The sequence below is a fragment of the Salmo salar genome, chromosome ssa09 (genome assembly GCF_905237065.1).
Source record: "Salmo salar chromosome ssa09, Ssal_v3.1, whole genome shotgun sequence".
In the NCBI taxonomy this organism is placed as follows: domain Eukaryota; kingdom Metazoa; phylum Chordata; class Actinopteri; order Salmoniformes; family Salmonidae; genus Salmo; species Salmo salar.
In genome coordinates this window covers 11,569,448-11,857,805 of record NC_059450.1, presented here as the reverse complement: position 1 = coordinate 11,857,805, position 288,358 = coordinate 11,569,448, and the positions used below count along the sequence as shown (strand labels likewise).

At 44.0% G+C, this 288,358-nt stretch overlaps 5 protein-coding genes and 1 long non-coding RNA gene across 17 annotated transcripts in view; 2 read left to right on the top strand and 4 right to left on the bottom strand.

Annotated features, from left to right (window-relative positions):
• LOC106610711 (kinesin-like protein KIF26B) overlaps positions 1–75,498 on the bottom strand; it is a 141,627-nt gene extending 66,129 nt beyond the window's left edge. For all 3 annotated transcript variants that reach the window (XM_014210210.2, XM_014210213.2, XM_014210212.2), the window contains exons 1-4: positions 74,936–75,498; positions 74,143–74,538; positions 28,500–29,204; positions 19,968–20,128 (exon numbers count right to left, since the gene is read on the bottom strand). In XM_014210210.2, coding sequence (XP_014065685.2) covers positions 19,968–20,128; positions 28,500–29,204; positions 74,143–74,538; positions 74,936–74,995 — 1,322 coding nt within the window. In that variant the 5' untranslated portion in view covers positions 74,996–75,498. The remainder of the gene's footprint in view (positions 1–19,967; positions 20,129–28,499; positions 29,205–74,142; positions 74,539–74,935) is intronic.
• Positions 75,499–81,468: 5,970 nt separating this feature from the next.
• On the top strand, positions 81,469–96,500 carry LOC106610712 (ADP-dependent glucokinase). Its single transcript, XM_014210214.2, has 6 exons — positions 81,469–81,929; positions 85,496–85,655; positions 92,058–92,248; positions 92,327–92,423; positions 92,568–92,704; positions 93,288–96,500. Exons 1-6 carry the CDS (start codon positions 81,737–81,739, stop codon positions 93,992–93,994), a joined length of 1,485 nt encoding a protein of 494 aa, XP_014065689.1. The 5' UTR covers positions 81,469–81,736; the 3' UTR covers positions 93,995–96,500.
• Positions 87,526–91,596, bottom strand: LOC106610713 (uncharacterized). Of its 2 annotated transcripts, XR_006770924.1 has the most exons (3): positions 91,294–91,596; positions 88,320–88,452; positions 87,526–88,173 (listed from the first exon to the last, which is right to left on the bottom strand). It is a non-coding gene; the product is annotated as an uncharacterized lncRNA (long non-coding RNA). The 2 variants fall into 2 exon arrangements; XR_001329955.2 differs by having other exon boundaries at positions 87,526–88,452.
• A 22,299-nt stretch (positions 96,501–118,799) lies between the features above and the next one.
• LOC106610717 (left-right determination factor 2) lies at positions 118,800–120,750 on the bottom strand. Its single transcript, XM_014210223.2, has 4 exons — positions 120,443–120,750; positions 119,976–120,219; positions 119,622–119,861; positions 118,800–119,423 (listed from the first exon to the last, which is right to left on the bottom strand). The coding sequence occupies exons 1-4, from the start codon at positions 120,708–120,710 to the stop codon at positions 119,102–119,104; spliced, it is 1,074 nt and encodes a 357-aa protein (XP_014065698.1). The 5' UTR covers positions 120,711–120,750; the 3' UTR covers positions 118,800–119,101.
• A 10,953-nt stretch (positions 120,751–131,703) lies between these two features.
• On the top strand, positions 131,704–168,156 carry LOC106610716 (homeobox-containing protein 1). Of its 5 annotated transcripts, none has more exons than XM_014210221.2 (10): positions 131,704–132,004; positions 155,339–155,923; positions 157,656–157,741; positions 158,014–158,124; positions 161,305–161,461; positions 161,635–161,717; positions 161,817–161,912; positions 162,030–162,124; positions 162,765–162,842; positions 163,311–168,156. In XM_014210221.2, the coding sequence occupies exons 2-10, from the start codon at positions 155,340–155,342 to the stop codon at positions 163,665–163,667; spliced, it is 1,647 nt and encodes a 548-aa protein (XP_014065696.1). In that variant the 5' UTR covers positions 131,704–132,004; position 155,339; the 3' UTR covers positions 163,668–168,156. The 5 variants fall into 5 exon arrangements, with proteins under 5 accessions (XP_014065696.1, XP_014065695.1, XP_045579344.1 ...); XM_014210220.2 differs by having other exon boundaries at positions 162,027–162,124; XM_045723388.1 differs by having other exon boundaries at positions 131,706–132,004; positions 163,494–168,156.
• Positions 168,157–168,313: 157 nt separating this feature from the next.
• Positions 168,314–253,046, bottom strand: LOC106610714 (kinesin-like protein KIF13B). 5 transcript variants are annotated; one of them, XM_014210215.2, is made up of 40 exons: positions 252,814–253,046; positions 251,976–252,333; positions 245,295–245,388; positions 213,447–213,459; positions 213,041–213,101; positions 212,440–212,532; positions 211,943–212,123; positions 211,147–211,234; positions 210,317–210,451; positions 202,380–202,492; positions 202,089–202,200; positions 201,659–201,871; positions 201,170–201,280; positions 200,811–200,945; positions 199,017–199,147; positions 196,757–196,843; positions 196,414–196,607; positions 195,919–196,207; positions 195,506–195,668; positions 195,262–195,408; positions 191,460–191,609; positions 190,926–191,051; positions 189,540–189,713; positions 189,035–189,192; positions 188,557–188,689; positions 186,467–186,616; positions 185,497–185,526; positions 185,293–185,392; positions 184,973–185,099; positions 184,769–184,824; positions 184,460–184,584; positions 184,012–184,287; positions 183,388–183,540; positions 183,014–183,091; positions 182,820–182,870; positions 182,543–182,654; positions 179,121–179,254; positions 174,329–174,391; positions 173,295–173,994; positions 168,314–173,058 (listed from the first exon to the last, which is right to left on the bottom strand). In XM_014210215.2, the coding sequence occupies exons 2-40, from the start codon at positions 252,043–252,045 to the stop codon at positions 172,850–172,852; spliced, it is 5,535 nt and encodes a 1,844-aa protein (XP_014065690.1). In that variant the 5' UTR covers positions 252,046–252,333; positions 252,814–253,046; the 3' UTR covers positions 168,314–172,849. The 5 variants fall into 5 exon arrangements, with proteins under 5 accessions (XP_014065690.1, XP_014065692.1, XP_014065691.1 ...); XM_014210217.2 differs by having other exon boundaries at positions 179,121–179,221; XM_014210216.2 differs by lacking the exon at positions 252,814–253,046 and adding an exon at positions 252,693–252,780.
• Positions 253,047–288,358: the final 35,312 nt, after the last annotated feature.

Sequence of the window (288,358 nt, the reverse complement as noted above, 5' to 3'; positions counted from 1 at the left end):
GTAGAAACCTCTCATGGATGATCAATGGAAACAGGATGCATCTGAGCTCAATTTTGAGTCTCTTAGCAAAGGGTCTGAATACTTATGTAAATATTTGCAAAAATTTGGAAAAAACTGTTTTGTCATTGTCTTTATGGGGTATTGTGTGTAGATTGATGATGGAAAAAAAAATATTGAATCCATTTTAGAATAAGGCTGTAATGTAACAAAATGTGTAAAAAGGGAAGGGGTCTGAATACTTTCCGAATGCACTGTATGTGGTCTATTTGTATATTGGCCTACTGCAGCTCTGGTTATGCCACACTGGTCTGTGTATTGCATGTCATTGCAATAAAATCCTACTCCGATGCGTTCTACCTACATCAAAATCTCTTGCATAATTCAGTTTCTTTCGGGGTGTTGATTTGAAATTAGCTAATATTGCGTTGATTCGATTACAATTGCCACAGTAAAGGGAAACGTTGATAGTCTTATCAGGGAAAACTCTATAGCAGATGTCACCAACCTTTTCTGAGTCACGATCACTTTCTGAGTCACGATCACTTTCTGAGTCACGATCACTTTCTGAGTCACGATCACTTTCTGAGTCAAAATGCAAGCCGGGATCTACCGCTCAGATCATTTTTTAACGTGACTTACAAAATGTAAGCCTATGCAACAGTCTGAGCGGAGGGAGAGAGCGGCAGCCTGAGGGTCCGCCTTTCAACATCCCTCTGCTCTCCCTTTCCTCCACCGACAATTACCAGAAAGGGAAACCATCTTCCAGCGGATGGCAAAACTCGAGTCACACCACATTATTTCTGCCTCATGCACAAATTCATGTTGTTACTCCTATGAACAGAGGAAGTGAAATATTCCTAGATATAAAAAAAAGACCCAAACTGCTAATAATAACAACAACGCAAGCCTATCGATACACTTTCCTACTCATTCATTACCGCTGCAGTGCTTGTTGTAGCGCTGAGTGGAAATAGGAAGAATGCGCATTTTATGGCTTATAAAAGTGTTGAATACAAAGTGTTGACAGTGCGGAGTAAGGAGTTAAACATGAACTCACTCTTGACAGTCTCTCTATAGTTATGATTTAAAACATTCTAAAATCTCACAGCATCAACTTCGCTGTAGCTTTCTTATATGCCTGCTACATTACTACAGACATGGTAGTCTGAGCCATCCATTTCGCTAGCGGTTAGCCTATCATGCACTTGATTTTCTCTCCGGGCCGGCCGTTAAGGCAGAGTTTGTACCTTCAGACACATGAAATGGTTCAAAATGGCAACAGTTCAACTACCCGACACGCAGGGCAGCTGAATCGGGTGCACCTACCGCCAACAGCCCGAGACAAATAACCAACAAAAATAGGAACACAATGCTTTATCGTTGTTTTTTTTACAGAAATGTTTGGCGATCGATCGACCGGTTGGTGACCACAGCTCTAGAAAGTTGAGTGAAGTTCTATCTCTTGCTTCTCTCCATGGGCTGATATTTCTTCTGCATGGCACTCCAGCGGAAGCTGCAAGGCAGTCTCGGGCTACTCAGCTTAGAGGGTACAACACAAGGCATGCAATCAGAGGTCCCTTCACCGTCCCCAGGTCCAGAACAGAGGCTGGGAAATGCACAGTATTAAAGAGAGCCATGACTCAAGCTAGTAATAAAACCAGATTTTTAAAAAATGGATAAAATAACACCTTATGGCACAACGGGGACTATGAAGAAACACAGCTATTTTTTAAATATTTCGTATTGTAATTTGCACTGTATTATGTTTTGTATTTTGTAGGTGGGTGGCCTTGCACGAGCCTTGACTTGTGCGAGCCGGAACGGCTCATAGGGCAGGAGCCATCTGTTTCTGAAGAGGGAGGCAGAAGCAGGATATTATGTAGTATTATCTACGTATATTATGTATTTTATATGTTGTATTTTCTTTCCTGTTTAGACCCCAGAAAGAGTAATTGGGGATCTTAATAAATACTACTACTACATATTCATGCTGAGGTTTCTCATCCAAATCTATCTGTGGGAGAAGATACAAACTAACAGAGACACAGGTAGTGAAGCATATCACACACACCCAGGACCTGTCTCATAGAATCCTGCCAGAATCGCTGTGTGTGTGCGTGTGCGTGTGCGTGTGCGTGTGTGTGTGTGTGTGTGTGTGTGTGTGTGTGTGTGTGTGTGTGTGTGTGTGTGTGTGTGTGTGTGTGTGTGTGTGTGTGTGTGCGTGTGCGTGTGTGTGTGTGAGTGCGGGGAGATAGAATGTAACTAAAGTGGTTAAAGCCACAGGTGTCTTCTTGGTGCTGTCTGGTTACGGTGACTGGTTGCTTGAATAAGCAGTACACAGGCTTGGCACACACACACACACACACACACTGATGTCAGGCTTCAGTGCTTTCAACACAAAAACGTTTACAGGAACCAAAGGTGTTTCTGAAGGCTCTGGCGGTAGCCATGGAAACTCAGGTCTGGTACCTGCCAAGAGGTTAGCAGTGTGTCAAACACTGTGTTCATGCATTTTGTGTGTATGTGTATATATACTACCGTTCAAAGGTTTGGGGTCACTCAGAAATGTCCTTGTTTTTGAAAGAAAAGCATATTTCTTGTACATTAAAATAACATCAGTGTAGACATTGTTAATGTTGTAAATTACTATTGTAGCTGGAAACGGCTGATTTTGAATGGAATATCTACATAGGCGTACAGAGGTCCATTATCAGCAACCATCACACTGTGTTCCAATGGGACGTTGTGTTAGCTAATCCAAGTTTATCATTTTAAAAGGCTAATTGATCATTAGAAAACCCTTTTGCAAATATGTTAGCGCAACTGAAAACTGTTTTTCTGATTAAAGGAGAAATTAAAATGGCCGTCTTTAGACTAGTTGAGTATCTGGAGCATCAGCATTTGTGGGTTCGATTACAGGCTCAAAATGTCCAGAAACAAAGAACTTTCTTCTGAAACTCGCCAGTCTATTGTTGTTCTGAGAAATGAAGGCTATTACATGCGAGATTCCAAAAACTAAATCTCAACACGCTTACCCCCCCCACTCATTCGCAAAAACTGACACCGTATCTGTCCCTCTCTCCCTGCTCTCTCCTCCTGTATGACCGAACCCCTTTTCCATCCATATTTATAATAATGAATTCTTTCTTTACTGTTTTGCGTGAGAAACATTACATTAGAGAGAGAGAGAGAGAGAGAGAGGGGGGAGAGACACTGTATTCTGTTCTTCCCAAACGATGAGTTAAGGCTAATTGGGAGACCTGGGCTGTAAAGGGGAGAGGTCTCCAACATAAGTCAATACTCCTCTGGCCAGAATAATGCTGAATTTACTGAGTGTTTAACCAATTAGCATCTGTTTAGTCTTCCATCCTGCAGGCTAAGTGACTCAGTTAGGACCACAGTTACAGTGTGTGTGTGTGTGTGTGTGTGTGTGTGTGTGTGTGTGTGTGTGTGTGTGTGTGTGTGTGTGTGTGTGTGTGTGTGTGTGTGTGTGTGTGTGTGTGTGTGTGTGTGTGTGTGTGTGTGTGTGTGTGTGTGTGTGTGTGTGTCCGTTGGATATTACCCCAGCATAGAGTAAATTATCCAGTGCAGTGCATTCTCCTCTCCACCAATAGTATTTAATCTGTGTCTCTAGCCAAACATGGTGCCCAAACCAAACACTTTGCAACATCTAAGGACAACAGGCTTTCCTACACCTCTCAGATAGCAGTCGACGGCCTCATTGAGCTCATGTCTCTCTCCCTTGTCTATCCATACCTGCCCTCCTTCCTCCCCCTTTTCCCCCCTCCTTCCATCCCCTTCTCTTTCACTCGCTCACGTTTTCTCTCTGTCTTTCTCTTTGTCTCTCTCTCTCTCACACTCTCTCCCTCTCTGCTTCTCGCTATAATGTATCAGGTGTCATAACAGGGGTTGATGTCCACCAAGTCTCTGCTTTGTGTCTCTCTCCTTTTTCCCTTGATTCACGACTGGTGTTCACGCACGCACGTACGCACGCACGCACACACACCACTGAAGAGGACAGAATGGGGAAGATAGATGAACGGAGGGTGGAGAGGGATGAGATGAGAGGAAAAAGGTTAAAGAGCATAAAAAGAGGGCGAGAGAGACTGTTTGCTGAGTCAAAACATGGTGCAAGAGAGGAAAGGAGAGAGTATGAAAAAAAAGTCAGAGAGAGAGAGAGAGTGAGAGAACTGCTGTAGTTTTTCAATCCCTGGGTAGTGTTATGTCTCTCCTACACCATATGATCTCTGTAAAGTGGCTGTGAAATACCACCCACTCAGCTGAAACATTACCATAAACACCTGCCAGCCATCTGAGAGGAGTTTCGTATCAAACAGTATATGGTTCTACTGCAGTAGGTAACTTAACCAGGCATTACCATTAACACCTGCTGTGTGTGGCAATTATATTTTTCCCAGAATCCTTCATTTTAAATTGGTTTAATGGACTAGTGGCCTTGTTACCTGTCAGACACAGGAGCGACAGACAGAAACACAAAAACACACACACAATCGTACACCCATCTCCACACCTCCACACGATTTACGACCTCCATCTCTTTTCACCTGCTTTACAGCTTGAACACAGCCAACACTGTCTGCTACACAGGAGCATGACACTCATAAATCACACACGCACGCAGGCACACACGTCTCTGTCTCCTTCTTTCTCTCTCCCTCTCCGTCTCTGTCTCTCCCTCTCCTTCACGTCCCTTCCCTCTCTCCCATATGAGCCAAAGGGGAAACCGAGACAGAGTGATGAAAACCGGGAATCAATAACATTCCTGGGAGGGAGCAAAATGAATTTCCGAAATAGAGTTATGGAGTGTCGTACCTCATAGGTATGTGTGTGAGTGTACGTGTGTTTGTGTGCACGCGAGCACGTGCGTGTCTATTGTATTCAGTATATCTTTCCCCCAGCTAGCTCACCTCGCCATTAAATGAAACATTTACAGTGTCTGACGCAGCCTGATAGCTATGGAGAGTGTGTATACAATACAATGTAATGTTTATACAGGACGTAACGTATGTGGCACATAGTGTATATAGACCATAACTTAGTGCATTCTATAATATACATTATGAGTATAAGCACTTAACAGTTTGACAGCGAGATTGCCAGAAGAAGTTTGCCCGTCAGTGTGTGAGGGAGGATAGTCTAGAGAACACACAGGGAGGGAACAGTCTGCAAAACATCCAGGAGGAAACAGTTACAGACATAGTGTCTGCCGCGGAGATACCAGAGATGATTTAACGTACAACACAGTTAAATAGACTACTACATATACATACTATTATATATTGTAGTACCTCTTTCTGTCTCTCTCTCCATCTCTTTCTCTTTTTCTGTCTCTCTCTCTCTCTCTGTCTCTCTCTCCCTCTCTTTCTATTTTTCTGTCTCTCTCTCTCTCTCTCTCTCTCTCTCTCTCTCTCTTTCTGTCTCTCTCTCTTTCTATCTCTCTACTGCATACACATAGTACTGGATATTGTAGTACCTCGTTCTGACTCTCCTGCCCAAAAAGGGGACTTGTGTGAACTTAAGAACTGGAGTCCTTTGGTATTGCTCTGTGCGGACTACAAGATATTTGCCAAGGTCCTCGCTAGCAGACTGAAGTCCCATCTGGACTCTGAGTGGACCATGAGTATCTGTTTAATGTGATGTCTGTGTTTGGGTTTGGGGAAAGGTTTGTGGCCTGTGTGAAGCTGTTGTATGCTGGGGCGTCATGTATGGTCAAGGTGGGAGGGGGGCTCAGTAGGCCAGTCCGGGTGAGGCGGGGCAGTAGACAAGGATGCCCTCTATCAGGGCAGTTATATACACTAGCCATTGAGTCTTTCTGGGGCGTCCTACACAGGAGACTGCAGGGAGTGTGCTGGACAGTCATGGATGTGTTGACAGGCATAGCAGTGTCGGTGTATGCAGATTACATTTCTGTGATGGTCAGGGATGGGCAGGATATGCAGGCACTAGAGACTAGTCTGAAGGTGTACAAAGGAGCTTTGTCAACTAAAATGAACTAGGGCAAGAGCAAAGCTCTGTTATGTGGGGCATGGAGGTATAGGGCCCCTCTTCTGCCTCCAGGGGGTTTGCAGTGGGGTTGTGAAGGGCTTAACATTTTGAGGGTGTACCTGGGCTCGGCGAGGTGGGTCAGGCAGAACTGGGAGGGGGTGTCAAGACTGGCCAGGTGGAGGTGGCTCATGTCCCAAGTTTCATATAGAGGGAGGGTGCTGATAATCAAAAACCTGGCAGCATCTGTCCTTAACCCCCCTGTACCATACTGATGTCGGCTGGAGGGAACCAGCATGCGCGCTGCTGAGGAGAGCTGGCGGATTAGGGTTGGACTGGCAGCTGTACCTCATGAGGCTGGAGAGGTTGAGTAGAGCAGGTCTCACAGATTTTTACTCTGCAGTGCTGAGGGCCTGGCAGCTGCTAAGGCCCATACGAGAAGGGGGTGTGGAGCCTGGGTTGTGGGTGTGGGAGGAGCCTATCTTCCACAACCCAGCCATCCTTTTGAGATCGGTTCAGTCGGCCACCCTGCAGAGGCAACTGATGGCAGCAGGTTTACTAAGGCCGGGTGACCTGCAGCTGCTGGGGGAGGAGGGGTGGAACACCCCGGAAGTCCTGGCACAACAAACAGGAATAACGTCTCTTAGGCTGCTGGAGAGATTCCTGGAGGAGATCCAGGAGGCACTGTCTGAGCCGGTAAGGGGGTTGTTTGAGGGGTCAAAAAGGGAGGGGCCACTAATGTTTCTGCCACTGCAGGTGGCAGAGACTGGGGACTGGCAAGTGGGTCTGGAGGACTTGTTTGATTTTAACACTCCGAGCCTGGGGAAGTTTGACCGGGTGGGAGGTAAAGCTCTCTACAACCTCTGCATTAAGGTAAGGAATATTAGGAGCCTAACAGGAGTGAGGGCACATCAGTGGCAGGGGGTATGTGGGGCGGAGAATATGGTGGGTTTTAGATGGAGGGGATCTACAAACCCCCTAGTACCAAAGCGGTCAGGGGACCTCCAGTGGAGGGTTCTACATGGAGCCCTGGCCACTAACAGCTGGTTGGTACGGGTTGAACCGGGAGTCGGACAGGGGTGTCCTTCTGTGTTATGAGTGAAACTGTGCATCATGTGTTTTCTGTGTGTGCCAGGTTAATGCCATTAATGTCTTTGTTGGAATGTCTATGTGAGAGGTTGGCGGTGGAATTTACTGTCGGAATGTTTAGAATGGGGTACAGGTATTCGAATAAGGAAAAGTCCAAATGTGTGTTGTTGAATTTTCTGTTTACTCAGGCAAAATTGATAATTTGGCTAGACAAGGTCAAAGGTGGGGGGATAACAGACCCTTTACTATTATTTAATGGGATGGTCTCTGCGTGCCATAGGGTGGAATTTGAGTTCTATAAAATTACAAAAAGTGTGGAGATGTTTCAGGAGATATGGTGCATCGGTGGGGCCGTCTGTACAGCTGGGGAAGATGGTTATTGTGATTTGTGGTGTTGTATCGTGTGGTAGAGGGCAAGGTGAGTATGCAGTATAGGGGATATTTGTTTAATGAGAATGTATCATTAAAGAAAGACAAAAAGTCAAAGTTCCCTCTTTGTCTCTCTCTCTTTCTATCCCACTCTCTCTCCATCAATGGCCCTGCCATCCAGGACCTCTATACCAGGCGGTGTCAGAGGAAGGCCTTAAAAAAAGACTACAGTCACCTATGTCATAAACTGTTCTCTCTGCTACCGCAGGGCAAGCGGTACCGATGCACCAAGTCCAGAACCAACAGGACCCTGAACAGTCTCTACCCCCCAAGCTATAAGGCTGCTAAATAGTTAGTTAATAAATAGTTAGCCAATAGCTACCCAGAATATCTGCATTGACCCTTTTCACACTAATCTCTTTTGACTCATCACCAGGCCCGCACGGAATCAGTGCACGCAGAATTCCGATGAAAATCTGCAGAATTTCAAAATGGAACGCATAGGAATCTAAAGCGAAAAGTACACTGCCAGCTGATAGAAAAGTGAACTAAAATTCACTTGATGCTGAACTTGCATTTTCATTTCATTTTCATGTATTTCAATCACCCAAAAGTGTAGCCAGAGATGTCCCACTCTCCCAACCGTAGCCCCTCAGCTGTGTGAGTGGTGCAGGAGGCTCAGTGAGTGAATAGCAGCTGTCTGAGGAACGAAGTAACATTATGTTGCTAAAAATGCCCAGATTTACAGTAGAGGAGCTGAGGAGTAAACACTTGGTGTCCAGAATAAAAGCCAGGGACAGGGACAGGGAGTTTCCAGCTGAACTGTACGAGGATGGAGGAGTACTTTTCTGCAAAGACTGTCAGAATTCAATCTGCTACATACAGCGTCAAACTGCAGTGGAGCACCTGAGGTCACTCCGACACAACAATAGGAGGGCTAGTGGACCAGGTAAGCATTCTGATGCTTTAGCTAGCTACAGATATATTAACTAGCTAGTAGTTTTGCTCAAGCTAGCTAATATCTGTTCTTGATAATTAAATGTTTGTCTGTATCTAGATAGGGGTGGGAAGTTTACTAGCTAACGTTAGCCTGGCAAGCTTCCCAACTTGTCACTCCAGCTCCATCATGCCATTTAGGCTAGCTAGCAGCTAGTAGCTAACAAGTTACCAAAAGTGGCGTGGTGGAGCTATCAAAGCAAGTGACATGTTGGGAAATAACTATAAAAGCAGCAATATTATTTTTTGCTAACTACTCTCATTGTTTTAAAATATCTGTGTGTGTATGAGACATACTGTCTGGTTTTTGGGCTGTTTGTGTGTGTGTGTGTGTGTGTGTGTGTGTGTGTGTGTGTGTGTGTGTGTGTGTGTGTGTGTGTGTGTGTGTGTGTGTGTGTGTGTGTGTGTGTGTGTGTGTGTGTGTGTGTGTGTGTGTGTGTGTGTGTGTGTTGCTTAAGGAGAGAGATTGCTTAGCTTCAAAGCTTGAGATCCACTGTAGGGCTGTTATTGAACTCAACCTGAGAATACTTAATTTGCTAAATTTAACATTGTTCTTTATTTTCTACAAGAACACAGACCCTGGCCTCCTGTCTGGCAAAGACCCCCTCCACAGCTGACAGAAAGGTGTTCATCTTGAACTTCACAAGAACATTAATCGAAGCAGATATACCTCTTTAGAAAAGGCCCAAGTTCTCCACCTTTCTGAAGAAACAAGCAGGGAGGGTCTATCCCAGCGCCATCCCAGCGCACAGTACATTCCACTACAATACTTCACCATAGGGAAGGTGCCAGGTTTCCTCCAGACGTGACGCTTGGCATTCAGGCCAAAGAGTTCAATCTTGGTTTCCTCAGACCAGATAATCTTGTTTCTCATGGTCTGATTCCTTTAGGTGCCTTTTGGCAAACGCCAAGCGGGCTATCATGTGCCTTTTACTGAGGAGTGGCTTCCATCGGGCCACTCTACCATAAAGACCTGAATAGGGGAGTGCTGCTGATATAGTTGTCCTTCTGGAAAGTTCTCCCATCGCCACAGAGGGACTCTGGAGCTCTGTCAGAGTGACCATCGGGTTCTTGGTCACCATCCTGACCGAAGCCCTTCTCCCCGATTGCTCAGTTTGACTGGGTAGCCAGCTCTAGGAAGAGTCTTGGTGGTTCCAAACTTCTTCCATTTAAGAATGATGGAGGCCACTGAGCTCTTGGGGACCTTCAATGCTGCAGACATTTTTTGCTACATGTCCCCAGATCTGTGTCTCGACACAATCCTGTCTCGAAGCTCTTAGTGCAATTCTTTCGACACCATGGCTTAGTTTTTGCTCTGACATGCACTGTCAACTGTGGGACCTTATATAGACAGGTGTGTGCCTTTCCAAATCATGTCCAATCAATTGGATTTACCACAGGTGGACTCCAATCAAGTTGTAGAAACATCTCAAGGACGATCAATGGACACAGGATGCATCTGAGCTCAATTTCGTAGCAAAGGGTCTGAATACGTAGGGAAATAAGGTGTCTCTGTTGTTTATTTTTAAGAAATTTGCAAAAATTTCTAAAATATCTGTTTTTGCTTTGTCATGATGGGGTAGGTTGATGAGGAAAAACATTTATATAAGCCAATTTAGAATAAGGCTGCAACGTAGAAAAATGTGGCAAAAGGGAAGGGATCTGAATACTTAAAACAATGTTCCAAAAGTTATTAAATAATGTTAGTACTTTAGGGTCAAAAAAAGCTTTCTGCAGAATTCCGCAGATTTTCAACAGAAATCGGCGCAGAAAATAGAAACAATTTCAGCAGATTACATTTGGGTTTGCTCATCACATACGCTGCTGCTACTGTTCATTATCTATCCTGTTGCCTAGTCAGTTTATCCATACCTATATGTACATATCTACCTCAATTACTTCATACCCCTACACATCGGTACTGGTACCCTGTGTGTGTAGCATTTCACTGTTAGTCTACACCTGTTGTTTACGAAGTATGTGACAAATACAATTTTATTTGATTTTAATGGTGTCAGGATGGAGATATCAGAGATCGGGACTCAAAGGCCCACCTCAGAGGAAGTTGCCTCACCTTTTTCGAGTAATTCCTGTCCTAGAGCGGAAATTCTCATTTAGGTTCCACCTCGAAGAGTGACACATGCTGCTAATTCTGGAATTGGGGGTATTCAGGAATTGGGGGTGGGAACGTTGTTGTGATTTCCACATGTAGCAGAGAAATAACAACACATAGGGCACTGACTGACAGCTGTCAGTGTAACTAGCTAGCATGCTAACCTTAGCCAGCTAATGAAAGTTATGTGAGCAGCATTTCAGTTAAGACAGGCATACTTTATGTCAGGTGCAAATCATTTTTCAGAAAAAGACTACCAGCCTACTTGTTATGAGATAGTCTCAGCTAAACCATGCCTAAATGAGCTGTTGACATGTTGAGGCTTGATGTTTGTCTGACTCTTGCCGTTTGATAATTCCAGTGAAGCCGTGTAGGATTCCAGACGTCATTAATATTTGGACATGCACACGGACATGATCAAATAGCTATATTATTTTTTCTCTCTTATCATTTAAGCTAGCTAGCTATATATCAATGGATTATCAAAATTCTGGCCACAAATCCGGACTAGAAATAAAAATAATATAAACTCCAGTAATATGGCTAGCTATTGAACGGTTTGGAGCGGTTCCCCGGGTGAGTGGAGATTTCTCTTTAGGATCAATGGAATGGTCAAAAATGAGCAAACCCTGCACAACAGTGGCATTGGGCCATGCAAAACTAATTTGTCTTGCGAAGATGGGGGGAGCGTGGTTCTCAGATGCAATTGTATTATTTATAAAATTACCATATTTCAATTTAATGCAGACTAGCTCAAACATAAGGGAAACTTGACAGATTATCCAATGGATCATTTTTATTTGATCCATGGCAAAGCGGCCAAGTATACGGTCGTCGCTAGTTAACACTGCCACAAAGTCATAAACCCCATCTATATCAAAATGTTGTCTTATTCTTATTATCTATCCTAGTCACTTTATCCATACCAATATGCACCTACAGTGGGGAGAACAAGTATTTGATACACTGCCAATTTTGCAGGTTTTCCTACTTGCAAAGCATGTAGAGGTCTGTAATTTTTATCATAGGTACACTTCAACTGTGAGAGACGGAATCTAAAACAAAAATCCAGAAAATCACATTGTATGATTTATAAGTAATTAATTAGCATTTTATTGCATATTTTCTGCATTTTTATTGCATTTTATTTGCATTTTATTGCTAATTGACATAATTTGAGTCAATTGGAGGTGTACCTATGGATGTATTTCAAGGCTTACCTTCAAACTCAGCGCCTCTTTACTTGTCATCATGGGAAAATCAAAATAAATCAGCCAAGACCTCTGAAATAAAATGGTAGACCTCCACAAGTCTGGTTCATCCTTGGGAGCAATTTCCAAACGCCTGAAGGTACAACATTCATATGTTCAAACAATAGTACACAAGTATAAACACCATGGGACCACGCAGCCATCATACCGCTCAGGAAGGAGATGCGTTCTGTCTCCTAGAGATGAACGTACTTTGGTGAGAAAAGTGCAAATCAATCCCAGAACAGGAAAGGACCTTGTGAAGATGCTGGAGGAAACAGGTACAAAAGTATCTATATCCACAGTAAAAAGAGTCCTATATCGACATTACCCGAAAGGCCGCTCAGCAAGGAAGAAGCCACTGCTCCAAAACCGCCATAAAAAAGCCAGACTACGGTTTGCAACTGCACATGGGGACAAAGTTCGTACTTTTGGAGAAATGTCCTCTGGTCTGATGAAACAAAAATAGAACTGTTTGGCCATAATGACCATCGTTATGTGTGGAGGAAAAAGGGGGATGCTTGCAAGCCAAAGATCACCATCCCAACCGTGAAGCACGGGGGTGGCAGCATCATGTTGTGGGGGTGCTTTGCTGCAGGAGGGTCTGGTGCACTTCACAAAATATATGGCATCATGAGGAAAGAAAATGAGGTGGATATATTGAACAACATCTCAAGACATCAGTCAGGAAGTTAAAGCTTGGTCGCAAATGGGTCTTTCAAATGGACAATGACCCCAAGCATACTTCCAAAGTTGTGGCAAAATGGCTTAAGGACAACAAAGTCAAGGTATTGGAGTGGCCATCACAAAGCCCTGACCTCAATCCTATAGAAAAGTTGTGGGCAGAACTGAAAAAGCGTGTTCGAGCAAGGAGGCCCACAAACCTGATTCAGTTACACCAGCTCTGTCAGGAGGAATTCACCCAACTTATTGTGGGAAGCTTGTGGAAGGCTACCCAAAACGTTTGACCCAAGTTAAACAATTTAAAGCCAATGCTACCAAATACTAATTGAGTGTATGTAAACTTCTGACCCACTGGTAATGTGATGAAAAAAATACAATCTGAAATAAATCATTCACTACTAAAGATTTCGAAATGGCGTAGCAGTCAGACGTCTTTGTCTTGTCTCGTCCCATGTATATATCTTTTTATATATTTTTCTTTGCATTCTTTTTAATATTTTTCCTAAACCTCAACTTCAAAATACTCTCCTGCAACCCGCGTCACCCAATGTAGCGTGGATCTGTGTTTTTTTCTAAAGTATTTCTATTTACTTCCGAACTGGAATACCTCAACTGAAGCTAGCTAGCTAACTAGCTACCAGCTATCAGTCAGCTAACCACTGCTAGCGGTCATCAGCTAACCTTTAGCTCGGAAAGCTCTCGCCAGTTTGTACAACGCGTTTCAAACCAGAGCATACCAGACCTATTTTTCTCTCCATATCCCCGGATTCCTACCGCAAATTCTGAACCTTTTCATCTGGATCATGGCAGCAAGCTAACCGCAACCCGGGTTGACTACTCCTGGCTAACGTTTCCGGTCTGGAGCAAGCACCAACTACCCTGGAGCTAGCCCATGCTAGACCCATCTCCTGGCTAGGGCTCCTGGGCTACTCCTGAAGCCCACTCCTCGGCTACAATATCCGGACCCCTCCTACTGCCGGTACGGGGGACGGAACCCCGCCGATCCTTCACGACTGGAATACCGACATAATCTGCCCGAGGATCCCAACAGGCCCCTCAGGCGCTACGTCTCCTAAAGGCCCATTCTGCTAACCGCGGCCTGCTAGCTATCTATAGCATATTGGACTGTTAGCTGATCCATCGGCCAGTTTCTTGGACTGCTATACCCATTTTGCCAATTGGACTTTGGACCCCTCTGCTACTTGGAACCCTACTAATTCCACGACTGGTCTATCGACATCCCCGCACGAGGAGGCAAAAAGAGACTTTCCCCCATCGCGACGTCCCTCTAAGGCCATTATGCTAGCTCGCTAGCCCCGGCCTGCTAGCTTGCTAGCCCCGGCCTGCTAACTGTCTGAATCGCCGTGTCCCCAGCCAGCCCAACCCCTCACTGGACCCATACGATCACTTGGCTACGCATGCCTCTCCCTAATATCAATATGCCTTGTCCATTACTGTCCTGGTTAGTGATTACTGTCTTATTTCACTGTAGAGCCTCTAGCCCTGCTCAATATGCCTTAACCAACCATGTTGTTCCACCTCCCACATATGCAATGACATCACCTGGTTTAAATGTCTCTAGAGACTATATCTCTCTCATCATTACTCAATGCCTAGGTTTACCTCCAATGTACTCTCTTCCTACCATACCTTTGTCTGTACATTATGCCTTGAATCTATGCTATCGTGCCCAGAAACCTGCTTCCTTTACTCTCTGTTCCGAACGTGTTAGACGGCCAGTTCTTATAGCCTTTAGCCGTACCCTTACCCTAATTTTCCTCTGTTCCTCTGGTGATGTAGAGGTTAATCCAGGACCTGCAGTGCCTAGCTCCACTCCTACTCCCCAGGTGCTCTCATTTGTTGACGTCTGTAACCGTAAAACCCTTGGTTTCATGCATGTTAACCTGTTGGGGTATAGGGGGCAGTATTGTCACGGCCGGATGAAAAACGTACCCAATTTAAACAGGTTACTACTCTGGCCCAGAAACGAGAATATGCATATTATTAGTAGATTTGGATAGAAGGCACTCTGAAGTTTCTAAAACTGTTTGAATAGTGTCTGTGAGTATAACAGAATTCATATGGCAGGCAAAAACCTGAGAAAAAGTCAACCAGGAAGTGGAGGATCTGAGAATTGTGTTTTTTCTTTCTAGTCCCTTTCGAAACTACAGTATCTGTGGGGTTACGTTGCACTTTCTAAGGCTTCCATTGGCTGTCTAAAGCCTTCAGAAAGTGGTTTGAGCCTTCTCCTGTCACTGGGCAGAGTATAGGAGCTCAGTTACTGAGTGGCCTGCCTGGCAAAAATTGGATTGGATATGCGCGATCACGCGAGCACGCTGTTCCTTCTTTTTCTTCTTGAATGAATATGCTATTGTCCGGTTGGAATATTATCGCAATTTCACGTTAAAAATACCATAAAGATTGATTTTAAACAGCGTTTGACATGCTTCTAAGTACGGTAATGGAACATTTTGACTTTTTGTGTCTCGAATTACGCTCGCACATCATGCTTTTGGATAGTGACCTGAATGCACGAACAAAACGTAGGTATTTGGACATAAATATGGATTATTTGGAACAAAAACAACATTTCTTGTGGAAGTAGCAGTCCTGGGAGTGCATTCTGACAAAGATCAGCAAAGGTAATTCAATATTTCTAATACTAATTCAGAGTTTAGGTTGCCCCGAAATTGGCGGGTGTCAGTATAGCTCGCTGTAATGGCGAGCTATGTATTCAGAATATTGCAAAATGTGCTTTTTCCGAAAAGCTATTTTAAAATCTGACACCGCGGTTTCATCCAGGAGTAGTCTATCTATTATTCTTTAAATAATTGTTATATATTTTGTCAGCGTTTATGATGAGTATTTTTGTAAATTGATGTGCACATTCACCGGACGTTTTGGTGGGAATACATTTTCTGAACATCAGGCGCCAATGTAAAATGCTGTTTTTGGATATAAATATGGACTTTATCGAACAAAACATACATGTATTGTGTAACATAATGTCCTAGGAGTGTCATCTGATGAAGATCGTCAAAGGTTAGTGCTTCATTTAGCTGTGTTTTGAGTTTTATTGACACATGTCCTTGCTTGGAAAATGGCTGTGTGATTATTTTTGTCTATGTACTCTCCTTACAAAATCTAATGTTTTGCTTTCGCTGTAAAGCCTTTTTGAAATCGGACAATATGGTTAGATTAACGAGATTCTTATCTTTAAAATGGCGTAAAATAGTTGATTGTTTGAGAAAATGAAATTATGAGATTTTTTATGTTTTGTATTTCGCGCCATGCTATTTCACTGGCTGTTGAATAGTGTGTCCCGCAGGTGGGATGGTAGCGTCCCACGTAGCCCTGAGAAGTTAACATTAGAAGCCTACTCCCTAAGTTTGCTTTATTCACTGCTTTAGCACATTCTGCCAACTCGGATGTCTTAGCCGTGTCTGAATCCTGGCTTAAGAAAACCACCAAAAACCCTGACATTTCCATCCCTAACTATAACATTTTCTGCCAAGATAGAACTGCCAAAGGGGGCGGTGTTGCAATCTACTGCACAGATAGCCTGCAGAGTTCTGTCTTACTATCCAGGTCTGTACCAAAACAATTCGAGCTTCTACTTCTAAAAATTCACCTTTCCAGAAACAAGTGTCTCACCGTTGCCGCTTGCTATAGACCACCCTCTGCCCCCAGCTGTGCCCTGGACACCATATGTGAATTGATTGCCCCCCATCTATCATCTGAGCTCGTGCTGCAAGGTGACCTAAACTGGGACATGCTTAACACCCCCGCCATCCTACAATCTTCCCTGTGGCTCAATTGGTAGAGCATGGTGTTTGCAACAACAGCATGGTGTGTGCAACGCCAGGGTTGTGGGTTCAATTCCCATGGGGGGGACAGAAAAAAAAAGGCATGAAATGAAATGTAAGTTGCTCTGGATAAGAGCGTCTGCTAAATGACTAAAATGTAAAATGTAAGCTTGATGCCCTCAATCTCACACAAATTATCAATGAACCTACAGGTATAACCCCAAATCCGTAAACATGGGCACCCTCATAGATATCATCCTAACTAACTCGCCCTCCAAATACACCTCTGCTGTTTGCAACCAAGATCTCAGTGATCACTACCTCATTGCCTGCATCTGTAATGGGTCTGTGGTCAAACTACCACCTTTCATCACTGTCAAATGCTCCCTAAAACACTTCAGCGAACAGGCCTTTCTAATCGACCTGGCCGGGGTATCCTGGAATGACATTGACCTCATCCTGTCAGTAGAGGATGCCTGGTTATTCTTTAAAAGTGCCTTCCTCACCATCTTAAATAAGCATGCTCCATTCCAAAAATGTTGAACTAGGAATAGATATAGCCCTTGGTTCACTCTAGATCTGTCTGCCCTTGACCAGCACAAAAACATCCTGTGGCGTTCTGCATTAGCATCGAATAGCCCCCGTGATATGCAACATTTCAGGGAAGTTAGAAACAAATATACACAGGCAGTTAGGCAAGCTAAGGCTAGCTTTTTCAAACAGAAATTTGCATCCTGTAGTACAAACTCAAAAATGTTCTGGGACACTGTAAAGTCCATGGAGAATAAGAGCACCTCCTCCCAGCTGCCCACTGCACCGAGGCTAGGAAACACTGTCACTACCGATAAATCCACAATAATTGAGAATTTCAATAAGCCTTTTTCTACGGCTGGCCATGCTTTCCACCTGGCTACCCCTACCCCGGTCAACAGCCCTGCGCTCCCCACAGCAACTTGCCCAAACCTCCCCCACTTCTCCTTCACCCAAATCCAGATAGCTGATGTTCTGAAAGAGCTGCAAATTCTGGACCCCTACAAATCAGCCGGGCTAGACAATCTGGACCCTCTCTTTCTAAAATTATCTGCCGAAATTATTGCAAACCCTATTACTAGCCTGTTCAACCTCTCTTTCGGATCGTCTGAGATTCCCAAAGATTGGATAGATTCCGCGGTCATCCCCCTCTTCAAAGGGGGAGACACTCTAGACCCAAACTGCTACAGACCTATATCTAAGACCTTTCTAAGGTCTTTGAAAGCTAAGTTAACAAACAGATTACCGACCATTTCGAATCTCACCATACCTTCTCCGCTATGCAATCTGGTTTCAGAGCTGGTCATGGGTGCACCTCAGCCACGCTCAAGGTCCTAAACGATATCATAACCGCCATCGATGAGACATTACTGTGCAGCCGTTTTCATCGACCTGGCTAAGGCTTTCGACTCTTTCAATCACAACATTCTTATTGGCAGACTCAACAGCCTTGGTTTCTCAATGATTGCCTCGCTTGGTTCACCAACTACTTCTCTGATAGAGTTCAGAATGTCAAATCGGAGGGTCTATTGTCCGGACCTCTGGCAGTCTCTATGGGGATGCCACAGGGTTCAATTCTCGGGCCGACTCTCTTCTCTGTATACATCAAGGATGTCGCTCTCGCTGCTGGTGATTCTTTGATCCACCTCTACGCAGACGACACCATTCTGTATATCTCTGGCCCTTCGTTGGACACTGTGTTAACTAACCTCCAGATGAGCTTCAATGCCACACAACTCTCCTTCCGTGGCCTCCAACTGCTCTTCAACGATCGCTGCCCACACCTGCCCGCCCGTCCAGCATCACTACTCTGGATGGTTCAGACTTAGAATATGTGGACAACTAGAAATACCTAGGTGTCTGGTTAGACTGTAAACTCTCCTTCCAGACTCACATTAAACATCTCCAATCCAAAATTAAATCTAGAATCAGATTCCTATTTTGCAACAAAGCATCCTTCACTCATGCTGCCAAACATACCCTCGTAAAACTGACCAACCTACCGATCCTCGACTTCGGCGTTGTCATTTACAAAATAGCCTCCAACACTCTACTCAACAAATTGGATGCAGTCTATCACAGTGCCATCTGTTTTGTCACCAAAGCCCCATATACTACCCACCACTGCGACCTGTATGCTCTCATTGGCTGGCCCTCGCTTCATACTCGTCGCCAAACCCACTGGCTCCAGGTCATCTACAAGTCTCTGCTAGGTAAAGCCCCGGCTTATCTCAGCTCACTGGTCACCATAGCAGCACCCACCCGTAGCACACGCTCCAGCAGGTATATCTCGCTGGTCACCCCCAAAGCCAATTCTGCCTTTGGCCACCTCTCCTTACGGTTCTCTGCTGCCAATGACTGGAACAAACTGCAAAAATCTCTGAAGCTGGAGACTCTTACCTCCCTCACTAGTTTTAAGCACCAGCTGTCAGAGCAGCTCACAGATCACTGCACCTGTACATAGCTCATCTGTAAATAGCCCATCCAATCTACCTCATCCCCATACTGTATTTATTTATTTATTTATTTATCTTGCTCCTTTGCACCCCAGTACCCCAACATGCACATTCATTTTCTGCACATCCTACCATTCCAGTGTTTAATTGCTATATTGTAATTACTTCGCCACCATGGCCTATTTATTGCCTTACCTCTCTTATCCTTCCTCATTTGCACATGCTGTATATAGATTTTTCTACTGTATTATTGATTGTATGTTTGTTTATTCCATGTGTAACTCTGTGTTGTTGTATGTGTCGAACTGCTTTGCTTTATCTTGGCCAGGTTGCAGTTGCAAATGAGAACTTGTTCTCAACTAGCCTACCTGGTTAAATAAAGGTGAAATAAATAAAAATAAAAAATGTATTCTCTCTACTATTATTCTGACATTTCACATTCTTAAAATAAAGTGGTGATCCTAACTGACCTAAGACGAGGAATGTTTACTAGGATTAAATGTCAGGAATTGTGAAAAACTGAGTATAAATGTATTTGGCTAAGGTGTATGTAAACTTCCGTCTTCAACTGTAAGTATTGAGCATTTAGGTTACTACCAATGTCTCGTCCACTGCTATTTTACTTCCTTAGACTAACTTTGAAGGGAAAATATCAATGTCGCACAGATGTGATGTTATTATTAAGTAATCCAGTAAAATGTAATTGATGTCCATTGAATTGAGGTGCATCGTTGCCGAGATCTGTGAGTATCGAGGAGACCATTTTTGATGAGGAAGAGGTCGACCAAGATATCTTAATAACTGACAGACACTGAGGTATTAATGTTCTGACGTTAGTTTTTCATGTATCGCCTTGAATTATTGACGACTGTACTAGGGTGTGTGTGTGTGTGTGTGCGTGCGTGCGTGCGTAGTGTGTGTTTTATTGATGTACTGTCATTCTCAATGTCTCTATTATTGATTATGTAACTTATGTATGTCTACTGAATATAGAGCTGGTTACAAGGCCTCACAAACACAGACACACACACAAACACATACACTTCTCTTTCCTCAAAGGGCTGAGGCCCTCTGCAGACATGTGTCAGGGTGTCTGTTCGTCCATCTGTGTGTGTCCAGCTGTCTGTCTGTGCGTTTATACTGTATAAAGGTGTACCACTTTTTTTCTTACCTGGCGAAGAAGGACGCGGCGGCAGAGGTGGTGGTTGGCGCTACCGTGTTAACCTGCAGAGTGGGAGGGGCCTGCGAGGATGAGGGGCGATCGGCGTTGTAGCGGTTCAGAACTGCCTCAGTCACACCCTCTCGACACCCATCAGATATCATCTGGGAGATCTACGCACGCACGCACACACACACACACACACACAGACAGTTAGCCGTTATTCAACAATAATAACACAAAAGAGAGAGGGAGGGACATGGACATGGGAGAGAGATGGTCACACATGTCGTGTGCCTGGAACTGCAACAGACGGACGTGTGAACAGAAGTCAGGAGGAAGTACACTTCTCAGTTGGGTTTTAGGAGAGAAAATAACATGTTTTCCTCCCACTGGTGGCACAGTGCCAGTCAGACCAGAGGGAGACCTGCCTGCCACCCTTCACCATCTGTCAACTCCATACCACAAAGCAGTAAGCACTGGCACACAACTCTGCCTCTCTCTCACACACACTCTCTATGTCTCTCTCTCTCTCTCTCTCTCTCTCTCTCTCTCTCTCTCTCTCTCACACTCTCTGTCTCTCTCTCTCACACTCTCTGTCTCTCTCTCTCTATCCCCCTCTGTCTCTTTCTCTCTCTCTTCCTCTTCTCGTTCGCTCTCGCTCTATCCTCCCCTCTCTCTCTCTCTCTCTCTCTTTCTCTAGCTCTATCCTCTCCCTCTCTTTACATCTCCTCCCTCCTTCTCCCTCTGAGCCAGATGTGATAGAGATCTGATTATTCCTCTTGATTGTGTTGATCAAATCGACCTTAACAATGTCCTTCACACACGCACGGAGGCACGCACACACATGCACACACACATGCGCACGGACACACGCACGTGCACGGACACACGCACACACACCTTAACTGTGCCCTTCCATGCCCTTCTGCCGACCCAGATGGCCCAGTGAACGGCAAGATGAAAAGTCCTGGATGTATTCTGATCTCTCTCAGACAGGAGCTTATTAACTGATCACCAGATAAGACTGGGTAACACAAGACTCTGCTCATTCTCTCTCTCTCTCTCTCTCTCTCTCTCTCTTCCTTCTTCCCTCCCTCCCTCTCTTCCTTCTTCCCTCCCTCCGTCTCTTCGCTCTTTTCCATCCTACCTATTTCTCTTGAAGGGTAGAGTGTGTTCCCCTTTTATATAGAAGACACTGTGTCACCCGAAAAACACTGTGTAACTAAGATGGCAGCTACACATTTCTATGCTGGCAGACTGAATATCAGCTGCACTGTCTACTTGGCTTGCTGTGGCTGTCCCTAGCTAGCTCCAACACCTCAAGCTACACACCAAGGACAGACCTCAATTACCACACACACACACACACACACACACACACACACACACACACACACACACACACACACACACACACACACACACACACACACACACACACACACACACACACACACACACACACAGCAGGCAACTCAACGGCCACCCTGGGTGTCCTTGGCTCCCCCTCCATGCATTTTTATGTAATGTTTATGCTTGTCGCAGTGTATGTGTGTGTGTGCTTATAGATTTGGCACTTACAGCCTTGAAATACAGATATGGATTATTAATTATGCTTCTTTATATCCTGCCAGCACTACCGTACAATGGTACGTAAATCACAAGAATAGTGTGTGTGTGTGTGTGTGTGTGTGTGCGAGTGCGTGTGCGTGTGTGTGTGTGTGTGTGTGTGTGTGTGTGTGTGTGTGTGTGTGTGTGTGTGTGTGTAAATCAGTGTATTTCTCCCCTTATAAAACAGAGGCACAGTGTGTATTTACTGCTTGAGGCTCCAGGAGGACCAGTCTCAAATCAACCCCTCGCCCCTATCCCCATATCCCTGCCCCTGGACACCTGTTGTAAATCTGATTGATGGAACTAAGAAATTAAGGGCTTCATTCCAAGTTATACATACATTTTCAGAAATGTTGGTAAAATATGAGAACAGTAACATGAAGATACCCATAAGCAGTCATTAACAACATAAAGTCTTCAAATATTAGCTTCACTTTGCCTTTTGATTGTCTGTGTCTTTAAGATTGTCTGTGTATATAAATGTGTGTGTGAGAGAGAGAGAGAAGAAAATTAATGGGCAGGGATCAGAAAAAGCATAAGGGGGATGACAAAACGGAGAGAGAAGGGGGGAGGAGAAACCGAACAGGGCCAAAGTAAACAGTAATGAAAAACAGACAGAGACACAGGACACAGAGGACTCATTGAGATGGAAGGGAGATACGGACAACAGATAGGTGGGGCTTGAGAGAGACAGAAAGGGGAGAGAGAGAGAGCGAGAGGGGAGTTCATAAGAGATTTTAGCATGGTTTGATCGTAAACATTGTGTTGTGTTGTGTTGTGTCGTGTCCTTCTAACTAACTCAAGCCTAACACGCCCTGCCCACTTCTCACCACTCTGACAGTCAGCACCACCAAACAGGCTCTGGGAGCCAACGCAAGTCTTCAGCTCTCAGACAGGCTTACTCATCACACTCTGTTTCATGTGCCCCAGACATAGTCACCCAGATCTGGAGAATAAAACGGAATTGAAAACGATGTCCATTTTGTTGTGACTGTGTGTTTGTGGCGTCCTGTGTACATCCTGACCACTGTCATGGAATGGAATACATCTGAGAGGTTCAAATGAAACCATATGACTGTAATACTCCTCCTCAGCCTGTTTCCATATGGTGCTTCCTGAAAGAAGGTATTCATCCTACACAACACTACCAACCATGCTAGATGTATTCTACACTATAGGCTGCAGTTTGGAAAAGAAACTCCAGCACATTTTGGATTCTCCGCAATGTGTGGCTAAACCTAAGCCCTGACAAAGGTCTATTGATAGAAACATTGGTTGGCCACCCATGTTCTATATCAACAATGAGAAGCATAAAACATATTCATAACACTAATGGATATAGTGATTCATAGAGTGTTTTTGACCGTAGGTCTTAAGGTGCTTTACATTGTATGGGGGGGCATCTGATTCACCACTAATATAATGTTGTCCCACTTGGATGGATGAAGCTCGGCAGCCATTTTGTGCCAGAAGGCTCACTTCAGATCGCTGTATCAGCACTCTTTAAATGTCATCCCCTGATAAAGGGAACAATTTCTTTACAGATCTCTCTCCCCTTCTCTTCCCTTCCTCTCCCTAGCTCCCTCTCCGTCTAGACACACAAACATGCACACAAGCACATGCGTGCGTTTGTGTGCGTGTGGCTACTCGATCGGGTGCCAGCACTTGACCGCTAGCAGGACCCTTCCTCATTAGACAGCAGCAGTTATACACTGCTAAAGCTTTCTCTTAATATCATGAGGCTATGCTACAGTCTAACGCTACTACACTATAATGTGAAGACAATGGGTGAATGATGTCTCTTTGACTGGGCGTTGTGCCCTCTCAGCACTCTCAAGGAAAATGAGAAAATAACAGCAATGGGAAGAAATAAAATTGACTCCTATATCTTCTCCTGCCTCTATTCCATGCCTGCACGGACACATGGACACATACATACACACACACAGTGTATTTCCAGTAGCACCCTGGGCAGTGTGCCAGGCGGGCTTCAGAAAGGTGACCTTGAGACAGGGCTGAGGGGGGACAGAGGAGAGAAAAGGAGGGATGGATGGAGAGTTGTTCAAATGAGTGAGTGGGGGAAGGGAGGGAAGGAGGGAATGAAGGATGCAAAAGGGGTGTAAGGGATGAATGTGACAGGGGGGGGGGAGGAAAAAGGGCTACATGTGTACGCAGTGGTGGAAAAAGTACTCAAACATCATACTTGAGTCAAAGTAAAGATACCTTAATAGAAAATGACTCAAAAGTGAAAAGTCACCCAGTAAAATACTACTTTATTAAAAGTCTAAAAGTATTTCGTTTAAATATACTTAAGTATCAAAAGTAAATGTAATTGCTACTGTATACTTACGTATTAAAATAAAAAGTACAAATCATTTCAAATTCCTATTGAGCTTACCAGATTTCAATTTTTTTTTGTATTTACGGAGAGCCAGGGGCACACTCCAACATAATTTACAAACGAAGCATTTTTGTTTAGTAAGTCCGCCAGTATCATGACACAAGGCGAGACCCAGATGCAGATGGTTGGAGTTTAAGATGTTTAATAATCCAAAAAAGGAGTAGGCAAGAGAATGGTCGTGGACAGGCAACAGGTCAAAACCAGTTCAGAGTCCAGGAGGTACAGAATGGCAAACAGGCTCGAGGTCAAGGCAGGCAGAATGGTCAGGCAAGGGTCAAAACCGGAAGGACTAAGAAAAAGGAGAATAGCAAAGGCAGGCGAACAAGAAAACCGCTGGTTGACTTACAAGTCAATACACAAGACGACCTGGCACAGAGAGACAGGAAACACAGGGATAAATACACTGGGGAAAACAAGCGACGCCTGGAGGGGGTGGAGACAATAACGAGGACAGGTGAAACAGATCATGGTGTGGCAACCAGATCAGAGGCAGTAGGGATGACCAGGGTTGTTCTCTTGATAAGTGGGTGAATTTGATCATTTTTCCTGTCCTGCTAAGCATTCAAAATGTACTTTTAGGTGTCAGGGAAAATGTACGGAGTAAAAAGTATATTATTTTCTTTTGGAATGTAGTTAAGTAAAATTGTCAAAAATATAAATAGTAAAGTAAAGTACAGATAGCCCACCAAAAAATACTTAAGTAGCACTTTAAAGAATTTTTAAGTACTTTACACCACTGGGTGTAAAACAGGAGAGAGAGGGGGAGAAACGAGACAAGAGAGAGGGGGAACAAGGGGAGATGAGAGCGAAAGAGAGGGGGAACAGGGGAGATGAGAGCAAAAGAGATATATAGGGAGATGAGGGATGAGAGAAATGGAAGTGTGGGAGTGAGATGGGGGTTGAGAGGAAGGAGATGAGGGGGAACAGGGGTGCGACAGGAGAGTTCTCTAGAGTCCTCATTACCAGGATATGAATTATATTACACAAAATCAGAAGATAAAGCAATAGCACTAAACTGCATATCTCTCTCCCTCTCCCTCACATGCCCTCTCTCCTTCCTCCTGCTTCTACAGTTGAAGTCGGAAGTTTATATACACTTAGTTTAGAGTCATTAAAACACATTTTTCAACCACCCCAGATATTTCTTGTTAACTATCATTTTGGAAAGTTGGTTAGAACATCTACTTTGTGCGTGACACAAGTAATTTTTCCAACAATTGTTTACAGACAGATAATTTCACTTATAATTCACTGTATCACAATTCCAGTGGGTCAGAAGTTTACATACACTAAGTTGACTGTGCCTTTAAACAGAAAATGATGTCATGGCTTTAGAAGCTTTTGATAGGCCAATTGACATCATTTGAGGTGGAGGTGGAGGTGTACCTGTGGATGGAGGTGTACCTATTGGAGGTGTACCTGTGGATGAATTTCAATGCCTACCTTCAAACTTTGTGCCTCTTTGGAGGCACAGAATCCCATAGAAAATCATGGGAAAATCAAAAGAAATCAGCCAAGACCTCAGAAAGAAAATTGTAGACCTCCACAAGTCTGGTTCATCCTTGGGAGCAATTTCCAAATGCCTGAAGGTACCACGTTCATCTTTACAAGCAATAGTATGCAAGTATAAACACCATGGGACCACGCAGCTGTCATACCGCACAGAAAGGAGACGCGTTCTGTCTCCTAGAGATGCAAATCAATCCCAGAACAACAGCAAATGCTGTTGGAAACAGGTACAAAAGTATCTATATCCACAGTAAAACGAGTCCTATATCGACATAACCTGAAAGGACGCTCAGCAAGGAAGAAGCCACTGCTCCAAAACCGCCATAAAAAATCCAGACTACGGTTTGCAACTGCACATGGGGACAAAGATCGTACTTTTTGGAAAAATGTTCTCTGATCTGATGAAACAAAAATAGAACTGTTTGGCCATAATGACCATCGTTATGTTTGGAGGAAAATGGGGGAGGTTTGCAAGCTGAAGAACACCATCCCAACCGTGAAGCACGGGGGTGGAAGCATCATGTTCTGGGGGTGCTTTGCTGCAGGAGGGACTGGTGCCTTCACAAAATAGATGGCGTCATGAGGAAGGAAAACTTTGTGGATATATTGAAGCAACATCTCAAGACATCAGTCAGGAAGTTAAAGCTTGGTCGCAAATTGGTCTTCCAAATGGACAATGACCCCAAGCAAACTTCCAAAGTTGTGGCAAAATGACTTAAGGACAACAGAGTCAAGGTATTGGAGTGGCCATCACAAAGCCCAGACCTCAATCCCATAGAACATTTGTGGGCAGAACTGAAAAAGCGTGTGCGAGCAAGGAGGCCTACAAACCTGACTCAGTTACACCAGCTCTGTCAGGAGGAATGGGCCAAAATTCACCCAACTTATTGTGGGAAGCTTGTGGAAGGCTACCCTAAACATTTCACCCAAGTTAAACAAATTAAAGGCAATGCTACCAAATCCTAATTGAGTGCATGTAAACGTCTGACCCACTGGGAATGTGATGAAAGAAATAAAATCTGAAATAAATCATTCTCTCTAATATTATTCTGACATTTCACATTCTTAAAATAAAGTGGTGATCCTAATTGACCTAAGATGGGGAATTTTTACTAGGATTAAATGTCAGGAATTGTGAAAAACTGAGTTTAAATGTATTTGGCTAAGGTGTATGTAAACTTCCACTTCAACTGTATCTCTCTTCCTAATCCGCCCCCTCTCTTTCAATTACAATTTTTGTTAAGAGCCTCAAGGCTGTCCTTTCCCAGAAGCCTTTGTTCCAAGAGGTGTCCTCACCTTCCTTCTAGTTACCACTCTAACCACTCTGGGGACAGCCTCCACTCACACACACACGCACACACATACAAACACGCATGCACACACACACACACACACACACACACACACACACAGACACACACACACACACACACACACACACACACACACACACACACACACACACACACACACACACACACACACACACACACACACACACACACACACACACACACACTTTGTCTGACCCCCATGGCTAACACACATCATCAGGGCCAATTATAGAATCTAATCCACCGTACATGACTCAGCACTCGGGACAGACTGCGACTGGATTTCAGAGGACAAGTGAGGACAGTGGACAGACATAACCTCAGTTCAACCTCACAGTTCCTCCTCTCTTTTTGGTCAACAAATAGAGGGAGACATTTTGAAAAATAAGGTCAATCCCTGTTGAAATGGGCCTCCAAAGCCTGACACAGAACATCAACATTCCACATTTTCTTTTGTGCTAGCACTATTTCCAGATACAAACGTTTTGGATGCTCTCCCGGCTTTATTTTATTTTGATCTCTTTTTTCCATTTCTATCTGTCTCGTTCCACGAACAGAGTACATTTTGGTCAAAAGAAACTATGAATTTCACCAAATTTCTACATGATGTCCTAAAGAGCACATGTTCAACTTCAACTTGACTAAAGTAAGTGCCAATAACGTGCCATTAAAGTAATAAGGTGGACTGTAGCAGGGTTGAGGCTTTCATCTAAAATCAGCCATAAATGCTGTTGTGACAGGGGGAATGGTAACCTTTTCCCCTGGCTCCAAATGCTGGCGCGTAGAACCTGTTAACACTGTGCTATTGAGTTAGGGCATTTAACGTTTCTATGTGAAAACAATTTCTGAGACGTGTACTTTCAGATATTTCCGAAACTCACTTCCTTGTTTAGTACACTTGCGCTGTTCGCACTCTGAAGTCCACAATGTAGGGAGGAGGTTCTAAGGGTTGTGTTAGACGGTGATGGACTGAGAGATCAGCCAATTAAAACCAGTGTTTGTTTCAACCGCTTTTGCCATAGACTTCCAGTGAAGTCCTGTTCCGAATCTCTGTAAAACCAGACGGTTTGACATAGAGAGAGCCAGCTGGTCGATGAGATGAATGGAATGGAAGCTTGTTGTGTGCAACAGAGAGGGGCAATTGAGTGATTGAATGCGAGCTTCTCAGTTGTTTTTCAATTGTTAAAAAAAAGTCTAGTCTATCTATCTATGGGTAACGGGGTTGAAAATATCATGCTCAACGCACTCAGTTTTTCACCACAAAACACCAGAAAATGGCCAAAATGAGTAGAAACCGCTCACCTGCTTTTACACTATGATTTGGCTGTTCATAGTTTATTTTGAAATAATCATTTTAAGAGGAATCGATTCACCATATTAAAACAAGAGTTCAGTTCACGTAACAGGGTTGACCTTAAAATGAGGGACACACGTAAATGAATCACTAATCACATTAAATAAATAGTCATCTTCAGATGTATAAAATGTTCCACGTGGCCTATATTAAAGGGCACTTCATGGAAAATAACAAGATGAAAAAAATGCAATATTGGTGCACAGTTCGCATGTAAAATATCAAAGGGACGCAAAATGTACTCTATTCGTGGAACGACCCATCTTCTTGCGTTTCCGAAAGTCTATCATCCCACACGCACGCAATCCCAAGCACGCACAGACATAGCATACCTGGTAGGGGTAGAGTGTGACTCCTCCTCCGTTGGTGCGAGACATGTACTGGTGAGCCTGCAGTGCTGCTGTACTCAGCACTGCTCCGCTACCAGAACCGTTCCCGTTACTACCCGGGCTGTTGGGCGGCTGGGCCGACTGGACACCGGTGGTCTTACTGGAGTGTGCCGGGGAGCCGTTCCTCCTCTCCACCCCGAGGCCTACTCCTAGGGAACTGGGCTTGGAACCTTGGCGGGGGTACCCTCCCTGGTGCACCGGGGATGGAGACGGCGATGAGGACGCCGGGGCTGGCGCAGAAGAGGCTGCATGGGTGGATGTTTGACCCACAGAAGCTGCACCTGGGCTGGGGTTGGAAGCAGCATGGCTGAGGCTGGAGAAGGACGCAGTAGAGGACGTTGGAGGCATGGTAGGGTGGTGTGGGTTTGGACGGGGATGGGGGTAGGCTGCTGCGGCTGAAGGGAGGTAGGCCCAGTCCCATGGGGCTGTGGGGCCCTGTGGAGGGCCACTGTGGCTGGGCAGGGTGGGGGGCGAGCTGGGGGACAAGTCCCACTGGTCCATGGTCAGCACCATGTGGACTGCTTCCTGTTTCAGCTGGGTCAGGTGGGTGGAACACACGTCACAGCGACTGTCACGCTCATTCCAGGCCCGCCCAGAGCTGTTGGGCACCTGAAGCTTGTCGTGGAGGAGCAGGGAGAAGGACGGATCCTACAGAGAGAGAAAGAAAGAGGTGGTTAGTTAAATGATTTCAGTAATTTCAGTAATTCATATGGATTGCTATCACTACATTTAGACACTGCACAGGACTGTAGAGCTGAAAGACGCTGTGGTTGATTCTGATGGTAGTGTAAGTAAAGCAAACAATGCAGAAGCTTATATGCACATACACAGACACACACACATATTTGAGCACGTTGAAGCTCTCTGTTCAGAGGAATAAAACAGCCAACTGAACAAACAGAAACGTCTTTCTCCTGCCTGACTTTGTTTGCTTGTTTGGTTTAGCAGAAGAAGAAAGACAAAGGCAAAACTCATTAACCAAGTTGATCAGAGAGAGAGAGAGGAACTAGAGACAGAGAGAAAGAAATGGAGAGAATGGGGAAAATGAGAGATAGAGGGGGGAGAGACAGATAGAAAGAGAGGGAGGGAGGGAGGGAGGGAGGGGGAGGGATGTTTTCAGTGGCTGGCAGGCCTCACCAGTAGACTCCTAACCAAACCTACAGCCTGCAGACACTCACAGACCTGACCACAGCAATAAATTAACAAAATGAACAAACAAACAAGCACACATACCATACATGCACACACACACACACACACACACACACACACACACACACACACACACACACACACACACACACACACACACACACACACACACACACACACACACACACACACACACATACACCCACACATTCTATTCCATTCTACACACAGTCCTGAGTACAGCAATAAATGATATGCCTGATATAAATGAGCTGAGAACACTCCCTCTCTCTCCCTCCCTCTCTCTTCCTCTCTACCTCTCTTTCGCTCTCACTCTCTCTCTCTCTCTCTCTCTGCCTGACTCTCCCTCTATCCATCTCTCTTTCTCCCCCCTGCTCTCCCTCTCTCTCCCCCTCTCTCTCTCAGCTCCTACCCCTCCCCCCTCTCTCTCCTCCTCTCTCTCTCCCCGTCTCTCTTTCTCTCCACCTCTCTCTCTCCCTATTCATAACGTCAAACAGAATGATGACTGAGGGTGAAAAGGCATTCATCCTCACTCGGACACTCTCCTACATATATAAAGCCTGCAGCCTGAGGCCAGCCGTCCACTATGACTCCAATATGCCTATCACCAGGGAAGTAAGTATGTGTGTGTGTGTGTGTGTGTGTGTGTGTGTGTGTGTGTGTGTGTGTGTGTGTGTGTGTGTGTGTGTGTGTGTGTGTGTGTGTGTGTGTGTGTGTGTGTGTGTGTGTGTGTGTGTGTGCACGCAACGGCAGGTTTTGTGGGTTCGATTCCTATTGGAGCTACACATATGAAAATATATGCAGGCATGACTAAGTCGCTTTGGATAAAAGCACACACACACACACACACACACACACACACACACACACACACACACACACACACACACACACACACACACACACACACACACACACACACACACACACACACACACACACACACACACACACACACACACACACACACACACACACACACACACACACACAGGGCTCTCTGTCTGATCTTTTTATTTATAGACCAAATCAACATCACTAAACAGGGCCACACTAACACTCACTAACACAGTTTCCTACTTAACACAGCTCAATGTAATGGGAGCTGGAATGAGCTGTGACCAATTACCATCTGTGACACACACATAAACAACCCAGCTCCTCTGGTCCTGCTCAGCTAAGGGTTGCCAGTGAGGGACGGAGAGTAGAACAGATCTGGAGACCTCCTTCCATAGAGCTCCCTCACCTCTAAACCCTCCTTCAAACCCATCTGATGTGACGCAATAATAACGGATTGTTACGGCTATTATCTCTACTACTTGTACATGTATATTACAAATAGTAATTACTACTACTACTACTATATAGGCTCTATACTACTACTGTACTACTGTAATAGTCTGAAACATCTCAGACCCACTGTAGGATGTATGGCAGCTGTAGTACGTTCCTCATTAAACAATAATCCAATGAAGACACACACACACACACACACACACACACACACACACACACACACACACACACACACACACACACACACACACACACACACACACACACACACACACACACACACACACACACACACACACGTCTCAGCCAGAGAGACTACCCTACCCTCTGACATTATAAACATCTTCTTTATACCAAAACTAGCTCTTATGGACCATACATCTACTTAACAGGACAGCTTTTGAGTAGTGTTTAAGAAATGCTGTCTCAATAAATGAATGTGATTTATTGTCAACCAGAATGTCAGTCAGGTCATCACTAGTTACCACAGCCACAAAGTCAGAAGGCTGTTTGACCAATTAGATCAGGGAGTTTGATGACACGTACTGTATGCTGACCGGCTTGCAGGGTTAGACGAGACATGCATTTCTTTTATCTTTTAATCCATCAACGATTTGGTTATTTGTTAGATACAGTAAAACCAACAGTAAAAATGCAAAGTGTTAATTGGATGTTTTATTCAAACGTAACATGATGTTTGCCCTTTACTCATAGCTATAATAGGTTTACTCCAATATCTGCATTGTTATTTGAATCACATGTAGACAAACAAATTGACATCTTGATTTTTTGTTATTTTTTTACAATCCACAAGTAATCCACAAGTAAAACGTACAGTTTCACAGAAATGTTGGCAAATTGGCATATTTTTGGCTGATTTAACATGAAAACGGCAAGACGGACCTTCTTCCTCCCGGGGAAGGACTGCCCGTTCCATGATCTCGCCATCACGGTTGACAACTCCATTGTGTCCTCCTCCCAGAGTGCTAAGAGCCTTGGCATGACCCTGGACAACACCCTGTCGTTCTCCACTAACATCAAGGCGGTGACCCAATCCTGTAGGTTCATGCTCTACAACATTCGCAGAGTACAACCCTGCCTCACACAGGAAGCGGCGCAGGTCCTAATCCAGGCACTTGTCATCTCCCGTCTGGATTACTGCAACTTGCTGTTAGCGGGGCTCCCTGCCTGTGCCATCAAACCCCTACAACTCATCCAGAACGCCACAGACCGTCTGGTGTTCAACCTTCCCAAGTTCTCTCACGTCACCCTGCTCCTCCGCTCTCTCCACTGGCTTCCAGTTGAAGCTCGCATCTGCTACAAGACCATGGTGCTTGCCTACGGAGCTGTGAGGGGAACAGCACCTCCGTACCTTCAGGCTCTGATCAGTCCCTACACCCAAAGAAGGGCACTGCGTTCATCCACCTCTGGCCTGCTCGCCTTCCTACCTCTGCGGAAGCACAGTTCCCGCTCAGCCCAGTCAAAACTGTTCGCTGCTCTGGCACCCCAATGGTGGAACAAGCTCCCTCACGACGCCAGGACAGCGGAGTCAATCACCACCTTCCGGAGACACCTGAAACCCCACCTCTTTAAGGAATACCTGGGATAGGATTAAATAATCCTTCTAACCCCCCCCACCCTCCCCCCCAAAAAGATATAGATGTACTATTGTAAAGTGGTTGTTCCACTGGATATCATAAGGTGAATGCACCAATTTGTAAGTCGCTCTGGATAAGAGCGTCTGCTAAATGACGTAAATGTAAAAATGTAAATGTAAAAACTTCAACCCTGTTACTTTATTTGGCACCTAGTGTAACGGCTGTCGTAGCGAGGGGACCAAAGCGCAGCGTGTTGAGTGCTCATAATGACTTTTTATTTTAACACAGATGTAACGGTCGTCGTATATAGTGGACCAAGGTGCAGCGGGTTGAGTGCACATTTGAAACTTTATTTGAGACACGAAACAACAAACGAACGCACAGTATTACAGGCTAAACACAGCAGTGCAAAAACAACTTCCCACAAAAGACAGGTGAAAAAAGGGCAACCTAAGTATGACACATAAAACAAACACCCCTCTTACATAATTACATATCCCAACAAACCCCGAACCACATAAAACAAACACCCCCTGCCACGTCCTGACCAAACTACAACAACAAATAACCCCTTTACTGGTCAGGACGTGACAACAGAACACTAAAGAAAATAACAAAAGCGAAAATGATCAGCTCACAGTACTGTCAGGAACATAGACTAAACAGAATACAACTACCCACAAAGCCAGGTGGAAAAAAACCCTACTTAAATATGATCTCCAATTAGAGACAACGAGGACCAGCTGCCTCTAATTGGAGATCATCCCAAAAAACAACAACATAGAAATAGAAAACTAGAACTAAACATAGAAATACAAAACATAGAAAAACACCCCCTGTCACGCCCTGACCTACTCTACCATAGAAAATAACATCTTACTATGGTCAGGACGTGACACCTAGGCACTTACTATAGTCATTTATTTATGTAACTTAATATAGCCTTGCAGTCCCCCTACAAAGGCATGGTCTTCAAGCTATGGCAAAACCTTTCATAATAATACAAATACTTGATTGGACTTAAATTGCACTTTTCTAGACACCCAAAGCTCTTTTACAGAGCAAAGGGAAACTCACCACCCTAACCCCACTCTGTACAGGGGAAACTCACCCCCCTAATCCCACTCTATACAGGGGAAACTCACCACCTTAACCCCACTCTGTACAGGGGAAACTCACCCCCCTAATCCCACTCTGTACAGGTAAAACTCACCACCCTAACCCCACTCTATACAGGGGAAACTCACCAACCTAACCCCACTCTATAGAGGGGAAACTCACCACCCTAACCCCACTCTGTACAAGGGAAACCTTCACCCTCAACCCACTCTATACAGGGGAAACTCACCACCCTAACCCCACTCTGTACAGGGGAAACTCACCACCCTAACCCCACTCTGTACAGGGGAAACTCACCATCCTAACCCCACTCTGTACAGGGGAAACTCACCACCCTCAACCCACTCTATACAGGGGAAACCTTCACCCTCAATCCACTCTATACAGGGGAAACTCACCACCCTAACCCCACTCTGTACAGGGGAAACTCACCACCCTAACCCCACTCTGTACAGGGGAAACTCACCACCCTAACCCCACTCTGTACAGGGGAAACTCACCACACTAACCCCACTCTATAGAGGGGAAACTCACCACCCTAACCCCACTCTATACAGGGGAAACTCACCACCCTAACCCCACTCTGTACAGGGGAAACTCACCACCCTAACCCCACTCTGTACAGGGGAAACTCACCACCCTAACCCCACTCTGTACAGGGGAAACTCACCACCCTAACCCCACTCTATACAGGGGAAACTCACCACCCTAACCCCACTCTGTACAGGGGAAACTCACCACCCTAACCCCACTCTATACAGGGGAAACTCACCACCCTAACCCCACTCTATACAGGGGAAACTCACCACCCTAACCCCACTCTATACAGGGGAAACTCACCACCCTAACCCCACTCTGTACAGGGGAAACTCACCACCCTAACCCCACTCTATACAGGGGAAACTCACCACCCTAACCCCACTCTGTACAGGGCAAACTCACCACCCTAACCTCACTCTGTACAGGGGAAACTCACCACCCTAACCCCACTCTGTACAGGGGAAACTCACCACCCTAACCCCACTCTGTACAGGGGAAACTCACCACCCTAACCCCACTCTGTACAGGGAAACTCACCACCCTAACCCCACTCTATACAGGGGAAACTCACCACCCTAACCCCACTCTATACAGGGGAAACTCACAACCCTAACCCCACTCTATACAGGGGAAACTCACCACCCTAACCCCACTCTGTACAGGGCAAACTCACCACCCTAACCCCACTCTGTACAGGGGAAACTCACAACCCTAACCCCACTCTGTACAGGGGAAACTCACCACCCTAACCCCACTCTGTACAGGGCAAACTCACCAGCCTCACCATTCACGTACATACTCTTTATTTGTATTTCATTGTATTGTCCCCATCCACCCCCTCTATGGAGGACAAAAGTGACTTTGTTTTACATTTGTCTTTTTTTCAGGTTCTGTAATTTGTACAAATGCATTATTCGTGCACTTTACATATGGTACTTTCCTACACAGTATCACATGATAGAAATACAGTTTGATATACACATGCAGTGGAAACAGAACAAATGTAAGCAACACCAGTTGGGACACAAGTTTCAATTCTTAAACGTTATTAAGGAACATTCTATTGTTAGTTAGTACTTCAACACTATTACAATGAAATGAATGTCGTAAAATGCTATGGTATAAGTGACAGTGATCAGTTCTTTAACTTCCTGTTCATTTCAGCAGCATATTTCTCTGTGGCTTTTGTTTGTCTGTCTTTCCCCTGGTGGCATCCAGACGTCTTTTTGCCCACAACTTGAAAGGGAACAACATTGAATAGGAGACTTTTCCTCTCCACGCTGAGTTGTTTTCCTGCCAAAGCCTGAGCATCTGTTGAAAGTCAAGTATATGATATATTACTATTAGAATGATAGGCTTCTAGGGAAACTAACAATGTTGCTCTACCAAATAGAATAACTCTCCTGTGCTTGGAATGGAATCCCTTATCTTAGATAACTAGCTCATTTTAGATAAGTGTAGCAAAAGTTGGCTACTAGTTATCTAAAAAAGAAAAAACAACTTACCATTTTGTCCAAAACTTTTGTCCTTTCTCAATGTTATGAATTTTGTGACATTGCCAATTCTTGTTGCCGAATGTATTTAGATATTTGGTCCTCAAACTTGAACACAAGATATACTATTTTGAAAATGAGGCGCTTCCCGCAAACCGGAATATGCTCATCACATTCCCTCATCTGATTGGTCGAGTGGGCGGGCCTTCTGACTTTGCGGCTGTGGTAACTAGTAACGACCCATCAGTCGGGGCTCTTTTGTTCAACTTCTATTCACGACATCACTAAAACCAACCATGATAACTGACAGAGAAGGTATTGGGCTCTGGTATGTGTGTGTATGTTTGTGTGTGTGGAGGGGGCGCGGTTCCCTTCGTTCCTTGTCCACACCGATCCACTCCCCTTCTCCCCCTATTCCCTTGCTCCTTCCATCCCTCCCGCTATCCCTCGCTCCCTCTCTCCTCAGTATAATGAGCTGTAGTCTAGCTGGGTTTTCATCCTGTAATTGGAAGCATTCAGACGCTACAAATCTCTTACCTCCTTAGCTCCGCTCTCGGTATCAAAGCAAACACACACACACACACACACACACACACACACACACACACACACACACACACACACACACACACACACACACACACACACACACACACACACACACACACACACACACCTCTCAATATATATATCAAAGTAAATAAACAACATTAAGCCCCTCTGCGTCTCCCTTGTACTCTCCCCCATCTTTCAATCCCACCTTTATTAGCATAGAAATACTGTGCGTGCGTGCGTGCGTGTTTGTTTGCTTTGTGAGTGTGTGTGTGTCTTATTAAAACCCTTTCACAGAAGCTTGGCTGAGTCAATTACCATACCCTTACAGAGGACGTCCCAGTGCACACCAAACACACAGACACACACACACACACACACACACACACACACACAGGTCCCATTACACCAAACCCCGGAGCTAGGGGTGAAGGGTCAGAAGTTACAAAGGAGCTAATGACAAGTCTCCAGAACTTTCTATAGCGCATATTCTCCAGTGGGGGAACTGAAACGGATGATTCCCAAAACGTGTGCAGGTACAATCATTTGATGTTTCTGCATACCGAATGCGACAAAACTATTTTTAAAGTCTAATGACATCATAATGCAGACAGTAAACCAAACTGAACAGGGCCCCAGGAGCATGCTAAATGGGACACCAACTGGAATGCGTGGTATTGCAACGTTCGTTCACGTTACATTTCACATTCCTGCAGGCACATTGCTTGGTGGCGTTTATTAATGTTTACATACTGTACCGTTTTTTTTTTTTTTTTAAATGCCACCAGATGTATTTGTGTTGAGTATACAGTATTCCAGGCTATTCCGACTATGCCATATTCTGCGTCTAGTATGAAGCATGTTCAGACATTAAGTTTAACTGGCAATAGATAAACGGGTTAATATCTTCTCAATGGACTGACTGTTTAAACAGAATGTATACCAGAAGGCTCCCAAACCTCTCTCAATCACACCTCTGTTACCATCTGTGCTGCTGAGACTGACCTGCGTGTTTGTGTGTGTGTGTGTGTGTGTGTGTGTGTGTGTGTGTGTGTGCAACAAGATCTCACGAAAGTATGAAATTGACTTCAGAATCCGACGTGTGTACAAGAGGAGGACATTTGTTGATTTTTAACGGGGATAAACTTAAAAAAAAAAAATTACAGTTCATTTTAGGCATTCATTCTATATGGTTAAGGTTTAGGATAGGCTTCAAACAAAAAAATGTGTGCCTGGCACAGGGACTGAACCCAAGAGACTTGGAACCGGTGCGCGCGGCATACTGGGATTGAACCCGCAACCCTTGGAGCCGGTGCGCGCCGCTTACATCCACCCGTCACCCCCGTCCACAACGCCCTAGCGAGCTGCGAGCCTACTTGACGGTAATAGGGCTCGCCGTTGCCCCTAGTGGTCTGTATTGAAAGCGATTGCCGACGTCCTGGGAAGCTGGACGGGCGTCGAATATCGCCTTCGATTTGGTGTTACTTGGCTGATGTGGGGGAGTGAGTGAGAGTTTGTGTTTGTCCATGAATTTGCACACTCAGACCACAGACAGACCCACAAAGCAGCCCTTCATACCAACACAGAACACACACACACACACACACACCATCATGTTCTGAAAGACCACCCCGCGATCCTGAAACCGAGCATTAGCCTACATCAACAAATCAGACCCACAACAGCGAGAGGACACACACATCGACTCTCGGTTGAGGGATTGTGTATGTGAGGGAAGGAACAGGGTTTAGGTGGGTACCCTGGTCCTACATATACAACAATGCCTTCCCACATGGACAGAACGACAGGCAGACAAACATTCAAACAAAAGACACATGTTCATTTGTGGCTGACATGACCCAGTACACAAACACACCCTCCCCCTGCCAAGTTGAATGAACTACGTTTCCTTCGGCTTGTTCTTTCAACTCTGTCAGTGTTCTCTTGCCCTCTCTGTCTACCTTTTCCAAGTTCTCTCTCTCTCTCTAGCATTACCTCTCTACCCTGCGCAAAGAAAAACAAAAAACAAGCAAAACGGATATGCTCCTGCTGACTAACAACCCTTGTTAGAGAGTTTTATGTCCAAGAGAACGGGAGGGGAGGAGAGGAAAGAGAGGGGACAGAAAAGGAGAGAGAGAGAGAGCGAGCGAGCAAGAGAGAGAGAGAGAGGGAGGGAGAGAAGGAGACAGAAAAGCGAGAGGAGGACAGGGGGAGAGGCCAAGAGGGGGGAGAAGGACATCTTGCCAACATGTAGGTAATATACCCCATTCAGCCTGTAAACCAGTTACACAGACACACACACAAACCGGCACACACACCAGAAAAGCAGCCAAGAGAACAATAAAGGCAACATGGTGCCCAGTGTCTGAGATGAGGACCTCGTTGTTCTAAATTAGCTGAGTTGGGGAGGCTGCCAAAATGCCCGAACAACAAGAAAACAGCGAAGCTCGAGCAGGAATTTTTTTCAGATCGGAATGATGAATGTGGGCGCGTGTGCGCGTGTGCGTGTGTGTGAAAGCAGATACTGTAGATAGACCCACACAAGCAGTGTACACTAAATCACAGCACAGCCTTTCACTCAGAATTACCTCGGCTTATAGCCCACTCCCACAGCCACTTTACACTCTAATAACAACACCTTTGAGGACTTGGACACCCTCACTCTCTCCACACTCTTTCCCCAATCGTCTCTTCCTTTCTCTGTCCTCAGCCTAAGCCCGTTAATGATGAGTGTATTAGACAGAGGTGATAAACGAATGAGATAATTTCATCTGAAGCTTTTTGTCTCAGTTCATCTCGCTGTCTGATGCAGAGTCCACTCATATCTGTGGGACTGACTTAACACCCAGGCATGCCAACGACAACGCTTTGCAACCGTGTGTGTGTGTGTGTGTGTGTGTGTGTGTGTGTGTGTGTGTGTGTGTGTGTGTGTGTGTGTGTGTGTGTGTGTGTGTGTGTGTGTGTGTGTGTGTGTGTGTGTGTGTGTGTGTGTGTGTGTGTGTGTGTGTGTGTGTTATCATTGCTGTAATGTCCAACATGCCTCAGGACACTGACTAGCTGCCACACAGACTCTATGGAGAAAACATTTCTTTAGAAATAGGCCAGTCGTAGCAGACAAAACAGTCTCTCCTCATCCCCTCTGCTACAGTCACACAGACTTACTGTAGCTACACACAGCCTGTGAATGAAAGGGAACTCCGTTCCCTACTTAGTACACTACTTTTGACCCAACAAGCTCTCACAGTCTGAATGCAGAATTAGACGTTCATCCGCGTTTGTCCAATCGAAACGCCCAATCTTCTGATTCAGAGTCATGGGATGACGAGTTGCTCCAAACGTCAAATTTAGAAGGTTAAGTGTTTAAGGTTTCGGATAGGGTTAAAAGATGACATTCTCGGAATGAATTCGGAACACCTCAACTTAATCACTTTGAAATCTGACATTTGAAAGAAGTGAAATTCGTTTGAGAAACAAGTCCGAAAGTCTAATTGTGATGTGAGACCGTGAGGGCTTGTTGGATGAAATAGGACAAGCTCACGCTTTTTTTTGTCTGTGTGTGTGTGTGTGTCAGGTAAATGGCCTGCTCTAGCTGGAGAGTCAGAGAATGGTCTTGAAGCCAAGACAGTGATGACCACAGAACACAGACAGACCGCACAAATCTCTCCTATGTGCTAAACTCAGCCTCTCTGTCTCTATCTTTTGGAGATCTGCCATAAAAGCACGCTTGGCTGACATTGCCATGACCTCTCTCTCTCTCTCTCTCTCTCTCTCTCTCTCTCTCTCTCTCTCTCTCTCTCACCCCCAAACCCCTTCACCCTCATCTCAATCTCTCCCTCCCATCTCTCCTCTAACTCCACTCTGTCCCTTTCTACCCCCCCTCCTTTTTTCCCCAAGTCTCCCCTCCCTTCTCTCTCTGCCTCTCTCTCCTACCTCCCCCTCTCCTCTCTCATCCCTCCTCCCCCCTCAGACTGGAAATAGGAAATTAGAGCTCGGAGTAAAGCAACGAGAGAGGAAGGAGGGAAGGGGAAGGAGGAGAGGATGGGAGAGGGGGGTAAGACAGGAAATGGAGCAAGTCTTACCCAGAATGCCGAGGGTTTATCGGCGTGTAATAAGTTCCAGATGGCTGCACACGGAAGGTGAGGCTGAACAACCCCCTCTCTCTCATGCTTTTTCTTCCTCTCTCTCTCCCCCTTTTTCATTTCTCTCCTCCATTTTTCACTTTCTCCCTCACTCTCATTTAGTTTTTACTCTACTCTTTCCTTACTCTCTGCCTCTTTCGCTTTCACATGAACACAAAGGCATCTTCGAAAGACAAACACACACACACACAAACACACATACAGTCTTGTACAACTAACCTTGTGGGGACACACAATTCAGTCCCATTCAAAATCCTATTTTCCCTAACCCCTAACCCTAAACCTAACCTTAACCCTAAAACTAACCCTAGCTCCTAAACCTAACCCTAAATCTAATTCTAACCGTAACACCGACTGGGGACTAACAAAATGTCCCCAGTCGGTCAAATTATTTTTGTTTACAATTCTTGTGGGGACTTCAGGTCTCCACAAGTATAGTTAAACACATCCACACATACACCCACAGATACACCCACACACACACAGATACACCCCCACACACACACACACACACACACACACACACACACAGGTGCATTCTCAGCAGGTCTGAGATCAGTTTATTAGTGCAGAAGAGAAGGATCCGGTCTATAGCACCTGCTCTGAACACACACACACACACACACACACACACACACACACACACACACACACACACACACACACACACACACACACACACACACACACACACACACACACACACACACACACACACACACACGCAGTAGGAGAGGTTAGCTGAAGAGTTAGTGAGACACAGAGACCCAGTGTTCACTGTAAGATAATTAGCTACGTAAACACTGCTGTACATCTACTTATTTCCACTGAGTAGTGCATGTGTTTCTGTGTGTGTGTTTCTGTGTGTGTTTGTTTGTGTTTCTGTGTGTGTTTTCTCTAACCCCTAACCTGTACCCTAACCTGTACCCTTACCCTAACCCTAACCCAAAAACCTAACCTTAACCCTAAACCTAACCCTAGCTCCTAACCCTAACCCTACAACTGACCCTACTTCCTAACCCTAACCCTTAACGTAATTCTAACCCTAAAACTAATTCTAACCTTAACCCTAAACCCCCTAGAAATAGTATTTGATCTTGTGGTAGGCTGGACAATAGAACGATTCAAAATTCACCCAAGGCTGAAAAACAGCAAAAGAACCTTGGCTAAGCTGGAACTCTGGCGCGAGCTCGTAGCAAATGAATGGAATCGAATGTTCGCAGAGCCTGTTTTGACTGGAGTGATGCTTAGAATTCCATTTTGCCTAAATGGCACAAAAAAATGTATCCCTTTTAATTTTACCTCTACAATCTGTTCGTCGGACGAAACCGAAAAAAACAACTTGTGTAGAAAGTAAACATCCGCACCTCGATGGCGTCAACTGTGCTTATGTCTGCGTAATGAGGAAGTAGGGAAAAAATGAAAACTTCTGACTCTTTCTGATCTAGTGAACGATGACAAACGAACTCGCTGCCCAGACTTACATAATTACAAAGAGGAGATTCTCCTAATTAAAATGGCGACCGACTTGAAAAAAATTGAAATATCCACATTGTGAGATATTTGTCGAAATAGACCGGTGTGCCTCTCCACAGGAAAACAATGGGGGGAGCGCAGCATTCCAAGGGCAAATAGTATTTTGGGGCTAGCATTTGATGACAACCAAGCTCGCTGCCCAGACTTACATAATTAGAAAGAGGATATTCTCATGATTAAAATGGCGTCCGACTTGAAAAAAATCAAAATGTACACATTGCGAGATATTTGGCAAAATAGACAGACATGCCTATATTTCCCCTACAGGAATCAATAGGACGACCACAGAGTTCCATGAGTAATTTTTTTGTTTTTGTTCACATTTTAACTATAAACAACGTGAGCAGGTCTCATTGCCAACAATAGCGAAGCAGGCATTGTGACGTTAAACAATAAGCTGGGAATAGAACGTTTGGAAGGCGAGTTGGTGCCACCGTGCTCAATAGAACTAATAGGAGCTGGCAGGGTGAAGAATGACCTAAAATAAGGCCTGTTTTTTCGTGATTACTTCAGAACGATGGCAAGCAGCTGGGAAATATGGTCATATTATGAAACTGGACGTCACGATGCAATGAACTAGCTTTTATCAGAAAAAAGCAAATGTCATGTGTCCCAGCCTACTCGTGGGGACTAACAAAATGTCCCCAGTTGGTCAAATTTTGGTTCGTTTACTATTCTTGTGGGGACTTCCGGTCCCCACAAGAATAGTTAAACACGTCCACACACAAACAGACATAGGAGCAAGGAGCAGTATTCAGTAAACAGAATAAATAATGCAGTATTTGAAACTGGCCTTGGATAACGTGTCCTCTGTAAATTGTTATTTTTCTCACTTGATGTGTTTTATTTCTGTGAGGAAAATGTGCTAACTGTAAATCTCATTGCTGGCCTAATTCATTCCCATGTCTGGAGCCACACAGAGTAAAAACAGAGCAGTAAAACGACCTTTAACTCTCTCCTAACAGACACTGTGACATCAGGGTTACACTAACGTTATTCTTACAGCTGGAACCCCCTCCACTATAACTGATGGATGGCTCTCAGCTTACAGTGTGTGTGGTAGGGGTTAGATGGATGGGGCCCCATGGTGGGGGCAGACTAACTCTACTCCACAAATGGGGGGAGAGGGAGACCAGTAAAGGGAGGGAGGGATGTAGGTAGGGGGGAGGGAGATCGGGGGTGAGAGAGGGTGGTAAAGCAAGCAGGGGGTGATATTGAGGCACTGTAAAAAGAAGAGGAGGAAAGAGAGGAGAAAGAATAGAGATGTAATGGAGAGAATGCCGTGACTTTATGTTGCTAACATTTCCACTTACTCGGGCGCATGAAGGAGAATGATGATGGTCTGTGTGTGTGTGTGTGTGTGTGTGTGTGTGTGTGTGTGTGTGTGTGTGTGTGTGTGTGTGTGTGTGTGTGTGTGTGTGTGTGTGTGTGTGTGTGTGTGTGCGTGTGCGTGTGTGTACGTGCGTGTGCGTGTAATGATGCAGTCTGGTGTGTTACAGTCGAGAGAACAGTGGGGGAAGGTCAACAAAACAGAGGTTATAAACAACATCAAAAACACACACACACACACACACACACACACACACACACACACACACACACACACACACACACACACACACATACGCACACAGCTAGGCAGAGAGCAGTGCTGTGATGAACAGTAGTGTGTGTCTGTTATACCTCCACGGTGATGTCTACTCAGTGAGATGGATGCTGCCACAGCAGACACCATCTCTCAATCTCACACACTCCGCTCTCAGTCAGCGTGAGCTGGCTGCTAGCATTCCAGTCTATAGCACATTGACTTCAGATCCACACACACACACACACACACACACACACACACACACACACACACGATTGCAATAACACAGGGACAAGGTTCTTCTGAGTGATGATTGTTTACATATTACAGCATACCAATGAATAATTGGTGTTTTATGTCACTTGCACTTCTAGATACCTTAACAAAGGCTTCCAAACTGGCAGCGACTACAGGGCAAAACAGACCAAAAGGTAAATTGCTCAACCATTTAAGGGTTAAGACTTGCTGCTACTCCAATCTGTGCCCTATACATTTTAAATGAACGGGGGACTATAACCACATAGTTAAATTGGTACAGTATTCTCACTAATGGCTGCAACAAATATAGCCTTTTACAAGGCAGGGATCTACAACAATACAGTACGGTACTGTATTCTGTGGGGTGGAATTACAGTACCATTCGATTTACAGCAATTCTTTCCCCGCCCACAACATTTTCCCACAGTGCACCAAAATTGACAGTATGCTGCAGTAAAACAGTTCACAGTATGTTAGTGTTGATAATACCCCTAATATGTACCATATACATTTTTTTCCGTTACATTGTGGAGAATAGAGAGGTTCATTCCTTCACAATCTGTTTCATGCTCACACAGGTTGTATGTTACAGAGTGCAAAAAGCACACACACACAGAAACACACACACAGAAACACATGCACTACTCAGTGGAAATAAGTAGATGTACAGCAGTGTTTACGTAGCTAATTCTCTTACAGTGAACACTGGGTCTCACCTGGTGAGCGTATGCAGTGGGGCTTTTACTACATCCCATTTCACGTTAAAAACCACACACACACACACACACATCAATCCCATTCAGTGGTTGTGTAAGAAAGTGAGGCCAGTTATGAGAGCAGGAGGTTTATAGAGCGCATGCTGGTACAACTCTGTTTATACTGGCATAGAGTTTCAAGTTTCAAGTTTTTCGAGTTTTAACGTCACATGCACAAAAATAGTGAGATACCTTTCTTTCGAACTCAAAACCCAACAATGCAATACCAGAACAAAAAACACACGAGAAATAAGAAGAAATTAGAAGAACACAATAAGTACAGGGTCAGTTCCAGTAGCATATTTACAATGTGCAGGGATACTGGAGTGATGGAGGTAGATATGTATAGGGGTAAGGTGACTAGGTGTGTGTGTGGAGTTCGTATAAATGTATGAACGAAGGAATTACATTTCATTTCTGTGTCCAATCGTCAGTTGGCACCCATCCCATCGACACATAAACAAACATTACAATAATTCACTGTGATAATTCAGTGATAATTCTTCTTCAGGTGTTATCTGCAGTGAGCAACACATAAAGAGTGAAAACATTTAAGGTAGAAATCAGTACATAATAGTAAATAAGGTTATCCAAACAATGATTATATCCCTAGAGCAGTACAATAATATACATACATACATACATACATACATACATACATACATACATACATACATACATACATACATACATACATACATACATACATACATACATACATACATACATACATACATACATACATACATACATACATACATACATATATACATACATACATACATACATACATAACATATATGGAGAAATGAATACAGAATAATTAAACAGAAGGCATTTGAACCTAGTCTGGCACAAAGAGAAGATTCATGTGGGAGAAAAGCAAATACACGATCTATATACACATGTGCCATTTACCACATAGAAGCTAAATATTTGTATAATTTAACTATAGGTAGCCCTTTTTCTTTTAATCCAGGCTTTATCTAAATATTCTGCAAACGGAAATACACAATGGACAAAAAATATTTTCCGTTTCTCCTCATCGGTCAGCCACATAATGCCAGGGTATATCTGGTGTGCTTTCTGGAATAAGAGCAAGCATATATCCTGGTAGAAAGGGCAATAGAGGATAGAATGAGTGTCATTCTCTATTTCTTCGAGGTCACAATCGTTACATAGTGTTTCCTCTTCCATTTCACCACGATACTGACCTGTTTCAATACGCAGAGGCAATATCCCTGATCTGACCTGTTTCAATACGCAGAGGCAATATCCATGATATTTCCTGTTTCAATACGCAGAGGCAATATCCCTGATCTTTCCTGTTTCAATACGCAGAGGCAATATCCCTGATCTGACCTGTTTCAATACACAGAGGCAATATCCCTGATCTGACCTGTTTCAATACGCAGAGGCAATATCCCTGATCTGACCTGTTTCAATACGCAGAGGCAATATCCCTGATCTGACCTGTTTCAATACGCAGAGGCAATATCACTGATCTTACCTGTTTCAATTCGCAGAGGCAATATCCATGATCTTACCTGTTTCAATACGCAGAGGCAATATCCATGATCTTTCCTGTTTCAATACGCAGAGGCAATATCCATGATCTTACCTGTTCCAATACGCAGAGGCAATATCCATGATCTTAGCTTTGCATATAGCGATCTATTGCTTTTAGGTAGGTTATACATAATATACAGTGGGAGTCATAAGTTTGGGCACGCCTACTCATTCCAGGGTTTTTCTTTATTTGTACTATTTTCTACATTGTAGAATAATAGTGAAGACATCAAAACTATTAAATAACACATATGGAATCATGTAGTAAGCAAGAAAGTGTTAAACAAATCAAAATATATTTTAGATTTTAGATTCTTCAAAGTAGCCACCCTTTAACTTGATGACAGCTTTGCACACTTGGCATTCTCTCAACCAGCTTCATGAGGTAGTCACCTGGAATGCATTTCAGTTAACAGCTGTGCCTTGTTAAAAGTTATTTCCTTCTGGCTCTCATGAGGACTGCCACAGGAAAGGAAGACCCAGAGATACCTCTGCTGCAGAGGATAAGTTCATTTGAGTTAACTGCACCTCAGGTTGCAGCCCAAATAAATGCTTCACAGAGTTTAAGTAACAGACACATCTCAACATCAACTGTTCAGAGGAGACCGCATGAATAAGGCCTTCATGCTCGAATTGCTTCAAACAACTGCTCGGCATCTGCCCGTAAGGCGCTACAGAGGGTAGTGCGTACGGCCCAGTACATCACTGGGGCCAAGCTTCCTGCCATCCAGGACCTGTATAATAGGTGGTGTCAGAGGAAAGCCCAAAAAATTGTCAGAGACTCCAGTCCCAAAGTCATATACTGTTTTTTTCTGCTACCGCACGTCAAGTGGTATCGGAGTGCCAAGTCTAGGACTAAAAGGCTCCTTTACAGCTTGTACCCCCAAGCCATAGGACTGCTGTTCAGTAGTCCTATGGCTAATAAATGGCCACCGGACTATTACATTGACCCCCTCCATTTGTTTTGTACACTGCTGCTACTCGCTGTTTATTATCTATGCATAGTCACTTCACCCCTACCTACCTCAACTAACCTGTACCCCCACACATTAACTCAGTACCGGTTCCCCTGTATATAGTCTCATTGTTATAATTTTTTACTTTAGTTTATTTGGTAAATATTTTCTTAACTCTTTCTTGAACTGCACTGTTGGTTAAGGGCTTGTAAGTAAGCATTTCACGGTAAGGTCTACACTTGTTGTATTCGGCACATGTGACAAATAAAGTTTGATCTGAAAGAAACCACTACTGAAGGACACCAACAAGAATAACAGACTTGCTTGGGCCAAGAAACACAAGCAATGGATATTAGACCGGTGGGAATCTGTCCTTTGGTCTGATGAGTCCAAATATGTGATTTTTGGTTACAACAGCCATGTCTTTGTGAGACGCAGAGTAGGTGAACGGCTGATCACCGCATGTGTGGTTCCCACCATGAAGCATGGAGGAGGAGATGTGATGGTGCTTTGCTGGTGACACTGTCAGTGATTTATTTAGAATTCAAGACACACTTAACCAGCATGGCTACCACAGCATTCTGCAGCGATACTCCATCCCATCCGGTTCAGGCTTAGTGGGACAATCATTTGTTTTTCAACAGGACGTGGATCCAACACACCTCCAGGCTGTGTAAGAACTATTTGACCAAGAAGGAGAGTGATGGAGTGCCCTTACAATCACCTCAACCAAATTGAGATGGTTTGGGATGAGTTGGACCGCAGCGTGAAGCAGCCAACAAATTTGGGAAATCCTTCAAGATGGTTGGAAAAGCATTCCAGGTGAATCTGGTTGAGAGAATGCCAAGAGTGTGCAAAGCTGTCATCAAGGCAAAGGGTGGCTACTTTGAAGAATCTAAAATAACACTTTTTTTGGTTAATACATGATTCCATATGTGTTATTTCATAGTTTTCATTCTTCACTATTATTCTACAATGCAAAAAAGAAAAAACCTTGAATAAGTAGGTGTGTCCAAACTTTTGACTGGTACTGTATCCCTCACACAGAAATCCACCCTTAATCAAAGGAAAGGTTCTCAATTTGGGTTTATGATTCATCTCCTCCACCCATTTGTTTTCATATTGCATCAAAGTTTTTTTATTTTTTAATCATATCTGTCTCCCTTCATTTGGTTTTCATACAGATGTTCACAGTCAGACTGTTGAAAAAGGTCAGACATTTCAGTTGCCCAGGCTCCCCCTATGGATCGATCCCATTGAAAAACTTTACTAGCTATTCTGGCAGTTGGCATATCTAAAAGTCTATTCCATAGTCTCACCATACACACCTTCCATCTCACCTCACAGTGATAAGGCGTCTCCTTGTTTTACGCCCGAGGGTGTGGGAAACCAATCTGTATTGCGTGATCTGTATTGCGTGATAAAATGTCCCATCAACCCCTGTCTTTAACAAACTATAGGCTTAAAGGTCCCTATTTACAAAATCAAAAGCTTTCTGGAAATCAATGAAACGTGCAAAAGCAGGCTGATTATTTTACAGACCGATTATGGGCACATTATGTGTGAGTGAGCAGATGATGGAGTGTGTGTGTGTGTGTGTGTGTGTGTGTGTGTGTGTGTGTGTGTGTGTGTGTGTGTGTGTGTGTGTGTGTGTGTGTGTGTGTGTGTGTGTGTGTGTGTGTGTGTGTGTGTGTGTGTGTGTGTGTAGGGCCCTGTGAGTGTGAATAGAGACAATGAACAAATAAAAAGTCAATAAAGATACAAGGTTAACTCAGATAGTCCGTGTAGCTATTTTGTTAGCTATTTATCAGTCTTATTGCTTGGGGATAGAAGCTGTTCAAGAGCCTGTTGGTGCCAGACTTGATGCACTGGTACCGCTTGCGGAAGCAGAGAGAATAGTCTATGGCTTGGGTGGTTAGAGTCTTTAATGATTTTCCTGGTCTTCCTACCACACCGCCTGATATAGATGTCCTGGATGGCAGGGAGCTCGGTCTCAGTGATGTACTGGGCTGTCCGCACCATCCTCTGTAGCGTTAAGCAATCGAGGGTGGTGCTATCACCATAACAGGCAGTGATGCAGCAAGTCAAGATGCTCTCAATGGTACAGCTGTAGAACCTTTGGAGGATTTGAGGGCCCATGCCAAACCTTTTCAACCTTCTGAGGGGGACGAGGTGCTGTCGCGCCTTCACAGGACTGTGTGCGTGTGTTTAGGCCATTTTAAGTCTTTAGTGATTTAGACAGAGGAACTTGAAGCTCTCAACCTGCTCCACTGCAGCTCCGTCGATGTGGACGGGGGCGTGCTCGCCCACCCCCCCGTTTTCCTGTTGTCCACGATCAGCTCCTTGGTCTTACTGATGTTGCGGGAGAGGTCGTTGTTCTGACACCACACTGCCAGGTCACTGACCTCCTCCATGTAGGCTGACTCATCGTCGCCGGTGATCAGGCCTACCACCGTCGTGTCGTCAGCAAACTTGATGATGGTGTTGGACTCGTGTGTGGCCACACAGTTGTGGTTGAACAGGGAATACAGGAAGGGACTAAGCACACACCCCTGTGGGGCCCCTGTGTTGAGGGTCAGCGTGGCCCAGAGTCCTAAGCTTGGTGATGAGCTTGGAGGGGACAATGGTGTTGAACGCTGAGCTGTAGTGGGTGAGGGCAGTGTGGAGAGCAATTGAGATTGCGTCATCTGTGGATCTGTTGGGGCACTATGCAAATAGAAGTGTGTCCATCTGGGATGGTGGTTAATGTGCCATAACCAGCCTCTCATAGCACTTCATGATTACAGAAGTGATTGCAACAGGGCGGTAGCCTTTGTGGCATAAAGCCTCAGAGTTCTTTGGAACAGGAACGATGGTGGTCATCTTAACACATGTGGGGATTACAGACTGGGACAAGGAGAGGTTGAAAATGACTGCCAGCTGTTCTGCTCATGGTCTGAGAACACACCCTAGAATACCGTCGCCCCCCGTGTCCTTGCGGGTGTTGACCTGATTAAAGAACTTTCTCACGTCGACCTCGAAGAGCGAGATCACCCAATCCTCTGGGTTGGTGACGGCCCTCACACCCGGCACAATGTTGTTGAACTCAATGCACGCTTTGACAACATCTGGTTGAGAGGCATCGTTGGGCAGATCACAGTTGGGTCTTCCTTTGTAATCCGTAATGGACTGTAGCCCCTGTCACATGTCGCGGGATTTGGAGCCTGTATAGTATGATTCCAACTTATTCCTATATTTTCCTAGTGCTCGTTTGATGACTCTGCGGAGGTCATAGTGGGACATCTTGTACTTATTCCTGTCTTCGTCCGTAGCCTCAGGGTTGTCTGTGATTGATCTGTGTGCGGTAGCCCTGTCCTTTAGTTTAAACGCCGACCTCTGTGTTAATCCAGGGCTTTTGATTGGGGAAGCAGCGAACCCTCACTGTGGGTATAACATCACCGATACATTTTCTAATGAAGCTGGTGACGGAGGTGGTTAGCTCAGTGTTATCGGTGGAGTATCTAAACATATTCCAATCAGCGCTAGCAAAGCAGTCCTGTAGCATAATCTCTGATTCTGGCAGAGGTGGGACCAAGTTATTGTTTTACAAGTCACAAGTAAGTCCCAAGTCTTAGCACTCAGGTCCCAAGTCCCGTGGGGTGGCAGGTAGCCTAGTGGTTAGAGCATTGGACTAGTAACCGAAAGGTTGCAAGATCAAATCCCAGAGCCGACAAAGTTAACATCTGTCGTTCTGCTCCTGAACAATCGCAATCGGGCAATGTAGGCTTGTACACAATCGCCCAACCTTAACACACACATACACACACACACACACACCCTCTCTGTGTGTGGTTACAGTAGGCTAACGTATGTCAATGGTTTCAGGATCAGCAGTAACATCAGGCAGGATTTAGGCTGCCAATTGTAGCACAATCTTGGGTGCAATGATCATGTTCCCACACTGACTGACAGTGAGTAGACTCATTGATTTAACGTTACGTTAGCCTACATGCTACACTAGCAAAGTTATATATAGCTGTCGGCTATATTAGCCATGACTCTTTGGGCAGCTTCAAATGTCAAACAAAGTTGGAAGTTGTTGCGCCTCCGTCTGTAACTTTCTTACCGCATGTTTTGCAAGTTGCAATCAGTTTTTTTGATGACTACAGTGTAGTCTTTATATCCGAAAATAATAATTTTGGGTATCAGCTTTCCAAGGGCTCCATCTGAATTCACCCGCTGACGTTCCTCTGCACTGCCACGCACAACTTTGTCTCAGCTGGTACAATTTGATTGGCTGCAGTCCGATTCAAACTGTAATCCATTAAATGAAGAGTTGATGCGCTGCACACTTTTTTTAATAGCATCATTTTTAATGTTTGGGCTTGGGGAGGGTATCAAGTCAGTTCGAGTCATGAGGCTCAAGTCCAAGTTAAGTCACGAGTCATTGGTGTTAAAGTCAAAGTCGAGTTGCAAGTCACCATATTTGTGATAGTTCCAAGTCATGTGATGCGAGTCCACACCTCTGGATTCTGGTGACCATTTCTCAATGGAGCGAGTCATGGGTACTTCCTGTTTGAGTTTGTGCTTGTTAACAGGAAGCAGGAGTACGGAATCATGATCTGATTTGCCGAATGGCAGGCGAGGGAGGGCCTTGTATGCTTGCTTGTGGGTAGAATAACAGTGGTCTAGGACTTTATCGCCCCTAGTTGCCTTGAAGACGTGTTGATGGAAGTTAAGCATCACGTGTCTTAGTGACGCAGAGTTAAAATCAGCAACCAGAAAAGCAGCCTCTGAATGTAGGTTTTCTTGCTTATTTTATAGCCTTGTACAGTTCATTAAGTGCCAGCTTGTTATTTGTCTTGTCCTGAGTTAGAATGTATACAACAGCCACGATAACAGCTGAAAACTCCCTCAGAGGTAGAAGAGTCGGCATTTGACCATATTCCAAGACGGGTGAACAATGGGTCAACACTTACACCGCACTAGAGTTAACACACCAGTTGGTGTTGATGTAGAAACAAACCCCTCCCCCCTCAATTTCCCTGACTCCACCGTCCTGTCCGCCCGGTGAATGGCGAATCCATCGAGTTGGATAGCCATGGGGGGTATCTTGTCCGAGAGCCATGTTTCAAAAAAAGCAAAGAATGTTGCAGTTTTGAGAGTCCCGTTGTCAGAGGTCGTCCATCTTATTATCGAGTGACTGCACATTGGCCAGTAGAATGGAGGGAAGAAGTGGCTGGTTTTCCCTTCGCCTTAATCTCACCAGAATTACCCCCCTATTGCCTTTTTAACGGCGGTGTTTCCTCTTGGGTAGCACGGAAATAGGGTTGTAATTACAGAGAGAGCACAGGGCAGAGTCGAAGTTTAAGCCGGAATTGGGGTAAGTAACTGCTGTTCTTGTCAGTTGTAAGAAATAATAGCGGATACATTTCTTGAAAATAAAGTAAAAATGAACAACAAAATAATCGCAAAATAGCAAAGTTGGGTCGGCGCTTGCAAAACGGTGGCCATCCAATACGGCGCCATCTAGAGCGATGGAGGGAGGGGGAGGCGAGAGGAGGGAGGGGGAGTGGAGAATTGCAAGAGCAAGGAGGAGAGACGCAGAGGGAGATAAAGGGAGGAAGGGAGAGGAAAGAAAGATAGAGGAAGGTATATGTCTGAGAGAGAGATATGTCTGAGTGTGGCGGTAAGCTGCAGAGGTGAGAGTCTCCTCATTGCTCCCTTCCCTGCCCACCCCACCCACACACACTCCACCTGACAAGCTGCACTGTCAGAGATAGCATAATGTCTCTCTTACTGGCCGGCAGACACACACACACACACACGCATGCACACAAACACACGCACTGACTGCTTAACCTCTTGTCGTTCGCCTAGGATAGGGGGTGCTACAGCGATTTTTGAAAGAAATTCGTGCCCATTTTAAACGGCCTCCTACTAAAACTCAGAAGCTAGGATATGCATATAATTAATACTTGTGGATAGAAAACACCCTAAAGTTTCTAAAACTGTTTGAATGGTGTCTGTGAGTATAACAGAACTCATATGGTAGTCAAAACCCCGAGACCGATCGTAACAGGAAGTGGAATTCTGAATTGCGGACTCAACTTCATCAGTTTGCCTGTAAATCACACAGTGAGCAATGGTTCATTGAGCACTTCCTATTGCTTCCACTAGATGTCCCCAGTCTTTACAAAGTGATTTGAGCCTTCTACTGTGAAAACTGAATGAATGAGACGCAGTGGAACGTGGTCACACGGAGAGGGCCATCACCATTATGACGCCGGCACCCCTGGCTACCCTCCCCTTTCGAAACTTTTTGAAACACAATGCAATCGTCCCCCTTGAATCTTATTGGAGCTCTGGTTGAAAAAGGCCCTAAAGATTTATGTTATACAACGTTTGACATGTTTGAACGAACCTAAATAAAAAAAATGCATTTTTTCGAAAGTGGAGTCCCGCGCACGACGGAACTTTTGGTGCAGCCTTCAGAACGCGCTAACAAGAACAAGCTATTTGAACATAAAGGATTAACTTTTTCGAACGAAAATACATTTGTTGTGGACCTGGGATTCCTAGAAGTGCTTTCTGATGAAGATAATCAAAGGTAAGGGATTATTGACAATAGTATACAAGACTAGATTTGATATGCGATTGTTCCAAGATGGCGCTGACCTGTAATGGTAGCCTATTGTTCTGAGTATCACATCCCCTTTTATCACAAAGTGTGATTACCCAGTAAAGTTATTTTAAAATCTGGCATTACAGGTGCTTTCAAGAGATATTCATCTATAAATCTTAGAATGACAATATTACATTTTAAAAATGTTTTCGAATAGTAATTTAGTAAATTGTAGCGCTGTTTCACCGGATGCATTTGAGGGAAAATAGTTAGTCAACGTTACGCGCCGATGTAAAATGCGGTTTAATATATAAATATGAACTTTATCGAACAAAAGAATGCATGTATTGTGTAACATGATGTCCTAGGGGTGTCATCTGATGAAGATTGTCAAAGGTTAGTGCTGCATTTAGCTGTTTTTTGGTTATTTGTGATGCATGTGGTTGGTCGGAAAATGGCTATGTGGCTACTTTTACGATATACTCCTCTAACATAATCTAATGTTTTGCTTTTGCTGTAAAGCCTTTTTGAAATCAGACAACGTGGTTCGATTCAGGAGAGGTGTATCTATAAAACGATATAACATAGTCCTATATTTGAAAAAAAATAAAAAATTAATTTCGTTATGCTAATAAGGAAATTTTCGCTGGATGAGCCCGACCAGGGGTTAAGACACCATTTCCCAAGCAACCCTGCATCTACGGAAAACAGCAGGTAATTAATCATCTGAGTTGCTATGGCAATTAATGTAGTACGTTGCCATGGCAACAAAATGTTTGTAATGTTTTTTCTTTGTTATTAATCTACTGTGAACATCACAGGAGAGCTGTGAGTAGTAATGCGTAGTGTCTAGTTATGCATGTATTCAGTGCCTTCAGAAAGTATTCATACCCCTTGACTTTTTCCACATTTTGTTGTGTTACAGCCTGAATTTAAAATGGATTACATTGCGTTTTTTTGTCACTGGCCTACACACAATACCCCATAATGTCAAAGTGGAATAATTTTTTTAGAGATGTTTACAAATGAAATAAAAATGAAAAGCTGAAATGTCTTGAGTCAATAAGTATTCAACCCTTTGTTATGTCAAGCCCATATAAGTTCAGGAGTGAAAATTTGCTTAACGAGTCACATAATAAGTTGCATGAACTCACTCTGTGTGCAATAATAGTGTTTAACATGAAGAATAAATGAATTATCTCTCAGTCAAGCAGTGAATTTCAAACACAGATTCAACCACAAAGACCAGGGAGGTTTTCCAATGCCTCGCAAAGAAGGGCACCTATATAAAAAAAGCAGACATTGAATAGGGCTTTGAGCATTTTTAAGTTATTCATTACACTTTGGATAGTGTATAAATACATCCAGTCACCACAAAGATACAGGTGTCCTTTTTAACCCAGTTGCCGGAGAGGAAGGAAATCCGCTCAGGGATTTCAACATGAGGCCAATGGTGACTTTAAAACAGTTACAGAGTTTAATGGCTGTGATAGGAGACAACAGGATGGATCAAAACTATTGTAGTTATTCCACAATACTAACCTAATTGACAGAGTGAAAAGAAGGAGGAAGCCTGTACAGAATCAACATTTTCCGAAACATGCATCCTGTTTGCAACAAGGCACTAAAGTAATACTGCCAAAAAGTAATACTGCCAAAAAAATGTTCTGAATACAAAGCGTTATGTTTGGGGCAAATCCAACACAACACATCACTGACTACAACTCTTCATATGTTCAAGCATGGTGGTGGCTACATCATGTTATGGGTATGCTTGTCATCAGCAAGGACTGGGGAGTTTTTTAGGAAAATATAAATGGAATAGAACTAAGCACAAGCAAAATCCTAGAGTAAAAACCTGGTTCAGTCTGCTTTCCAACAGACACTGCGAGATAAATTCACCTTTCAGCAGGACAACAACCTACAACACAAGGCCAAATGTACACTGGAGTTGCTTACCAAGATAACATTGAATGTTCCTGAGTGGCAGAGTTACAGTTTTGACTTAAATTGTCTTGAAAATCTATGGCAAGACTTGAAAATGGCTGTCTAGCAATGCGTTTGTGTGAACTGATCTACATCTAAGCAGACTGTATTTGGCCTCAAGCAAAGAAATAGAAAAAAACACTTGCCTTACAGAAACACACACATTCTCCTTTACACACTAGTACACTCACAGACCCAAATCAATGGAGAGAGTCACACACACAGACTCACACCCACAACCACAGACACACACCCACAACCCCACACACAGACTCACACCCACAACCCCACACACAGACATCCACCCACAACCCCACACACAGACATCCACCCACAACCCCACACACAGACACACACCCACAACCACACACACCTGGCTCATCAGCTGCTGTAATTGATCATGTCAGACATGCATTGTCTTAAATTAAGTCCACGTTTCTAGGGGTGACACCGCATAGTTTGGGGCACAGACATATGCTGAATCACCGTGTGTTCATGCAGCTATGATCCAAATCAAAGTCAGTACAGTACGGCCCAGTACAGTAAGACATTACATTAAACACCCACTCAGTTTACCCTTCAGTAAACTGACAAAAAAAATCCCCCTTTTTCACTTTCTCTCTCTCTCTGTGGCTTTAACACATACAGTATCTCTCCATCTGTCTCTCTCCACCACCTCTAACCTATCCCAGAAAATAATAAACAACTTGCTCATTCAAAACATTTGTACATTTTTTTTAAAATGATTTTGGATGTAATCCATTGAAAAATAAACGGCGTGCTCTCCAAATGATAGGTCTAATACATTCTTTCCATGGAATTTCCTAGCCCCATCCCTCAATCTCTCTCTCTCTCTGTACCAGCTCCCTAAATGTGGAGTATGAAATCATTTTTACATATCAAATTTTTGCTATCGTTCTTTTTTTACATCCGTTATTAGACAGTGGCAACGCGGAACACTAATGATTATGAACATGGTCTTTTGCCTGCTAATGCCTGCAATGCAGTGAAGAAAACGATTTGACAACAATAACGTCTAATGTAACTGGCCCCTCTAACAGTACAACTGGCCCCAGCTTGGCCCCCCCAGTTGAAATGGTCTAGAACCGCCACTGGGCCCAAACACTGTTTCTCGATGCCTACTCTCCTCTTTTCCTATTTCTCTCATCCCTCTCTACCAACCTCCCTCAATCCCAAGATTGGCCTACTACTGAAGAGGACCAGAACACTGTAGCTACACAAACACACAGGCACCGGCACGTACACACTCACACACACACACACACACACACACACACACACACACACACACACACACATTCTACCAACTCTCAAAGAACAAAAACAATAAGAATACCCCGTTGATGGTATACCCTGTTGTATGATGGGGGTTTGCAGTAACTGTATACACAATTCAGTTCATCATTTATAATCCATTTATCATCTTTAGCATTGATCTAATCTGAATCGAATGAGAGACAGAGATCTTTATTGCCTGTTACCATGGGAGACCAGAGAGAGAGAGAGAGAGAGAGAGAGAGAGAGAGAGAGAGAGAGAGAGATACAGGTTAGCTTGTCATTCATTATCCCAACTAATGGGAACCCAGTAGTCAGAATGAAACAGAAATGTCCAGTTGGAATGGAGGCCAACCAGTCAAATTATTATCACAGACTCACTCACTCACTCACTCACTCACTCACTCACTCACTCACTCACTCACTCACTCACTCACTCACTCACTCACTCACTCACTCACTCACAGAAACACAAACAATCCAATTAGAGCCAATCCAAACGTAAACAGGGTCAGCGAGAGCGAGGGAGCCAAGTGAAAAGGGAGTGACAGAGAGAACCCTACTTATCTCCCAATTATTCCCTCTATCACCTGTCTCTCTCCAAGCCACATTGTCAATAACAGAGCGTAGTAAACAACAGCCCCACTCTCGACATTTTCTCTCAGTAATTGGAAAAGTTTAACAAGGGCCAGTTTCCCATTAGAGAAAGGTTGTGGGTCAGAACAGACAGGCAATCTCTCCTCTCTCCTCTCCTCCCCCCTCCACCCCCCCATCCCTCTACCAACCTAGCTCACAGAGAGATTGGAAACAGAGGGAACAGAACATCAAAGCAGAGCTAGAGAGGGATGTTGTTTGTTGAGGAGGAGAGCGAATGGACAGCAAATGATATTTGTCTTACAGAGGGAGGAGGATGGAGGTAGGAAGAGGAGAGAGGGAGGAGAGGAGAGAGGGAGGAGGATGGAGGTAGGAAGAGGAGAGAGGGAGGAGAGGAGAGTTAGGAATAACACAGCAACTGTGATGTCAGTTATATAACTGTCAGATTTGAACTGGGAGGGTGCTTGTAGCTGTCTTCATGAACACACACACACACACATCTTTCCCGATAGAAATCTGACCATATCTGCAGAAACAGAGGGGAGGTTGAAGGGTACAGAGAAGTGAACCCGTCATGTCTTCCAGTCTTCCGGTAAGCCAGCCAGCCAGCCAGTCAGTCAGTCACTGTGTGTTTGTGTGTTTCTACCTCCAATCCATTAGTCGTAACATGCAGTATCGTATCAGTCCAGCGGGTAAAGGAAGCAGAAATTAGCCTGACATTAGGTAGAGAGCAGACACAAATCAGCCATGCTGATGATTATCTAGAAAGATATGTTCTCTAAAAGTCATTCAAAAGCTCTTCCTGATCCGTCTCTACGTCTGTCCCAGTTGCTGAAGCGGTCTCTGTTTCTCTCTCTCTCTGCCTCTCCTTTTTCTGTGTAAAAGATGAGCTATCATCACAGTGCAAATGTCAACCAGCTTCCATTTAAGTTCCATCAAAATCTAATATCGACCTATTTCCCCCCACCCCCAATTCTCATATCCATTCTTACTTTTTTGTGGTTGCCCCCCCCCCCCAAACCCCTCCCACTCAGGTGGTTACACACACACACACACACACACACACACACACACACACACACACACACACACACACACACACACACACAAAAAAAAAAAAACTTAACCCCTGCGCATTTAACTCGGGAATGCACTTACAGAGCTCATAAAACATGCTCTCTGAGAGCCAGAGTGTGTGTAATGGCCTCTGGTTCTAACCTTTAAAGCTGTATCCTCTATTCCCCCCCAATAACAGGACACACACACACACACACCGTGATGCATACTTAAAGGTATTCCACAAAATGACTGAAACTTGAAGTGAAACTCTGGGATAGTTCATAGCTGTCCAGTCCTCTTATAACCAGGTGCAAGTAGTTTCTTACCAATTAAACTAAAGGCACGCAGGAAAATAACACGTCTTAGCTATCGTCAGCTCTAAATGATTTCCTTCTTCTCTGCTTTCTGCCTCTTAATCTGTCATTTCTCAGATCTTCTTGTCCTCCCGTTTCTTCTTCAACTCCTTTCTCCCTCTCCTCTCTCTGCACCCCCCCTGTCATTCTCTCTACCTTGTTATCCTCTCCCTATATCGCTCTCCTCCACCCCGTCGCTCTCCTTCCCTCTCCCCTTTATGCCACATACAACACGGAGGCACAAAGCTATTCTTACTAGGACTATCCCAAAACCAATGAGGCTGATCACCCTCCGTACTCAGATGCTTCTATTATACCAAACATAAAGAAAAACTAAACAGGAATTAACATCATCATCATCAGTGGAACAGAACAGAGATGTTTGTCCCTATCTGAACCTAGCTATTGTGGCAAGCATTCTAAGTAAAAACCTGGTTGGAAGATTCCCGGAATGAGGAGGAAATCAGTAGGAAATCCGGAATCCTCCAAACAGGATTTCTGGACAAACTGGGATTTATTTTATTTTTAATTTTTATTTGCAACCTACGCACAGCTCAAGTCTGTTCACCTGTTTAAGGCCCAAAATGACGACCCGACGAAAGATACCGTAGACAAAAAAATAATATTCTGGTGCAGCAATAAAGCACTTCATGGGAGTAGCATTTTCTTTATTATACCCCAGTTTGAACCTACCCACTGTGGGTACAGACTAGTTTTGATTTGCGTTTGGTTGAGTCGTCAACTAACGTGAATTCAATGTGAAATCAACTAAACATTTCACCATGTCATTGGATTTAAGTTAAAAGAAAATACAAAATGCCCTTACGCTGACGACTTCTTGAAAAAACAATTTGTTTTCAACATTGATTCAACGTCATCACATAGATTTTTTGGGGGGGTTGAAATGAGGTGGAAACAATGTTGATTCACCCAGTTTTTGCCCAGTGGGCAGCTGCTTCTATAGTACATTATGGCAGCCTGATGTGAACTTAGCTGGCTGCTATATCTATCCTTCTCTTCTCCAGCCCCTATAGCTGTTCTCTCTTCTTCCTTCCTCCCCCTTAAGCTGAGCAGCCTCCTGCACTAACTCGCCACAGAGAGAGAGAGAGAGAGAGAGAGAGAGAGAGAGAGAGAGAGAGAGAGAGAGAGAGAGAGAGAGAGAAGCTACTGTTACTTTCCTTAGAACTGAACACAAACACTGCATTTCAATATTCATTGTTTTTATGATTTGTCATTATCTCAACCCCTTTCGAGGCCCAAAGAGGCACATCTATACTGACACGTAATTTCAACATTTACTTTCAGCTGGCTCCTACTTTCAACTGACTTACAGGTATATTGGTGTAGCCTATTGTAGTTCTATACGGTATAAACAGCAGTAAGGTAAAATCCCACAATCTGTAATTACTTGTGTAATAACATGGGCGTGTGTGTGTGTGTGTGTGTGTGTGTGTGTGTGTGTGTGTGTGTGTGTGTGTGTGTGTGTGTGTGTGTGTGTGTGTGTGTGTGTGTGTGTGTGTGTGTGTGTTCCCTGTACTGACATCAACCATCCTTGAGCTATAATACTGAGCCGGCCACCATGGAACATAGTTCATCAGGTTCCCTATAGGTCCAGCTTCGCCTCTCAAGTCAAACCTTCATAACTGAACAGCGATAACTGTTTAAGTTCTCTCTCTCTCTGTCTCTGTCTCTCTCTCTGTCTCTCTCTCTGTCTGTCTCTGTCTCTGTCTCTGTCTCTGTCTCTCTCTCTGTCTCTCTCTCTCTCTCTCTGTCTCTCTCTCTCTGTCTCTCTCTCTCTCTCTCTCTCTCTCTCTCTCTCTCTCTGTCTCTCTCTCTGTCTCTCTCTGTCTCTCTCTCTGTCTCTCTCTCTGTCTCTCTCTGTCTCTCTCTCTCTCTCTCTCTCTCTCTCTCTCTCTCTCTCTCTCTCTCTCTCTCTCTCTCTGTCTCTCTCTGTCTCTCTCTCTGTCTCTCTCTCTGTCTCTGTCTCTCTCTCTGTCTGTCTCTCTCGCCTCCTCCCCTTTCTCCCTCCCTTTATATCTCTGTCACACATACACAAACACTCCTCCAGTCTCCGACACGTCCAACACCTCCGACTCAGAAATAACCGTCTGCCGGCGTCAGTGAGAGCTGGGGGAGATGAGAGGAGGAGGAAGTCTAACGTCAGAGGAGCATTTAGCACTACTGGAAATAACAGCTTAGTCATCCACACATCTTCTGTCGGCTGCCTGGGAACAACAACACTAGTACTGTTTTCATGGCTCCGTCTAGCACCCTATGAAAAGAGTGCGTGTGTGCGTGTGTGTGTGCGTGTGTGTGTGTGTGTGTGTGTGAAAATGCGTGTTTAACGTCATATGCTATTTGGAGAGAGAAGCCGTAACATGTAGTCATATATTCAGTAGAGTAAGCCAGTAAGGCTAGTACCAACCAAGCTGAAACCAGACCCGTCTCTGACTGGACCGGCTGTTACACCTCCACAGAGACACGTCAATCACACCACATACAAAACATGGCCAAAAGTAGGTGGACACCTGCTCGCCGAACATCTCATTCCAAAATCATGGGAATTAATATGGAGTTGATTCCGACCTTTGCTGCTATAACAGCCTCCACTCTTCTTGGAAGGCTTTCCACCAGATGTTGGAGCATTGCTACGGGGACTTGCTACCATTCAGCCACAATTGCGTTAGTGAGGTCAGGCACTGATGTTGGGCGATTAAGTCTGGCTCGCCGTCAGCATTCCAATTCATCCCAAAGGTGTTCGATGGGGTTGAGGTCAGGGCTCTATGCAGGCCAGTCAAGTTCTTTCACACCGATCTCAACAAACCATTTCTGTGTAGACCTCGCTTTGTGCATAGGGGGCACTGTCATGCTGAAACAGGAAAGGGCTTTCGCCAAACTGTTGACAAAGTTGGAAGCACAGAATCGTCTAGAATGTCATTGTATGCTGTAGCGTTAAGATTTCCCTTCACTGGAACTAAGGGGCCTATCCCGAACCATTAAAAACCGCCCCAGACCATTATTCCTCCTCCACCAAACTTTACAGTTGGCACTATGCATTGGGGCTGGTAGCGTTATCCTGACATTCGCCAAACCCAGATTCGTCCGTCGGACTCCCAGATGGTGAAGCGTGATTCATCCCTCCAGAGAACGCGTTTCCACTGCTCCAGAGTCCAATGGCGGCGAGCTTTACACCACTCCAGCAGACGCTTGGCATTGCACATGGTGATCTTAGGCTTGTGTGTGGCTGCTCGGCCATGGAAACCCATTTCATGAAGCTCCCAACAAAACAGTTGTTGTGCTGACGTTGCTTCCAGAGGCAGTTTGGAACTCGGTAGTGAGTGTTGCAACCGAGGGCAAACTATTTGTACGTGCTACGCACTTCAGCACTCGGCAGTTCTGTTCTGTGAGCTTGTGTGGCCTACCACTTCGTGGCTGAGCCATTGTTGCTCCTAGACGTTTCCACTTCACAATAACAGCGGTTTTAGTTGTCCGGGGCAGCTCTAGCAGGGCAGAAATTTTACAAACCTACTTCTTGGAAAGGTGGCATCCTATGACGGTGCCATGTTGAAAGTCACTGAGCTCTTCAGTAAGGCCATTCTACTGTCAATGTTTGTCTGTGGAGATTGCATGGCGGTGTGCTCAATTTTATACACCTGCCAGCAACGGGTGTGGCTGAAATAGCCACATCCACTAATTTTAAGGGGTGTCCACATACTTTTGCACGCACACACGCTGTGCAGAAATAAGGGTGACAGCCCAACAGCAGCATTATAATCTAAAATAATGTCAAACACACACACACACACACACACACACACACACACACACACACACACACACACACACACACACACACACCACCCTCTAGAGTGGGGCAGGGAAGGAAGGGCGGAGGGAGGGAGGGAGGGAGGGAGGGAGGGAGGGAGGGAGGGAGGGAGGGAGGGAGGGAGGGAGGGAGGGAGGGAGGGAGGGAGGGAGGGAGGGAGGGAGGGGTAAACCTTGTAGGGATGCTGGCAGCCATGCTGGTTTAAACCAACAAAGTAGGAGCAGCTTACACTCACCTGCTGGGACACAATCACACTGCCCAGCGTGCACGCATATGTGTGTGTGTGTGTGTGTGTGTGTGTGTGTGTGTGTGTGTGTGTGTGTGATGTGTGCGTGCATAGACTGATCTAAGCAGACTGTATTTGGCCTCAAGCAAAGAAATAGAAAAAACACTTGCTTTACAGAAACACACACATTCTCCTTTACACACTAGTACACTCACAGACCCAAATCAATGGAGAGAGTAACACACACAGACTCACACCCACAACCACACACACAGACACACACCCACAACCACAACCACACACCCACAACCCCACACACAGATATCCACCCACAACCCCACACACAGATATCCACCCACAACCCCACACACAGACACCCACCCACAACCCCACACACAGACACACACCCACAACCCCACACACAGACTCACACCCACAACCCCACACACAGACTCACACCCACAACCCCACACACAGACACACACCCACAACCCCACACACAGACTCACACCCACAACCCCACACACAGACACACACCCACAACCCCACACACAGACACCCACCCACAACCCCACACACAGACACACACCCACAACCCCACACACAGACATCCACCCACAACCCCACACACAGACATCCACCCACAACCCCACACACAGACATCCACCCACAACCCCACACACAGACACACACCCACAACCCCACACACAGACACACACCCACAACCCCACACACAGACACACACCCACAACCCCACACACAGACTCACACCCACAACCCCACACACAGACACAGACTCACACCCCCACACACAGACACACACCCACAACCCCACACACAGACATCCACCCACAACCCCACACACAGACACACACCCACAACCCCACACACAGACACACACCCACAACCCCACACACAGACACCCACCCACAACCCCACCCACAGACACACACCCACAACCCCACACACAGACATCCACCCAAAACCCCACACACAGACACACACCCACAACCCCACACACAGACATCCACCCACAACCCCACACACAGACACACACCCACAACCCCACACACAGACATCCACCCAAAACCCCACACACAGACACACACCCACAACCCCACACACAGACACACACCCACAACCCCACACACAGACACACACCCACAACCCCACACACAGACACACACCCACAGCCACACACACACACACCCACAGCCACACACACAGACACACACCCACAACCACACACACAGACACACACCCACAACCACACACACAGACACACACCCACAACCACACACACAGACACACACCCACAACCACATACACAGACACACACCCACAACCCCACACACAGACACACACCCACAGCCACACACACACACCCACAGCCACACACACAGACACACGCACAAAACCACACACACAGACACACACCCACAACCACACACACAGACACACACCCACTACCACAACCACACACCCACAACCACACACACAGACACACACCCACTACCACAACCACACACACAGACACACAACCACAGACACAGACACACACCCACAACCACACACACAGACACACACCCACAACCCCACACACAGACATCCACCCACAACCCCACACACAGACACACACCCACAACCCCACACACAGACACACACCCACAACCCCACACACAGACTCACACCCACAACCCCACACACAGACACAGACTCACAACCCCACACACAGACACACACCCACAACCCCACACACAGACACACACCCACAACCCCACACACAGACATCCACCCAAAACCCCACACACAGACACACACCCACAACCCCACACACAGACATCCACCCACAACCCCACACACAGACATCCACCCACAACCCCACACACAGACACACACCCACAACCCCACACACAGACATCCACCCAAAACCCCACACACAGACACACACCCACAACCCCACACACAGACATCCACCCACAACCCCACACACAGACACACACCCACAACCCCACACACAACAGACACACACCCACAACCCCACACACAGACACACACCCACAGCCACACACACACACCCACAGCCACACACACAGACACACCCACAACCACATACACAAAACCACACACACAGGCACACGCACAAAACCACACACACAGACACACCCACAACCACACACACAGACACAGACACACACCCACTACCACAACCACACACACAGACACACAATCACAGACACAGACACACACCCACAACCACACACACAGACACACACCCATTACCACAACCACACACACAGACACACAACCACACACACAGACACACAACCACACACACAGACACACGTCTACACGGCTCATCAGCTCCTGTAATTGATTATTTCAGATACTGTCTTGAAATAAGTCCGCATTTCTGGGGGAGAGACCGCAGTGTTTGGGACACAGACACACAAGGAGCTGCTATTTTCCATCCCTGTCCTGTCCTCTGCTGTTCCACAGCCTAATAAGCTAACTTTCTTTACTTACAGATTATTGGAGTTAATTCATACTTTATGCATTTGCATAACCGCGAAAGTCAACACAGAGTACATGAGGCAATAGTGGAAGTCTGTGTGTGTGTGTGTGTGTGTGTGTGTGTGTGTGTGTGTGTGTGTGTGTGTGTGTGTGTGTGTGTGTGTGTGTGTGTGTGTGTGTGTGTGTGTGTGTGTGTTCAGCAAAACCCAGTAGCTGGGACAGAGGAAGAAAATACATTTTCTCCACTTGTTTTAATTTATTTCCGAATACATTAGTATATTTGTCATTTTGTTTGAGAAGGGAAATGGGGCTGGCACTCAGTGTTTCCATGGTAGCAATGGCCCAATGTTCCAAATGACACGGCAGGATACATGCTCCCAAACACACAACCAATAAGGTAGACAAGCTGACCCTTTGTGGTCCCGGATGAACCCCACTCTCTCTCTCTCTCTCTCTCTCTCTCTCTCTCTCTCTCTCTCTCTCTCTCTCTCTCTCTCTCTCTCTCTCTCTCTCTCTTTTTATCTGTCTCTTTCTATCATTAAACCATCCCCAAAATTCCATCCCCAATACACCCTCTCGTAGCCCCTCCGCAGACTCTTAATTCATGTCATGAAACATTAACAGAGAGGAGTTTGAATTGGCCTTAAAAGTAGGTCAGAAAGTTTGTGAACCAAACCAGAATTACACACATTCAATAACACTTAGATGGAGGGAAGGAGGAAGGAGGAGAGAAAGGAAGGATCGTAGGGAAAGGAGGAAAAGGGGCAAGGACCTAAGATCAAAGCAGCATCATTATCATGAAAGGCAAGGAGAATGACACATATGCACGCACACACACACACACACAGTTTCCAGTTCATTTAAAGCTCCTGGTGACAGAGGCATGGTGTGTGTAATTAGTCATGTTTGCTGGGTGATTATAAGTGTGATTATATGTGTGGGTTTTCTCCTCATACTGTAATAACACAATTAGGGAGGACAGAAACACTTCCCTCAGCAGAGAGAGAGAGTGTGTGTGTGTGTGTGTGTGTGTGTGTGTGTGTGTGTGTGTGTGTGTGTGTGTGTGTGTGTGTGTGTGTGTGTGTGTGTGTGTGTGTGTGTGTGTGTGTGTGTGTGTGTGTGTGTTGTGTGTATTCAATATCAGGCTGTTTTCCATCCCTGTCCTGTCCTCTGCTGTTCCACAGCCTAATAAGCTAACTTGTCTTACTTACAGAGTATTGGAGTTAATTCATACTTTATGCATTTGCATAACCGCAAAAGTCAACACAGAGTACTTAATGCAATCTTATGCATAGTAAGACAAAAATAATGGTGTTCCAAAAAAGGCCCAGCTGCCAGGACCACAAATACAAACTCCATCTAGACACCGTTGCCCTAGAGCACACAAGAAACTATACATACCTCGGCCTAAACATCAGCACCACAGGTAACTTCCACAAAGCTGTGAACGATCTGAGAGACAAGGCAAGAATGGACCTTCTACGCCATCAAAAGGAACATAAAATTTGACATCCCAACTAGGATCTGGCTAAAAATACTTGAATCAGTTATAGAATCCATTGCCCTTTATGGTTGTGTGGTCTGGGGTCCACTCACCAACCAAGAATTCACAAAATGGGACAAACACCAAATTGAGACTCTGCATGCAGAATTCTGCAAAAACATCCATGTACAACGTAAAACACCACAGATAATGCATGCAGAGCAGAATTAGGACGATTCCCAGCTAATTATCAAAATCCAGAAGAGAGACGTTCAGTTCTACAACCAAACCTTCCATAACTAGAGAAGTGTTCCCTCAGCAAGCTGGTCCTGGGGCTCTGTTCACAAACAGACCCCACAGAGCCCCAGGACAGCGACACAATTAGACACAACCAAATCATGACAAAACTAAAAGATAATTGGAAAGAATTAACCAAAAAACTGAGCAAACTTGAATGCTATTTGGACCTAAACAGTGAGTACACAGAATACCTGACCATTGTGACTGACCCAAAATTAAGGAAAGCTTTGACTATGTACAGACTCTGTGAGCATAGCCTTGCTATTGAGCGAGGCCGCCATTGACAGACCTGGCACACCGCCCTCAAAATGAGGTGGAAACTGAGCTGCACTTCCTAACCTTCTGCCAAATGTATGACCATATTTGTCAAGTATACTCCCTCTCTGGGGCTCTATAGGTTGCTCATTATTACGCACACCTGTCACCATCAGTACGCGCACCAGCGCCTCATCAGACTCACCTGGACTTCATCACCTTCCTGATTACCTTCCCTATGTCCGTCCCTCCCTTTGGTTCCTTCCCCAGGCGTAATTGTTTCTGTTCCGTTGTTTCATGTCTGTACGCTGCTCGTGGTTCTTGGTTTGTCCACGTTCGTTTATTTATTCAATTATTCACTCCCTGTACTTCCCGACTCTCAACGTACACGTTACAATGTTAGAGATACATATTTCCCTCAGATTACACAGACCCACAAAGAATTTGAGAACAAATCCAATTTGAACAAACTCCCACATATATATTAGCGAAATACCACAATGTGCCATCACAGCAGCAAGATTTGTGACCTGTTGCCACAAGAAAAGGATAACCAGTGAAGAACAAACACCATTGTAAATACGACCCATGTTTATTTATTTTCTGGTTTGTATTTGAACTATTTGCACATTGTTACAACACCGTACATTGCCATAATATAACATTTAAAATGCCTCTGTTCTTTTGAGTCTAATGTTTACTGTTCATGTTTTATTGTTTATTTCACTTTTGTTTATCTATTTCACTGGCTTTGGCAATGTAAACATATGTTTCCCATGCCAATAAAGCCCTTTGAATTGAAATTGAATTCATTTGAAATTGAATTGAGAGAGAGCGAGACAGACAGAGAAAGAAAGAAAAAAAGAGAGAGAAAAGTAGAGAAAAAGAAAAGAGGGGAGAGGGGGAAAAGCGAGAGAGAGAGAGAGACGAAATGAAAAAGAAGTTGAGAAGTGTGGAGGGTGACACTTCAAAGAGAGAGGGAGCAAGTGATAGTGAGAAAGAGAGTAAAGGGAAAGAGACGGATATAGAAGGAGCCACTAAGAAGTCTGTATGAGAAGCTCTTCGATTCAGCCGCCATCAGCATCCCTCCCTCCCTCTTTCTTTCTCATCCATCCATCCCTTCTCGCTGTATTGACGAAGGGACCTCTTTATATGGTAATGCCTTTCCCACCTGAGAGGCATGAAGAGGACATTAACGCTCACACACACACACACACACACACACACACACACACACACACACACACACACACACACACACACACACGCACACACACACACACACGCACACACACACACACACACACAGACACACAGGCGTGAAGAGCACATTAACGTTGACTGAGATATGTATGCAGCTCACATCTGTCATATGTCGCTGCCGTAGCAACGGAGGGTGCCACGGTTACGAGAGCGATGCTGTGTGTGCGTGTGCGTGCGCGTGCGTGTGCGTGTGTACAAGGCTAGGTGGTAATTTACCAACAGTGCTGAAAGGTATTGGTACTGTATGTTACAGGGGAGTCAGTAAGAGAAGATAAACCTCTCCAAACCGAGATCTGAGCCAGCGACACTCCTACTTGTACATTCTAGTACATATTCCTGATGGCTCACATAAACACACACACATAAACACACACACACGTCACACACTCTGATCCACTTTACTGAGCTGAACCTGACTAACCAAGAACAGACCGCTCACCAGTTACGATTTGGGTTTGGGACACACACAACGGTGCATACACACACACACACACACACACACACAAACACACACACACAGGAACCAGGACTTGAATGACTTCAGCTTTGGTACCAGATGTGCCTCTGAGCCTCCAGCTACAAATATGTCTATAAAAATCCTCCCATGCGGTGTCACTGACATCTACCTCTTTTTCCCTGACCCGTCTCCTCCCTCCATCTCTCCCTCCCTCTCTCCCTCCCTCTCTTCCTCCCTCTCCTCTGCCATTATTACTAACATAACCCCTCTAGAGGCCATATCTTGCCCTCTTCCCTCCCTCTGTTCGTACATTTCTCTCCTTCCTCCCATACATTGTCTATCCCTGTTTTTCTTTGATAGCCCTCCTCCTCTTTCCTCCTGTAGTCGGTTGGTCGGTCATGAACCTTAACCACAGCACAGCTAACAAACACATCAACAAACACATCCATTTCAGATCCCTCCATTAGAAATAGACAGATGAGGGGGAGGAAAGGAGGAATGGGAAGGGAGAATGGTGGAGGCAAAAGCCCCTTTCTGCTCTGCTGTACCTAGTCATGCAAATTAGGTAAATTAGGCTACACTTATTCCCTCTCTTTCCCTTTTTTTTCATTTTTCCTTCTTTCCATTGCCCTCTAACCCTGAGCCTTTCACTCGCCGCAACCTGCTGACATTTTTCGAACATGGACTCCGTTGCTGCACTCTTCAGCTGTGTGGAGTTGTGTCTGTTTCTGTTCCCCGTGTGTTGTGTGCGGACGCTCAGCAGAGACTGAGAACCAGGTCTCTCTACAGTGGCTCTGTGAAGGTCATGATTAGCATAGCAATACTCGTGTCTGTTGGTTCTGTCATAGGGAGGGGGAACAGGAAGCAGAAGAGGTGATGGACGCACCGTGGCCGCGTCCCAAATTCCACCCTATTCCCTACATAGTGCACTACTTCTGACCAGGTTCCAATGGGCTCTGGTCAGAAGTAGTGCACTATATAGGGAATAGGGTGGTATTTGGGACAGAACCCGTGTCCCTTGTCTTCTCTGAGAGACCTACTAGCTACCAGCCATGTTCTTGTCAGAACAACAGAGATTTGCCCAAACAACAGCCCCTCAAACTCTCTCTCGTCCCGTCACTAATAGCTTTGTACGAGCCAGAACAGCCCTGGACATGAGGACGCTAGTCTATTGCAGGGCCCCTTCCATAATAACAGTACTCTTTTTTTCTTTCCCAACGATGAGAATACAAACTAATCATATCAAAGCATTCCAGTTGTGTATCTCTCTCCTGATGAGAAAGTTGCCCAGCCAGAGAGCTCAAACAGCAACTAAAGTCAACCAACGTCCCTTTACACCAATCATCAACATGGCTGCCCTCCAATGATGCTGATGACGCTGACGACGACGCTGATGATGATGATGATGATGATCATGACACCGATGATGATGACGGTGATAAGTGTCGGCCGTTCCAAATGGCCCATCGCACATGGCTGCCCTCCAATATTGCTCGGAATGGAAAAGTCTGTTATGTCCGTTCTTTGAATTATAATTCTATGTGGAAGCCTGTGCATTTACCTGCTGAGTACAATTCACTAGGAGAGTGTCAAACGTTCACCCTGTAATCCACTATAATACTAACATACCCACACTCTCCAGTCAATTACCACTATGTAATGGAGGCTGGGAAAAAGGTTAACTTTATCTGAACCCTCACACACACACACACAGAAATGTGCACACACACACACACACACACACACACACAGAAATGTGCACACACACACAAAAGCACACACACACACACACACACACACACACACACACACACACACACACAACTAAACAGTGAGATTCTCCCACCCTTTGCAATGCCACGCTCCATATGACCCCTTCACTAAACCTGCAGCTTCCAGAAAGTGCTCATACGAACATCGTGTACCATTTATATTGACTTAATCAATAAGACAATTCATTGTTCAAGTCCAGATCCAGATGTTAGATAGGGATTTTGCAGGTCGAGACTTTGGGACCATCTGCCATTTTTGTCAAAAATGAGTTAGCCACACATCTTTAGATGGTTCTTTATACGTTCGTGATGTAAAAAAAAAAAAAGTAAGTCAATTGTAAGTGTTTGGACCAATCAGAACACATCTTTGCAATCTCCCTTTAAGTATGGTCTAGGCTAGTCTAGACAGCAGTTCTGGCACGCCTATAGCAACAAAAAAAACAACACTGTCAGAAACCTTAAATGTTGTTACATCGTTGTTCAGTGATGACAGCTATTAATTAGTCTGATGAGCATAATACATTTCTTCACGTATTTGAGGATGTGCTCTGACTGATCTTGGTAAAATGTTGTTATTCTGTCATTTATGTATTCAAATAGCTCCAGTTGTCTTAAAGAAAGAAGAATTTACTACAAAACAGTTCTGCGATCTGAGATGTGAAAACTTTAATGCTCAATATCTCAGAACTATGCTTTGTGCAGATAGAACCTTATAGTCACGAGGTGGTGAAATTGTCCCCAATTTTTTTGGTTTCTCCCAGTTCCCACTATGATTTCAATAGAAATCTGTTCAGTTTCCACTGCATGTTTTCCACCTGTCTGAAACTTCACCCCTGGTTGTTCGTTCTGATATGTGAGCTCCTCAGCTCCATAGGCTCCTGGGGGCGCGTTCAGCAGGATACAACGTTGTGCAACATTGATTTCAGATAGAAATACAGCATGTAGAACAAACACCCCTCTCTGACATTTAGAATAAGGCAGGGCTGCCCAACCCTCTTCCTGGAGAACTGCTAAATTAGGGTTGGACTGACAACCTACAGGACAGTAGATCTCCAGGAAGAGGGTTGGACTGAACCCTCTTCCTGGAGAACTGCTAAATTAGGGTTGGACTGACAACCTACAGGTCAGTAGATCTCCAGGAAGAGGGTTGGACTGAAAACCTACAGGTCAGTAGATCTCCAGGAAGAGGGTTGGACTGAAAACCTACAGGTCAGTAGATCTCCAGGAAGAGGGTTGGACTGAACCCTCTTCCTGGAGAACTGCTAAATTAGGGTTGGACTGACAACCTACAGGTCAGTAGATCTCCAGGAAGAGGGTTGGACTGAAAACCTACAGGTCAGTAGATCTCCAGGAAGAGGGTTGGACTGAAAACCCACAGGTCAGTAGATCTCCAGGAAGAGGGTTGGACTGAAAACCTACAGGTCAGTAGATCTCCAGGAAGAGGGTTGGACTGAAAACCTACAGGTCAGTAGATCTCCAGGAAGAGGGTTGGACTGAAAACCTACAGGTCAGTAGATCTCCAGGAAGAGGGTTGGACTGAAAACCTACAGGTCAGTAGATCTCCAGGAAGAGGGTTGGACTGAAAACCTACAGGTCAGTAGATCTCCAGGAAGAGGGTTGGGGCAGCCCTGGAATAAGGGATCATGTCAGCTCTATTGATGACATTTCTATCGGCAACATTCCACAACATTTGCCTACTGAACTCGGCCCAGCTGCCTGTTGCTGGGGACTGCTCTGGTCCCTGGCTTATAGGCCTGTCAGCGGTGACCACGGTCAGCAACCATGTCTCAGAGCAACCTTCTCTATTGTCAACAAACAGTAGGGCGTACTGTAGATACAACCACACTGGAATGGCAGACTATGGAGAGAACCCTAGACCTTCAAAACACTCTTGTTCTCAAACACAGTATCAGGCTGTAAAAAAATGCTAACTTTTATGCACCATGGTTAGGCTGGGCTAGAACGAGGTGATGGTTCAGAGAAAGATTGAGTTTAAGTATAAGGTTAAAAGTTCATAAGCACTCTACATCCCCTCGGAATAGACCCGTGTATGAATGGGCCAATTACGCACATTGGGATCCCACCAGTACCCCCCCCGCGGTCTTAACGACCCGTGGTCTTTTTACAGCATCCAGGATCATGACGCGATTCCTCTGTTCGCTCTGGGTTTACAGTACGCGCGCTGTGCCACGCAGAACGCTGCTATTTGTAACCAATTAACACCGTCCCCGCTGGCTGCATTCGTCACTCTGCAGGACCTAGACGCTTGGCAATGCAGATAACTTGGCAAGGCCCCCTAAAATCCGCAACATGCTGAAAAAACCGCTCAATCATGCATATAGGCCTATTGTGCTCTATAGCGAGAGAACCCTCTTTACGCACACATACGCGCGCACACACACACACACACACACACACACACACACACACACACACACACACACACCTGCACAGTGAAACGGTCTGTGCCTCCCACCAATTCATTTGTAGCATTCATTTATGATGGTGGAAAATACAAATACATAGGTAGCCAAATAGAACGGAAAATAACCCAACTTGGACACGGGAAAAAACGATTGGCCTAATGGAAAGCATCCATTATATTAATCGCTCAAAAAATGCGTAATGAAGGAAATGGAACTAATTTATTTACATTTTGGATGAAGCTGATGGACAAGAAATCAAATTGTATTGTCATATTCGTTTTGGCATAATAGCAGTTATTGAACAAGCACCCCGCACAAAGCTGTTTGCCTTTGAACTGAGCTTTTCCCATAGGCTCTCTGGCTCTACAGCCCAAGCACAACACAACACAACACAGGGCAGTAGTCAGATTTACCATTATCCAACTCACTCCTCATATCATGCGTCCTTTACATGGAAACAGAAAACAGTCACGCCCTGTGCCATATATGGAGATGTCTATATTCCCAATATGGTACACCATGATGTCTGATGGTCTTTGCAGAGTTCGCCAGATTCAGAGGATGCTATAGCCGAGCAGCATTGCATATAGCCGGGCTTACCTTGCTGGAGTAGGGTCCGGGAATCAGTAGCTTCAGCGCCTGTCTCTTCAGCTCCGCCAGCCGGGCATTGCAGTTCTCACACCATATCCCCCTCTCTCTCTCAGAACCAGGGGAGCTCCCGCTACCAGAGCCCGGTGAACCTGTACCGAAACCTGGCGAGCCACCCAGAGACCCAGGGGAACCGGTCCCAATCCCTGGAGATATGGTCCCGGGGGAACCGGAGAAGGATCCCGGGGAAGAGGTGCCAGAACCTGGGGAGGGGGTGCCTGTGGAGCTGGGCATAGAGCCGGCTCCCTCTGGAGCGGGTCGGCTGCCGGTCCGGGACTCTTCGTAGGCCTTTCTGTACCATGTCTCCGGGGAGAAGGAGGCTGATTTTGTCGGGGATGTGTCGGTCATCTGTTGGGAGCACCATAAAGACAATCCTACCTTTAATGGACCATTTCAATTGGGGAGACGCACAATAACTCACTATACGCGGTCTTTGTAATGTTAATAAACGGCACCACAGCCGGAAAAATCCACGTAGGTCTAAAGTTTGAACACAAATTGCAAAAAGCATTAAGAAAAAACTAAAGGTGAGTATGATATTTGCGTTCCCTAACTATAGCCTACCCTATTCGCCGCAGTAATTAATTGCCTACCTACATTCAAACCTGTAGCAAGCATACAGTTACTGCTATGTTGGAATGCATGAGCGCGCAGCAGTAGTGCACGACTCACTGTTGTTTGTTGCCACAATTATTACTGATATGATCATCCAATCCACATACTAGTATAAATGAGAAATACTTACCCCGTATTTTCTGCTCCTGCTGGTCACAGACCTCTCTTTGGCCCCAGACAGAGAAGTCATGTTGAAGGTGAGGAGAGGGGAAGGGAGGAGTGGGGAGAAAGAAATCTCGGTTGTTTTACATCCAAGAAGACCAAATAGATGTCAATTAATTCCACGCCCCTCCGCGTGCCTCTCAATCATGAACCAATATCACGCAGATTGGGTATCCATATAGCCTACTGTATTCAACCATGAAAAACAAGGACCTAACAGTAATTCCACTCAAATTGATCCAATAGGCGCAATAATTAGTTCCAATCCACGGTCTTCTTTAGTGGGGGTACAGACGGGTTTCTCTCTCTGGGAGAGTGCAGCAGGCAAGGCGGTAGCAGAGTGAATTCCGCCGCTGCCGCACAGGCTCAACGTTGAGACAGTGGGGACGCCGCGTCTGCAGCGCTATAGCCCACACCACAGTCCAAGGCAGAGCAGAGGCACAGCCGTGGTATTCCTCTGGCTGTCTGTACGCCTGCAAACTGCAGGAGGCTCCGTGCTCATCTGAAGGCAGAGGTGCAGACTGGAGAGAGTGGCGCTCACATCTGGCTGGGGGAGGGTCCTTTCTGCCCCCTCCTCACTGGCCGACCAATACCGTATCAATGCTTGGTTGACTGACAGGTGGCAGCTAATTTCCTATGTCAACTTTTGGAGGGGGTAAATGTTGACTAGGGAATATTTCTAAGCAATAAGGTAGTATTAAATCACTCACTGGAGAGGTTTTACACAATCATTCAATTTAAACCCCCCAAAAGCTCGAGTTTATTGTCCTATTCAAGAGTAGTCTCATTCAATTCATTTGTGTTTCGCATTCTGAGGATAATGCACATAGGGGGTGCTGGTGGTGTCATGTGAATGAAAGCATATTGCTGCTGTGATTTATGGGATTTGCGCAGCGTGGGGTTTTGATGTTGTTTGTGGATGCACAGCGCCATCTGGTGTCACTGCATGGCCTAGCACAACAGATGAAGATAAAACAATGTTTGATGTCACTGCAAACATTTACAATACCTCAATATATTCTGTATCAGATTCTGAATCTAAAACAATACAACAATTAGGCAAGATGATGGTTACATTTCTCATTATTCCCAGAAGGTGTGTGTGTGTGTGTGTCTGTGCGTGCGTGCATGGACGAGTGTGTGTGTGTGTGTGTGTGTGTGTGCGTGTGTGTGTTTGTGTGTGCGTGTGTGTGTGTCTGGGGTCGTCCACGGTCATCATGCTAACAAAGTCTTTGTAGACATTCTTGGCAGGTTCCAGAGCAGCTGACAGCATCTCCTCCATCTCCTGCACAGAGGAACTCATAGGAACAATAGATCTTTATTCATCCATTATACAGACACAATCACACCTTTAGCTAACACAGTACCAAACACACACACACAACACACTGGGAGCAGCACGGTGTCCACCACAGAACAGCCAGCCCCTGCAGTTTAAGGTGGGCCTTGCCCAAAGCCACAACGGCAGTAGGTGGATCCTGAGCTATTGATGGCAGTTGCCTTTATAACTGTCAGGCTACCGCCACCCCTTAGCAGGGTTTCTCAACGTTGATTCTGGGGACCCACTATTTTCTGAACGTTACTCCAGCTGAGCATCTGTTAGATACTAGTAAGTGCATCTGCTTGGTCGAAGGGAACCAGCAAACTGGAAGTGACCTTTTATTGAAATATGCTAAGAATGAATACTGTAGTCAACCAGAGACTGTATTGCTGATCTGGGAGATATCATCATATCATGTTTGTAGAGTGGATTGTTGTCTGTCGGTAGCTGTCAAAAACTTTGACCACTGGAGGGCATGAGTACTGTAATATCAACCTTGCTGTAATCAAAGCACACATTAAAGTTAATACACAGTGACAAGATGCGACAGATTTGTGATTTCGGGCCAATGATTCTGTGGTTTTCTGTAAGGAGCTCTATGTTGCTTCCACACTACCTGCCTGTGTTAAGTACTTTGTGACTCGTGAGCTCCTCCAGTTCCAAATGTCCCTTTTTCTGTTGATCTAGAACCTGCAAAGTGAACCCAAGGTATGGTGCTATACAGTCTACAATAGAAGGAATCCAACGTAAGAGCCTACAGTTTACATACAGAAGCAAAACAGTCTACTTACAGAACTTATACAGTCTACAACAAATAACCACAAGATAAGAATGTATACAATCTACATTCAGAACCTATACAGTCTGCAATAGAGGGAATTAACCCAAGAAAACCAATACAGTCTACATTCAGAACATATAGTCTGCAATAGAGGGAATTAACCCAAGAAAACCAATACAGTCTACATTCAGAACCTCTACAGTCCGCAATAGAGGGAATTAACTCAAGATTATCAATACAGTTGACATTCAGAACCTAAACAGTCTGCAATAGAGGGAATGAACCCAAGATAACCTTTAGAGTCTGCATTCAGAACCTATACAGTCTGCAAAGGGAATTAACCCAAGATAACCTATACAGTCCACATACACATCCTCAAAGGCCTGGAGCAGCAGGTCCTCAGGGACGGGCCAGAACCTGAATACCTGCACACACACACACACACACACGCACGCACGCACACGCACACACACACACACACACAGACACACACACACACACCGGTGTGCTGGAGTTTCTTTTCCAAACTGCAGCCTATAGTGTAGAATACATCTAGCATGGTTGGTAGTGTTGTGTAGGATGAATACCTTCTTTCAGGAAGCACCATATGGAAACAGGCTGAGGAGGAGTATTACAGTCATATGGTTTCATTTGAACCTCTCAGATGTATTCCATTCCATGACAGTGGTCAGGATGTACACAGGACGCCACAAACACACAGTCACAACACAATGGACATCGTTTTCAATTCCGTTTTATTCTCCAGATCTGGGTGACTATGTCTGGGGCACATGAAACAGAGTGTGATGAGTAAGCCTGTCTGAGAGCTGAAGACTTGCGTTAGCTCCCAGAGCCTGTTTGGTGGTGCTGACTGTCAGAGTGGTGAGAAGTGGGCAGGGCGTGTTAGGCTTGAGTTAGTTAGAAGGACACGTCCTGTAAACATGACACAACACAACACAACACAACACAACACAATGTTTACGATCAAACCATGCTAAAATCTCTTTTGAACTCCCCTCTCGCTCTCTCTCTCTCCTCTTTCTGTCTCTCTCAAGCCCCACATATCTGTTGTCCGTATCTCCCTTCCATCTCAATGAGTCCTCTGTGTCCTGTGTCTCTGTCTGTTTTTCATTACTGTTTACTTTGGCCCTGCTCTGTTTCTCCTCCCCCCTTCTCTCTCCGTTTTGTCATCCCCCTTGCACTTTTTTCTTCTCTCTCTCTCTCCAGCCTGAGGCTCAGTGGACACAGGAAATAGTTAAGTGTTGTTGGAGTGTCTCTCAGATAGTCTGTTGCCCCTCTGGTGCTTATAGAAACAGTCTGGACCACACACACACACACACACACCCTTTAACACAATCTCATACAGAATATCCCTGCAAGTAAGTGAAATATATAAATCACATCACGTTTGTATAAGGTGTCACAAAGTGCCAAACCAGTGACAGGCAGACAGCTAACAGAATTGTTATCTAAAACTGAGACCGGTCAGTAAAAGGTCGGAGTGATTATGCCTGTTTCATCAGCGAGCTACAACCTTGTTTCTTATCTTTACAGTTAATCCCTCCTCCTTCTGGACACACGTACTCTGTCTATATTTGGAGTAAGACACTGATCTAAGGTCAGTTTTGCTATGTGTAAGAACAGAGGCAGTATTTTTCTCTGCCAATTCAGGAATAACTTGTATATTTGTATTTCTTAATTATTTGTATTTCTTCATGATGACATTTTTCAGGGGGTGTTGCAGCACCCTCAGCACCCCTACTTCCCACAGCTATGTGTAAACCTGTTAGTAGGCCTGGCCATATCTGTGATAACTTAGGTCAGGAATAACCAGGGTGAATTTAATGAGAAAAATCACTCTGGAATTTATCACTGTAAAATAACCAATTAAGGCCAATGTTGCCACGTAGCCTTCCGTAGCTACACTATATATACAAAAGTATGTGGACACCCCTTCAAATTAGTGGATTCGGCTATTTCAGCCCCACCCGTTGCTGACAGGTGTATAAAATTGAGCACACAGCCATGCAATCTCCATAGAAAAACATTGGTAGTACAATGGCCTTACTGAAGAGCTCAGTGACGTTTAACGTGGTACCGTCATAGGATGCCACTTTTCCACCAAGTCAGTTCATCAAATGTCTGCCCTGCTAGAGCTTCCCCGGTCAACTGTAAGCGCTGTTATTGTGAAGTGGAAACAGAACAGGACCGCCGAGTGTTGTAGCGCGTAGCACGTAAAAATCGTCTGTCCTTGGTTGCAACACTCACTACGAGTTCCAAACTGCACAAGAACTGTTCGCCGGGAGCTGCATAGTGCCAACTGTAAAGTTTGGTGGAGGAGGAATAATGGTCTCGGGCTGTTTTTCATGGTTCTGGCTAGGCCCTTTAGTACCAGTGAAGGGAAATCTTAACGCTACAGCATACAATGACATTCTAGACAATTCTGTGCTTCCAACTTTGTGGCAACAGTTTGAAGAAGGCCATTTCCTGTTTCAGCATGACAAAGCCCCCCGTGCACAAAGCGAGATCCATACAGAAATGGTTTGTTGAGATCGGTGTGGAAGAACTTAACTGGCCGCACAGAGCCCTGACCTCAACCCCATCATCACCTTTGGGATTAATTGGAATGCTGACTGCGAGCCAGGCCTAATCGCCCATAATCAGTGCCTGACCTCACTAATGCTTCCCAGAAGAGTGGAAGCTGTAATGGCAGCAAAGGGGGGACCAACTCCATTTTAATGCCCATAATTTTGGAATGAGATGTTCTATGAGCAGGTGTCCACATACTTTTGGTCAAGTAGTGTACGTGTATACCAGGGGCGCATCTCTAGCATAAATATTGTTACTGTCAGAAGGTGCAAATCAAATCTGGTTAGCTGAAACTGGTGCCACCTTTAAAATGTATGTCAAATTATCTTTAAGGGTTTGTTAGAGCAATAAAACAACTAGCTTTTGACTGGCAAAATGTTATCTTAATGGGTCCTAATGGGAGGACCCATGGAAATAGAATCTAGTCTATATTATATTTCTATGGGAGGACCACTCTAAACTAGTTGATATTATTCCAGAAGTTAGATGCAGTATTTTACAACAAAAGCACCAATTGAAATAGGGAAATAAATTGTCAAATAGAAGGCTCTGGCCATGCACACTGACAGTGAATGTCAGTTTATGTGTTCTGATGTGTCATTTATAAAATAAGTATATTTCTATTGCGGTGGGCAAAGACAGACATTTTGATTGAGTAACACATTGTGAAAAATCTTAGCTATATTTTGACAGACTTTGGCCACAGTGACAGGTAAAAGCCACTGAATGCACAGCAGTTATGTGAAAGGAGCTTTTGAATAAAAGCTGACTGGTGTATTCGCGTCATTACGGTAGGGCTATGTTGCTGCCACTAGCAATATAAGCAGCGCAGTCGTAGTGGGACTTGTGTAGAAAAGGTGGCGGCTTGGCGCAGTGAAAATTCTAGGCGATTGTTATCACCAAATTGCCACTGCAAAGCCCTTCTGTACGTAGCCTAATGGTTGGTGGCAGTATAGCTAGTTAGTTATAGCGAGGGTTATGGTGAGGGCTTGAGGGATGCTGTATTGAATGTAGGGCTGTCACTGACAAAAAAAAATATTGGTCGACCGAAAGTAGTCTGTTCTTTCTACCAATCGAGTGCTCAAAATGTTTTTATGTGTATTTTTACATATATAGACACTCATTATGTGTTTTAATAAAACCAACTATGTGCATTGAGCTTGTCTGATGCTTTACGCTTACGGTTTGACGCCTCACGAGGGCGCCAGAGATCTAGATAACCAGAAGAAAAATAACTGAACCTGACCCAACTTTTCTCCTCCGCTCGTGCCCGAACAGCCGAAAGAAACCTTACCGGAGTGCAAAACAAACAAAAACGTCACAAAATGTCGTCATAATATATGCACGAACTCTTCTGAACTGTTTCGGCTGGGAAGCCACTAGAGCAGGGTTATTCAACTGCTGGTTTTCTGTTCTACCTGATAATTAATTCCATCACCTAGTGTGCCAGGTCTAAATCAGTCCCTGATTAGAGATTACCAATGAAAACAAGCTGAGTTTGAGGGCACTAGAGCATCAGGTCAATATAATGGTAGTCAGTAGTTACCACAGCCAGAAGTCATAAACCCGCCTATTTCTTAAATGTTTCTTTAAAATGTGATTTTAAACCCTAACCTTAACAACAACACTGCTAACCTTAAATTAAGACCAAAAAGCATTTGTATTTTTATGGCCAATTTTTCCTGTGGCCCTGATAACTAGTGGAAACCCAGTATAATGGATAATCAGTGGATCGTCACTATCAGGGACCATTTGGACGTCCATTTAAATAGTTACGGTTAGGGCATAGATAGAACAATGAGAGGCTGAGCTAAACAAATCTTTGGTTGGGGGTTTTGGGTAGGGCCGTCCCAAGGATCTCGGATTGCACTAACCAAAATGTGACCTTAGCCAGCTACTTCCGCTTTCTTGTCACTCCTCCTCCGCAGCTTCGCGGGGCTGACCCTGTATTCACGCTTGAAACCAACCAACAACACAACCGCTTCCCCAGGGACACTTGTTTTGTCAATCCAGTTTGTTTGCTAGACTCGTCGTAGCTGTTGCCTGGAGGAGTGCTGGCCAGTCCACAGCCACTGGCCATGGAGCAAGGAAGCGGGTTTTCATTGATGAAGTATGGGACAGCAGCGTCCCTCGCAATGGTTCTGCTGGCGTACTGGTTCCGATCTCCAGGGCAGTCAGGACTAGATGACAGGCTTGACACGGTGCTGTCCTCCCTACTGCGGGCTGAAAGCAAAGTGGGGATGAACAACGCCAGACCCAGGGTGGCGATAGGTGAGAATCCTATATGACAAGCTAGCCTAGCATCAGTTAGCTAGCTAACGTCAGCTAACCTTAGTCCTTACTTTGATGCGCAGAGAGGAGGGTCATTCCTACAAACCAGTGCCTTTTGGATAGTATATCTTTGTATTTTTGTTGTATTCTATCAGAGAAAGGACGTTTAGACTTTCAGGAAAATATATTAGTCAAACTCTGTCACTTAACATTTGTTGGTACATTTTCCAAACTGTTAGGTGCATAATCCTAACATGGTGGATGGAGGAACCTTACAGGTGTAAATTAGCCATAGCTCTGTGAGTGAGCTGATTGAGTTCGCAGTATTTTAACTTCTCTAACAAATAGATGTAGACATTTTGTTAATTTTCTCTATAATTTAGCCTAACAGGATGGAAATGTATGAGTGGGAAATACAGACTAACAACGTGAAAAATAGATACAACTGAGTGTTTATATTTATTGAACTTTGCACCGTTTTTTGCACAAAAGAAGCGACGACACTGAATGTGGTGTCATTGTAGGAAGGGGTTGTTTTCTTAAAGGAGAATTACAACAAACTAACAGGGTGGAAAGTGATATCAGTGACACGCACATCTTAAATAAAATAATAATAAATACAGTAATCATGAAAAAAAGTTATTGATGAGAGACTTGAACTATGATTATAAAATAATGAATTTGAAATATTTTATGGCTTATATTTTTGGTGGAAGTTGATGAATAACCCCAGAGGACATGGCGAAAACGCCAACATCTACTGAAAAAAAGGGTAAAAAAAAAAGTAGCTTTGATGTTTAAACGAGTTTGGGATGGTTAATGTTTAGAAAAAAAATCCCTAACCGAAAACCTTTTATTTTATTTGCCGCGGATATAAAGTACTCCGCACGTCATGGTCATTCATTAATAGTTGGAAAAAATGGCAGATGGTGAGTTAGGGAAGCGACAGCAGCGAAGTCCTCTATGGCAATACTTTTGAGAAGGTGATTAAATGCAAACATTGCGTGGTGGAACTGAGCTGCAGTACAGGTGAAATGCTCAAAGGGAGACCCAACCCTTTGCTGGCACCAGTGCGATAAGCGACAGTAATCAAATGATTACAGAAATGATTGCAGTTGATATGCAGCCAATTGTAGAGGATGTCGGCTTCAATACCCTAATAGCATATCTAGAACTTGGCTAAAATATGCTTTGATGAAAAACCGTGAAGGCCCTGATGGAGAAATTGTACAATGATTGCACTGCAAGCACAAAGCGCAAGCTCTCAAAACACCATACGTGGCGTTAACAGATTGTTGGACGTCAATGAACACACTGTCATACATCAGTGTAACGAGCCATCACATTGATGAAAAGTGGGACATGAAGTCCCATGTACTGACAACTGAGACCATGGAGGAAAGAGACAACAGAGAACCTAAAACGGCATTAATACCATTGCTGAGTGGGTGGGGACAGCAGTAAGGTAAGCGCTGTCTGGTTAGGCTGTCAGGACTGCGGTAGATTGAACTGCGTTGCCTCCTTAGTGGTCATGCAGGACCATATCTCAATTGTGAAACACGTCATTTTATCGTTAAAATAAAAAAAAAATGGCATTTTAAACTTAAGATTTATTTTTTATTTTTACATTTGTCACATCCCAATTCAAAATGCATAAAATTCCCTTTTAAGATCGATCTTTTTTGTGTTTTTAAGGTAAAGGACACCTGCCCTTATTGAAAGCCTTTTTGAATCTTACACTAAGAAGTGATATTTCAGTGATTTAAAAGTGATTATAACTCGTTTTTCAACCACTCCACAAATTTCTTGTTAACAAACTATAGTTTTGGATAGTCGGTTAGGACATCTACTTTGTGCATGACACAAGTCCTTTTTCCAACAATTGTTTACAGACAGATTATTTGACTTATAATTGACTGTCACAAGTCCAGTGGGTTAGAAGTTTACATACACTAAGTTGACTGTGCCTCTAAACAGCTTGGAAAATTCCAGAAACTGTCATGGCTTTAGAAGCTTCTGATTGGCACATTGACATCATTTGAGTCAATTAGAGGTGTACCTGTGGATGTATTTCAAGGCTTACCTTCAAACTCAGTGCTTCTTTGCTTGACATCATGGAAAAATCAAAAGAAATCAACCAAGACCTCAGAAAAAATATTGTAGACCTCCACAAGTCTGGTTAATCCTTGGGGGCAATTTCCAAATGCCTGAAGGTACCACGTTCATCTGTACAAACAATAGTACGCAAGTATAAACACCATGGGACCACGCAGCCGTCATACCGCTCAGGAAGGAGACGCGTTCTGTCTCCTAGAGATGAACATACTTAGGTGCGAAAAGTGCAAATCAATCCCAGAAAAACAGCAAAGGACCTTGTGAAGATGCTGGAGGGAACAGGTACGAAAGTATCTATATCCACATTAAAACGAGTCCTATATCGAAATAACCTGAAAGGCCGCTCAGCACAGAAGAAGCCACTGCTTCAAAACTGCAATAAAAAAGCCAGACTATGGTTTGCATTTGCGCATGGAGACAAAGATTGTACTTTTTGGAGAAATGTCCTCTGGTCTGATGAAACAAAAATAGAACTGTTTGGTCATAATGGTCATCGTTATATTTCGAGGGAAAAGGGGGAGGCTTGCAAGCCGAAGAACACCATCCCAAACGTGAAGCACGGGGGTGGCAGCATCATGTTGTGGGGGTGCTTTGCTGCAGGAGGGACTGGTGCACTTCACAAAATAGATGGTATCATGAGGAGGAAAATATGTGGCTATATTGAAGCAACATCTCAAGACGTAAGTCAGGAAGTTAAAGCTTGGTCGCAAATGGGTCTTCCAAATGGACAATTGTGGCAAAATGGCTTAAGGACAATAAAGTAAAGGTACTGGAGTGGCCATCACAAAGCCTTGACCTCAAGCCTATAGAAGATTTGTGGGCAGCACTGAAAAAGCGTGTGTGATCAAGAACTACAAACCTGACTCGGTTACACCAGCTCTGTCAGGAGGAATGGGCCAAAATTCACCCAACTTATTGTGGGAAGCTTGTGGAAGGCTACCTGAAATGTTTGGACCAAGTTAAACAATTTAAAGGCAATGCTACCGAATACTAATTGAGTATATGTGAACTTCTGACCCACTGGGAATGTGATGGAAGAAATAAAATATTAAATCTATTATTCTGATATTTCACATTCTTAAAATAAATCTGTGATCCTAACTGACCTAAGACAGGGAATTTTTACTAGGATTAAATGTCAGGAATTGTGAAAAACTGAGTTTAAATGTATTTGGCTAAGGTGTATGTAAACTTCCAACTTCAACTGTATCTCACTCCCCTCTGCCACTTAGTACATCTGTCAGAGTACTGGGAGTGTTACCTCTCTCACTCTATATGAATGTTGGGGCAGGCAGGCGGGGCAGTGAAAGTAATGGGGGGGGAATTGGTGGCTGTGCTGGGGGCATCAAATTATGTTCTCGTCTCTCTGTCTCTCTCTGAGATTCGGGGGTTGCTTTGTGATTGTGTAGAGTTAAATACTGTTCTCACCTTTTCTCTCTCTCTTCCTCCAGGTTTAGGGGGTTGTGTTGATGTCATCGTGGATGGGGTGACGTTGCTGAATAAGATTGGCCTGCCTCCCACAGGCCAGCCTCTCCACCATGACTACATAGAGAACGCTGATCAGCTGGCACAGAGCTTCGCTTACTTCTTTGCCCCGGGAGCCGCCTCAGAGTAAGTGGCCAAGCCCCCTTGTGTGTCTTGTGACATTTCTAGTGCATGGTGTTAATGAACAACTAAAGGACAAAGTCTGCGATCCTTTACAAAGGCATTCGGTTTCTCACACACACACACACTATCCTTACAGACCAGATCAATATACACAACAGAAATATACTGCTCAAAAAAATAAAGGGAACACTAAAATAACACATCCTAGATCTGAATGAATGAAATAATCTTATTAAATACTTTTTTCTTTACATAGTTGAATGTGCTGACAACAAAATCACACCAAAATAATCAATGGAAATCCAATTTATCAACCCATGGAGGTCTGGATTTGGAGTCACACTCAAAATTAAAGTGGAAAACCACACTACAGGCTGATCCAACTTTGATGTAATGTCCTTAAAACAAGTCAAAATGTGGCCTCCACATGCCTGTATGACCTCCCTACAATGCCTGGGCATGCTCCTGATGAGGTGGCGGATGGTCTCCTGAGGGATCTCCTCCCAGACCTGGACTAAAGCATCCGCCAACTCCTGGACAGTCTGTGGTGCAACGTGGCGTTGGTGGATGGAGCGAGACATGATGTCCCAGATGTGCTCAATTGGATTCAGGTCTGGGGAACGGGCGGGCCAGTCCATAGCGTCAATGCCTTCCTCTTGCAGGAACTGCTGACACACTCCAGCCACATGAGGTCTAGCATTGTCTTGCATTAGGAGGAACCCAGGGCCAACCGCACCAGCATATGGTCTCACAAGGGGTCTGAGGATCTCATCTCGGTACCTAATAGCAGTCAGGCTACCTCTGGCGAGCACATGGAGGGCTGTGCAGCCCCCCAAAGAAATGCCACCCCACACCATGACTGATCCACCCACCAAACCGGTCATGCTGGAGGATGTTGCAGGCAGCAGAACGTTCTCCACGGCGTCTCCAGACTCTGTCACGTCTGTCACGTGCTCAGTGTGAACCTGCTTTCATCTGTGAAGAGCACAGGGCGCCAGTGGCGAATTTGCCAATCTTGGTGTTCTCTGGCAAATGCCAAACGTCCTGCACGGTGTTGGGCTGTAAGCACAACCCCCACCTGTGGACGTCGGGCCCTCATACCACCCTCATGGAGTCTGTTTCTGACCATTTGAGCAGACACATGCACATTTGTGGTCTGCTGGAGGTCATTTTGCAGGGCTCTGGCAGTGCTCCTCCTGCTCTTCCTTGCACAAAGGCGGAGGTAGCGGTCCTGCTGCTGGGTTGTTGCCCTCCTACGGCTTCCTCCACGTCTCCTGATGTACTGGCCTGTCTCCTGATAGCGCCTCCATGCTCTGGACACTACGCTGACAGACACAGCAAACCTTCTTGCCACAGCTTACATTGATGTGCCATCCTGGATGAGCTGCACTACCTGAGCCACTTGTGTGGGTTGTAGACTCCGTCTCATGCTACCACTAGAGTGAAAGCACCGCCAGCATTCAAAAGTGACCAAAACATCAGCCAGGAAGCATAGGAACTGAGAAGTGGTCTGTGGTCAGCACCTGCAGAACCACTCCTTTATTGGGGGTGTCTTGCTAATTGCCTATAATTTCCACCTGTTGTCTATTTCATTTGCACAACAGCATGTGAAATTTATTGTCAATCAGTTGCTTCCTAAGTGGACAGTTTGATTTCACAGAAGTGTGATTGACTTGGAGTTACATTGTGTTGTTTAAGTGTTCCCTTTATTTTTTTGAGCAGTGTATTTTAGTAAATAAAGTGGTAAGCACACAGTAATTAGTCTCTACCATCATGGGGGCTCTTATTGATGGTTTTATGGTGTTGGAGACAATTGAATGTTCTCAGTATTTGGCTTTGGAATTTCAATTAAAAAGTAATAAAATAATTAAGGTCATATTTCATAATGCATTTAATTAAAGCATTTTTATGTGAAACTGAACTCGAAAACTGTGATACATTTTGTTAGACCTTCCTCCGTAAACCTGATAGCCCAATTAAACAATAACGGGCATGCTTGACCCCCCCCCTTTTCTTCCTGCACTTATCATTCTAGCGTGTCTTCAGATAGCGTTACAGTTCATCTTCCCAACGGCACAAGTAACTCTTGCCTGTTACATTTGATGGCCCATGGTAATGTCCCGATTTTATTTTTTTTTTTTTGTGTTTTGTGTGTTTTTTTTCAATATCCAAATAAATACATCTATTTTTCCCAAGTACACAAGTCTCTCACCTGAGCTACCAACATTGTCTCATCCATTTTTCCCACCAGTACACCAGGAGCATGAAAGAAGTTTGAATGGGATCTCTCTCCATGCTCACTCCACATGCGCAGTCTCAGGACTCATGGCGCACTCCTGCCGCCCGTACCCAGATTAATGGCTCGGACTCAGATTGGAGTGTTAAGTCACTGTCGCATTGAACGCCTTTGTTGCTCTGTCTTCAGCCGGTTAGGGAGGGTTTTGAGGTTCACACAGTGTTTGTGGTCAAATTATTCCTACCATGCATAAAGACACGATCTGACGTCACCTTCCATGATAACCTCAAGAGAGGACAGATCAGAACAACAGTTCAGTTAAATTAATTCTGATTCAGGAAATCCAGACAAGCATTGACTATGACAAATTGTTACATTCCAAATGTTCTTATCATTATCTCTATGACAAATGTCAAAGCATAACAACTTACTGTTACTGTTGAAACCATTTTCAAAATTAGTTCATACTCCCTTATTTTTCTGGCGACCTCTCGGAAGAGTTACCAGATCAGGGGAGTTAACACCCTAACCCATGGGGAATCCCAACAATCCAGCAGACCCAATCTGGTGAAATTTGTATCGAAACAGAGACAAAAATGAAATCAGCAATACACATATCACAATCCATTTGGAGTAACTGTCAACTCTCATTAACATATTTTTTTCCTTCTATATGCAGACTGAACAAAATACATTTGTGTATTTACCCAAAGGCCAGGGAACTTGTAATTTCCCCATTGAACACATGACTCACATTGCTAAATCAAAAATGAACTAACTTGAATAACCAATCAACTTAGAATTACAACTCTTGATAACTCCATAAGGAAATAATGCTATCTCACAAAGTAATGGTAAAATAGAATAGAGTCTGGTGTTTCTCATTCATTTTTATAATTAAACCCCACCTGTTTCGATCATTTTTAGTGAGATTGATCAGGCCTCACCAGAAAGTCAGGATACACGGGCATTCGACACCATTAAATATTTCCTCTCCTTTTTCTTTCCCTGTCCTTCCGAAACCCCTTTAAAAACATTTCTAACATTTCCATCATTCTGCATATCAAATTGAAAAGACCCCACAAAATAAATCTCTCAGTATCAACACCACTAACGCATATTCATAACTGGTAAGTTGCGTGCTGGGGTGTGTGGTAAACCGTCGATCAAAAACACATGAACAAGCGTTATCTGGGAACTCTGTTTTATGGCCTAATCCAGATACATTTATACTTAAATCTGCCGAATATCACTAACTGCTCTCCCCAATACCACAGTCTCGGGAAACACTCCATAGAGAGATAATGAACGCCACGCCCCCCCCCTCCAAAAGTATTAATTATGAACCAATGATTCTCCATAACCACTGCACCACCATGTTCATGAACCAAAAAAAAATGTAAAATTCATTTTAGGTTTGGTAACCCCTATGCTAATTCCTCGCGACCCCCTCCACCCTTTTGTCCATTCTAGAAGTCTATTTCAGAATAAGACGACATAAAATGTAAATCTATTTGATAATAAAACTACAATGTCTCATGAGATTAAAAACCTCCCAAGATTTTCTGAGTTTGCAAGGAGTGTTTGGCCAGATAACTATAATTTGTTACTTCTTTAGAATCCATCCCCCTGGCATTTCGCCTAGATTCTTCAACCCAAAATACATTTTCCTGTGGCAAATTTAGCCAATTTCTCATCATAAGGAATCCGCGATATTTAATCCCTGCCATCTATTAAAAAGTTGTCTCTGAACCACTGTTGATCGAACTGAGGCCATTCACTGCTATGTAAAATGTCCCTGTCTCGCTGCTCTCGAGGATTTGTTGCAAACGCTTATATAGCAGCATTTCCTCCGAATGCAGCAGGTTCCAGGACCACCTTACACTCATTCTTCCAATGCCCGATAGCTCCCTGTTTTAGATGTTTTAGATGTGGGGCTATCTCCCTACGCTTTAGTTTTTTTCCGCTACTTTTCTTTCTTACCTTGGCCTTTGAAAACGCTGTTAGTGACTTTCACTGTGGCCGTATTAACCCCTCGCACGTCTGCGAACTGAGCGGAGTTATATTCCAGTCAAAGCATCCTGCTCTATTTCATACACTACCCCCTGCAATTGCCGCTTTGATCACCGGTTTCAAACCTGCCATCAAAGCCGAAGTGCAAATTCTATCAATGCATTCCAGTACCGTCTTTTTGCCGCTGAGTACATCTACTAATTTCATTTCTATCGGTTATACTCTTCTGTTGATAAAACACCGACATTAAAACTTGTATATTGAGCTTGCGATTTCTCAATGATGTCATTGTGAGTTCTTTATTTGATTTGAATTTTCCGTCAATAGGGAAATGTTGCCCAATTTTATCCAGTTTGCAAAATGTTTCCGATATTTGAGCCGAAATGGTAGAATGCTCGTGTGCTTCTTTCAGCGCCTCCATGGCTTTATTAAAATCCTCTAGCGCCGCTTTACAGGGGGAATCGGGGCCGCCTGTCGCCATTTCAATAATTATTATTCCCAAACCTCTCCCGACGGTGTCCAGGGTGTTTATTTCTTCACTCCCGTCTCTAATACACACCTTCTATTAACTATTTTCCAAGGTAGCGCTACCCACTTCCCCGGGGGAATAGTTATGGTATTTGTGCCTATTAATTGGTCACGGCACTTAATACCTTGTATTAGAACCTATACTATAGCGTCTGCAAATGTATTACTGGAGAATACGGATGACCTAATGTCTTATTTCAGTGTTACACCTCAAATATCACTGTTGTTGATAACACACATTACCAAAATGATTCACACTTGTCTTCCTATTTCCACATATGTTATGGTTCCCCCTCCCCATAGGGCATAAACCAACCTTTCTCCTTATTGCTACTGCTGATACACGTAACACAGTGTTCCAATATCTTATTGCTTTACTTTTAATCATGCATGTGGCTTTACTTCAGAATTTATAGGCAACCTTATCATTATCCACATACACTCTACTGCCTCACTGTCACTGCTGGGACTTTCATCCCTTTTACAGATCTCACAGGGGAATACCCCTACTAGGAACCTATCCTATACGGAACCTACACTGTAATGTCACTCATGGATCTTGCAGAGGAACCTATCCTTATGGAACCTACACTACACCATATTTCCCTGGTTCTCAGAGGAAAACCTCCACTCAGGACCTATCCTTATGGAACCTACCCTACACCATATTTCCCTGGTTCTCAGAGGAAAACCTCCACTCATGGAACCTACCCTACACCATATATTTATGACCGGTTGTTTCTCAATGGGCCTACTGAATAAACTCAGGCGTTCTAGGTCCGTATCCTATAATTGTTCAGCTTACGATTCTCATCTCCCCAAGACGTCAAAATGAGTGGAAACAGGTGTAGGAACTGTGCCTACCTTGTTTGTTGCCAGCTCCTGCTCCACAGATCTGGACTCTGGTTTGACTATAAATCATGGTGAATCCTGCTTGCAGCGCCAACTGTTAGGTTCTAATTATCAGAGTTAGAACTCGACGGACACTATGAAAGCTTAAACCAGCTTAAACCAGCTGAACAGACAAAGACATGGTTACAATAGTGGTGGTATATGTACGCCACTTTGGGTGGAGTCTCCTCTTTCTCGCTAAACATTGTACCTTTATTGCTAGGCAGGAAACTAAGTGATACAGGCAATAAGCTTTTCCTTCTACCTTAACCTGACCTCGACCCCCCCCCCTTCATCACTAATCCCTGGCGCTCTCCCCTTATCAATGCTGCCACGTGATCGTTTTCCCTACGCTCAGCACATTCCAAGCTTATTGCACCCACCATATACCTTCCTCCTACCGATAACCATTAACTTCTGGTGTAGACCCGCTAAACCTAAGCACTCACTATTTCAATAGGATACCTGATAATTAACCCTGTCCCAAGTTTAGGAGTTAGAACCCAGAATCCATCAATTTTTTTATAAAACGAACCAACCTTAAAAAGCAATAATCGCTCAGCTCTAACACACACACACACACACACACACACACACACACACACACACACACACACACTCTTCTAAAATGTTTTCCTGGGCTTGGTTGTGTAACTCTTTTATAATCTGTGAAGTTTCTACATTCTAACCCTCCCTCCTTTTTCTGGTACCCCTTCCATCCCCTCCTCTCCTCTCAGGCGGTTTGTCATAAATGACACCTTGTTCAGTCAGCTGGTCGAGGCATCCCGTGAGTTGCCCGACAACCGCTGGGCCATAGGTGGCAATGCCCCGGTGATGGCTGGTCGCATGGCAACCGAGGGCTGCGACGTGTTGCTAGGGGGGAGCTTCAGCCCCGACTTCGCTGACATACTGTCCCAGCACATCACAGGTACACACACACACACACGTAACACCTCCCTCCTTGATGCCATCCTCCACCCACCTCCCACCCCCTCTGTTTCTCCAGTTGCAGGTAATGTGGTGGAGGAGCCTGATATCCATCTGATCCTGGAGTACCCATCAGGAGCCACCTGGGGCCAGTACACCGCCCGCAGAGCCAACAGGTGTGTGTTAATACTAGAGGGTGTGAGATGAACAGAGTTAGATTATTCATGGTGTGGTTGTATATCAGGACCATCACTCTGCGTACCTGTGATGTAGTCCATTATAACCCTTGCCCTGTGTCACTAACCTGTGTGTGTGTCCAGGTACATAGTCCACAGTGATGACCATAACCCATACCTGGCGTCGCTTCAGGACTTTGAGGTGAAGCTACAGGACTTTCACCCTGACCTGCTGGTGGTGGGCGGGCTCCAGATGATGGACAGCTTCCCCTTCCAACGGGGTGAGAGGATACTCTGCCAGCTTGTTCCCCAATTGGGAGGTGTTTTCAGAGCAGAGCTGGTTCCCATTGAGTGACAGACAGTTGGTATTATAGTGGTCTGTGTTGTGGTGAGGCAGAGAGTAGCGGAGGAGAGAGGAGAGGAGAAGAGCGGAGGGGAAGGGAAGGCAGGGTTGGTTCCCATTGAAGTGCAGACTGTTGGTATTATAGTGGTCTGTGTTGTGGTGAGGGAGAGAGTAGCGGAGGAGAGGAGAGAGTAGCGGAGGAGAGGAGAGAGTAGCGGAGGGGAAGGCAGGGTTGGTTCCCATTGACGTGCAGACTGTTGGTATTATAGTGGATTAACCCTGCCTGCCTCTATTCAATAGCTCTGCTGCCTCAGTCACACAGGCCACTAGAACTCAGCTGGCATAGGAAGCACATATGTGTGTGTATAGGGAGGGTGTGGGGATGTATCCAATGCTGTGTTTTCTTTGGCCAGGAACATGCCTTTGTGCTGTCAGACTGGTTTAACTACTTTGGATAAATTCTCTACCCCTCTAACAGCATCTCTCTCTCTCTCTCTCTCTCTCTCTCTCTCTCTCTCCAGGTGAGCGGGAAGCACTGCTCTCTCGGCTGGGCAGTCTCCTCTCCTCCTCCTCCCCTCGTACGGGCGTCCATTTTGAGATGGCCAGCTTCGTGGATGAGGGTCTAATGGGGGACCTGCTGCATCTGGTCCTGCCCCACGCCGACTCTCTGGGGATGAACGAGCAGGAGCTGCCCAACCTGCTCAGCCTTCTGAGGGGCTCCAACATCACCGTGCTCTCTGACCCTAACCCCCGCGTTGCTACCGTCCTCGACCAGATGAGGGCGCTCTACCGCCTGGTCAACCAGCGCTACCGCGACGCTAATGAGGATAGCGACATGGGCGCTTACGCCACTAGTGCCAAAGGCCGGCCGCTGACCCGGCTCCACGTTCACACCCTGGCGTTCCAGGCCATGATCGTGACACGCGGCTCCCAGTGGAAGAACACCATGTCTGCCGTGGCCAAGGCCTCGCTCACCGCCAACCGCCACGTGTGCGGCTCGCCGGACATCGACCCCAGCAAGGCGCGCCTCATCATGGACGAGTCGTTCTCAGTGAGTAGTAAGGAGGGCAGCCAGCGGATCCCTCTAGAGGAGACCAGGCCCGTCAGCTGCTGGCACGAGGAGGACTATGAGATCTGTGTGGCGCCCGTCCTGGTGTGCACCGAGGTTTACCAGACGGCCGGGGGAGGGGACAACATCTCCGCCGCAGGACTGGTGCTGCAGATCTGAGCCATTGTTAGCGACGAACGGCTAACTCTGACGAAGCGTTAGCTTAACATGGGCGGCCACCTCTGCTCCTGGTGGGTAGGTGGTGGGTGTGCACTCTTTTGCTCCAGCCCTACTGTAACACACTGAATTCAACTAGACAAGATCCTCATGAGTATCTGATGGGTAGGTCCAGAGCAAAAGCCAGCACACCCAGTAGCTCTCCACTAGGATTGTTGGCCCCCTAGGATTCACCGCTAGGCTAACGTGGCAAAGGATAACACAGAGAGCTGAGATAGCTGGCTAGCTCTCTGGAGCTCCACAGACTCCTTGAATAAATTCCACGTCTGTTTTCAGTCAGTCAGCCGAACGGACAGAAAGACAGACAACCCTTCCCATAACATGTGAAGACTTTTATCATTCTGGTTTTAGGTGTGTTGATTTTTGTTTTTGATTGTTTTATGTTGTGTTGCCGGTGCAATGCTAACGCAGGGTCCAGTGTGTCTGCGGCAGGGCCGAGCCTGCTCCCCTTCTCTCTCTCTCTCTCTCTCGCTCTCCTTTTATCTCCTCTCCCCGCTCTCCTCCTGAGCTCATTTCTCTCCTGTCCTCTCTGAGCAGTATGACCCAGCTGACACTCACACACTCCAGACTTCTATACTTCCTGTCAGACAGACCATGTCAAGACAGGCAGCTCGTTCTCTCATTCCGACAGAAGATGGAACACATCTAATAACACTACCCATAAACCCCCCCCTGGGATATATAGTATTTCCTCAACCAGAAACAAAAAGGAAAAAAATAGAGGTTCTGTTTAGTTCCTCGTTAATACACCCCTGCTGTGGGGTTTCCTCAACCGTGTAGGTCGCGGAAAAGTCCAGACACGCACGCACATCCACTATTTCCCCTGTAGTCTCTTACATAGATCCGTATCTGCCTAGTTGGAGCTGTTGTCATAGTTATTCATTCCGTTCTCTCCCAGGATGTCAACACAAACCCAACGTTTCAGAGGTTCTATCCCTGTGTTCTAATGTTCTGATTCTTTTTTTTACTCCAGGGAAAGCGTTAGTTTATCTGTGACTGTGTTTTTTCCGGTTTCGTGTGAACCAGATTTAATGCTGGAGGCATATGAGACTTAACTCGTATGTCTAGGTCTGCGTTCATACAAGCAGCCCAATTTGGATATTTGTTCACTAATTGATCTTTCGACCAATTCGATCAGCTCATTGGGCAAAATATCAGAATTGGGCTTCCTGTGTAAACACAGCCTATAATTAGTAAAACAAAAAAAAAACATGATGTAATGTATAAGTGTATTGTTGCCTGATGCTAAACTCAATCTGGCCTGTACACACAATCCGCTGTAATGTTGTCTTCGCGCTGATTTAATGATTGACAACAGGGAGTGTTTCTCTTATGTCTGTAATGTGAAACTATTTGACCCTTTACATGAGTATGTATTCTTCCCATGACCACCTCACTCTGTATCATATCATTGCATCACACACACACACACATTAGGACCTCAAGTTGTTTGAATGATTCCTGCATGGGCCACACATACCGCACACTGAATGTGTTAACTGTAAGGCGCTTTGGCTAAAAGTGACTGCAAAATAATATCAGGCAGACGTTTGTCATTTTAAATGTACTTTTCTATGGAGAACGGCCCGTGATCTCATCTGCTGTGAAGGGAGGCCGGGTGCATCCCAACAGTCTGTGGCTTTCTCTCCCGGTTTCCTTTATTTAATTAGCACCGAACTGCACATATCTCAAATCTTCATATGAGAGGAAGCCACTGTACTAATGAGATGTAGATGAAGCCTGTATGCTTGACAGGGTTTCTCTACTGCCCTCTACCAAAGGCTGCATTTATTTTGAGACCTAACACCATGCCACTTCAAGTGTCCACCCCTCTGAGTGACTGATCTGCAAGCTTGTGTGTGTGTGTGAGTTCCTGCCTGTCTGCGCCTGCTTGTCCAGACACGCATGTTATGCGTGAGTGTGCATGCTTGCGGAACATACCTGTGTGCATGCGTGAATGTGTGTGCGTTGCTCTGGCCATCTGGCATTGTCTCAGGGACTAACTGGGCTGTTCAGGAGATGTGTAATTTCTGTAGGCTCTGGGAGACCTTATAAACTATGTATGTGGACACACAAGCCTAAGATCACCATGTGCAATGCCAAGCATCGGCTGGAGAAATGTAAAGCTCGCATCCATTGGACTCTGGAGCAGTGGAAAACATGTTTTCTGGCGCAATGTTCCAACATCTGGTGGAAAGCCTTCCCAGAAGAGTGGAGGCTGTTATAGCAGCAAAGGGGGGGACCAACTCCTTATTAATGCCCATGATTTTGGAATGATGTTGGACGAACAGGTGTCCACATACTTTTGGCCATGTAGTGCACTTCCAGATGGATTGGAAGGACTTGGTGGGTTGGGTGTATTACAGGACATGGAAGGAAGGTTGGCTCATAGCCACGTGGATTACTTTATTCTGAGTGACTTGGAAGAAATAAACACACATTCCAACTTCGGGTGTCTATCCTGTCTCTTATTTCCAGAAAGTCATTTCTCATTCAAGCCATGTCTGAATCTCAGACACACTCTTGAGCCATCAAAGTGTAGACCCCTCAAACTCCACTCTGGACCTCACAGCCAGCTCCACTTTTTCATTGTTGCCCTCTAATCAGCGACTGATTTAGACCTGGGACACCAGGTGTGTGCAATTAATTATCGGGTATAACAGAAAACCAGCAGGCTCCGGACCTCGTAGGGTAATATCCCTAGTGCAGACCCTTTTAATTAGTGTGCTCAAAGATACTGTGGCATTATTGAATGGTATTTTATAGATTCACAACGCATCACTGAGAGTAAACTTTTTTTTTTTTTTTAATGACTCCCTTCCTACCCGGAGGGGAGCCCTCCCCTCATTGGTCGCCACACACCTCCATCAAAGCTCGCTAAGAACAATCCCATCCACCTGAAAGAGGCAGGCTATCCATGTAAATGCCCCATCTGCAGTCATTTAGTCCTCTTTCAACAAAACCAGCATGGACCACTAGAGATGCGTTGTTGACTGAGTATTGCATGAGTGTGGTGGCCAAGGTATTTCATTTTAATTGTTGTGCGTGGGGCATTTAAAGGGGTAGCCCTGCCTCTTTCAGGTGGATGTGTTTGTTCTTAACAAGCTTTGATGGAGGTGTGTGGTGACCAATGAGGGGAGGGTTCCCCTCCAGGTAGGAAGGGAAGGATTTTGTACACTTAGTAACTACTTCCTTGTTTTCAAATATGGTGGTGGCTACATCATGGTATGGGTATGCTTGACATCAATTAACACTGGAGGTTTTTTTTTCTCCAGGCTGAAAAGAAACGGGAAATAACTAAGCACGGGCAAATCCTAGAAAACCTGCTCTCGTCTGCTTTATACCAGACACTTTCTGGTGTCTGGAATTTGCTTTTCAGCAGGACAATAACCTACAACAAAGCTTAATCTGTACTTACCAAGCAGACAGTGAGTGCTACTGAGTGGCCAAGTTAAAGTTGAGTCTGCTTGAAAATCTATGGCAAGACTTAAATTGCTGTTTAGCCATGATCCAACACCTTGACAGTGCTTGAAGAATGGGCAAATATTGCACAATACAGGTATGCAAAGCACCTAGGAGACTTGCCCAAGAAGACTCCGCTGTAATCGCTGCCAAAGGTGTTTCTAACATGTATTGACTCGGCGGCGAATACTTATCTAATCAAGGGCGACAGGTAGCCTAGCGGTTAAGAGCGTTAGGCCAGTAACCGAAAGGAGCTGAGCTGGCAAATTGGAAAAATCTGCCGTTCTGCCCTTGAGCAAAGCAGTTAATATGGCGTAATTTCCATGTCTTAATTTAAAGAAGCAGGGAGGAATGTCGAACGCGGAAGATAATGTTGTGCGCGTGTGGAGAATTCAGATAAAAGGGGTCGCAGAGGTTCATGTTGAAGAGCTGTAGAGATAGTTGAGAGCTCATAGAAAAATAAATGTTGCGTTTTATTTATTCTTGCTCACAGATAACTGAAGAAATGCAGAATTTACATTACTAATAATTGCAAAACACGAATTTAAAGTACATAACACATAATACGTGACAAATAGAATCTTGAACAATTGAAAACATTACAGGACATTTTTCATGATGGAAATTTAAATATTAAAAGCTAGAGTTATTATAGTCTGATAGCAGTGGGTAGAGGGGTGTTTTGCAGGTGGTTTGTACGGGCAGTTATACAGGACAGTTCGTGGCTGTTTCTCAGGAGCCTGGTGGTGCAGTTACCTCTTTTTGGCTAGATCAGGTCATTCAGTGGATGGTCAAGAGTGTGCATGTCCTTCACCAGATGCACTGCATGCAGCCTGCTCTGCAGTGAGGGGAGCTGTGGTTGGACTGCTCCACCTCTGGAGATGATCCTCAAGGCTCTCCTCTGCACCCGGTCTAGTTGGGCCTGCTGCTTTGTACTGCATCCTACTAACAGCACTCCACCGCATTCCATAGATATGGCCTGACCAGTTCGACTGACCATATCTTCAGTGGGTAGGCCATTTCTGGCAAGAACAGCCAAAATGCAGGCGTTTTGAGGCCTTCCTCACTGACTGCTCCACATGTCACCACTGAGGTTAGAGTCAAATCAAACCTTATTTGCCACATGCGCCGAATACAACAAGTATAGACTTTACCGTGAAATGCTTGCTTACAAGCCCTTAACCAACAGTGCAGTTCAAGAAGAAGAAAATATTTACCAAGTATGCTAAAATAAAAAGTACCACAATAACGAGGCTATACCCCTGCACCGGTACCGAGTCAGTGTGCAGGGGTACACGCTAGTTGAGGTAATCTGTACATGTAGGTGGGGGCAAAGTGACTATGTATAGGTAACAAACAAACAGAGAGTAGCACCAGTGTACAAAGGGGGGGGTCAGTGTATATTGTCCGGTGGCGATTTGTATGAATTGTTCAGCAGTCTAATGGCTTGGGGGTAGAAGCTGTTGAGGAGCCTTTTGGTCCTAGACTCCAGTACTGCTTGCCGTGTGGTAGCAGAGAAAACAGTCTATAACTTGGGTAACTGGAGTCTCTGACAATTTTTGGGGGCCTTCCTCTGACAGCTCCTATTATATAGGTCCTGGATTTCAGGAAGCTTGGCCCCAGTGATGTACTGGGCTGTTCGCACTACCCTCTGTAGCGCCTTACGGTCAGATGCCGAGCAGTTGCCATACCAGGCGGTGATGCAACCGGTCAGGATGCTCTCGATGGTGCAGCTGTAGAGCCTTTTGATGATCTGGGGACCCATGCCAAATATTTTCAGTCTCCTGAGGGGGAAAGGGTGCCCTCTTCATGACTGTCTTGGTATGTTTGAACCATGATAGTTCATTGGTGATGTAGTCACCAAGGAACTTGAAACTCTCGACCCGCTCCACTACAGCCCCGTCCATGATAATGGGGACCTGTTCGGAAAGCCTTTTCCTGTAGTCCACGATCAGCTCCTTTGTCTTGCTCACATTGAGGGAGAGGTTGTTGTCCTGGCACCACACTGCCAGTTCTCTGACCTCCTCCCTATAGGCCGTCTCATCGTTGTCGGTGATCAGGCCTACCACTGTTGTGTCGTCAGCAAACTTAATGATGGTGTTGGAGTTGTTCTTGGCCACGCAGTCGTGGGTGAACAGGGAATACAGGAGGGACTAAGTACACACCCCTGAGGGGCCCCAGTGTTAAGGATTAGCGTGGCAGACGTGTTGTTGCCTACTCTTACACCTGGGGGCGGTCCGTCAGGAATTCCAGGATCCAGTTGCAGAGGGAGGTGTTTAGTCCCAGAGTCCTTAGCTTAGTGATGAGCTTCGTGGGCACTATGGTGTTGAACGCTGAGCTGTAGTCAATGAAAAGCATTCTCACATAGGTGTTCCTTTTGTCCAGGTGAGAAAGGGCAGTGTGGAGTGCGATTGCGATTTGCGTCATCTGTGGATCTGTTGGGGCGGTATGCGAATTGGAGTGGGTCTAGGGTGTCCGGGAGGATGCTGTTGATGTGAGCCATGACCAGCCTTTCAAAGCACTTCATGGCTACCTATGTGAGTGCCACGGGGCGGTAATCATTTAGGCAGGTTACCTTCGATTCCTTGAGCACTGAGACTATGGTGGTCTGCTTGAAACATGTACGTATTACAGACTTGGTCAGGGAGAGGTTGAAAATGTCAGTGAAGACACTTGACAGTTGGTCCGTGCATCCTTTGAGTACACTTCCTGGTAATCCGTCTGGCCCAGGGGCTTTTTGAATGTTGACCTGTTTAAAGGTTTTGTTCACATCGGCTACTGAGAGCGTTATCACACAGTCATCCAGAACTGCTGGTGCTCTCGTGCATGCTTCAGTGTTGCTTGTCTCGAAGTGAGCATAAGGCATTTAGCTTGTCTTGTAGGCTCGCGTCACTGGGCAGCTCGCGTCTGGGTTTCCCTTTGTAGTCCGTAATAGTTTTCAATCCCTGCCACATCCGACAAGCATCATAGCCGGTGTAGTAGGATTCAATCTTAATCCTGTATTGACGCTTTGCTTGTTTGATGGTTGGTCTGAGGGCATAGCAGGATTTCTTATAAGCGTCCTTGAAAGCGGCAGCTCTAGCCTTTAGCTCGATGCGATGTTGCCTGTAATCCATGGCTTCTGGTTGGGATATGTACGTACAGTCACTGTGGGGACGACATCATCGATGCACTTATTGATGAAGCCGATGACTGACTGAGGTGGTGTATTCGTCAATGCCATTGGATGAATCCTGGAACATATTCCAGTCTGTGCTAGTGAAACTGTCCTGTAGTGTAGCGTCCGCATCATCTGACCACTTCCATATTGAGCGAGTCACTGGTACTTCCTGCTTTAGTTTTTTCTTGTAAGCAGGAATCAGGAGGATAGAATTATGGTCAGATTTGCCAAATGGAGGGTGGGGTAGAGCTTTGTATGTATCTGTGTGTGGAGTAAAGGTGGTCTAGGATTTTTTTTCTTTCTGTTTGCACGTGACATGCTGGTAAGATTTTGGTAAAACTGATTTAAGTTTGCCTGCATTAAAGTTCCCGGCCACCAGGAGCGCCGCTTCTGGGTGAGCATTTTCTTCGTTGCTTATGGCCTTATAGAGTTGGTTGAGAGCGGTCTTAGTGCCAGCTTCGCATTGTGGTTGTAAATAGACGGCTACGAATAATACAGATGAGAACTCTTTTGGTAGATAGTGCGGTCGACAGCTATCAAGAGGTACTCTACCTCAGGAGAGCAATACCTCGAGACTTCTTTAATATTAGACATCGTGCACCAGCTGTTATTGACAAAAAGACACACACCCCCACCCCTCGTCTTACCAGACGTAGCATCTCTATTCTGCCGGTGCATGGAAAATCCTGCCAGCTCTATACTGTCCGATAATCTTAATATTAGGTCATCAAAAAAAATAATTGCGATTGCATGTTAGCAAGAAGAATGGAAGGCATTAGGAGTTTACTCGCTCGCCTCCGGATTCTCAAAAGGATCCCTGATCTGCGTCCCCTTTTCCGGTGTCTTTTGTTCACGCAAAAGGCGTGGACCTGGGCCTGTTCCAGTGGAAGCAGGATATCCTTCTCGTCGGACTCATTAAAGGAAAAAGTTTCTTCCAGTCCACGGTGAGTAATCGCTTTTCTGATGTCCAGAAGTTATTTTCGGTCAAAAGAGACGGTAGCAGCAACATAATGTTCACAATAATTTAAAAAAAATAAGTTACACAAAATGCAAAAAAAATACCAAATTTCACAATTGGTTGGGAGAATGTAAAACATCAGCCATGGTCTTCGGCGCCATCTTGTCTAGATGAAAACCAAGATACTTAGTTGTTATTACCACTAGTACTTCCTGTCCTCCTAGGATTAGTGGTGCAGGTTGTGGATGGTCTCAGAAAAAACATCTGAATTTCCAGACTTTTTCCTATTCAGGAGCATATTGTTGGATGTGGCCCACTCTTCCAGCTGCTTTGCCTCCAAGCCCATGGAAATGTCATCTTTTGATGCTGGTTAATGGTATGGCTCGGGACAACCCTACATCGTCTGCATACCCAGTGTCCAGAGTGTCACTGAAGGCAACTTTTCGGGTGGACATGTAAAGAAGAAACATATATGGTTTAAGAAAGGAAGTGTCAAGTGTGCATCTCCCTGCGCTTGTGCATGTGATCTTTGTGTGCTTGCAAATCTACAATGACCTGTTCCTCAAATATGATTGCCAACCTTATTGACCAGTCATAGCACGGCCTTTTACAATGCCAGTGACTGGCGCGCTAAATGGAAGTCGGGACCAACGTGATGTTTACATACTCAGGTAGGTAGCCAGTAGTCACATTGCAACATGGAGGACTTCCCGCAAAGCACTTTTTCTTTTAGGTAAGAAAGCTAGCTAGCAAATTCAGCCTAATGCTATTCTAGTCTTTTTGATTCTCAGTTAAAGAGGGAGATATATGTAATGGTAATTAGATAACTACCTCCAGCAACTGAGTTCATCAATGTAGCTACTGCTAGTTTATTTTCTGGAAACCTATATTTTCTAGTTATTGTAAAGACTTAAGCACAACACCCAGACAGATGTAAAACTTCAGGGACCTCCCGAGCACCAGGAAAATCTCCTTGTTCTTGAGGTTTATTTGGGGATTTATTTCATTTTGGATTGAAGATGTTTAATGTGAGTCTGGAAGGAGAGTTTACAGTATAACCAGACACCTAGGTATTTGTAGTTGTCCACATATTCTAAGTCAGAACCGTCCAGAGTAGTGATGCTAGGCGGGCGGGTGCGGGCAGCGAATGGTTGAAAAGCATGCATTTAGTTTTACTAGTGTTTTAGAGCAGTTGGAGGCCACGGAAGGAGAGTTGTATGGCATTGAAGCTCGTTTGGAGGTTTATTAACACAGTGTCCAATGAAGGGCCAGATGTATACAGAATGGTGTCGTCTGCATAGAGGTGGATCAGAGAATCACCTGCAGAAAGAGCAACATCGTTTATATATACAGAGAAAAGAGTCGGCCTGAGAATTGAACACTGTGGTACCCCCATAGAGACTGCCAGAGGTCCGGACAACAGGCCCTCCAATTTGACACATTAAACTCTGTCTGAGAAGTAGTTGGTGAACCAGGCGAGGCAGTCATTTGAGAAACCAAGGCTGTTGAGTCTGCCGATAAAAATACGGTGATTGACGGAGTCGAAAGCCTTGGCCAGGTCGATGAAGACGGCTGCACAGTACAACCTCTTATCGATGGCGGATATAGGTCTATAACAGTTTGGGTCTAGAGTGTCACCCCCTTTGAAGAGGGGGATGACCGCGGCAGCTTTCCAATCTTTAGGAATCTCGGACGATATGAAAGAGAGGTTGAGCAGACTGGTAATGGGGGTTGCAACAATGGCGGCGGATCATTTTAGAAAGAGAGGGTCCTGATTGTCTAGCCCAGCTGATTTGTATGGGTCCAGGTTTTGCAGCTCTTTCAGAACATCTGCTATCTGGATTTGGGTGAAGGAGAAGCTGGGGAGGCTTGGGCAAGTAGCTGCGGGGGTGCGGAGCTGTTGGCCGGGGTTTGGGTAGCCAGGAGGAAAGCATGGCCAGCGTAGAGAAATGCTTATTGAAATTCTCGATTATCATGGATTTATCGGTGGTGACAGTGTTTCCTAGCATCAGTGCAGTGGGCAACTGGGAGGAGGTGCTCTTATTCTCCATGGACTTTACAGTGTCCCAAAACTTTTTGGAGTTAGAGCTGCAGGATGCAAATTTTTGTTTGAAAAAGCTAGCCTTTGCTTTCCTAACTGACTGTGCGTATTGGTTCCTGACTTCCCTGGACAGTTGCATATTGCGGGGACTATTCGATGCTATTGCAGTCCGCCACAGGATGCTTTTGTGCTGGTCGAGGGCAGTCAGGTCTGGAGTGAACCAAGGGCTATGTCTTTTCTTAGTTCTACTTTTTTTGAAAGGGGCATGCTTATTTAAAACCTCTATGGGCTAGGTGGGACGCTTGCGTCCCACCTACTCAACAGCCAGTGTAATCCCGTGGCACGATATTCAAATACCTTACAAATGCTATTACTTCAATTTCTCAAACATATGACTATTTTACACCATTTTAAAGACAAGACTCTCGTTAATCTAACCACACTGTCCGATTTCAAAAAGGCTTTACAACGAAAGCAAAACATTAGATTATGTCAGCAGAGTACCCAGCCAGAAATCAGACACCCATTTTTCAAGCTAGCATATAATGTCACATAAACCCAAACCACAGCTAAATGCAGCACTAACCTTTGATGATCTTCATCAGATGACACCCCTAGGACATTATGTTATACAATACATGCATGTTTTGTTCAATGAAGTTCATATTTATATCAAAAAACAGCTTTTTACATTAGCATGTGACTAGCATGTGACTAGCATTCCCACCGAACACTTCCAGTGAATTTACTAAATTACTCACGATAAACGTTCACAAAAAACATAATTATTTTAAGAATTATAGATACAGAACTCCTCTATGCACTCACTATGTCCGATTTTAAAATAGCTTTTCGGTGAAAGCACATTTTGCAATATTCTCAGTAGATAGCCCGGCATCACAGGGCTAGCTATTTAGACACCCAGCAAGTTTAGCACTCACCAAAGTCAGATTTACTATAAGAAAAATGTTATTACCTTTGCTGTTCTTCGTCAGAATGCACTCCCAGGACTTCTACTTCAATAACAAATGTTGGTTTGGTCCCAAATAATCCATAGTTATATCCAAATAGCGGCGTTTTGTTCGTGCGTTCAAGACACTATCCGAATGGTAAAGAAGGGTGACGAGCACGACGCATTTCGTGACAAAGAATTTCTAAATATTCCATTACCGTACTTCGAAGCATGTCAACCGCTGTTTAAAATCAATTTTTATGCCATTTTTCTCGTAAAAAAGCGATAATATTCCGACCGGGAGTGGTGGTTTTCGTTCAAAGAGAGAGAAAATAAAAACATCTTGTGCCCTCGTGCACGAGCCCCAGTCTGATGGTCCTCTGACAGGCCACTATCCAAACGCGCTAATGTGTTTCAGCCAGGGGCTGCCTCGATATCATTCAGCTTTTTCCCGGGTTCTGAGAACCTATGGGAGCCGTAGGAAGTGTCACGTTACAGCAAAGATCCTCAGTCTTCAATGAACAGAGCCAAGATGAACAAGAACTTGTCAGACAGGCCACTTCCTGTAAGGAATCTTCTCAGGTTTTTGCCTGCCATATGAGTTCTGTTATATTCACAGACACCATTCAAACAGTTTTAGAAACTTTAGGGTGTTTTCTATCCAAAGCCAATAATTATATGCATATTCTAGTTACTGGGCAGGAGTAGTAACCAGATTAAATCGGGTACGTTTTTTATCCGGCCGTGTAAATACTGCCCCCTATCCCCAACAGGTTTTAAGATGGTGAGGAAATTACTTTTAAAGAACGACCAGGCATCCTCGACTGACGGGATGAGGTCAATATCCTTCCAGGTTACCCGGGCCAGGTCGATTAGAAAGGCCTGCTCTCAGAAGTGTTTTAGGGAGCGGTTGACAGTGATGAGTGGTGGTCGTTTGACCGCGGACCCGTAGCGGATGGAGGCAGTGATCGCTGAGATCCTGATTGAAAACAGCAGAGGTGTATTTGGAGGGCAAGTTGGTCAGGATAATATCTATAAGGGTGCCCATGTTTATGGATTTGTGGTTGTACCTGGTGGGTTGCTTGATAATTTGTGTGAGATTGAGGGCATCTTGCTTAGATTGTAGAACTGCTGGGGTGTTAAGCATATCCCAGTTTAGGTCACCTAACAGAACGAACTCTGAAGATAGATGGGGGGGGGGCAATCACTTCACATATGGTGTCCAGGGCACAGCTGGGAGCTGAGGGGAGCTGAGCTAATATGCAAGTATAAACACCATGGGACCACGCAGCCGTCATACCGCTCAGGAAGGAGACACGTTCTATCTCCTAGAGATGAATGTACTTTGGTGTGAAACGTGCAAAAAAATCCCAGAACAACAGCAAACAGGTACAAAAGTATCTATATCCACAGTAAAACAAGTCCTATATCGATATAACCTGAAAGGCCGCTCAGCTAGGAAGAAGCCGCTGCTCCAAAACCACCATAATGCCAGACTACGGTTTGCAACTGCACATGGGGACAAAGATTGTACTTTTTGGAGAAATGTCCTCTGGTCTGATGGAACAAAAATAGAACTGTTTGGCCATAATGACCATCGTTATGTTTGGAGGAAAAAGGGGGAGGCAAGCAAGCCGAAGAACACCATCCCAACCGTGAAGCACGGGGGTGGCAGCATCATGCTGTGGAGGTGCTTTGCTGCAGGAGGGACTGGTGCACTTCGCAAAATAAATGGCGTCGTGAGGAGGAAAATTATGTGGATATATTGAAGCAACATCTCAAGACATCAGTCAGGAAGTTATAGCTTGGTTGCAAATGGGTCTTCCAAATGGACAATGACCCCAAGCAAACTTCCAAAGTTGTGGCAAAATGGCTTAGGACAACAAAGTCAAGGTATTGGAGTGGCCATCACAAAGCCCTGACCTCAATCCTATAGAAAATGGTGTGGGCAGAACTGTAAAAGAGTGTGTGAGCAAGGAGGCCTACAAACCTGACTCAGTTACACCAGCTCTGTCAGGAGGAATGGGCCAAAATTCACCCAACTTATTGTGGGAAGCTTGCGGAAGGCTACCTGAGACGTTTGACCCCAAGTTAAACAATTTAAAGGCAATGCTACCAAATACTAATTGAGTGTATGTAAACTTCTGACCCACTGGGAATGTGATGGAAGAAATGAAAGCTCAAATAAATCATTCTCTCTACTATTCTGACATTTCACATTCTTAAAATAAGGTGGTGATCCTAACTGACCTAAGATGGGGAATTTTTACTAAGATTAAATGTCAGAAATTGTGTAAAACTGAGTTTAAATGTATTTGGCTTAGGTGTATGTAAACTTCCGACTTCAACTGTAGATTTGTCTATTGTGTTATTGACTGTACGTTTGTTTATGTGTAACTCTGTGTTGTTGTTTTTGTTGCACTGCTTTGCTTTATCTTGGCCAGGTCACAGTTGTCAATGAGAACTTGACCTCAACTGGCCTACCTGGTTAAATAAAGGTTGAACTAAAACAAGCAGTTAACATCCCATCATGCTTAGGGTCATGTATAAAAAATAATGGGCAAGCCATTATTTTAGCTACCATGGCTATGCCCCCAAAGGATAAAAATGCCCCTATCCACAGGGTACGAGTGCCTGAATTGTTTGAGCATGAAAATGATGTAAACCATATGCCACAGCTGTCTGTCAGCAGATCTCAACCATATTGAACACTTGTGGGAGATTCTGAAGCGGTGCCTGAGACAGCGTTTCCCACTAACGAAACACCAAAGAATGAAATTTCATGTTGAAGAATGGTGTCGCATCCCTCCAATAGAGTTCCAGACACTTGTACAGTCTGTGCATCATTGAAGCGGTTCTGGCTCGTTGTGACCAACACCCTAGTAAGACACTTTGTTGGTGTTTTTATTTTGGCAATTACCTGTAGATCAACACGTTATTGCCTATCATGCAGAATTGTCATCTCATTGAAGCTTGTTCTATAATACAGATGTGGGTGATTTCTGTCCCAGGTAGTTGCAAAAAGAATATACATTTTGTAACCCTAATCCCAGGGGACTGAACTGTGTGCAGGTTTTTATTCCTACCTAGCACAAAAATCTCATTCAACTAATCATAGTCTTCACTCAACTAATTATGGTCTAAAGTTAAGTGTTTAGTAGAGTGCTGGAACAACCTGTACACTTCTTTTTTTTTAACTGTGGTTGTCTTGACCACAATTGTCTAAATACAGGTACAATTTTATTTTGCTAATCCATGAAGGTTTATCATCTGATTTCCATGGAGCCTGGTGGAGATGGACGCAACCATAGTCCAAGGCAGGGCATTTCCCCGCATCCAGGCTAAGGCCTGCTATTGGCAAGAACATGTAGCACCCCATGTCAGTAAGTCATGACGGCACACATCACTCACAGTTGAGACGAGGACAGGGTCAAGCTGTAGTGCAGCGCCCTTGGATGGAGAGCATGTTGGGCTGTTGACAATCCTGTACATTTTTCCAGCGCCTGGCCTGGGATTTGAAGCAGCCACCTTTTCGGTTATAGGTCCACCTCCTTAGGTGCTGGGCACCCTTCTGATACTATTTGAATAACTAATGCTCCACTCATGAATGGTGGAGCCCTACGCACCATAAACTTGGCTACTGAAGTCACTTCATGTCAGAGAGCCTGATTTAGAGAGAGAGAACTAACATGCGTCTTTCCCCCTGTCCCCAGGTGAGTCTGCTGGGCCGTGGAACTCTAGAGCAGCACATCAAAACACATGCCACCCTGTTGTCAGCTGGCCGTTCCCTGAGGAAGGATACAACGATCAGGCTTTCAATGGGAGATGACTAAATGCAATAAAGCTGTGTATGAACTACACATGTTCTTTAAAACACTAGCCATAGTAAAAGCCACAAGTGGACAAGATCAAATGTAAAAGTTATGTTTTAGAAGTCCTTAAGGACCGTTTCTGTGGTCCCACCACGGTAGGCACGCTCTGAGGGATCCAAGCCAGTGTTTGCAACTGGCCTCTCCTGGGTTGTGTTGTACTGAGTAAAAGATAAATCTGAGACGCCAGAGGGCCAAATTCAATAAACCTCCACAATACATATCATAAAATGATAAAACTAAATCATAATAACCCATAATATAACTAAGGAAAGGAGTATAATAGCAAAAATAATAGGGAAATAGTAAATACTGTAGATTTAAACGAACATAATGGGAAAATCTAGGCTTGATTCAGTCATTTAAACCAAAATAGAGACAGTGGATAGTTGCTCAAGTAACGTTGTCTTCACAAAAGTTCAGGTTTTCAATTGTCTTTGTAGTAAGAGCCAGTGGGGGAACACTAGTGACTCAAATAGATCAGATGTGAGTGTAAAGGCAGAAAAGTCACTATAATCCACAATGACTTGTCGAGTGCGATCGAAAATAATTCGTTCCGGTTGGGAGTCTATACCGGTGCGGATGGAATGAGAAGGGTAGGCTACTTAGGGAAGGTGAACAGGCTCATCCTCCCAGTATCCCAAAGGCCTCCTCTCTGGTGCACAGGCATTAACGAATGCGTAGCACACAAAGCAGTAGAGAACGTCGGCAGGTGAAATGTTGGAAATGGGATATGGAGAGGTACTTCGTTTTGGGAAGGGTGAAGCTTTCACCCTCTCAATTTCCCAAAATGCCTCCTCTCCGTTCCTTCCCGCTCGCCGGCAGCCGTCAATCTGGTCCACAGTGGCTTGTTGATTCGTAGTTCATCCTCCCATCAGGTCACACGGCAAGGCCTTCTCTCGCCGTTTTCAACACTGGTCCCGGTATGCTCCAGCAACAGCGCGCATTCTCAGTCACCTCGGCTCTGGCTCTTGCAGCGTTCACCTTAAATAAAGAACAGGTGCAAGCGACTCCCAATGAGTTACTCCTGTGATCAACAGGGGGAACATTTACCAGGGGCAAAAGAGGTGCGCACCCTATATTTGTCTGGGTGAAACCTGTACCAGGTGAATTAGTTTCTGGACATGTAATGCAACGTATGGAGGCAGCTTTTAATAGATTCATAGTCACCTCCGTGACATATCTTTCTTTCATCACCAAAGACCTATTAGCATTTCCTGTTTCCTGCTCATGTTGCTGAACAATACAGCCTTTTTTGTTAGTGCCAATGATATAACTGGGCAATTCACACGCAACATTCAGTTCATAAGCATTGACTGTAATACTTAAGCTGTGCAAAAACAGCTTTCTTCCCGGTCTGTCAGCATGCTCGTTTCTATTGATCTCCACCTGAAATGCAATAACGACAGAAATATGAATAGCAATGTGCCTACTCAGTAACTTAGCTAACTAATGAAACACTCATTTGTAGGTATACATGTACAAGCCTATTCTTTATCAGCCAAATTACACCAAAACAATCCCACAATAACTTTTTCACTTACCAATTCATCAATAAACAGTCAGGGGAATGAACTCGTTTAGCAAAAAGTGTTCAATGGTCAGTATCAAGTCTTTAAAATAATACATCATTTTTATTTTCTAAAATAATTAGCTAGCTACATTAACGAACTCAGCTGATGGTGGAAGTTAGCTCTTCCCAAGCAGTTTCAACAGGCTTAAGCTGCAGTGAAACAAACAGACAATATCAGACCAGACAGCCTGACCTTATTGCATTTCATCTAGATAGATAGCTACCTAATGACCTTTTATAACAAGCCATTACAGTAGCTAGGATGAATGCAGTGTGTGACATCATTAGTGGCTATATGGGTGAAATCAGAAGGAATGACATCACATCAGAAAAATATTTATAGCTGAAATAGATTTACTGAGTCTACCATTACAGATGTCCATTGGCAAATCTTTACAGAAATAAGAATTAAAAGCACATTGAAATAGAATTAGGCTGAATTTGCTAGCAAGCTTTCTTACCTAAAAGAAGAAGCGCCTTGGGGAAAGTCCTCCATGTTGCAATGTGGCTACTCGTTACCTACAGTTGAAGTCGGAAGTTTACATACACCTTAGCCGAATACATTTAAACTCTGTTTTTCACAATTCCTGACATTTAATCTTAGTAAAAATTCCCTGTCTTAGGTCAGTTAGGATTACCACTTTATTTTAAGAATGTGAAATGTCAGAATAATAGCTGAGAGAGAGATTTATTTCAGCTTTTATTTCTTCCATCACATTCCCAGTGGGTCAGAAGTTTACATACACTCAATTAGTATTTGGTAGCATTGCCTTTAAACTGTTTAACTTGGGTCAAACATTTCGGGTAGCCTTCCACAAGCTTCCCACAATAAGTTGGGTGAATGTTGGCCCATTCCACCTGACAGAGCTGGTGTAACTGAGTCAGGTTTGTAGGCCTCCATGCTCGCACACGCTTTTTCAGTTCTGCCCACAAAGTTTCTATAGGATTGAGGTCAGAGCTTTGTGATGGCCACTCCAATAACAGTACTTTGTTGTCCTTAAGCCATTTTGCCACAACTTTGGAAGTATGCTTGGGGTCATTGTCCATTTGGAAGACCCATTTGCGACCAAGCTTTAACTTCCTGACTGATGTCTTGAGATGTTGCTTCAATATATCCACAAAATTTTCCTGCCTCATGATGCCATCTATTTTGTGAATTGCACCAGTCCCTCCTGCAGCAAAGCACCCCCACAGCATGATGCTGCCACCCCCATGCTTCACGGTTGGGATGGTGTTCTTAGGCTTGCAAGCCTTTTTCCTCCAAACATAACGATGGTCATTATGGACAAACAGTTATATTTTTGTTTCATCAGTCCAGAGGACATTTCTCCAAAAAGTACAATCTTTGTCCCCATGTGCAGTTGCAGACCGTAGTCTGGCTTTTTTTAATGGTGGTTTTGGAGCAGTGGCTTCTTCCTTGCTGAGTGTCCTTTCAGGTTATGTCGATATGGGACTCGTTTTAATGTGGATATAGATACTTTTGTACCCGTTTCCTTCAGCATATTCACAAGGTCCTTTGCTGTTGTTCTGGGATTGATTTGCACTTTTCGCACTAAAGTACGTTCATCTCTAGGAGACAGAAGGCATCTCCGTCCTTAACGGTATGACACCTGCGTGGTCCCATGGTGTTTATACTTGCGTACGATTGTTTGTACAGATGAACGTGGTACCTTCAGGCATTTGGAAATTGCTCCCAAGGATGAACCAGATTTGTGGAGGTCTACAAATGTTTTTCTGAGGTCTTCACTGATTTCTTTTGATTTTCCCATGATGTCAAGCAAAGAGGCACTGAGTTTGAAGGTAGGCCTTGATTTACATTTACATTTAAGTCATTTAGCAGACGCTCTTATCCAGAGCGACTTACAAATTGGTGCATTCACCTTATGATATCCAGTGGAACAACCACTTTACAATAGTGCATCTAAATCTTTTAAGGGGGGGGGGGGGTTAGAAGGATTACTTTATCCTATCCTAGGTATTCCTTAAAGAGGTGGGGTTTCAGGTGTCTCCGGAAGGTGGTGATTGACTCCGCTGTCCTGGCGTCGTGAGGGAGCTTGTTCCACCATTGGGGTGCCAGAGCAGCGAACAGTGTTGACTGGGCTGAGCGGGAACTGTGCTTCCTTAGAGGTAGGGGGGCCAGCAGGCCAGAGGTGGATGAACGTAGTGCCCTTGTTTGGGTGTAGGGCCTGATCAGAGCCTGAAGGTATGGAGGTGCTGTTCCCTTCACAGCTCCGTAGGCAATCACCATGGTCTTGTAGCGGATGCGAGCTTCAACTGGAAGCCAGTGGAGAGAGCGGAGGAGCGGGGTGACATGAGAGAACTTGGGAAGGTTGAACACCAGACGGGCTGCGGCGTTCTGGATGAGTTGTAGGGGTTTAATGGCACAGGCAGGGAGCCCAGCCAACAGCGAGTTGCAGTAATCCAGACGGGAGATGACAAGTGCCTGGATTAGGACCTGCACCGCTTCCTGTGTGAGGCAGGGTCGTACTCTGCGAATGTTGTAGAGCATGAACCTACAGGATCGGGTCACCGCCTTGATGTTAGTGGAGAACGACAGGGTGTTGTCCAGGATCACGCCAAGGTTCTTAGCACTCTGGGAGGAGGACGCAAGGGAGTTGTCAACCGTGATGGCGAGATCATGGAACGGGCAGTCCTTCCCCGGGAGGAAGAGCAGCTCCGTCTTTCCGAGGTTCAGCTTGAGCTGGTGATCCGTCATCCACACTGATATGTCTGACAGACATGCAGAGATGCGATTCGCCGCCTGGTTATCAGAAGGGGGAAAGGAGAAGATTAATTGTGTGTCGTCTGCATAGCAATGATAGGAGAGACCATGTGAGGATATGACAGAGCCAAGTGACTTGGTGTATAGCGAGAATAGGAGAGGGCCTAGAACAGAGCCCTGGGGGACACCAGTGGTGAGAGCGCATGGTGTGGAGACAGATTCTCGCCACGCCACCTGGTAGGAGCGACCTGTCAGGTAGGACGCAATCCAAGCGTGGGCCGCGCCGGAGATGCCCAACTCGGAGAGGGTGGAGAGGAGGATCTGATGGTTCACAGTATCAAAGGCAGCAGATAGGTCTAGAAGGATGAGAGCAGAGGAGAGAGAGTTAGCTTTAGCAGTGCGGAGAGCCTCCGTGACACAGAGAAGAGCAGTCTCAGTTGAATGCCCAGTCTTGAAACCTGACTGATTAGGATCAAGAAGGTCATTCTGAGAGAGATAGCAGGAGAGCTGGCCAAGGACGGCACGTTCAAGAGTTTTGGAGAGAAAAGAAAGAAGGGATACTGGTCTGTAGTTGTTGACATCGGAGGGATCGAGTGTAGGTTTTTTCAGAAGGGGTGCAAACTCTCGCTCTCTTGAAGACGGAAGGGACGTAGCCAGCGGTCAAGGATGAGTTGATGAGCGAGGTGAGGAAGGGGAGAAGGTCTCCGGAAATGGTCTGGAGAAGAGAGGAGGGGATAGGGTCAAGTGGGCAGGTTGTTGGGCGGCCGGCCATCACAAGACACAAGATTTCATCTGGAGAGAGAGGGGAGAAAGAGGTCAAAGCACAGGGTAGGGCAGTGTGAGCAGGACCAGCGGTGTCGTTTGACTTAGCAAACGAGGATCGGATATCGTCAACATTCTTTTCAAAATGGTTGACGAAGTCATCCGCAGAGAGGGAGGAGGGGGGGAGGAGGATTCAGGAGGGAGGAGAAGGTAGCAAAGAGCTTCCTAGGGTTAGAGGCAGATGCTTGGAATTTAGAGTGGTAGAAAGTGGCTTTAGCAGCAGAGACAGAAGAGGAGAATGTAGAGAGGAGGGAGTGAAAGGATGCCAGGTCCGCAGGGAGGCGAGTTTTCCTCCATTTCCGCTCGGCTGCCCGGAGCCCTGTTCTGTGAGCTCGTAGTGAGTCGTCGAGCCACGGAGCAGGAGGGGAGGACCGAGCCGGCCTGGAGGATAGGGGACAGAGAAAATCAAAGGATGCAGAAAGGGAGGAGAGGAGGGTTGAGGAGGCAGAATCAGGAGATAGGTTGGAGAAGGTTTGAGCAGAGGGAAGAGATGATAGGATGGAAGAGGAGAGAGTAGCGGGAGAGAGAGAGCGAAGGTTGGGACGGCGCAATACCATCCGAGTAGGGGCAGAGTGAGAAGTGTTGGATGAGAGCAAGAGGGAAAAGGATACAAGGTAGTGGTCGGAGATTTGTAGGGGAGTTGCAATGAGATTAGTGGAAGAACAGCATCTAGTAAAGATGAGGTCAAGCGTATTGCCTGCCTTGTGAGTAGGGGGGAAGGTGAGAGGGTGAGGTCAAAAGAGGAGAGGAGTGGAAAGGAGGCAGAGAGGAATGAGTCAAAGGTAGACGTGGGGAGGTTAAAGTCACCCAGAACTGTGAGAGGTGAGCCATCCTCAGGAAAGGAACTTATCAAGGCGTCAAGCTCATTGATGAACTCTCCAAGGGAACCTGGAGGGCGATAAATGATAAGGATGTTAAGCTTGAAAGGGCTGGTAACTGTGACAGCATGGAATTCAAATGAGGAGATAGACAGATGGGTCAGGGGAGAAAGAGAGAATGTCCACTTGGGAGAGATGAGGATTCCAGTGCCACCACCCCGCTGGCTCGATGCTCTAGGGGTATGCGAGAACACGTGGGCAGACGAAGAGAGAGCAGTAGGAGTAGCAGTGTTATCTGTGGTAATCCATGTTTCCGTCAGCGCCAGGAAGTCTAGGGACTGGAGGGTAGCATAGGCTGAGATGAACTCAGCCTTGTTGGCTGCAGACCGGCAGTTCCAGAGGCTGCCGGAGACCTGGAACTCCACGTGGGTCGTGCGCGCTAGGACCACCAGGTTAGTGGCAGCGGCCACGCGGTGTGAAGCGTTTGTATGGCCTGTGCAGAGAGGAGAGAACAGGGATAGACAGACACATAGTTGACAAGCTACAGAAGTGTTGTTTCTTGTATTATTGTCTCTTGTGTCTTTAGAGAACTGTTTCACTTTGATATCCTTTTTCTTCTGTCCTGATTTTCTCTTTCTTTTCTTCTGTTAACTAGATATTCTTTGTTGTTCATCCACAGGTACACCTCCAATTGACTCAAATGATGTCAATTAGCCAATCAGAAGCTTCTATAGCCATGACATAATTTTCTGGAATTTTCCAAGCAGTTTAAAGGCACAGTTAACTTAGTGTATGTAAACCTCTGACCCACCTGAATTGTGATACAGTGAATTATAAGTGAAATAATCTGTCTGTAAACAATTGTTGGAAAAATTACTTGTGTCATGCATAAAGTAGATGTCCTAACCAACTTGCCCAAACTATAGTTTGTTAACAAGAAATGTGTGGAGTTGTTGAAAAACAAGTTTTAATGACTCCAACCTAAGTGTATGTAAACTTCGACTTCAACTGTACCTGAGGATGTAAACATCACGTTGGTCCCGCCTTCGATCCCTGGCATTGTAACAAAAAGCAGTGCTATGATTGGTGAATAAGGCTGGCAATCATATTTGAGTAACATGACATTATAGATTTGCAAGCACACAAAGATCATATGCACAAGCGCCATTGCGTTTCGTGAGAGCACTGGCAATAATAAACTGGGTGGTTCGAGCCTTGAATGCTTATTGGCTGACAGCTGTGATATATCAGATTACACGGGTATGACAAAACATTTATTTTTACTGCTCTAATTACGTTGGTAACCAGTTTATAATAGCAATAAGGCACCTCTAGGGTTTGTGATATATGGCCAATATAGAATGGCTAATGGTTGTGTCCAGGCACTCTGTATTGCGTCGTGCATAAGAGCAGCCCTTAGCCGTGGTATATTGGCCATATCCCACACCACCTCAGGCCTTATTGCTTAAATATACCATGAGCAGGGAGATGCTGAGCTCAACACTTGTTTTTTTAAAAACTCAATTCCACTTTCTGGGCATGCAACATTTTTGTCTGAGCTCTTTACTCTCTCCTCAACATGATTCTCTGCACCCTTGAGATTTTTATCTGAATGACCAACTCTCGCCACTTGCGCTCAACATTATTTTCCATGTTCTTGACATGCTCCCCTGCGCCTTCGAATTGTGAGACGGAAATGACCCCATTTAACCTCCAACAACAACTGCTCCCCCGGGTGCCGATGATGTGATGCCGATGAAGGCAGCCCCCCCTCCTGCACCTCTGATTCAGAGGGGTTGGGTTAAATGCGGAAGACGCATTTCATTTGAATGCATTCAGTTGTGCAACTGTCTACGTATCCTTTCCCTTTATATTAGTGTTTCATTTTCATTCAGCTTTCACTTTGACATTACAAAGTATTTTGTGTAGATTGTGGACAAGAAATTGCAATTAAACACATTTTAATCCCACTTTGTAGCACAGTAAAATGTGAAAGAATCCAAGAGGGGTATAGACTTTCTAAGGGCATTGTAATGTATATGCACGAATGTAAATATTTCCGATTCTTTATTTTCCCAAAGATTTTCTGTCCGCATCTTGCATGCAGAAGCTCTTACCATTTTTACTCCAGCAGAGAATGCAGAGAGAGTGTGGAGGCTAGTAGAGGTTTTATTATGCCCGCGCTCTGACACTCCCTCTTCCGGACCAGCTCGGCTGAATGCCCTGGCTCCAACTGATGCCAGCCTCGATGATCATACTGATAACGCTCTTATACTGATATGCCATGAAGGTAATTACTGGCTTCAGGAATGGATAATAATAATAATAATAATAATAATAATTGGATATATAATATTTTATCATTTACAGAACTACCTGGCTACTATCAAATGTCAAGGAGTTTGTTTGAGCCGATGTCTGATGTTATTTCTTTGTGTTAAATTTGACCATATTGACTAAAAGGATTAATAGTTTACCTTTTCAAGGGAAACTAAAATGTAAAAAATCCCAAAGTTTGTGAAACTAAATGATTGACTGGTTTGATTGGTGGTTTAACCATTGTCCCACAGATGGATCTAGTGCCCAGGGCACACTCACCTCCACCCTCCTCCACCTCAGGGTAGTTCTGACGGGGACACGACCTCCCACAACCTCCACACATGGGGTGCCACACGCAGGGCGCCGGGGTGCCCCAGAGTCTCCTGCCCAAACCCCCAACTTTGTGGATTCACTTTTATTTGGAAAGACTTTATTTACTTTTTTCCTGCATGCTTTCAGTGGTGTGGGATGGAGAGAGAGATGACTACCTGACTGACAAACCTGGTTTCACAGCATTTCATATTATTCTGTGCCTAAATCCGAGATGCTCCATTTAGTATGATATGTTACGTTTCGTATGGTATGCATTCGTTTGTGGATATCCATCATCCATTTCGTATGATATGTTACTAATTGCAATTCATACAATATGTAACAAATTTGCAAAACGTATGATATGTTACGATTTCCAATTTGTTGTTGCTAATGTTAGCCAGCTAATGTAAGCTTGCTGGCTAATGTTAGCTAGGCTAGGGGTTAGATTAGGAGTTAGGCTAAAGGGTTAAGGTTAGGGTTAGCTAAAAGGGTTACGGTTGGGGTTAGCTAACATGCAAAGTAGATAAAAAGTAGTAAGTAGTTGCTAATTACCTAAAATAGAAAAGTTGTCCATGACGAGATTTGAACATGCAACCTTTGGGTTGCAAGACATTTGCATTATACACCCACCCATCCACCCTGACCAACCACTCTCCTGTAATTTTTGCATTAAGTAACCTTCTGTCTTATGTAACCATTCCAAACCTAACAGATCATACTTATTTGAGTGTCCAGGATTTACATGTACTATGTTATGTCTAGTCTATGAGACCAGGCTGAAATGATTGACTGTGTTGTCTGTATCCGGCGTGGTCAAATCTGCAGCGCTCTGCTAAGGTGCCGGAGCTGACAGGGAGCTCTAACTAGCAGAACACATGGGGAGGTGGGAGAACCAGAGAGACTTCCTCCCACACCAACCTGCCTGAGCCGACTGTATGATTTCACCCAATTATGCTGAATTTGCGTGACGACTGAAACTTTTTTTCCCCCGCTGCTGTATGTTCGCTATCTTCATTGCTGAGAAGCAACTAATATCCATGGGCTTGGTGTAGCGTGTGTCCGTAGCAAGGAGCTTGGGTAGCCAGGCAAACGCTGAACACCATGGAGAATAGATTAGATTAAGATTGGAGTAAAATACCTCACACTTTACACTGATTGGGACTCTAATGGAGGACGAGATGAGGACAGGGATCTGACATTGGTTTCGTCTCGTGATCATAAATGGTAGAGTGGACTGGATGTCTTTCAAATCAGACATGCCATTTTTAAATAAAACTAATTTGACATAGTTCAAAACTCCTTCCCTGCATTTGCATAAGAATCGACCCTGTTGAGTCTTGTTCCCGTCCGCGTGTCATGGTGAATCTCCAAAGGCGCGCCATTCGTGCGTATTTGGTGACCTTTAGTTTGGCCACACTGACCAAACTAAACGTCACCAATTACGCACGAATGGCGCGCCTTTGGAGATTCACCAGCGCTGTAGATTCTGAGACTGAAACTAAGTAAATAAATCCACAAATCAAACACTGATCGGAAGCCCCGTGGTGAGGATGTGTTACCATAACAAAGGACTGGGCTAGTGTTGAGGCTCTAATGATATAGGAAATTGGTGTCACAACCACACCTGTAATGATTTCAGTTTGACTGTGTTTTTGTTTATTCACACTCCCTCGCTCTCCCTCAAAAAACAAACCCATAGACAACAGATGAACCAATGAAGTGACACTGTGTAAAGGATTTGTGGAAGAAAAATACATTTATTAATATACTTTGAAAATGTGCAATTAATTCATATTTTTAATCTTGTCATATGACGAGTATAAATGCATTCATGGGCAACATAAATTAGGCTACGTATTTACATTTAAGTGCTCAAAAAACAAGTGATCGGCTAATATAACCCTTGTCTTAAATATTCACACCAATAAGATATCTCCTTTTTAGCCTATAGTTATTTAAGTTTGAAGAAAAAAAATACAGTGCGTCACGAGTCGCACTCGCATCTTTCAGTCTCTCTGGATTGCGCCCATTCCTCATTCTCAAACAGATACATTGTCCATTGTACATCTGCACTTCTCCACTATCATGTTGGGAAACTCGGCCACTTCAATCTCAGTGTAGTCTCCTTTTTTCACCAGGTACATTATAGGTAGCGGCGCGTTCTCCGTAGCCGCGCACCGCCGTTCTCCGTAGCCATAACGACGCTTTGGCTGCTTGCACCCTCCTGCGCATCGGAAGGACTGGTAGCCCGCGGGTTCGATGACCCAGTACTGAGTCCAAGTTAGCTCCCGGAAGTTGATGAAGTAGTCTTCTCTACAGCATATGCCGTTCGGCTTGCTGGACTGGCAGTCACCACGGGAACTGGACGGAGAGAAATGGTCAGGTTATTACACGTTTGACACACCTATAGAGGATTCTCAAAAAGTATGTATAAGCAAATGTCATACTGTGACATAGCAGCCAGGTCCATATGTGTTTAGCCTATATGCTTAAAATGTGTCCACTGTTCAACCAAGGTTCTGAACATTGCCATTAGTCTAGCTATTAAATGTCACCTACCCATATTCCTCCAGGTTCAAGGTGTAAAAAAGAAGCTCAGGCTTTCCCGTGCTCTGGTCAGAGGGGTCCTGCGCGGTAAAGCGTACACTCTTGGCCATCTCGGCGGCGTAGCTTCCCGGTCTCTCCCCCTCGACCCGCAGCTCCAGGCGCAGCGGCGCCTCGCGACGTCCCTTCGACCAGTAGTGTACGGCCTGCGTCACATCAAAACCCTTCCACCCGGTCTCGTAGATTGGCACCAACCTATTGAAAAGGATCAACCGTACAAATGAATCACAATAGTACTGTAATTAACTAGCATGCTAATTAATTCGTATTAGGCTAATTAAAAGTAGGCTGTGCGGTAACGGTGCTGACCTTGAGTCTACCAGTGAGGAGCGGTTGGCGCCGTTCTCTAGAACTTCCACCCAGTAGACGCTGACCCGTGCGTTGTTGTCCTGCTTTTGACTCTTTCTCCCGGCCAGGTGCAGTTTATGAGGGGCGTTCTGGTAGAGTCTGAGCTCCGCCATGGTCACCTCGCTGTTGGCCGGGACCCTGGCCTCCATGTCGAAAACCAACCGCTCTCTGGTGGCGTCAGAGTAAAGAATCTCCCCCGATATATCTGTTATGTAGAATATAACAGGACAGCATGTGGACAATTGGACAGCAGTGCGTAATTTGGAATCCAAAGAGAACCAAACTGAGAATTACACATTGGTATTAACAATAGTATAGCTAATGGTAAATAAAATATAATAATGGAAAATAAAATTGAAAATCAGTCAGTCTTTGAAACTGTCATATTCTCAGTCTTAGAAACTGTCATCGTTGCCATTGCTGTTTACCTGCGTTCCCGGATATCCCCCTGAGGATTCCTGCTAGGCTGGGCAGAGAGCGGCGTCTCCTCTCGTGGTGCAGCTTCAGCAGGGTCAGATACGTGTTTCTGATGTGGCTAGGAACGACCAGGTTCTCCAAGTCCCTTTTATGGATCCGTGGAAGTTCCTTCAGTCCAAGCCTCTGAAGCATAGCCTCTTTCAGGTTCTCCTGATTGAAGCTGTGCGTTAGAGACAGTATCGCACAGGCGCACAGCAGCCAAATTGGGAAATATGCCATATCTGAAAGAGTTGAGAGTTAAACCCTGTTGCGATGGAGGACAAGGTCTGACCACCTTTATATATATAGTAGCCCCGCTGTGACGGACGTGTACAAAGGGGTAGGGACCAACACCAAAGACAGTGGACGCGCGGGAGAGCTTCAAAGTCACGCCCTATTTAAGGACTAATAGCCTCTGCCTGATACCTGGTCTCAACCCCCACCTCCACCCACTCACCTATCACACCCATCATCACCACATCGACCAGTAAAGATGGGACTCGCACATGAAAGAAAAACACACGTTACGTTTTTAATGACCCTATTTTCATCTGAAACATGGGTGGATTAGACACCAATAGATTAGCAGATAGAGGAGTGCTTTATACCGGTAATTAATGACGTGATAATCTCTCTCTGATGGACATCTAAGCGGTTTCACCCTCAGTGTCATTCAGTCCAAACATCGTTGATAGGCTTCCAGTAGGCTATGTCAATTCATGAATTGTTTAATACAAAATCCAAACCGTTTGAGCCTAAACTTTGCATTATTTATCAAATAGAACGTCCTATGTGAGCGTTACAATTAAATAAGCAACCAATTCATGTTTGAAGTTTTGAACAAATGTAATTTTTGCTGCTCTATTCCCAACTTCAATGTGGTGAATAAAAAAATGGTTGGCTTGACAATGACAGCAATGGAATTGTCAAGAGCACAAACAGATCTGGGACCAGGCTACTACTCCCCCCTCATCAGGAAACAACTGAAATCTAAGACATGGATTTGTCTGAATCTTTCATCTCTTTTGTTGAATATGTTGGTTTAGTGTTGTCCGTCTACTACATCTATTAAAATGAGGACCCAGCAGGCCTGCCCAGCCAAAAAGAGGCCGCTAATAACATGATGATTAACACACACAGCACAGGGAGCACATATATATTTAGCTGTCTGACTACTGTTGATCTGGCATCACGTTTTGTGTGTGTGTGTATGTGTCTGTCCTCTGCCTGTCAGCTGTTGATCTGTCAATCAGCCATTCCTGTGTGTTGTCTGCGTGTATGCTGTCTGGGGGCACACTGTCTGTCATCCCAAGACCACCTGCCACACTCCAGTCCCAATACACACTCACGACTGGGACTCTATGGAGGAACCAGTTGCCTCAGCCACTATAGTGTTTGTGTGTGTATGTGACAGAAAAAGACACATAATCAGGTCCATGTGAAGAGCCCTTTACAATCCACATCCCAGAGCAGAGCACACACTGGATTACTCATCTGTCCCCTGTGGGAGCTCGGCTCCCAATACACACCAGTCTGTTTGACCTGACACACACATACACAGGGGGACCACCATAGACTCAGGCAGAGAAGGATAGACATACCTCCACCCACTAATAATGTTATACACATACTTGACAAACTTAATTACACTAATATGATAATCTGTCCATGGGGTGCCATTCTAAAGCTACACATGGGGTTGAGGGGCCAGTTGTTAATGAGTGAGAGGAAACTGTCTGTCTGTCTGTCAGTGATGTCCATCTATGTATGCCTTTTGATCAAGCAAGACTAGTGCTCCAATTAGAACAATATTAGATCATGAAAACTAGATCATCATCCCAGATCTAATATAAAAGTAGCCCTACAAAGTTAGAGACACATCTGGCGCCCATTGTGCCAAGACAAAATGCCTGTATTATTGCTCTGGGTATGCCTAACCTAAATGTAAAACCTTGCATTATTTTTTACTTCATTAGATAGTGCCATTTGTAAGGGGTGACGCCAGGGGTGTCATGCCCACAGGGGGCACGTTCCCCCTCAGATTTGTCAATTTTTTTATTATTTTTTCCTCTGTAATACTACTAGTCACTTAGCAATTTTATGACGTTGGCTTTAGCTTGCCCAGATAGGTTCCTAATCTCCCAACCTCATAACTAGCTACCAAGAAGCCATTTCAGGCTATCAATCTAGTTAGAGTAGGTAGCTTGTCTAACTATTTGAGAAAAGCAAGCAATAACTAAATGTACTGAATAAGACTCACATTCCTTTTAATCTTTAACCCAGATTTTAGCAGAGATGCAGAGCAGCATATTTAGTTTCTTCTTTAACAGACAACTCAAGATGTATGCTTAGATATACAGAAAAATCCAAATATTTTTTACATAGCATAAATATTTTGGCTTTAGATCGCAGGAAAATGCTGTTCTCACATTTACGTACAGAGGGAAATGTTCCCCCCGGTAGACCAACCCCCAGCCATCCACACACACTTTGTGCCCCCTCAGATTTGTGGGGTATATGACGCCCCTGGGTGATGCTGATCCCATGTTCACACATTCTACCGACCAGCAAGCTTTGATTTTGCGAGAACAGTTGGCATTGACAATACACAACATCGATAAGGGGTTGGAGACGGGTTGTGAGAGGGACGAGTCGCCCCTCCTACCCTGACTGTTGACAGAAGCTCTTCGGGTGAAAGTAAACAGACATCTTGATCCACTTAATCAGAAATCAGCAAGTCTTCCCCAATCAACAGGTTTTAATGAAGGACTATAGATTAGCATTACAAAATAGGACAACAGAAACGAAGACTGCAGCTATTAATGTGCTGTTAGTGTTGTAATGGTGATCATTTTCTGTAATCAAAGTTATAGCAGGCCTACATGTGTTGTGATAAAGGTATTGTAGCCTTAGCTGATCAAAATGTTTGTGTTTATAATGAGTTCTAAGTGGATTAAGAAAAAGATATGAAGCATAAATCAATATCCTATTAAAGAAATTAAATTAAACCTTTTTAGATAAGAAGCCTAATTTAAAATGACTTAAATCTGGTAAAATATGTAATTATTCTTATCGCAATAACTTTTCCATAGGCTTGTCAGTGACGCCTCAAACCAAGTGTAAATTATTCTACAAATGTCTGGCCTACTTTTACAACCTTTGATTTCCACCAAAAACCTTGTGTGAATTTATTAAAATTACTTAAATCTTGTGAAATATGTTATTTTATTGTTATCGCAATACCCTTTCTAATTGATTGTCAGAGAGACCACAAACCAAGTGTAAATTATTCAAACATTTCTGGCCTACTTTTACATCGTTAGACTTCCTTTAATTTCAACAAAAAACCTTGTGTGAATTTATTACAATTCCTTAGATCTTGTAAAAACATTATTCATTTGCAGGTAGAAATGTGTTCAATATCCACTGAAATAGCTAGCACATTTACTAGATAGACAGTAGTTGCCTTGGTAAGGCCAGGAAAACAAACTCTCACTCAACGTCAACAAAACAAAGGAGATACTTCAGGAAACAGCAGAGGGCGCACCCCCTTATCCACATCAACGGGACAGCAGTGGAGAAGGTGGAACGTTTTAAGTTCCTCGGCGTACACATCACTGACAAACTGAAATGGTCCACCCACATAGACAGTGTGGTGAAGAAGGCGCAGCAGCGCCTCTTCAACCTCAGGAGGCTGAAGAAATTTGGCTTGTCACCTAAAACCCTCACAAACTTTTACAGATGCACAATTGAGACCATCCTGTTGGGCTGTATCACCGCCTAGTATGGCAACTGCACCGCCCACAACTGCAGGGCTCTCCAGAGGGTGGTGCGGTCTGCACAACGCATCACCGGGGGGCAAACTACCTGCCCTCCAGGACACCTACAGCACCCGATGTCACAGGAAGGACAACCACCCGAGCCACTGTCGTTTATCCTGCTACCATCCAGAAGGCGAGGTCAGTACAGGTGCATCAAAGCTGGGACCGAGAGACTAAAAAATAGCTTCTATCTTAAGGCCATCAGACTGTTAAACAGCCATCACTAACACAGAGAGGCTGCTGCCTACATACAGACTTGGAATCATTGGCCACTCTAACAAATGGATCACTAGTCACTTTATTAATGGCACTTTAATAATGATGCTTACATATCTTGCATTATTCATCCCATATGTATATACTGTATCTTATATCATCTATTGCATCTTACCTATGCCGCTCGGTCATTGCTCATCCATATATTTATATGAACATATTCTTATTCCATCCCTTTACTTCGATTTGTGTGTATTAGGTAGTTGTTGTGGAATTGTTTGATTACTTGTTCGATATTGCAGTACTGTCGGAACTAAAGCGCAAGCATTTCGCTACACTCGCAATAACATTTGCTAACCATGTGTATATGACCAATAAAATTTGATTTGATTTTGATTTGATTTAATTAGGAATTAGAATACTAGAATGGTCATTAACCTTCTTATGATGGGACCCTTGTGATGGGATAAAGGTCAGACATTTTGGTCAGGGAGTTGCTTAACCATGGTTTGCCAATGCTGTGATAAGATATAAATAAAATAACGAATTTCAAGAATATATCTGCACTGTATGCTAGCCAGACAGTTTGAGGAAAAATTCCATAAATTGTTCAAATTAACTGACGCCAACCTTCCATTGACACAATGCAGTCAATCCACAGCCATACACTGGCTGAAATCAGTTGATGATATGAGTTACAAAAGTTGTAAATGTAACAAGTACTGATATTGTATCAATCAATCCAATTTACTTATAAAGCCCTTTTTACATCCGCTGATGTCACAAAGTGCTATACAGAAACTCAGCCTAGAACCCCAAACAGCAAGCAATGCAGATGTAGAAGCACGGTGGCTAGGAAAAACTCCCTAGAAAGGCAAGAACCTAGGAAGAAACCTAGAGAGGAACCAGGCTCTGAGGGGTGGCCATTCCTCTTCTGACTGTGTCGGGTGGAGATTATAACAGAACATGACCAAGATGTTCAAACGTTCATAGATGACCAGCAGGGTTAGATAATAATAATCACAGTGGTTGTAGAGGGTGCAACAGGTCAGCACCTCAGGAGTAAATGTCAGTTGGCTTTTCATAGCCGATCATTCAGAGTTAGAGACAGCAGGTGCGGTAGAGAGAGAGAGAGAAAAACAGTAGGTCTGGGACAAAGTAGCACTTCCGGTGAACAGGTCAGGTTTCCATAGCCAATGGTTGAAACAGCAGCACAACCAGGTGGACTGGGGACAGCAAGGAGTCATCAGGCCAGGTAGTCCTTGAGGCATGGTCCTAGGGCTCAGGTCCTCTGAGAGAAGAGAGAGAGAGAAATAGAAAGAAAGAGAGAGAGAGAATTAGAAGGAGCATACTTAAATTCACACAGGACACTGGATAAGACAGGAGAAATACTCCAGATATAACAGACTGACCCTAGCCGTCCGACACAAACCATTGCAGCATAATTACTGGAGGCTGAGACAGGATCATAGCACTCACTGCTTTCCAAGAAAACTAAAATGTTGATATTTATGGTCTGTTTACGTATATTTTAGAGGCTATTTACAGTATACAGAAAATGTGTATAAACCTTTATAAACTATATTTATAATTTTATGTTAACAATAATTCTATTACACAATTTCTGATATACTGTGTATAGTAAACATAAAAACAGCAACATTCACACATGACAGATATGTATGTATGTATGTATGTATGTATGTATGTATGTATGTATGTATGTATGTATGTATGTATGTATGTATGTATGTATGTATGTATGTATTTATGTATGTATGTATGTATATACACACTACCGTTCAAAAGTTTGGGGTCACTGAGAAATGTCCTTGTTTTTGAAAGAAAAGCAACAGTTTTTGTCCATTAAAATAACATCAAATTGATCAGAAATACAGTGTAGACATTGTTAATGTTGTAAATTACTATTGTAGCTGGAAACGGCAGATTTTTTTTAATGGAATATCTACATAGGCGTACAGAGGCCCATTATCAGCAACCATCAATCCTGTGTTCCAATGGCACGTTGTGTTAGCTAATCCAAGTTTGGCATTTTAAAAGGCTAATTGATCATTAGAAAACCCCTTTGCAATTATGTTAGCACAGCTGAAAACTGTTGTCCTTATTAAAGAAGCAATAAAACTGGCCTTAAGACTAGTTGAGTATCTGGAGCATCAGCATTTGTGGGTTCGATACAGGCTCAAAATGACCAGAAACAAAGCACTTTCTTCTGAAACTCGTCAGTCTATTCTTGTTCTGAGAAATGAAGGCTATTCCATGCGAGAAATTGCCAAGAAACTGAATATCTCGTATAACGCTGTGTACTACTCCCTTCACAGAACAGCGCAAACTGGCTCTAACCAGAATAGAAAGAGGAGTGGTAGGCCCTGGTGCACAACTGAGCAAGATGACAAGTACATTAGAGTGTCTAGTTTGAGAAACAGATGCCTCACAAGTCCTCAACCCGCAAAACACCAGTCTAAACGTCAGCAGTGAAGAGGCGACTCCGGGATGCTGGCCTTCTAGGCAGAGTTGCAAAGAAAAAGCCATATCTCAGACTGGCCAATAAAAAGAAAAGATTAAGATGGGCAAAAGAACACAGACACTGGACAGAGGAAGATTGGAAAAAAGTGTTATGGACAGACTAATCTAAGTTTGAGGAGTTCGGATCACAAAGAAGAACAATTGTGAGACGCAGAAAAAATGTTAAGATGCTGGAGGAGTGCTTGATGCCATCTGTCAAGCATGGTGGAGGCAATGTGATGGTCTGGGGGTGCTTTGGTGCTGGTAAAGTGGGAGATTTGTACAGGGTAAAAGGAATCTTGAAGAAGGAAGGCTATCACTCCATTTTGCAACGCCATGCCATTCCCTGTGGACTGCGCTTAATTGGAGCCAATTTCCTCCTACAACAGGACAATGACCCAAAGCACAGCTCCAAACTAAGAATGTTCCAAGATGGCGTAGCAGTGCAGACGTTGTTTGTCGTTCTCTCATGTAAATTTTGTATTTTTCGTCTTTTTTGTATATATATTTCAATATATTTTCAATCTATTTTCCATTTTTAAATTAAATATACCTTCCGGCAACCCGCCTCACCCAATGTGATAAGGTGTGTCTATATTGGCTAATGCCCTTGTCCCGAAGCTAGCACCAGTTAGCCGCGAGCCAGGAACATCTCCTGGCTAGCAAACGAAATTACTCCAGCTTCAATACAATACCTCTTTTGACAACTGGCCTAGACCCTCTGTCGACACGGAGCCCCGCCGTTCCATCACGACTGGTCTGCCGACGTAATTCCATCCGTTGTGCCCTCAACCGTCCTTTGCCGGACGTCGGAGCAGACCCTTCTACTTGCCCCGGCCTGCTAACGTTTTTTTTTAACGCCATGTCTCCCACTTGCTAGCCTACTAACGACTACCTAGCAGCTTCCCTGTTTCATCTATTGCTGTTCACTGGACCCTATGATCACTTGGCTACATAGCTGATGCCTGCTGGACTGTTCATTAATCACGGTACTCCATTTTGTTTATTTTGTTTATCTGTCGGCCCCAGCCTCGAACTCAGGCCCTGTGTGTAGTTAACTGACCTTCTCTGCCCATTCATCGCCATTTTACCTGTTGTTGTTGTCTTAGCTGATTAGCTGTTGTTGTCTTACCCGTTGTCTTAGCTAGCTCTCCCAATCAACACCTGTGATTGCTTTATGCCTCGCTTTATGTCTCTCTCTAATGTCAACATGCCTTGTATACTGTTGTTTGGGATAGTTATCATTGTTTTAGTTCACTGCGGAGCCCCTAGTCCCACTCAACATGCCTCAGATACCTCTTTTGTCCCACCTCCCACACATGCGGTGACCTCACCCAGCATAACTAGTGCGTCTAGAGATGCAACCTCTCTTATCGTCACTCAATGCCTAGGTTTACCTCCACTGTACCCGGACCCTACCATACCCCTGTCTGTACATTATGCCCTGAATCTATCCTACCATGCCCAGAAATCTGCTTCTTTTATTTTCTGTTCCCAATGCACTAGACGACCAGTTTTGATAGCCTTTAGCCGTACCCTCATCCTACTCCTCCTCTGTTCCTCGGGTGATGTGGAGGTTAACCCAGGCCCTGCGTGTCCCCAGGCGCTCTCATTTGTTGACTTCTGTAACCGTAAAAGTCTTGGTTTCATGCATGTTTAACATCAGAAGCCTCCTCCCTAAGTTTGTTTTACTCACTGCTTTAGCACACTCCACCAACCCTGATGTCCTTGCCATGTCTGAATCCTGGCTTAGGAAGGCCACCAAAAACGATGAGATTTCCATCCCCAACTACTACATTTTCCGTCAAGATAGAACTGCCAAAGGGGAAGGAGTTGCAATCTACTGCAGAGATAGCCTGCAAAGTTCTGTCATACTTTCCAGGTCTATGCCCAACCAGTTCGAGCTTCTAATTTTAAAAATGTATCTCTCCAGAAATAAGTCTCTCATTGTTGCCGCCTGTTATAGACCCCCCTCTGCTCCCAGCTGTGCCCTGAACACCATATGTGAATTGATTGACCCCCATCTCTATTCAGAGTTCGTTCTGTTAGGTGACTTAAACTGGGATATGCTTAACACCGCAGCAGTCCTACAATCTAAGCTAGATGCCCTCAATCTCATAAAAATTATCAAGGAACCCACCAGGTACAACCCCAAATCCGTAAACACGGGCACCCTCATAGATATTATCCTGACCAACTTGCCCTCCAAATACACCTCTGCTGTTTTCAATCAGGATCTCAGCGATCACTGCCTCATTGCCTGCATCCGCTATGGGTCTGTGGCCAAACGAGCTTCAATGCCATACAACACTCCTTCCATGGCCTCCAACTGCTCTTAAATACTAGTAAAACTAAATGCATGCTTTTCAACCGATCACTGCCTGCACCCGCCCGCTCGACTAGCATCATTACTCTGGACGGTTCTGACTTAGAATATGTGGACAACTACAAATACCTAGGTGTCTGGCTAGACTGTAAACTCTCCTTCTAGACATATTAAACATCTCCAATCCAAAATTAAATCTAGAATCAGCTTCCTATTTCGCAACAAAGCCTCCTTCACTCACACTGCCAAACATACCCTCGTAAAACTGACTATCCTACCGATCCTTGACTTTGGCGATGTCATTTACAAAATAGCCTCCAACACTCTACTCAGCAAACTGGATGCAGTCTATCACAGTGCCATCCGTTTTGTCACCAAAGCCCCATATACCACCCACCACTGCGACCTGTATGCTCTCGTCAGCTGGCTCTTGCTACATATTTGTCGCCAGACCCACTGGCTCCAGGTCATCTGTAAGTCTTTGCTAGGTAAAGCTCCGCCTTATCTCAGCTCACTGGTCATATACCTGCTGGCGCTCCAGCAGGTATATCTCGCTGGTCATCCCCAAAGTCAACACCTCTTTGGCCGTCTTTCTTCCCTGTTCTCTGCTGCCAATGACTGGAAGGAATTGCAAAAATCGCTGAAGTTGGAGACTTATCTCCCTCACTAACTTTAGGCAGCAGCTATCTGAGCAGCTTACCGATCGCTGCAGCTGTACGTAGCCCATCTGTAAATATCCCATCCAATCTACCGACCTCATCCCCATATTGTTTTTATTTACTTTTTTGCTCTTTTGCACACCAGTATTTCAACTTGCACATCATCATCTGCACATTTATCACTCCAGTGTTCATTTGCTAAATTGTAATTACTTCGCTACTATGGCCTATTTATTGCCTTACCTCCTCACGCCATTTTCACACACTGTATATAGACTTTTTCTATTGTGTTATTGACTGTACGTTTGTTTATTCCATGTGTAACTCTGTGTTGTTGTTTGTGTCACACTGCTTTGCTTTATCTTGGCCAGGTCACAGTTGTAAATGAGAACTTGTTCTCAACTGGCCTACCTGGTTAAATAAAAGTGAAATAAAAAAATGTAATAAAAAATGCAAGAACTATTTAGGGAAGAAGCAGTTAGCTGGTATTCTGTATATAATGGAGTGGCCAGCACAGTCACCGGATCTCAACCCTATTGAGCTGTTGTGGGAGCAGCTTGACCGTAAGAAGTGCCCATCAAGCCGATCCAATTTGTGGGAGGTGCTTTAGGAAGCATGGGGTGAAATGTCTTAAGATTACCTCAACAAATTGACAACCAGAATGCCAAAGGTCTGCAAGGCTGTAATAGCTGCAAATGGAGGATTCTTTGACAAAAGCAAAGTTTGAAGGACACAATTATTATTTCAATTAAAAATCATAATTTATAACTTTGTCAATGTCTTCACTATATTTCTTATTAATTTTGCAACTCATTTTTGTATGTTTTTATAGAAAACAAGGACATTTCTAAGTGACCTCAAACTTTTGAAGGTTAGTGTGTGTGTGTGTGTGTGTGTGTGTGTGTGTGTGTGTATATATATATATAAATAAAAATAATAAACAAGAACCTTTATCATTTTTTTTCTACAAAATATAGAAATGTGCCTTTTTCACATATGTAGGCCCTGGAATTGTGCTGGAGATAATGAAAATTAGTTTGAAAAGTGGTGGAATTGTCCTAAAATAGATCTTACTGTTCACTGTCAGGGTTGAAAGGATGAGTGGTGGCTTACCTCCATTGTGCATGTGACTGCCTGCCCTCTCCTTTACCCAGGCTGACACAACCACTGCCAAACCATACATTAAACAGGCTCCCCTCAGCTACCGTGGCTGCTACCGTGGGGTCTCTCTCTTTCAGACCAGGACCAGAACCACACACACACAGTCTTGTATAACTAACTCACAATTCAGTCACATTCAAAATCCTATTCTCCCTAACCTTAACCCAAAAACCTAACATTAACCCTAAACCTAGCAACTAACCCTAAAACTAACCCTAGCTCCTAACCCTAACACTAATTCTAACCTTAACCCCCTAGAAATAGCATTTGACCTAGTGGGGACTTCTGGACCCCACAAGTATAGTTAAACACGTCCACACACACACCTTAGATGAGAATACATTATTAGTGTCCAAAAGCAGTTGATTGTGGTCTAATTTGGGTCTGTGAAAAAAACTGAAGTGGATAACTTTTAGAACTTTGTGGAAAGCAACATCTCTATCACTGAAAAAGTTTGATTGGATTATTAGACAACAAATCCGCCAGGCGGCGGTCAAATCCAAAGAAAGAGTTTATCAAGGGTGCATTCAAGATCGTATGTTTCTGAGACGTTCCTGCAATAGGAATTTCCAAAACTACGAATCCCAGAGAACCTCAGTGCGCTCGCTATTAATGTCAATATGGCCACTGTCAGTCAGACAAAGGCGAATCAGTCTCGCCACGAAATGAAATCAAATTAGCAAGCTAGAGGAGGACGGATGGCATTGTGAAAACCGGCTGGTGCATGTTCCGTGTCGGGGATATAGAAGAGGACTTGTCACGAGGACCAACTAAACACCGGTTTATTAAATGCTGTGGAGGACGGGGGACCTAGATACAAAGATCAAGGTAAGACTTGTAATGCTAAGTAGTTAGCATAGCTTGTATTTCTGCAGACTCGCCCGCACTCCTTGGCACTGGTCCCAATGCTAGTCAGCAAGCTAACTTTATTAGCTAGCTAAGCTAGTCACTTAAAGGATTTATAGCTAATGCCAGATCAGTGTTTTATGAAGTCGTTGGAAAAGTCTGCTTGGTCTATACAGGTTGTAAAGATTGGTAGCCAACAAGCCAGATGTCATGTCATAACTATAACGCCAGCTTATATATTTGTCACGCTAACTAGCTAGCTAGATGCCCTGTACTGTAGCTATTGTCATTGAACAACCATTGCTACCACACTCAACTGCTTAGGTCACTAGTTAGCAACAATACGTTTGTGGGTGCCTTTACCCTGCCATGTATCTATTTCCTGGCTATACTGTAACTAGATCATAATCATAAAGTAAGAACACAGCCAATGCCATACTCAATTGGTTAGGTCATGCAGAATTACTTGCAAAGGATGAGCTCAGTAACGTTAGCCTAAAATCTAGAGCTGGACCGTGATTGAACACCACCCCTCCTGTCACCACACACTTTGCAAACAGTCAGACCCCTGAGGCGTTTGCTTGCTGTTAGTTACAGGTTATAAACACATACGGATAGTTTTTGCAGAGTTGTCTGGACTGGTTTTGGGTTATTTTATTTTAAGTGGTACGCCCGCGCCGTATGATGCATTGGCGTTCCACTGTTTTGATTCCAATGTGAATGTTACGGGGGTGACGTCATTTGAGTCACACGTCATAAAATGATGCTGGGTTCAAAACAACTCCGAAATATGCCGCATTCAAAACAACTGGGAACTTGGAAATCTCAAACTTCCGATTTAAGTGCGTTTAAAACAACTGGGAACTCTTTAAAAAAAAAAAACGACCTCCGACTGGGAAAAATTGATATTAACAGTCATCCAACTCGGGAACTCGGACCTGAAGATCACTGATTTGACCTCGCATTTTTTTTTGAATTTCCAGTTGTTTTTAATGCGGCTATAGAGTACCACAGTATAGGTCATAATACCCATAAACTTAGCGGTAAAAAAGGGAAATGGTTCCAATTGTTTTCCCACCATTCATTTTTCCTCATAGGGGATTTTAGAAACACTTCAATAAGAGCCGTGTTTCGTGTAGGCTTACCCTGGCGTGATGTTTTGATAACTGTGTAAAGCTCTCTAGGACAAACTGACTTTTTATAAATATATTTGCCTGTATTTACCCCCCAAAAATGCAATCCAAATTAGCTGCTAATATGGCTATCATAAAGGACTACAAATGCCATGATGACCTGGACGAGACTGCTGAATCGAGGCAAAGGTAAGAATCTCTGAATTAGCTATCTAATGTTAGCTAAATGTAGTTAGAAAGAAATTGGCTACATTTCTTTAAATGGACAATTCTGTGATCTGTCCTGTGAAAGTTTTAAATTGACACAATACCTATTAACAAAGGTGTCAGCAAGAGTGATGTGCTGGAGCTTGCAGGGATTTGTAGTTTTGCATGTCTACTTTGATGCTTATTAGCATTTTAAAATCTGAAAGTAAGTAGAGCCGACTATATTGATAAGTCATCTTGTCCGAGAGAGATTTGCATGGTTATCAAAACGTCACGCCAGTGTAAGCCTACACGTTACCCTTGTTTACATTGAGCTGCACTGGGGTCAGAACACAATCATTTACATTTACATTACATTTAAGTCATTTAGCAGACGCTCTTATCCAGAGCGACTTACAAAATGGTGCATTCACCTTATGATATCCAGTGGAACAACCACTTTACAATAGTGCATCTAAATATTTTAAAGGGGGGGGGGGGGTTAGAAGGATTACTTTATCCTATCCTAGGTATTCCTTAAAGAGGTGGGGTTTCAGGTGTCTCCGGAAGGTGCTGATTGACTCCGCTGTCCTGGCGTCGTGAGGGAGCTTGTTCCACCATTGGGGTGCCAGAGCAGCGAACAGTTTTGACTGGGCTGAGCGGGAACTGTGCTTCCTCAGAGGTAGGGGGGCCAGCAGGCCAGTGGTGGATGAACGCAGTGCCCTTGTTTGGGTGTCTGGCCTGATCAGAGCCTGAAGGTATGGAGGTGCCGTTCCCTTCACAGCTCCGTAGGCAATCACCATGGTCTTGTAGCGGATGCGAGCTTCGACTGGAAGCCAGTGGAGAGAGCGGAGGAGCGGGGTGACGTGAGAGAACTTGGGAAGGTTGAACACCAGACGGGCTGCGGCGTTCTGGATGAGTTGTAGGGGTTTAATGGCACAGGCAGGGAGCCCAGCCAACAGCGAGTTGCAGTAATCCAGACGGGAGATGACAAGTGCCTGGATTAGGACCTGCGCCGCTTCCTGTGTGAGGCAGGGTCGTACTCTGCGAATGTTGTAGAGCATGAACCTACAGGATCGGGTCACCGCCTTGATGTTAGTGGAGAACGACAGGGTGTTGTCCAGGATCACGCCAAGGTTCTTAGCACTCTGGGAGGAGGACACAAGGGAGTTGTCAACCGTGATGGCGAGATCATGGAACGGGCAGTCCTTCCCCGGGAGGAAGAGCAGCTCCGTCTTGCCGAGGTTCAGCTTGAGCTGGTGATCCGTCATCCACACTGATATGTCTGACAGACATGCAGAGATGCGATTCGCCGCCTGGTTATCAGAAGGGGGAAAGGAGAAGATGAATTGTGTGTCGTCTGCATAGCAATGATAGGAGAGACCATGTGAGGATATGACAGAGCCAAGTGACTTGGTGTATAGCGAGAATAGGAGAGGGCCTAGAACAGAGCCCTGGGGGACACCAGTGGTGAGAGCGCATGGTGCGGAGACAGATTCTCGCCACGCCACCTGGTAGGAGCGACCTGTCAGGTAGGACGCAATCCAAGCGTGGGCCGCGCCGGAGATGCCCAACTCGGAGAGGGTGGAGAGGAGGATCTGATGGTTCATAGTATCAAAGGCAGCAGATAGGTCTAGAAGGATGAGAGCAGAGGAGAGAGAGTTAGCTTTAGCAGTGCGGAGAGCCTCCGTGACACAGAGAAGAGCAGTCTCAGTTGAATGCCCAGTCTTGAAACCTGACTGATTAGGATCAAGAAGGTCATTCTGAGAGAGATAGCAGGAGAGCTGGCCAAGGACGGCACGTTCAAGAGTTTTGGAGAGAAAAGAAAGAAGGGATACTGGTCTGTAGTTGTTGACATCGGAGGGATCGAGTGTAGGTTTTTTCAGAAGGGGTGCAACTCTCGCTCTCTTGAAGACGGAAGGGACGTAGCCAGCGGTCAAGGATGAGTTGATGAGCGAGGTGAGGAAGGGGAGAAGGTCTCCGGAATCATGGTTAGACAACATCTTGGTGTCATTATACTTAGTGTCTTCTAACATATGGAGAACGTCTAGATTATGAAACACATTTTCACATTCATTTATTCAACATTTAAAAGTAAACTGTCTCATAGAAGCAATATGTCTGGTTTTAAATGGCCTATGTGGCATCAATATGAGTCAGAATCATTAATTCTGGGGCCAAAATTGACTACAAAGTGTAAATAGGATAATTTTGGTCAATTGAATTGGACCATTTTCCTTTCCTGCTATGCATTCCAAATGTAATGAGTACTTTTGGGTGCCAGGGAAATGTATGAAGTAAAAAGTACATCATTTTCTTTAGGAATGTTGGGAAGTAAAAGTTGTCAACATATAAATAGTAAAGTACAGATACCCCAAACAAACTACTTAAGTAGTAATTTAAAGTATTTATACTTAAGGACTTTACACAACTGCCAATTGCCCAGAGACAACATGTTGTGCTATGTTCCCAGATGCCATGTGGACATTTGTTGTCAAGTCTGCATATGGGTGCAACGCAAGCGCATTTTTCTCGCAAATAGGAGTGAAAATGGGCTTCCATAAAGTTGATGCAAACTTCCAATGCATTTCAACAATATTGCCAAGAACGGATTACTTGCGACAGTTTCTTCCGCTGCCTGTCAACCGTCAAACCACTGGTGTTGGTGAGTACTTTAGCTAAGTATATAGCTGGTACTAGCTAGCAGCTACTTTTGGTTATACAACATTATTTGATCATGCTAGCGAGCCAGGCTAGCTATGATGCCACAGATGAAAGGGGAATGATACTGTAGCTAGCTAAATACATCAAGCTAACGTGTAATGTGGCATCTCAGAGGACGATGTGCATAGCTGGCCTTAGCTTACCTCGCTAACAACAGCTAATTGTAGCCCATTGACATTTATTATTTGCTAAAACTTAAGTCAATACAGGGCAGGCACTTGGATACTAGCTTTCTAGCTAATAATATGTAGCCAGCTTACTGTCAATAATGTTTCAACACGAACTGGCTAACTAATGTTAGCTAGATAGCCAACTCATTTAAACTCGGACAAAGATATAACTTACCCGGATTTGCAAATTAGGTAGCTAGCTAGCATTTGGGGGCTTTGTCTGCTAACCCAAAACATGACTGTGATCATAAAAGTTTATCATATATTTTCTAAGGCAAAAATAAATGATGGTACTAGTCTACTACAAATATAACTATGGCTCTGGCAGTGAATAGCAAAACGTTATCAGGAAGCATTCAGCAACGTACACAGCTGGTTGCATAGTAACGGCGTTCAGCGTCACCGGCCAGAATCTATTCTTGTTAGTCCCTCTCTTAGCATATAAATTAATTCCAAACTAGAGAAAGTATTTTTTCTCGCTATGTTTATTGGGTTATATTTTATTTCATTCACAGGCTACGTACAAAACCTGGTGGATTTGTTGTTCAGCAACATCTAGGAACCCTCCTACCATATCAGAAGCTGTTAGACACCAGTCTCACTTCAGAGTAATGGAGGACACTTGAATCAGGTTGGTCACATTTGATTTGGTCAATGGTCAAAACACAATCTGTCCTGGAATTCACCTAACCACCATTGATAATGTAATCATTGCTGTGTGTGTATATCTATGTCTTGTATGTTGTAAGGAGGCGCCCCCTTCCACACTGCCAATTGGACTACTCCTGGGCCGAGTGAGTAATGCCATGCTGGCACATGTCCCTTGTGATTTAGCCATGCTGGCACATGTCATGCTGGCACATGTCCCTTGTGAATCAGGATCTCTGATTGGCTATGTTGAATTGTGTATTTTCTGTTGGCTTCCATGACTGTATGGTGAATGTCTTTCCCTCTCTCCCTCAGTGATATAGGAGCTGTGTTGGATATACAGTGCATTTGGAAAGTATTTAGACTCCTTCACTCTTTCCACATTTTGTTACATCACAGCCTTATTCGAAAATGGATTACATTTTCCCCCTTGTCAATCTACACACAAAAAACAGGTTTAGCCATTTTTGCAAATGTATTAAAAAAAAAAAAACGGATATCACATTGACATAAGTATTCAGACCCTTTACTCAGTACTTTGTTGAAGTAGCTTTGGCAGCGATTACAGCCTTGATTTTTCTTGGGGATGACGCTACAAGCTTGCACACCTGTATTTGGGGAGTTTCTCCCATTCTTCTCTGCAGATCCTCTCAAGCTCTGTCAGGTTGGATGGGGAGTGTCGCTGCACAGCTATTTTCAGGTCTCCAGAGATGTTTGATAGGGTTCAAGTCTGGGCTCTGACTGGGCCACTCAAGATTATTCAGAAACTTGTCCCAAAGCCACTCCTGTGTTGTCTTGGCTGTGTGCTTAGGGTCGTTGTACCCCAGTCTGAGGTCATGAGTGCTTTGGAGCAGGTTTTAATTAAGGATCTCTGTACTTTGCTCCATTCATCTTTCCCTCGATCCTGACTAGTCTCCCAGTCCCCGCCCCTGAAAAACATCCCCACAGCATAATGCTGCCACCATGATGCTTCACCGTAGGGATGGTATTGGCCAGATGATGAGCGGTGCCTGGTTTTCTCCAGACGTGACGCTTGGCATTCAGGCCAAAGAGTTCAATCTTGGTTTCATCAGACTAGAGAATCTTGTTTCTCGTGGTCTGAGTCCTTTAGGTGCCTTTTGGCAAACTCCAAGTGGGCTGTCGTGTGCCTTTTTACTGAGGAGTGGCTTCCGTCCGGCCACTCTACCATAAAGGTCTGATTGGTGGAGTGCTGCAGAGATGGCTGTCCTTCTGGAAGGTTCCCCCATCTCCTCAGAGGAACTCTTGAGCTCTGTCAGAGGGACCATCGGGTTCTTTGTCATCTCCCTGACCAAGGCCCTTCTCCCCACGATTGCTCAGTTTGGTCGGGCGGCCAGCTTTAGGAAGAGTCTTGGTGGTTCCACCAAGTGCTCTGACATCCACTTTCAACTGTGGGACCTTGTATAGACAGGTGTGTGCCTTTCCAAATCATGTCCAATCAATTGAATTTACTACAGGTGTACTCCAATCAAGTTGTAGAAACATCTCAAGGTTGATCAATGGAAACAGGATGCATAGTCTCATAGCAAAGGGTCTGAATACTTTATTTCTTTAAAATATTTTTTATCAATTTGCAAAGCTTTCTAAAAATCTGTTAGCTTTGTCATTATGGGGTATTGTGTGTAGATTGATGAAAGATGTTTTATTTAATCAATTTTAGAATAAGGCTGTAACGTAACAATGTGGAAAAAGTGAAGGGGTCTGAATACTTTCCGAATGCCATGAGGAAGCCGAAGTCGGGCTCCTTCATGACCGGTATTTGTGACAAGAGGGGCCTGGAGCTGTTCTACGCTGCCATGCTCATCAGGCGTTGGCAAACACCTCCGAAGGGACAAAAGGTGATTACTAATGAGACGGTACATCACAAGTGTTTAGTAATATCACCCTTTTTAATATATGTGCCACTCATCAACTCTTCCTCTTTTTTTTTTTTCTTTTTTTACAGATGGGTAGAAGAGATGCTTTTTGAATCCTCTGACTCAAAGACAGGTTGATTCTGATGTGTGAATTGGGAGAGACCTTGCACTCAGCATTAAAATTATACTAGTACTTTTTATCTTTTGTTATTATTGTTACTGTTACACTTGAAATATCAAAACACTTTGTTTAGAATATCTACTTAAGTTCAGCAATTGCACTCTTCTCATATTCCTCTGTAGGCTACTGACCAATGCAAAGCATCCTCCTGGAGTGGTATGGGAAGAGTGCCATCCTCCTGCATCTCACATCTGTCTGTACTGTACTTGTTGAGGCAAACTCTGTCATATCCAGGATGGAGTGTCATGCACTCCACCCCTCCTTCCACCTCACTGCACCTGTCCATAACGTAATACATTACATAGATGGAAGGGACTTCATCACCCACTTGGACTGTGTTCGTAAATTCACACTGGCTATCTACTCCGATTTCAGAGCACTCTCGTCTGTGTGCCAGAGAACAAAATAACTGAGGAATTCCCGAACGCGCAACACCCATTTTGAATAATACTGGTGTCCAGTAAACGTCGGCATAAAAAACGCACCCTTAAAGACAGAATCACCCAAAATGATACTTTTTTTTGTTTTTTGAATTTGTTAATTTTTAGACATATTATTTAAAACAATATACTCTACAAGTACATCACATCCAGAGTGGGCTCTTTGGTACGTTTGAAAATATGATTTTATACATTGAAATTTACATTACATGTCTTGAACCAATCCAAGCCCTCCTTTTAAGATTACACATTCAGCAAATCACCAGCAGGAGGAGTTCCCTTGAATCCATTTTCCCATTCACTCTGGTGGTGGTGCTCATACAATTTATCATTACTGCTACATGATCAATCATTCATTTATCATGTAGCGGAGAGCCCACTCTGTAAATGCGATGTACTTGTGGAGTATATTGTTTTAAACAATATGTCTAAAAATGTACAAAATCTAAACGGGTAGTTTTGAGATTCATATTTGCAATGTTGAACAAAGTAATGTGAAATATTTTTATTTCAGAATCTAGACACTCCATATATTAAAGCAAATTATAAGGAGTGTAATGACACCACGATGTTGTCTGTATCATGTACGGTTCACAACTCATAGGGTCTTATAGGAGGCAAGTATAGGTCTAAAAAGATATTGGGATAATACCCATCATATAGAAGTGAACTTCGGAGTCACGCAATATGTTGTGTGGTTTCCCACTACGACTCAGGAAAGCTTGCTGTTTTAGGCTACAGATGAAATAAGTTATGACGAACTCACAGGAGGTTGGTGGCACCTTAACGGGCTGATGAAAATAGCAGGAGAGGAATGGGATCCATTTGCTCCGTTCCAGCCATTATTATGAGCCGTCCTCCTCTCAGCAGCCTCCACTGGATGAACTTCACAGGGTGGTGAAAGTGCCCGGTGATGAACCTGATGCACATTTTCAATAAATATCAAGGGTTTTATTCTGGTGACATGATCATGATGCTTGGCTGCCATTTGACCAGTGGCGGCTGGTGAGAGGAGCTATAGGAGGAGGGGCTCATTGTAATGACTGGATTGGAATTGATGGAACGGAGTCAAACATGGTTTCCGTATGTTAGATACCGTTCCATTTATGCCATTACAATGAGCCCATCCTCCAATAGCTCCTCCCACCAGCCTCCACTGCATCTGACAAATAAAAATAATCTAGCTCAGTCTTTATAATAATCTCATGTAGGTAGCCTACCCGCAGTTCCTGCGAGCTGTTGGCTAGAGCGCATGTGCTAAGACCAGAGTGGGCACATTTTGCTATAAAACGCAACAGGTTTTGTGACACAACAATCAGTAGAGTTGAAAACGCGATGGAAACCAATTTAACTTGAATTTTTTATTCAATACATGGGAATTTTAACCGCAAAAGTTATTTGTCAGTTTGCAGGAAACATCTCTGATGGGAAAATGCCCATATTGTTTTATGCAGATTTTTTTATTTTTTATATTTGCATGAAAAGCTGTCGCCATTTGGATGGAAACCTGACTATCGATTGAAACAATCACTTGGCTTTGGTTGACAGTAACCCCTCCAACTCTGGTCAATGTTGAATAAGCCACTTTCACTTAGTCTCCCTAGTTAAGCATGGGCATTTCCATCTAAAGGACCCATGAGCTCCAACATGTGAAGTTCATAGGAGCATGTCAAATGAAAGCTAAAAGTATTTTTTTGTTTTGTTATTAAGGCATATAAACAGTTGAAGTCGGAAGTTTACATGCACTTAGGTTGGAGTCATTAAAACTTGTTTTTCAACCACTCTACAAATTTCTTGTTAACAAACTATAGTTTTGGCAAGTCGGTTAGGACATCTACTTTTATGCATGACACAAGTAATTTTTCCAACAATTATTTACAGACAGATTATTTCACTTAAAATTCACTGTATCACAATTCAGGTGGGTCAGAAGTTTACATACACTAAGTTGACTGTGCCTTTTTAAACAGCTTGGAAAATTCCAGAAAATGATGTCATGGCTTTAGAAGCTTCTGATAGGCTAATTGACATCATTTGAGTCAATTGGAGATGTACCTGTGGATGTATTTCAAGGCCTACCTTCAAACTCAGTGCTTCTTTGCTTGACATCATGGGAAAAATCAAAAGAAATCAGCCAAGACCTCAGAAAAACTTGTAGACCTCCACAAGTCTGGTTCATCCTTGGGAGCAATTTCCAAACGCCTGAAGGTACCACGTTCATCTGTACAAACAATAGTACGCAACTATAAACACCATGGGACCATGCAGCCGTCATACCGCTCAGGAAGGAGACGCATTCTGTATCCTAGAGATGAACCTACTTTGGTGCGAAAAGTGCAAATCAATCCCAGAACAACAGCAAAGGAACTTGTGAAGATGCTGGAGGAAACGGGTACAAAAGTATCTATCCACAGTAAAACGAGTCCTATATCGACATAACCCGAAAGGCCGCTCAGCAAGGAAGAAGCCACTGCTACAAAACCGCCATAAAAAAAAAACCAGACTACGGTTTGCAACTGCACATGGGGACAAAGATTGTACTTTTTGGAGAAATGTCCTCTGGACTGGTGAAACAAAAATTTAACTGTTTGGCCATAATGACCATCGTTATATTTGGAGGAAAAAGGGGGAGGGTTGCAAGCCTAAGAACACCATCCCAACCGTGAAGCTCGGGGGTGGCAGCATCATGTTGTGGGGGTGCTTTGCTGCAGGAGTGACTGGTGCACTTCACAAAATAGATGGCATCATGAGGCAGGAAAATGATGTGGATATATTGAAGCAACATCTCAAGACATCAGTCAGGAAGTTAAAGCTTGGTCGCAAATGGGTCTTCCAAATGGACAATGACCCCAAGCATACTTCCAAAGTTGTGGCAAAATGGCTTAAGGACAACAAAGTCCTGTTATTGGAGTGGCCATCACAAAGCCCTGACCTCAATCCTATAGAAAATTGTGTGGGCAGAACTGTAAAAGAGTGTGTGAGCAAGGAGGCCTACAAACCTGACTCAGTTACACCAGCTCTGTCAGGAGGAATGGGCCAAAATTCATCCAATTTATTGTGGGAAGCTTGTGGAAGGCTACCCAAAATGTTTGACCCAAGTTAAACAATTTAAAGGCAATGCTACCAAATAGTAATTGAGTGCATGTAAACTTCTGACCCACTGGGAATGTGATGAAAGAAATAAAAGCTGAAATAAATAATTCTCTCTACTATTATTCTGACATTTCACATTCTTAAAATAAAGTGGTGATCCTAACTGACCTAAGACGGAATTTTTACTCGAATTAAATGTCAGGAATTGTGAAAAATTGAGTTTAAATGTATTTGGCTAAGGTATGTAAACTTCCGACTTCAACTGTATATTTTTCAAACATATTTTTCAACCAAAAACCCATATGTTTAAGATATTTTCTAATTTCTCTCTCTCATGAGGGAGGATAATGAAAGTTCACAGAAGAAACAAGTATAGGTAGACCTACCAATTAAGCTAGTGTATTTACTGATAAAGTTATGTATTATTAAGTGATTAAAAGTCGTAATTCAGTTACCATTTACATTTAAGTCATTTAGCAGACGCTCTTATCCAGAGCGACTTACAAATTGGTGCATTCACCTTATAATATCCAGTGGAACAACCACTTTACAATAGTGCATCTAAATCTTTTAAGGGGGGGTTAGAAGGATTACTTTATCCTATCCCAGGTATTCCTTGAAGAGGTGGGGTTTCAGGTGTCTCCGGAAGGTGGTGATTGACTCCGCTGTCCTGGCGTCGTGAGGGAGCTTGTTCCACCATTGGGGTGCCAGAGCAGCGAACAGTTTTGACTGGGCTGAGCGGGAACTGTGCTTCCTCAGAGGTAGGGGGGCCAGCAGGCCAGAGGTGGATGAACGGAGTGCCCTTGTTTGGGTGTAGGGCCTGATCAGAGCCTGAAGGTACGGAGGTGCCGTTCCCCTCACAGCTCCGTAGGCAAGCACCATGGTCTTGTAGCGGATGCGAGCTTCGACTGGAAGCCAGTGGAGAGAGCGGAGGAGCGGGGTGGCGTGAGAGAACTTGGGAAGGTTGAACACCAGACGGGCTGCGGCGTTCTGGATGAGTTGTAGGGGTTTAATGGCACAGGCAGGGAGCCCAGCCAACAGCGAGTTGCAATAATCCAGACGGGAGATGACAAGTGCCTGGATTAGGACCTGCGCCGCTTCCTGTGTGAGGCAGGGTCGTACTCTGCGAATGTTGTAGAGCATGAACCTACAGGATCGGGTCACCGCCTTGATGTTGGTGGAGAACGACAGGGTGTTGTCCAGGGTCACGCCAAGGCTCTTAGCACTCTGGGAGGAGGACACAAGGGAGTTGTCAACCGTGATGGCGAGATCATGGAACGGGCAGTCCTTCCCCGGGAGGAAGAGCAGCTCCGTCTTGCCGAGGTTCAGCTTGAGGTGGTGATCCGTCATCCACACTGATATGTCTGCCAGACATGCAGAGATGCGATTCGCCACCTGGTTGTCAGAAGGGGGAAAGGAGAAGATTAATTGTGTGTCATCTGCATAGCAATGATATGAGAGACCATGTGAGGATATGACAGAGCCAAGTGACTTGGTGTATAGCGAGAATAGGAGTGGGCCAAGAACAGAGCCCTGGGGGACACCAGTGGTGAGAGCACGTGGTGCGGAGACAGATTCTCGCCACGCCACCTGGTAGGAGCGACCTGTCAGGTAGGACGCAATCCAAGCGTGGGCGGCGCCGGGAGATGCCCAGCTCGGAGAGGGTGGAGAGGAGGATCTGATGGTTCACGGTATCAAAGGCAGCAGATAGGTCTAGAAGGATGAGAGCAGAGGAGAGAGAGTTAGCTTTAGCAGTGCGGAGAGCCTCCGTGACACAGAGAAGAGCAGTCTCAGTTGAATGCCCAGTCTTGAAACCTGACTGATTAGGATCAAGAAGGTCATTCTGAGAGAGATAGCAAGAGAGCTGGCCAAGGACGGGACGTTCAAGAGTTTTGGAGAGAAAGGAAAGAAGGGATACTGGTCTGTAGTTGTTGACATCGGAGGGATCGAGTGTAGGTTTTTTTCAGAAGGGGTGCAACTCTCGCTCTCTTGAAGACGGAGGGGACGTAGCCAGCGGTCAAGGATGAGTTGATGAGCGAGGTGAGGTAGGGGAGAAGGTCTCCGGAAATGGTCTGGAGAAGAGAGGAGGGGATAGGGTCAAGTGGGCAGGTTGTTGGGCGGCCGGCCGTCACAAGACGCGAGATTTCATCTGGAGAGAGAGGGGAGAAAGAGGTCAAAGCACAGGGTAGGGCAGTGTGAGCGGGACCAGCAGTGTCGTTTGACTTAGCAAACGAGGATCGGATGTCGTCAACCTTCTTTTCAAAATGGTTGACGAAGTCATCCGCAGAGAGGGAGGAGGGGGGGGGGGGGAGGAGGATTCAGGAGGGAGGAGAAAGTAGCAAAGAGCTTCCTAGGGTTAGAGGCAGATGCTTGGAGTTTAGAGTGGTAGAAAGTGGCTTTAGCAGCAGAGACAGAAGAGGAAAATGTAGAGAGGAGGGAGTGAAAGGATGCCAGGTCCGCAGGGAGGCGAGTTTTCCTCCATTTCCGCTCGGCTGCCCGGAGCCCTGTTCTGTGAGCTTGCAGTGAGTCGTCGAGCCACGGAGCAGGAGGGGAGGACCGAGCCGGCCTGGAGGATAGGGGACAGAGGAAATCAAAGGATGCAGAGAGGGAGGAGAGGAGGGTTGAGGAGGCAGAATCAGGAGATAGGTTGGAGAAGGTTTGAGCAGAGGGAAGAGATGATAGGATGGAAGAGGAGAGAGTAGCGGGAGAGAGAGCGAAGGTTGGGACGGCGCAATACCATCCGAGTAGGGGCAGAGTGAGAAGTGTTGGATGAGAGCGAGAGGGAAAAGGATACAAGGTAGTGGTCGGAGACTTGGAGGGGAGTTGCAATGAGATTAGTGGAAGAACAGCATCTAGTAAAGATGAGGTCAAGCGTATTGCCTGCCTTGTGAGTAGGGGGGGAAGGTGAGAGGGTGAGGTCGAAAGAGGAGAGGAGTGGAAAGAAGGAGGCAGAGAGGAATGAGTCGAAGGTAGACGTGGGGAGGTTAAAGTCACCCAGAACTGTGAGAGGTGAGCCATCCTCAGGAAAGGAACTTATCAAGGCGTCAAGCTCATTGATGAACTCTCCAAGGGAACCTGGAGGGTGATAAATGATAAGGATGTTAAGCTTGAAAGGGCTGGTAACTGTGACAGCATGGAATTCAAATGAGGAGATAGACAGATGGGTCAGGGGAGAAAGAGAGAATGTCCACTTGGGAGAGATGAGGATTCCAGTGCCACCACCCCGCTGGCTCGATGCTCTAGGGGTATGCGAGAACACGTAGTCAGACGAGGAGAGAGCAGTAGGAGTAGCAGTGTTATCTGTGGTAATCCATGTTTCCGTCAGCGCCAGGAAGTCTAGGGACTGGAGGGTAGCATAGGCTGAGATGAACACAGCCTTGTTGGCCGCAGACCGGCAGTTCCAGAGGCTGCCGGAGACCTGGAACTCCACGTGGGTCTTGCGCGCTGGGACCACCAGGTTAGAGTGGCAGCGGCCACGCGGTGTGGAGCGTTTGTATGGCCTGTGCAGAGGAGAGAGAACAGGGATAGACAGACACATAGTAGACAAGCTACAGAAGAGGCTACGCTAATGCAAAGGAGATTGGAGTGACAAGTGGACTACACGTCTCGAATGTTCAGGAAGTTAAGCTTACCAATATGGTTAACGGAATTACCGCAATTGAACTGGCTACAATTTTTTTTAATCATAGTCTTAACAAACCACCGTTGAGTCACCTGCTACTGTCCTCCTTTCCACTAGCATACTGTTATGTTTAGCTCACAACTATTTTCTTTCATCTGGTGGTCAAAGCAAATCTGAAAACTGTATGGACAACCAGACTTGCACTGATTCTCCTTCCTCTCGCACAGCTATTACGTACCCTCTTTTCCATTTACTGTAACAAGCATCCTCACCCACTGAGCACTGGGCGTCCATGAACGTTGCAATTTTGTCAGTCCGCCCTGTCTGGACCAAATCTGAGTTTGGACAGCACAGTACAGTAGAGAACATTACAGTAAAGAGAAGTAGAGCACACGAGTAGAGTATGCAGTACAGTATGATGTACTGTACAGAACTGTACTGTGATGTCCAAACTTGTGAAACATAGACATCTATGATTGGTACAGGTTTGGTCCGGACCAAGCGGGCCAAACGTGGGGGCGGAGCTTATTAGAATAATAGCTAGTGTGTAAAATAATATCCAAAAGAAGGATAATTCATATTTCTACTTTTGTGTACCTATTCAGGATACATCACCATGAAGAGAATTAAATTACTATCCATAGTTATGCATTTCTGTATAATACAGATCAGGGACCCATGATGTAATTACATTACTGGATGTAAATCCAATTCACCTACTGTAGTTCAATAACCAAAATATATATCAAACTCAAGGTGTCATGTCATAGCTGACACCCCATTCTTTCTGCACACATCTTTGAAACTTAATTCTGAGGAGATATTTAAAGGTGCAATATGCAGAAATTGCTCCGCCATTTCCTGGTTGCTTAATTTCTAATATTTCTCCTAATTTCAGTTTGTGACACAAAAATCAGTGTAGAGAATCACTGTACCATCTAACCCACTGTGAAATATATTTTCAATAACCAAAAGTAATGTATTTTCAGCTGTTTTTGAAGCTGGTGTACAACACCAAAAGTAAAAGACGCAAAAACAAAACTTAAGAACGGAAGCATAGAAATGGCACACATAGTACAGATCTACCACTTCTTAGACTTGCTTTCAATGAGAATGACAGTTCTTTTAGTCCCGTTGCTAGGTGATTTTGGTCAGGTCGCCCAAAAGTTACACATTACAGCTTTAACAGTGTTTTTGGAAAACGTGGTCGCATAGACAGGTTGGTTATTTAGCAACAAAACTGACGTGTGCGCAACTAAACAACTAAAGAAATGTCCTCTCACTGTCAACTAAGTCTATTTTCAGCAAACTTAACGTGTAAATATTTGTATGAACATAAGATTCAACAACTGAGACATAAACGGAACAAGTTCCACAGAAATGTGACTAACAGAAATGGAGTGATGTGTCCCTGAACAAAGGGAGGAGGAGGGGGGGGGGTTAAAAGTAACAGTAAGTATCTGGTGTGGACACCAGCTGTATTAAGTACTGCAGTGCATCTCCTCCTCATGGACTGCACCAGATTTGCCAGTTCTTGCTGTGAGATGTTACCCCACTCTTCCACCAAGGCACCTGCAAGTTCCCGGACATTTCTGGGGGGAATGGCCCTAGCCCTCACCCTCCGATCCAACAGGTCCCAGACGTGCTCAATGGAATTGATATCCGTGCTCTTCGCTGGCCATGGCAGAACACTGACATTCCTGTCTTGCAGGAAATCACGTACAGAATGAGTAGTATGGTTGGTGGCATTGTCATGCTGGAGGGTCATGTCAGGATGAGCCTGCAGGAAGGGTACCACATGAGGGAGGAGGATGTCTTCCCTGTACCGCACAGCACTGAGATTGCCTGCAATGACAACAAGCTCAGTCCGATGATGCTGTGACGCCCCAGACCATGATGGATCCTCCACCTCCAAATCAATCCCACTCCAGAGTACAGGCCTCAGTGTAACGCTCATTCCTTCGAGGATGAACGCGAATCTGACCACCCCTGGTTAGACAACCGTGACTCGTCAGTGCAGAGCACTTTTTTTGCCAGTCCTGTCTGGTTCAGCGACGGTGGGGTTGTGCCTATAGGCGACGTTGTTGCTGGTGATGTCTGGTGAGGACCTGCCTTACATCAGGCCTATATGCCCTCAGTCCAGCCTCTCTCAGCCTATTGTGCGTTCCTGGTGTAACTCGGGCAGTTGTTGCCATCCTGTACCTGTCCCGCAGGTGTGATGTTCGCATGTACTGATCCTGTGCAGATGTTGTTACACGTGGTCTGCCACTGCGAGGACGATCAGCTGTCCGTCCTGTCTCCCTGTAGCGCTGTCTTAGGCGTCTCACAGTATAGACTTGTAATTTATTGCCCTGGCCACATCTGCAGTCCTCTTGCCTCCTTGCAGCATGCCTAAGGCACATTCACGCAGATGAGCAGGGACCCTGGGCATCTTTCTTTTGGTGTTTTTCGGAGTCAGTAGAAAGGCCTCTTTAGTGTCCTAGGTTTTTGTAACTGTGACCTTAATTGCCTACCGTCTGTAAGCTGTTAGTGTCTTAACAACCGTTACACAGGTGCATGTCCATTCATTGTTTATGGTTGATTGAACAAACATGGGAAACAGTGTTTAAACCCTTTACAATGACGATCTGTGAAGTTATTTGGATTTTTACTAATTATCTTTGAAATACAAGTCCCTTTTTCAGGACCCTTTCTTTTCTGAGTTTGTGTCAAAACAGACAGGGTTGGCTTAGATTGTTGACAACATGTAAACTGTATTTAGTCTCCAATGTTTATTGGAAACAAATACATTTGCACAATGAGCACTTGTTGTCTCAAATACATCATTAGTTGTTGGTTAGCTAACCAATTTGAGCCATATAAGCATTGACATGAAATCAGTCAAAACACCTCAAAACAAGACATGGTATCAAGAACAAGATGAAACTAGCTGAAACAAATCACTTACGATTCCCCAAAATTCAGTTTCTTGTCATTGTTGCTAGCTATCTGGCCATCCAGAATCACAACTCAGACTTCTGCCCCATTGAAGAGTGCGCATCGTTTTTATAAAGTTGTCATCTATATAAAAAAAACTTGGAGATTTTACTGTAATTCTTTTACTAAACTTTGCATCTGCACAGGTCTTCCAGTAAATGTGGTTTTGTGAAACGTTCTGTGTTCAACGTAGTCCTTGTGCATATGTAACCGATGTGAAATGGCTAGCTAGTTAGCGGTGGTGCGCGCTAATAGCGTTTCAATCGGTGACGTCACTCGCTCTGAGACCTTAAGCAGTTGTTCCCCTTGCGTTGCAAGGGCCGCGGCTTTTGTGGCGCGATGGGTAACGATGCTTCGTCTGTGTGCAGAGGGTCCCTGGTTCGAGCCCAGGTAGGGGCGAGGAGAGGGACGGAAGCTATACTGTTACACATAGAGTCGTGTAGTGGCGGGTATACGCATTATACCCACATCCTTAAGCCGTATAAATTAACAATGTTGACGGAACAGATCAGAATTTTTAGCATAAAATGTCGAACTACTACTTATTCAGCAATATGCTCACAGCAGTAGGCCTATGCGCGAATGCTCCAAAAATGCAATTTGCAGGAAAACTCATTCTAAAATGTGCACAGCACATGCGAGCGGTTTCATGGACAGGAATGGAAATATCTGTAAAAAAATTTGAAAGAGGGGCGATCTAAAGATAGTTGTTGTATCATGGGTTGCTATGATTAGGATAAGGCCTTTGGCTGCTAAACAATGAAAGAAAGCTACAAGAAAAACAATAGAACATGAGAACGCATATGAGGAAGTCTTTATAAAATAATTGCCCCCATGTTTCTATGGGGTGATTTTGGCGATAGACTACTGTGATCCAGGCAAGACATGTCTCAGAAAATGAAGTAAAACATCCAGGTTTCAAACAATTTGGAGAACAAAAGAAATATAGCGACGCGAATGATAGGTCTGACTCTTCTGTTAGAATGAAAGGCTTTCCCAAAAACCTATTAAATTGAATGTTAACTAGCTACAAAGTAGCCAATGCCTACCTGGGGAAACTCCATCTCATGCGCTGCATTCTTGGGTTTTTCCCCAAACCCCAAAAGTGGTCTCCTGATGTGATTTTAAGCATTGTTATGGAATTGGAACATCCACTTTTGTTGTTTGTCTATTCAAGCTTGACTTTGAGAGCGAAAACCTTAATATTTCTGACTCAGTTGACAGCCTCATTTATTTGTTTCAATAGTAGGCCTACTATTAGCCTACTTGCACAGTACCGCTTGGGTTTCCTGACTGTGAAAGACCAATATGGGATTTATCATTTTAGGTCATTCGGAGTGTGTCACTGTTTCTCATAGAATTCTTCAGACAGGGTGCCATCACTGGCCGGGCCATAGAGTTTATCCACTTCTCCAGAGACCATTGCATAGAGTTGTATGGTTTGCTAAACTTTTGAAATCAATGTTTTTATTTTGGCACACATTTTAAAGTGAAACATGAGTCAAAGGGTAGTTCCGTTACCATGGAATTGCTTGCATGTGAATGTTTCCTCTAGTCCTAATTTGTAGATCATTATACAGGTTACCCATTAGATTTCCCTGTGTAGGCTCTGTGTTGCCAGACTAGTTTACCAGTCAGTGTTCCCAAAACAAAAGCAGAAGTACAGACACCCAAATTTACCAGTATCCACTTTTTCATCAGACACCTAGTAATCCAAAAACATTTCCAGGCAAAGGGAGTCAGGGAAAGTTTGCTGTGAAGCTACTAACTGGCTGCTTCGTTCTGCACCTGGGTAAATATATTGCTTCCTGGCTCCTAACTTTTTTTTTTTTTTTAGGGGCCCTAAGGATTCAACTACACAGGTTACAAGCTTGGAATGGTTGATTAGGCATGGAAAAATCTGTTATTTTGCTCCTAAGGACGATCATTTCCCTGGCGTTGCAGTTTACAGCACAAATATAGTACAGTGCTTTCACAATTGTAATATGCTATTAGTTGCGTCCACTTGTTTAACAAGTCACTCAGACCCAAACACACTCGGTGTATGTTTTGAGAGTTTGTTTTTTTCCTGCTTGAGTCAAATCTGACACGCCTGGACACTGAAACTTTTAAAAGCCATGAGGCTCTCAGGGCATAGTCGTGTGTGCATAGAGTTCTCTTGCACTTCTCTCTCTCTATCCATCCATCCACCCAGCCCTTTTTCCCTGCAGACTTTCTGCTGAGCAGTGATCTACTGTATAAAGAGCATTGACCAGTGCTAGTTTAGTCAGCAGTATTAAACCTCTGTCCTCCCCTCTGCACCAGAGGAAGACAGGAAGGTCAAGGAGGAGGAGGATTTGTGGAGAAACTTGTTTTACTTAACTAAAGGAGCAGCACTTTGACTCCCACCCAGGGTTTATATTACAGACTGACTATAAGACATGGTTTCGGTAGATCTCCAGGAAGAGGCTTGGGCAGCCTTGCTCTAAGTCAAGGTCCCGGGCACCTTTTAGTTCCTCACCTAGCTGGCACACCCGATTCAACTAGTCAAGCCCTTGATTAGCCTAGTTGATTATTAGTCAAATCAGGCATGTTTGCACTGGGCTAGAGCAAAAATGTACTATTTTTCCCTAGACTTTAATGTTGGGACCTAGCCTAAGCCTACAGTTCATTTTGAAAGTATTCAGACCCCTTCCCCTTTTCCACATCCACGTTACAGCCTTATTCTAAAATGGATTACATTGATTACGTTTAAAAAAAAAAAAAATAATAATAATAATCTACACACACTCATAATGACAAAGCGAAAAGCAGGTTTTTAGAAATGTTTGCAATTGTACTATAACATTTAAAACAGATACCTTATTTACATAAGTATTCAGACACTTTGCTATGAGACTATGCATCCTGTTTCCATTGATCATCCTTGAGATGTTTCTACAACTTGATTGGAGTACTCTTGGGTTGAATTCAATTGATTGGACATGATTTGGAAAGGCACACAAGTCTCTATTTAAGGTCCCACAGTTGACAGTGCATGTCAGAGCAAAGGTCGAAGGAATTGTCCGTAGAGCTCCGCGACAGGATTGTGTCGAGGGCACAGATCTGGGGAAGGGTACCAAAAACGTTCTGCAGCATTGAAGATCCCCAAGAACACAGTGGCCTTCATCATTCTTAAATGGAAGAAGTTTGGAACCACCAAGACTCTTCCTAGAGGTGGCTGCCTGGCCAAACTGAGCAATTGGGGGAGAAGGGCTTTGGTCAGGGAGGTGACCAAGAACCCGAGGGTCACTGACTTAGCTCAAGAGTTCCTCTGTGGAGATTGGAGAACCTTCCAGAAGGACAACCATCACTGCAGCACTCCACCAATCAGGCCTTTATGGTAGTGGCTAGAAGGAAGCCACTCCTCAGTAAAAAAACACATGACAGCCTGCTTGGACTCTGACTCTGACAAACATTATTCTCTGGTCTGTTGAATCCAAGATTGAACTCTTTGGCCTGAATGCCAAGTGTCACGTCTGGAGGAAACCTGGCACCATCCCTACGATGAAGCATGGTGGTGGCAGCATCATGCTGTGGAGATGTTTTTCAGGGGCGGGGACTGGGAGACTAGTCAGGATCGAGGGAAAGATGAATGGAGCAAAGTACAGAGATCCTTAATTAAAACCTGCTCCAACGCACTCATGACCTCAGGCTGGGGGAGAAGGTTCACCTTCCAACAGGACAACGACCCAAAGCACACAGCCAAAACAACGCAGGTGTGGCTTTAGGACAGGTCTCTGAATGTCCTTGAGTGGCCCAGCCAGAGCCTGAACATCTCTGGAGAGACCTGGAAATATCTGTGCAGTGACGCTCCCCTACCCAACCTAACAGAGCTTAAGAGGATCTGCAGAGAAGAATGGGAGAAACTCTCCAAATACAGGTGTGCCAAGCTTGTAGCGTCATACCCAAGAAGACTTGAAAGCTGTAATCACTGCCAAAGGTGCTTCAACAAAGTACTGAGTAAAGGGTCTGAATACTTAAGAAAAAAATAAAGTCTAAACCTGTTTTGGCTTTGTCATTATGGGGTATTGCAGCATACCACCCTGCATCCCACTGCTGGCTTGCTTCTGAAGCTAAGCAGGGTTGGTCCTGGTCAGTCCCTGGATGGGAGACCAGATGCTGCTGGAAGTGGTGTTGGAAAGCCAGTAGGAGGCACCCTTTCTTCTCGTCTAAAAAAAAATATCCCAATGCCCCAGGGCAGTGATTGGGGACATTGCCCTGTGTAGGGTGCTGTCTTTTGAATGGGATGTTAAACGGGGTGTCCTGACTTTCTGTGGTCACTAAAGATCCCATGGCACTTATTGTAAGAGTAGGGGTGTTAACTCTGGGGTCCTGGCTAAATTCCCAATCTGGCCCTCAAACCATCACGGTCACCTAATCATCCCCAGCTTACAATTCGCTCATTCATCTCCTCTCCCCGTAACTATTCCCCAGGTCGTTTCTGTAAATGAGAATGTGTACTCAGTCAACTTAGTGGGTAAAATTGTATGTAGATTGAGGGGGGACAAAAACAACAATTTAAGACATTTTTTAAATAGCCTAACGTAACAAAATGTGGAAAAAGGGAAGGGGTTTGAATACTCTCCGAATGCACTGTATAGTTTGAGAGGGAGATAAGAGAAGCAGAGGGGGAGGTATGCCTCATATATTCCAGAGAGCTTTTTTTTAAGGACGGCAGATTTGGAATCATATTGTGGAATGTGTGCAGCAGCCTTCATGTGATCACATCAGGACATTGTAGAGGAGAATGTAGTGTGAAATGAAGATCACGAGCTGTTAATGTATCCTTCCTCTGACTCTGATTCCTCTGATTTAGCCAATGTCTCAAAGTAAGCATCCCAAATGGCACCCTATTTGCTATAAAGTACACTACTTTTGACCAGGGCCTATAGGGCTTTTTATTTTGTATACATTTTTTGTTGTTGTCTGCTCTGTGCAGAGACTGGCTTTTGATACAGTAATGGTTCTGGGTACTGTCTATGTCAAGTAGGCTAGGCGGCGTTGCATTGTTTAAGGCTCTACATAATAATAACGACATATAGGCTATATGCCCTCTTTTCAGTTGATGAGATCACTAGTGTGCTTTGTGCAATATGCATTCTGACTATGGTACCTCCTTCTCTACCAGCCTTCAGTCACTAGGTCTAGAGACTAGCGTGTGTGTGTGTGTGTGTGTGTGCCCTCTACTCTCTTTTGACCCTGTCTGTCTGTCTGTCTGTCTGTTTTTTTTTACTGTACTGCTCTCTTTGTGTGTGTATGTACAGTACTGTATGTAAGTTTGTCTGAGGGCTGATGTCTGTCTGTGATATCCTATACACTGTCCTATGACTCATCCCCGCCTTCTTCAAAGGGAAAATATGGAGGTTGGCCGCTTAGGATGGAACATTTTCTTGGCGTTTTTCCCAAGTCGCACTCTCTCTTAACCCCTCCTCCCTCCCTTTCTCCCTTCAATCTTTCAACTCTCTCTCTCATGCATGCGTTCTCTGTCAGCTCTTTCTCTCTCACACACACATGCGGTCTGCTCTCTCTCTCTCTCTCTCTCTCTCTCTCTCTCTCTCTCCTCTCTCTATTTCCATCTCTCTTACCCTCCCCCCTTTCGCACTATCTATCTAAGTCTATCCATATGTCCCATCCCTATCCCTCTCTTCTCGCTCTCTCTCCTACCTCATGTCCTTTTCCTCATTCTCCCCCTCGCTCCCCGTCGCTCGCGCTCTCTCTCTCTCTCTCTCTCTCTCTCTCTAAAAGCCCTCTAAGAGGTTGATAGAATAATCCATTTCATATCTGGGCTGCAGCTGCTGAGCCAGTCTTCTCTAAGCATGCCGCTGATGAGGAGATAAGGTGTGTGCGGCACAGTGCGGTTCTTCGGGAATTTCCATTTGTGTGTGTACTTCTTTGTAAGCTGGATGATGTTTTTGTGTGATTCTGAGTGCATACGTGTCTCAGCGTAATCTTTGGTAAGAGCTGCCATGGTCTCCCTCATAGTAATGGGTTATAATAATGGGTTAGGTCATAGACATAAGCGGTGTTATGCAATTCTGTTTGATCTGTACCAGTGTCTAAGGGGCTAGCAGTTGTTCTCTGGACAGGGTCATATACAATACAGCGACAGCTCCCCATCTCTCCATCCATCCCCGTTTGTCTCATCTAAACTCTTCTCTCCCTCCTCTCTTCATCCGCCCCATCTAACCGTTCCCCTCTCTCTCGCTCCATGTCAACTCCCCTCTCTCTCTCCTCTTCTCTCTGTCCAGGATGTCTCAGTTCACAGATGAGCCTCGCTTCACCATCGAGCAGATTGACCTGCTCCAACGGCTGAGGAGGACTGGGATGACCAAGCCAGAGATCCTCCACGCCCTGGATACCCTGGACAGACTGGACCGCCAGCACGGACACAAGTTTGGACGCCGACCCCAGACGCAGCCCCAGCCTGTCGGTCAGGGACCGACGTCCAATAGCAATGCTAACATGACGTCATCTTCCTCGTCCAATAACGTTGTGGCATCCTCATCCACGTCCACGGCCGCCACACAGACTGGTTACCGGGCGAATGGGAGTGGCGGGAGTGGTCTGTCGCCGTCACCTAGCAACAATTATGATATGTCGCCGCCCCCTCCGGCGGTTGTATCGGCCCCTGTTGCTTTGGCAGCGGCGGCTCAGAACGGGTGTGGGGTTGGTGGCGGCGGAGAGATTGTCGCCATGACGAACGGAAAGCTGTCTCCACCACGGTTTCCTATCAGTGTTAGTGCGGTTAGTGGTGGCGTGACTGGGAGAGGCTACGGGTTTGAGGCCAGCGAGGAGGAACTAGACGTGGACGACAAAGTGGAGGAACTCATGAGGTGAGGAGGAGTAACCTGAGTCTTATGCCTCGTTCACGTGCTAGTCGGGAAATTAGGAAACTCTGACATTTCCGACTTGGAAACTCATTGAACTCAAGAGTTTCTCACTTGAAAGTACCAGAATCAACCAATAGGAAGCACGTGAACACAGCATTATCTGAACCGATTTAGATGGAAGTCAATAGGCACAAAATGGTAGCCAAACTAATGACCCTACTACCTGAACATGTGGGTTTTGCATGCGTTTGCTTTGAGCTAGACCCCCAGGCCTGAGTCTAATAACATCTGTCTATAAACACAGACGCCATAATCAGACGCACAGTGACGAAGCAGGCTGATGCTTTTCGCATGAAAAAGTTCATCACTAGAATGGGATTTACTTAAGAAAATATGACTTTTATTTTCCATAACTATAATAAATACAGACTTGAAACAGGCAGAGTTAAAATGGCTAAAAACAAAGATAAATGTCAAACCGAGAGGTCTAAAAGACGCAAACGCTCCTCACGTCATCCTCGCTTAAACTGAAAACCGGGTGCCTCTCCCGCACCTTTAACCACCTGCACATAATTAGCGGGCCAAATTGGTGGGAGGCCAGTCAGTTATCAATTAACCAATGCCTGTCCAAAAACACATGACCACACTATGTTATTAAATTGACAGTTTGGGTTGAAGTGGTTGGAAAGATATCAGCTATGAATTGAATAATGGAATATATGCAGGTAACGTTACCTGGTTTGCTACATAAAATATGGGATCTCATATATACATATATATACACACACACACACGTGTCCTGTCAACCCTGCAGCTGCTCTTTTATAGTGTGCCCAGGGATAAAGGCAGTATTGATTAGATGGAGTGAGGAAAATGAAATGAAATGGAGGGAGAGAAAAGTAACAGTGGATTTCTGGCAGCTCAGTGCTGCCTGATTCTCCCTCACGTTCTCCATGAAGGGGAATCAATATAAATGTAAATGAGAAGGCAGTGTATCGACAGAAAGACTGTGTGTGTGTGTGTGTCTCCAGTGTTCAGCAGACGCTCCATCACATCTATGAGAACTGCTCTCTCTACTTCTGTCTCGCTATCTCTCTCCGTCTCGCTCTCACTTTCTCGCTCTCGCTCTCTGCTTTTGTCACATTCACTCTTTCCGTCTGACAATCACACATACAGCCGGCACTTGGTCACACACACACACACACACACATTTTCTCTGCCATCACCCCTACTCTCCTTGCTTTTCCTCAACCCCTCATATTGGGCTCCCGAGTGGTGCAGCGGTCTAAGACACTGCATCTCAGTGCAAGAGGCGTCACTACAGTCCCTGGTTGGAATCCAGGCTGTATCACACCCGGCTGTGATTGGGAGTCCCGTAGGGCGACGCACAATTGGCCCAGCGTCGTCCGGGGTAGGCCGTCATTGTAAATAAGAATTTGTTCTTAACTAGTTATATGAAGGTAAAATAAATATTTCCCTTTTGATTGGCTCTTTGCTTTCTCTCCAACGCCATTGTACTTGCTGATCATATCTCCCTCTATCCATGGCTTATCTTCTTCCTCTCCATTTCTCTCGCTCTTTCCACAGACATCTCTCTCTCACTTCTTCACACGTCCTCTCTCTTTTCCTTGAACCGTCCTCTCGTTCGATCTTCCTAGCAAAAGGGAACAATGCTCTTTGTTTTCTCTCTTTCCTTCCTCACACTCACCACCTCTCCCCCTCTCTCTCCCTCCAGAAGGGACAGTGCCATAATCAAGGAGGAGATCAAGGTGTTCCTGGGGAACAGGCGCATCTCTCAGGCCGTGGTGGCTCAAGTCACAGGTCAGTATGCCCCCTTGTGGCTAATACAGCATACTACATATGGCACTTGACTGTGGGAGTGGAACTGTGGTCACTAGTGTTTGTGTGGATGTAATGAGAAACCGCAAGTACTTCATCCACTGTATATATGCAGTGGCAAGTTAATGAATCCCGCTTTCTGTGCTCTTTCTCTCTCTGGGCCATCCTCTCTCTCGCTCTCTGTCTCGCTCTCTTTATCTGTCTCTCTCTCACTTCCTCTCTCCATTTTCTCCCCCTTGCTCCCCTCTCTCCAGGTATTAGTCAGAGTCGTATCTCCCACTGGCTGCTCCAGCAGGGCTCGGACCTCAGTGAACAGAAGAAGAGGGCCTTCTACCGCTGGTACCAGTTGGAGAAGACCACCCCTGGTAATGCCCACCACCACCCCCATGCCCAGCCCCCCACCCGGTCCCACCATGCCCTCCACCTCCTCCACCCCCTGGCAGACCCCCTTCTGTGCCCCCCTGACCCCCCCACCCTCAGCCTCCTCCCACCTGTCCAGTCCCTCTTCAGTTGTTCTACTCGTTCCATTCATTATTAGAGGACTCTCTAATACCCTGCCCAAACTAGAGGGGTTATATGATGAGAGCTGATGGGGTGAGTCTATGAACTATTTTTTGACGTTCTCGGGCTAGAAAATAGCGATGGCCCTTCCAAATCCACCCTATGTATCCCTGAACTGTTATTTTGGCCCAATGCAATGCACTTTTCTAGGGGGCACTCATGCCAAATCTGAGTGTGTTTATTTGTAGCCACTCCATGTGACTACACTGCCCACATGCTGTCTTGTGCCCCTTCAGTTTCAATGGGCATACAGTGCTTTGCAAATATATTCAGACACTTTGGATTTCTTTGCATTTTATTGTGTTACAAAGTGGGATTAACATTTATTTAATTGTTAGTTTTTGTCAACAATAATAAAAATCAGAACTACAATATAGTCGTTGCATAAGTATTCAGGCCCTTTGTTTGGACAAGCCTAAATGAATGACTTAAATGACAGAAGAATACAAATATACAGAATACAAATATTTCAAAGCATGCAACAAGGCACTAAAGTAATACTGCAAAAAAAACATGGAAACGGAAAACACTTTTTGGTCTAAATGCACAGCCTTATGTTTGGGGCAAATCCAACACCACATCACTGAGTAACTCCCTCCTTATTTTCAAGCATGGTGGTTGGTGGCGGCATCATGGTATGGGTGTGTTTCACATCGGCAAATACTGAAGTTTTTCAGGGTAAAAAAAAGAAATGGGATGGAGCTTAGTACAGGCAAACTCCTAGAGGAAAACCTGCTTCAGTCTGGGAGAGGAATTCACATTTTCAGCAGGACAATAACCAATAGCACAAGGTCAAATCTACACTGGAGTTACTTACCAAGAAGACCAGGAATGTTCCTGAGTGGCCGAGTTACAGTTTTGACCTAAAATGGCGGAAAGACTTGAAAAATGCTTTCTAGCCATGATCCCCAACATCTTGACAGAGCTCGAAGAATTATGAAAACAATAATGGGATAAAACTGCCAAATCCAGGTGTGTAAAGCTCTTTGAGAATTACCCAAAAGACCCATGGCAGTAATCGCTGTGAAAGCTGTTTCTAACATGTCTTGACTCCGGGTGCTGAATACTTATGCAGCGACTATATTTTAGTTATTTCATTTCGATCAATCTTTAAAATGTCATTGACGTTAGAGTATTTTGTGGTTGTTGACAAAAAATTGCAATGAAATCCATTTTAATCCCACTTTAACACAAAAATGTGAAGAAATCCAAAGGGTATGAATGCTTTTTCAAGACACTGTAGCTATTCTGCAGACACGCCCCATGCCGTATTGAAGCCTCTCCCCCAAAATGTTCCATTCAGTACTTGCCCCGCCCAATTCTCTGAGCTGTTACGTCACATTTCGAACCCCCCTGCAACCTGTTTCTGCCCCTACAACCCCATTGTCTGTCTATGACTCCGTCCTGTGTCCAGATGTGTCACTTCCCATTTTCTGTGTCCCTCCCTACCCTCTGGGCACAGCAGCCAATAAGCTATCACAGCCGCAAATATTCAAATACTCAAATACTCATTATTGGCTGGTGTATAATGAGTAGTAGTAGTACTTGTAGTTGTATCGCTACGACGTCGCTAAGACAATTGAGTAGAAATGTAAAGTGCTTTAAGCGCTGTATTAAACCTCATTTAATATGTTATTATGATGACTATAGCTAAGCCTTAAAGAGTACTGGTGTGTGACTGTATAACCATGGTGAAAAAATGTTGTTTTTTTAAAATAAAAAGCAAACTTGTGAAATTCCACCGGCCTCACCTCTCTGTCTGTGTGGAGGGGAGGGTGTAGTGATGAGCCGTGGTGGACTGTGTATGTCACAACACCTATAGACCACTACTGTATTAGCTACATACAGCAGGGCTATTCCCATCCGGGCCACCAGCTCTGCAGATTGTTTTTTCCCCTCTAGTCGTTAATTGATTTTGATTGTCCCAAGAATCCACTGGAAGGTCTGAATCAGGCCCTGGTTAAAGGGCAAGACTGAAAACCAGCAGTGGTGTGGAACTCCAGGCCCAGATTTGGAAAACTGTTGATCTATGTTGACTACATCTCTCAGTCAGGGAAAGGCAACTGGCGGGCCCCCCTTTTGTAGGCCCGCGGACCAATTTCACGCAAAAAAATAAATAAAGGCCTTCTTTTATTTTAGGAACTCAGTCGGGGTCTCAACTTACTGTTGAGAGTTAGAATAATAGAATATACAAGGTGCAATTTCTAAATCTGGTTGTGCATCAGCAGTCACTCAATTAGCCCATGTCAGCTAAATGTTTTTAGATTGGTAAATTAGTCTAGCGCTCAGGTAAACTTATGCATTGTCGAATATACCGACCGGGGCGGGTCCCATTGATCATCTGTCATCATATTAAAAACGGCAAACATTTGCCTCCACCCTATGGCAGAATGTGTAGAATTGCAGGAAATTTGCTGTAAAACTGCAATTTTTATAGTTTTTTTGTGGCCCCCCATCAAAGTTGCCCATCCCTGATCTAGACAGCAGAATAAGACATTATTTTAGTTCCAATCAAAAGCATGTATAGGTGTGAGTAAAATAGAATGGAGTCAGAAAAAGTATTTTAAAACATCCATTGACTGTTATGAGTTTCTACATCTTCATATGGACACAGTCCCAATCCACCTCTCCCTACATCTGTACATTTCTAATCAGAATGCTGTATGTGTGTTACAGCTATAGGTCGTATATAAGGGTTACAGCCGTCATTGTTCATTAGGATAGTGCTATTGATCTATGCCAAAAACACTACCGCTCTTTGTATGAATGAGTCCTAATTTCCATACATGCACACCACACAGTCGCAATATAACACTCTTAATTCTTCTATGAAATAAGGTGCTGAATCCTTTTTTTTAATAAAATGCACTCACTCAACAACTAAAGGAGAGCACTCTCCAAATAGTAGATGTCTGATGTTCACTTGGTACGATCTCGGTTTCGTGAGGGTTGTCTCCATGGTGACATCACGGTTGTATCTACAGGTGCCACTCTGACGATGCGGCCCGCCCCCATGTCTCTGGAGGATGTGGTTGAGTGGCGGCAGACTCCGCCCCCTGTAAGCTCCACCCCCGGGAGCTTCCGCCTGCGCCGAGGCAGTCGCTTCACCTGGAGGAAAGAATGTCTGGCTGTGATGGAGAGGTGAGAGATGGAGAAAGGGAAGTGATGGAGAGAGAGTTGAGGAGGGAGGGAGATTTGGTGAGTTGTTATTATCGTGATAAAGGCTGAGAGATTGGGGAAAGCAGCAAATTTGCCGTTACACTTGTGAATGTTGCCTGATAAATTATGTTATGGTTATTTGTGTTACTTTCCAGTTACTTCAATGACAACCAGTACCCTGATGAAGCTAAAAGAGAGGAGATCGCTAACGCCTGCAACGCTGTCATCCAGAAACCAGGTAAGAACCAGCAGGAGGAAAACATGGAGAAACGAAAGAGGACACTTATGTTGAGTATTAATTATGGAGTAAGGACACTTGAGTATGGTGTGTGTGCAGGGAAGAAGCTGTCTGATCTGGAGAAAGTCACATCTCTGAAGGTCTACAACTGGTTTGCCAACCGCCGCAAGGAGATCAAGAGACGCGCCAACATAGGTAACGTTTACGACCCCTCGGGGGGCGAGTGAGTGAGTGGGTGAGTGAGTGTGTATGAGAGTGCGCGTGCGTACGGCTCAGATATGTTATGGAGACGTTTGTATTTTTTCGAAGAAGAAGCAGCAATCCTGGAGAGCCATGGGATCGACGTCCAGAGTCCTGGAGGACACTCCAACGGCGATGACATTGAGGGGAATGACTTCCCTGACCAGGTAACCACCCCTAACCAGGTGGAATGGTCCAGTTCTCTGCAAATCCTGTTGCATCTGACAGCCAAGACATTCTACCTTTTTTATAGGGGTGCTCTATCATACACATGAGAGAGATCATCCCTGAGAATGTGAAATGGTTTAGCTGACATCCACAGCGGTCGTTTTTGCGGTGTTAGAGGTGGAAATGCGTTAGACCGGTGAAATCCACTAGCGACTCTTGGCACTATACTTAAAGCGGACATTAAGCACGCATTAAGAAAAATCCCAGTTCGAACACTAGAATATGAGATGCAATCTACTACACCTAGGTTAGGCTGATAGAAATCCTCATTATTTTGTTCAATGATTTTTCAATTTGAGTGTCATTATTTCTATATAGGATAGACTTTCTCGTTCTGAACTTCTAACGTGAGTGGCTTCGTGACAATGATCAAGAGCAGCTGCGCACCAATTAGACACCGCCAAAGCAGTTACACCTTCGACAGCGCCAAAACATCAGCTATGTGGGTGTCGGCTATCGCCAGTTCACGCTTGATCTGATTAAATCTAGGCCCTAGTCTCATCCAGTTTGTATCTTGTAGTCAAGACCATTCTGCCTTCATACGGGTGGTTTAACATATTGCCTCTTGTTGTCCTACAGGGCTGTGAAGTCCCTCTGTTTGAGAAGAGAGCTGTTACCAGACCCTTCAGTCGACTAGACCTGTCCTCTCCCACACAGGTATGTATGAGACGTTGTATTGCATTACATATCCATACTGTACTCCATATTTGGTACAGAACTTTTTCTCTATACCAAATCTCTGAGATGGGTAGCTAACCAAGAAGTAGGGGGAAAGAACGCAGAATAACGTTCATGTATTTGTCCATGCTAACCAGTTGACGTCCGTAACCGAACAAGGGTGCATCTCAATAAGTCTGAAGCGGATTCTCGATCTGAAAACACAGGATAGTGGAAAGCAACATCGTAGATTTTGCTTTACCTATCCATTTCTTTCAGGTCAGTGTGTAGGTCTGGGGTCTCAAACTCAAGGGTGGGCCAAATATGGTCCGTGAACCAATTGTAATGCAGCCTGTGGTTTTTCTTAGTAAATGCGCCCTGCAGTTGTCTCAGGGTTGAAGACCACAGCTTTAGACTAATATGATGTGTAAACACGACCCCTGACTCCTCCCCCTCTTGCGGTTGCAGGTGCCCACCCTGCTGCCCAGCTGGCTGGCGGCTTGGCCCGGCTCGGGCAGGGGGGGCTTGGCCGCCCAGAGGGCTAGCTCTCTGATTGGCCGCTCCTTGCTCTCTGGGTGGGGTCTCGCTCAGGGGGCGGGGATGGAAGGTTCCAGACTGACAGGTGTGTCCTGGTCTCCCCCCTCCCCCCAGGATGATGACTCCACCAATCACAGCAATGCCCTGGAGCACCAGGATCCCATCGCCCTCGCCGTGGAGATGGCGGCCGTCAATCACAGCATCCTCGCCCTGGCAACGCAGGCGGGGGGAGGATTGGCCCTGGGCGGGACAGGAAGTGACATCAAAACAGAGGTGCTGGACGACTAGGGATGAGAGAGAAAGGTGTAATTCTGTGTTCATAATCAAATGGGAAGGTGGTAATTACCAGTTATGAAGTCGTAAAAACGTGTTCGATGCATTCATGCGCTTTGAACTCGTTGAGAAACGTACAGCTATAATGCTTGTAAACAAATTAGTGTTCAAAAAACATTAATATATATATAACTATAAAAAGCGCTGTTTTGTTGTTGCATTTAACTGCCGAAAATGCTGTTATCGAAGTCAGAGTTCAGGAATGATAGACGGGTTTCCCATTAGCAACTACCAGTCAGTCGTATATGGTAAATGCCACCTTCCCACTTGGTTATGAACGCAGCATGTTTGTGTGTGCGTGCGAGATTACAAGAGTGAGTGCACATGAGGATGAGGCTATAGTAGAGTAGGAAAATATGTGTTGGGAGCAAGTAGAGCTTGTTGGAACATTATACTGTAAATGATGACCAAAAGTAATGCATAGGCTTAGAGACTGTCAAAGCTAAGGTAACAGGCCTCCCCTTACCTCTACCTCCCTATTTCCTAATCCCTTTAGACTGTTCTAGAGGTGTTGCGTTGGGAGGCCTGGCCCTAAAGTTGTCTATGAAACAGTCATACAGTGTATGTACGGTATATTATGCTCTTGTCTGTGTGAGTCTAAAGAATCCGAATAGGTTATTATGGAACCCTGGACACCTCCCTCTAAGCATGGAGGGCTCCTGCCTTGGCATTCTGATTTTGGCACCTTCTCCCCCAACGTGCACAGTATGCTATTTGATTCCTTGACTCCTCGCTCACTCCATCTTTCTTCTCCACCTCACCCAGACATATTCTCTTTCTATGTATACTCTTCTCTTTCGCTTTGCCTCTTACACTGTGTTCACCCCTCCCTTTTCCCTCTCATCTGTCTGTCCCATTTCATTTGTCTCCAACTTCGCCGTATAAGGGAGAGCGAGGTGAGGATTCTCAACAGGCCTCTGTAATCCCTAAAATGTATAAATGTATCCCCTTGTTGTAGCACTACCTAAGCTGGATAGGTTTAAAGCAAGTGAAAATCAGACATTCATTATATTATTGCTTGAGAGAGAGGAATGGTGCAAGCTAGTGAAAGGGGCCATACGTGGTTGTTATGGGGGTAACTATAAGCATACTGAAGCTGTACCCAAACCATTTGTTTTTAGCTTTTAACCGTAGCTTAGTCTGTTCCCTTAAATGAAGGTGTCATAGAGAGAGAAAATGCGTTACTATTTTAAGATTGCCAATCAAGGGTGTATTGGAAATGTCCCTATCACAGGAGGCTGCTGAGGGAAGGAAGGCTCATAATAATGGCTGGAATGGAGTAAATGGAAAGGTATCAAACTCATGGACAATGTGTTTGAAACCATTCCGTTCCAGCCATCATTATGAGCCCATCCTCTCCAATTAAGGTGCCAGCGACTGCCTGTTGTCCCTATTATTCTTAGTACTGGGAGTAATGCAAACACATCTTTTTCTATCCTTTATATGCCACAACGTCTTCAACACAAGCTGTTATCCAAGATACTTGCTTTTAAATTGTATTTTCTCTTTTAAAAATAAGTCACTTTATGGGAGTAGCTACCATGGTTGCTTGAGTTTCCTGCCTTCGTAGCTTATTGGTCGTCCTGAGTGATTGACAGACCAGGCAAGCAATAGGAGGAAGAGAGACTGATCTGTTGGCTGACACAGGTTCAAAGGGTAAGGGGTCAAGGGTTAGGGTTTGTTTGGTGATTCCACAACCCCCCCCCATCTACCTTTCCCTATAAGCTAGGTTCCCCCACTCCCAGGTCGCTGCTTTTAATGTGAAATAAGTTATGTAGATGAATAACCTTGTTGGGTTTTTTTTTACCTTAAAGGGGTAGTTCAAATTCAAGTTGACCAGACTCGAACGTAATTTTGTTGTCTAGGTTCCTGTTATGATGGAAATCAGCAGACCTCAATCCCAAACTACTGAGAAACGTTCTCCTTGCCAGATCTACACAACAGTCACGGTGGGATATGGTCCCAGCTTATTGTTAGACCACTTCTGAGCAGGGCTTGGAACCAGTTCAAGGAACAGAAACAACAAACAGAATCAGAACGAAAGTGATCTATACTGTTATTTTAAAACCATGGGATCCGGCTAATAACGTTATTTTACGTTCCGTTCGTTTTTTCTGTCGCGCAACAAACCGCCTATGCAAAGCACTCACTCTGTCATTAAGAAACTTATTCCGGTGTCTGCCTCCCTGCCAGCTGGAAATCTTTGCCAGTGTGCGTGTAGGCTACCTGCCCCTTCCCATCCGAAGTATTGTTTACTGTAGCCTACTGACGTTACAAGCGTGATTCAGAAATTAGGGAGAGCGATTTGTAATTACAGAAGAATGGATTAACATTTTCAATGCTAGTTATCACGTTTCACATTGGATATATTAACTACAAAAAGGTAAGATGTGTTTTTATTTTAATTCTGGTGCCACTCTTCACACACAAGCTTGTTAGATAGCTGTGGTCCAACATTAAGCCAACTTTTTGAAATGAAAAGTTCCTCCATAGATGCCACTCCTCCATGTATAATTCTGTGGGCCTAATTCAGATAATGCATGTCATAGGATGCCCAGCGCTTTAAGCCAGAACCCCCCCACTCGATTTCAGAAGTTTAAAAAAGAAAGGAACGACACAAAAAAGTAACGTTTTTTCCCGTTCAAACCTCTGTGGGAACAGAGGAACGCAACAAAAAATATGGTTCTGTTCAGAATTAAACTAATAAATAATTGGTTCCAACCCCTGTCTCTGAGGAATTTAGATGTTTGGCAAACGTTAGTGTCTCGTGACATACTGTTAGCTGACCAAATTGCAGAGATTACTCACATTGATGTTTGGGTGAACTGTCCCTTTAAGTAGTCCAATATATATTAAATGACAGCCAAGCTGACCTGTTTCTGCTGCTTCCGAGGTTCCACTAACACCTAGTGCTTTGTTCTGTATCAAACGTATCTTACAAGATAAGACTATTCTAAAGACAGAGGCAGAAAAAAAACAATTTTATTTTCGATTTGTTACTTAAGTCTTTCCATGTGTAAAACTCTGCCAAGCAGAAATGTATAGTATGAGATTAATCATTAAATGCTTAGTTTTTTTCTTTTTGAAATCATGTTTGTGTTTTTTGTTTTTCCATTTTGGTATGCACTGGGCCCGATTCAGACTTAGTAAATGTACGCCTTTCCTAAGCACTTCTCAGTAGTTGGTATTTAGACTTACCTTTTATGCAGGTGCATTAAGGGCTTTTCAGGCGTGGTTCCCTTTTGCACGCTGAATACATTTAACTCAACTGCTGAAAACCCTCCCACTTTCTGGCCAGCTGATTTTCTCTTGGAGTTTTCAGTACATTTATCTAAAGCCATAACTTTAAATTTGACAGACTCACTAGAACAGGGATGAGCAACTCCAGTCCTTGGGGGGCATGATTGGTGTGACACTTAACACACCTGACTCCAATAATCAAGATCTTCAGTTTAGAATGCAATTAGTTTATTCAGCTTGTTGTGTTTGTTAGGCATGGGCAAAAAGTGACACCACTCCAGCCCCCGAGGACTGAAGTTTCCCATCCCTGCACTAGAATATATGGATCAATGAAAGGCCATGTAAATGCTGCATATTAATCTCATTTTCAGGACCAATTGGTAGATTTAAAAATACTCTGATCTTGTGTATTATTTAGGGTTAGGAAAGTATTTAAAAATAATAAAGCCGGTTTGGAGAGCCTTTAAGCATGAAATAGGTTGGTGAATCAAAAATATTCATCCTGAAAGTTGCCATATTCAGTTGTTCAAGCCATTAAATATTGGAAAGTGTAGAATAGCGGGAATAAAGTTACATTTATGCACGCATAACTCGGGTCTGAGTCGGCCCCAAACTACTGTGTTTTTCATTACCCTACTGTACTCAGTCAAAGGCAAAACTTATCCTTCCGGTTTCTGAGCTCTTTACTAGTCTCTCGAGACTGTTTAACAATTGTTAACGCTATATCAAGTAGCGAGCTAGCACAAGATTTGGTTCTTTGGCATCACCCAGAATTTGATGAATCTGTCAAATCTACAAATTAAATTGGTACTGTATACAAAACCAGGTGAAAACGTATTTGCTAAAGGACTGCTACTCAATAATGACCATTAACCTCTGTGGGAGGGGCTTTGCCTTTGAAACTGCGAGCGAACAGCTATTGCCAGTCCTCATTCATACATAATGTGAATACATGAAATAACACATATTCTAGAAGATGAAATGAATATAAATTATTGAAATCACTGTTGTATCAGATTGAAATAGTTAAACGAGTCCTGTTATCTTCTATTTCAGAATTTAGTGCCTTTTTTGGACAGTAGACTGTTCTGTAATTAATATGTAGAAATCTATATGCCTTTTGTTGCATTTGTTTGAGAAACATTTTGTTAACTTGTTTATTTTAGTATTGTACCTACTAAAGAATAAAGAAAGATGAACAATGGGTCTGTGTTTTGTGAGCAATTAAAGTCTAGCTCTCAAGATGTGTATCAGTTGGCCCAAATCTGCACAAACTAACGGCAATTGACATCAGGAGCTCAAATTAGCATTCTGCCCTTAATGATGGAAGATTACGCAGTCTCATAAAAAAACCCTGCGGATGATGTAAATCAATTCATTTTTTTATTCTTTCCTTTACAGGGAGATAATTGTCCAGGCAATAAAAAAGAAAATGATAAATGCATTATAATACATGATTATTCTTTGGATTTCAGCAGAGAATTAAATTAATCAAAATCCAAACTTGTGCTCAGATTTTTAAGTCTTTATATATACATATACATACATACATACATACATAGTCATGCCTACACACATTCGCTCCCACAGATATAGTGAAATAATACACTTCACGACAACAGGCAGAACAGAATCAGATACGCAAATCATTGATAACTCAAGACTCCAGGACGAGGCACAAACCAGAGCTGGTCTCAGGTCAGTCATTGTGTCTAAAATGGCACCCTATTCTCTATGCACTACAGGAATATAATACCATAGGGTGCCATTTCAGAAGCAACCGTTGTAGAAGAAGAGTTGCACAAACAGTCTGAAGATCCGGCCCAATTCCATTTCTGCCCCTTCCTCCTACCGCTTTAGTGTTGAACACCTGAGAGATGGGAGCTCAGCACAGAAATGGAACGTGGCCGGTGAGAGTTGGGGGTAAAGAGGCTCTACTCTAGTTGATGTCTGTGTTGAGGAAAAACAGACAAGTTCCCCATTTAGAATCCTCTACTGACATGAGCTTCCATTGGCACATAAGCCAGCGCCCGACTTTGTACAGTGGCAGTTTGTCTGATGTGGTCCCCTGCTGGCTATGGACAAGCCACGTGTAGTGTGAAGGAACAGTCTAATAGTACACAGGTTTCTCCATGGCTGGAGTTTGAGGGTTTCTAGTTATGGAGTCTCGCCTTTGCCAGACTTGATAGTCTGGAGAAAGCCGAAGATGGAGGTTTTTAGTTATTAAACCCAGAGAGGGACAGACAGACGTGAAGATAACTTGTAGACTGAAGGCCACGTAAAGGCAGGTGTCATAATGCTCTGAGCCTGTGTTGTGATATATAGTATATGTATATATTGGAAAAGAAGATAAACAAATATACTCTTGAACCCCCCCCTTGGGCCTTGCTTATTCTTTAAAACAGAGCATGCCTTCTGTGGAATGATACGGTAACTGTATGGCTATATCCTTAATCAAGTATAGTCTAAAGGTCAAACTCAATAGAAAACGTGGTTCTGAGCGCGTACAGTCACAAGCATAAATGGTCATATGATCAAGTCCATGATGATGAAATGAAGTACTTATGCCACATGCTAGTCTGAACTAGGAAACTCCACATCTCGTTAAAGAGCTAACAGTTGGAAATACAAACCGGTAAAAGCTTCTGAATAATGAAATGTGTGTCTCTGACTTCCTGATGAGAAAGAGTATGAGAGAAAGAAAGAGCGAGGCACGGAAATAAAGAACTAGATAAGCCTGAAGTGATCTTAACCACTTTTCGGTCTCTGTGCAAAGAAGCGTGGACACGACAAAACCGAGGCCAAATCCATCCGATACACTATGGCTGCGTTTACACAGGCAGCCCAATTCTGATCCTTTTTGTTTTTCAGAGCTGATCTGATTGGGGAAAAAAAGATTAGAATTGGGCTGCCTGTCTAAACGCAACCTTCCTGCTCTCACAATCTTCATATAAACACACATCTACTGTAAGACACACGCACATACCCTCAAACTCAATTCCATCCCTTATATTAGCACAATGATCACTCGGTTAAAGGCTCGACACCAACTCAACCATGACAAACAACTTAAAAAAACACCCTAGCTCCGCTAACAGCAACGTAATGGGTCTGAGCGAATCAGGTAAAGTACTTAAGGCAACCATGACAAATAAAACACTTGCTCATCCCATCTACTAGACTATATCTCCCAACTGGCCAGTCATCGGCCCACTGACAACTCCTCTTTACTCTGTCCCATCTCAAGTGGATGTTTAAGGCTAAAGATCAAGACTATAATCAAGATGAACTCCCGATAAGGACTATAATACCAATGGTCAGATCAATTTACAGTTGCTATAGCAGCATCATTCCTCATAGAATTACTTGTGCAATCAACAACGTTTTTCAGTATAATTTAAAAGGCTTAGTCTTTTTCACATGATAAAGGCATATGTCAACCATTACAATATATATCTATATATCATAGCAAATGTAGACCTTTCTTAAAGAAATGGCATAGCGTTGGGGCGAAGGGGTATATCTTACAGATCCTTCATTTATGTTGTGACTACACGCCATGCTTGCTGAATGGACTAGTGTTAAAGGTATAGTCATTACAAAATGACATTGTTCATAGACTACTTACAGGGTGAGGAAACAAGGTATGACAGCAATCCATGCTTTGGTTTAGTTTCCCTGGCACCGTTTCCACATGTTAGCATTTGTGGCACACATTCCATTCAAGTCCTGGGATCGATATGAGCGTTTGTTGCGCATCATGTACAAAACATTTTATAAGTGACTTTATTGAGTTTCACAATCAATCGTAGATACTGATGATTCAGGCATGTGCGAAGAATGCTAATATCGGTCCCATGACTTGAATGGGATTTGTGCCGCAAATGCTAACATGTGGAAACGGTGCCAGGGAAACTAAACCAAAGCATGGATTGCTGTCATACCTTGTCCATAGACTGCTTACAGGGTGAGGAAACCAATGTGTCATGTTGGAATTTGGGTGAAGTATCCCTTTAACGCACATTGAGTCCTGTCAGAGTTTGTGACTCAGCTCACTAGGTGAGAGCACACAGCTTATTTGAATGAAACTTCTGTCTAATAAAAATGATTTACTAGGGATCAATTAAACATAAATTAAAATTCCATAGTGTCCCTCATTACACATCCTTCAACTCTCAACCTGGAATTTGCATTCAAACAAATTTGCTCCTAAAACTTTGAAACTATATATATATAAAAAAAAGACATCTCCCAAAGTCATGTACATCTACATTTCGGACCCCATTACAGATCTGTGTCTAAAAATAACGGGTGAACGCATGCGTAGAAGATTGATTTTTGTCCAAACACAAATCAAAAGACCAGCTTCCATCCAACTTCCGCGCCACACGTCACATGACGTTAACACATTGATACGACGTTACACAACACCAGCGGTCCAGTCCAGCACACACACCATACATATATGCCACTGCTACTTCCTCTAACAGTTCTAAAACCTTAGGCACCCATTTTGCTAACACAGATCACTAGAGTCACCACCAAACTAGGGATAAACCTCTACTGTGCAAAATCTCCTCCCTATGAGCAAGACATTGAAAAACATCTATTTAGTTGTTGAGAATGTGTATTTTTAACCAATTTTGCACACTGGGCTTCTCCTCATAATGGAATCATCTTTCAACCTACTTCTCCACGTACAATTTAAAACCAATGCCAATGACTGTTGCAGAAACCACGCCATCATAACGACGCTGCTTCACCTTTCAGATTAGCCGAAAACATGCACACACACACACAATTATTTGTCCACTGTACAACATTGCCATGGGTAAATTCGGCCTTTAAGGGCCAAACTTCTAACACACACAGGCGCACCCACATAGACGTTCATGTCCACTCTGCAGTCCCTGAGATCACCTTACACTTACACAAGGCATTCTCATCAAAGCTCAGAGGGTGAAAATCTAATAAAACCACTAAGAAATATATTACAACGAAAAATAAACTCATCATGAAGGCACATTCTGGAAGAATCAATCATTTCAGATAAATGACTCCACATGTGGGCAACGGATATAGTCACTTTTTAGTAATTTAGTAAAAAGGGACAGTTCCATTGAAAAAGAGGGGTGTGTGTAAAATGGACAGTTCCATTGAAAAAGAGGGGTCGGGGGTTCCAGTCCAAGTCTGGTAGAATAGAGCCTCATTCGTTCAGAAGGATTCTCGAGGTGACCAGTTTGATGACATCAGAAAAAGTAATGTCATCACTATGGATCCTGAACCTTGGCCCGAGAAGAAACATTCTCCATTGGTTGCCCGGTGCGTCACTTCATACAGACAGCAGCACTCTGTATAGTCACACTTCAGGTGCTGTGCCCAATCCATGCCACAGGGGGCGCCACCAGTGCTGCATCCAGATAGGGAGACAGCGCACCAGGAGCAGGTTGAGTAAAAATCTTTCCTATTGAAATGAATCCAGACAGATCCCTATGGGTGTTCCCTGTAGTGAGACAGAGGCATGGCCAGTCAAGCCAACACAGGATCAGCCTGTATCAATCAAATGTATTCATAAAGCCCTTTTTATATCAGCAGATGTCACAAAGTGCTATACAGAAACCCAGCCTAGCATCTCTTGGCCAGGAGAGGGCACAGTACTGAAGTAGTGTTGCCAAGCTGTGGGTGGATGGTGGATGGTGGATAGGGGACAGGGACCGTTGTTACATTAGATGTGGTAGTATTGCATAGTTAGAAGGAAATTGATAGGAGTCTGAGTGAGACGGAGGCTTAGAAACAGGATAAAAAAGAATGTGAGGGTTTTCTCGTTGATCCGAGCCAGGAGACAAAGTGGTGTGAGGAATAAAAGTCTCTCCCACCCAGGCCTGTTTCTCTCCAGTTCAACTGCTCCAGGACTTGCGGTTCTCCCCTCTCCTGTTAGTGGACTCTCCCCGTAGAACGGGTTGGTAGAACTCGCCACTGCGCCGATTCTCCGGGTTCCATTTGGTGGAACGGTCCCGTCTGAGCACTCGGTTGGGACGCACCAGGACGCCGTAACCAGGGTTACAGCGGAAGTAGTGGTGCCCACTTACGGAGCCGTCGTTCTTACCTGGAGAGAGGGGAAGGAAGGAGAAAGAGGAAGGTAGAGGAGGGAATAAGGGGAGTTGGACAAGGAAGAGAGTTTGTTTAGTACTTTGAATTTCCTAAACTAAGCACTGCCTACTTTGATGTGTATGCGGACAAGGACAGGCCCCTCTACATTTTCAGGTTACTTCCTTAGATTCCATTGCTTATGGTGTCATTATGTTAAGTCATGCGATTCCTTTGTGAACAGTAAACACACACCTGAGGGCGAGTCGAGCTCCACCCCGACCCACACGCCCTCTGCGAACTTCGTGTTGCCCACGTAGCGCACCGTCCCGCCCTTATTGGCTCCCACCGTCACGCACGCCCCCTCTCTCAGCCAATCAGGCAACACGAAGTCGCGACCGCCGTCCTCATCGTCCAGGATGATCTCCAACCTCTCCAGACTCCCTTGTCCTCCTCTTCCTCCCTCCTCCTCCCCCAGGACACGCTCCTGCAACGACTTCAGGTCCGACGTGCACACCCTCTGCACTGAGAAGGGCTTGTTGCCCATCACCACGCTGTTGACGTTGGAGCCGGGACCGGTGGTGGCCATTTTGTTTTCGTACTGAGGAGATGCAGCAGTAACACCGTTCCGGTCAGCTCGCTGCTGCGGATGGGGTCTGGGTAATGTAGTTTCAGGAGCATTACTCCCCTTCAGCCTCACCCCTGCATCTAGGAGGGTGAGGGAGGAGGACGGACGGAGGGGGGTGGTGGGGTGGTCGCCGCCGACAGAAACCTCGGACAGGGTTGCCGTGGAAACGCTAGTGGAGAAGTAGCCACTGGAGGCCTCGCTGATGGGGCTGAGGGGGTAGTCATGCGGGTCATGCTGGGAGGACGGAACAGGAGTGGCTTCAGGGGACTCCGACCACCTGTCATTGGTCAGGGCCGGGATCAGGGCTGTCCTCACTACCATAGCAACCTACGGGGAATTGACGGCAATCACACCTCAAAGACAGGGATTTAAGAATTATTCAACCCAACTCAAGACTGACCGGAGCAAACCATGACATCATACTGCCTGCCTATCGTTACCACCTCGACCACCACCATCCTCCTCGTAATGAGATCCTCAGATCCACTAGCTTACTACCAACCATAGCTTCATATTACAGTCAATACCACAGAAATAGAATTCATTCACTCTATTTATATGGTCAACACACTGTCTCAGCCTGAAGAGTTGTTGTAAATCTCTAACCAACTCAAACTAGACTGATCTCTAAACAACTAACTACAACTAGACTGGAACTTACCGGTTCTATCCGGATCCTGCTGTCTTCAGGCCCTGTCGTCTGCATGATGATACGAGGCATGTGCTGCCAGGGAGAGAGAGAGAGAGAGAGAGAGAAAGAGAGAGAGAGAAAAACAACTATGTTCAATGGGAAAGAAGAAATACTTCAATGAAATACATAAGTATTCTTTCACATTATACATAACTAAGAGTTTAATATAAAAAGCCAAAAAGCTCAGCCGATTATATTCGGCTCTTCACAAAAATGGTTTTAATCCATACAGAATATTTTTTTTAATCCATTGTGGCGTTATCTGTCTTTAAAGCGTGACTAACAAATGCAGCGTTGAAGGAAGTGGAACCATGGCATTGCTACATCTTACTGCATTGGAAATACGTCTAGTCTATATGGAAATTAAACAGCAAGCTTGGCTGGGCCAAACCAACATAGTGTTCAGCGACTTTAGACTTTACTATATAGGCTATAGACATGGTATTAAATAAGCAACCCATCAACTACTTTACAGACAAGAGATGTAAGAAATCACTTCGCTATGTAAACCGCTCATGTTGTTCATCCACTTAGACAATTGCTTCCAGGTTAAAAAAAAATAAATTAAAAAAAGGCATTCTTGGAAAGAGATGTATAATTGTTTTCTGTCCAACTGTTTTTTTGTTCCTCTACCTCAGGGTTTCCCAAACTCGGTCCTGGGGCCCTCCCTGGGTGCACGTTTTGGTTTTTGCCCCAGCACTACACACCTGATTCAGATAATCAAAGCTTGATGACGAGTTAGTTATTTGAATCAGCTGGACAAAAAACTAAAATGTGCAGGACAGAGTTTGGGAAACCCTGCACTACCTTAGAGCACGTGGGTGAAACTCATTCGACGGAAGGGCCGAGTCTCTGCGGGTTTTCGCTTCCCCCTTGTAAGGAACTCCCCTCACCTGGTTGTCTAGGTTTTAATTGAAAGGACAAGCCGAAAACCAGCAGACACTAGGGCCCCCTATGGAATGAGTTTGACACCCCTGCCTTAGAGCAATGCTTACGAGACGCCATTATAACAGTAGACAGCTCGAGAAGATGGGGAAAGAACCAAATTCTTGGAGAGATGTAGGGAGTAGTAGTTCGCCTTCTGTGTTAAACCATTCACGTTTTACCTCCATTGAAGCTTACTTTTAGATTTTTATTGGGATCGCCATTAGCGACAGCTTGTCTTCCTGGGGTCCGACACCACGAAAAAGACATTACAAACAAAAATACTTTAGAATTGACATATATTTAAATACAATAACATAGACAAGCAGACTTACACGCAAACATACATTACTGCACATTACACTACATGATCAAAAGTATGTGGACAGCTGCTCTTCAAAAATCTAATTCCAAAATTATGGGCATTCATATGGAGTTGGGTCTCCCTTTTGCTGCTATAACAGCCTCCAATCTTCTGGGAAGGCTTTCCACTAGATGTTGGAATATTGCTGCGGGGACCAGCTTCCATTCAGCCACAAGAGCATTAGTGAGGTCGGGCACTGATGTTGGGTAATTAGGCCTGGCACAGAATTGTCTAGAATGTCATTGTATGCTGTAGCGTTAAGAGTTCCCTTCACTGGAACTAACGGACCTAGCCCGACCATTAAAAACAGCCCCAGACCATTATTCCTCCTCCACCAAACTTTACAGTTGGCATTATGCATTCTGGCAGGTAGCGTTCTCCTGGCATCCGCCAAACCCAGATTCATCCGTTGGACTGCCAGATGGTGAAGCATGATTCATCACTCCAGAGAATGCGTTTCCACTGCTCCAGAGTTCAATGGCAGTGAGCTTTACACCACTCAAGCTGACACTTGGCATTGGGCATGGGGATCTTAGGTTTGTGTGCGGCTACTCGGCCATGGAAACCCATTTCAAAAAGCTCCCGACAAATAGTTATTGCTTCCAGAGGCAGTTTGGAACTCGGTAGTGAGTGTTGAAACCGAGGACAGACAATTTTTTATGCACTACGCAATTCAGAAAATCAAATAAAATTGTGTTTGTCACATGTGCCGAATATAACAGGTATAACCTTACATTGAAAAGCAGCACTTGACGGTCCCACGTTCTGTGAGCTTGTGTGGCCTACCACTTCACGGCTGAGCCGATGTTGCTCCTAGACATTTCCACTTCACAATAACAACACTTACAGTTGACCGGGGCAGCTATTTGACAAACTGACTTGTTGGAAAGGTGGCATCCTATGACAGTGCCATGTTGAAAGTAACTGAGCTCTTCAGTAAGGCCATTCCAATGTTTGTCTATGGAGATTGCATGGCTGTTTGCTCAATATTATACACCTGTCAGCAACAGGTGTGGCTGAAATAGCAGAATCCACTAATTTGAAGGGGTGTCCACATACTTTTGTATATAAAGTGTACATACGCCTTAAAGACATGCTCTGGTACTTTGACGACTAGTATGTTTCAAATTTCCCGCTTAGGGCTGGATGTGTCAATGTGTACTTCATACATCCATAATCTGAGTAGAATGACTGTTTTACCTCAATTAGCTACGAAATCCCTAGTTTGAAAGACTGTTTTCTGGAAGCTGTGCTGCGCCATTTTCCCTACATTCCCCCCCACGTGGGCCATTTCATGTTCCAGCCAATGATATTCAGCCCCTCGCCAATTGAGTGACAGGTAGCAAGAAACACAAAGTAGAGCCAGAGAGAGAGAGCAATGACAGGGTGCACAGATATCATATCTGCACATATGTGATGTAGTACGCAATTTTCGGGGACCACTTTCAGAACTACTGGCTCTGAGATTTTAGTGTTTTTGAAAACGTGTAAATGCCATTTCTTGCAATCTAGCGCAAAAGAATTTACTCTATTAGGGTGTGGTGCCTGTTCTTAAATGATAACAAATAAAGTATTTTTTATTTTATTTATTTTTGATATAGTGGCACAGCCAGTCCACATGGTAAGAAGCCTGGATTATGGCTCTATATAACACTGTGCGTTGCCTTGAGACCCCTGGTGGCATGTCTGTCAGAGCTATATACAGACAATTTGGTATCTTCAACACAATTTTTCACACAAGAATTGATGCAGTCAATCTCTCCTCTACTTTGAGCCAAGAGAGACTGACATTGAAAGGCAAGATGTGCTGCTCTGTTCTGGGCCAGCTGTAGCTTTTCAATGTCATTCTTTGCAGCACTTGACCAAATCACTGGGCAGAAGTCAAGATTAGATAACACTTGAGCTGGAAGGACTTGTTTGGTCAACTGTGGTGTTAAAAATGCTGAAAATCTTTTAATCACAGACAGTCTTCTCCCCATCTTTACAACAATTTAATCAATATGCCTTGACCATCACAATTTACAAATGTACAGTCTAAGGTGAAACCAAGAAGTGTATTCTCCTCAACAGCCACGTCACTTATTACAAGATTCAGCTCTAGAATTTAGGGAGTGACTTGTACCAAATACAATGCTTTTAGTTTCAGATATGTTCAGGACTAGTTTATTACAACCCACCCATTCCAAAACTGACAGCAACAAAAAAACTGTCTCTGTTGAAGGTTGTGGGTCTTCCATTAGGACAACAAACCCTAAAACACACAGAAGCACCCTGGAATGGTTCAAGAAGAAAACGCTGGACTGGTGGTGGGTCATTAGTAAAAATAGAGAACAGTAAAGGGCCAAGAGAGCTGCCTTGCGGAATACCACACTTTACAGAAGCTTACATTGAAAGAAAACCCACTGTGTTCTATTGGATAGATAGCTCTCAACCAAGGATATAAAGCCATAACACAGAAATGTTTCCAATAACAGATTATGGTCAATAATATGAAAGGCTGCACTGAAGTCTTTTTTTCAGCCATTTGTGTCAGTGCATGTTTAGTGCTCTTCTTTATAAGCAAAGTCTGTTGTTAATTTGCTCACAGAGACATAGCATTGTATATGGTCAAACAGCTTTTTTTCAAGAGTTTGTTTAGAGCTGATTGGTCGGCTGTTAGAAGCCATTGCATCACAGTGCAATAATGACCATAATCCCAATAGACAGCTCCAGATCGCTCTACCCCCAGCTTCACCACCCCAGGTGTGCCTGTCTCTCACTGTGGAAAACAACTCTAAATCCCAAGTGGCAGGTGGGAATCATATCAGCGCTGCACAGTGTATCGAGCAGTGTCTCTCTGAGAGTAGGTCTTATAACTAGTAATACAAGAGTGTGTTTTGTCAGCTCTGCTGGAAGCTGAATGTAACATTCACTAGTTTAGACACAACTTCCTCCGAATGCTCTAAAAACCATCGCCACTTTAATCCATTCCACTCAAATGCAGATAATGATAGGCCTTATTGTGATAGCAGCACCTGGTAAAAGGCCTGATGGATGAATTGAGCAAATCATCATGTCATATTATGGGGAGAGAAAAAAAGAAAAGGAAAAATAGGCTACATTGAAAAGAAGGCATGGATTTGAGCACTCATTTGGTCAGAGGATGAGGAGACTGAACTACAGTGGAGTATAGACCCACATCAACCATACATTTTCTCTGGGCTCCCAGTTACTGATTGGTGTTGTGGCTAGAAACATGGTTTGGTTTATTTGGGGGAATCACAGAAAATGGGAAAGGCTTCAGTGGGGTTACAACAGGGTTTCCCAAACTCGGTCCTAGCCCCCCCACGCCACGCCACCTGGGTGCACGTTATACCAAATAACTAACTCATCATCAAGCTTTGATGATTTGAATCAGCTGTGGGGGGTGACCATTGGTGATAGTCCAAAGGTCACTTGGTTACCTAAGGTCAGTGGGGTGTGTGTGAGCCCTACCTGTAGGGAGTGGGGCGAGGGGCGCAGAGGCTCCTTCTTGTCCTCGCGGGCAGGGAACAGGGACTTGAGTAGCTTGGGCATCTGCGGCACCAGGGCTTTGACTGAAAGATAAGAGGCAGCAAGCCCTGAACGACCTGAGGGGAGAACCAGTGAGGGAGGAGGAAAAGAGAGGGTGAGGCGCAGGAAGAAAAGATAGGGGAGGAGAAGAAAGGGAGGAGCAGTAGGAGGAACCGGAGGAAAAGAGGAAGGGCAGGAGAAGGTTTGGAAGGTAGGGGAGGTGCGAGAGATTAAGACAGGAAGTTGAAAAGCAAGCCCAGGAAATGACAAAAAAAAATAAAACATGGCTGGACCAGGTCAGAGAGATGACAAAGAATGAATTAAAATAACTGAACATAATAAAATAAAGATGATTTTACCACGTACTTACATATTATAATCCCTGTATTATAATCATGAAGATTGCAAATTAATCTGAATGATTAATTCTCATTGGCAACACAGCCATTAAAATCACATCGCTGAGAGAGTGAAATCAAACAAAGGAAAAAAAACAGGAAATGGTACTACTGTATGTAACACAGGTACATGCACACACCAGGGTTTCTGTTAGGAAAATGTGGTGCCAGACAACGTGACCGGGAAGATTTGAATTCACCAGCCATTTGAGAAATTTATCGGACCCATATGCATTGGGTGCGTAACCCATTAGGGCACGTAGGTAACTATACTGAAATAAAATACACTGCTCAAAAAAATAAAGGGAACACTTAAACAACACAATGTAACTCCAAGTCAATCACACTTCTGTGAAATCAAACTGTCCACTTAGGAAGCAACACTGATTGACAATAAATTTCACATGCTGTTGTGCAAATGGAATAGACAACAGGTGGAAATTATAGGCAATTAGCAAGACACCCCCAATAAAGGAGTGGTTCTGCAGGTGGGGAACACAGACCACTTCTCAGTTCCTATGCTTCCTGGCTGATGTTTTGGTCACTTTTGAATGCTGGCGGTGCTTTCACTCTAGTGGTAGCATGAGACGGAGTCTACAACCCACACAAGTGGCTCAGGTAGTGCAGCTCATCCAGGATGGCACATCAATGCGAGCTATGGCAAGAAGGTTTGCTGTGTCTGTCAGCGTAGTGTCCAGAGCATGGAGGCGCTACCAGGAGACAGGCCAGTACATCAGGAGACGTGGAGGAGGCCGTAGGAGGGCAACAACCCAGCAGCAGGACCACTACCTCCGCCTTTGTGCAAGGAGGAGCAGGAGAAGCACTGCCAGAGCCCTGCAAAATGTCCTCCAGCAGGCCACAAATGTGCATGTGTCTGCTCAAACGATCAGAAACAGACTCCATGAGGGTGGTATGAGGGCCCAACGTCCACAGGTGGGGGTTGTGCTTACAGCCCAACACCGTGCAGGACGTTTGGCATTTGCCAGAGAACACCAAGATTGGCAAATTCGCCACTGGCGCCCTGTGCTCTTCACAGATGAAAGCAGGTTCACACTGAGCACGTGACAGACATGACAGAGTCTGGAGACGCCGTGGAGAACATTCTGCTGCCTGCAACATCCTCCAGCATGACCGGTTTGGCGGTGGATCAGTCATGGTGTGGGGTGGCATTTCTTTGGGGGGCCGCACAGCCCTCCATGTGCTCGCCAGAGGTAGCCTGACTGCCATTAGGTACCGAGATGAGATCCTCAGACCCCTTGTGAGACCATATGCTGGTGCGGATGGCCCTGGGTTCCTCCTAATGCAAGACAATGCTAGACCTCATGTGGCTGGAGTGTGTCAGCAGTTCCTGCAAGAGGAAGGCATTGATGCTATGGACTGGCCCGCCCGTTCCCCAGACCTGAATCCAATTGAGCACATCTGGGACATCATGTCTCGCTCCATCCACCAACGCCACGTTGCACCACAGACTATCCAGGAGTTGGCGGATGCTTTAGTCCAGGTCTGGGAGGAGATCCCTCAGGAGACCATCCGCCACCTCATCAGGAGCATGCCCAGGCGTTGTAGGGAGGTCATACAGGCACGTGGAGGCCACACACACTACTGAGCCTCATTTTGACTTGTTTTAAGGACATTACATCAAAGTTGGATCAGCCTGTAGTGTGGTTTTCCACTTTAATTTTGAGTGTGACTCCAAATCCAGACCTCCATGGGTTGATAAATTGGATTTCCATTGATTATTTTTGTGTGATTTTGTTGTCAGCACATTGAACTATGTAAAGAAAAAAGTATTTAATAAGATTATTTCTTTCATTCAGATCTAGGATGTGTTGTTTAAGTGTTCCCTTTATTTTTTTGAGCAGTATATATAAAGCAACATGCAACAATTTCAAAGATTTTTCTGAATTACAGTTCATATTAGGGAAATCAGTCCATTGAAATAAATTCATTAGGCCCTAATCTATGGATTTCACATGATCAGGCAGGGGCACAGCCATGGGTGGCCCTGGGAGGGCCATAGGCCCATCCACTTGGGAGCAGAGCATGTGAGCGGAGTTGAGCAGTTGGAAATCCTTCTCATCGCTCATGGAGCGTTCTGGCAAAAAAACACCGCACGATCACGGGAAAAAAACTGTAGCTCCAAATTCGCTCCATCCATTAAAATCACAATTTAACCACCCATCAATTTTTGTGACTACTTGGACCTTCCATTTGGTTTTGAAGTATTGAAACCATATGGATTTGAATGAAAATGATTGGAATAAACACGAAGAGGTGAATGTAAGAAGTGTACATCATTTCAAATAAGCTACATGTCATATTAAACAGCATATAACCACTAAATAGGCCAGGAGCCAAACAGGGAGCCTAATGAATTATTTAGGCTATATTATTGCAATTACTTCAAGCCTTCCAAGATATTCATTGTGAAGCATTTGCGAGTGCGACAAAACAGGCTGGTAGGGAGATAAAGCTCTCAGCATTTTAACAACATTTAGTTGTATTAAATCATTATAGTCTGTAAATTGCACATATAGGCTGTGACTTACTTAGAATTAAATACAAATGAACAAAAAATGATTGTGCCTTTGAATTCATTTTTAGAAACACGAGTTTGGCCAGTCTGTGGGTTCAGGCTCATGCGATGGTCGCCTGGAGATCCGGCCAGCAGCGGAGAATATCCGCTCCACATTTGCAGAGCCACTGCATTACCGATTCAAAGAAACCCTGGCACGAACACACGCACTAATTAAAACACAGGACAGAGACGGAATCACACCAGAGGTCTACTGCACAGAAAAGAGAAGGATGACAGGAGAACAGAGAAAAAGAGAGAGTGAATGTCAAGACTGGGGTAGAGTCAGCCAGTTAACAGAGCAGTCTCAGGGGAAGAAAGACAGAGAGGAGAGGGGCGAGAGGGGAGGGGAGGGTAGGGCAGTGGTGTAGAGGGAGGAGTCAGGGCCTTACCTTGCTCTGAGTCCTGGTTCTGTGGGGGCGTGGTGGGGGGGGAGGGGCGAGGCAGAGTCCGGCTGAACTGGGGCGAGGTGATGAAGATGTCCTGCTGGCTCTCCCAGCGACTCTGGAGGAGAGAAGAGAGAAAAGAACAGCAGAGAGAGAGCGAGAGAACGGGCGGAGGGGGAGAGAGAATTAAAAGATGTGGGGATTGATCCATGTACTTTGGGCTCTGGAGTTGTTCGGTTTGAACACTAACAGTTGTATAGCTCCAACAGGGTTGTATAATCACCTTGTTTTCCAGATTGCAGGTAGAGGACAGGTCCTGTCTGCTGCCAGAGAGCTGAACAAGAGAAAGAGAGGAAGGAAGGAAGAAAAAATTTAATTAGGCAGACATCTGCTGCCTAAACCTATTAAATAAATCAATATAGCAAGGACCCAGTACCCCAACAGACATGACTTTTGTAGAGAGAATGTGCCATTTACCCTGTGTACACTGGGGGAGCTGAGACTGCGTCTGTTGCCTTTCCCTTTGCCTGCCAGGTGCTCCTTCACCGCCACCTCCTATACACACACACACACACGATAAAACACAGTAAAAACCAGGAAGATGCAATAGCAGCAACAGTCCTGAATTGTCCTGCGATGGACCAACAGAAATGTTAAGTGTTATGTAGATGGTCCTAGTGTGTAGTGGGGATGGGCTCGAGTACTCCATTCAAGGATTCTATTGGTTTACTAATAATTGAATACAAGTACTTGAAATGTGCAAATTCAACTATTTAGCACTGGAAAAAAAAGGTCAAACTCAACCCAGACATTGAACACAGCCCATCCTCAGTGTGTAAGTGTGTAGTGACCTGTCGTAGTCGGTCCAGAGTGAGGATGTTCTCCACAGCCAGGACACTGCGGAGGTATTTCTCGATGGCCGCCTCGTTGTCGGCCGACTTGGGGTTCTCGGCGCTTGCAGCTAAACGAGCCAACATCTCCCTGTCCTCTGAACCCTGGGCGTCCTGAGAGAGACGGGAGAGAGAGACCGGGGAGAGTTAGTAGAGCTGCCAAAAACACGCAGGATCTCAATTGCTAAAATATCTGTCCACTCCTAATCTCCTCCCCTTCATCGGCACTGGTCGGCTCAGTTGGTAGAGCATGGTGCTTGCAACACCAGGAGTGTGGGTTCGATTCCCGGGACCACCCTTTCGTAAGATGTACGCACACATGACTAAGACGCTTCGGACAAAAGCGTCTGCTAAATGGCATAGATTGTTATTATACGGTATTAAAATACATTACTTGACAGAGGAAAACAATATGGTGGAAGCCAAGGGCATCATTAGGTCCGTGCAATGAAGGAGAACGCGAGGAGAGCACAGATTTTTAAACAGCTGAGAGCTATAGTGATTGTAGTAAGTTAGTACAAAAAAAGAGCCATGGTAACTGATTATAAATCACAACATTTCCTGTGTCCCTCGTGTATGGCTCACCCCGGGGATGTTGGAGACCACCTCGAAGGTGACCCCGCAGCCGGGGATGGTGGAGCGAGTGGACATCCTCTTCAGGAGGTTCTGGGCGAAGCCCTGTCTGCCCGGGTTCAGGTTGACGCAGATCCGTTTCCTCAGCACCAGCTGCATGTCTGCCGGGTGGCTGAGCTGCACCACGCAACGTACCGTCAGATACACCCTCTGCTCTGGCCACGCTCCGCCGCGGCTCAGCTGGGGACACTCGTGCACTGTGGAGTCCCATGACGCCTCAGCTTTTACCTAGTGGAGAGGGGATGGGGAGGAGCAGGGTTGTGTTCATCAGGGATCATATGGTTGAGAGCCGACAAACAGAGAGAGCTTACTTGGACTTTCCCAATGAAAAACGCTTTTGGTTTTCCGTTGCAAAAAAAAATGACACGGTGTGCCATAATGAATAGGACCCGGTGTCTACCTCTCCATCATAGTGTTTGACGATCTGCAGGTCGAAGAAGTCGTCCTCATCCTCTCCGCTTAGAGTGGCGTCCCAACCGCCTGCCTCCGGGACCTCCAATGCCTCCTGGGAACTGAAATCATCCGCTAGAGAGAGAGAGGGGGGGAGAGAGCAAGAGGGAGAGAGAGAGAGAACGAGAAAAGAGAGGGTAAGAGAAAGACATGCGGTGCTAGATGAATGAAAGTGATGTTTTCAATGATTGACGTAATGTTACTCTAGAACAGTCAGAAGAGAGAGAACGAAAAAAAGAAGAGTAGAGAAAGAACTTACCACTAAGGTCCAGGAAAAGCACAGGGGTATGGGTCTCCATTCCAGGTAGGGGGACCCTGGAGAAACAAAGAAACATGACCAAAGACACTTGTTGAATAATATGGACATTTCCCATAGGAAAACTGTTTGATCCTTCTACATCTCCATCTATATCCATCTCTCTTGCAAACGCGCACACTCACACACACTCCCTGTCTCTCTCACCACTCTGCGGGAGCTCCGGGGATGCCGCTGCCGGCTGAAGGCACCATTACCGCGTTCCTCTCCTCGGTCAGAGTCAGACGCCATTCCAAAAGCTGGGCCTCCCTCTCCATATCCTCCTCGGTCTTTTCTGTCGAGGGAGCGCAACAATGTCAATGTCTTTCTTCCTCAATGCCACACAGATGTGTAGGCAATCAGAGGAAGGTGTTTTCTGCCCCCACTTCCTCTACCTCATTTCCTGTGCCCTTTGACCTGCCGCCCAAACTTATACAGTACTTCCTCCACTACACATTGACTGTTGTGTGTGTGTGTGTGTGTGTTACCTGGCTTGCTGACCAAGGTCTGAAGGTGTTGGTCCAGGTACTCCTGTCTCTTGGTGAGAGCCGTCAGCCACTGGTGACGCAGACGCTCCAGATCACGCTCCTATTGGACAGAACACACACCAACCAATCAGACAGAGCACCAGAAGCCATCATTGAGTCGTCCCGCTATCTGTCTCTCAGTAGAGGTAATCTAATATCATTTACCTGATAGCTGTCCATCTCATCGCCCTCCACCTGTGAGACAAACAACAAAATACACAATAGTATTAGTCCAAAACACTTTCGTAAATGGCAGCCATTTCTTTCTTCCAGTATAGTAATGTATGTGTATACAGTACCACTCAAAAGTTTGGACACAGCTACTCATTCAAGGGTTTTATTTATTTTTTACTATTTTCTACATTGTAGAATTAATAGTGAAGACATCAAAACTATGAAATAACACATATGGAATCATGTAGTAACCAAAAAAGTGCTAAACAAATCAAAATTGATTTTAGATTCTTCAAAGTAGTCACCCTTTATGACAGCTTTGCACACTCTTGGCATTCTCTCAATCAGCTTCACCTGGAATGCTTTTCCAACAGTCTTGAAGGAGTTCCCACATATGCTGAGCACTTGTTTGCCGCTTTTTCTTCACTCTGCGGTCCAACTCATCCCAAACCATCTCAATTGGGTTGAGGTCGGGTGATTGTGGAGTTCAGGTCATTTGTTGGTTTATTGGTGTCCTTTAGTAGTGGTTTCTTTGCAGCAATTCGACCATGAAGGGCTGATTCACACAGTCTCCTCTGAACAGTTGATGTTGAGATGTGTCTGTTACTTGAACTCTGTGAAGCGTTTAAATGGGCTGCAATTTCTGGCTGGTAACTATAATGAACTTATCCTCTGCAGCAGAGGTAACTCTGGTTCTTCCTTTCCTGTGGCGGTCCTCATGAGAGCCAGTTTCATCATAGATCTTGATTGTTTTTGCGACTGCACTTGAAGAAGCTTTCAAACTATTAGAATTTTCCGGATTGACTGACCTTCATGTTTTAAAGTAATGGTCTGTTGTTTCTCTTTGTCTTTACTATTATTCTACAATGTAGAAAATAGTAAAAATAAAGAAAAACTCTGGAATGAGTAATTGTGTCCAAACTTTTGACCGGTACTGTATGTATGTGTGATCGTGTGTTACCTGTATGGGTTCGTTGCTGGCCTTGGCCTGGTGGGTCTGTCTGATCTCCACACAGCCCACTGACACGGCCAGCAGCACCTCAGCTATCAGGGGCATGGTGCCGCTATCCTGCACGGACCTCACCTCCACCTGCAGACGCCTTGACTGGCCCTGTGGGTGGGGGTGAAGGAGAGGGATAGAGGGAAGAAGAGATTAGATATGAAGTTGTAACGTCAGTCACCTGTTCGCATCCTGTACAATGGATTAAAGTGAGCTCCTTTCTACCTCAAATTAGTCCTTTTGGACATTTTTTTTGGTAAGCCCCTTTCCATGACATGCCTTTGGACTGGCCCCGAGTGACACACATGGCATCAACAGAATATAGAACAGTGGGGAGAAAGTTGCTTGTCCATTTCAATGGTAGATGTACAGCACATTTTGTTGTTACAGCCTGAATTCAAAATGGATTAAATATTTTATTTTCTTACCCATCTACACACAATACCCCAACATGTTTTCAAAAAGGTTAACAAATTTATTGAAAATAAAATACAGAAATATCTAATTTACATGATGTATTCACACCCCTTTGTAGAAGCAGCGATTACAGCTGAGAGTCTTTCTGGGTAAGTCTCTAAGAGCTTTCCCCACCTTGATTGTGCAACATTTCCCCATAATTATTTTCAAAATTCTTCAAGCTCTGTCAAATTGGTTGTTGATCATTGCTAGACAACTATTTTCAGGTCTTGCCATAGATTTTCAAGTATATTTAAGTCAAAACTGTAACTCGGCCACTCAGGAGCAATCACTGTCTTCTTGGTAAGCAACTCCAGTGTAGATTTGGCCTTGTGTTTTAGGTTATTTTCCTGCTGAAAGATGAATTCATCTCCCAGTGTCTGGTGGAAAGCAGACTGAACCAGGTTATTCTCTAGGATTTTGAGTGTTCCTAGCTCCATTACGTTTCTTTTTAATCCGGAAAACTCCCCAGTCCTTAACGATTATAAGCATACCCATAACATGATGCAGCCACCAGTATGCTTGAAAATATGGAGAGTGGTACTCAGCAATGTGTTATATTGGATTTGCCCCAAACATAACACTTTGTATTCAGACAAAAAGTGAATTGCTTTGCAACATTTTCTGCAGTATTACTTTAGTGCCCTATTGCAAACAGGACACATGTTTTGGAATATTTTTATTCTGTACAGTCTTCCTTCTTTTCACTCTGTCAATTAGGTTAGTATTGTGGAGTAACTACAATGTTGTTGATCCATCCTCAATTTTCCCCTATCACAGCCATTAAACTCTGTTTTAAAGTCACCATTGGCTGCCTGAGCAGCAACTGAGTTAGGAAGGATGTCTGTATCTTTGTAGTGACTGAGTGAATTGATACACCATCCAAAGTGTAATTAAATAACTTCACCATTTTCAAAGGGATATATCATGTCTGCTTTTTTAAATATTTACCCATCTACCAATAGGTGCTCTTCTTTGCGAAACATTGGGAAAACCTCCCTGGTCTTTGAATCGGTTTGAAATTCACTGCTCAACTGGAGTACAGAGATTAGGCAGTAATTCAAAAATCATGATAAACACTATTATTGCACAAAGAGTGCAATAGTGTTTTTTTTGCAATTGATTATTTGACTTGATAAGCAAATCTTTACCTGAACTTTTTTAAGCTTGCTATAACAAAGGGCTTGAATACTTACTGATGCAAGACATGTCAGCTTTTCATTTTTAATTAATTGTAAAAATAAAATAAAAAACGTACAACTTAATTCCACTTTGACATTATGGGGTAGGCGAGTGACAATTTTTTTTCAATTTAATCCATTTTAAATTCAGTCTATAACACAACAAAATTTGGAAGATGTCAAGGGGTGTGGATAATTTCTGAAGGCACTGTATGAAATTCTATTTTCTGAGGTAAGAACAACTTGGAATTGCTGATTAAACAGAAAAATAAAGATATTTACTTAAAATTGCGTTGACAGGGAAAAAAAATAATCTTGTTTTAGATGGGGTTCTGAATAGATATTAACTAAATTACACCATTACATTGGTAGGAGAAAATGAGGAAAAATTGCGCACACACAGGTAACACCTACCTGTCGTAGTTGGAAAATGCCTCCGGTGCGTACGTCTCTGGCAGGTATGACCTCTACAGGCATGAAGTCTCCGTTCTCGTTGATCTCCAACACCTGGATCCACATCTCCAGACGACGGGTTACCTCACTCCACCTGCAGGTGGAGACAGACACAGGACATAATATGTCATTTACAAGGTTGCTATTTTGCAGAAATGGAACCTCTGGTATATGTGTTGGTGTCACTTTGTGCTGTATCACTCTGTGTGTGTGTGTGTGTGTGTGTGTGTGTGTGTGTGTGTGTGTGTGTGTGTGTGTGTGTGTGTGTGTACTTGTCCCGTAGTATGCGTACCTGTCTTGTAGCCACTATGTGTGTGTGTAGTGTGTCTGTACTGTGTACCTGTCCTCTGTGTGTGTGTATAGCTGACCCGAACAGTGTTCCATATACCCATACCTTGGGTGTGTGTGTGTGTACATGTCCCGTAGTGTGTGTGTGTACCTGTCCCGTAGTGTGCGTGTCTTGGCCTGTATAATGCTGAGGTCCCAGAGGGCAGGGTTCCTGCCGGAGTCTGCTTGTCTGTGTCCGTACACCTCGATGGCCAATGCCCCCTCTGTCAGATACTCTATAAACTCTTCTGTTACTGCCACACCTAGCTCCTAATATATATATATATATAAATGAGAGAGAGAGATATAGAGGGAAAGAAAAACAGCATTTGAAAGGGCAGAAATAATAGCATAGAACACAGAAAGAACATAGATAAGTTAGCATTACATTAACACACTATGGCAGAACGATACACATGCTGTAAGGAGATAGGAAGGGTTGGGGTTAAACCAGACTGAATGCTGTGTTCACCACTAGTTTAACCAGGCTACCTGTTTCATCCTGAGCTACATAAGCTATCTGCAACATGACTGAAATGTAAATGTCTTTTATGTCCTGTTGGACTGTTCAACATTGTTGCTTTGGCAATACAAGTACTTTTAATTTAATGTCATACCTTGCAGCTGTCGAAAACCACCATGCAGTGCGGTTCCTTGCTGCTGTGGGACGAGGCGGAGGGGTCCACCTCTGGGGCCACGATGACGGGTTCCGCCTGGTCCCAGAACGAGTACTGGCAGAACACATAATTGGACAGGTACTGGGGGAGACCTGTCGCCTGCAGGATCTTGATCTGGAGGAGAGGAAAGGGGGGGGGTTGATTAAATAGGATTCAAGAGAGAACAAGCAAATGATATTGCAGACCTGCCAACCCTGTCCAACTTTTTAGAGTACCAGACGCGCGCGGCAAATTGGAGATTCAACTCGCGCGCAGGCTGTTTGTGAGTCTGATCGCAATTATAGAATTGTACCAAATCTAGTCTATAAAAAGGTTGGAGTACTATCTTTCTTGACAGCATTCCATTTACACATATGGTAAAAGTCACTAACAAAATGTAATGACAAAGAACACACAAAGGACCTTTATTGGATTTTTTAAATTGTATTAAACAAATAATAAAAGTTATTTATTTAGGTACAAAATGTACAAACGTCTTATCCATTATCATTTTTTTTAAAACTATGATATGAACAAATGTTTGAAGAAGAGCATCAGTATCAAATAAACATGTTACCCATAATAAAAAGGAAAAAGCTATGATAGGAAACACTGGGTGAGAACAAATCTTCTGGAGACAGATTTGCCTGGTAGCTAGCAGATTTAGCCTTACGCAGCAGAGCATCCGGGTAGACTTCTCTGTGGCAAACAGTGCCCCTGGCAATCGTTGAAACCTATTAGGTAACGAGGGCACTCAGCATGTCTGTACTGAGGGAGCTTTTTGTGATGTGGATCATAATCAGGTTGCGTGATCCTCGTAATGTTACGTGGAAAATACAACTAATGGGACGCAGAATGAAATCTATATCACACTCGCAGAAATGCGACCGGTTATTTTTCGTATTTGCGTTTCATTTCTTTCACTAGGAAATGTGAGTAAACTGCTGTCACTTTAGAGCCCACTGAATGTCCATCTTATGTTCGCTAACGTTAGCTTGAAACAATTAGTGTTTACCTTTCCACAATCCTTGCATGTCTGTGTGTTGCAGCTCGAGAATCGGGACGTTAAGATTTACTCTGTCGATTTATTTTTATTAAAATGTAAAAAAATAATTCAAAAAAAACATTTAAAAAAACTAAATCAGGCCCCATTCATTTCTGCATACTTTTAACTCGGATCTCGTACCTGCTTACATGGACAGAGAATTGCGTAGTTGGTACGGAAAATTCGTGCATGTTAGCAGGTCTGATATTGCTTTCCCTTTATTGAGAGCCAGAAGAGCCATATAAAAATAGGGATTTTTCTGCGTGTGTGTACGAGTGTCTCCCTATCCGAAATAGACTCACCATACAGACCAGTTTCCTCTCTTGCACCTCTCCATCAGGGCTGGCTTCGTTGTCCTCTCCTCCAGCCATGCTGTCCTCAACCCCCCCCGCCACTCTCACCACCTCAACGTGTAATCTCCCAACCACCTACAAGAAAACCAACGGCACGGGTGAAATCATTTCATAACACGGGGAGTTTTCTGTGCTGCATCGTCACTGTTCCACAATATGAGGCTTTCGTTTAAGCACAACACCAAGACGCCTTGTTCCTTCAAACAATCGACTCAGGGCAGTCATCAAGCTAGACAACTATTTGTTTTATCAGGTGTGTTACCGCTGCTGGGCTGGAACACAAGAGTTGGACATCACTAGTTGAGAAACAGGGTCGTATTCATTCGGCGACTAACGGAATAAACGGACTGAAACAAGGAGGAACTACCTTGACTTGTCCAATGAGAAATGCTCATTTTCGAATTCCGTTGCAAAAACACTTCATTACACTGTGCCTAATGAACACGACCCTGGTGTTATGTAGCACTTGAAGCCTCTCTTTACCTCCCCCTTCTGGTTGATGATGGGTACTGCGTACTGCAGCTTGACGTCGTAGAACAGACAGGACAGGAAGACGTTGGCCACGCCTATCAGACTGTGATTCTCCTGCTCGTCAAAGAACGGGTCGGCACGCTTAAAGTAGGAACGCATCACCTGCAGATGACAGAGCGAGAGAGAGGGGAGAGAAATGAGCGATGTGCCCAATCCCAAATAGAGCCCTTCCACTTCACATAGCATTTGTGTATATCTGAATGGCCTAGAAACAATTACTACTAAATGCACTCCATTTGGATATCACGTTGTCGAAAACAATGATTTGTCTCTCAGGGTTCATCTTCGTTGTAGTCCAAGTTCTCTCCCCACCACACACTCCATCAACACTGACACTGGCCTGGCTTGAAGGTTTACCACGTAAACACACAGACACACAAATCAAATCAAATTTTATTGGTCACATACACATGGTTAGCAGATGTTAATGCGAGTGTAGCGAAATTCTTGTGCTTCTAGTTCCGACCATGCAGTAATATCTAACAAGTAATCTAACAATTTCACAACAACTACCTTTTACACACAAGTGTAAAGGAATGAATAAGAATATGTATATATAAATATATGGATGAGCGATGGCTGAACGGCATAGGCAAAATGCAGTAGATGGTATAGAGTACAGTATATACATATGAGATGAGTAATGTAGGGTATGTAAACATTATTAAAGTGGCATTGAATAAAGTGACAAGTGATACATTTATTACATCCAATTTTTTATTATTAAAGTGGCTAGAGATTTGAGTCAGTATGTTGGCCGCAGCCACTCAATGTTAGTGATGGCTGTTTAACGGTCTGATGGCATTGAGATAGAAGCTGTTTTTCAGTCTCTTGGTCCCAGCTTTGATGCACCTGTACTGACCTCGCCTTCTGGATGATCGCGGGGTGAACAGGCAGTGGCTCGGGTGGTTGATGTCCTTGATGATCTTTTTTGCCTTCCTGTGACATCGGGTGGTGTAGATGTCCTGGAGGGCAGGTAGTTTGCCCCCGGTGATGCGTTGTGCAGACCTCACTACCCTCTGGAGAGCCTTACGGTTGTGGGCGGAGCAGTTGCCATACCAGGTGGTGATACAGCCCGACAGGATGCTCTCGATTGTGCATCTGTAAAAGTTTGTCAGTGATTTTGGTGACAAGCCAAATTTCCTCAGCCTCCTGAGGTTGAAGAGGCGCTGTTGCGCCTTCTTCACCACGCTGTCTGTGTGGGTGGACCATTTCAGTTTGTCCGTGATGTGTACGCCGAGGGAACTTTCCACCTTCTCCACTACTGTCCCGTCGATGTGGATAAGGGGGTGCGCTCCCTCTGCTGTTTCCTGAAGTCCACGATCATCTCCTTTGTTTTGTTGACGTTGAGTGTGAGGTTATTTTCCTGACAACACACTCCGAGGGCCCTCAGCTCCCCCCTGTAGGCCGTCTCGTCATTGTTGGTAATCAAGCCTACCACTGTAGTGTCGTCTGCAAACTTGATGATTGAGTTGGAAGCGTGCATGGCTACGCAGTCATGGGTGAACAAGGAGTACAGGAGAGGGCTGAGAACGCACCCTTGTGGGGCCCCAGTGTTGAGGATCAGTGGGGTGGAGATGTTGTTTCCTACCCTCACCACCTGGGGGCATCCCGTCAGAAAGTCCAGAACCCAGTTGCACAGGGCGGGGTCGAGACCCAGGGTCTCGAGCTTAATGACGAGTTTGGGGGCTACTATGGTGTTAAATGCTGAGCTGTAGTCAATGAACAGCATTCTTACATAGGTATTCCTCTTGTCCAGATGGGTTAGGGCAGTGTGCAGTGTGATTGCGATTGCGTTTTCTATTAGGGCGGTAAGCAAATTGGAGTGGGTCTAGGGTGTCAGGTAGGGTGGAGGTGATATGATCCTTGACTAGTCTCTCAAAGCACTTCATGATGACAGAAGTGAGTGCTACGGGGCGATAGTCGTTTAGCTCAGTTACCTTAGCTTTCTTGGGAACAGGAACAATAGTGGCCCTCTTGAAGCATGTGGGAACAGCAGACTGGGATATGGATTGATTGAATATGTCCAAAAACACACCAGCCAGCTGGTCTGCGCATGCTCTGAGGACGCGGCTAGGGATGCCGTCTGGACCGGCAGCCTGGCGAGGGTTAACATGTTTAAATGTTTTACTCACGTTGGCTGCGGTGAAGGAGAGCCCGCAGGTTTTGGTAGCGGGCCGTGTCGGTGGCACTGTATTGTCCTCAAAGCGAGCAAAGAAGTTGTTTAGTTTGTCTGGGAGCAAGAAGACATCGGGGTCTGCCACGGGGCTGGTTTTCTTTTTGTAGTCCGTGATTGACTGTAGACCCTGCCACATACCTCTTGTGTCTGAGCCTTTGAATTGTGACTCTACTTTGTCTCTATACTGACGCTTAGCTTGTTTGATTGCCTTGCGGAGGGAATAGCTACACTGTTTGTATTCGATCATTCGCGCTTTCAGTTTTGCGTGAATGCTGCCATCAATCCACGGTTTCTGGTTGGGGAAGGTTTTAATAGTCGCCGTGGGTACAACATCACCGATGCACTTGCTAATAAACTTGCTCACCGAATCAGCGTATACATCAATGTTGTTGTTCGACGCTATCTGGAACATATCCCAGTCCATGTGTTCGAAGCAATCTTGAAGCGTGGAATCAGATTGGTCGGACCAGCGTTGAACAGACCTTGTTTTAGTTTCTGTCTATAGGCTGGGAGCAACAAAATAGAGTTGTGGTCAGATTTGCCGAAAGGAGGATGAGGGAGGGCTTTGTATGCATCGCGGAAGTTAGAGTAACAATGATCCAGAATTTTGCCAGCCCGGGTCGCGCATTCGATATGCTGATAAAATTTAGGGAGCCTTGTTTTCAGATTAGCCTTGTTAAAATCCCCAGCTACAATAAATGCAGCCTCAGGATATATGGTTTCCAGTTTACATAGAGTCCAATGAAGTTCTTTCAGGGCCGTCGAGGTGTCTGCTTGGGGGGGGATATACGCGACTGTGATTATAATCGAAGAGAATTCTCTTGGGAGATAATGCTGTCGGCATTTGAATGTAAGGAAATCTAGGTCAGGTGAACAAAAGGACTTGAGTTCCTGTATGTTGTTATGATTACACCATGAGTCGTTAATCATAAGGCATACACCCCCGCCCTTCTTACCAGAGAGATGTTTGTTTCTGTCTGCGCGATGCGTGAAGAAACCAGGTGGCTGTACCGACTCTAACGTATCCCAAGTGAGCCATGTTTCCGTGAAACAGAAAATGTTACAATCTCTGATGTCTCTCTGGAAGGCAACCCTTGCTCGGATTTCGTCTACCTTGTTGTCAAGAGACTGGACATGGGTGAGTAGTATACTCGGGAGCGGTGGGCGATGTGCCCGTCTACGGAGCCTGACCAAAAGACCGCTCCTTCCGTTGTTTTGGGTCACCTGCTGAGATCCGATCCGTTGTTCTGGGTGGTGGACCAAACAGAGGATCCGCTTCGGGAAAGTCGTATTCCTGGTCATAATGTTGGTAAGTTGACGTTGCACTTATATCCAATAGTTCCTCCCAGCTGTATGTAATAAGACTTAAGATTTCCTGGGGTAACAGTGTAAGAAATAATACATACAAAAACAAAAAAAATACTGCAGTTTCCTAAGAACGCGAACACACTCATGACCACACACACACACACACACACACACACACACACACACACACACACACACACACACACACACACACACACACACACACACACACACACACACACACACACACAAGTCGTTTGAACTCACAGGGTTGTCGTCGTCGTAGTCCTTCCACTCCTGGTAAAGTTCTCTCATGTCCACCATTCTGTTCTCCATCTTCTCCAGAGCCCAGATCTGTTTCCCTTTCCCCTTACGCCTCACCTGCACCGCAGGCTCACTCAGCACTGCATCACGCTATGAGGAGGGAGAAACAGCGAGGGGGCTGGGTGTTAGATGTGTGTTTATGTGAGTGTGAGAGAGAAGATATACATAGCACCAGGTGTGTGTGTACCTTGCGGTTGGCATTGAGGTTAGCAGCAGGTATCTGCAAGGTGACTCTGTACTCGGTGCGTTTGTCCAGCTCCTCTGCTATGAAGCCAGCCTCCTGCACCAGCAGGTTAGCTCTCACTATCTGCTCCCTCAGCTTACGTAGGCTCCGGGTCAACACTGCCTCTCTGAGGGGGAGAGCATCATCATTTTCAAATCACACACACACACACACACACACACACACACACACACACACACACACACACACACACACACACACACACACACACACACACACACACACACACACACACACACACGTCAACACTACCTCTACAGAATGGAGACTAACATCACCACCACAACGGTCAATATCACTGACAATAACACTCATTTACAGACATTCCCACCCACCCTCCCTCCCACACCACTCACCTCTCCTCACTCCACTGCCTCAGCCTGCTCTGTGCACTAGGTGAGTTGGACATGCCTCCCATGCTGAGTCTCTCCAGGCTGCGGTAGTGGGGCTGTCCCGGCCTGTCGGCCTGGCCCTGTGATTGGCTGGGGGCCGTGCCAGCCTGTCCTACAGACTGTCTGTCCGGGTGGAGCCGTCTCCTCAGCTGTTGCAGCTCCTGTTCATACATCAGCCTCTGTCTCTCCAGCGCCGAGCGTTTCTCCTCCTCGTGCTGCCTCTCTAGGGACTGGAGCACCGCCTGCATGGGGTCTGAAGGTGACGGACAGGGGCGAGAGTCAATCAGGAACGGGGTTTTTGGATGAGCAACCAATCGTGATTGCAATGTGATGGACAGTAGTTGCGTAGTCAATCGGTGATTATCGACACATTTGTTTCTGAGGGCGTTTATATTTCTCCTTTCCCTCCATTCTCATTGTTGTTTACAAGGACCTGTGTGTGTGTGTGTGTGTACTCACCATTGTTGCCCAGGGCCTTCATCATGACCTCTGTCTGGGCGAACTCGTAGGAGAAAGAGACCTCGGAGGACCCCTCACTGTTGGTGTCTCCGTCCCCCTCCAGCTGTTCACTACTGCTACTGTTCTTCATCGGGCCCCCCTCACCCTCCTCTTCCTCACCGCCACCCCGCGACCGCCGCTTAGGCAAGTTGATCCTGTGGGGGAGAGAGGAGGGGAAGAGAGGGATGGGAGGAAAGAGAAAGGGAATGGTTTCAGTACTACTCTTTCCAAAACGAGGACCAGTAGTTGAGCGAGACATTGTGATTCACAGTAGTCAGAACTGTCGGGTCACAGACAGACAGACCTGAAGAAGTGGTTGTTGCCCCACAGGATGCGGTCTCCGTGGTGGAGCCGCTGCGGGCTGGTGCAAGGAGAGCCGTTCACACACGTTCTGTAACGTAACAACAACTTAAGTTCCACATAATAAAAACAACGTGTAACCATGACATAAGACACATTCAGCAAAAGCGACATAATAAAATGCGTAAGAACATATTTACTGTTGTTTTTATTGATTCTATGGAACCAAGGACTCCCTGGAAAACATTGCCAAATGTTACTGAGTGGACTATTCTGGCAAAAAAAGATCTAATGATAATTAATTCATGATCCAGTTACTTCATTCAATTCTTACAGGGCCTTGAGGCAACATGACATCACCATCATCTGAAAGCAGGAGATCAGACTTGAGGCTAGAGGTGTGTGTGTGTGTGTGTGTGTGTGTGCAGTCATAGAGTGGGTGACTAGAGGCTAGAGAGAGGTGGGACCAAGTCACTATTATTTGAGTCACAAGCAAGTCTCAAGTCGAGTCACAAGTAGAACGAGTCGAGTCTCGAGTCAAGTCCAAGTCGTGCATTTCTAAGAGCGAGTTTTTTCAAGTCAAGTAAAAAATAAATAATAATAATCTACAAATCGAGACCTTAGGACTATTAAGGTTCCATCTGACATTGTTGTAAAAAATAACTTAGTCACAAATAATAGACAAACCATCGCCCAGACAGATGGTTCTTCGTATATCTGTGAAGTTAGATTTTTGAAAAACAAATGTTTTGTTAAAAAAAAAAGAATGAAAAACTAGAAAGTTCTATCTGCATAAACCCATTTGAACTATAAGGTTATATCTGCAATCCAATCACATGACTGAATAAATACAGATGGACCAATCAGAACACATCTTTGCCAACTCTATGTACGGTCTAGCTAGTCGAGCCAGCAATAATGGCACGCGAGCAACAACAAAAAAAATGTCAGAAATCTTAAAGTAAATGATGTTGTCACATCGTTGTTCAGCGATGACAATAGTTTGTCTAATGACCATAATACATGTCTTAATGTATTTGATGTGTTCTGACTATCCTGGTCAAATATTCTTAAAAACTGAACATTGTCTAATTCAGAAGTGCCAGATAGAACCTTGACATTTCAGATCCATAAGGTTCTATCTGGGATTGCAACCCCCTACAAAAATGGATTTACAAATGTCTCAGGATGCTGATACTTTAGGTAAGTGAGGACCTTAATGGGTTATGGATGAAGAATTCACTACAAAACAGTTCTGAGATCTGGGATGTGAAAACCTTCATGCTCAAAATCTCAGAACTATGCTTTGTGCAGATAGATTTGGTGGCCTTGGGACTAAAAGGTTCTTTGTCTATTTATTGAGGCTACCAGACAGCCGTATTCATTATTTTGTCTAAAACACATTTTGATTATGTAATAATACATTTTAAAAACATAATTCTAAATGCAAGCTTCATAAGTCAATTATCAATTTTAAGCAATTCTGGGATACCAAAAGAACAGTAGGCATATCCTAGTAATTGTTGATTGATGCCCCATTGCTGTTGAGCTGGCAAAGTAAACAGTTAATATTTTTGATCACCAAACCATTTTTGGAGCTGCATATTTATGGCAATCCTCTCTCCCTAAAAGTTGACGGTTGCGCTGCACCCGATCCTATAGCTGTACAGGAAATCAGTGCTCTGTTCACTAGCTTCGTGTTTCTCAAACTTTTTGACACAAAATTGTGTGCAATGCCGTAGGCCTGTGCGTTTCACTAGCCAATCATTTTTTTGTTGCAAGTGTGATATGGTCTCTGGCTGCGTGGAGAGTAGCCTAATCCACTGAGACTCGGTGCCACAAAATGAGCGACAAAACGTTACAAATCCTGGCCAGATAATTTCAGTCTCAAGTCAAAGTCATGTCCCAAGTCTTGAGGCCGCAAGTCAAAATCAAGTCATTTTATTTTCTATCAAGTCGAGTCTCAAGTCATCAAATTTGTGACTCAAGTCAGACTTGAGTCCAAGACATGTGAATCAAGTCGCAATAATGATGATGTCAAGAATGACGATTTCCATGGTGTGCATTGAGATGATGACTGCTAGTGTACTGTGACATTTTCTGCAGTGTGAGCTGGTGCTAGCGGGCAAAATTGGTAACAAGGACATTTTTTAAAACCAGATTTTGGTTCTGGAAAGGCGTCACCTCATCCAGGTTTGCCCCGTTGTGGATTATACTGACGAGGAGGATGATGGTTGAGATGAAGAGGAGTGTTCTATACGTACCGTGAGTTCCTGTGGGGAGTGAGGACCACCCATTGGTCAGTTGTGATGTTAATGATGCAGTGTTCAGCCTGAATACCCATCCCACACAGCTGGATGTCCTGGGAGTCTGCTGAACCAACCTTAGTGTGCTCCTACAGTACACAACAACACCATGTTACAATGGTGTGTGTGTGTGTGTGTGTGTGTTATTGATGAGGGTTTAGGGTCATGAAATATTGTGTGGATCAACGGCGGGTGGGTGGCGGGCAGGTTGAATAAAAAGATTACAACACCTTAAAATATCCAGAAATATATAATTATTGTGCAATTTATATCTATAGGCTACGCTGAGATTTTTCGTTCATTATTTTAGGCTATCTGGCATCAGTGTGTAAGCCTGAGCTTTAGAACCTAACTGTACATGTGCCAATCAGCCCACACGCCAACTGCCAAAAGCTTTCGGGAACGAGCAGAAAAAGTTAATCGATCCACGGAGGCACAAACGGCAATGTCGGAGTTTAATTCAATAAGAGGGTCGCGAAATGGAGAGTTGAAAATAAAGAGAAGGGAGGGGCAGAAAATTAATGTTTGGGAAAGTTTTGGTGATGTGGTAAAAGAGGATGATAGCAGTGCCGGCTATGTGATGTGTGATGACTGAAGCGCTATACAAATTTGGCAGTCACAAGATGGGGACTTCAAATAGGCCTATGGCAGGTCAAGGGAACTGTAGCCTACGTTTTACATTTGAGTAATTTAGCAGACGCTCTTATCCAGAGAGACTTACAGTAGAGTGTTAAATGGAAACTGAAATCTGAACACTGACTGTAGGTCTATAACCTGTCACATAGCCTAATATAATATTTACTCCTGCAGAATTGAGCAGTCCTTGCAGTAAAATTACAACATTTAGCTTACATTTTTACTCTAAAACGAGTGGAGAAATGTGATTTATTTCTTTCATCATCTTGAGAGAATGCAAATGCACAGTTATGCAAATGCACACCTCTGTAGAGGTGGTATCTTCATTAGCATCATAAAAGCTGATAGTATTTCAACCACATAAAATATACATCCAAGCTGATGAGTCGTTTTCTTCTCAGCTTTCATTTTGAAATTTTGTACAGAAAATCTTTTCCGTTTTTTATTGCATTTTCTCCCCGGTCCCTAAACGTCATTGCTCCACGAAAGAAGCAGAGATGACAGAGAAAACTTGACCAATGTCAACTAGAGTGAAGTGTTCATTTTATCATTTATGACATTCTGGTGAGCAAGGGTTCATTTAGTCTTCTAGGGCAACATAATGACAGAAGAGAAGCCGTGTGTATCTAATTATAGACAAGATGACTAACAAATAGCCTACCAAAATGTCGGAAATAAGCAGAAATATATCTAAATCAGTCAACAACAAAAAATCCTGCACCCTGTCAAAAAATCTTTCCGCTGTCTGACTGTAGCCTACAGCGCATTTTCTATATTAGCGTGTTATTTTATTTAGGCAAGTCAGTTAAGAACAAATTCTTATTTACAATGACTGCCTACCCCGGCCAAACCCAGACGACGCTGGGCCAATTGTGCACCGCCCTATGGGACTCCCAATCACGGTCGGTTGTGATACAGCCTGGAATCAAACCAGGGTCTGTAGTGACGCCTCTAGCACTGAGATACAGTGCCTTAGACCGCTGCGCCACTCGGGAGCCCAAGTGTGGGTTAGGGTCGGGTACGGGTCTCAGATTTTCACTTTATCACATATAGTCATGTGGATGGGTTATTAGCAATTGCGTGTGACCCTTGCTCCAGCAGTGTGTGTGTGTGTACCTTCAGGTAGTAGACCAGCAGCTCATTGAGAGCGGGGTCAGCGTTGAGGTTGACTAGAAAACACTTGTCTTCTCCCACTCTGATGCCAGACGACTGGAGAGAGATGCCCAGGGATTCCAACTGTTTCTGACGCTCCTACAGGACACACAACACAGGGAAACAATGCATCCATACTGGTTGTTTTAATAAGGGCACACAGAAGCAAAACATTTCAAAATGTTGTGCAACATAAAAACAAAAAAAGAAGCGCTTCTAATTGTACAATTTTAGAAAGTCCCTGTTTCACTCAGTTTCAGACCGTTTTCTTTTTTGTGCCTAGTGAGCACGACCCAGGACAGAAAGTACAAGTGTGTGGGTACCTGTGCGATCTCCTCCGTCTTGCGTAGTTTCTCCTCCCAGGTGACGGTCATCTCTTGGATGAGTTTCTCAGACTCCTCCAGCCTTTCCTTCAGCTCTGGGGCCTTCATAGACTGGCCAGGAGACAAGAAAAACACACTCTTATTTGTGTTCCCTCTCCCTGTCTCCCAGCAGACAAGATGTGGTGATGTCATTTGTAAACGGATGTTTCGGCTGAAAAAAAGTCTTCATATAACCAAATGCTCTCTGCTACACATGATGAAGCCTTCATTTTCCAGATGCAATATCCAAACAGAACGCAACCAGTTTTGCCAGCTGGTGTGGGCCCTCTCCTCCCATCCCTCCTTACCTTCGCCTGTCTCAGTTGATCTCCCTCTTCCCCCTTCATCTCTGCTCTCCCCGCCTTTCTTCCCTTCCCCCCATATCCTCTCTTTATCCCCATTTCCTCCTCTCCCTCCCTTTTCCCCTTCTCTCTCCCCTCCACCCCTCACCTCTGCCTGTGTCAGCTGGTCCCGTAGTTTCTCCACCTCCTCGCGGAGCTCCCTGATGATGCGTGCGTTGGGGTCTTCGTTGACGACGGCGTGGTTGACGATGCTCTTGGCCCGGTCGGCGTAGCGCAGCGTGGACAGCGTCTCGTCGTAGTTGTCGGCCGCCGGGCTCACCGTGGCCACCATGGCCGTTCGGCTGTTGCCGCCCAGGCTGTCCTGGAGACAGGGGGAGGAAGAGAAAGGAGTGTTAGTAAGAGAGGGAGAATGAAAGAAAGACAAAAGGTTGCCGGGACCAAATCTTAACATGATTCTGGGGCAGAAGTGTTCAACTAATTAAAGGAAACAACAAAGATATGGGAGCGAGAGGGGGAAAGTAGGACGAGAGAAGTTATATTAAGAGCAGGGAAAAAGAGAAGATGTGTGTGCGTCTTACCTTAAGCAGCCACGTTAGTACAGAGTCTCTGTAGGGGACAAACTTGGTCTTGTTCTTCCCACACCCCTGTTCTGCCAGAGCAGATATGACCAAGCCTAGAGTGGTCAGAGACCTGCAGAGACACACAGAGAACACACGCTCCGTCAGGGAAAATATTGTAAAACACACACCGGCCCGCTATCATAAGCGATGGAATGTTTTCTGGGTGTAAAGTGTGTATCATTTTTTCATTTGGGAACTAGAACACTTGGAGCTGTGTGTGTGTGTGTGTGTGTGTTTTCAGTGACTTACTTGTTGATGTTGCTGCCCTCCTTCATCCTCTCACCGGTAGCTCCAGTCTTAGCAGCTCTCTCACTGCCAGCCAGGTCCACCAGACTCAGCTTACTCACCTTCTCACCACTCGTCTATAGAGAGGATAGGGAGGGAGAGAGAGAGGGTGTGAGGGGGAGGTTAAAGGGGGAGGCGGGTGTGAGGGGGGAGGTTAAAAGGGGAGAGAGAGAAGGGGGAAGGTTATGGGGAGAGGAACAGGTAAGGATGGGGAAGGAGAGAGATAGAAGAGGGGGGAGGTGGTAGGTTTAAGGGTGAGAGAGAGAGGAAGGAGGGAGGGAGAAGGGGAAAATGAAAGGGAGTGAGTGAGAACGGATAGAAGTCATTTTAGCAGATTTTCTTTCAATTAAAATAACATCATAACATACATGCTAGAAGGACTCCGGTCCAGCACACAGTGCTTATTTGGGATGTAAACTTATTGACAGATTTCAGTGAAATTGACAAAACATTTTCCATGCAGTATACAACCATGTTTCCTTGCACTAACATAATGATGTATGTGTGTGCGTGCGTAATGGGGTCTCTATCTTAAATAAGGTATGTGTGCATTAAGGACTGAAGCTTGACTGGGAGACGGAGAGATAATTGACAGATGAGAAAGGAGGGGTGGGAGGGAGGGGAAGAGAGGATGGGGAGGAAGGAGAGAAATAAAGAGGAAAGCGTTCTGGGAAGGAGAGATAATTTAAGACAGAGGAAGAACAGAGAGAATGCAGGAATGCAGGATGGAAAGAATGTAAGAGCGAGAATGTAAGAGAAAGGTGTATAAAAAGAGTGAGAGTGAGGGAGAATGAAAGTATGTGAAAATGTGAGATGGGGTGAGTGAATGAGTTGAGCGAGAAATGAGAGAGCGGGGAGGGTAGAGAGAGCCAGAGGGCAGTGGGGGTGAATTATGTACAGAGTTGTGCTGAGTGGGAATAGAGCAGGCAGAGACTACAGTGTGTTGTGAAAACAAAGACTGCTCTTGTCCCCAGAGAGAGAGAGAAAAGAGAGAGAACAGAAAGGAAAAAGACTGCATGAACTGGGGTGAACCTAGGTTAAAAAGGATTCCAAGTATTTGGCTGGTACCTCAAACTGTTTTCACCAACTGGATTCCACAGGAAATATTTTGTTCTTTCCTATGATTTAGTTATTGCTTTATCACCCTTTTATAAAGATGCTATACTAAACTTCCCTCTCTCATCTCAGACACACAGGCTTAGATTACACGCACTGTCAACAGGCCCCAGTGAATTTGCATTGAACTGAATTTCCATGGAGATATGCAAACCATCAGTAAAGGGAGGATAAAGCATATCATCAACAGCAGAAAAAGGAAGCCCAATGATTCTCGATCTCTCTTTCTCTCACTGTGTGTGTGTGTTTTTCTTTAACTATCCTTGTGGGTACCAGAAGTCCTCACAAGGATAGTAAAACAAGGAAAAGTGGGGACATTTTTCCGGTCCCCACAAGGAAAAATGCTATTCTAGGCCTAGGGGTTAGGTTTAGGAGCTAGGTATAGTTTTAGGGTTAGGGGTTAAGGTTAGGCTTAAGGTTAGACTTAGGTTAAAGAAAATAGGATTTTGGACTGGAATCAATTCTTTGGTCCCCACAAGGATAGCAGTACAAAACTGTGTGTGTGTGTGTGTGTTGAAGCGTGGACAGACTTAATTTGTGTGTCAGTTTCAATGATCCGGCTCAGTCTATATTTAGCTTTGTTTCCATTCCAGCATGGCACCTGGGGCTGCGTTAAGGAACACAACCAACAAGGTATCAAATGGTCAGTCTGCAACACTTTAGATCATTGACTTGAACACAGCCTTATTTGACCTGGACTAGAATCAACTGTTCCACTCCTGCATTATTCAAATCTGTGTGCTTAATACATTGTGCCAGAAGACCAGGGTTGGGTGATTATATCACACACAAGCATGTAAATACACTGTCAGGCACACACACATACAGGGTTGGCTGAGCAACTAGGTGTTGTTGGGATAACAAAGGAGCAGGCTGACACAGCAGCAGATCAGCTGACATCCAAACAGAGAGAGAGCAGCTCATTACTTATTTAAAAGGTTTTCTTGGAGGCTAACATCACTAGCTAGTTCCTGAACAGCAGAAACTGAGGCTCACTGACAGGAGAGTCTCTCTGGGACACTCTTAGGCTGCGTTTACACAGGCAGCCCAATTCGAATATTTTTTTCCACTAATTGGTCTTTTTCCATAGCTGATCTGATTAGTTAAAAGACCAATCCGTGAAAAAAAGATCAGAATTGGGCTGCCTGTGTAAACGTAGCCTACACACATAGTGCCCCAGATAGAAAGTGCTTAAGTAGAGCAGTGGTACTCATTGCGCGGCCCGCATCGCTGTGATTTTCCATTCATAATACAATTTCAAATCAATGTAGGCCTGAACCGCTTAATTGAATATATATATTATTCCCTGGACGGCAGATACATGGCAGTACAGCACAACTGTTGAACAGGAAGGCCGAAATAGAACGCAACTGCTCAGCTACCGACACATATCAGTTTGCTACTAGCTAATTTTGCAGTCTGGTCGACATGGATTGATTTATTGTAAAAAAATAAATAAAAGAAAATGATTGACGACGAGAGGAAAGAGCTGGAGAACAACGTGAGAGCTTTGAACGAACAACCATCGGAGAATCAGGAACATGGCGGCGGGGAAATGCAGCTAGCTAACGTAGCGTCGGTGGCTAAGAGAAGCTGGCTACGGTCGATTCAAGAAGAGCACAAAGTTCCAAGAGAAATTGACAGGCTTTTTTTTATAATGCAAAGTGGGACTAGCTCACTTTGTCTTGTTTTAAACGAGCAAATTTAGAGCGACATTTCCAGTCACACCATGCCCACTTTGACAAAACATATCTGCCATAAAGTAACCTCAGAAACAACAAAATAGCGCAACTCAAAGGACAGCAAATAGCGGACAGATCTAGCACTGTTGCAGAGAAAACATAAGATTGCTTGGATGCTCGCGAGAAACAAGAAGGCCTTCACAGACGCGGAGATAGTCAAAGACTGTTTTTGGCCTCCGCCTTAATATTGTATGCTGATTTCACAAACAAGGAAGCTATTTTTAAAGCAAATTACGAGACTGTAACTCTGACTAGACCATAACAAGACGCATAGAGGACATCCGTAAGCAACTAATTACTGACATATCCGTGGCGCAGTGTTTTGGTATTGTACTGATTCAAAATGACGTTGCCCAATCATGTGTTTGGGTGCGCTTCCCTCAAAACGAGTCGTTCAGAGAGGCACTTATGTTTACTACCCCTTCAGGGACAAACACACGAGGAGAGGATATTCTGAAAGCCCTCGTTACATTTTTTGCTGATAATAATATTGACAGGCCAAATTTTGTCATCTGTGTGCACTGACGGCACCCCAAACATGCAAGGGAAGGAAAAGGGACTCATCGGCCTGACGAGAGAGTATATTCCCGAATTTGTAACGTTTCGTTGTATCATTCATCAGGAAGCACTTGTGGCTAAAATCAAAGACTGATTTACAGAATGTGATGCAGCAAGTCGTGCGCGTGGTTAACATTATTATTAAGGCACTGAATCACTGGTAATTCCGCAAGTTGCTGGAGGAATACCAGACAGAATACAAAACTTGATATTTCACAATGAGGTGAGATGGCTGTATCGTGGCAGCTTTGGAAAGATTTCTCTCTCCCTCAAATCTGTGAATTTGTTGCAAGCAAGGGGAGAGTGGAGACAGAGCTGGATGATCCACAGTGGATATTTAAAGCGGACTATTTTAACTGACATCACCTGCCACCTGAACACAGTGAATCTCCAGCTCCAAGGGAAAGCTAAAACTCTGGGCAAAATGCTGCATGTGGTCAAAGCATTTCAAAATAAATCACCACACTGTTCATACCTGACAGTTAGTTCATTTCCCAAAACTCAGAGCGGTCACCACATCCAACCCAGACATACTAAAACATTTTAGCTATGAGGCATTTGTGTGTTGGAAGAGTTGGAGTTTGAGTCAAGATTCAAGGATATCATGGAGTACAAGGAGTTTTTTCAACTTCATTGAGAACCCCTTTCATGTGCCAGTGTCATCTCTGACCCCAGTCATCACAGCCCTCTGTCCTGACCGTGCTGGAATAGAGAGTGAGATAGTGGAGCTGCAGGCAAATGACACATTCATTGTAAGGTGAACTAAGATCAGGTGTTACCCATTTCTGGAGCCTTGTGCCAGACACAGAGTATCCACTTCTGGAGCAGTGTGTGCAAAAGGTGACATTTTTTGTCAGCGCTTATTCCTGTGAAGCAACATTTTCAACAATGAACATTGTGAAACAAAAACAGAGAGACTGACCAATGCACACCTGGATTGCAACATACTATACATTTAGAATTCAGTCAAGGAGCAGAAAAGACATTTTCGCTCATCCAACTACTGTGGTAACCCTTAATATGGGTCTTATGCATGTGATGTAGCCTATTTGATGTGTGTGTATGTGTATATATTTGCGATGTGCTGTATCATCAATTGCATATGCTCTATTGCTCTCAATTGTCTTCCCTGTGGCTCAGTTGGTAGAGCATGGTGTTTGCAACGCCAGGGTTGTGGGTTCGATTCCCACGGGGGGCCAGTACAAAAAAAAATATATATATATATATATATATATATATATAAAATGCATGAAATGAAATGTATGCATTCACTACTGTAAGTCGCTCTGGATAAGAGCGTCTGCAAAATGACTAAAATGTAAATGTAAAATGTAAATAATATTGGAAGAAAAAGTACAACAAATGAAAGATGATTATCTCAACCCAAAGTTGCCCCCTTACAGAAAATGGTGAGTAACACTGGAGTGAGAGGATGAGAGAATTTTAGATAACGACAAAAGCATTACAGCAGTCGCAGCGCCACGCCAAAACCATTGCCACCACGCCAAAAAAAATCTGGAACATTTACTTTCCCTCTGCAAACAAAACAAGTAACTAATAGAAAAATCAGACAACCCCATAGTAGAATAGTTTATACATTTACTTAGTCGACTTGTTGTTGTGCGTTCGATGCGGGAGAAATATTCCTCACAAGGCGCATTCAAGTTGCGAGTGCCATAGGGAGGGAACATGCATTCTGACACGTGGTCAACGCACAACAATTCATAACGCAATCGCAGGGAAAACAGCAGTTGTAATGGTTAATGTTAAAAAGAGGGGGGATCCCATCTTTCCATTCCTACTTGATTTATTTCTCAACTCCTAAATATGTGTGAACTGCACCATTTAAAACCCAGAGTTTTAAGCAGCAGCATGGTTAAGCACCTTATCGCATCGGGAAGAGTGGGGCTGGATGTTACACGGGTCAATTGTAGGGTAACTTGGGATAAAACACCACCCTCAAGCTTTTTTTTTGGAGTGACTTAAGAAATTGTGATTAGCCAGATTACATTTTTAGTTGAGCAAGAGTAGTGGTAACCAGGGAAAGTGTTGTGGGAAAATGTGTGACATGAAGTGGTTTCGGTGAGAAGTACAGACAGGGGGCGTATTACCCCTGGTGGCGGATTACCCAAAACTATCCTAACAGGTAGGCCTACATTATACTCACTGTGTTTGTAATTTCTTGGGGACATAAAATGCATAACTAGTTAAAAGATCACATTTGGGATCTAGCTAATGATTAGCACATTAGGGTAAATGCAAATAGGCAACCCCATGCTTCAGCCTATTTATAGATACTATGCTGCATCAGTTGGGCTACAGGTGATAAATGCTAAAAGCATACCTGATAATATGGACCAGGGGTGTCAAACCCATTCCATGGAGGGCCTAGAGTCTGCAGGTTTTTGGTTGTTCCGTTCAATCACGACAACCAGGTGAGGGGAGTTCTTTACTAATTAGTGAGGGAGGAGAGAAAACCCGCAGACACTTGACCTTCCGTGGAATGAGGTTGACACATGATATAGACCAGGGCTGCCCAACCCTCTTCCTGGAGATCTACCGTCCTGTGGGTTCAGGCCAACAAGACCTTAACTAGCTGAATCAGATATGGTAAATTAGGGTTGGACTGAAAACCTACAGGACAGTAGATCTCCAGGGTGAGGGTTGGGCAGCCCTGATGTAGACGATGCATAGGCTATAAGCATGGTCCACTACAGTGCATTCGCAAAATGTTCACATACCTTCACCTTTTCTACATTTTGTTACGTTACAGCCTTATTCTAAAATGGATGCAAAAAATATATATATTCCTCAATCTAAACACAACACCCCATAATGATGAAGCAAAAATCATGTTTTTAGAAATGTTTGCAAATGTATTAAAAATACAAAACTGAAATATCACATTTACATAAGTATTCAGACCCTTTACTCAGTACATTGTTGAAGCACCTTTGGCAGCGATTACAGCCTCGAGTCTTCTTGGGTGTGACGCAGCAAGCTAGGCACACCTGCATTTAGGGAGTTTCTCCCATTCGTCTCTCTAGATCCTCTCAAACTCTGTCAGGTTGGATGGGGAGCGTCACTGCACAGCTATTTTCAGGTCTCTCCAGAGATGTTTGATTGGGGTCAAGCCCGGGCTCTAGCTGGGCCACTTAAGGACATTCAGAGACTTGTCCCGAAGCTACATCTGTGTTATCTTGGCTGTGTGCTTAGGGTCGTTGTCCTGTTAGAAGGTGAACCTTCACCCCCAGTCTGAGGTCCTGAGTGCTCTGAAACAGGTTTTCATCAAGGATCTCTCTGTACTTTGCTCTGTTCATCTTTCCCTCGATCCTGACGAGTCTCCCAGTCCTTGTCTCATGGTCAGATTCCTTGGGTGCCTTTTGGCAAACTCCAACCGGGCTTTAATGTGCCTTTTACTGAGGAGTGGCTTTCATCTGGCCACTCTATAATAAAAGGCCTGATTGGTGGAGTGCTGCAAAGATGGGAGAACCTTCCCAACCATCTCCACAGATGAACTCTGGAGTTCTGTCAGAGTGACCCTCGGGTTCTTGGTCACCTCCCTGACCAAGGCCCTTCTCCGCCGATTGCTCAGTTTGGCCGGGCGGCCAGCGCTAGGAAGAGTCTTGGTGGTTCCAAACGTCTTCCATTTAATAATGATGGAGGCCACAGTGTTCTTGGGGACCTTCAATGCTGCAGACATTTTCTGGTACCCTTCCTCAAATCTGTGCCTTGACACAATCCTGTCTCTGAGCTCTACGGACAATTCCTTCGACCTCATGGCTTGGTTTTTGCTCTGACATGCACTGTCAACTGTGGGACCTTATATAGACAGCTGTGTGCCTTTCCAAATCATGTCCAATCAATTGAATTTACCACAGGTGGACTCCAATGAAGTTCTAGAAACATCTCAAGGATTGTCAATGGAAACAGAATGCACCTGAGCTCAATTTTGAGTCTCATAGCAAAGGGTCTGAATACTTATGTATATAAGGTATCATTTTTTTTTATATATAAATGTGCAAAAATGTAGATTTGTCATTATGGGGTTGTGTGTAGATTGAGGAAAATGTTTAATTTAATCAACATTAGAATAAGGCTGTAATGTAACAAAATGTGGAAAAAGTCAAGGGGTCTGAATACTTTCAAAATGCACTGCATGTTAAAATAATTTGAACAAATAATTTTACCAATATGTTATTGGACTCATTTCTGGAGGTGGAAATTATATTTTAGATGGTGTCAGCTTAATTTTATTTTCATAAATTCTGGAGTAGAATGTCCTTTTAAAAAGACACAAGAACTTGACTTCCCAGTCTTTCTACATAAAAATTATCTGGGGGGGTTAACCTCCAAAACAAAGGGGGAAGGGACCCCCCCCCTTAACCCTCAGATGGAGGGTTTGTGTCTCTGTGTCCATGTGTGTTTCCATGTTTGTGTATGTCAGTGTGTGTGTCTGTTCCTGTGTGTGTCAGCATGTCTTACCCCAGACTGCAGGTCTTTGAGTGTGTGTGTGAGGATGATGTTGAAGACTGCGTGAGATCTGCTGCTCTCCTCGTTCATGTTGGTGGCGGCCACCGTACGAGACTTATTCCCCTCTGACATCAGAGACTCGATGTCCTATAGGAGAGATCGGAGAGGGGTGGATGGAGGGAGGAAGAAGAGGAGAGGGGGGGTGGTATCGGAGAGGATGGAAGGACAGTGAGAGATGTAAGGAGAGAGAGAGAGAGAGAGAGAGTGAGTGAGTGAGAAGACAAACGGGGGACGGAAGAAGGCAGGAGAGAAAGGAAGGATGGAGAACAGAGAGAGGAAGGGAGATGCTATAAATAATTCATTAGTAAACAAATAAATACTTGTATATTGTTTCCAGAGAAACCATCCCTCTTGGGCAGGGCAGCATGACACATTTACAAAAGCTGAAGAACAGCCGTGCATCCAGGTACTTTTGTTTTGCAGGTGCTCGAGTTTTCAGTGAACTCCACACACTGCTGTTCATGCTCCCAAGTGATTTTATCATTACATTTCGACCATTAGGTCTTCATCAGACATCCTGACCTAATAAAATCCCCTGGGAGCATGAACGCCCCAGCATGGTACACTACCACTGATGTGAGAACAGCTAGCAAACCTCTCAGCTGACACACCCCTCTCTACTCTCCAACCCAGACCATAAATATCTCATGGAGATACCATATCATCGTATCAATTCTGTCGCTTATGAATATTGAATAAAGCTTGTATCATCAGTAGCATGGTCATATCAGTAGTCAGTCTACTAGTGGTGGTAGTGGTACAGCAGTGATATTATGGTGTACCTTGTAGCTGGCCACAGCCAGACGAGACAGGCCGTCCACATACGGCCCCAACACCTTGTGTTCCCTCACTCTCAGAGCCTGTCTGCTCCTGGGGGGGAGGGGGAATGACAGATATGAATGTGGTTTACTATGGAAGAAATCCACAGTCATCATGCTTTCATGCTCTTATCTAAAAAATAATATAAATAAATGAATGCATTTATACATTTCTATCATTTTTAATTTGTAAATGAATAAAAAAGTATTAATTTATTTGTAAATTAATTAATCTCAAATAGTGTTCTATTTGAGATGTATCCCAATACACTCTCCAACGTTCTGTGTAAAAGCAACAGTTCTCCAAATAGAATCAGCAATAGCCAGATCAATACAAGTGGTATATCATTAGGCCAAGTTCTAGCATCTGTATAATGTGGCAGACTGACTCCATATGGCCGTCAGATGTCGGACCTCCCACTCCTGTGGCACGCAGCTCTGCTATTCTATTGATTGTTTTAGCCGGGGTCAGAGGTGACGGGGTCATAACCTTTGGGGTCAAGCAGGGAGCCATAGAAGCTGTGAGCAGACAAACAGGTGCAAATGTGTGCAAAACCATTGGGGCCCTGCTCCGAAGCATGTTTGGAAACATACTGGATAGGCGAAAGCTACCAGTATGTCATGGAACAATTGAGTTATTAGTGACTACATCAAGTGAGGAAGCGTGTTTAAATTATTTGAAAATGGGGCCACAGACAAAATGTAGTATATTCAAACAATTAACTAAAACAAGTGGTCATGTGGAGGTTAAAGGTCATACCCTTTGGGGTCAAGGAGGTCGCGGACCTTCTCGTTGTATATCTCCATATAGGAGACCTCTATGGTGAAGCCTTCCCCCTCCCTCTGCTCCAGCAGGGTCCGGTCAAACAGAGAACTGCACAGCCGCGGGATCAGACCTGGAGAGTCCACCGAACCCATCATTGTGTACGACTTCCCCGAACCTGGAGGGACACACACATACAGCCAATGGGTGAGCACGGATGTGAGGAGACAGCCAATGGGAGAGCATAGCAGGGAGGTGACAGATGAACCCCTAAGGATCTGTTACATGCTAATCAGAACAGCCATTAGAATCATAGCATATGTCATAGGGAAAAACTCAATTGCATTTCCTTGATTCCTCGCCTCCTCCTTACCCATTGGATGAGATGGTGACCTTCTGACCTCATCCAATGGGTTTGGAGAAGGAGGCGAGGAGAGAGGCCGCAAGGAATAAAGGAAACGCAATTCAGATTCTCCCATAATGTAATAACATACCCGTCTGTCCATAGGCGAAGATGCAGGCATTGTAGCCCTGGAAAGCATTGTGCAAAAGACTCTCCCCAAGGCACTGGAACACCACGTCCTGACCTGGAGACAACCACCAGGCAACGTTACAACGCCACACATTATTATACAATATAAAACAGTACAAAAGCAACTTTATTGATCCCTTTAGGGGTGATTTAGAAAATGATCAGGAGCACACAGACAATTCCAAAATAAGCTACAAGCTATGCATGTTCATTTCAAATAGGACCTTCAGACCGTAGCCATGAACAGTGCGAGAAACATTCACCTACAGATTCATCCAAGCGAGTAAACGACAGAGAATTCAGGTGGGATCCTAATTCCTTAGTCACTGTAGAGACATATGTTTGAAAAGAATAGCTAAAGCCCACCTGAACAGACCTATCCCATTGAGCAAAAGACGTTGAAAAGACAGTTTCAACGTCTTTTCAACCAAAAATACACTGTTTCAATGTCCTTTCAACATTTTGTGCTCACAGGGATACCTGTAGATACACGAGGTGGAGGAAGAAGAGGGAAGGAAGGGAAGTGAGGAGGAGAGGTTAACGTGAGGAAAATGAAAACTGACCTGCAAACTTGTCCTTTTCCGACTCGTCCATGGACCAGAAACAGTAGTCGTAGGCAAAGGTCTGAGGGACGAGACATAGAAGGAAACAAAACAGTTTAGAACTGATTTAAAACAGCTGTTATTTAGCGGGCAAAACATATTGGAATGATCAGTTGAAATGGCATTGTTATGGTGTCATTTCAACCAGTTTTGCCCGTTGGGTGTTTCTTGTCGAGCACTGGCAATGATAAACATGCCATACAAATTAACAGGGTGTGTACATGTCAACATAAAAGTACAATGATTGCTTTCTAAAACACATGAATACAGAGTAGCTAGAATGTAAACACAGAGACATTAACAACATTGCCAACCAAACATTAACACAATCAATAGTAATAGCAGCCAGTCACAGTACTGGACTTACCTTGGTCTGATTCCTGGTGAAGTTCACACGAGGTCACAGGATGGCCACATGGGTAGAGGGAGAGAAAGAAAGAAAGAAAGAAAGAAAGAAAGAAAGAAAGAAAGAAAGAAAGAAAGAAAGAAAGAAAGAAAGAAAGAAAGAAAGAAAGAAAGAAAGAAAGAAAGAAAGAAAGAAAGAAAAGGGGGACATTTAGACTAAAGCATCATGTCTCAGACACCATGTAAACAAACACCAGGACATACTGGACCCGTATTCACAAAGAGTCTGAGTAAGAGTGCTGATCTAGGATCAGGTCCTCCATGTCCATATAATATTATTAATTATGATCCAAACAGAAAACCTGATTCTATATCAGTACTCCTACTCTGAGGAACTTTGTGGACACTGGCCCTGATGTGCTGTAGTGTACACCGAGACAGACAATCACACACTGTAACAGGATTTTCTGAGACAGGTCCAAAAACAAATTCTTCTGGCACTGCGTCAAGGTTAGAGGTCGACCGATTAATCGGAATGGCCGATTAATTAGGGCCGATTTCAAGTTTTCATAACAATCGGTATTTTTGGACGCCGATTTGGCCGTTTTTTTTTTTTTTTTTACCTTTATTTAACTAGGCAAGCCAGTTAAGAACACATTCTTATTTTCAATGACGGCCTAGGAACGGTGGGTTAACTGCCTTGTTCAGGGGCAGAATGACAGATTTTTACCTTGTCAGCTCGGGGATTCAATCTTGCAACCTTACGGTTAACTAGTCCAACGCTCTAACCACCTGCTTTACATTGCACTCCACAAGGAGCCTGCCTGTTACGCGAATGCAGTAAGAAGCCAAGGTAAGTTGCTAGCTAGCATTAAACTTGTCTTATAAAAAACAATCAATCAATCATAATCACTAGTTAACTACACATGGTTGATGATATTACTAGTTAATCTAGCCTGTCCTGCGTTGCATATAATCACTTAGGTACATTTTGCTCAAACCATAAACATCAATGTCTTTCTTAAAATCAATACACAAGTATATATTTTTAAACCTGCATATTTAGTTAATATTGCCTGCTAACATGAATTTCTTTTAACTAGGGAAAATGTGTCACTTCTCTTGCAAACAGAGTCAGGGTATATGCAGCAGTTTGGGCCGCCTGGCTCGTTGCGAACTGTGAAGACTATTTCTTCCTAACAAAAACAGCCGACTTCGCCAAACGGGGGATGATTTAACAAAAGCGCATTTGCGAAAAAAGCACAATTGTTGCACGACTGTACCTAACCATAAACATCAATGCCTTTCTTAAAATCAATACACAGAAGTATATATTTTTAAACCTGCATATTTAGCTAAAAGAAATCCAGCTTAGCAGGCAATATTAACCAGGTGAAATTGTGTCATTTCTCTTGCGTTCATTGCACGCAGAGTCAGGGTATATGCAACATTTTGGGCCGCCTGGCTCGTTGCGAACTAATTTGCCAGAATTTTACGTAATTATGACATAACATTGAAGGTTGTGCAATGTAAAAGGAATATTTAGACTTAGGGATGCCATCAGGTGATGAGCAGTGCCAGGTTTCCTCCAGACGTGATGCTTGGCATTTGGGCCAAAGAGTTCAATCTTGGTTTCATCAGATCAGAGAATCTTGTCTCATGGTCAGAGTCCTTTAGGTGCCTTTTGGCAAACTCCAAGCGGGCTTTAATGTGCCTTTTACTGAGGAGTGGCTTTCGTCTGGCCATTCTATAATAAAAGGCCTGATTGGTGGAGTGCTGCAAAGATGGGAGAACCTTCCAGAAGGACAACCATCTCCACAGATGAATTCTGGAGCTCTGTCAGAGTGACCCTTGGGTTCTTGGTCACCTCCCTGACCAAGGCCCTTCTCCGCCGATTGCTCAGTTTGGCCGGGCGGCCAGCGCTAGGAAGAGTCTTGGTGGTTCCAAACGTCTTCCATTTAAGAATGATGGAGGCCACAGTGTTCTTGGGGACCTTCAATACTGCAGACATTTTCTGGTACCCTTCCCCAGATCTGTGCCTTGCCACAATCCTGTCTCTGAGCTCTACGGACAATTCCTTTGACCTCATGGCTTGGTTTTTGCTCTGACATGCACTGTCAACTGTGGGACCTTATATAGACAGCTGTGTGCCTTTCCAAGTCATGTCCAATCAATTGAATTTACCACAGGTGGACTCCAATCAAGTTCTAGAAACATCTCAAGGATTGTCAATGGAAACAGAATGCACCTGAGCTCAATTTTGAGTCTCATAGCAAAGGGTCTGAATACTTATGTATATAAGGTATCTTTTTTTTTTATATAAATGTATAAAAATGTAGATTTGTCATTATGGGGTTGTGTGTAGATTGAGGAAAATTTTTAATTTAATCAACATTAGAATAAGGCTGTAATGTAACAAAATGTGGAAAAAGTCAAGGGGTCTGAATACTTTCAAAATGCACTGTATGTTAAAATAATTTGAACAAATAATTTTACCAATATGTTATTGGACTCATTTCTGGAGGTGGAAATTATATTTTAGATGGTGTCAGCGTAATTTTATTTTCATACATTTTGTAGTAGAATGTCCTTTTAAAAAAAGTCACAAGAACTTGACTTCCCAGTCTTTCTACATAAAAATGATCTGGGGGGGGGGGGGTTAACCTCCAAAACAAAGGGGGGAGGGACAGAAGCTATACTGTTACACTGGCAATACTAAAGTGCCTATAAGAACATCCAATAGTCAAAGGTATATATAATACAAATCGTATAGAGAGAAATAGTCCAATAATTCCTATAATAACTACAACCTAAAACTTCTTACCTGGGAATATTGAAGACTCATGTTAAAAGGAACCACCAGCTTTCATATGTTCTCATGTTCTGAGCAAGGAACTTAAACGTTAGCTTTCTTACATGGCACATATTGCACTTTTACTTTCTTCTCCAACATTTTGTTTTTGCATTATTTAAACCAAATTGAACATGTTTCATTATTTATTTGAGGCTAAATTGATTTAATTGATGTATTATATTAAGTTAAAATAAGTGTTCATTCAGTATTGTTGTAATTGTCATTATTACAAATAAATGTAAAAAAAACATCGGCCGATTAATCGGCAGCGGCCTTTTTTGGGCCTCCAATAATCGGTATCGGCGTCGAAAAATCATAAATTGGTCGACCTCTAGTCAAGGGTACACACAGTTTGGTGAGGGCTTTGAGATTATTCTCCGTCAGTAACCCTGCTCATTTTAAGAGGCCCACTTTGGGATCTTAAGAAGCATAGTTTGAGTATAATGATTTTTATTCAGACTACATCCTACTATCAGTGATGTGATCATCACTAGATAAGTCAAGAAAAGAAAGACTGCTGGTCTATCTCAATGATGAGCTACAGATAATGGAGGATACAGTAGTTAGTATTCATATTAGCGTTGTTTTGCTGTTTGAGACAGGATGCATGGGTAATAAAGCTAACATGAACCTACTCACAGGAATGCACGCTAGCTTCTACTCTTCCTGCTCCCTCTCCCCTTCTCTCAGTCTTTCACACTCTCTCTCTCTAAAATGTTCAACCCTGTGGCTGCCGAGGCCTGGAGTTGATAAACCCTTGTTTATGACAATGTTTCATTACTGTTTCCAACCCCCTAGGTTACATCATGGGAGGGGGGAGGAGGGGGGTCCTGGCTACCGGCTCCCTATGCGAGCAAAACCGAGAGAGAGTGAGAGAGAGAGGGAGGGTCTATGGGACACAAAGCCCCTCTCTTGGTCCGTGTCATCAGTTGGACTTTGTTCAGTGGACCTGAACACAAACAGAGAAAGCATCACTCAATGGCAGAGGAGAGGATGGAGGAGGGGGAGATAGGGATAGAGGGAGAGAGAGAGGGAAAGGGGGGAGAGAGGGAAAGGGGGGTGACAGAGAAAGGGAGATTCACATAATGACAAGAGAGGGAGAGTTGAGCCGAGCAGCAGGGTAAATATGCATTTAAGGACTCCCTTATCTACCCTGTGGCTGAGCAGAAGCTTTACACAGCACTGCATGAACACAATGACCTATATAAACATTACACTCCAACACACAGGCCGTGGGAGAAAGACAAGGAGACACTCCGTTTCTACACTGCATTCACAAAATGCTGGGGATGTTACTCTCTTACACAAACACACTGGCTCCCATCAGAGAGCATGCATGACCCACGTATTTGCACACACACTCTTTCAGACATTTTGTGTGTCCTTTGAAGGTCCCACACACTGGTTGTCCATTAGTAAATTAGTTTAATAATAGATTACACAGCGACAGTACACACACAGTTCATATCTGAAAAATCGCCACGTGCGAGAGCACACATCATGACATGGAGTCACACACACACACACACACACACACACACACACACACACACACACACACACACACACACACACACACACACACACACACACACACACACACACACACACAAACGAGAGACCTGCTGGAGCATATGCGGCAATGTTACCGACAACAGAGGAGAGCTGGCTAGCACAAAGACAGAGAGAGAGATAGGAATAAATACGGCCTCAGGCTGTTCCAGTAACCTGGGGCTGGGCTTGTCGTGAGGGATCAGCTCAACTGTATAACAAACAGCGCCACAGGCAGAGAGTGCATGTGTGTGTAGGTGTGTGTGTGAGCGTCATATCTCCAGAAACTGCTGGGAGGATTGTAGACCCCTGGGGTACTAGTTAACATGTCAGGGGGGTGGGCCTCCATCTCACAGGCCCAGGAGTAGACAGTGCTGGGTGGTGGACATGGACCTCTAGGATGGGACCAGGATAGCCAATCATGCTTTAGTGAATGGGCCAGCATAGCCAAATCAGGCTTCAGGGACTGGACCAGCATAGCCAATCAGAGTTCAGGATCAAGACCAGTGCATCTATCAGAAGCTATGCTGACTAGGGATGTGAAAAATAGACAATTTATGTTCATGTTGAATTTTCCGTTCAAACTATAAGAAAAATTCAGACAATTCCATGTGAATTCACAATGCAGCTGTGCTGCTGCTAGCAACAGTGTGGGTCTCAAGGTTGCTCCCTTTCATATAGTTAAGCATTGCACCTGTACTACCAGGTGCAATGCTAGCGAAAAACAGAGAGAGAGGGGAGGGGCACAGTATAGGCAGTTCGGGCACCAGGCAGACGTAGTCAGAACCGTGCACTAGACCTATCTATCAGCAATCAAAAGCAATGGAGTGCTGTTTCTTGCAATTATTGGCTTGCAACTTCAGTAAAGGCTTTTTAGCCAAGTGGTTAGCTTATTCCAAAATCAAGTTTTGATTGGTAACAGCAAGAATCCCCTCCTGGCTCAAGCACCTTGCTGTCTAATAAACTCTGCAAAAAGAGAAACGTCCCTTTTTCAGGACCCTGTCTTTCAAAGATAATTCATAAAAATCCAAATAACTAAACAGATCTTCATTGTAAAGGGTTTAAACACTGTTTCCATGCTTCAATGAACCATAAACAATTAATGAACATGCACCTGTGGAACGGTCGTTAAGACACTAACAGCTTACAGACGGTAGGCAATTAACGTCACAGTTACAAAAACTTAAGACACTAAAGAGGCCTTTCTACTGACTCTGAAAAACACCAAAAGAAAGATGCCCAGGGTCCCCTGCTCATCTGCGTGAAGGTGGCTTAGGCATGCTGCAAGGAGGCATGAGGACTGCAGATGTGGCCAGGGAAATAAATTGCAACGTCCGTACTGTGAGACGCCTAAGACAGCGCTACAGGGAGACAGGACGGACAGCTGATCGTCCTCGCAGTAGCAGACCACGTGTAACAACACCTGCACAGGATCGGTACATCCGAACATCACACATGCGGGACAGGTACAGGATGGCAACAACAACTGCCCGAGTTACAACAGAAACGCACAATCCCTCCATCAGTGCTCAGACTGTCCGCAATAGGCTGAAAGAGGCTGGACTTAGGGCTTGTAGGCCTGTTGTAAGGCAGGTCCTTAAGTATAATATAATAAACACACAGAAATATGAGCCTTAGGTCATTAATATGGTCAAATCCAGAAACTATCATTTCGAAAACAAAACGTTTATTCTTTCAGTGAAAAACGGAACTGTTCCATATTTATCTAACGGGTGGCATCCTTAAGTCTAAATATTGCTGTTACATTGCACAACCTTCAATGTTATGTCATAATTATGTAAAATTCTGGCAAATTAATTACGGTCTTTGTTAGGAAGAAATGGTCTTCACACAGTTCGCAACGATCCAGGTGGCCCAAACTGCTGCATATACCCTGACTCTGCTTGCACAGAACGCAAGAGAAGTGACAATTTCCCTAGTTAAAAGAAATTCATGTTAGCAGGCAATATTAACTAAATATGCAGGTTTAAAAAAATATACTTGTGTATTGATTTTAAGAAAGGCATTGATGTTAATGGTTAGGTACACATTGGTGCAATGACAGTGCTTTTCTTTGCGAATGCGCTTGTTAAATCATCACCCGTTTGGCAAAGTAGGCTATGATTCGATGATCAATTAACAGGCACCGCATTGATTATATGCAATGCAGGACAAGCTAGATAAACTAGTAATATCATAAACCATGTGTAGTTAACTAGTGATTATGTTAAGATTGATTGTTTTTTATAAGATAAGTTGAATGCTAGCTAGCAACTTACTTTGGCTCCTTGCTGCACTCATGGAACACGCAGTCTCCTCGTGGAGTGCAATGTAATCGGCGTCCAAAAATGCAGATTACCGATTGTTATGAAAACTTGAAATCGGCCCTAATTAACCGGCCATTAATCGGCCATGCCATACCAAGTCGACCTTTACTTTGTAGTTAACATTTAATTTAGAAGGTATTTGGGAAAGCCCCCTTCTATCTACCAGCAGACGGTTATCGTTAGCATTATTGCTAACGGCTCCACAAAGTGTAGACATAGGCACGGACCATCACAGACAGGAGCATTCCTATACCGTTTCAGAAAGTTGAAGGAAAATACAAATCACTGATGCATTTTGTTAATGTCTTATGAATAACTTGGGCAAAGGTATGCATTTTCTAATAAGTTCAATACATTTGGTTGATTTCCAATTAGGTTCAATACATTTTTGAATATTGTTGAATTCTGTTTTTATGTCTAGATTCCGTGATTCAGTCCACGTTTTCCACAAAGCAGATTTTATAGGGTCCTACTTCTTCAACAAACACAGACACATCCCCCGTTGGCCCTGCCAACTCCCTTCCTAAACAATGTAGCCTAGCTAGAGTTACTTTGACCTTGTCCCAGCACAGTGACTGCTCCCTCTAGCCCAATGCCCTGATCTGTTCTTATCAGACCAACCCACAACACCAACACATGACCAGAACCTAAAACCATTATACAGTAAGGTGGACTACCACGCCTATGTGGATGGTTAGGTAGGGGAAACACTAGACAGGACTAGGTTCAGGTGAATTCTATAAAGAGACCGTATCAGGGCTTTCAAACCCTGTTCCTGGAGAGTAGGTTTTTGCTCCAACCCTGGGCTTAACTCTGATAGCCACGGAGGGAGGGAGGAAGGCGTGGGCGATGGATGGATGGTCGGAAAGTGGAAGTATTTGGCAGCTGCTTCCCAGCCCTCACCCCACCACCCTCCACTCCACCACCAACCTACCCTCGCCCCACTAGCTTGCTCATCTCATCCCCTGGTATTCACACCTCCCAGCCAGGCCTGGCTCCAGCAAGCTGTTACAGCAGCAGCAGACTGACATGTTGTCTCAGCCTGCCCGAGTCTGGATACTGAGGATAGAGGACATCTGCTCTGCCAGCTTAGCAGCATGCCAGCAAGGCACACCACCTGCACCCATAAAACATTATGGCCTTATGGATGATGACATGTGGGGTGGAAAAAAAGGTTGTCTGATACGGGCTGGGAAATCATTGTTAATGGTTCCATCCAAGTAGCTGTGTGTGTGCGTGTGTGTTTGTTTACTCCCATTGGCAGAGCTGTGACAACCACGTAGGCTAGACATACAGTACCACTCAAAAGTTTCGACATACCTACTAATTCAATGGTTTTTCTTTATTTTTACTATTTTCTACATTTTAGAATAATAGTGAAGACATCAAAACTATGAATAACACATATGGAATCATATAGTAACAAAAAAGTGTTAAACAAATTCAAATATATTTTAGATTCTTCAAAGTAGCCACCCTTTGCCTTGATGACAGCTTAGCACACTCTTGGCATTCTCTCAACCAGCTTCACCTGGAATGCTTTTCCAACAGACTTGAAGGAGTTCCCACATATGCTGAGCACTTGTTGGCTGCTTTTCCTTCACTCTGCGGTCCAATTCATCCCAAACCATCTCAATTGGGTTGAGGTCGGGTGATTGTGGAGGCCAGGTCATCTGATACAGCACTCCATCGCTCTCCTTCTTGGTCAAATAGCCATCACTCAGCCTAGAGGTGTGTTGGGTCATTGTCCTGTTGAAAAACAAATGATAGTCCCACTAAGCGCAAACCAGATGGGATGGCTTATCCCTGCAGAATGCTGTGGTAGCCATGCTGGTTAATTGTACCTTGAAATCAAAATAAATAACTGACAGTGTCACCGGCAAAGCACCCCCACACCATCACACCTCCTCCATGCTTCACGGTGGGAACCCACACATGCGGAGATCATCCGTTCATCTACTCTGCGTCTCAAAGACGGAGATTGGAACCAAAAATCACACATTTGGACTCATTAGACCAAAGGACAGATTTCCACCGGTCTAATATCCATTGCTCGTGTTTCTTGGCCCAAGCAAGTTTTCTTCTTATTGGTGTCCTTTAGTAGTGGATTCTTTGCAGCAATTCAACCATGAAGGCCTGATTCACGCAGTCTCCTCTTAACAGTTGATGTTGAGATGTGTCTGTTACTTGACCTCTGTGAAGCATTTATTTGGGCTGCAATTTCTGAGGCTGGTAACTCTAATGAACTTATCCTCTGCAGCAGAGGTAACTCTGGTTCTTCCTTTCCTGTGGCGGTCCTCATGAGGGCCAGCTTCATCATAGCGCTTGAAATGTTCCATAATGACTGACCTTCATGTCTTAAAGTAATGATGGACTGTCGTTTCCCTTTGCTTATTTGCGCTGTTCTTGCCATAATATGGACTTGGTCTTTTAATAAATAGGGCTATCTTCTGTATACCAACCCTACCTTGCCACAACACAACTGATTGGCTCAAATGCATTAAGGAAAGAAATTCCCCAAATTAACTTTTAACAAGGCACAACTGTTAATTGAAATGCATTCCAGGTGACTACCTCATGAAGCTGGTTGAGAGAATGCCAAGAGTGTCCAAAGCTGTCATCAAGGCAAAGAAAGGGTGGCTACTTTGAAGAATCTAAAATATATTTTGATTTGTTTAACACTTTTTTGGTTACTACATGATTCTATATGTGTTATTTAATAGTTTTGATATCTTCACTATTATTCTAAAATGTAGAAAATTGTAAAAAATAAAATGATTATGTGTCCAGACGTTTGACTGGTACTGTAAGCAAATGGATCAAGCCAACTTCCTTGATCCTGTACTAGAAAATTCTTAGAATAGAAATGTCTTACAATCAAACTCGGGAGACTAAAACAAGAGGATTGTCGTGTCACAAAAGACCTACCATTCACAGGGAGAATCTCAATTGCATTTCCATGATTCCTTGCGTCCTCGCCTCCTTCTCAAAACCCATTGAGATCGTTCTCCACTGACCTTCTCCTCCAACGGGAGTCAAGGCAATGCACTCACTTTGTGGGCTTTCACACCGAATTGGTTTGGAGCGTTTTTTTTCTGAACTCTGGTGTGTTTACCCCTTAATTCGGTTCATTTGGACTCCTCACTTGGGAGCACACTACACAACAACGTACAGTGGTTCACTCAAAAAGAGTGGATTCAATTTGTACGGTAGTGCGGTACGCTACAGGTGAGAACACAGGCCGGACCAAAAAAAAAGAAACAGAGTCGCACAGTATTATTGGTTGTTTGACTGCAAGCATTTTATGAAAAGCACACAGCATCATAACTTGATATCTCTGAAACATTCTGTGAGTAGCAGCGCATTTATGAACGCATCTGATGCAGATTAGGGGAGACGGGGCTATATCGGGGATATAGGCTACTGAATAAAACCTATTCACGTAGCCGTTAGAGTGGCTATTCCCACATGTTGTTGGAAGACCAAAGCAAAAGTAATATGACAATTGGGACAGACAAGTGATGCTTCATGATAATCATAGATGGATTTAACACCAGCATTTCTGTCTAATAAACAAATGACTTGGACAGGTTTTGTTTAGGAATTTTTGTTTGTATAATATGTGAAAAAATTCAAAAACTACAACATAAAACAAAAATATATATAACTCTGATTTTAACTATACCTCAAAACTATGTGTGGGAGTTTATTGGCCGGGCTGTTAAGTGCAATTCATGCCTCAATTAACCCAAATACTGGACTGGTGTAAATGAAGCCAGGCATCGACTACTGGAGGCAGGAGGAATCCTCTTTACTCTCTTGTGCAGTGCTTTGTTTCCTGTCATTCAGGCCAATAGATTTCCTCCTGTCACAGAGTCACTGTAAAACTGTCAGTGGTTTTTTTATCCTCAATTTGGGATGGGGCTCTGCTTTCACAGCAGCTGCTGGGCTGGCATTCCCCAACACACAACATTGCACACACGCGCACACACACACACAGTTTATATAGGCCTGGCTACATACCACCGAGACAGCCACAGGGTGGAAGACATGGGAGTTGAATGTAATCCTCTAGGATTTATTCCAGTACGTGATAGTTTAGATTGTACAGCTGTAGTAATAGGACTATCGGAAGAATCTTCGGACGACTGGCCTTGGGCCTAGAGTTGTATATCACTGCTAAAGCCTCAGAGTAATCTAGAGGCTACACACACCGCGGCCACAAAACATACCACAACAGTGTGTCATGAATCTCTCACTACCCAATTCCATCTAAAAGGCTGCACCATAAACCACAAAACATTTTTTTTTACTGGCAGTCAAAAAGTCAGCGTTGCCATTTCTTAATTAGGTTTGTGAGATTAAATACAGTAAATCTGAAAGGCTCTGCTCAACTGAAGCCAAACAAATTAGCATAGTTCTAGTGGATGCTACACCGCACTTGCGTTGTATGCCGTTGCCTCGTGAGTAAATCTGATCTGAAAAAACATTGTAGGCTATTCCGTAAAAAAATGTGAATCTTAACTGGCGGATTTTAAATAATCCTTTTGTGAAGTGCAGCCGGGAACTCTGTAGATGGCGAATGGTGGGATCGATAAAACCAGAATTGGAGGATACTCAATCATTGTTTAAATCTCCAGTTTGGGAACATGTTGGCTTCACAGTCAATAACAACAGTGATGGAGAGAGAGTTGTGGATAAAACGTTAATAGTATGTTTTCCACTGCTAAACCCAAAAAAAGCCCAGAGTGGTGCGTGTAGCTTGTTGTTGTCGGCCAATCACAAGTCACCAAAGCGCCACTACAGTCATAGAGCCTCCATGTGTGCCAAAGCAAGTTAAGAGATTATCTAAACAACGGTTGATATTAAAATGATAGAATTAAAAGTTAAATGACAAGTACTGCATATGGTACAACGACCAAGAGCCAACAGGTAGGCTGCTATTTCATAATCTAAATGGAGTATTTGCAGGGCAGGAAGAAAGTGCATGCTCAATTAGCCTAGCTAGCTAGCTACACTATATACAGTACCAGTCAAAAGTTTGGACACAGCTACTCATTCCAGGAATTTTCTTTATTTTTACTATTTTCTACATTGTAGAATAATAGTAATGACATCAACACTATGACATAACACATATGGAATCATTTAGTAACCAAAAAAAGGTTAAAAACAAATCAAAATATATATTATATTTGAGATTCTTCAAAGTAGCCACCCTTTGCCTTGATGACAGCTTTGCACTCTTGGCATTCTCTCAACCAGCTTCATGAGGTAGTCACCTGGAATGCATTTCAATTAACAGGTGTGCCTAATTAAAAGTTAATTTCTTGATTTTCTTTCCTTCTTAATGCATTTGAGCCAATCAGTTGTGTTGTGACAAGGTAGGGTTGGTATACAGAAGATAACCCTATTTGGTAAAATATTTCAGAGGCAGTTTGGAACTCGGTAGTGAGTGTTGCAACCGAGGACAGACGATTTTTCCACTTCACAATAACAGCACTTACAGTTGACCGGGGCAGCTCTAGCAGGGCAGAAATTTGACGAACTGACTTGTTGGAAAGGTGGCATCCTATGACGGTGCCACGTTGAAAGTCACTGAGCTCTTCAGTAAGGCTATTCTACTGTCAATGTTTGTCTATGGAGATTGCATGGCTGTGTGCTCGACTTTATACACCGGTCAGCAACGGGTGTGGCTGAAATAGATGAATCCACTAATTTGAAGGGGTGTCCACATACTTTCGAGATTAGTGTGGAAGAACTTGACTGGCCTGCACATAGCCCTGACCTCAACCCCATCAAACCCCCTTGGGATGAATTGGAATGCCGACTGCGAGCCAAGCCTAAATCGCCCAACATTATTGCCCGACTTCACTAATCCTCGCGGCTGAATGGAAGAAAGTCCCCCCAGCAATGTTCCAAAATCTAGCTGGCTACATTATTTCTATGATAAACATTAATATACATTTTACATTTTAGTCATTTAGCAGACGCTCTTATCCAGAGCGACTTACAGTAGTGAATGCATACATTTCATACATTTTTTTTCTGTGCTGGCCCCCCGTGGGAATCGAACCCACAACCCTGGCGTTGCAAACACCATGCTCTACCAACTGAGCTACAGGGAAGGCTGATGGCCATGCAAAAGCTCATTTAATTGTGTGGCTTCCAGCCAAATAGCGTTACACTTCTGTTGTCATCGGATGAAAATTAAGCTATATTCTGCCGAATGTGTTGCACTACTGTATTTTCTCTCAAGGATAGCTATAGTTGCACGTCCCTGATCACTCTGTTGAAGCAAAAAAAACACTTGACTTTCAATATAAAACGTGAGTGAAATGTTTTAAAAACGCAGATTTTTCTGATGGTCTGTTTTGAAAATGACGATTAATCAACTCTAACGCGACCCCTGCATATCTACCCCTCATCCCGCCACTTCTCTCCTCCTCCATAGCGCCGAAGGCTCAAAACATCAACCTCCATCTCTTCTCCTCTATTTCACTCATCCCTCCATGGCACCTGTCAGACCAGGCAGGATGGAACCAGATATGATGAGCACTACAGGAAAAACAACCTGAAGGCATAGGCTAGACGCGTACACACACACACACACACACACACACACACACACACACACACACACACCACACACACACACACCTAGGGCTTTGACAGTCATGGAATTTTGAATGCCGGTTATTGGTCAGCCAAATGACTGTGGTTACAGTAATAACCGTTTGAATAACCGTTTGTTTAATTTTTAAAAGACACACATTTTCCTCTCCTCCGCTCCTGACTGCATGTGCTGCTGCTGCTGCAGGGAGGGGGGCGTTGCCTAGACAACCCAACTCGTTTGCTACAACACCTTACTTGTTTCAGCCAGAAGTAAAAAAAAAAGTTTCATCACGTTGTAGACTCCATGTTACAGCAGAAACGGTCTCACCCGCATGAATGCCCGGCCGTTCCGTCTTCACTCAGCTTTCTTTCCACCAAAAAAGTCATAATAATAAATATGTATTTTTTTATGGTTATGACAGTTATTTTTTTCATGCCAGTCTTCATACATAACTGTCAGTTACATGGTTATACAGTAAGTGTACCAGACCTAACACACACACGCGCTCAAAGCGGCACACACACACACACACACACACACACACACACACACACACACACACACACACACACAAACACTAAAGGGAAAAACAAACATAATTGAAGCAAACGATTGTCTGTCAACAATCTAAAAACACACACTTTGTGATATACCCAACAGCAGTAAAACACACAGACACCTGTTTCCCTTAATCCATGAACATTCTTCCATTGAAAATGCTTAAGTTGCACTTCTTCAGCTGTTTATTAAAAACACCCAAAACTCTGACAGCAGGTATTGGGACACGTCATTTGACTGACACTAGGCTACGTAGAACAAACTGACATAGGCCTATTTCCCCAGTGACTCCAACATTCATGGCATTTTCCTACAAAAGAGAGCTACATCACAGTGTGATTTACACTCCAGTTAGGACTGGGCCTAACTGGAGTGGAAGAAGGTAGGGGAGGCTTTGAACATGTCTCTTAAAAATGTTTCCTGTGTTTTCCATCAGGTCTCTCCCTTCCTTTCATCTCCAGCTTTGCATTTCACACTCCTCTCATGTCTTCCAGACCAGGAGCCATGCCTTCTATTAAGGGTGTATTGGTTCACCAAAACATACGGTTCGGTACGTATAGTGGTTTTGGAATCACGGTTCGGTTTCTGTACAGCGGGAAAATCAAATGCTAACAGTTACTGTAGTTCTTTTGTTTATTAAAGAAAATACAAAGTGTTGCTATTCCTGATTCCATATACAATATGATCCAGAGTCATATAATGGCTTATGAGAGCACAATCAAGAACACTTTGTATTTTCTTAAATGAAAACACACGATTACTCATCAACAACAACACTAGCATATCTATTCATTCATTCATTCATTCATTCATTCATTCATTCATTCGGGTTCACAGTGCGGAGCCGAACCGAGGTCCCCGTAGCAAACGGTTCGGTACGAATACATGTCCCGTTACCATGTATACCCTCATTTTACACACACACACACACACACACACATACACACACGCCACGTGTGCACATGAGTGAGAGAAAACCCACAGCCAAGCCCAGCATTTCCACTCGTCCAACTTCTTCCAAGAGTTCAGTGAAACACTGTATAGTGCAGTGAGTCAGTAAAAAAACCACAGCACAGCTCGATCTAACCAACCCTCCCCAATGCATTGCTACTGAGTCTTTCTTGCCCAATTTCTTCCAAGAGCTCAACGAGTGTTGAACCACTCTGCATGGTACAGGCCAGAGAATAGAACCCTCCCTCCCCACAGCCATAACCAGCTCGCTGACAAGTTGACATCCGGCACACTGACACACGTCACAGCAAGTCAGGGGCTGGGAACCAGCGCTAAGTTTGGGGGGAAGGGGGGTTGTTTAGACCCCAGAGGACTGCGAGTGTCCCTGTCACACATCGTGTCACGTGACGCAGCATGCCGGCCAATGAGAGGAGAATGCGAGGTAGTCAGGAGACCCTGCGCACGCCTGCTCTCTCCTCTCTTTCGTTCTCTGGTTCTCTCTGTTGCGATCAGCGTCATTTAAAAAATGAGTTTACGCGTGGATGCGCATCGCTGGCCGCTCGCTCCCCTTCTGTGCTGTGAGTATGGAGAGGGATGAGGTTTAGCCTGTGCTACAGCCTACTGGAGGTAAGGGTTAGGGGGGACAAGGCTGGGGAGGGCGAGGAGCACTAGGGAGTGGGAAGGAGGATTGGGTATTTTTTCATTCTCCTTTATTTAACTAGGCAAGTCAGTTAAGAACAAATTCTTATTTACAATGACTGCCTACCCCAGCCAAACCCTAACGACGCTGGGCCAATTGTGCGCCGCCCTACGGGACTCCCAATCACGGCCGGTTGTGATGCAGCCTGGAATCGAACCAGGGTCTGTAGTGACGCCTCTAGCACTGAGATGCAGTGCCTTAGGCTCCCGAGTGGCGCAGCGGTCTAACTGGGGAGGGGTAAAGAAAGGATAGGGCAGTTTGAGGAAGCATCAGATAGGGATGAGGACCGGGGAGAAGGGTTAAGGAGGGCTATATGGGGACTGAAGTCAGGAAGGGGGCTGAGGGGACTGTACTGTACTATTGACCTAAATAGTAATCCCACAGCTACAGCAGAGCAGACACATTCTAAATGAATGAATGTGCGTGACAAACAACAGAGTGGGGCCCGCCTGTCTTGGGTGGCTGATCATAATACTACTGTAAATAACAAGCAGCGGTCAGGGGTCAATGGACTAGGCCTTTGAGGAGATCATTAACTTTAAATCTCACCCACTCAGGAGAGGCCAAGCGAGTTAATGTTTACAATAGTTTCCAAAAATTGTGCCTAAACTGTGCTTTTAGATGAATCCTACTACATACAATTAAAAAGAGGACTTATGTGAACAACGCTTCAATATGGGGACATCATTGTGTTGGCTAACACAATGAGGCCAGATAACAGATAAAGCAACACCTCACGGCACAACGCCTCTCCCCTATTTGACCTTGACTGTTTGTGTGTATTGATATGTAAGCCTTTTTTAAATTTGATTAGTTCTGTCCTTGTATATAAATTTGCATACTGTCCAAACAGATCCACAGATGATGCAATCTCTATTGCACTCCACACTGCCATTTTCCACCTGGACAAAAGGAACACCTATGGGAGAATGCTATTCATTGACTACAGCTCAGCGTTCAACACCATAGTACCCTCAAAGCTCATCACTAAGCTGAGGATCCTGGGACTAAACACCTCCCTCTGCAACTGGATCCTGGACTTAGCAACACATCTGCCACGCTGATCCTCAACACTGGAGCCCCCCAGGGGTGGGTGCTCAGTCCCCTCCTGTATTCCCTGTTCACCCATGACTGTATGGCCAGGCACGACTCCAACACCATCATTAAGTTTGCAGACGACCCAACAGTGGTAGGGCTGATCACCGACAACGACGAGACAGCCTATAGGGAGGAGGTCAGAGACCTGGCCGGGTGGTGCCAGAATAACAGCCTATCCCTCAACGTAACCAAGACTAAGGAGATGATTGTGGACTACAGGAAAAGGAGGACCGAGCACGCCCCCACTCTCATCGACGGGGCTGTAGTGGAGCAGGTTGAGAGCTTCAAGTTCCTTGGTGTCCACATCAACAACAAACTAGAATGGTCCAAACACACCAAGACAGTCGTGAAGAGGGCACGACAAAGCCTATTCCCCCTCAGGAAACTAAAAAGATTTGGCATGGGTCCTCAGATCCTCAAAAGGTTCTACAGCTGCAACATCGAGAGCATCCTGACCGGTTGCATCACTGCCTGGTACGGCAATTGCTCGGCCTCTGACCGCAAGGCACTACAGAGGGTAGTGCGTACGGCCCAGTACATCACTGGGGCTATGCTGCCTGCCATCCAGGAGGCCCTAAAAATTGTCAAAGACCCCAGCCACCCCAGTCATAGACTGTTCTCTCTACTACCGCATGGCAAGCGGTACGGAGTGCCAAGTCTATGACAAAAAGGCTTCTCAACAGTTTTTACCCCCAAGCCATCAGACTCCTGAACAGGTAATCAAATGGCTGCATTGTGTGCCCCCCCAACCCCTCTTTTTACGCTGCTGCTACTCTCTGTTCATCATATATGCATAGTCACTTTAACTATACATTCATGTGCATACTACCTCAATTGGGCCGACCAACCAGTGCTCCCGCACATTGGCTAACTGGGCTATCTGCATTGTGTCCCGCCAACCACCACCCGCCAACCCCTCTTTTATGCTACTGCTACTCTCTGTTCATCATATATGCATAGTCAATTTAACCATATCTACATGTACATACTACCTCAATCAGCCTGACAAACCGGTGTCTGTATGTAGCCTCGCTGCTTTCATAGCCTCGCTACTGTATATAGTCTGTCTTTTTACTGTTGTTTTATTTCTTTACTTACCTATTGTTCACCTAATACCTTTTTTGCACTATTGGTTAGAGCCTGTAAGTAAGCATTTCACTGTAAGGTGAACATTTCACTGTACACCTGTTATATTCGGCGCACGTGACAAATAAACTTTGATTTGGAATGTTCAGTATTATGTCATGTTTCATGTTTTGTTTGGACCCCAGGAAGAGTAGCTGCTACTTTCGCAACAGCTAATAGGGATCCTAATAAAATACCAAAATTACTTCTGGATATTGTTCCATACAGAGCTACGTTTGTCCCATGTGCAATAAACAACTTGTCAATATAATAATAAGAATGACATCTTAAGAATTTGAGCCAAGGTCTGATTGAACGAGTAAACATTGAACTCTGACACTTACACAAATAAAACCTTACGTCACTATGCAAACTACACACACACAATGCAAACTCCAACGCCGGCAGGATATGAGTGAGCCAGCCAGCCATCCACCTAGACAGGTGTTCAACAATAGACAGTCAGCCAATCTTGTTATCAGAACAGAAAGAGAGAGATGAGTCTAGAGCAGTGGTGCCAGCACGTCGTCAGCAGCCTGATTGTCTCGGAGTCATTTATGACACGGTGTGCAGCTGGTCGGCCATATTGGATCAACAGTCACCCTCCCATCAGTGGTCCTCTGGCCTCGCTGCTATGTGTTAGGGCTGACACAATTATCGTATAACCGACGGCTATGGATGAAGACCATCATGGAAATAAAATAATCGTCATAAACTGTTTATGCGATAATATGGACTCTTAACCATTTTCACGTGTGAGTTCCAAATATATCTAACAGTTGCCCCAGCGTGAGTTTTTTTTATGCACGTGATGTCAGAATGCACTCACTGTTCCAAAATGTGATTGTTACACAACAGGACAGTTAACCCACGCCGCCTTCAAACCAAGGCAAGCTGCCTGCTAATTATCTATAGGCTGTTTCACATAAGTAGCCCATTTCACTGTTGCAGACAATTTATGTTTGTACTTTTTACCCCTTTTTCTGCCAAATTTCGTGATATCCAAGTGGTAGTTACAGTCTTGTCTGATCGCTTCAACTCCCGTATGGACTCGGGAGAGGTGAAGGTCAAGAGCAATGCGTCCTCCGAAACACGACCCTGCCAAGCCTCACTGCTTCTTGACACATTGCTCACTTAATCCAGAAGCCAGCCGCACCAATGTGTCGGCGGTAACCCCATACAACTGCTGACTGAAGTCAGCGTGCAAGCACTCGGCCCGCCACAAGTAGTCGCTAGAGGGCGATGGGACAAGGTCATCCCAGCTTGCTAAACCCTCCCCTAACCTGGACGACGCTGGGCCAATTGTGCACCGCCTCATGGGTCTCCCGGTCGCAGCCTGCTGCGACACAGCCTGGGATCGAACCCGGATCTGTAGTGACACCACAAGCACTGCAATGCAGTGCCTTAGACCGCAGCGCCATTCGGGAGGCCCGGACCATAATGTATTTACTGTTTTATTCACATATTCAAGTACTGGTGACATAATGCATTCCGATTCTTGCATAGATTGTAATAGACACCTGTGTAAAATACTTTTTGAAGGTTGTACTGATTATGATGAGCTAATGCAAAGCTATTTGCCGACTATGTGTAGCGCCATGTTTGTTGATGTCCTACAATGCTTTTTGGTTGTCACGTCAGACAAAAGATGTTGTAACAAGGTATAGTTCACTCGACTGACTTATGGTGCTTTCAAGACAACTGTGAACTCTGAAAAATACTAGGTCAAATCATGACATCAGTGATCTTCAGGTTGGAAAGTCGGCGCTCTAGAAAGAGGCCCGAGTTCCCGAGTTGGAATTCCAAGTTGGATGACCGTTCAAAATTACTTTTCCCAGTTGAAGCTCGTTTTTGCCCCCCATTTTTTGATAAATCCCCCATCATAGTAATATCTCCTATATCATATCCCCTCACGATACCTTCCCCCATTTCCACCCCCCATGGACTTGAAAACCTCCCACAAATGAAATGAACCCCACCACAAACGGTTTCATCCATGTTTAGCTTTCGCACTAAGGTTAGGCTAGGCAGTAGGCTTGTATTTAGTGTGATGATCTGTAAGGTGATAATTTTATTTGTTTTTGATTTGTCAAAAACAGTAAATGACTTGTCAAGTCATGTGCTCCTGTTCTTGTATATACTAACAAGTACGTTGAAGATTTGTAATATGCTGAAAAGTGGCTAAGTTCATATTGGCGCAGCCATCTTTGACTTTGATTATTTGCGTCTTATAGTGAATGGCATTCTGGGATTAGGGAGTTTTCGCCAAGTCAAACAAACAAACATGGCTGCCATCATAAAGAATTCAGCTGTTGTTAGCTTAGCTGACACGCATCTCTTTTCTAAACTATATTACATTTAAGATGGCGCCGACAGAGACGGCTGCCTCGCTTCTAGTTCTTAGGAAACTTTGCAGTATTCTGTTTTTTTATTTCTTACATTATTAGCCCAGAACATTGTGTTATTGCATACAGCCGGGAAGAACTATTGGATATCAGAGCGGCGGTAACTCACTAGCACTACGACCAGGAATAAGACTTTCCCGAAGCGGATCCTTTGTTCGCACCACCCAGGGCAATTGAACTGATTCCAGAGGCCAACCCAAAACAACGCCGGCGGAAAAGAGGGAATCAGAACGGTCTTCTAGTCCGAGGCGCACACACCACCCACCGCTTCCGAGTATATTACTCGATAATGTTCAGTCCCTGGATAACAAAGTTAACGAGATCAGGGCAAAGGTTTCTTTCCAGAGAGACATCAGGGATTGTAACATACTCTCTTTCATGGAAACATGGCTCTCTCGGGATATACTGTCGGAGTCAGTCCAGCCATCTGGATTCTCAGTTCATCGCGCTGACAGGAATAAACATCTCTCCGGGAAGAAGGGCGAGGGTGTGTGTTTCATAATTTACGACTCATGGTGTAATTGTGATAACATACAGGAACTCAAGTCCTTTTTTTTCACTCGACCTAGAATACCTCAAATCAAATGCCGACCGTATAATCTCCCAAGAGCATTCTCTTGATTATAGTCACAGCCGTGTATATCCCCCCTTAAGCCGATACCACGACGGCCCTCAAGGAACTTCACTGGACTTTATGCAAACTGGAAACCATATATCCTGGAGGTTGCATTTATTGTAGCTGGAGATTTTAACCTTTTAAGGTATAGGGGGCAGTGTTTTCATTTTCGGATGAAAAGCGTGCCCAGACTAAACTGCCTAATAATCGGGCCTAGAGTCAAATATGTGCATATTATTAGTAGATTTGGATAGAAAACACTCTAAAGTTTCTAAAACTGTTTGAATGATGTCTGTGAGTATAACAGAACTCATATGGCAGGCAAAAACCTGAGAAAAATCCAACCAGGAAGTGGGAAATCTGAGAATTGTAGTTCTTCTTTTGAATCCCTATCGAAACTACAGTGTCTGTGGGGTCACGTTGCACTTCCTAAGGCTTCCATTGGCTGTCAACAGCCTTTAGAAAGTTTTTTCATCCTTCTCCTGTTACTGGGCAGAAAATAGGAGCTCAGTCAATGAGTGGACTGCCTATGGACAAAGGACTTAGTGATGCGCGAGCCCGCCAGCGCGCCCCTCCTTTTTCTTCTTGAATGAATACGCTATTGTCCGGTTGGAATATTATCGACGTTTTATGTTAAAAATACCCTAAGGATTGATTGTAAACAACGTTTGACATGTTTCTACGAACGGTAATGGAACTATTTTACTTTTCGTCTCTGGTACTGCGCTCGCGCGTTATGCCTTTGGATAGTGATCTGAACGCACGAACAAAACAGAGGTATTTGGACATAAATATGAAGTATTTTGAACAAAACTAACATTTCTTGTGGAAGTAGGAGTCCTCGGAGTGCATTCTGACGAAGATCAGCAAAGGTAAGAAAATATTTATAATACTAATTCAGAGTTTTGTTGATGCCAGAACTTGGCGGGTAGCTGTATGGCTTGCTTCGATGGCTGAGCTATGTACTCAGAATATTGAACAATGTGCTTTCTCCATAAAGTTATTTTGAAATCTGACAAAGCGGTTGCGTCAAGGAGTAGTGTATCTATAATTCTTTCAATAACTGTTGTAAATTTTATCAACGTTTATGATGAGTAGTTTTGTAAATTGATGTGCTCATTCACCGGAAGTTTTGGGAGGCAAAACATTTCTGAACATCACGCGCCAATGTAAAATGCTGTTTTTGGATATAAATATGAACTTTATCGAGCAAAACATACATGTATTGTATAACATGAAGTCCCTATGAGTGCCATCTGATGAAGATCAAAGGTTTGTGAATATTTTAGCTGTACTTTTGGTTTTTGTGATGCATGTCCTTGCTTGGAAAATGGCTGTGTGGTTTTTCTTGTGAAGTTTATGTCCTAACATAATCTAATTTTATGCTTTCGCCGTAAAGCCTTTTTGAAATCGGACAATGTGGTTAGATTAACGAGAGTCTTATCTTTACAATGGTGTAAAATAGTTGATTGTTTGAGAAAAAGAAATTATGAGATTTTTGCTGTTTTGTATTTCGCGCCATGCTATTTCACTGGCTGTTGAATAGTGTGTCCCGCAGGTCCCACGTAGCCCTGAGAAGTTAGAATTTAGGCATCATTTTCTTAAAATTTGCTTATCAGCATATCGACTGTAGTACTTGCGCTGTAAAACACTAGACCACTGTTACTACAACTTCCAGGATGCATACAAGGCCCTCCCCTGCCCTCCTTTCAGCAAATCTGACCATGACTCCATTTTGCTCCTCACTTCCTATAGGCAGAAACTCATACAGGACTATTTAACACTGGTCTGACCAATCGGAATCTACACAAGATTGTTTTGATCACGCGGATTGGGATATGTTCCAGGTAGCTTCCGGGAATAATATTGACGAATATACTGAAACGGTAACTGCCTATATCAGGAAGTGTATAGGAGATGTTGTACCCACTGTGACTATTAAAACCTAACCAGAAACCGTGGATTGATGGCCGCATTCACGCAAAACTGAAAGCGCTAACCACCACATTTAAACATGGCAAGGTGACTGGGAATATGGCAGAATACAAACAGAGTAGTCATTCCCTCCGCAAGGCAATCAAACAAGCAAAACGTCAGTATAAAGACAAAGTTGAGTCGCAATTCAACGGCTCAGACACGAGACTTATGTGGCAGGGTCTACAGACAACTACGGACTACAAAAGGAAAACTAGCCAGGTCGTGGACACTGACATCTTGCTTCCGGACAAGCTAAACACCTTCTTTGCCCTCTTTGAGGATAACACAGTGCCAACGACGCTGCCCGCTACCAAGGACTGTGGGCTCTCCTTCTCCGTGGCAGAGATGAGTAAGACATTTAAACGTGTTAACCCTCACAAGGCTGCCGGCCCAGACGGCATCCCTAGCCGCGTCCTCAGAGCATGCGCAGACCAGCTGGCTGGTGTGTTTACGGACATATTCCATCTCTCCCTATCCCAGTCTGCTGTCCCCACATGCTTCAAGATGGCCACCATTGTTCCTGTACCCAAGAATGCAAAGGTAACTGAACTAAATGACTATCGCCCTGTAGCACTCACCTCTGTCATCATGAAGTGCTTTGAGAGACTAGTTAAGCATCCTATGACCTCTACCTTACCTGCCACCCTAGACCCACTTCAATTTGCATACCGACCCAATAGGTCCACAGATGATGCAATCACCATCACACTGCCCTATCCCATCTGGACAAAAGGAATACCTGTGTAAGAATGCTGTTCATTGACTACAGCTCAGCCTTCAACACCATAATACCCTCCAAGCTCATAATTTCCCTGGGTCTGAACCCCGCCCTGTGCAATTGATTACTGGCCTTCCTGACGGACTGCCCCCAGGTGGTGAAGATAGGAAACACCTCCACTTCGCTGATCCTCAACACTGGGGCCCCACAAGGGTGCATACTCAGCCCCATCCTGTACTCCCTGTTCACCCATGACTGCGTGGCCAAGCACGCCTCCAACTCAATCATCAAGTTTGCAGACAACACAACAGTAGTAGGCTTGATTACCAACAACGACGAGACAGCCGACAGGGAGGTGGTGAGGGCTCTGTGAGTGTGGTGCAACAGCGCCTCTTCAAACTCAGGAGGCTAAAGAAATTTGGCTTGTCACTGAAAACCCTCAAACTTTTACAGATGCACAATTGAGAACATCCCGTCAGGCTATATCACCGCCTGGTACGGCAACTGCACCGCTCGCAACCGCAGGGCGCTACAGAGGGTAGTGCAAACGGCCCACTACATCCAGGACCTATATAATAGGTGGTGTCAGAGGAAAGCCCATAAAATTGTCAGAGACTCCAGTCACCCAAGTTATAGACTGTTTTCAAGCGTTACCGGAGCGCCAAGTCTAGGACCAAAAGCTCCTCAACAGCTTCTAACCCCAAGCCGTAAGACTGTTCAGCAATTCATAAAAGCGCCACAGGACAATTTACACTGACACCCCCCTTTTGTAAACTGCTGCTACTCGCTGTTTGTTTGTTATCTATTCATAGTCACTTCGCCCCCACCTACATGTACAGATTACCTCAACTAGCCTGTACCCCTGCACACTGACTCAGTACCGGTGTCCCCTGTATATAGCCTCGTTATTGTTATTCTTATTGTGTTACTTTTTATTTTAGTCTACTTGGTAAATATTTTCTTCTTCTTGAACTGCACTGTTGGTTAAGGGCTTGTAAGTAAACATTTCACAGTAAAGTCTACACTTGTTGTATTCGGCACATGTGACAAATAAAGTTTGATTTATTTGATTTGACCTACAGCACCAGATGTCACAGGAAGGCCAAAAAGATCATCAAGGACAACAACCACCGGAGCCACTGCCTGTTCACCCCGCTATGATCCAGAAGGTGAGGTCAGTACAGGTGCATCAAAGCTGGGACTGAGAGACTCTGAAAAACAGCTTCTATCTCAAGGCATCAGACTGTTAAATAGCCATCGCTATCACAGAGGCTGCTGCCTATATGCACAGACTTGAAATCATTGGTCACTTTGATAATGTAAATGTAATGTTGACATATCTGGCATTGCTCATCTCATATGTATATACTGTATTCTATACTATTCCACTGTATCTTAGTCTACGCCGCTCTGTCATTGCTCATCCATATATTTATATATTCTTAATTCCATTCCTCACTTAGATGTGTGTATTGGGTATATGTTGTGAAATTGTTAGATATTACTAATTAGATATTGCTGCATTGTCAGAACTAGAAGCACAAGCATTTCGCTACACCCGCAATAACATCTGCTAAACACGTGTATGTGGCCAATAAAATTTCATTTTGATTTGATTTCTCACCAGAGATGTGGTACATTGTAAACAAATCTAAGTTGCTAACTTATGTTCAGTATTTGTCAGCGCAACCTGTTATTTAGACTGGTTTATGGATTGAGTTTAGCTGTGGATGTGTTCCGTGTTGTTTGGATGATGATCGCATTTATCTTTTACAATAAAAGGTGAAATTGAGGAATAAAGTTCAGACAACAATGATGTTTAGATGCGTTTGTTGCATCATATGTTCTGTTGCTACTGTGCCAATCACATTTGTGATCATACGCTGCAGGGACCACCCAACAATGATCACAAATGTGTCCTTGTATGCATCAAAGGGCTAACAACGTCATGAAACTTTGTTGCCCCTTGCTGAAACAAACAAGGTGTCATAGCAAACAATGAATAGAATGGGCTTGGAACCTCTAACCGTGGCAATTTGAGTTGTAAACTCATGGGTACACTCACAATGGCGCCCTGGTATTGTGATGCAATAATTTCCATGGTAATGTAGAATGTTCATTCAAATTAGTTAACTGATGTGACTGATGCATTGGAATGTAATTTTTGTAATAACTCATTTAATTTGTAGAGCGCTTTTCTCAGACAAGGTGCAAACAAAACAAAAATATATATAAAAAAAATCTGTTGAGTTGAATCAACTAATCACAGCACATATTGATGGATACACATTGTGGTTTTACTTCCTGCTTTGCCCCTATAGGTACACTATGCACACCATTATGCAATCATTGACGTTCTATTCATTCTATTTCTATGGCAGTACATACAGCCGGGAGTGGAGGAAAATATAAAATATGCATAGAAAACAAACACACACGTTTGGGGTCACATAGAAATGTCCTTGTTTTTGAAAGAAAAGAAAATTCTTTGTCCATTAAAATAACATCAAATTGATCAGAAATACAGTGTAGACATTGTTAATGTTGTAAATGACTATTGTAGCTGGAAACGGCTGATTTTTTATGGAATATCTACATAGGCGTACAGAGGCCCATTATCAGCAACAATCACTCCTGTGTTCCATTGGCACGTTGTGTTAGCTAATACAAGTTTAGAATTTAAAAAAGGCTAATTGATCATTAGAAAACCCTTTTGCAATTATGTTAGCACAGCTGAAAACTGTTGTGCTAATTAAAGAAGAAATTAAAAAAAACAGGTTCTTTAAACTAGTTGAGTATCTGGAGCATCAGCATTTGTGGGTTGGATTACAGGCTCAAAATAGCTAGAAATAAAGAACTTTCTTCTGAAACTCATCAGTCTATTCTTGTTCTGAGAAATGAAAGCTATTCCATGTGAGAAATTGCCAAAAAACTGAAGATCTCGTAGAAGGCCATTTGGGAGAACTGATGATATTAGGATTAGTAGATATTCCATTCAAAAAAATAAAAACATTTCAAATCAGCCGTTTCCAGCTACAATAGTCAAGTAAAAGATTAAATGTCTACACTGTATTTCTGATCAATTTGATGTTACTTTAATGTCGAAAAACTGTTGCTTTTCTTTAAAAAACAAGGACATTTCTAAGTGACCCCAAACTTTTGAACGGTAGTGTATATACACATACACACACACAGTGCATTCAGAAAGTATTCAGACCCCTTGACTTTTTCCACATTGTTACTTTACAGCCTTATTCTAAAATGGATTAAATTGCCCCCCCAAATCTACACGCAACACCCCATAATGACAAAGCAAAAACAGATTTTTATACATTTTAGCAAATTTGAAGAAGAAAAAAAAACACAGAAATTACATTCACCTAAGTACTTAAACCCTTTACTCAGTACTTTGTGAAGCACCTTTGGCAGCAATTACAGCCTTGAGTATGACGCTACAAGCTTGGCACACCTTTATTTGGTGAGTTTCTCCCATTCCTCTCTGCAGATCCTCTCAAGCGCTGTCAGGTTGGATGGGGAGCGTCGCTGCACAGATATTTTCAGGTCTCTCCAGACATGTACAATCGGGTTCAAGTCCAGGGTCTGGCTGGGCCACTCAAGGACATTCAGAGACTTGTCCCAAAGCCACTCCTGCGTTGTCTTGGCTGTGTGCTTAGGGTCATTGTCCTTCTGGAAGGTGAACCTTCGCCCCAGTCAGAGGTCCTGAGCGCTCTGGAGTAGGTTTTTACCAATGATCTCTCTGTACTTTGCTCCGTTCATCTTTCCCTGAATCCTGACTAGTCTCCCAGTCCCTGCCGCTGAAAAACGTCCCCACAGCATGATGCTGCCACCACCACCATGCTTCACCGTAGGGATGGTGCCAGGTTTCCTCCAGACGTGACACTTGGCATTCAGGCCAAAGAGTTCAATCTTGGTTTCATCAGACCAGAGAATCTTGTTTCTCATGGTCTAAGAGTCTTTAGGTCCCTTTTAGCATAGCAAAGATGAAGCGGGCTGTCATGTGTTTTTTACTGAGGAATGGCTTCCTTCTGGCCACTATCATAAAGCCCTGATTGGTGGAGTGCTGCAGAGATGGTTGTCCTTTGGGAAGGTTCTCCCAAGCTCTGTCAGGTTATGGGGAATTGTGTTAAGATTGATGAGGAAAAAAACTAAATTAACACATTTTAGAATAAAGCTGTAATGTAACAACAAATGTGGAAAAAGGGGTCTGACTAATTTCCGAATGCACTGTATATATTTGAATCATTTTGGGGGGGCTATTCAAAATGGTTATTACAGAGACCTCAGTCATTTGGCTGGCCAATTACAGTCATCCAAAATTCCATGACCGCCACAGCCCTAGTGTGTGTGTGTGTGTGTCTGGCCAGTGTGCATGTATGGTGGTCTTCATCTATTGAAGGTTGTTGAAGGTAGTGCTAGATAGGCAGTCCTTGTACGGTCTGAGCGTGGCCAGTTTGTCTCAATGGAGGTGGAGCACAGTCAGTTCCAGCCAGGGACATTCAGGGAGTGTCAATGTACTGTAGGCCTATTGAACATTCATTAGACAGGCCCTATCTGACATTATCATTTTCCACTCATGAATCATGATACAGCAGATCAGCCAACACAGAAGGTCCAACATGCATCGACACGACAGAGGGCTATCCCTGATTCTAACTATCGCTAGAGGAAAGAACACATAGGGAGAACAAACCGAAATCGGCCATTAAACTTTAACAAGACACGGGAGCAGAGACAAAACATTAGCAGTTAAACGTCCCACTAGTCACATATATATACACACATTCAATAGATTGATCTTGATCTTGCTCTCTCCCTATCTGTCAGACAGGCAACACAGTCCCACCCTCCACATGCTGGCACGCAGGAAAAAGACACGGGAGTGGATGGATATTATAGGCCCTATAAAATATCTGTTTTGTTTTCCCCCAAATTCCGTTCAATTGTTTTTCAAGGGTTAAGATCACACATTTTGAAGTTGCAATATGCAGAAATCGCTCTGCCATTTCCTGGTTGCTAAAACTCAAAAAGTTTGCCTAATTTAAGTTTGACAAAACAAGTAATAGTGTAAATAATCATCGCACCATCTAAACCGCTGTCAAATGTATTTTCTGCTGTTTGAAGCTGGTGTACAAAATTGAAAGTAAAAGACACAAAAACAAAACTTAAGAATGGGAAGCATAGAAACACCGCACATAGAATAGATCTACCGCTTCTTAGACTTCCTTTCAATTAGACTAACAGATCTATCACTCACATTTCTATGTGAATTTGGTCAAGACGCCCAAAACGTTTAATTTTATTTAACCAGGAAAAGCCCATTGAGAACCAGAGCCTCTATTTTAAGGGAGACCTGGCCAAGGCAGCAGAAACAATCAATACATTACAGAATTAAAAAAATATACAATACAATTTAACAACATGATCCAGCATTTCAAAAAAAACATTTACACTCCTCTGTTACAGTCTCCAATCAACATTTTTAATTCATTCAGTGGCACTAACATATGTAGATAAAGCATGGAATGTAGACTATTCCATGCCTCTGGTGCACAAGACGAGAAAACAGTCTTGCCTAATACTGTACATTGCATTCGGAAAGTATTCAGACCGCATGACTTTTTCCACAGCCTTATTCTAAAATTGATTCAATACTTTTCTTCCTCATATATATATATATATATATATATATATATATATATATATAGACAATTCCCCATCATGATAAAGCAAACAGGTTTTAAGAAGAAAAAAAAAGAAATACCTTATTTACATAAGTATTCAGACCCTTTGCTGAGACTCGAAATTGAGCTCAGGTGCATCCTGTTTCCATTGATCATCCTTGAGATGTTTCTACAACTTGGTTGGAGTCCACCTGTGGTAAATTAAATTGATTGGAAATGATTTGGAAAAGGCACACACCTGTTTATATAAAGGTCCTACAGCTGAAAGTGCATGTCAGAGCAAAAACCAAGCCATGAGGTCGAAGGAATTGTCCGTAGAGCTCCGAGACAGGGTTGTGTCGAAGCACAGATCTGGGAAAGGTGGAATTGCAAACATTTCTAAACCTGCTTTTACTTTGTCATTATGGGGTATTGTGTGTAGATTGATGAGGGAAAAAAACAATAATCCATTTTAAAAATCAGGCTGTAACTTAACAAAATATGTAAAAAGTCAAGGGATCTGAATACACTGTAAATGTCCTGGGGACTTTAAGTAGCAACCACCTAGCAGACCGAATATGGTAACTGCTGATGGTGAAGGAGACTAGAATACAGATGTAAAGAGGGAGTTTACCCAAAAGGGCTTTGTAGATGAACACATACAAATGTAGCTTTCTGCGCATATAAAGTGAGGTCCAAACCACCATTTGGTACAAGGTGCAATGGTGGGTGAGTGACTTGGCATTTGTAATCCAGCGCAAGCATGCATGATAAACAGAGTCCAGTCTCTGTAAAACAGAAGAGGCTGCTTGCATATACACAACAAGTCACCATAATCGGCTTTAACAGAAAAACAATGACATTTGATGTTCTAAGTACGCAACAATGCTTAAACCACATCAGGAGGCCACTTTTGAGGTCTGGGAAAAATCTAAGAAGTTTTCATTTTGGGGTGTAGATACGCTTTAATTCAAGTGGCACCAGCAACTTGTTTGGTTAGCAGCGTTTCTGTAGCACGTATATGATTGCAGGGTTTGCTAAACAATTGCCACTGGATTGATGCAAATTATCACAATGATATTCTGCCAGGTAGGCATAGGCTATTTTGCAGTTAACATTTAATTGAGAAGATTTTGGAGAAAGCCTTTCCATCTACCAGAAGACGGTTGTCATTACCATCATTGCTAACGGTTACACAAATTGGTAGACCAACGCTGGTAATTACCGTGCCTTTGCTTCAGAGAGTTGAAAGTTCAGAAAGGGAAATACAAATCAATGACACACTTTGTTCATGTCTTTTGATAATCTTGGACAAAATAATACATTTAGTTGATTTCCTACTTAATTCAATACATTTTTGAATATTGTTGAATTCCGTTGGGCCGCCTGAGTGGCGCAGTGGTCTAAGGCTCTGCAGTACTAGCTGTGCCACTAGAGATTCTGGGTTCAAGCTCTGTCGCAGCCAGCCGCGACCGAGAGACCCATGGGGCGGCGCACAATTGGCCCAGCGTCATCCGGGTTAGAGGAGGGTTTGGCCGGCAGGGATATCCTTGTCCCATCGCGCACCAGCGACTCCTGTGGAAGGCCAGGCGAAGTGCACGCTGACATGGTCGCCAGGTGTACGGTGTTTCCTCCGACATATTGGTGCGGCTGAGTTAAGTGGACATTGTGTCAAGAAGCAGTGCGGCTTGGTTGGGTTGTATTTCGGAGGACGCGCGGCTCTCGACCTTCGCCTCTCCCGAGTCCGTACGGGAGTTGAGGTGATGAGACAATTGGAAACCACGAAATTGGGGAGAAAAAGGGGTAAAAAAAAAAAAAAAGGTATACAAAAATAAATATGTTGTTATCTGGATTCCCAAGCCCCCCACCCACCCACTCCACCAAAGATAAACTAGGTAAAACACTGGGCAGTCATGTGAACTCGTGCCATTGGAGGCATCTGGGGCCCTGGGAGTCTGTAGAGGCTCTATGGGAGTGAGCAAGGAGGGCCTCTACTCCATTCATCTCTTCATCCCAGCAGCAGGTCCCACAACACGAACCCAGCTCCACCATTAAAGTGTCTGCAGTGTGAGGGCAGCAGCCAGCTCAGTCTTTCTCCTCCAAGTTTAAAACCTGGTCCACCCACCAACGCTCACACCATTGTCATCCGAAGGAAAATAAAGGGAAATAAAGAAAAGAGGCAGAGAAAGAAAGAAATGATAGCGCTTCCCTTGTTTACCCCCATAAAAGTCAGCAGAGGATCTTTACGGCCAACAGATGCTAAAGCAAACATGCTTTTTTTCTTTCTTTTCTTTTTCCTCATTCCCTAGCTTCTCCAAATGTAATGGGGTTCCATGGTCGCAAGGCGTTGACCCCGCCGTGACCTCCCCCTGCATTGTCGGGGCAACGGAAGGGTTGAGATAAAGAGAGGAAGTCAGCCGGAGGAGAGTTATGCTCCAACACACGGAAGGATGAGGAGAGGAGCAGCAGGCTGCCTGGGCTGTCTACTGACATATACTCACAGAGACACACTCTCTCCACACAAACAAACACAGACTGTTCAACCCCCCCCCTCCCCAAATCATTGTTCACTCAGCAGGTCGACACGCAAACACAGACATGCGACATTCTCCAAATCCCTTTACTGGACTCTTAAACTCTTTCAACAGCTGAAACTGATTGCCATGGGCACACACAGAAACACACACACCAACCTGGAGTCTCCCTTGCCCAGGTTTCCACCACCTGGGTGAAGGATGGTCTGGTTGCCTTCCATATCCACAATACATTTTGTGTTCAGGTCCTTTTCTGTGAGAGGGAGAGATGAAATAGAAAAGGTTCAGAATAACTTCCAGGTGCAGGGTAGGTACATAATCATGGGACTAGAAAGGAGAATACCTGTACATTGTTTTACTTGCCCCAGGCCAAGACAGAGTTTAATGCAGTCACATTACATCAACAGGGTCATCGTCAACTTTCAAAGCATTTAAGTAGTGTGAAGACAGAGAGATGCACATATAGGCAATGTATAACATAGGGTTCTGCCAAGAAAAATACGCTTTTGTTAAGTGATTGGTGGGTACTGGGTAGGCATCGGCCCAGGCTTGTTGCCTTTTATCTTGGAGGTGAGCTGTAACTCAATTGATAACTGTAGAACAAAGTGTCTAAAACCATTAGTCCTCCTCACACAAATGCCCTCATCACGTGACTTGGGACACTGACTCAATCACACTTTGACCCTGACCCTCTGGTTCCAAACCATAACTTAACACTTGGCCTCGGAGACAACAGCTATCACTCACACAACTCAGGTTTGGCCAATACAAGAAAGAGAGAACTGGCCAAGCAATGCTGGTCCAAATGGCTCAGTACTACTTAGTAGATTGGACATACTGCTGACTACAGCAAAAAAACAAGGTTGTGGGTTCAATTCCTGCAAGGGTCACACAAAGGCTACTAACAGATAATGTAGCAGGCCTATATTGCATTAAGTCACTTGTGAGTCACATTCACTGTAAACGTGTCTGATGAATGACCATGTAAATGTTACTTTATGAAAACTGGAAAGTGAGAACTTTTTTTTCCTCCATCATAGAAAACCCATTAAATATAATTTGCTGAATTCCAAAACTGCTCTGTGAGCACAATGGGTGTGCTATTATTTTTGGCTGCCCTGTTAGTTAGCACATTGTAGCTAGTGCAGCACAGCGCTGCCATATGGAAGCCTAATAATAGCAGCATTAATTATTGGGCTCTCCATCTGTACTGCTGGCCTAAATGTGGGCTCGTCCCCTTTCCACACTGTCAGTTTGCTCCTTTCAAAATTGTGCTAGGGAACAAAACACACTTATGATATTATGACGGTATTATGATTTAGCCTAGATTTCCTCTGTACTTACTGTACTGTGTCTAGAGAATTATTCCTCACTGACTGCATTCTTATAGACGTTATTATTATTATTATTATTATTATTAACCAAACAACCAGTTCATTATTTTCAAAACCCTGTGTTCGCTCTTGACCCTTGGGGTCCAATATTTACAATCTCACATTTTTAGCATTGACAGGAATGCGCACAAACAAAGAGGCCAGCCGACAAGACAAACTCACACAGTAGTGAATGTTCTGTTTGGGTATGTAAACAACCACACACATTCAATTTCAAACACATCCATGAAACTATAAGTGTGTCCAGAGGAAAGGCTAGTCCGGCATTATGTTCATTAGGACACACAACGGAAAAGGGTTTTAAAACCTTGAGTGTTTCTATTGGACACGTCCAGATAGTAGTCCCTCACAGGTTGTCCATTTTCTTCCATTGCTTCCTACTGAACATGATCCATGGCCATGTCAATGCAAACTGCATAGAAGGTTTTTTGCATAGGGGAGTTGCATGGAGAGGTAGCAATACCCTATGGAGGCTGGGGCACAGAGGGGGTGGGAGGGACCTTTGGGTGAATAATTCCGGCTGGCTGCAACCCTTCTCCCTCAGAGGAAGCACGGGCTTCCTCCCTCGTCCCTTCCTCCCTCTATCCATCCATCCTTCCCCTCATGCACTGGTGACCAGTAACCACCGAAGCAAAGAGGTAACGAATGTGTATACTTGTTGGGGTCAAATTGGGTTTAAGAGTCAGTGCTGGTACTGTGAAGGAATCCAAGGACTTAAGCTTCAGTCCAATCCCAAATTACAAGACATGATCTTGAGTGCCTTGCCAGTGTCACAGCCCCGTGTTTCCCTGAACTGAGTCACTGAGTGTCTTTATTGGGCACGCTGTGTGTGTGTGTCATCATCACACGGGTTTGAGCGCCATCACACCGTTTCACTGCCACTGGTATGGATCAACCAGTTCGCCTGTTGTGTGTGTGTGTGTGTGTGTGTGTGTGTGTGTGTGTAAGCTCCAGCAGCCTCACATACCAGACAGGTAGTACAGATCAGTGTGTGGTCATACACCTGCTAATGTTCTGACCAGTTGACTATTCTGTGGCTTTCGGTAATAGCATTAGATCTGCTTTTTCTTGAAGGAAATTAACAGAGGAAAAAAGATATACATCTTAAGTGAAATGCAACGGAGAAGTGACGGTAATATCCTAGTATTCTCTCGTCTTTCATCAGATTCTTTCCAGTAGCAGCTCATTTTCCATTGGCAAATTAGCTTTCTTCCATGCGGTAAGTGAAACAGCACCGGGCTTAGTTGGTGGTACAATAGGCATGACATCAACGTGGAAATGGAAAGGCAGTGTATATGATGTGACTGGGCTGGAGCCGATGGGGTCGTTCTTCGAAGACCTGGCCTCCCACCAATAACTGTTCTACGGCCATGAGAACATGGTCAGTTATGCAACGCTAGCAAATAGTCCTTTCAGACTGACTCCCTTCCTGCCTTTGTCCAGCACAGCCAGAACAGCTCCGAGTCTGACTAGTGCTGAGCGATTAACAGAAATGTTAGTTGTTTTATATCCTAAAAAGAAAATTATTGACAACGTCGGATCAATTACTTGAATTCCATGTCGTTTTTTTTTGTGAGCCCAACGTGCCGTTTCTCTAGAGGGAAATCAAATAATTCTTGAGAGGAATCAAGTCAAGAACTATGTGGGACGCTGGGCTGAAGGGAGTTTGTAGTTTTCATTAAGCAAATATTGACCCTAGTTCAGTGCAGATATGTGGTAAATGACTACAATGACAATCCATTGAGCCTGTTCTTCCGGCTCGTATAGAGATGGATACACTTTTACGGCTGCTACGTTAGACACACAGACCGCATGAGAAAGGAATGTACACAACACAACAAGAGTGAATGATTGAGACAGTTCGTGAAAGTATGCCTTATCTACTTTGAAGAACTAGTAAAATGATTGTCACACAGCTCTGCAGCATACTTAGGCAGGCTAGCCTAGCTAAATAGGATGACTAAAAACAGTACAGTATGGGGAGCACAAAGATAACATTTTATGGCTGTCTGGCTACTACTGCCTGTAATCAAATAAAAAAACAAAGTAATATACACAACTGAAATATTTTATTTCATAATCATTTTCCTATTGACATCAATGGAATATTTTCAATGTTTTGGCAATTGAATGTTCACTATTTTTATTTCATTATAGATGTAATATGTTTTAAATTATCGAAAACAAAGAAAAATATTTATAATTTTGTAAAAATCTAACCAAAACGGCCTAAAGAAAAAAAAAACACTAAATCACTCGGCACTAAGTCTGATACATTTAGATCCCAAGATAAATATGAGCCCTTGCCATAATACATTTGAGATGTCAGTAACTTAGAAATCAAATGTATAGTTATATCAACAGTGTGAAGCAGAAATTTAAGTTGTGTTCTGATTTGTGGTTACTAACAACTGTATTACAGTGCATCTTCAAAGGAGAAGCTTCAGACAAGGGTCTGTTTTGGTGGGAATCCAATTAAATTTGCAGACAGTAGGCTACTATCAAAATGGACAAGGACAGGTGTAGTGCGGGATATAACAGTGTCGAATGGATACTGCCCTGGGGTTGTTTCATTGCATGATTGGAGGATGCACGAGAAATAGCGCTGGTCAAATTCCCTGTCTTGTGACCGATTTCTACGCTCTGTGAGAAGGAACACGTGACATGGCCCGCTACATTGTAGCTCGACTCAGTATTTTCCACCTCAGTAGACTCTCGTACTTCCAGACATGTTCTCCCATGGCTAAATTCGACTGGGGGCACACGGCTAAAATATCCTTTCTTCCCTCCAAGCGGCATTCATAGCCAGCATTATAATTGGATGAATCATTTGAGTGTGCGCAAAGATTCATTAATGGGAGGCATGTCACTGCACTCATTACTGCGGCTTGTTATGAAAGGGTGACTACATTTGTTCAGACCGATCACACCGTTTAACACTAAATCCATAACTTCTTGAATAGACAGCTCGTTTGTGTATTATAGGCCTGGAATATTTTCAAATCCATGCTATCCCACCCAATAGTCTGGCCTGATCAAGCAAAATGTCAATGGATGTTGTTGGCTGTTGAAATCGTCAAGCAAAAGTCATATCTAGACATCTCTAATATACAGTATCAGTCAAAAGTTTGGACACACCTACTCATTCAAGGGTTTTTCTTTATTTGTACAATATTCTACATTGTAGAATAATAGTGAAAACATCAAAACTATGAATAACACATATGGAATCATGTAGTAACCCAAAAAAAGTGTAAACAAATCTAAATATATTTTAGACTTGAGATTCTTCAAAGTAGCCACCCTTTGCCTTGATGACAGCTTAGCACACTCTTGGCATTCTCTCAACCAGCTTCACCTGGAATGCTTTTCCTATAGTCTTGAAGCAGTTCCCACACATGCTGAGCACTTGTAGGCTGCTTTTCCTTCACTCTGCGATCCAACTCATCCCAAACCATCTCAATTGGGTTGAGGTCAGGTGATTGTGGAGGCCAGATCATCTGATGCAGCACTCCATCACTCAGCCTAGAGGTGTGTTGGGTCATTGTCCTGTTGAAAAACAAATTATAGTCCCACTAAGCCCAAACCTGATGGGATGGCGTATTGCTGCAGAATGCTGTGGTAGCAATGCTGGTTAAGGGTGCTTTGAATTCTAAATAAATCACTGACAGTGTCACCAGTAAATCACACCCACACCTCTATGCTTCACGCTGGAAACCACACATGCGGAGATCATCCGTTCACCTACTCTGCGTCTCACAAAGACACGGCGGTTGGAACCAAACATCTCAAATTTGACTCATCAGACCAAGGGACAGATTTCCACCGGTCTAATGCCCATTGCTCGTGTTTTTTGGCCCAAGCAAGTCTTCTTATTGGTGTCTTTTAGTAGTGGTTTCTGTGCAGCAATTCAACCATGAAGGCCTGATTCACACATCCTCTAAACAGTTGATGTTTAGATGTGTCTGTTACTTTGCTAGGTAAAGCCCCGCCTTATCTCAGCTCACTGGTCACCATAGCAGCACCCACCAGTAGCACACGCTCCAGCAGGTATATCTCACTGGTCACCCCCAAAGCCAATTCCTCCTTTGGCCGCCTTTCCTTCCAGTTCTCTGCTGCCAATGACTGGAACGAACTGCAAAAATCAATGAAGCTGGTGACTCATATCTCCCTCACTAGCTATAAGCACCAGCTGTCAGAGCAGCTAACAGATCCCTGCACCTGTACATAGCCCACCTGTAAATAGCCCATCCAACTACCTCATCCCCATACTGTATTTATTTATCTTGCTCCTTTGCACCCCAGTATCTCTACTTGCACATTCATCTTCTGCACATCTATCACTCCAGTGTTTAATTGCTATATTGTAATTACTTCGCCACCATGGCCTATTTATTTCCTTACCTCACTTATCTTACCTCATTTGCACACACTGTATATAGACTTTTTCTACTGTATGTTTGTTTATTCCATGTGTAACTCTGTTGTTGTGTGTGTCGAACTGCTTTGCTATATCTTGGCCAGGTCACAGTTGTAAATGAGAACTTGTTCTCAACTAGCCTACCTGGTTAAATAAAGGTGAAATAAAAATAAATAAAATAAACGATCTTTGTGAAGCATTTATTTGGGCTGCAATTTCTGAGGCTGGGAATTCTAATGAATTTACCCTCTGCAGCAGAGGTAACTCTGGGTCTTCCTTTACTCTGGTGGTCCTCATGAGAGCCAGTTTCATCATAGCGCTTGATGGTTTTTGCGATTGCACTTGAAGAAACGTTCAAAGTTCTTGACATTTTCCGTATTGACTGACCTTCATGTCTTAAAGTAATAATGGACTGTTGTTTCTCTTTGCTTATTTGAGCTGTTCATTGCATAATATGGACTTGGTCTTTTACCAAATAGAGCCATCTTCTGTATACCAACCCTACCTTGTCACAACACAACTGATTGGCTGAAATGCATTAAGGAAAGAAATTCCACAAATTAACTTTTAACAAGACACACCTGTTAATTGAAAAGCATTCCAGGTGACTACCTCATGTAGCTGGTTGAGAGAATGCCAAGAGTGTGCAAAGCTGTCATCAAGGCAAAGGGTGGCTACTTTGATGAATCTCAAATCTATTTTGATTTGTTTAACACTTTTTTGGTTAATACATGATTCCATGTGTGATATTTCATGGCGCTGATGTCTACAATGTAGAAAATAGTCAAGAAACAAAGAAAACCCCTGGAATGAGTAGGTGTCTCCAAACTTGGTACTGTATGTTCATGAAAACATAGATAATAATGCGTTTACTACAGACACTGCCCCAGGGAGTGACCCATGGCAGGCAAGGGTCAGGGCTTTGATTCACTAAGAGGTTATCGATTAGACCCTTTTCACAGCAACTTAGCCGAGTGTCAAGCTTCGTGTCGTCAATATAGCGATAACCCAGCTAATGTTACTTACCTCTCCTGTTCATAGGACGAACACGGACTGCGACCTTCACGTTCGAGTCGTTCAGACTGGTGTCGCCCATTGTGTCCACTGTCAGACGGACAGACAGTGCGTCTGTCTCGGTGATAAATTACAGGCGCTCTCCGGATGATAATAATGATGCCCAATGGACTCTTGTGGAATAATCATCCAGAATCCTTGATATGTGCTGCTAGCTGCCTGGTCAGCCAGCTAGCTATAAGGGTTCGTCCTAAAACATGGCATTTTCCATCATTGCACAATGGCTTGCTGGGAGGAAAATTCTCTCTCCTTCAACAAATCTTCAATAAACAGCTATCCTCCGGTTACTGTATGTCCCGAGGGGTTTGAGCTGTAAAATACAATCCAGAAAATGCATCAATACATGCTGCAAAACAAGCAAGAAAAAACAAGACTAGAGAGGACAAACGTTAACTTAGCGTGCTAACATAACGGTTGTTTTTATGATGAAGACATGCATTTGGCATTCACCTATTATTAGCATTTAAGACTCAGCTCAACAATATCAATTAATAGTTAATGAATTGGCAATGGAGTCAGATAAATGGAATAGTCGAAGCTACCTTGGATTTGCGCTAACCTAGCTAAATATCATTAGCTAGCTAACACCATTTTCTGTATTCAAACAAATGACAGCAAACATTGATTAATGGACACGCATACATCATATAATTTAAAGTGTAAACCAACCAAGATAGTTTAAATAAGCAAATAACCTATTTGCTTTGCGACCAAACCCCTTGCCTTGCATTGGCTGACAAAATTTGCTAGCTAACGGGCTGGGTCTAGGCGACTCAACTTCGCGACTTACAAGAAAGTGCGGGGGCTCAATCTACCGGCTAACGACGCTGCTCCGTGTTTTAAAATCCAATCTTCGGAATGGCGCTACGTGGTTTCAATTTCGTATATCTTTGCCAAATGTTCCACCTGTTCGGCGAGCAAAGCCCCGTCAGCACAGTGTTCCGTTAATTCGGTTCGCGAGCTCTCAAACTGGGATAACCTCGTGCACGCCCTTTCCGGCAGGGAAGGTCGGGAACAACTTATATTACGCCTGAACGAAGTTCCACTGCCATAACATTGCAGAGATGTGATTTTTTTTGTTCGAAAACAGTCAGGTCATGATTGATCTATTACTTGAAACAATGTAACTGTTTATCTTACGTGAAATACATTATATTTCAAAGTGCAACGTTGAGAATCTAGCACATTGTAGAAAGTAAGGCAGAAAGAGTCCTTCGCCATAATAGTAAGGTCAAACACATCAAAACATTGTGTTTAGGTAGGCTACACAACCCTGTTTACAGTACGCACGTCGCACAGGCACAATGGATTTGAAAAACATCACTGTTTGTTCACACTCGGTAGTCTAATAATTCTAGTGTGAGGAAGATTTAGCCTGGTCTCATAGGCTAGACGTAACATAGTAAACGTAAATCCGGGAAACTCAAATGAGTATGATACAGTATGTTATGTTTGGTATGGTTACATCAGACAGAAGGTTACTTAAAGTAAAGATTCACCAATTTTGAATGTTATATTGTTTTGTGCATCTCTGAGCGTTGTTCTATCTATTCCCTGGGTCAATTCATGTTTTCATGTGTATCTGAGATATTGGCATTCAGTATGATGTAGCACTGAGATAAAGCCGCTCTCACTACACTGGAAGTTAATAGGAATATGACTTTTAGATCAAGAAAACGTCGATCATATATGTCAGATTTAAAAAAATGACCTATGTCATAACGCGGTAGGTTGTCTTCTCTTCAGTCCAGGGTGCATTGCATGGTGCCGTTGCGAATGTCGGACTCCATTCTGAGGTACATCGATCTGCAGGTTGAACATGGTGAAATTGTAGACTCCTAAATTGATAGTGCAGTTTGTTTAGGTGATTTTACAACTAACTAGCTACTTCACATGCTGATATTGACTTTGGTATTATTGTGTGTAGCTACGTATGCTAGCTAGTTAGCTAGCCAGCCCATAGAGAGAGCATTGCATTGTGGTCGACTTGAGCTGCAACATATTTCCACATTTTGCTACCAATCTTATTATAACAACAACATTTCAAATGTTTTCACAAAAAATATTGTTCTCACATATCAGTGTTATCTATCACTGTAAATTATAGAAATTAGTGGTTTTGGGTGGATTTTTCCTTTTAAGTCCAAAACGAAGGGAGGGTGGATGTGGGGATGGGTAGCTGTATAACGTGAATGTCTAGCAACCCAAAGGTTGCATGTTCGAGTCTCATCATGGACAACTAATTAGCAACTATATAATACTTTTTAGCTACTTTGCAATTACTTAGCATGTTAGTTAACCCTTACCCTCACCCTAACCTTAACCCTTTTAGCTAACCCTTCCCCTAACCTTAACCCTTTAACCTAACTCCGTTTTTGCAAATTCGTAACATATCATATGAATTGTAATTCGTAACATATCATACGAAATGGATGATTGACATCCACAAATTAATGCATACCATACTATACCAAACAACACATACCATACTAAATCCCAGATTTACACACAGAATTATAAGAAATGCTCTGAGACCAGGTTGCAGCCCTGCTTCTTGGAGCCTGTGTGAGCTATGGGTCGGAAAAGATACCTCAATGCAGGGATGTACCCCAAATTGTACTTTTATCCACACTGGTACATCCAGGAGAATTAAATACTGCTAGTTTTCCGGGAAAGGGTAGTTTTCCGGGAAAACTAGCAGTATTTCAATCTTCTCGATGGAGCAATGTGGATAATTGTCAAATTTGGAGTACAGTGGCATATCCCATCCCTGCATTGAGGTACATTTTCCGATTCATATCTCGTGCTGTCTCCACAGTGTCTTAATGTAACCATGATTGCGTTCCGACCCCAGTGCAGCTCAGTGTAAAAAAGCGTAATGGTAGGGTCGGTAACTTCTGGCAAAGGCCTACATGGTCCCCTGTATTGTTTGTACATTGTACAGTATTTACAGTTGAAATCGGAAGTTTACATACACCTTAGCCAAATACATTTAAACGTAGTTTTTCACAATTCCTGACGTTTAATCCTAGTAAAAATTCCCTGTCATAGGTCAGTTAGGATCACCACTTTATTTTAAGAACGTGAAATGTCAGAATAATAGTAGAGAGAATGATTTATTTCAGCTTTTATTTCTTTCATCATATTCCCGGTGGGTCAGAAGTTTGCATACACTCAATTAGGATTTGGTAACATTGCCTTTAATTTGTTTAACTTGGGTCAAACGTTTCAGGTAGCCTTCCACAAGCTTCCCACAATAAGTTGGGTGAATTTTGGCCCATTCCTTCTGACAGAGCTGGTGTAAACTGAGTCAGGTTTGTAGGCCTCCTTGCTCACACACACTTTTTAAGTTCTGCCCACAAATGTTCTATAGGATTGAGGTTAGGGCTTTGTGATGGCCACTCCAATACCTTGACTTTGTTGTCCTTAAGCCATTTTAACACAACTTTAGAAGTATGCTTGGGGTCATTGTTCATTTGGAAGACCCATTTGCGACCAAGCTTTAACTTTCTGACTGATGTCTTGAGATGTTGCTTCAACATATCCACATCATTTTCCTGCTTATTTTGTGAAGTGCACCAGTCCCTCTTGCAGCAAAGCACCCCCACAACATGATGCTGCCACCCCCGTGCTTCACGGTTGGGATGGTGTTCTTCGGCTTGCAAGCCTCCCCCTTTTTCCTACAAACGTAACGATGGCCATTATGGCCAAACAGTTCTATTTTTGTTTCATCATACCAGAGGACATTTCTCCAAAAAGAACGATCTTTGTTCCCATGTGCAGTTGCAAACTGTAGGCTGGCTTTTTTATGGCGGTTTTGGAGCAGTGGCTTCTTCCTTGCGGTGTGGCCTTTCAGGTTATGTCGATGTAGGACTTGTTTTACTGTGGATATAAATACTTTTGTACCTGTTTCCTCCAGCATCTTCACAAGGTCATTTGCTGTTGTTCTGGGATTGATTTGCACTTTTCGCACCAAAGTACGTTCATCTCTTGGAGACAGAACGCGTCTCCTTCCTGAGCGGTATGACGGCTGCGTGGTCCCATGGTGTTTATACTTGCGTACTATTGTTTGTACAGATGAACGTGGTACCTTCAGGCATTTGGAAATTGCTCCCAAGGATGAACCAGACTTGTGGAGGTCTACAATTTTTTTAAGGTAAGCCTTGAAATACATCCACAGGTACACCTCCAATTGACTGAAATTATGTATATTAGCTTATCAGAAGCTTCTAAAGCCATGACATCTTTTTCTGGAATTTTCCAAACCATTTAAAGGCACAGTCAACTTAGTGTATGTAAACTTCTGACCCACTGGAATTGTGATGCTGTGAATTATAAGTGAAATAATCTGTCTGCAAACAATTGTTGGAAAAATTACTTGTGTCATGCACAAAGTAGATGTCCTAACCGACTTGCCAAAACTATAGTTTGTTAACAAGAATTTGTGGAGTGGTTGAAAAACGAGTTTTAATGACTCCAACCTAAGTGTATGTAAACTTCCGACTTCAACTGTAGGTCTAATGCAGTGTTGGTCGGTGCCGTTTAAGATGATGGAAGACTATAATTTTTTTAAATCAGCATTTCCTTATTTCTATTACAGCATATTAGATGACTGTCATTCATAATCTTTTCACCCAGCTCAATGTAACATCGATAGGTTTAAGCTACTTCATGATACTAAAATTGTCCCTGTACCCATCATGAGGTTGCTACATCCTAGCCTATGAATGAAAGTTTACAATGTAGGTGCACAGGTTGTGAGAAATTTGAGTAATCAAAGTGACAGACATTGACACATTCAATACCGCCTTGCACACTCTTGCCTGCATCTAGCTGATCTAGAGTATAATCAATATTCCCACGATTGCAAACGAGAGTTTCTATTGGACAAATTAAAGTATGTTTATCTCCTTTTCATTCTGTTTGCTTCCATTTAAGAAACGTTATTCAACAGAATCGGCGGAATGAATACACCCCTGATCATTGTATAATTCCTTTTTGCATCTACGCTCTCTCCTCTTCTCCCCTTTTCCCTTCATTTGTGGACTTCAGTGCACAACACATCAGCTGTCTCTGACCAGGAGAAAAAATCTTTCCAAGCCAAACCTTCATATCATAACCACTAACCACTACACACAGCCTACATTGTTGTTACCATATTAGTTAACTTCATAGTCAACATACCTACTAGAACTAACACGTTAGTAAATCTGCTACAATCATGCAGTACAGTGTACAGTCAGCAAGCAGTTTAACAGTTACACCAGCGGGCCCCGTGGCAATAAATTAATGAAACCAAAAGCTTACCTTGACTTGGAAGAGTTACAGGGTTAGATAGCCATAGCCAGCTAACTAACATAGCATCCCTCTCTGTTTGAGCCTGGTGTTTGAGTAGGCTAAACTAGCTAGCTGCATTCGCTAGCTAAGAAAGTGAAAGTGAAAAAGATACAACAAAATATAGCTCTCTCTCTCTTCTTCATTTTTGAAGAAATTGTCTTTCTCTTTCTTTGAGTCAACTACTCACTATATTTTATGCACTGCAGTACTTGCTGACTATAGCTTATGTTTTCAGTACTAGATTCCTTCTCTGATCCTTTGATTGGGTTGACAACTTTATTTCATGCTGCAAGAACTCTGATACATTGGAGGGCGTCTTCTGGAAGTTGTCATAATTAATGTCTAAGTCTATGGAAGGGGGTGAGAACCACAAGCCTCCTGGGTTTTGTATTGAAGTCAATGTACCCAGAGGAGGATGGAAACTTTCTGTCCCCCAGCTACACCATGGTACTACCCTACAGAGTGCTGTTGAGGCTACTGTAGACCTTCATTGCAAAACAGTGTGTTTTAATCAATTATTTGGTGATGTGAATATATCTATACTGCTCAAAAAAATAAAGGGAACACTTAAACAACACATCCTAGATCTGAATGAAAGAAATAATCTTATTAAATACTTTTTTCTTTACATAGTTGAATGTGCTGACAACAAAATCACACAAAAATAATCAATGGAAATCCAATTTATCAACCCATGGAGGTCTGGATTTGGAGTCACACTCAAAATTAAAGTGGAAAACCACACTACAGGCTGATCCAACTTTGATGTAATGTCCTTAAAACAAGTCAAAATGAGGCTCACTAGTGTGTGTGGCCTCCACGTGCCTGTATGACCTCCCTACAACACCTGGGCATGCTCCTGATGAGGTGGCGGATGGTCTCCTGAGGGATCTCCTGCCAGAACTGGACTAAAGCATCTGCCAACTCCTGGACAGTCTGTGGTGCAACGTGGCGTTGGTGGATGAAGCGAGACATGATGTCCCAGATGTGCTCAATTGGATTCAGGTCTGGGGAACGGGCGGGCCAGTCCATAGCATCAATGCCTTCATCTTGCAGGAACTGCTGACACACTCCAGCCACATGAGGTCTAGCATTGTCTTGCATTAGGAGGAACCCAGGGCCAACCGCACCAGCATATGGTCTCACAAGGGGTCTGAGGATCTCATCTCGGTACCTAATGGCAGTCAGGCTACCTCTGGCGAGCACATGGAGGGCTGTGTGGCCCCCCAAAGAAATGCCACCCCACACCATGACTGACCCACCGCCAAACGGGTCATGCTGGAGGATGTTGCAGGCAGCAGAACGTTCTCCAGGGCGTCTCCAGACTCTGTCGCATCTGTCACGTGCTCAGTGTGAACCTGCTTTCATCTGTGAAGAGCACAGGGCGCCAGTGGCGAATTTGCCAATCTTGGTGTTCTCTAGCAAATGCCAAACGTCCTGCACGGTGTTGGGCTGTAAGCACAACCCCCACCTGTGGACGTCGGGCCCTCATACCACCCTCATGGAGTCTGTTTCTGACCATTTGAGCAGACACATGCACATTTGTGGTCTGCTGGAGGTCATTTTGCAGGGCTCTGGCAGTGCTTCTCCTGCTCCTCCTTGCACAAATGCGGAGGTAGCGATCCTGCTGCTGGGTTGTTGCCCTCCTACGGCCTCCTCCACATCTCCTGATGTACTGGCCTGTCTCCTGGTAGCGCCTCCATGCTCTGGACACTACGCTGACAGACACAGCAAACCTTCTTGCCACAGCTCGCATTGATGTGCCATCCTGGATGAGCTGCACTACCTGAGCCACTTGTGTGGGTTGTAGACTCCGTCTCATGCTACCACTAGAGTGAAAGCACCGCCAGCATTCAAAAGTGACCAAAACATCAGCCAGGAAGCATAGGAACTGAGAAGTGGTCTGTGGTCCCCACCTGCAGAACCACTCCTTTATTGGGGATGTCTTGCTAATTGCCTATAATTTCCACCTGTTGTCTATTCCATTTGCACAACAGCATGTGAAATTTATTGTCAATCGGTGTTGCTTCCTAAGTGGACAGTTTGATTTCACAGAAGTGTGATTGACTTGGAGTTACATTGTGTTGTTTAAGTGTTCCCTTTATTTTTTTGAGCAGTGTAGTATAGTTTTATCTGAAAATGATAACTTTTTAATGTTTCACTATTTTTATGAAATTCACTGTGGAAGATGCTCTTCCCCTTCCTCCCTTGAAGAGCCTCCACTGCTCTAATGTTGTATTTGGCTACCACATTCCTATACTCTATCTTTACTGGTTTTATTTTATTAATGTCACTTGCATCAAATCCAATTATTGACTGTTTTCAGTATTCAGAGATTGCCTTTGTACAGCATCTTTCTGTCAGTCACTCAGTCAGTCTACCAATCAACCCAACTTCAGTCGGTGTGAGCTGGCTGCCAACCAAACAATGCTGTCACCATTCCCCAGTGTCGATCATAAAACACCATTCCATGACCGCAACAGTTAATAATTTAATATAACCAGCTGGCACCCTAATTAGGACTGAATCAACTGACCTATAAAAGAGGGATCCCCCTTACAACACGTCTATCACTCATCAATACAGATTTATGTCAAGTTCCAAAATATCATATTTTAAAGGACCCTGTGCTGCTGGCCTTTGGTGCTTCCTGGTTCAATGCAAAGCACATGGGGAGAATCTCAATGGCAGGGACATCTGTCTGTCTCTTCCAATGGGTTATGAGAAGAAGGCAAGGAGAGGATTCAAGGAGTGTGCAGTTGAGATTATCCCAAAGTCTGGCAGCTGGGACCGCTTAAAGGGAAACTTCACTGCTAGACACTTTTTCCAGCCTCTTTACATAATTCTGAGTGGTGAAAGGTGTTTTAGAGTTAATTATGCACTATAGTGGTATTTTTTTATTTTCACGCCCGGAGAGTTCAACCAATGACATCATCGGTTGATTGAGCCTGCTGTCTGATCTAAAAACAAATAGAGTTGTCATGTTTTGTAGCTTTTGTTTTTCGCCGATTGCACGGTTACGCTAGTAGCGAGAAGATATTGTTGTCCTTGTTCAGTACTGTAGAGCCATTGGACCTGTTCCTATCTGCCAGGACATTACAGGATATCTAGGTAGATGTCTTTCTTTCTGGCTTTGTAAAGACTACAGCCTGACGGGAGCCCTACTTCCTTGTCCAATTGTGTTCCCACCCTCGAAGGCATTCTTTTCAAAACGGAGGCAGTACTAGTTTCTACAGGTTCATGGGAGCTACGGTATGTTAGTGCACTGTCTATTAGAGATTGCTAAATAATTACAATGGCTGCTTCTGATGATTCATCTTTCCAAGAAGTGCTGGACAACAAAACATTTTTTTATGTTCTTTTACATAGGAACATATAGACTTTTTTTTTTGAGCCGGAATACAAAAGAGGAGTTGAGACAGCGAGAAAAATTGTGAGACCAGCAAGCAGCGACATTTGATTTTTAAGTGAAAAAATTAAAAAATTAAAAAATGAATCAAAAACCATTGATTTCAAAGTTTAAGTTTAACTCTATGCACAAGGACTATTTCCTACAATTTACACTGAACATTTTACAAAAACAGATTCACTGGAAGAACTGTGCAGATGCAAGGTTTGGTAACAGAATTTCACAAAAATCTACCTCAGTTTTTTGTGATCACGTTTTACTTCAACGTTATTGTGTTTTGATGTATTTCTTATACCTTAAAACTTTTTTCTGGTTGTTATGTTTTTAAAACCCTTTTTACATCTGTTTGACCAGAAATGAAAGCCTTTGCTTATTCCTGATTCAAATTTTTTTTGGAAGGAAAATGGTTGAAAAATGTATAAGGTGCATTCGAAAAGTATTCAGACCCCTTCACTTTTTCCACATTTTGTTTTACATGACAGCCTTATTCTAAAATGGATTAAATACAAATGTTACTCATCAATCTACACAAAATACCCCATAATGACAAAGCAAAAACAGGTTCAGACATTTTTGCTAATTTATTGAGAAAAAAAACTGAAATCATTTATTTACATAAGTATTCAGACCCTTTGCTATGAGACTCGAAATGGAGCTCAGGTGAGTCCTGTTTCCATTGATCATCCTTGAGATGTGTCTAAAACTTGATTGGAGTCCACCTGCGGAAAATTCAATTGATTGGACATGATTTGGAAAGTCACACACCTGTCTATATAAGGTCCCACAGTTGACAGTGCATGTCAGAGCAAAAACCAGGCCATGAGGTCGAAAAAAACTGTCCGTAGAGCTTCGAGACAGGATTGTGTCAAGGCACAGATCTGGGGAAGGGTACCAAAAAATGTCTGCAGCATTGAAGGTCCCCAAGAACACTGTGGCCTCCATCATTCTTAAATGGAGGGAGTTTGGAACCACCAAGACTCTTCCTAGAGCTGGCCGTCCAGCCAAACTGAGCAATCTGGGGAGAAGGGCCTTGGTCAGGGAGGTGACCAAGAACCCGATGGTCACTCTGAAAGAGCTCAATAGTTCCTCAGTGGAGATGGGGGAACCTTCCAGAAGGACAACCATCTCTGCAGCACTCCACCAATCAGGCCTTTATGGTAGAGTGGCCAGACGGAAGCACTCCTCAGTAAAAGGTACATAACAGCCCACTTGGAGTATGCCAAAAGGCACCTAAAGGACTCTCAGACCATGAGAAACAAGATTCTCTGGTCTGGTGAAACCAGATTGAACTCTTTGGCCTGAATGCCGTGTCACATCTGCAGGAAACCAGGCACCACTCATCACCTGGCCAATACCATCCCTACGGTGAAGCATGGCGTGGCAGCATCATACTGTGGGGATGTTTTTTAGTGTCAGGGACTGGGAGACTTGTCAGGATCGAGGGAAAGATGAACGGAGCAATGTACAGATAGATCCTTGATGAAAACCTGCTCCAGAGCACTCGGGACCTCAGACTGGGGCGAAGGGTAACCTTCTAACAGGACAACGACCTTAAGCACACAACCAAGACAACGCAGGAGTAGCTTCGGGACAAGTCTCTGAATGTCCTTGAGTGGCCCGGACTTGAACCCGATCGAACATCTCTGGAGAGACCTGTCCCGAAGTACAGCGATGCTCCCAATCCAACCTGACAGAGCTTGAGAGGATCTGCAAAGAAGAATGGGAGAAACTCCCCAAATACAGGTGTGCCAAGCTTGTAGCGTCATACCCAAGAAGAATATCTACCGCTTCTTAGACTTTGTGTCAATGAGAATGACAGATCTATATCACATATTTCTACGTGAAGAATTTGCTCAGGTCACCCAAGAAGTTACATATTGCAGCTTTAAGAAGAGAAATTGTAGAAATAGGCGGGGTTTATGACTTTGTGGCTATGGTAACTAGTGACGACTGGAGTATTCACATCAACTGGATCCACCTTCACCGTGCGGTACTACCTCCTGAAATCACTATGAATTGTGAATATTTTGGTTTGCTTACAACCAGGAAATGTAGATAGCTGTTTCTACCGGTGAGGTGCAGAAACGCTCGTATTTGTGTGTAGTGAGGAAATTCTCGATTTTTATGACATATATGATAAGTTAATAACATATTAATGGACATATACAGTGAAATAGAGCAACAGTGACATTTCCCTTTAAGTCCTGTTCACACTGAACGGCCTTAATGCTCAAATCGGTTTTGGTTTTCAAATCCATTTTGGAATACTGACTGTCCACACGTAAAGTTACAAGTGACCAAATCAGATTTGTTTGTGTTCAGACATCAGTCATTTGCTGACATGGCTATGATAGTTGTCATGGTAATGAGGCTGATTGGTAGTGGTGCTTGTTGCTTCCTCTCACTCTGAAGTCGTTGTGCAGCAAACTCAGGTGACAGTAATGCCTACAATGGAAGTTTCCCAGTTGCTTTGATCCAACTTTCAAAACGAGTCCTTTTTGGCTAATCACAACAGTCAACTAGCTATCTAGTTTTTTAGTTTGCTTGTACATTCACTCAGCTAGTTAGCTACCAAATGCTCTTGTCAAGCTGTCAGAGTAAAACTACAGTAGCAAGAAACAAGATATGATAAATAACAGTCTAAAAAACACTTAGGGGCAAATAAATCAGATTTGATATGGCCAGGAATGAGCTTTGTATCTGATTTCAAACCACCTATGGAGGTGGTTTGAAATGTTGCTTGAAATATCTGATTCCATGTGCTTTTTGGCTGTTCAGACTGTTCAGACAGGATAAAGATCAAATTCAAATCAGAATTCCCAAAACATTGTGTTTTAGTCACTTCAAACTGCCAGTGTGAACAAGGGTTTAGTCTCTCTAGACCATAGGAGGTTGGTGGCTGCTTAATTGGGGAGAACGGGCTCACGGTAATTACTGGAGCAGAATTGGTGGAATGGTATCAAATACATGGTTTCCAGGTATTTGATGCCATTACATTAGCTCTGTTCTCCCCTCAGCAGCCTCCTGTGCTCTAGACAGACACATTGCCGGAAGCAACCTATCAGTGCTCATTCTTAACACGTCTGTACAAGTTGAGACGTCGCTGGGACAGAGAGGACGAGTCAGAAATGCGAAGCGCGTCACTGGTAACATCACAGCGGCATACGCTTGCTGTCCTAGCTAAACATGAGCACAATTATCCTTAGCATTTTAAGCCCCCGCCTACCCAAACTCGTGATTTGTTGGGAGAGCTCTTCTGTCTGAAGAGGACTCTCTCCGGGACACGTTTTTTTGTTGTTGTCCCTTTTGAAATGACAGAGAGAATCCAACATCCTCCCCAGACGTTGTGCCATCTACAATGCTCCAAGGTCTGGGATATCAGAGACTAGGGACCGCTGGGACCTTGTGCAACCAGGTAGTTGACCTGCATGGCTCAGTGATAAAGAGCTTCGCAAACTAATGAAATTGTGTCAAAACAATTGGACATGGGGGAACTGCTGCTTATGATTATACAGTTGAAGGGAATCTTTTACAGTGATATGGCAACACCTGCTGGTGATAACCATACAGTGAAGTTTGCACCCCTTCACTAATTTTAAAGGAATCGATTGGAGTGGAAACTCTGTCATTAACAAGTGCACATGTAAGGGCGACGGTTGAGAATCAGATTGCAATCAATTGTATTTCCTTCATTATTCTCAATCTCAATTGTATTTCCTTCATTATTCGCCTCCTATCTTCTGTCTTCTACTCAAAACACATTGAGACTACCACTAGTTAGTAAAAGATGTAGTGCTACACCAAGTCTGCACTAGAGGGCACCATGCTACCAGAATCAGAACATCACTATTATATTGCTTTCGTCGTCAGAGAATACTATTGCTGTCATCCTTATTAGTTCAAATTAAATGTTTGTGTGAAGGTGCTAGACACTCCCATAACCAATACGGGGGACTACCATAATCTTACAAAGATTTGAATTATTGAATCATGATCCCTAAGTCTTTAGAAAACCCCTCTTGCCCTTGCCCATTCAGTGTTGGCATATTTGAAGGAATTGGACATGTGGAAGCAATGGCGGAGGCTTGTGTCTTCAGGTCCGCAAACAACAAATTTGAGATGAGTGATTCTTTTCTTCACATAAGTCTCTCTCGCTCGCTCTCTCGCTCGTGCTCTCGCTCATAAATGCCCTTGCTGCTACCTTGTTCCTTGGTCTACCATAGAGCAAAAGGCTGTTGGTTGAGTAATATGTTGAAGGACATTTTCATTGTGTTACGCGAGCGGCTTAGAGCTCTACAGACCCACTAATAGACGGAAATTACCAGGGCAGACAGAGCTGTGCAGTAAGTTAATGCAGTGTGTGTGTGTGTGTGTGTGTGTGTGTGTGTTATTGCGATAAGGTGTCTCCATCCTCTCCTCCACTGCTTATGACTCACAAAAGCCTTTTGAACCAAAGTGAAGTTCTGCCAAACAAAGTTGGTCTGTGGAACTCCACTAACAAAGACCTACAGTCAGTGGCTTTGTGTAGCTGCAGTGGTTGAAGGGTTCAACTCCCTTTCTTGCAAAAATGCCGCCGTGACCTGAGGGATTGATTAGAGATTAGACGTGTGAAATGTCTCTCATCACAGTGTGGGTGTGTGTGTGTTTACAGACGGTGTGTGTAGAGACTCAGACAGTCTTTGAAGCTGGCTAATTTAATGTAAATGTTATGGCTGCTGTAGCCGGTGGTAACCGCGACACCCTGGCATGAACTGGGAATGAGAGGCTGTGATGTGGGCAGCCAAGCGCCGAGGGGTTTCCCTGGGCAAAGGGCAAGGGCTTTGAACCCGGGCTCCTTTCCAGTGTCACGGACTCCACCTCTCCCTCTCTGCTTACCTCTCTCTCTTTCTCTCTCTCCGGTCATTTCAGCAGGCCAGGTAGTATATTTATTGATTATTATATGAATCCTATGAATTAAAATTGTCAATTTGGATGCACTCAATTAGCGTAATTTCTCAGAGATTAAATTATATTTCAACAGAATAATGTTGCAGAAATGCTAATCTTGTCTATTTCTAACAACAGAAAGATTTCCAGAACAATTTGAGATGGTGGGTGTTATTCCTCTTTCTTGTGCTTTTTACGGTGGAATGACCCTCTCGTCTTCTCCCTCAAAATGACTAGACAGAATTTGTCCCTTATGTAGATGTTTTTTCTTATCAAGTTAGAGTGGACGTGGAGTCTCAGGACATCCTAAGTGTCTGTATGTACTATGATTTTGTATCTTGTTTGTGCGTGGTTGTCCACGTGTGTGCGCTTATGTGTGTGTGTGATGACAGCAGCTGAAATTGGGAGTAGGCGAAGGTCTCCTGGATTAGGAGGCCAGCACAGTCTCTACTTATCAGTTGCTTCGTTAAGATGACATGATTAGAGTAATTGTTCCGGCCACTAATCAGACGGAAGCATGGCAGCGGACGTGTGTGTGTGTGTGTGTCTTTGTGTGTGTGTGTGTAGTGAGCTGCACAGAGAAAGGGGCAGTGTTGATTGATTTTAAGAATGAGCCTTATCTTTCCTTTGACAGTCCAGAGAGCAAAGGAGAGTAGGGGTGCCAGACTGAGATTTCAATATTACTCAAAATTCAGCTACAAATCAGACCCAAAAGTAGCATGGTGTGGGATAAGGAATAGCTATCTCCCAGTGTATGATTTTTCAGCACTGTACGGTCAGGGTTGGGTAGGTTACTTTCTAAATGTAATCCGTTACAAATACTAGTTACCTGTCCAAAATCGCAATCAGTAATGTAACTTTTGGATTACCCAAAACTCAGTAAAATAATCTGATTACATTCAGTTACTTTTAGATTACTTTCCCCTTAAGAGGCATTAGAAGAAGACAAAAATGTATGATACCAATTGAACGACATCTATTGCAGGATAAATCAATGTTAAAGGTTACATAGCTGGCCATATATGGATGCAACATTTTACTTGATGGGTTGGTTATGTAGGCTTCTTCTAACCTATCGCTTTCTACTAAATTATATATTTACATTAAAAGCCAAAGTCTATCAGAATTCCAGTCATTCCAATAAATGTTATACCCCTTAAACTTCAAGAAAAGGACTTGGAAATATGAAAGTATAGATTAGCTAAATTGTTTTACCTGAGCATAACCCCAAAGCTAAGGACTTTTTAGCCAGCCCTACTCTGTTGTTTATGATTTTGTTGTCATGGAGGATTGATTGGGCTCATTGATTCGAGTTGAAAAATAAATTCCCCGCTCATGGAATGGCATGCTTTGAGCACTACTGAAAAGTGCTATTTACATGTGAAAAATGAATGCCATATACTGCATTTGCTATAGGCCTATTGTTTACCTTTTTGTTGGTTGCACTTTGATATCTTGATAATATGCAGCTGTTTAAAGGGCAAATCCACAGATGAAAAAAATGTTTGGGGTAAAATATTGAGGGATGGGCTTGGAGAAATATAATCACTCTCAGATTAATACACAGAGCTATGGATGCAAGATTCCATGATATCAACATTATTGTTCTCCCCATCTTATGAGGCTATACCGTGTTTGTTTACATTTACATTTACAATGTTTTTTTTGTGTGTTTTTTTTTTTCAACTGTTATTTAACTAGGCAAGTCGGTTAAGAACAAATTCTTATTTACAAGAACGGCCTACACCGGCCAAACCCGGACAACGCTGGGCCAGTTGTGCGCCGCCCTACATTTACAAACATTGGAGAAAAATAAGCGTATATTTAGAGCTCATGATGCATTTATAAGTTATATTCTTCAAGAATCAATGGATATATATATGTCCAAAAAGTTTGCCCTTTTAAGTCTATCAAAAGTGTGCGGGTTTGAGCATGTGTCCATAAGCCTATGGATTTAAAAAAATATATCAGCATTAATTAGATTAGCAATAAAAGCCCCAGTTTTATTCTATAGGCTGGGATCCGCACTATGCAGCTGCTGGAAGAGCGCATTTCTCAGTGGCTGTCCACTGGTTTCAAAAACAATGATTGATAGGCAGCTTAAACTTCTTGAATTTTTAATTAATCTTTTTTTTTAAGTTTAAGTTTTCTTCTACAATGACATTGCACTGTATTTTGTCTTGATCATTGACAAAAAAATGACAATAAAATCAATTTTAATCCCACTTTGTAACACAATGAAAAGTAAAGAAAGGGGGTGAATAATTATGATACACACTGTAGAGTTGGCCTTGAAAACCAGGTTTGTAATTGGTAAGTAACTGGGTCAAAGGTTTGATTAACCTTTGAGAAGTAAATAGAAACCGCAGTCTATTTGTGGTCCCGAAACAGAAACGGAGAGGAGAGAGCATAATTTAAAGAGAAATCTCATTCATGCAGTGCAATGCTGTGCTATTTTGTTCAACTGCAATTACAGAAAGGGGAATACCTGGTCAGTTGTGCAACTGAATGCATTCAACTGAAATGTGTCTTCCACATTTAACCCAACCCCTCTGAATCAGAGAGGTGCGGAGTGCTGCCTTCATCGACATCCACGGCATCGGCGCCCGGGAACAGTGGGTTAACTGCCTTGCTCAGGGGCAGAACGACAGATTTTTACCTTGTCAGCTCGAGGATTCGATCCAGCAATCTTTCAATTACTGGCCCGACGCTCTTACCCGCCAGGCTACCTGCCGCCCTACAGATATGTGTGTGTGTGTGTGTGTGTGCGTGTGTGTGTGCGTGTGTGTGTGTGCGTGTGTGTGTGCGCGTGTGTCTGTGTGCGCGTGTGTGTGTGCGCGTGTGTGTGTGTGTGTGTGTCAAGCGAGCATGTATGTGTTTGTGTGTGTCAGAATGAGTTATGCGGGCCCAAAATGCTGTTGTCCAAAAACTGGATCAGTGTTTTGGAAGCAGAAGCCTGGAGAGTCAGAGGTGAATGCCCATCTTCTCACAGTGAGGGAAGAATCAAAAAGAGTGTGTGTGTGAGTTCATTGTGATAGAGTGAGTAGATGTCTAGCATTTTTGTATGGGTCTCAAAGCACTTTACATTATTTGAGGGTTACTTACAGTTTACATACACCTTAGCCAAATACATTTAAACTGAGTTTTTCACAATTCCTGACATTTATTCCAAGTAAAAATTCCCTGTTTTAGATCAGTTAGGATCACCACTTTATTTTAAGAATGTGAAATGTCAGAATAATAGCAGAGAGAATGATTTATTTCAGCTTTTATTTCTTTCATCACATTCCCAGTGGGTCAGAAGTTTACATACACTCAATTAGTATTTGGTAGCATTGCCTTTAAATTGTTTAACTTGGGTCAAACGTTTTGGGTAGCCTTCCACAAGCTTCCCACATTAAGTTGGGTGAATTTTGGCCCATTCCTCCTGACAGAGCTGGTGTAACTGAGTCAGGTTTGTAGGCCTCCTTGCTCGCACACGCTTTTTCAGTTCTGCCCACAAATATTCTGTAGGGTTGAGGTCAGGGCTTTGTGTTTGCCACTCCAATACCTTGACTTTGTTGTCCTTAAGCCATTTTGCCACAACTTTGGAATATGCTTGGGGTCATTGTCCATTTGGAAGACCCATTTGTGACCAAGCTTTAACTTCCTGACTGATGTCTTGAGATGTTGCTTCAATATATCCACATAATTTTCCTGATGCCATCTATTTTGTGATATGCACCAGTCCCTCCTGCAGCAAAGCACCCTCACAACATGATGCTGCCACCCCTGTGCTTCACGGTTGGGATGGTGTTCTTCGGCTTGCAAGCCTCCTCCTTGGTCATTATGGCCAAACAGTTCTATTTTTGTTTTCATCAGACCAGAGGACATTTTTCCAAGCTGTTTAAAGGCACAGTCAACTTGGTGTATGTAAACTTCTGACCCACTGGAATTGTGATGCAGTGATTTATAAGTGAAATAATCTGTTTGTAAACAATTGTTGGAAAAATTACTTGTGTCATGCACAAAGTAGATGTCCTAACCGACTTGCCAAAACTATAGTTTGTTAACAAGACATTTGTGGAGTGGTTGTAAAAGGAGTTTTAATGACTCCAACCTAAGTGTATATAAACTTCTGACTGCAACTATATGTTGAAAAGCAGCACACAGATGCCATATTGAGGAAGAGACACAGTTCCTAATTCTCTATTTAAAGGTCTAATGCAGCCGTTTTTATCTCAATATCAAATCAATTCTGGGTAACAATTAAGCACCTTACTGTAATTATAATCAATTAAAATGGTAAAAATAAAATAAATGAAAATAGCTTCTTAGCAAAGAGCAATTGGTAAGGGAAAACTGAAAACTAGCTGTTATTGGCAGAGAGGTTTGGAACTCTTTCTTATTGGTCTATTAACTAATATACCGCCAAGGCAGACCAAAACTCCATCCCACCAGAACAGGCAGAAATTTCAGGTGGTCTTTTCGAGCAGCTCTTACACTAAAAGGGCATTATATTCACTTTCACCATTTCACAGTATTATTCCAACCTCATAGTATGGAAATATACACTCAGATGCCAGTTTATTAGGTACTCCATGTTCACGCAAATGGTTCACTCCTACAGACAGTGAGTCACGTGGCCGTGGCTTGCTATATAAAGCAGGCAGACAGGAATCAAGGCATTCAGTTACTGTTTGAATGAACTTTAGAATGTGCAAAACGAGTCACTTAAGCGACTTTGAGTGTGGTGTGTGCCACCGACGATCATACCAGAACCGGCATCTCGGAATGCACAACTCGTCGGTCCTTGTCATGGATGGGCTATTGCAGCAGATGACCACACCGGTTTACTCCCACTCCTATCAGCTAAAACAAGAAGAAGTGGCTCCAGTGGGACCAGGTGATGGAAAAACATTGCCTGGTCCGATGAATCCCGGTTACTGTTGCGTCATTCTGATGGCAGAGTCAGGATTTTCCGTAAGCAGCATAATTCCATGGCCCCATCCAATTGGTCCCTTGATACCAATTGAGCAACATTTGAATGCCACACCTTGTAGAATCCATGCCCGAAGAATTCAGGCTGTTATGGAGGCAAAGGGGGGGTCCAACCCGGTACTACACTCTAAAAATTAGGGGTTCCACAAGGGTTCTTCTGAGATCCTCAAACATTCTTCGAATAATCTTAGGGTTCTTGGCACTGGAAATTTCCCCCAAAAGGTTATTCCAATAACCCCATAGGAGGTGGGGTTCATTGAGGAACCTCCTTAGTTGGTGGGGGTTCTTGCAGGAACCTAACTGCCCAACTGAAACATTTTGATTTTAATTTGAAAGGACAGCAGGTGCAGGCACAAACTGGACAATTTTAAGATCTCCTCAATTTAAGGTAAGGTTTGTCCCTTGTATGATCTAAATTGATATTGTTTTATGATGATAGTATCTATCTTTTCATATTTGTGCAAATCTTTGTAAAACAGAAAATGGACACAATTCAATGGATATCAATCAACAAAGAGGTAAGAATATGTTGAAGGCTAGCTGTATTGGGTGCAGATGACTGAACTGTTCACATTTATGTCTGTCTGCAGGTATACAGACGAGGAGGCATACAAATGTATGTCAATTGTTATTGGTATGTTATGCAGATCACATTTACCATCTTCCTCTCTTACCTCGTCAATAAATATTCCATAAGCCTCATTATCGACAAGGTATGTGTATGACAACCATTATCAAAACAGTTTTCTTTTCATTCATATTTACCACAAAAACCTAGGTGTTAATACTGTCGTGTGCATATTTTGTTAATCATCTGTATAATTACTAATTTTTGGGATTCACAGACTTTCCCTTCCTACACCTCTGATGAATATAACAGGAAACCTGTTCGATCACCATGCACTGCAAAATCATTCTGGCTATGGATACGGAGAACATCAAGACATTAACATCAACACACCAGAGGATATACCCATCGGACTTGGGGCTCTGCTGGGAGTTTACCTCATATTTCGATTTTTTATTCTGCTTTGCCACTAAAATCATAATAAACACAACACTGATAACTAAAATATTGTGTTATTGTTATGCATATTATTACTATTATTAATAATAATAGTAATGGGGAGGGGCGGTAGTTCAAAAATGTACTTAAAGGGGTTCCCCCACAGTTTCAATTTGAAGAACCCATTAAAGGACACTCCAGGAACCTTTTATTTTTAGATGAGTGTAGATGGGTGTACCTAATAAACAGGTCACTGAGTGTATATAAAACACAGGAAAATCAGGTCTTTGACTGCACTGGGCCTTTAAAGCTTAGACGGCAACTTCCCTCCTCCCTTTTCTCCAGCATCATCCTCTATTTTCCTCCCTTTCCTCCATCCATCTTAATCGCCATATCTATTCCATTCATGGCCCAACTTCTGATTGCAGCTCCATTTCATTTCAATATGAAAGAAGAAAAAAATGAAGCCATTTTCTTCAGTTACCTCAGTGGCTAATATCCTAAATGTTGGGTGATCGAGACTGAGAGCGGTGTGATGCAGACGATAGTCTTTTATGGTCTTTGGCTGCAGCCAGCGATGACCGTATAGACTCCCATTACCCAGGGTTCTATTAAGACGGATGAATTGAGAGGGTTTATGGGTAGGGGGTCATTACTTAAGCAAGAGAATCGAATCTGTTGTCTCACCGCTGCCCGCGGGTCACACAGAATGGCATTGTGGGTCAATTTGCCCCGGAGGGGTCCCCTGTGGGTTTAGAGGCCGGGGAGATGGGAAAAAATAGACACATACTGATCATCTTTTTCATCTGCTGTGAGAGATGTATTTTAATATTCATCATGTGGAAAAAACTGGTGAAAAAATCTCCTCAATGAAAACAAAGATTGTCCCTTTGTTTGTGAGTATAACACTGCATTGATTAGTTTCCTTACCGTGGAGGGTTTGCACTTTTTCTCTCTGTCGTCCTCTATCCTCCCCTCATCCTCTCTTCCATTCACCGTCTCCGAACCTCTCCACAATTCTCACCGTCTCTCCCTCACTTCAGTGTCATAGTGTCGTTCTAAACAGTGGTAGTGCCCTTCAAAAGAATACTCGATCCAATACGGCACTGTAATCTGTAATAGGACAACAGCGACTGGAGAATTCTCTCATTGAGTGACAGTCATTAGACAGCAAATCATGCATTGAGTGAAAATGATCAAACTAATTAGGCATCACCTGGATGTTGTTGTCCTGTGAGACTTGAGCATAATGGAAGAATATAGTTGTGTTGTAGCCTGTTTAGTAACAGTAACTGATTCCATAGGGAACACAGATAACACACATGCATTGCTCCTCTCCTTCTCCTATTTTGTTATCAGCCAATCACGCGCTACGGTGCAAGAGGGACAGTTTATTTTTAGGGGATGTGTGTGTGGTGCCAGTCTTGTGGTATTGGGATGAGGAGTGACACTCAACATGTTCACTGTAAAGTGTGTGTGTGTTGCGTGCGTGCGGGGATGAGGGGTGGCAGGATGAGACAGATTGTGATAAGACAGCATCGACATCCGATTGATCTTTCGTATTGAGTCGCCAGCTTGCCCCATCGATTCGCCATCCTGCCATATCCTGCACACACGTCACAACTTAGACAGGAGCCATGCTCTAAGAGAGAGATGGACGTAGAGAGAGAAGGAAGGGGAGAACAGCAAGAGAGGGGGAAAGATGGGGAGAGAGAGAGAGAGACCAGGAAACAGAGAGAAAGAGAGACACAAAAGATAGAAAGAATGGAGCTTTAACTGGGAAAAAACATTATGTAATGTCATTACGAATATAATATTGAAATCCAAAGTCCAGGACACCCGTGATAGATCATTTAAAAGTTTGCTACGTTTCCTTACTTCTGAACACAGCCCCACTCCAGTTTTGTTGTGACATACCTTAAATCTCCTGCCTCACGTCCCCTTCCTGTCCACCGCCATCCCATGGTAATCTTCACGCTTGGAGAATAAAGATTTAACTTCATGTTAAACACTGTCTGCTCGCCTAACTCAGGTAAGCTGTTCCACACATGCACTGTGTGACCCCGTACCTCCTAACCGGTCTGTGCCTGTAAGAGCGTGTGTGCGTGTTTGTATGTGTGAGGAGCCGGACAGCCACCCAGCTATCGAGGGAACGCTCAGAGATAAGAGAGCAATCACTTCCTGTAGCTCCGATAAGGACAGGAAGGAAGGACGAACTGTGTGTGTGTGTGTGTGAGTGAGTGAGTGAGACAGAGAGAGAGTGTGTGTGTGGTGCTGAAAGTGTATGTCTCCTCTTCCTACCACTCCATCTTCTCTCCTCTGTACTATTCTCCTTTCTCCACTACTCTCCTCCTATTCTTCTTTCTCTCCTTACCCCTCTCTTGTCCTCTCTTCCTTGACCTGTTCTCTCTGTGTGAGAACTACCAGATACTGGGCACATACTGAATTCACCCCTTATTCAAATGTGGTCCAACGCTCTCATCAAATCAAGCACATTTGTTTCAAACTCAGAGTGGCAGAGTTTAACCCTATCTGTTCAGATGACTGGGAAAACAAATCTGGCCTCTATCACACTTCTTCCTCCTCCACTCCACTCCACTCCTCACCTCCCCATCCCTCGTTCTGCCCCCACCACCTGTGCACCATTAGTGGGGTAAGCTAGGCCAACTGAGAGGGTGGTTATCTGTGTCGCCAGGTGTCTCTGTGTGTCGACAGGTGTAGCAAGTCTTGCTCCAACGCCCTCGCCCTATTCCCTGGTAGCAATGATAGCTCTAATGAGAAAGATGCCCAAAGCCAGGATATGGCATTCCATATCAAGAAGTCATCAGGGAGTTTTGTGTGATGACTTCCTAATATGGATGCCGTGTTTATAGGGCCTCACCATATGTTTTTGGACTGTTAAGCTTAAAGAGCGACTGAACTTGAACCTGATCTGGCCTCATTTTAATGCTTGGTCATTAAGATATGATAGCGGCCATGACTGAAGCCAAACGAGAGTTGTCTTGGGAGTGTGGTTTTATATGGGTGTTTCTTGGGTGTGTCCTTGCCATACAATAACAACAAACAAGGGCAGTAGTGAGTACAGTGAGGTAAGCTAAAGTTCCCTAAAATAAAAATAGAAAATCGAATGTGCCAGACAGCCACTCACAAAGTATAGACTACCGATCTTTGTCCATGGTGCTGTAATTGTGACACGTCTATGCGGCTGCCAATCGAATCAATGCCTTTCAAATTGCTTCAGCTAATGGATAAATGTTTATTGCTGGGCCTATTTGGTCATCATTTTCTCATTTTAAGTAACATTTCAAAGATATAAAGGGTGTCACAATGCTGACATTTAGACTGCTGGCTGGCGGCAATAATGTAACTAGTTGTTCAGTAATTAACGTTGGAAATTCAAACAATGCAGATTGTAAAATGTATTTGGGATGCAACAGCATACTAATCAGTTACCAATATATATATTTTTAAATATACAACTGTCCTTTATGGCCTACCTGAACCTGCATGACATGAGCCATCCTCGCGCGCTCTTCCAGCTGGGATAGAAAGTTGTGGTGCATAAAAACCAGTCTATTAATGCCAAATAATACAGTCAGTCCACCCTCAAAACACTAGCTTACTCGGGATTGTTTCATTATGCAGTGTAGCTGCCACACCCTGACCATAGAAAGCCCTTGGTTCTCTATGGTATAGTAGGTCAGGGCGTGACTAGGGGGTGTTCTAGGTTTATTATTTCTATGTTGGTGTGCTTGGTATGGTTCCCAATTAGAGGCAGCTGGTAATTGTTGCCTCTAATTGGGGATCATATTTAGGTAGGTTTTTTCCCACCTGTGTTTTTTGGGATATTGTTTTGAGTTAAGTGCATGTAGCACCTCTGATGTCACAGTTCATTGATTGTTTACTTGTTTTGTTTGGAAGTTGGCACTAAATAAATGATGTGGAACTTTAATCACGCTGCGCCTTGGTCCCTCTCTCCACACAATCGTGACAGTAGCCTACTATATCGCTACAGTATTAAGCTGATATTTAGCTGCTACTTATAAACTTTTTTTTAAAAGTACACATCAAATAGCCTAATAATTATCTTGAAGTATTCCTTGCTGCGTCGTTCTGTGTCTCTTTATATTAGAAATAAGTTTGTCTGTGCTTCTCTTTTTTCTTTAGTAGCTACAGAATGCGACTGCGTCGCCTTGCATTTTTGTGTGGAAATGTTTTCATCACGGCCTGTAGACCTAGGTTGTGGCCCGACTGTTTTGTATACTAAGTATTGACAAGTGTTTCCGTTGAAGTTTAGGGAGGACAATAAAACATTTTAATGAGCATGACCTTATTTCTATTACATGAAATTGGATGACTGTCATTCATATTTCATTCACCCAGTTCAATGCAGCATCAATAGGTTTACTACTTGATACCCATCATGAGGTTGCTACAACCTAGACTACAAATGAAAGTCTATAAGGTGCACATGTTGAGAGACAAAATTGGAGTAATCAAGGTGACAGACAGTAACACATCCAATACCACCTTGCACACACTTGCCTGCATCGAGCTGATCTAGGGTGTATTCATTAGTCGAAACTAAAACGAGAGTTTCTATTGGACAAATTCAGATAGGTCCATCCCCGTTTAAGAAACATTTTGCAACAGAATCAGCTGAATGAATACACCCTTGATCACCTGCACACACCGTTCACGTTCATAATAGCCATACAAACAGCATCATCACGTCTACGTGCTCTCCTCCTCTCACATTTTCCCTTCACTTGTGGACTTCAATGCACAACACAACAGCTGCCTGTGACCAGGCAAAAACACCTATCCAAGCCAAACCTTCAAACCATAACCACTACACTGTAACGAGTGCGGGAAGCAAGTTCAGGGTGTGATTGTTGTAATAAATAAATGCAACAATATAAACACAAAACGCACCAACATGAAAACAGAGTCAATAACACCTGAGGAAGGAACCAAGGGGAGTGACAGATATAGGGAAGATAATCAAGGAGGTGATGGAGTCCAGGTGAGTGTCATGAGGCGCTGGTGCGCGAGACGATGGTGACAGGTGTGCTGGATAATCAGCAGCCTAATGACCTAGAGGCCGGAGGCGGAGTATACGTGACATACACACAGTCTACATCGTCGTTACCATATTAGCTAAAGTAACGTCATAGTCAACATAGCTTCTACACTGAACAAAAATATAAATGCAACATGTAAAGTGTTGGTCCCATGTTTCATGAGCTGAAATAAAACATCCCAGAAATGTTCCATACACACAAAAATTGTTGTGCACAAATTTGTTTACATCCCTGTTAGTGAGCATTTCTCCTGTGCCAAGATAATCCATCCACCTGACAGGTGTGACATGTCAAGAAGCCTGATTACACATATGTGCACCTTGTGCTAGGGACAATAAAAGGCCACTAAAATGTGGTGTTTTGTCACACAACACAATGCCACAGATGTCTCAAGTTTTGAGGGAGTGTGCAATTGACATGCTGACTGCAGTTATGTCCACCAGAGCTGTTGCCAGATAATTGAATGTTAATTTCTCTACCATAAGCCGCCTCCAACGTCGTTTTAGAGAATTTGGCAGTACGTCCAACCGGCCTCACAACCACAGAACACGTGGATGGCGTTGTTTTGGCGAGCGGTTTGCTGATGTCAACGTCGTGGTACAGAGTGCCCTATTGTGGCATTGGGGTTATGGCATGGGCAGGCATAAGCTACGGACAATGAACACAATTGCATTTTATCGATGGCAATTTGAATGCACAAAAATACAGTGATGAGATCCTGAGGCTATTGTGAGGCCCAGTCATGTGAAATCCATAGATTAGGGCCTAATTTATTTATTTCAATTGACTGACTTTCTCATATGAACTGTAACACAGTAACATCTTTTAAATTATTGCATGTTGCATTTATGTTTTTGTTCAGTGTAGAACAAATGCATTAGTAAACCCACAATCCAATCCATGTGTACAATCATGCAGTACAGTGTACAGCAAGCAGTTACACCGGCGGGCCCCGGTGGCAATAAATGAATAAAACCGAAAGCTTACCTTGAGTTGGAAGTGTTGGATAGCCTTAGCCAGCTAGCTGTGATAAATACCATTACTCTCTGATTGAGTCAGGTTGTTGAGTAGGCTAAATTAGCTGCAGTAGCTAGCTAAGTAAGTGAAATAAAATAAAATCCACAAAATCTCTCTCTGCTGCTCCTAATACATATTTTAAGAAATAATTTGTTTCAAAACTGTTCAACTATTTTCTTTCTCTCTCTTTGAGTCAACTAGTCACCACATTTCATTTACTGCAGTGATAGCTAGCTGTAGCTTATGCTTTTAGTACTAGATTCATTCTCTGATCTTTTGATTGGATGGAAAACATGTCAGTTCATAATGCAAGAGTTCTGATAGGTTGGAGGACATCCTCCGGAAGTCGTCATAATTACTCTGCAAGTTTATGGAAGGGGGTGAGAACCATGAGCCTCCTCAATTTTGTATAGAGGTCAATGTACCCAGAGGAGGACGGAAACTAGCTGTCCACCATGGTGCTACCCTACAGATGCTGTTGAGGCTACCGTAGACCTTCATTTATAAAACAGTGTGTTTTAATCAGTTATTTGGGGACGTGAATATATTTACTATAGTTTTATCTGAAAAGGACAACTTGTGAATGTTTCACAAAAATTGTTTATTTTATTATCACTGAGTAGGATGGACCCCACTGCCTGATATATTGTGCAATATATGTCCATTGCGCTGCACACAATTTAAACTTAGTCCTGAATGATGCATGCCAAGATACAGTTGAAGTCGGAAGTTTACATACATTTAGGTTGGAGTCATTAAAACTCGCTTTTAAACCACTCCACAAATTTCTTGTTAACAAACTATAGTTTTGGCAAGTCAGCTAGGACATCTACTTTGTGCATGACACAAGTAATTTTTCCAACAATTGTTTACAGACAGATTATTTCACTTATAATTCACTGTATCACGATTCCAGTGGGTCAGAAGTTTACATACACGAAGTTGACTGTGCCTTTAAACAGCTTGGAAAATTCCAGAAATTATGTCATGGCTTTAGAAGCTTCTGATAGGCTAATTTACATCATTTGAGTCAATTGGACGTGTACCTGTGGATGTATTTCAAGGCCTACCTTCAAACTCTTTGCTCTTTGCCTCTTTGCTTGACATCATGGGAAAATCAAAAGAAATCAGCCAAAACCTCAGAAAGAAATTGTAGACCTCCGCAAGTCTGTTTCATCCTTGGGAGCAATTTCCAAATGCCTGAAGGTACCACGTTCATGGGTACAAACAATAGTAGGCAAGTATAAACACCATGGGACCACGCAGCTGCCATACCGCTCAGGAAGGAGACAGGTTCTGTCTCGTTGAGATGAACGTACTTTGGTGCGAAAAGTGCAAATCAATCCCAGAACAACAACAAAGGACCTTGTGAAGATGCTGCAGGAAACAGGTACAAAAGTATCTATATCCACAGTAAAACGACTCCTATATCAACATAACCTGAAGGCCGCTCAGCAAGGAAGAAGCCACTGCTCCAAAACCGCCATAAAAAAGCCAGACTACGGTTTGCAGCTGCACATGGGGACAAAGATCGTACTTTTTGGAGAAATGTTCTCTGGTCTGATGAAACAAAAATAGAACTGTTTGGCCATAATGACCATCGTTATGTTTGGAGGATAAAGGGGAAGGCTTGCAAGCCAAAGAACACCATCCCAACCATGAAACACAGGGGTGGCAACATCATGTTGTGGGGGTGCTTTGCTGCAGGAGGGCCTGGTGCATTTCACAAAATAGGCAGGAAAATGATGTGGATATATTGAAGCAACATCTCAAGACATCAGTCAGGAAGTTAAAGCTTGGTCACAAATGGGTCTTCCAAATGGACAATGAACCCAAGCATACTTCCAAAGTTGTGGCAAAATGGCTTAAGGACAACAAAGTCAAGGTATTGGAGTGGCCATCACAAAGCTCTGACCTCAATCCCATAGAAAATGTGTGGACAAAACTGAAAAAGCATGTGCGAGCAAGGAGGCCTACAAACCTGACTCAGTTACACCAGCTCTGTCAGGAGGAATGGGCCAAAATTCACCCAACTTAATGTGGGAAGCTTGTGGAAGGCTACCCAAAACATTTGACCCAAGTTAAAAAGGCAATGCTACCAAATACTAATTGAGTGTATGTAAACTTCTGACCCACTGGGAATGTGATGAAAGAAATGAAAGCTGAAATAAATCATTCTTTGAAATAAATCATTCACATTCATAAAATAAAGTGGTGATACTAACTGACCTAAGTCAGGGAATTTTTACTAGGATTAAATGTCAGGAATTGTGAAAAACTGAGTTTAAATGTATTTGGCTAAGGTGTATGTAAACTTCAGACTTTAACTGTAAGTGGTTTAATTAATAAGGTGATTGGGCATCATATTGTGTTAGCTTTCTGCCATGTTTGAAAAGTCAAAGCCATTTGGATGAGTTCTCTCTACAGCTGCCACTGCCATCTTTTGATTTCCTTGCGTTTTTTCTCCTCTCCATTCTCGGCCCGTCAGCTCCTCCCCATATTCTTCAAGCAGAGCAGGCAGGACCATTGCCCTAGCGACTCCACAAAGACACAGTGTGTACACATGCTGCTCCAGAGCCAGTACTGTTCTTCCTTCAGACAAGCATGCGTCAAAACTAATTTGCACAATGTCTCTCTTTCACATTCGCTTGTAAATGTCCAAACTCACCAAAAATGACATGCGGTAGCTTCTTCCTTATATAACTTTTTGAGCTGGATTGCCTGTCTTTGCAATTTGTTTATTTTTGTTTGCGCTCATTAGCATATTTAGCTAGCAGCCTCCATGGAAATTCGCTATTACTTGTGCTAATTTTGTAAGCGCCCCCTTGTGTATTAAGCCAGTAATACCGTAAATCCTGGATGAGAGAAGGACGGTGTGACGATATGGAAATCTGGATACTGCCCAACCCTATATAAAAGGGTGCTTTGCTATTCTTTGGCAGCGGAATTACCTTTGCCTCCCTCTGGGTCTGAGGGCACACACCGTCTTCTCGGCTTAAGTTGAAGATGTGGCAAACAGGAGTCTTTCATCTGTGGTATTATAGCTAGCCTGGCTCCCTAGCATTATCAAATAATGTTGTATAAAAAAGCAGCTAGCTAGTACCAGCTAACGTACTCACCAACAGATGTAATCCATTCCTGGCCATGGCATCTGGCAATATTGTGAAATGCATTGGAAGTTTGCACCAACTTTATGGAAGCTGATTTTCACTCCTATTTGCTGAGTGAAATGTGTTTGCGTTGCACCTATGCAGACTGGACAGCATTGTCTGCATGGCAGCTGGGGTGGACCACGATGTGTTGTCTCTGGGCAATTGGGCATCATTGGCAAAAAGTCATTCTTACCCAACCCTCAAGTAAATCATGACGAATTCACCTTAAGACCAAAATGATCCTATTTACACTTTGTATTCAATTTTGACACTACAATAAATTGTTCTGACTCATATCGATGCCACGTAGGCCGTTTTCTAAGAGTGAAGTTATTTATTGCCTTCAATTGCTTTTTACATGTTAATTTTGTCTCTATACTCCAGCGTTTTGGATTTGAAATCAACTGATCAATATGACATGTTAGTACAGAATGTCAGCCTTTATTTGAGGGTATTTTCATACATATTTGTTTTACCATTTAGATATAAAAGCACTTTATGTACCTAGTCCACTCGTTTAAAGAAATCATAAGTATTTGGACAAATTCACTTAGTGTATTAAGAAGATGACCTGATAGGTGGGTTGAAATGTGTTATTTTACAGGGTCAGCCATAGTAGTACGGCGCCCCGGGAGCAAATTTGGGTTAAATGCCTTGCTCAAGGGCACAGACAGATTTTTCACCTTGACGGCTCGGGAATTCGAACCAGCGACCTTTCAGTTACTGGCTTACGCTCTAACCGCTAGGCTATGTACACCCTAAAGTACTCTAAAGGATAGTATTTGGTCCCATATTGCTTGCCCCCAATGACTACATCGAGCTTGCGACTCTACAAACAAAAATGACTCCTACCTCACCTGAAGCTTGTCCTAAAGTCTTACACTTTTTTTGCTTAAATCAGAGTTTCTTCAACACGTGTTTTCAATCAAAGCTCCTTAACTCTGCTCTTTTAATGTGGTGGTAAGCCAATTAAGTGGAAGTAATAGTTAATTGCATTAACATACTGTACTTTGTTGTTTAATTAAGTGATAGGAATCATGTAATCACTATGAGGACTCTTTCTGTGGCACTAGTGTTATCATCCCGTTTCCTCTGTCTGAGAGGTGTGTTGGTTTGGGATGCTCTGCGCCTGCCGTCTTGTCTATCTTTTCGTGCATCCCTGTATTCTCTTCCTCCTTTCTTTCTCTCTTCAGCTCTCCTCTTTTCTCCATCTCTCCCTTTTCACTTCGCTTTCCCTATCGACCTCTTACTCTCTTCTCTCCCTCTTGTCCTATACTTCTGCTCGCCTACTCTGCTCCTCTCCTCCTATTTTAGCTGGACTTAGGGCCAGAGTGTCTTGCTAGGCAGAACCCAACGATGGCTGATCTGATGATCCATTGATCAGCCTGAGGGAACTGTGATGTCATAAGGTCTCCCAGCTCTTCAGTCTGTTTTCTTACTCTCTCGCTGATCTGTCGGTCACTTTGGTCATTACAGACCTTCTGAAAGACAACCCGTCACATGATTAGATGACAGATCAAGAGCTGAGCCTGACGTGGTATCGCCATGACGACATTTCCCAAAAAGTCTACCGGACACGAGGGCCCAAACACACGGAAGCGTGATGCCCACATTTGCCTGTTTTCCTCATGGGCTTCTCTTGGTTCATTTGGCAAAAGCAATAGCCGATTAGATTTCAATCCCGGCCTGCGCCCGCGTCAAATACACAATGATTTACTGCTCTGTAAAAGGCACAGTGTAACAGATGCTACTGATGACAAATGGTTGGTAATAAAAGAGATATGTACATTTCTATAACTGGGCGGTGCGTGCGTGTGTGTGTGAGAGAGAGGAGCCCCTCAGGTGGTAATGATGACAGATAATATGAGCGGGATAGTAAACCCTTACCCAGAATTCATAGGGTGGCTTTATAGAGAACACACACATCAGCTGGTCAATGACCAATGTGTCATCCTCTCCATAGGTTATCTTATAGAATGATGATGATTATGATAACCGCAAAGGCATATGCTAAGAGAGGAGGAGGCGGGGAGGAGAAGAGGAGGGGAGAGGAGGCATCTGATTCTTTTCACCCATTGGCCAGTTCTGAAGGACATTACAAGGCCGTGAGCTACAACGCCAGGCTCGCCAGTGCTATGGCTCCTAGGATTTGTGTACGTATGTGGGACTAATGGCACCATTCTCCCCAAGTTGAGCTAAGTCCCAAGTGGGAACTGGGATGAGACGGTTATCGGGTTCAACTGAGATGTTATCGTCCAACAATGTCTCCCACTTGACTGATTCACATAGCTTTGTGATCAGTGCTGTATTGTCTTTTATAAGAAAAGAGAAAGCAGCGAGTTGGGAGAGAACAATAGGTTGAGAGCCCCCATCCCGCCCCTCTTCCTCATTCTTTTGTCCATCTATCCATCCTAGGTGCGTTGAAAGGTATAGCATATTATGTGTTGACTGAAACATCACTGGCAACCATAGCAACACTAGTGGTAGCAATCATATGATTATATGATTCATCTGATTTCCCTTTGAGCAGATTGTTGTTTCTATTTTGAATAATTTTTAGGGAAGAAGTTATGCCCCTGTGCTTTGCAAGGTTAAGAATGACTGTAACTTTGTCCTGATTTTTAAAGTGATAAACAAGATAATTTGCCATATTTCTGTAGTTTAAGGCTATGTGTTGGTGGCAGTATTAATTTAAAAAATATATTAAAATCAAAATGGGAACGGTTCCCCTTTCTGAGTCAAATATTCAAATGAGGGAAGCCATCAACAGTTGGCATTGAAAGTCGTAGATAAGAGAGGGAGTCACGACGGGGTTTACCACACTCCAACCCAACCCTCCAGAACAAGTTTGAAACGAGGACACTGTACATGTTTATATAAATCCATGAAATGAGGACACATGTCTCTAAACCAGCGTTTCCCAAACTCTGCACAGGGGACCCCAAGGGGTGAACATTTTGGTTTTTGCCCTACCACTACTAAGCTGATTCAAATAATCAACTCATCATCAAGCTTTGATTGTTTGAATTAGCTATGTAATGCTAGGGGTAACCCCCCACCCCTTGGGGTCCGCAGGACCGAGTTTGGGAAACGCTGCACCAAACCCTTTCGAGGTCATCCCTAGCTAAAGGGGAGAGTGGGGTAAGTTGACCCCTTTTTTACATTCAACATCACTCCTTCAAGGGAAATAAAGTATTCTTTCCAACAAAGATATCTACATATATTGCAGGACGTTGTGTATCCCTGGAAATAATTAGAATTCATGTAAACATTACAGTTTTGAAAACATAGCTTGACCAAAAAAAGTGGTCTCGCACAACTTACCCCATGTTTTTATTAAGAGCATATAACCACTCGGATGATTGAAAGATGAACAAGGTCCACACTACAGCCAGTTGGTGGCGGTATTGTACTATAAATTTGGTTGCCATCCGCAATATTAAATCCACAGAAGAAGATGAAGGAGGAAGAACGAAGATGAGATTAATCAAAGAACTAACAAAAAACAAACTTGTTTTCCCTTTTTATATGTGGATTAATTGTCGAAGTAGAGAACACATGATTTTGTGTGACTGAAAATGGGTAAAAATTCTACAAATATCCTGTAAAAAAAAGGTAAAATAACAACCCGCTGTTTGTCTCCCAGGACAAATTAGCTAGCAACAGCAAGCTAGCTAAATGTCCATGAATGTTTCATGTGTTTTTTGACCTGTCCCCTAATTAATATAGTTGGTTTTAGTATTTTAATATGCGTGTCATGAACTCGTCTGGTAGGGATAGACAAAATCAACATGCACATGCGCTAAGCCGGGTTTGATTAGCATGTTACCAGTGATTAAATGTTTTCCACACGCATAGCTCGTGTAGCCTTCTTGGACACTGGGTCCCCACAATTTCCCACTCTTCCACGCCAAATAACCTGAAGCCACATGGCTCTTCTAGCAGGCTCTTTACAATGTGGGAGCATGCTCCCACATTTTACAATGTGGGAGCATAGCAAACCATAAGTCAGGATTTTTCACCTGTTACGTGTACATTGAACAACACAGCAGTTTTTTTGGCATGTTATGTTATTTCTGTATAACTAAAAATCAACAATGAAGTTGACTCTTTTACAATGGGGGGGTCAATGGGAATTAATGTTTGTTTTCCCCAATTTGTGGGCGTGGTCGAAGGGAATTCCTTCTTATGACGTGAATATCGACTCTGAGCATTGATTGTTATTATGCTGATGTGTTGTTTCTTATAGAATCCCCCTACAGTACCCATTCATCACCTTCCTGCCGTCACTCCTTGTTGCCTTTAGCTGACCAGGAATATGGCCGCCGTCAGCAAGGAACTATTAACCTAATGGAAAGTGGGTTGTTGAGACAGAAATAGATGGGAAATGTCTGGGTGAGGGAGGAAGGGGCAGGGACACCTACCTTTTGGGCTTCTGTGATGCCTGGTGGAAGATGGGAAGATGACACACTTGGGTGCCTTTTTAAATTAATCTTTGACATTTGGTCCTGAGAGACGAGGCTTGGCCTTTTCTACTGTACAGTAGTCTACCTACACCTCCCACTGGGCAGCCAACGCGACACAACTTTCGTCTTCTAACCCACACGCATGCAGGAACGAGGGCACATACACTCCAGAACTCTTAGCATTGATTTCTGTTAGCGATTGTTGTCAAAGTTTTACCCTGCTGAAACAATCTAGAATGAAGGAGCAACACACAAGTCTCACTGTGATTAAACACTTCTTCGGGATTGGTGTCCCTTCCACAGGACGGTTGAGCTAACTTGGGCTAATGCGATTAGCATGAGGTTGTAAGTAACAAGAACATTTCCCAGGACATAGACATATCTAATATTGGCAGAAAGCTTATATTCTTGTTCATCTAACTGCACTGTCCAATTTACAGTAGCTATTACAGTGAAAGAATACCATGCTATTGTTTGAGGAGCGTGCACAATTTTGAACATTAAAAGTTATTAATAAACAAATTAGGCACACTTGGGCAGTCTTGATACAAAATGTTGAACAGAAATGCAATGGTTAATTGGATCATTCTAAAACTTAGCACATTCACTGATGCCATCTAGTGGACAAAATCTAAATTGCACCTGGGCTGGAATAATACATTATGGCCTTTCTCTTGCATTTCAAAGATGATGGTACAAAAAAATACAAAAGAATGATTGGTTTTTTCTTTGTATAATCTTTTACCAGATCTATTGTGTTATATTCTACTACATTCTTTTCACATTTCCATAAACTTCAAAGTGTGACAAATGACAAATAATTACACATCATACATGTTTTTGTGTTTAAATGCCTTAATGTTTAAGGACAAAACATAATGCAAGTCCTTTATAGTGCAAAACTGTATGTTTATGTATTGTTTTAATGTACTTAGGGTAAGCAAATTGTCTTATCCCAGAGGTGATGTGTAGAGTTGTAGTGACATGTTTTGGGGATTTACAGATGTCTGTCTATTATTTTGAATTGTAGAAAGTGAACAAAAGTATGTACTATACATTATATATCAAAAGAAACAAAGAAGGCTATAAAATATGTTTTATTAGTGTAATGTGAGTCCCTCAGTTTATTCATTGGTGTTACCGCCTCAAAAATCACTCATTACAAAGATATACAGTGTAAAAAGCATTAGGAACATCTGCTCTTTACATGACATAGTGAATCCAGATGAAAGCTATGATCCCTTATTGATGTCACCTTTGTAAATCCATTTCAATCAGTCTAGATTAAAGGTGAGGAGAGAGGTTAAAGGATTTTTAAGCCTTAAGACAATTGAGGCATGGATTGAGAGGGTCAATTTAGAGGGTGAATGGGCAAGACAAAAGATTTAAGTGCCTTTCAATGGCATATGGTGTTAGGTGCACTGGTTTGAGAACTGCAACGCTGCTGGGTTTTCACACTCAATAGTTTCCCATGTGTATCAAGAATGGTCCACCACCCAAAGGACATCCAGCCAACTTGACACAACTGTGGGAAGCATAGTCAACATGGCCCAGCATCCCTGTGGAACGCTTTCAACACCTTGTAGAGTCCATGCCCCAATGAATTGAGGCTGTTCAGAGGGCAAAAGGGGGTGCAACTCAATGTTTTGTACACTCAGTGTACAAGGACCTTGAGCATTCTCTCCAGTGGCAAACTGTTATAATTCAATAATAAATACATTTAATTTACATGTAATTATATTAAATGCAATTATCTAATCACACCCTTTTAGTATGTCATACATTTGAGGATTCCATTGATAATTTGGTGTGTCTAAATCAAAACTGTCACTTAGTGTTACTCAATTTAAATGAGGTGATATAACAATGTTTGCAAAATGATTAATTCTATGACTTTAGCAAATTATTTTTAAGGACTGATGACCTTAGATTTGAGGATTTGTGGCCTCCATTTCAGAAAATCTTAATTTACCAAACATTTCTCATTGGTGTTACCATCATTTGGTGTTACTCCTACTGGTAGCGCAATATACTCATAATGGTAACAATTACTTTAAAGTCATTAAGCTACCATATCAGTTGATTTAGAATGGGAAGATGTACCCAAATACATTTAAATATGCCATGCCCAAATGCCACCGTAATTCAAGAACGACTTGAATTATAATTATTTTCCTCATAGTTGAAGTAACTCTGCCCTGCAGCCCAGCAGCCATGTGTAGCCTAGAGAAGGCCTGAAGTGGATCATGATTTCATTGTCATTATTACACACTACCTCTCAAGCCTTGCAATTCACCACACTGCTGCACTCTATTGCAATCGCCCGCCGTTGTGCCACCCACCCACCAGACCTAAATTGGTGTTAGTATTAAGGCAGTGATAACAGGATCCGAATCAGGAGTTCTTCTCTTCCTGTATTAGAGGAGGATTCCTGACAGTGACTTAAATGAGGAGAGGAAGCTTAGAGGTGAATTATCAGACCTGCACAGATGGGAGTTTATAGTTGGACAAATTACATAGGGTGGGGAAGAGCAGTGCAAAGCATACATTGGGTCCTGGATACTCAGATGACCAATTTCAGGTAATTCGGGTTCTTGTTGAATCCCAGATTTTCCATGTAATTCCATAATGTTCCTTGAGTCCATATCAGGAAATTCTTTGTAAACTATCTGGTGAAAGTCCCCTGAATCAGATTTACTTGTTTATTGTTCTCTGTATGTTTAATGTTCTAACGTGTTACTTTTCTGTTGCTTATCTAGCATGTCCATTCACCATAACAACATCAGGATTTATGTGGAGAGGGGACAGGGAAGAGAGAGAGAAACATAGAGAGACAGAAGCATAGAAAAAGAGAGTGTAAGAGAAAAAGGGAAGAGAGTAAGAGAAATAAAGACAGAGATCCGTCCTGGGAGAATCTCTCTCCTGCGTCACCGGAGTGATTTGTCAGTGTAATTACTG

Bases quoted from the DNA above. Each gene is read 5' to 3' on its own strand.
- LOC106610712 (XM_014210214.2), top strand. From the start codon at position 81,737: ATGGAGCAAGGAAGCGGGTTTTCATTGATGAAGTATGGGACAGCAGCG. The intron at 92,424-92,567 runs GTGTGTGTTAAT...GTGTGTGTCCAG, and splicing joins ACCGCCCGCAGAGCCAACAG to GTACATAGTCCACAGTGATG. The intron at 92,705-93,287 runs GTGAGAGGATAC...CTCTCTCTCCAG, and splicing joins CAGCTTCCCCTTCCAACGGG to GTGAGCGGGAAGCACTGCTC.
- LOC106610717 (XM_014210223.2), bottom strand. From the start codon at position 120,710: ATGGCATATTTCCCAATTTGGCTGCTGTGCGCCTGTGCGATACTGTCT. The intron at 120,220-120,442 runs GTAAACAGCAAT...TCTACATAACAG, and splicing joins GGGGATATCCGGGAACGCAG to ATATATCGGGGGAGATTCTT. The intron at 119,862-119,975 runs GTCAGCACCGTT...CCTTTTCAATAG, and splicing joins TCCTCACTGGTAGACTCAAG to GTTGGTGCCAATCTACGAGA.
- LOC106610716 (XM_014210220.2), top strand. From the start codon at position 155,340: ATGTCTCAGTTCACAGATGAGCCTCGCTTCACCATCGAGCAGATTGAC. The intron at 161,462-161,634 runs GTGAGAGATGGA...GTTACTTTCCAG, and splicing joins TGTCTGGCTGTGATGGAGAG to TTACTTCAATGACAACCAGT. The intron at 161,913-162,026 runs GTAACGTTTACG...ATTTTTTCGAAG, and splicing joins CAAGAGACGCGCCAACATAG to AAGAAGCAGCAATCCTGGAG.
- LOC106610714 (XM_014210215.2), bottom strand. From the start codon at position 252,045: ATGGGCGACACCAGTCTGAACGACTCGAACGTGAAGGTCGCAGTCCGT. The intron at 186,617-188,556 runs GTAGGTGTTACC...CCCCACCCACAG, and splicing joins GCATTTTCCAACTACGACAG to GGCCAGTCAAGGCGTCTGCA. The intron at 185,393-185,496 runs GTAAATGATATT...TCTGTCCAATAG, and splicing joins ATGAGATGGACAGCTATCAG to GAGCGTGATCTGGAGCGTCT.